The 245,065-nt window shown below is 40.4% G+C and overlaps 5 protein-coding genes across 8 annotated transcripts; 2 read left to right on the plus strand and 3 right to left on the minus strand.

The window, feature by feature from the left end:
- Positions 1 to 2,074: 2,074 nt before the first annotated feature.
- Sft2d2 (SFT2 domain containing 2) lies at positions 2,075 to 19,602 on the minus strand. The gene is made up of 8 exons (XM_051186176.1): positions 19,465 to 19,602; positions 13,350 to 13,436; positions 13,068 to 13,153; positions 10,347 to 10,428; positions 9,041 to 9,076; positions 8,879 to 8,937; positions 7,203 to 7,232; positions 2,075 to 5,636 (listed from the first exon to the last, which is right to left on the minus strand). Exons 1-8 carry the CDS (start codon positions 19,525 to 19,527, stop codon positions 5,597 to 5,599), a joined length of 483 nt encoding a protein of 160 aa, XP_051042133.1. The 5' UTR covers positions 19,528 to 19,602; the 3' UTR covers positions 2,075 to 5,596.
- A 9,441-nt stretch (positions 19,603 to 29,043) lies between these two features.
- On the minus strand, positions 29,044 to 44,925 carry Tiprl (TOR signaling pathway regulator). Of its 2 annotated transcripts, XM_051186165.1 has the most exons (7): positions 44,777 to 44,925; positions 38,860 to 39,039; positions 38,107 to 38,206; positions 34,166 to 34,297; positions 33,212 to 33,307; positions 31,137 to 31,199; positions 29,044 to 30,014 (listed from the first exon to the last, which is right to left on the minus strand). In XM_051186165.1, exons 1-7 carry the CDS (start codon positions 44,878 to 44,880, stop codon positions 29,874 to 29,876), a joined length of 816 nt encoding a protein of 271 aa, XP_051042122.1. In that variant the 5' UTR covers positions 44,881 to 44,925; the 3' UTR covers positions 29,044 to 29,873. The 2 variants fall into 2 exon arrangements, with proteins under 2 accessions (XP_051042122.1, XP_051042123.1); XM_051186166.1 differs by lacking the exon at positions 33,212 to 33,307.
- Positions 44,926 to 76,962: 32,037 nt separating this feature from the next.
- Gpr161 (G protein-coupled receptor 161) lies at positions 76,963 to 109,876 on the plus strand. Of its 3 annotated transcripts, none has more exons than XM_051186162.1 (6): positions 76,963 to 77,051; positions 95,720 to 96,134; positions 100,795 to 101,519; positions 105,571 to 105,675; positions 107,799 to 107,918; positions 109,362 to 109,876. In XM_051186162.1, exons 2-6 carry the CDS (start codon positions 95,764 to 95,766, stop codon positions 109,625 to 109,627), a joined length of 1,587 nt encoding a protein of 528 aa, XP_051042119.1. In that variant the 5' UTR covers positions 76,963 to 77,051; positions 95,720 to 95,763; the 3' UTR covers positions 109,628 to 109,876. The 3 variants fall into 3 exon arrangements, with proteins under 3 accessions (XP_051042119.1, XP_051042116.1, XP_051042117.1); XM_051186159.1 differs by lacking the exon at positions 76,963 to 77,051 and adding an exon at positions 77,453 to 77,653; XM_051186160.1 differs by lacking the exon at positions 76,963 to 77,051 and adding an exon at positions 77,973 to 78,166.
- Positions 109,877 to 116,631: 6,755 nt separating this feature from the next.
- On the minus strand, positions 116,632 to 221,789 carry Dcaf6 (DDB1 and CUL4 associated factor 6). The gene is made up of 22 exons (XM_051186180.1): positions 221,383 to 221,789; positions 197,062 to 197,123; positions 195,000 to 195,092; positions 189,817 to 190,002; positions 187,037 to 187,150; positions 184,745 to 184,880; positions 180,014 to 180,228; positions 175,245 to 175,338; positions 173,587 to 173,706; positions 171,919 to 172,179; positions 163,090 to 163,263; positions 152,669 to 152,728; positions 142,831 to 142,948; positions 137,694 to 137,809; positions 137,213 to 137,281; positions 136,674 to 136,995; positions 130,860 to 130,901; positions 126,419 to 126,557; positions 124,897 to 125,053; positions 123,498 to 123,586; positions 120,299 to 120,404; positions 116,632 to 117,096 (listed from the first exon to the last, which is right to left on the minus strand). Exons 1-22 carry the CDS (start codon positions 221,477 to 221,479, stop codon positions 117,032 to 117,034), a joined length of 2,835 nt encoding a protein of 944 aa, XP_051042137.1. The 5' UTR covers positions 221,480 to 221,789; the 3' UTR covers positions 116,632 to 117,031.
- Positions 221,790 to 222,420: 631 nt separating this feature from the next.
- On the plus strand, positions 222,421 to 239,192 carry Mpc2 (mitochondrial pyruvate carrier 2). Its single transcript, XM_051186178.1, has 5 exons — positions 222,421 to 222,787; positions 232,827 to 232,867; positions 235,355 to 235,439; positions 236,585 to 236,696; positions 238,978 to 239,192. The coding sequence occupies exons 1-5, from the start codon at positions 222,679 to 222,681 to the stop codon at positions 239,018 to 239,020; spliced, it is 390 nt and encodes a 129-aa protein (XP_051042135.1). The 5' UTR covers positions 222,421 to 222,678; the 3' UTR covers positions 239,021 to 239,192.
- Positions 239,193 to 245,065: the final 5,873 nt, after the last annotated feature.

Genomic DNA, 245,065 nt, shown 5'->3' on the forward strand with positions numbered 1-245,065 from the left:
GGCCTTCCATGGGGGATCTTCATCTATTTCCTTTTTTTATAGACATTTTCCATATTTGTCCATCCATGTACTTTTCTTAAAGACAACAAATAGTTGGATCTAGTTTTTAAGTCATGTTAGTCAGGGTCTCTTGGTTGGAAGTTGAAGCCATTTATATTTAAGGTTATTATTGATTGGATTAGTATTTGTTGTTTACCTTATTCTCTATAGAGGTGTTTCCTGATTTATTGTGTAGGACATGATAGACTCCTTGGTAGCTCTCCTTTGTTTATCAGTCCTTTCATGACATTTATTCTTCCCTGTGATCCCATGATTGACACTTCCTTCCTTCTCTGTGTTCAGTATTTAATTCTGCAGTGGATTGATGATCAACAACTGCCTTACTCTCTGCTTGTCTTGAATGTCCTATGTTTCCACCATTTAAAAAAGGTGTGGTGTGGTGCTTTTCTGTTGCCGTGATAAAATACTCTTACCAAAAGCAATTTAAACAAGAGTATTTTGGCTTATGGTTTGAAGAGTTTAGATGTCCACCACAGCTGAAAAGGCATGACAGGAGCACCAGAAAGCTAGCCAATCACACTTCCCTCCACATACAGGAAATATAGAATAAGAAGTGTAAAAGTTACAAGCCTTCAAAGCCTGTCCCCAGTGACATATGTCCTCCAACAAGTTTCTACCTCCTAAAAGTTCCATGCCCATCCCAAACATCACCCTCACCAAGTAAGTGCTCAAATATGGGGATTTATAGGGACATTTCTCATTCAAACAATCTCACCTGGCTGCAGCACTCTTGGTTGGTATTTACTTTCAGTGTTTGAAATATATCATCTCATGTTTTCTTGGCTTTTAGAGTTGCTGGCCAGGGCGCTGCTGTTCTTCTGGTGTCTTTGTTTTTGTGGGTGGGCTGGTGTTTCCTCTACAGATTTTAATGTTGTTTGCTTTGTTTTTATTACCTGGACTACTATGAAGAGGTTGCTCTCTGATGATGTTTATGGTTTTCTAAGTATCCTGTGTTTGGCTGTCTATTTCTTTAGGATTTTCTGCTAGCACTTCATTGAATAGGCTGTTGATGCCTTCAGTGTTTATCTTCTTCCATCCTATAGATTCTTAGATTTCAGCATCTTAATTATAGCCCTGAGTTATGGGACACTGTAGATCTTGTTTAGATGAAGTATTTCCTCAATCTTGTCCTCCATCCCCAATATTCATTTTTCTGCTTGGTCCATCCTGTGGCAATTACACTGTTTTGTTTTTTGTTTTATAGTTTTTCATTTCTAACATTTTGCTTTCCAAGATTTTAATTTCCTTACTAACTTTTCCTCCTTGTTGCTATCCCTTCTGTGTTTCTGATCTTCTTGTCCATTTTGCTGACCTTTTCCTCTGTATTTCTCCTTTTCTCTCCAGAACCCCATGTTAATTTCTTCTTGTCTTCTGAGTTGTTCTTTTTCCCTAGCAACCTTTTGAAATCTTACCTGGCAGTTTACCTATTTCAGGATCTTTGGATTCAGTAGATGAAATGTGATCTTTTGGAGAGCCACTTTGCCTTGTGTGTTGGTTCCTTTTAGCACTGCTGTCACAGAATAGTTGCCCGGAGGCACCTTCCTCAAGGAAAGGCTGGCCTTGGCTCATGGTTTGAGGGGATGGGGATCACGGTAGTGGGAGCATGAAGTTGCTGGTCACACTGTATTCACTGTCAGGAAGAGACCAATGCTGGTGGTCCTTGGATCAATGTTAAGCTCCACTTTCAGAAAAAGATAATATAGTGTGTGTGTGTGTGTGTGTGTGTGTGTGTGTGTGTGTGTGTGTAGGAAGGAAGTTTAACATACCTACAATGTGAACCACAAACTAAGATATCATCTTACAGTTGTTTGGTTCAGTGAGTCCCAGAGAAACAGACATGAAGAAGAGACAATATTAGATTTGCTAAAGATCATGACACTGCTACAATTTATTGGAGGAAAAAGAAAACAATAACAGTGAAAGGGAGAGATAGCTCTCTCTCTAGAGACACTCTTTCACTTTGAAATAAGTTAGTAAAAAGAAAACATTATATGAAATAGATCCTCAAGGCAGATAAGGCAGTACTCAAAAATGTATATTTGGATATAAAAATTCAGTTATGCAATCAATAACATTCAAAATCAAATACATCTACACAATTATAAAAATGGTTTCATTTGTTTTAACAAAGTTTTAAAGTTCACTGTATTAGAACAGGTACATTGTTCTGAAGACATACAAATCCACCATAGGGATTTGGGATTTGGTTTTACTGCTGGGGAACATAACCAGGTGCCCAAAACCACAAGGATAGGAATGCCTCCATTATAGGCTTCTGCATGTCCTCACTATCAACTTCACAATACAATTGCAAAGGACAGAGTTCAGGGGGCTATTTTCTTTCCTTCCCTTATTCAAGTTAAGCAAACACAATGGAAAAGGTCAGGAAAAAAGCTAGACATTTAACAGACAAGAGCCATGTACAAGAACCCAAACATAAGACCACTTGATTTTTTTTCTAATTTTTTTAAAGATAGGGTCTAATATACTCCTGCCTCTACCTCCTAAGTGCTGGGATTACAGGCATGCACCACCATGGCCAATGTCTGTATTTTCAGAGATTGAATCTGAGGCTTCATGCATGCTAGGCAAGCACTCTATTACATGTAGTGGCATTATTCTGAGTACATAGCATACATTTTTGTTTGTTATGATTCCATGGGCTGACCTCTCTCATCTCTTATAGAATTTCTATCCACTGAACCTATTTTTCTCTTGTTTCAGATCAACCAACCTGCAAAAAATCACTTGTACATGTCCAAGTCTAGCTGTCAGTTACCAGCTCCTACTAGAATGGATGCTTTTGATTTTATGTTGTCAGCTTATATTAATGAAGACTCTGCTACTTACCATTTACCACACTGCAACAGAAACCTGACTAGCTGATGGCAAAGCTTAAGCAGTGGCTACTTTCAAGGGCTACCCATCCATCACCCTTTAAAATAAAACTTTCTAAGCAATTTGGACTTCTAGATACAAAGAGTTACACAAATGTGTATTTGTACTGAATTTCAGCGAAGGGTCATTCACTTTTAAAAGGATGTTATCTGTAAGCTACAGCACATACCAAACATTAAAAAAAAAAAAAAAAAAAAAAAAAAACTTGGACATTAAAAACAAAACAAAACCACTACAAAGTCCAGCAAACATCTTTATATTGATCTAAACACTGATCGCTCTTTTTCCTTTAATTAACTGAAAATAAGTTTTAGGCTAGGTTGTGAACTTAAAGTGGATGTAACTGACTCTAATGAGAAGCTATCGGAGGAAAGTAAAATCAGAAGAGTGGGCAGAAGGTGCCCACGGGAAAGGAAATCCACAGCTATGGGATGCACCTTAGCTGCCCAATTCGTTTCACCAAGCCTTGTTCCATATACTACAACACTTGTCACTTGTGGAAATGTCAAAAACAAAAGCCAAACCAGCCTAGCCCTCTACGTCTGCTCCAGAAACTGCCCAGCTGCTGTTTATCTACTTTAATTGAGCATTAAAAAGTAATTTGTATGTGGAATACAGTTCTTGATTTCATTTCTTACTCTCTCAGCCTACAGTAACTATGTGGATGGAAGACGGCACTTAAGACACACCCACAAAAGGCACCCCAGCACTGAGACAGTTTCTGTGGTGAAAATGCTGAGCTGGGAATGGTATTTCACCCTTCCCCAGAGAGGATGCTTGGAGTTGGGTCTGAGCACAGCCACACGGAGGAGCAGGAGAGACAAAGGCTTCCTCAGGGCTTGGTCTGTGAAAAGGGAAGCCAGTCAGACAGTAAGAGAACCAGAACTCAGTGAGCAGGCCCCATAGTCAGCCTTGGGGAGGGGGAGCAAGGGGACCCTAAGCTACTCCTGTTCCAGAAGGCACAATGGTCCTGAGTGCAGCACCCTACAGACCACAGCCCGGAAGACAGTACTCAAGCCAGAGGCACCCAAACCTGGAAAGATCCTGATGAGCACCACATTCCCCTCTACACGGGCCACTCACTAGTCTCCCTCATTCCCCACACACGTGGTGCCTCTGGCCAGTCAGCGAACTGGGGAGTGTGAAGGGTGGGAAGAGCAAACATACCACCACCCGCCAGTGTCAGAGGCCCTGATCCTCCACTTCAGCCTCCCTCACAAAGTTGCTTTTAATTGATACTATTAGCTTGGTATGAGACTTTAGTAAATTCGACGTGGATTTCTTCCTTTTAGAGTCCAATAAAAGCAGGAAAGGAAACAACCAAAGGATAAGGCAACCGAAGAAAAAAACCTGGGAGTCCGGAAGATACTGGGAGACAGTCGTCCAAAAAGCTGCTTAAATGTGTCCAGAGTCAAGTAAATTGGCCACAGGCTCTAGGAATTAGACCCAAAAGCCTTTTATCCAAGACTTTATCTCCTACCCAGAGCCTCCTCACTGATGCCCCTGCTAGTGGGAGCATCTAAGGCAGCTACTAGCTTATGATGATGAAGGCAGTATCTCCTGCCTAGAAGTCCCTGTGACTATTCAATGAGATAATGTATGGTAGCGTCTACAGTGATGTACACAGTATTAGGTAAGATCACCAACACAAGAACACTGTATGTATGATTAGGCATCAGGCTGAGACATGACCACCTGCAGGCTGGTGTCTTTCCAGTGTCCAGCGTAGGCTGAGTGCCAATGTTGGAGCACTGAAAAGATGCTTGGCAGGCACGCCTACTTCCTGCTGGCCCCATATGAGATCTGTCTTCCCATGCACTTTCCTTGGCCCAACTCCAGCGAAGAAGAACGGAAAATAAAATCAGCAAAAGTAAACATTTATAAATAATGAAGAAAAATAAACAGAGCAGGGAACATGAAGGTTTTTCACTTTCTGGTGGCTCCTGTCCAAAAGCAAATAGTGATTCAGGGCACTACTTAACTCTCAGTCAAGCAGTGTCCCAAGGTAACAAGACAAGAGACATGGGAAGGTGAGGGCAAGAGAAAGAATCCACAATGAACACTAGAAAACACATTCCATTGCCAGTAGTGATTGAGAACAGCAAGATGGTGCCATCCGTAGGAAGTAACAACGTATCCAGGACAGGCTCTCCAGGCTCTTAGGAAAGGCAGAATCACTTGTTCTCAAACACCAGGGAAGATGCCTTGATGCTGTGTGAGGCAGTGACAGTGGTTTCCTTGGTGAGGGGCAAATCTTCAAAATTCTACTTCCTGCTGAACCCCTATAATCCCTACTAGACATTCCTGCTGCTACTTGGCAATCAGGTGCTCCTGCTGCTTATCCACTGCTACTAAACAAAGACTGATGTGTGAGAGAGAACTCGGCGGGACACCATCCAGAGAGGATGATGGTCACGAGGAGGAGTCCTCTACACTAGCCCCAGAACCTCACACTGTGCTACAGACATTAGGGCTTAGGATTCATGAGCGCTCCCATGGGCAACCCTCAAAACGTCCAAATTGCAAGCAATGCATTGCTGCAAGTGAAAGGCACAAGTCTGTGAGACAGAGTTCAGAAGGTATTTACAAATTGTCCACCAGCTTCCATCCATGGTGCTCTCTGCAGACTGGCAGGGTATTATGCAAGACACACAGCAAAGCACTTCTTCACAGCATCCCTAGGAATGGAAAACATGGGGATGAATGGGACATTATCACCCTAGAGGCTCCCAATGGCAAAGACCTTTCTTGAGCATTTCCCAGGGTTCCATGCTGCTGAAGGGGCAAACAGTGAGGTCAGAACCACTCATCAAACTGCAGTGCTGATGTTTCTTAGCAGTTTTCTCCTGGGCAAATTACTGGTCATGTTGGAGTTTTAATTTCCCATCCATCAGGAGGGATGTGCCCACTTTCCATGCAGACTGGCCCTGGGGACTAGTGCATGCTGCTACACTTTTATGTCAGCCAATCACAGACCACACTGAGATCATTAAGGGGTAGTCACTTTTGCTGGGCCCAGTAAATTATGTAAGTACTTTAGGGACCTACAAGATATGGTCAAATTGTTGCCAAATTGATAACTGCTTCATTAAATGCTTATTTCACATAGCAAGCTAGCTCCTGGGAAAATTCCTACCCATACCCTTCTCCGAATAAGTTCTCCCCGCCCCAGAGGCGCACTTCACAACAGTTACACCCCCATGCACAAAGGGATGCTCTATGAGCTTGTTCGCCTTGCTTCCCCAGCACATTCAGATCACCATCAGCAGCAGATCTACAATGCCCAAGATATAACATCCTCCCTCTCTCCCAGCCTCCACATGATTCTTCATTTCCTCAACATAATGATGGGAAATATTTTTATTTAGTAGATGACCGAGAAGAATAAAATCAAGTGGCTGCATTAGAATGGAATCAGAGCAAAGGTCCTGTGACTGTTAATTAACAAACTCCCAGCATCTGGGGATGAACCAGCCCCACGTATTCCACTTATTAATGTCTCATCTGAGGTCTTGGTGGTTGGTAAAGTCACCAAGCTCACACTGCTAGTTCACACTGCTAACTAGAACGCGCTGGTCCTGGCCTCTCCCGTCCTGACCCTGCTTTCCCTCTAGACTCTTCTGAAACTCTTCCCTGTGTGAGCCCCTGTAGGAAAACAAGCAGGCTCTAAGGACCCCATTGCTCTTCTTTAGTTACACTACATTGATCACCTGTCAAGTTATCACCTCAAAGCAACACTGGTGTGCATCGGAGTCCTTTCTATTGGAGCTGAATGCCCCAAACTCTGGGAACTCAAGAGTTTGGCCAACACATCACTAGCTCAATAATGAGATCAGGAGAACCATGACCCTTATCACAGTAATCCATAAAGCAGATACCTGACCTGTATCTAACTAGATCAAGGAGTTTTAGTAAAGACAAACAGAATAACATGTACTTTCTGCAACTAAACTAAAATCTCTGAAGTCCACATGCAAGAGCTGGAGAGATGGCTCAGCAATTAAAGAGCACTCAGGTTCAATTCCCAGCACACACATGGCAACTAGCAACCATCCATTAGTTCCAGTTCCAGGGAATTCAACAAACCTGCACAAGTAATGCACATACCTGGAAATAAATATACACACAGGCAAACTACACATTAAAATAAAAATAAATCTTTTTAAAAGTGAAAAGTCCTATGTAAACACATCATGGTTCACAAATCAAAGGATCCCTATTTCCAAATACATATTTAGTCTTACCTTGCAAATGGTATGAAAGAAAGGCTATACCTACAAAGAAAAACAAAGCAAAGATCAAATTGAATGGAGTAGAAAACTCCCTGGTAGAAAGCCCTGAGGCTCTACCTGCCTGCACTCACACAATCAGGTAAACACGTCTTGTAAGTAGAGAAGAGTGCAAATGGCCCATGTAACATTAACCCCTTTGGCCCCAGCCTTGCTTACAGTGCTGCTAGAACGGGCAGATTCCATATGCCCAGACAGCATCAAGAGTCCAATTTATAGAAACTGCAAATAAAATCCTCAACAGTTGTGACCTAATGCTTTATAAATTCTCAAGAGTATGTAACTTAAACCCATTGAGATCAATGTTCTATGTGCTCCACTAATTTAAAAAAAAAAAAAAAAAAAGCCACTGCCTACCAGTCTACAGATGAGCATGCGTACCCTGGTACAGTGGAGCCACTCTGCCTGTAAGAAAACCACGCAGGGGAGGCACCTGCCCTGTGTGCCTGTCAAGGGCTAAGTTGGTCACATTTAAGAATCAGTTCAAAGGGAATCACCATTTTCCTGGGCCCAGAGGAATGCTGACTCCTTGGAACTGGCTTGCAAAAGAACCATGTGTGTGTAGATACTAATTTCTACAGCCAGAAGAAAGCCAGAGGAGAAACAAAGCTATCAAGCCAGGCTCTTATAGGACCTACTAGCAAAACGTATCTCATATTAAAATGAGGCCACCATCCTTCTCTATACCTCCCAATCCCACACATACCCGCTCAACTTATGAACATGGTAACATCTGAAAGGCAGTTTGACAAGAGAATTTCTTCAGAAGGTGAAAGTTCCCAAAGGAAGATGGGATCAAGCTTACATTCCCAAGACCCATTTCTACTAACCAGGTATTCACTGACCAGAGTTTATTTAAAACTCCACAGCCTCCCTTTTGTCTGTATTCTAGCAGACATTTTTATCCCAAATAGAATAGTCACACTGTACTGAAATTATCCTGCCAGGCATCATTACTCATGTACTAAACTTGCAAAGTAACCCAGAAATGCCTCGGACCAAACACACGCCACCACTCCTCTCCCTTGCATGTTTTACTTAGCCAAGAACTTACAGTTCCATTCGTGGTTTTAAAAAGCCGTATCTCTGGTCACCTTTTTTACTGTACTTGGCCTCTAAGTTATGGTTTCCTAACCTTTGCCTGCCTCCAGTGAGGGTGCTGCCCCACATCCACATGGGTTTTCGTTTCCCTGCTCCCTCATCTCAGCGGACCACGCCTTTGCTGTCTTTCCACCGAATGGACCTCCATCACAATCACTGACTTTCTCAGCAGCACCCTTCTCTGGCCTCTTGTTACTTGCCTTTAGGATACTTTCATTGTCCTTGTGCTTACCGGACATGAGTAGCTGAGTAATATTTGTACATCTCACAACTGACCATGAGTTCAGCAAAAATGCTGTGGCGAGAGGCCTCAGGTGACCATTCAAGACGCTAATGTTGTCTACTGACGGTGGGCCGGGTCAACTGACTGGCTTCTGAAGCTTGACTTCTGTTGCATTACTGACAACTCTTCAACTCAAGAGCTTCCGTGTTTTCCTAACCTTCCCACCCCCACACACAGGTTTTCTTTCCTTTCCCACCACAAGTCAAAGGCAGGGCTGGGTATGGGGGGGGAGACCAAAGTTACTTACCATGTCAAGGCCAAAGACTGCAAAATGCAGAAGATGAGCGCTAGTGCCTTTTTATGCCACTTAAAAAAAAAGGAAGAAAAAAAAAAAAGACATAGTTACCGGAAATCGTATGACAAGGGATATAAGCCACAAAGATCACAGAAGACTAAAGTTCATACTTACCCAAAAGGCAGAACACAGTGTAAGTGCAAAACACAACTACAAGAAGAAACGCGAATTAGTACAATGTGGTTCAAAGCATTTAACCCATTTGAACGATAGTGTCGGGGAAAGAAATCCAACAATAAAAATGCATGCAGACTAGAAAAGGAGAGATGTGCCTTCCGTTTTTAAATTCTCCCTAAATGTCTGCCAATGAAAGCACCTTTCTGAACCAATCTTTTCACTCAAGACATAAACTCAAGCTGACCATAAACCTCTCTCTGTAACCTAGCCTCTGGAGTAGAAAAGGCATATGAGAACCAAGTTCAATAAGAGATGTCACACAGCTAGGAAGCCTGTTATCTATTCACCTGTCACCTGACACTGCCCTATGCCCTTTCTTAGAAAGTCTTTCCACAAGAGGGCTGTCAAGCCATCTACATCTGAAGCTGGGAAAAAAAAAAAAAAAAAATGGTTGCTGCAGACACCCAGCATACCTTTCATTGCACTCCTCTATAATTCCTTAACGGGAAGCCAGGCATTGGTGGTGCATGCCTTTAGTCCCAACACTCAGGAGGCAGAGGCCAGTGGATCTCTGTGAGTTCAAGGCCAAGCCTGGTCTACAAAGAGAGTTCCAGGGCAGGCTCCAACGCAATACAGAGAAACCCTGTCTCAAAAAACAAAATCAAAAACAAACAAAAAAACTCCTTAATGGGTACACCCTAAACACTCTCTGTGTCCAGTGCTGCACTTTGAGTCCCGTAAATAAATAGCAAACATAGTCATGGCTTAGAGAACATCACTGTATGAATGAATGAAACCCACAAACTAAACTAAAATTAGAAGTATGCCAATCAAGTTCAAATCTCACAATACTGATAATTATGCCTAGAATCTAGAGAATGAGGTCTGGAAAGATTTTGACAGCTACATGGATAACTGGGTCAAAAAAGAAAAATATATTCTGTGTTCCAAGCCATGCAGTAGTGGCACACACCTTTAATCCCAGCAGTTGGGAGGTGGAAGTAGGCAGATCTCTGAGTCCCAGGCCAGCCTAGTCTACAGAATGAGTTCCACGACAGTCAGGGATACAGAGGGGAAAAAAAGGAAGAAAAGAAAGAAAACCCTCCAGCCATACACGGCAATATACACCTGCAGTCTTAGCATTCAGGAGAGTGAAGTAAGCAGGCAATAGGTTCAAGACTACCCTGGACCAACTTATGAAGCACCAAATGCATAAGACCATGTTTAACTCCCAGGATTAAAAAGTAAAGGAAAAGACAGGCTCCCACCTACAAAGTCTGTCAGGAAATCTGTCTGTTCTTACCAGCACCAGGATTGTGGCAATCAGCCTCGTAGGCTCAAACATGCGCTTCAGCTGCTTCACAGGCCCCATGAGGAAGATGGTACTAAGAGGCAAACACATACACACTCAAGCCATTAAGGGCAGAACAGAGGCACACCAGCCACCTCCCCAAGAGCTCCTGTGGTGATAACAGGAATAGTATTAGTACAAACGGCTCTTGCCAGGCACTGGACTTGCCGATCTTTTGTGCACTGCCCTCATTTAGTCCATCAAGGACCTATGAAGTAGGGCAATTAGTACACTCATCTTAGAGAGGAAGAAAAAGTTACATAACCAAGTCACCCAACTAATATAAGAACCAGGCTGTAAGTGCATGTGGCTCTGACGGTGAACCACTCACACCACCCTCTCTCTGAGAGCAGCTACTCTGCTTCCATGACCATCTACCCTCAGAAACAGACCAAGAGCTCAGGAATTGTAATGACAATTAGAGTAACATCTACTATAGTTGAATGCTTGCTAAATGTCAGTACTCATTTCAGCCCCTCAATAACTCTGTGATGGGTGCTACTGTTCCTATATCAGAGATGTGAACATGAGAGGGTAGCTTACCTATTTGAGATCACAGAGCTAGGTCTCCAAAGAGCTAGTGTTTAGCCCACATCTATTCTAAAGGCACCCTTAGCATGAATCTGTATGAAGGAAACCTGAGAGCCAGCTAATGGGCATGATCACAAGTGAAGTGAAGCAGATACCCACACCTAACACATCAAGGACAGGCACCAGGTTTCAGTCGCACTTTCTGGATCATGTGTGCTACCCAAGTGGCAAACAGGGGAGTCAATACAAGTGGCAGCAGATGACATTAACTACTGATTATACAGATTCTGTGTAAAGTCATAAAGCCCTAGTAACACCAAGAAATAGCAATGTGCCCTGCACTGTGTCCCTCTGCTGTGCTATGGCATCAGTCCATTAAGACCTGCTGAAGAGTTCTTCTGGAGTAAGCAACATACCTGAATAATTATGCTCACTCTGTACATTTACCCCACACTGTGGGCCCAAAGCAAACCCACAAAAGCTGGTATCTGAGAAAGCTTCAAGAGCAACATGAGTCACTGCTACCTGTGCTGTCACATAAAGACAAATGGATGGAGCCCTGGAAGAGGCCACCATTCCAGGAAGGAGGTACTCATCAGCACAGCTTCCCACAAGAGGTGACATTAGAGCCAGGATTTAACAAATTAGCAAGCTGGGAGATGACAAATGACAAATGGGAGCAAAGAGATAGGCAGGGCCACAGACAAAGAAAATGGCCTGGGAAGAAACACAGAGATGCTGGGAGATACTCGGAAGCACCAAGGTTGGCTCCCATCTGCAGAGAGGGAACAGGGAGCCACACGGAGGCTCTACACAAAGATTCCATAGGTCAGAGAAAAAAGCCAGGGGGGTGGTGTGCAGAGAGGGGGTAGAGCAACCCAAAAGAGTATGATGGAGTAGCTGAGGTAAGGAGATGGACAAAGCTCAGAGCAGTCCAGGTACCACTTCCTCTAGGAACTGTCCCTGACCTGCTAACAGGCCAGATCTCTCAGAGCTTCTCTTCACCTTATCTATTGTGTCAATGTTCACATCTCACTGCCCTGCTGGTGAATAAGATCCAGTGTGCTGGTCTTTTGGAGTCTGAGTCCAGCAGACGTGATGGTGCTTACCCAATGAGTACAAAATCAACCAGTATGGACAAATAGCCACAGGGATGAGGAAGAAAGCCAAGTAAGAAAGACAGCAGTGGGATTGGAGAGATGGCTCAGAGCTTAAGAGCACTGGCTGCTCTAGCAGAGGACCAAGGTTCAATTCCCAGTATCCACATGGTGGCTTGCAACTGTATCTAAATCCAGTACCATAGGATCTGATGCCAGAGTCTAATCTCCACAGCCACCAGGTACACATGTGGCAAACAGATATATATGCAGGCAAAACATTAATATACAAAAAATATAAATAGATGTATTTTTTAAAAAAAGAAAGACAACAGCAACTGTGTTATTACTGCTGAGTTAATTAACACAGGAAAACTCAGTCTCCTTCTCCCACAGGACTCTGAAGCCATTTATAGAAACATGGGGGAGGGAGAGAGGAGGGAAAGAAGGATGGCCCAGCTGGGTTCCTGAAGTCCATTCCAATAGGGCCAGGCTAGATTTCCCACCAGAACATTATCTGCACAGGTGTAGCTGAAGCGTCAGGGTGAAGGAGATCAACTCAGGTAGTAGTGCACTTGACGTAGGCAGAATGGCTGCCCTCCCCCGGAAAGCACCCATCAGATGCCCTCAAGCCCAGGATGCTCCGGCACAATAATAACCAGTTCCCAGTCTCACAGCCTCTCGCCTGCCTGAGGGCTTTCAGAAGCAGCTGCATCCAGTCAGTCTCCAAGGGCAGGGAAACCAACACAGGAAGGGTTGGCCATCCCGTGTGCCTCGGGAAAGCCATTCCAATGCTCTGTGCTGTAGTTCTCTCCCAAGTGAAGAAGTGGTCACAGATTTTCTGCTTTTTCCCAGAGGTGAAAGATAACTAAAGTAATAGGATGTTTTGAAATAAGAGGGTGTGAATGTGATATATGCCAAAACTCTTCCTTCTTTCCAACTCGTTAAAGATAATGAAGCATCCTTCTTATCCCCGTCCCAAATATGATGGGTATATTTTGTCACCCAATGAATAGCAAGGTTGGGAAAAGAAGAAAAAGGTTACCTCCCAATTGATGCCATGTTACCCAGGGTGTAAAACACTGCAAAGAGGCTCAGTCCTTTCTTGGGCACCCACAGCAGAAAAGTACCCTAGAAGGGGAAGCACAGGGCATGTCATGTGAGCACAGCACGCCACTCCTGCCAGAGCTACACAGCTGACCTCCCTGCCTCCCATCGCCCTCGCCCCTTATCCATTCAACTCAATGAAGCATCAGGGAAAAGTGGGCAAAAGGAAAAGAATATAGCGGAAAATTAGGAAAAGGCAGTGGATGGAAGGGAAACTTACCAGCAGTGAGCAGAGGATTCCTAGGGCAAAACATGCGATGAAGCCTTTTATTCTGGTGCCCCAGCTTAAGGACGATGACTCCACAACCTGCAGTTTCAAAACAACAATTACATACGTACATGCACACTTAGCGAAAACAAAGAAAATTCACAATTTAGAAATGGTCCTAAGGGCCAAGAGAAATGGTACTTAGAGCTGATGAGATGGCTCAGCAGGTAAAGGGGCTTGGAATGCAACCTGAGGACTTAAGTTCCATCATGGGAAACCACACAAGGAAGCAGGAGAGGAGTCCTGCAAGCTGACCCCTGGCCTACAGGAGTGCTGCCCACCAGCACTCTCACACACACACACACATAACAGATAAATTAAGAGGAAGGGAAGGAGGGAGGAAGGAAGGGAGCGAACACTCACTGGGGAAGGAAGCATGGAGCTTACACATCCACCGCTAGTCTTCACATCTAGCTATGAGCTCCTCTCCAGACCTGACTCCTCCCTCCAGCAGTTTACAGAAGTTTACTGCACCTGTCTCCTGCTTCAAGCATAGACAGGGGCCCAAAGCCTTACTACAGCCCAGGCAGGGCAAGACTACAACTGGAAGGGCGGAGATCTACTAGATAGTGCCTGGGTCATGGGAAAAGACAAGGACTGGACACCCATGCAGTTTGGTCCACTGGCCATGTTCTCTTATCTCTCCTACCAACCACAGAAGTTGCTGCAACACTTCCAGGACCTCAGAGTGAGAAGGCCCCCATGTTTACCAGGATGCAAGGCTGCTGCTTGTTCTTTTTTACATCGTGCCAGCAACAGTCAAATCAGCCGCAGTCAGCCAGATCCCAGCTAATCACTTCCTGTTCATCTCAACTCTCTACCATTCTCAGCTGATTAATGCTTCCTCCAGGTTAAGTCCAAGGGAAGCCAAAATTTCCTGAAAATTCTACTAAAACAGAAAAGCTGGATAGCAGATCTCAATGGTCCTTTCTCGTATTAAAGATGATGAGTCGCTGTACCATAGGCCTTTCCAGGCTGTCCCTAAGATGCAGAGTGCTCACTGCCCACAGATAGACACAGAAAGCTGCCACTGAGAGCTCAAACCCAATCAGCAGACCCAGGTCAACATTTAAACACCCAAGCTCCCCTTATGTAGGCACCTCAGCCTCACAAAGCGAGGAAGGCTGCCTACTCCATTGCCAACCAACTGATGGAGGAAGGTAGGTGAGCAGGACCACTCCCTCGGCCCTGACTGGCCCTGTCTCGACAACCTGTTTCCAACCTGTCAAACCGGAAGCTGGAAGAGAAGACCAAGAGGCTCCCTAGGTGTGGCAGGTACTACACAGAAAGGGTTAATCTCTACCCGGGAGAAAGGTATTTAGGTCATCAAAAAAATGGCTCTCTGCCTACTTCCACAAGTCACTGTGATACTGCAATGCCACCCTCGAACACACTGAGAACCTGCAGGAACCTGGCACAGAGTAGGAACCTAAGGGAAGGCACATTCAGGAATGGAATGGGCCAGGGGTGTAGCACAGTGGAACAGTTCTTGCCTAGCATGAGCGAGGCTTTGGGTTCCATCTCCAGCACCCCAGAGAGGGGGCATGCAACAGAATCTCTAACTACATTCCAAATACTTGTCCTTACATCCATAGATAAGTCTAGTCCTCACCCCTCAGCAAGGAAACTTCTCTTTGCAACAGATAAAGACCATCACAGAAAATCACAACCAATCACAATTCAGAGTTGTGGAGCCCAGTCCCAACGGACACAACTAAGACGCAACTCCAGCACCTAAGTCTCAGGGTCGCTGTGGAAGATGGGGCAGAAAAACTGTAAGACTCCAGGGAACAGGGAGTTTGCTGTAAGATTATATCTCCTAGAAATGTCAGAGGCAAACCCTTGAAGCCTCAAGAACACAGCTGCCTAAACATGACCTGAACAAGGACAACACCAACAGACATGCTAATGTGGAAGGAAGAAGACTTAAGAAGCTTCAACCCTAGACAACTACAGGCAACTGAGGAATGCTAGGAGCAGAAGAAACAGTCTTCCCCAGGGAAGAACACACCAAGTGGTCAGTCCGAACACATATACATACACGTAACATTATAGAGGCTGAGCAGGTGGTATGTATGTATTTAGTAAAATACACACACAACAATAACAACAAAACAACAACAACAACAAATGAAAGAGGCCATGAATTTGAAGGAACAAGGGTGCATGGGGGGGATATATGAGAGGGCTTGGAGGGAGGAAATGGAAGGGGAAATGATGTAATTAAAATCTCTCTCCCTTTCCAAAGCAATACAGAGAAACCCTATCTCGAAAAACCAAAAAAATAAACAAATGAAATAAACTCTACCCACATATATGTGTATATAGTCATTCCTTATATTTAACATATATAATCCATATATTTAATATAGACATTATTAAAGAGGAGGAAGGCATATACCACAATGTTAGGACCTGATAACTGAGTGTGTGTTTCCAAACAGAGGTTACCCGTCCACCTCAAAGAATCTGTTTCCACTCCCCCTGGCTCTAAAGTAACCACAGGATGTTGTGTACCAGGCTTTAACTGGCCCTAGACAATCAGGTTAGACCTCTTCTGACTAAACTGTGTAATTTCCCACCAGGCGCAGAAGAAAATGAACAATTCCTGCTCTTCCAATCATGCACAGACCTTGTTAAGGTGGAAACAACCAAGCTAGGTAAAGGAGGAGAAGAGGAACAGAGCAGGGAATAAACTGCCTGAGTGTCACCAGCATCAGCAGCCATACTCACAAGTTCAACCTCTGTTTAAGAGGATAAACTGTAAAGAGTCAAAGTTGAACAAGTCTTAGCATTCAGAACATTTCAGAGTCAGAGCAGGACCGTGAATTCATGCCTCTACAGACAGAAAAGGCCCTGGCAAGAGATAGCCATCCTCCTCATTAGTATCATGGTGAGTATCCCCACCTGTCATGTGGGAGACTGAGGTTTGACTCCCCTCAGACTAGGAGACTAGCACTGGCTATTTAGGCAGGCAGTGGTGGCAAACAATCCCAGCTCAGAAGGCACAGGCAGGTGGATCTCTGGGTTTGAGACAAGCCTGGTTTATAAAGTAAGTTCAGCACAGTCAGAGTTACACAGAGAAACCCTGTCCCCAAAAACAAATGAAAGGAAGGAAGGAAGGAAGGGAGGGAGGGAGGGAGGGAGGGAGGGAGGGAGGGAGGGAGGGAGGAAGGAAGGCCACTGGCAAGAGAAAGGAATTTCCACCAAAAAACATGCTTTTTACCTTAAGACATGAGAGTGACGCTGAGTTCAACAAATGTCTCAAGATGAGTCCATCTAAATGCAGCCTTTTCTCTAGCAGGGATGGGGACACAGGGTAGGGAGCAGGAATACTTCACCACCCTGTTTCCCACTATCTGTATGTTCCGTCACTTGGTTAAGGTAAGAAGAGGAAGCTTTTGCTCTACTTCTTCTAAAAGAACTCAGTGAAAGGAAAATATTTTGTCAATTTATGAAAGCAAATTCAGTTGATGAAAAAAAATCTCTCTCTAAGCTGCAGTTTCTGGAAACTCTGCTAAAACAGAGGTTTTTTTCTTTTCCAAAGTCCAAACAGGTAAAACAGTACCTGGATAGCCTCTGTAAGGAATGTAGGGAATCATGAGCTGTCTTGGCAGTCATGTACAAAGGCCCCTTTGACTCCAGAATGGAGAGGGCAGAGGGCTTCTTGCCAAGCGCCTTAGCTAAGGACTGGCAGCCACGAGGTGAGAAAGTAATACTGCTGTATTCCTACAAGTTATGATCCCTTCAGACCTTCCTTGTCCCAAGAACCCTTTCCAGAAAACACAAAGCCTGTTCTTTCAGAATGGACTGAACTGAAACCAGGACTTAAGTATGTTTATAATGATGGGGTGTCAATTAGAAGACTTATCATAGACTGTAACTAAGAGTCCTGCCAACTTTACAGCTACCTAGGAGAGAAGGAAGAAACAAGACATACTTTAGAGTGGGCACTAATATAAATTATAAAGTGTTTTCTAACTTTTCTGGCAACAGGTCATATAACTGAGAAAACTTTAAGGTGACTTCATCCAGCTAACCACACAAGGAAATTTCACCACAGAATCCTCCAGTTTTTTCAGGCTCAAAACTTGGAAAGTGTGACCACATTAGTTAGTACTTAACAGGAGGCAGAGCCTAGTAAGTGATTACTGAGCCAGAACATCCCTGACGACGAAACCTGTTGGCTACAAAATAGTTTTCCTTGGAGTTCAAGACCTGGAAATGCCACACAATGACACATATCTACAGGAATCTTACTAGGAAAGAGGAAACTGACAGTGTTTTTAAACAAGAGTGAAGCCCACAGTCTTTTAAAAATAGAAGTAATATGTGCCTGAGCTTAAGAGGAGGTTAAAGCCTTCCTGTCTCCTCACAGGCATCCACCATTTGGACTGGGGGTGTAGGGTGGGCACTTTGCATCTGTTTTTAAATGGTGCTACACTAGTCACTCGTGAAGGCCCATCCACTGCTACAGATGCCAACACTACACCCAGTCTCCCCTTCAGCCCCAACTTTTTGAACAGCTTGCTGACTTCTATGGAGCTTATCATAAATGACACTGAGGGTCGACTAAGTCTAGGGGCTTTCTCAGGCTTTATCTCATATCAAAGAAGTTCACAAAAGGCCAAAAATTTAAAAATGAAACATTTCTTAAAAACATAGAAATCACTGGTTCTATTTCTAATGATAGTAGAGAGGTCTGTCTATGTCTGATTGCAACTAACTTCAGACTGTCTTTAGCTCCTAAATAGTCGTTTCTTGCCCACCTGTGACTAACAGGTAAAAAAACATCTTGGAATTTATCCTTTTGTGTTTTTTGTTTGTTTGGTTTTTGAGACAGGGTTTCTCTGTATTGCTTTGGAGCTTGTCCTGGAACTAGCTCTGTAGACCAGGCTGGCCTCAAACTCATAGAAATCCGCCTGTCTCTGCCTCCTGAGTGCTGGGACTAGGCCTGCGCCACCAACACCCAGCCCCACCAACAACCAGCCGTCTTGGACTTTATTAACAACACAACAAACACAACACAAGCTTGTACAAGCCAAGGGTTTTAGAGTATGGTCAGATAGCCTAGAGGACCTCCAACTGAGATTCCTCCACTTTGCTGTAATCACCTTAGTGGTTACATTAGCAAGTGCCTTGATTTATTACATATATACCTATCCAACTGTTAAACACGTTGGAACACTGAATCTCTCCTAATCTGAATCTGTCCTGGGGCCATGGTCGCGCATATCTGGCTTCAAAATAAACTCTTACTCCCTCTGAAGTGCAGTTGTGTTTTTGCAAAGACTAAACTCAGAACAAAATCAACCACAAAAGTGAGAGCAGAATGTTGGGAAAACCTCGACGAACACAAGTACATATCAAGAGAGGAACTCAGTTTCCAAGGAGAAAGAGCAATATCATCTTGTTCAACGCCCTTGTTTCACAGAAGGGGAAACCAGGGCTAAGGATACATCAAGTAAAACGTTTCGTCTTCGAGAAAGGAAAATGTAGGCAAACTCCAAAAGCATCTAAAATAAAACGTTCTAAGTGGCTCAGGAGCATAGGACCTTATTAGGCAGGTTTCAAAGCCATCAAAGTCCTGCTTTAGAAAAAAAAAAAAAAAAAAAAAAAAAAACACCACTCTGACAGTCTCCGGGGTGCGTGGGAATCTATAGTCTAGGAATGAACCTTGGAGACTCAGGGATCTAGAAGGTGTTCCTAGGTATTCCCGGAGTTTTACTACTACTTATGCAGTTCGCATAAGGCCCGGTCTGGACCTCATACCCCACAACCAAAGTCAGCCCGTGATCCAGGAAGGGGCTCCTTCCACCAAGGCCGCCGGCCTCGCCTGGCTCCAAAGGAAGAGCCCTGGCCGCTCCAGCAGGAGCTGGGGATCAGGCCCAGGAGCCCAGAAGGCCTGGTCCTCCGGAGGGGAAGTTGAGCAGGGTTCGGGAGCCACGCCCTCTGCAAAGTCCCCGAGCTGCCACCTGTGGCAGCGTCCCGGCTGAGCTCAGCGCCGCGGGCGGGAAGGGAGCAGAGCAGCTTCCCAAGAAATGCTGGCTTCCAGGGCTGCGCTCACCTCGGACAGACCGCTGCGGTCCTCGGTGTCCTGGCCGCTCAGCACCTTCTTCAGCTTGTCCATGTCGGGCCCCAGCCGCCGCCTGCCGAGTTAGCTCTGCGGACCGCTCTTCCGGGTGCGCGGCCCCCGCCCCTCCGCCCGCCGCCAACCACGGCGCGCCCCGCCCAGGCACCTGCCCACCTGCCCGCCCAGCATGCCCCGCGCCGGCCACGCCCCTGCGCCAGCTCCTAGGGGTCACTCGGGTTGGACCTGGACATTTGAGTTGAAGTCATCGGGAGAGGTTCCTGACACCGAACTGGCTGCGCAAGTGCCCGGGCCTCACGCTTTCGTTCCAGCGGCGAGCACCACCACGTGCCGGGACCTAGAAGAACTCAGGGAAGGCCTTTTGCTGATTTACACACAGACGCTGAAGTCAATCCGTTGGTGGTTTTGTGTATACCGCAGAAGGTCTTCAAAAACAAAAACCAACAATCCAGGCTAACTGGAACAAATCAGTGTGAAACAGGCTGTAGCAGTGCAAATGTTAGCAGTGAACGCAGCAAGTCTTACCTAATGCCTAGGGGAAAAGGCCCTGGAGATGTGACTGGACCAACCAACACCTAAGAACAGATGACAAATTGGCTGAGGAGACTGAGTTTTGTGTTTGGTAACTACTTTACTTCTGACTAGAACTAGGCTGCATCATTACGGAGGCTATGTAGCAGAATCCATATGAACTCATGGAATCTTCCAGACTGGACAGAAGTTTGCTTACCTAGGACACTGGTTGCTAGGGAAATCTGGGAAACCTATATTAAGATTAAATTGGCTCAGAAAACACTGAGACCAAGGTGTAACTACTTGCCTAACATGTGCCAGGCTTTGGGTTCAGTTCCCAGCACTGTCCCTGCTTCCCAAAAAGGGAAATGAGGCCACAGAGAGAACATCAGAAGCACTGAGGGGAGAATCCACACACTAACCAAGAAGTCAGGCCTGCTAGAAATGACTAATAACTAAACAAGGAGTGATTCACAGTACCCCATTCACACCAGTTGGGGTACACCTGCTTCACCTCTTCTATCATTTGCCACCTATATGGCCTTGAACAAGTAGCTTATTAGCCTTTCTGATCCCCGGCTGTTTGCTTCTGTAATGTAAAGTGAGCATAACTTTACATGACTTTGAGACACAACTGTGGGAAAAAAACATGACTAGATAGACAAGTCTAGAGTGGAGGGGACTCTTAGCATGTAGTAGAAGCTGTCCTTATTCTACCACCGCGGAAGCCTTTCCAAGCCACCCAATATGGCATGGGCAGCTGTTCTTTCCTATTCTCCAGTAGCACTTTTAAGCACAGCTACATACCTGGCTCACAATATTATTATATATGTTCAAGTCTGTGCCCTCGACACTGAGATCTTCACAAATAATATCTGGAAAGCTGGGCTCTGTTCCTGAGCAATGCTTTTGTATACTTGAAAATCACAAACACATAAACACAAATGTGTTAATGGACGTATGAATGCATCTCTTACTTGAGACCTCACAATCAAGCCCCTAACATGGCACAACCTTCTATGAATAACCGGCCCCAGCAAGTGATTCTTCAAATCTCCTGCCTTAGATCCTTGGGACAAAAGGCAACTCCATCCCAGTGCGTGGGACTGCTTAGGTAAAAGTCAAGCTACCCTGGCAGGTCCCTCCTCTCAAGATACCTTACCTTGAATGCAGTAGATTTTTGCATAGCAGTGTTGCCCTTCCCAGTAATGCTGAGACTTTGTTCCCTTGTCTTCTTATCACACTGACATTTAAAGTTCCAGAAATGCTCTCAGATAAGTGCAGAGTTGACAACAGTTCACACAAAGGCTAAGTATTTGATTTTGTGACATTGTTCTTAACAATGTATACATGTATGTTTAGACAGAACTCACAAGACTCATGACACTGATTCTAAAGCATTGAACATTAGACTGAATCACAAAAAGCATTGATGTCAAAATGCTAACAAAATCACTATTTCAAAAAGTCAAAAACTTTCAGCTCTGTGTAGCAATTTAAATTATTAGTATGTGTTAAACATGCTATATTTCTTACCTTTATCTTCCATAGAGAGTTTGGAATATGCTAGGAATTTTTCTTAAAATATAAAAAATTATTTTTTAAATGGAATTCATCACTATGATAACATATTCAAAAACTGTACTGGTACTGATCGAATTCAACCATCTCCTATATGTTGCAATTTTTGATCATATAAAAGCCATCACTTATGCATATTTGTTGATGGTAGAGGATGAAACATAATTTAATGATTATATAGCTGGCTACCCTTATAATTTTTAAATACTCAAAGATGACATATGGGCTCCCAGGCACTGAAAATGTTAGGGCTATGACTCACTCTAAGTGACCAGGCAAAGGACACCAAGTTATCTCAAAGGAAATACAAAGTTCATCAAGATATTAAAAAGACATGAACTTTCTGTTTCAAAACAAGAAAAAAACAAGCTTCCAGTCAATGTATACATGCAGTCTTCGTATTCGGCACTGATGAAGGAAGGACCTGCAGCAGATGACAACCCTGTGGGCAGTCAGCCACAACAACAAGGTTCTAAATGCAGAAGTTTAGCCTGAAGCAGAAAAAAGTGCCTCTCAAGCCACAGGACTGGTGCACACAGTTCTTAACTTCAGAAAAGCCTTCAAGCTGCATCATCTTTCCCTGGAAAGCCCCTCTACCCTCAGGCAGCCTCTCTGTCCCCAACTGGCTTGTCTCACACAGCTATTTATTTCTGCATTTTTGAAGCACTACTATACATCTACACTACACAGTTGGCACAAATGCAGAACTAAGCATGTGTGATCCCTGGGTGGAATTTCTGAGACCAGGCTGGCCCCTGCTAGAAAGGAAGCATTTAGAGCTGATTGCAGGGCCAGCTTAAAAGTAGATAAAGCTGAATGGCAATGTTTACACTAGAGCCCATTGTACCACTTGTACTATTGTTCATCTAATAATCTAGGAGAACCTTATGTAAAGGTCTTAAAACTAACCTTCTACCCTGCTGTTCACAGAATTGCTGATTCACGCTTTGTATCAGTCTATTATTCACTTGAAAAAAACATAAGAGAGCTATGTGCTGTTAAGGGAATATGCAGTTCCTGCTCTCAAAGTAGATAAAGTTACAAATGACAGTCTCTGATGAGATTTTTGACCATTTCAGGGAAATGAGGAAAGAACAAAGCAGTATCAACATGAAAAATGTAGGTGCTTAGATACTGTCTAATACACAGCACATAACAATTTGTATAATTGGATGTATCGGTATAGTCACTTCTTGGGAAGAGTCTGTCCATCACTGACGATTTTCTAATATAGTGCTAAAGAAAGAAGATACTTGCCAAGACCAAACATTGGTATTCTTCCTTAATTCTGTGCTCTTAGTGCCTTACTGGAGATTTTTTATGTGAATTACATATACAATAGTCACAAAGTCAAGGTATCAGTTGACCTAGTTGAAAACCATATATATAAAATAGAAACATCTGAGAATCATTGTTTGTGTGAACCCAGACACAAGCAGTCCCTTTGTCTTTGTTTCTTCTTTTTCTCAGTGCTGGACTGTCAGTACTCTTTCTCTCTTTAAACATTCCCTATTAGAAATCATACTCTCTTCAGAGTTTAAACAAGGCATCCCTACACTGTTGCTTTATAGTTTATAAAATGCTTTTAAAGCATAATGTAGTGCCTGGAGTCAGAGAACATGAGTTCAAATGTAGATTCCTTCATTTATCAGTCATGTGACCACAGGCAGATTACTTGATCTAAGACTTGGTGTCTTCATTGGTGACGAGAGAATGATGCCTACCAATAGGGGCTTTTGGTTGGTTGTTGTTATTTGTTTGTTTTTTCTTTGCTTCTGTTTTTGGAGACAGCATTTCTCTATGTAACAGTCCTAGTTGTCCTGAAACTTACTTCTGTAGGCCAGGCTGACCTTGAACTCAGAGATCTGCCTGCCTCTACCTCCAAAGTGCTGGGATTAAAGGTGTGAACTACCAGGCTATCCATAGGGGTTTATGAAGTGAAAAAGGAGATAGATGGTGTCAAGTGCTTGGCATGTCATTTCAATAAATGGTGTTAAGACAACTGGATGTCATATGCAAAAGAATGCAGCTGGACTCCTACCTCATTCCACAAACAAAACTTAAGCCAAAATGGATCATAGACCTAATGTACAAGCTAATGGTCACACAGTAGCTATGAGCTTGTACAAGAATAAATCTTGATTTTAGTTTAGGCAACAATGCTGTTTTAGATAAGATACTTAAAGCACAAGCAACAAAAGTATACAGAGAACCCAGGATGGCAGTGCAATTTAATCCCGGCACTTGGGAGGCAGAAGCAGATGGATCTCTGTGAGAATACAATGAACCTCATAAAATTAAAAGCCTCTGTGTGTGCTCAAAGGACACAAATACACATAGTGAAGACAACTCACAAGGCTTGTGTCTAGAATGTGGAAGAACTCTTCTACTTCAATAACAAAAGACAACCAATGTTTAAAATAGTCAAAGGTTCTGAATAGACACATTTTCTGAGAAGATACACAAATGTACAGCAAACACATGAAAAGATGGCAGCACCATTAATCACTACCGCAATGTAAGCAAAACACAAGGAGGGAGCTCCTTGGCCCCTGAGATTAGCTCTGGTAGAGAGACAGAACACATGCTGATGAAGGTGTGCAGACTTGAGGCCCTCACATACTACTTGTAAGAACATCAAATGGGAAAGCCACTTGGAAAACCAGAATGGCTGTTCCCCAAAAGTTAAAAAATAAAAATACATATGACCTTACAAGTCTACTCTCAGGTTTCTACTTAGAACAACAAAATTATAAATCAATTTTTAAAGTACACAAATGTTCATAGATGTTTTATTAATAATAGACAAAAAGTATAAATAGTATAATAGCCAGTAAATGGTGAGTAAATAAAAGGTAATATATCCATGTGATAGAAGTTTATTCTACAATAGGAAGAGAATACACATCTGTGCAACATGGAACAACCTTGAAAAGGTAGTAAGAGAAAGAAGCCAGTAAGCACATGGGGGTGACTTTTCTGAGAAACGCCTGTTGTGGTTTGCATTTTATAAACCAGACTTTGGCCCAGTCTGTGACCAAGTTAGCAATGTGTTTTGAGGTCACTTAGAACCAAGTACTCATTTTGTTTACATAATGTGTACTCAGCTTGATCCAAATCAACTGCCCTTTAAGAAAAACTATGAAATCCATCTTAGCAGTTTATACTAGTTTCGATCTTATATAATGTTCCCTCTCTTTCCTTCAGAGCCCATGCATGCCCCTGACTCAGAAGTGTATATATGAGTAAGATGAACTAACAAGACAGCAAAGGGTTAAAATAAGCACCACCTCCCTTTTAAAATTTTGGACACGACATGTAAGTATGGGTTGAGAATATCTATGTGTGGCTTTGTGTGCTATTCTGAGTCAAAGGGTCAGAAAAACAATGTATTCCATCGTGAGGCTCCCATCAAAGACTGCTAAGAGCTCCGCATTCATTGTCCATGCCACACATGCTGTTCAACAAATAGAGAGGATGGCCTCTTCAGAACAAATGCATCAGGCTCACTCTTGGGCAAACGACACTGTGGGTTAGTCTCTTTTGCTTTAGATGACACTACTGTAACAAAAGACTACATGTTTATGCTCATTTATGTGAATTTCCAAGATAGGCACATCAATGAAAACAGAGTGGGTCAGTGGCTGGGCTGCCGACTAGAGCTGGGGAGGAGGAGGGGTGGTAATGAGTTTCTGATGAGAGGACTAAAATGGTAACTGGTTGTAATGGTTGTCTGCAAAACTACTAAGAATCACTGACTAAATTGTGTATTTTATTGTAAAGATCATTGCTACTATAATAGAGCCATTCTTATTTGTAGTTGTGTGTGTGTGTGCACGATTGTGTGTTGTGTGAATCTTTTATCTTTGCTCTTTTGGCTTTTGGAGGGGCATACCACCCAGCTCCCAAATAAATCACATACGAAGGCTTATTCTTAATTATGAGTACCAGGCCTTAGTGTGCCTTGTTTCTAGCTTTTCTTATCTTAAATTAACCCATCTACCTTTTCCCTCTGGGCTTTTATCTTTCTTGCTTCCGTATATCTTACTTTCCTTCATACTCTGTGGCTGGCTGGGTGGCTAAGTGGCTAGCCCCTGATGTCCTCCTCTCCTTGGTCTCTTTCTCTATTTATACTCTCTGCCTGCCAGCCCCATTATCTTTGTTCCTGCCTATTGGTGGTTCAGCTCTTTATTAGGACCATCGGGTATTTTAGACAGGCAAAGAATCACAGCTTCACAGAGTTAAATGCAGCAGACAAAAGTCACTCACCTTGAATGTAGTAATATTCTACTGCAGATGCACATGTGTATGCTGTGTGTTCATGTATGTGAACAGTCAGGAAGAATGCCCCAGAGTTGCTGTTAACCTAGTTTGAAATTGGACTGACAGAACAATGGAGCAAAGAAACTCCATAGGTGGGCAGCTTGGAAGCTTGTTAGACTGGGCACACCCATAAGAAAGATTAGCAAAGATTTCCCTGTTTTTATGGATCACAGACGGAAGCTAAGTTAGGCGTGTTAGAAATTTATCAGGGTCAAAGTGTCTTCTGGCCATGATGGGACTCATGAACTCACTGCAGCTGTGGCTGCCTTCACAAGATCAAGCCAGGCAACAGTCTCAGCATGAAGGTGAGACTCACAAGCTCCCAAACCTAGCAGAGTAGCTCTTGACAACCTGATGGCTGCCAGGAGAGTCAGTTTTAAGGGTATGGCCCTGGTAGGCCAACCATACTCCAGTGGATGGATGCACCCACATTCATGGGTATATAAGCAGCACTAATTGAACCAAGTGGGTAAAAAAAAGACATGAAATTTTGGAGGAGTGAATCCAAGAGGACATTCATTAAGTAGGGTATGATCAAAACACATTGTATCCAAGTATAATATTCTCACAGTCACAAATGAAAATGGAACACTTTTGCTACTCATAATAATTTTACAACTGTGAGAAATGACTGGTAAAAAGCTCCAACTTGCCTTGTTCTATTAGTAATGGTGATTGTTCCATTGAGTAACCTTCTCAAATCACCAAAATGATTACTAGGTGCTCCCATGGGCAAGACTGTTCCCAAGCCCCAGCTAGCAGCCCATTTTTGTTTTGCAGTTCAGGGAATTGAATGTATGCCCTTATGCATATTCACTCAAACACAGAGCAGCATCCCTAGCCCTGATGTTCTTTAGAAAGGGTCTCACCCACGTAGTTCAAACTATCCTTGAAGAAGCCTGAATCCCACGTTGGTCATAAGCTTTTAATGATCCTGTCTCAGCCTCCTAGAAGCTAGAATTGTGCACAGGCCACACTTTCCAGCAAGTCTTGTTTTAAAGTAATGCTTATTCCCCTCAACTTTAAGGGATCCCCAAATGCCAACCCCATTAAATATTAAGACTTGTTATTCCTTTAGCAATAGACTGGCTCATACTGGGGACAGGAAAGTTTTCTGCTGATCTTGGCTGGCCTGTCTTAGGTAGGCTTTTGTACCTGGTTTTTTGGGGTGGGCTTTCTCAACATTCCCATCTCATTCTGCAATAACCAGGAAACTCCACCTTAAATCAATGGTCTCATGTGAGGAAGAATTCCATGCCATCCAACCCCAGTAGCAGCAGCCCTCTTAGTGTCACACATATGGAACCCTGGTCCACATTCCATTTCAGCCCCTTCATCCAGCCAAGGTGGGCTTCTATTCTTTCCTTGGGAGGACTCATCCTACGCCTCTCCTGAATTTGCATCCCTCTTCCAGAGGTGGTAGGTTCCATCAGATGCAGCTTTGTTCCCACAGCACCCTACAGCATCTGTATCCTTCAAAAGGAGGACCTGGATCCAAGTATGCAGGGTTTGTATCTGTCCCCAGTTACTTCCCAAGTATCAGGTCTTACAGGTGCCCTGCCCCGCTCCTTCCCAGGTGCAGGTCTTTAGCTCTAAGAGGTACAGCTTTAACTGAAGAAGTTAATAAGTCCCCTTAACTGAGACTTCCACCTATCCCAAAGATACACTGTCCACACAGCCTTTTAAGAATTTGCACAATGTTCTACATAGTGAACTACAGGTAACTAAAGAATGGCATTAAGTGGGTAAAAATGTTTCACAGGGAAGAGCAAACCAATTATCCAATGCCAAATGGTCAGTCCTGAAAACACATGAAAGTATACAATCTGAGTAGGTTGAACTTACATATTTAGGACATGTACACTGACATATGCATGCACACATGCACTCCAATGCACATGCAACAATTAATGATAAAGAGGCCATAAATTTGGAAAAAAAGCAAAGAGGGGTACATGGAGGGCTTGAGGGAAGGAAATGTAAGGGGGGGGATGATGTAATTATATTATAATCTTCAAAAAAAAAAAAAAAAAAAGATGAGCCAGGCAGGTGGCACACACTTAATCCCAGCACTCATGAGGTAGAAGCAGTCAGATCTCTGAGTTCAAGGCCAGCCTGGTCTATTTAATGAATTCCAGGACAGCCAGGACTACACAGAGAAACTGTCTTGAAAAAAAAGAAAAACCTAAATAATAAATAAAACAAAAAGATTTTGTAACAGGATGTCTGCGAATGTTTCTTTTATGCTTGTGGCTGCCTTTCTCTTGTACTCTGAAGAGGAATAGGTCTGTGTCCTTTTTTTCCTCGGAGCTTATCATTTCTTGGAATTCAGTTCATTTGTCTTGTTATCTCAACTTCACCTCAACAAAAGTGGTAATTTTCTAGCTTGCCCAAGGTAGTTCCTTCTGAAGAACTGGTTACTAAAGCCAAGCTCCCCATTATCCTCAAGTCTTTATTCCCATCATTGCATTTTCTAAAAACTCTAGCTAGTTTTATATTCTCTGGTAAACCTTAGCCCCATGAAAAAGTTGTCTCAGTCATCTTAGGAGATTTGGTTCATATCCTCACATACCAAAATATAAAATTTGTCACTGAATCCTCCCATACACTTTAAATCGCCTCTAGATTATTGATAATACCTGATACAGGTGTTAATACCTCATAAATGGTTGTTAAACTGCTAGTCAGGGAACAATAGCAAGAAAAGTCTGTGCATGGTCAGTATAGACAGGATATTTTTTCAAATCTTTTGATGAGCAAGTAATTGAATCCACATACGTAGCACCCAATTGGTATAAAGGACCAACTGTGTTGTGTCTCATTACAGAATCCCTGTACCACAAAAGACAACACAGCACTCAGAATTGAATGGGATGCTATACATGGCATGCAGGCATGTTTTCTGACTACTTAAAATGCCCACAGAATGTAAGGAGCAGAAAGATGGGCAAGGCCTCAGAAATAAACGAGGGGATCATGCTCATAACTCCCTACCAATTTCCATTTGTAATCTGCATGGGAAAATATATCTGCACTATGGAACAGGCTCAAAACATAAGGGTGGATGAAAAAGATAGATCCTAAGTAAGCCACTCTTCAAGCTCTAAGGAAAGCTGAAATAAAAGCAAAATATGGATCTGCAATTCCTTATTATTTATTCTCCTCTTACAAAAGACGCTGGACAAATAAATATAAAATGGTATATGTCATATTTAGAAATGGCCAGACACATTTTCTTGGCATTCCTCACCGGAATACACTAATACAATCTTCAGAAGCACACTCATCTTTCCCACCACCCACTTTATTTATATATAAAAAGGTCAATTCTTTAATTCTCCACAATTTTTAACAATGAATTATCAAAATAAGTAATCTAACAGTACTCAGAGACAAAGACATTTAAATGAAAAGTTTCAAAAATACATGTGTGTACAAACACACACAATAAAATGTTGCCCAGAAACTGGAACTAATGAATAATACAAGATTAATTTCCTAGGTGACATGTCACAACTCTCCAGAAGTGTGAATAAACACCAGAAAGCCAGCCTAAAGCCCAGCCAGTACAGTACATCAACATGCAGCCAGAATCCTATGGAAGTCGCAAGGCATCGGGACTCAGTGATGGAATTTACAATTTATCCTCTTCACAGTAGAAGATGCTTCACGATGGACGCTGATCATGTCCCCCTCCTGAGACACACACATCACTGCTGCTGAAGTCACAATTTGGGATAATTTAGGAATCCAAATGTAGCTCCAGAGTTATACCTCCAGTAGGAATTTGAAGACAGACAAGATAAATGGGAGCTGAGTGGGACCTGCCTGTAATGCTCTTTTATTTTCCTTTAGGCCACAGAAAATCTGAGCATAAGCAAGGAAATTAATTCTCATAATAAAAATATCCCTACAAACAGCTGAGATGTCCAGACAGGATCCACACGGAGAGTATGCTGTACCACATTCTATTCCAAGGGTGGGCCTTGTGAGTCCGCAGGGTTAGGATCAACTCTTTCTGGAAATACTAACTTCTCACAAACTGCCTCCTTGATTGGTAAATATTGTGATATTTCATTAGGTTCGGTGAAGAGGGAAGGTGGAACGTGCTAGGGAAAACACAAAAATCTTTTATTAGTATAAACTTAGGTTATGACCTGGACAGTTTCTGAGATCTTCTAGTTCAAACATTCACAAAGGATGCCAATTTCCAAATCGGGGACACTATATACAAAAGTTGTATCATTAAGTGTTCCTCCAAATAACAAGTGTTTATAATTACGCAATCATTCAACTGTGTTGCTGAATGACCTTCCAGGAACTCAGGACCGTATAATGTATAGTGCTACTGTAAATGCTGGGAGAATTTCACACATTTTGACCAAATCCCTCCCCTGGTTCCTGTTACTGAAGTAACTTGAAAGGTAAGTATTAAGCTAGAGCCTAGTTCACATTCTATGACAGAATCTGAGTAATTATTCTAACTCAAGTGTACTCTGTATTCAGACAGAAATAAGCACTACAGGTTAAAAAAAAAACAAAAAACAAAAAACTAAGTTTGTAAAGAGGTACCGCCTTCTAAGCCACTCATTACAAAATCGAGTACTAAGTAAAGGGCTTCAAAAATTGCAGGTGAGCAAAATATACAGGAAAATTATTCCAGAATAGATGGGCCAGGGTACAAAATGACCACAGGTTTTGGAAGAAAAAGGAATGTGTAAAAATATATACATACAAATAATATATAGACTGAGCAGGTTGTATTTATGTATTTAGTTAGGAAACACATACATATAACAACTACTACTGAAAAAGAACCCAAGAATTTGAAAACGAGTAAGAGGAGGGGACATGAGAGGACAGAAAGGGGAAATTTATGGAACTATGTAGTATAATCTCAAAACATGAAAATATTATTTAAAAAAAAATTCTAGAGTGGCAAGGCGCTAAGTCAGAGGAACATCCAATGGCACCAGCTGAAGCCGTGGGACTCAGACCATGGCATCTCTGGGTCTCAGTTTCTTCAGGACAGTGGAAATGAGATGAGCGACAGCTAAGACACCCAACAACTCCAGATGCCCTGGTGCTTGAGACAAGCTCAGAGGAGATGCACTCACCAGACTCCCTCTACAGAGCCCTGAGGATAAGCACATTTACAGATGTAAATGTAGCTGAACGGGATTATTGGGAACACCAGATTTAAAATGAATCATTAAAATTCAAGTATTTACCATTAAATTAGCAATTTTGCTCTCTCGGGATGTATATTCTCGTAACATGTAGGTCTTGTCAGCCTATGTTTAAAAACAAAACAACAAAAAAAAAAAATCAGGTATATTGTTATACTGATTTTACAAAATCCTTCCTATAAAACAGACCGTCTACTAGGACAGACAGGTTATAACCCAAATACACACAGGTAACCAGACTACTATCATGTTAACATTCACTCACACTCACATACAGTCACACAAAGGCTGTACTTTGATGGGATATACCTATGCAAATACAGAGATATTTAAAGGCTTCAAGTTTTAAATGAAATATTTTCTTGAGCTATCTTATATTTTCAGTGGCTCCTTTCATTAAAAAAAAGAAGTTTATTTTTTAATTCTTTCCTATTCCCACATACATATTGTTAAATTCCTTAGATCTCTGTGAGTTTGAGGCCAGCCTGGTCTACAAAGTGAATTCCAGGACAGGCAAGTCTCAAAAAACCAAAGTAAGAAAATAAAAATAGGAATCCACCCTTTTGTTCTCAAGTTTTTCCCATTGAACACTTTTATGGTTGGGTTAAAGAACTGCATTTTGCCAAGCATGGTGGTGAATATCTTTAATCCCAGCACTAAAAAGGCAGAGGCAGGCAGATATCTTTGAGTTTGAGGACAGCCTGATCTAATAAGTTCTAGGACAGCCAGAGATATAAAGTGAGACATGGTTTAAAAAAAAAAAAAAAAAAAAAACAGAAAAGAAAAAAAACTAAGATTGAATTGAAAATTTACTGTAATTTTGTTTTGTTTTTAGGACAAATACTTTTCAATATAGAAAACCTATAAAATCATACTCCTCTAAGGTTTTAGTCTTTTATATCTTACTTCTGATAACACAGGCTTTCCCATTTCAAAGCCTCTATACAGAATCTTAAATAGGTTCACATTGAACTGTAAAAATTTATTGAGATAGGCTTCCAATGAAGCTCAATTTAATTCTGTACCATCAATGTTGATGGGCAAATATTTTTCTGCTACTACTGCATGGATATAAATTTAACCAAATTTATTAAGTTCCTTCATATTATATAAAAAATGCTGCTGTGAATGTCCAAGTATATACCACTCTGATCAATTATATGATAAATATTTTTAAGTTATTGTGTAATAGAACCTTTTAGGATACATTATAAAATAATATAACTAAGTTTACACATAGTATTTTTGAGATTTAGGTTTCACTATGAGAAAAATGTATTACTTTGGCTTTGCTTCTACAAAGGGAAAAGGGCCATCAGATGTGCCTTTGATCCAAACAGAGGCATCTAGAGACCAGTCTGATAGACATACTGAGTTCTAGAACAGTCAGAGATACACAACAGAGAAGGAGGGGGAGGGAGGAGGAAGAAGGAAAGAGGCCAATCACAGTCACAGCCAGGGCTACAGAACAGAGGGAGGGAAAGGAGGGGGGGGGGAGAGGGAGAAAAGCCAGAGGGAGAGGTAGAAAAGGAGGCCAAACCAAGACATTGTGTTGTTTCAAGAGGAAAACAAAAGGTCTAATTCTTCACCACATGTGAGCCCAATTCTGAATTTAAACATTCAGGAAAGACAAGCTGGTCTAAAGATGCTGGAAAACTCTCTTATGACTCAATGTAAACTCACCCACCCCTCCTTTTAACACTATATGAACCTGTAACTTTAGAGAGAGGACACCACTTTTCACCTTTAGAATAACGACCACGTAATCATGAGATACAAACTTCAGGAGGCAGTTTAAGTGGAATTTCTAACATCAGGACATTCTATGGTAATACTATCATAAAGGTGACAGGCTAAGGGACACTTTTCCTTAAACACAGGTTAAATTTATACAAAATTCCTGGTCAAAGTGTCACTCATACCCAGAAAGTATTTTTTATAAAACATTTTTGATTATCAGAACTTTGATAACAATATGTAGCCACTAGACTTAAGAGACTCAATTTATGGGTTAACAGATGATCATTTAACACGAATCGTAACTTAATCTCAAAACCTAAGTGATAATGACAACACGTGGTTCAGTGTCAGTATTCTCATTACTCAAGCACCAGTACCTCATGGTAAAGCCTTGTGTCGTTCATTCTGATAAGCACACCATCAATTCTCAAGAAAAACCGCAACAGCAGAAAAAAGCTGGAAGGCATTACTCTCTAGGGGATAAAAACAGCACATTAAAATGTTAATGGAGATGAAATACTTGTCCAGAAAAAAAAAAAAAAAAGAGAAGCATTGAAAGAAAGCTAAGTCCACAGTAAAGATGCCCCCTGGTTTATGGCTACATCCTAAAAGCCCACCACATTGAAAACACACCTAAGATGCTCTTAACAAGATCTGACCTATTTGATATCGTAGCTCAGCAATACAAGGACACAGAGTGCCAAGTGTTTCCAGCTGCACAGCTGAGCAAGCACTGCAATTCACTGCCCAGCATCAAGAGTATCATACCACACATTGATAACATGGAAAAAATAAAATTCAAATCCAAAATATAGTTAAGAATAAATGCTTACCACTTTGACACCAGCATAAAGCCAAAATAATGATAAGTTGAAGCAATCCAAATCAGGGAACAACTACATAGAGGTTCTCTGCCCTAGCTCTAAATAGCCTCACAGCCTTTAGCAGGTTACTTAACATGGTTTGTTTCCCAAACTCCTAACCATCTGTAAACTCTGGTTCCAGGGGATGCAGTACAAAATATTCATATATATAAAATAAATCTAAAAATAAATAAATATGGCACCCAACAGGCTACCTGCAGATCCTACAAATGCCATTTTTAATGCAAAACATGAGAATTAAGCCACAGTTTTCATTCATTCAAGTTAAATAATAAGCAAATAGCCTATAAAATAGCCAGGCAGGTATATTTAAAAAAAAAAGACTAATATATCCTTATTTTTCATAAATTTCACACATTAGGGTGTGCTCTAGACACAAAAGAGGTTTTACATGGCATCCAGTCAGCCAATAAAGAATGAGGGCAATTTAACAATCACAGTACTCACAATTTTCACACTCAGACTGGAAACTCCATGATCATGTAATTCATCTTCAAACAGGAGAACTTCTTCAAAAAATTTAATCTGTTCTCTGGCTTTCAGTTTCTCTGTATCTATATGATCCGTTGTAGGTACAACCTGAAATACACAATTTTAAATGGGGAAGTTTTAATATAAAGAGCTAGAGTTGCAAGACAGTTTTTATCATGTTCTCTGCATAGATAGCAACAGCATACAGTTGTACATTTGGGTGCAATTAGTAAGTAGACACTGAAAGATTATACTCTGCCTCCACTGAAACTCTGAAAATCACTAGCGATAACTGGTATCCAGACTTCCTATTAGAGTCCAAATATACCATCTTTCAGAATATAATTAAGTATACTGTTGTGAAGATGAGAAAATTATCAACTGAAAATTAGTATGATAAGCTATAGCTACCACAAGAGGTAAGTGCAATTTCCTGCTAGTAAAGTGTACTTATATATACTCACTGGAACTGGAGAAATACTTCTTTCCATTAAAATGGCACCTAGCTTAGGTGCTGGGAAATACAGTGCCTGAAGCAAAAGCATAACAACCTGTGTTCAAACCCCAGAACTCACATAAGAAAGGCAGGTGTGGAAGCTCCTGTACACAAGGACAGCAACGGGGAGACTGGTTACGCAACAATGCTGATATAGTTAACCCTTCTCAACTGTATATACTTAGAAATTGTTGTTTGTTTGTTTTAAACAGTATTAATTTTGTTAAGTGGGTCACACATGATGACACTATGTTAATAGTCATTTACCCAAAATTTCTTAGACATACTGTTTTTATTGATTCTTTAGGAACTTCACATATACCAACTGTGAAAAACAGTAAGCTATGGTCAGTGTGTTATCCAAAATCAGTTTAAATTTGGGAATCCTATATTTCATCTAAAAAAAATGAGCATACTGGACCTACCTGTAAGGTTATTTTGAGCACTAAATACCAAAATTACAGTAATTTACCTGAAAACCTTTCCACTTAAAAAGTTGTTTTAAGATTTATTTATGTGTAGATTGTTTGACCAGCAGTATGTATGTGCACCACATGCATTCCTGGTGCCCACAGGTGTCAGAAGAGGATATCAGATCTCTTGGAACTAGAGTTACACGTGGTTGTGAGCCACCATGTGGGTGCTTGGAACTGAACCTGGTCCTCTGCCAGAGTAGTAAGTGCTTTGCACTGCTGAGCCATCTCTCCAGCCTCAGTCACTCCATTAAAACCACAGAAAACCACATTTATCAACCTTAGACATAAAGCATCTGATGTCATGTCTGGTATTCCAACAGTCACCTGCTATTTGAGACCATCTGTTGAGGTCTTTGATGTGTATCAGACACTGCATTAAATACTTTACACGTGGGATCTGCCTCACAACTGGTATTGTTCATCCAAAACAAGGCTTTGCAAAAGATCAAACTGGGGAGACGACAAAGATGGCAAACCCTGGCTTTGAATCCCCAAACTCTATATAAAGCCAGACACAATAGTGCATGCCTCTAACACTGGTGCTCCTAGGGGTAGAGACAGGAGAACCCCACAAGCTTGCAGGACACAGAACCTAGTACACAGTACACGCATCAGCAGAAAACAACAGAAACCATGTCTCAAAGAAGATGGAAGACAAGAACCCATAACCAAGGATGTCCTAACCTACAGAGAGAGAGAGAGAGAGAGAGAGAGAGAGAGAGAGAGAGAGAGAGAGAGAGAGAGAGAGAGAGAGAACTTGTCAAACTGGTAAATGATGCTGATTTGAACCAAAGCCTATATTCTGACAAAGCCTAAGTATACCACTCATCACTACCAGAGTGGGAGATCGCATTGACATTTATCAGCAACACCTTAGAAGAAATTACATTATAGGTGAAAATGTTGGTAAGAGAATATCAAGCACATAATTTGATTTCCTATCAGTCTCCATCTCTATTGCCTCGGTTCTTGCTCCAGATGCTATACTTACAGCTAATGCAGCTTTTCCTAAGTGAATCCATAAAACAACCATCATCACTATTGCATGAGGTTTCATAAAACTTCAATTTCTTCATTCCCGGCAACAAAACATTAAATGACCTCAGCTCTCTGCAAACTTCAATCAGAAGTGATGACAGAGACTACAGTCTGTAAATTGTCAAGAGAGTAAGAAAATCACCCCACTCCTTCACTGGACTATACAATGGCACACAGCAAAAGTTTAAGATATGTCTGATGAAATGAAGAGATGAGCAAATGTCTATTTTCTCAAGAATTCTGTTTGTGTACTAGAAGCACACATAGAAAATTTTGGAGGAGAAACTAAAAAGTTAGTTTCAGCTGGTGTGGTGGCACACACTTTTAATCTTAGTTTGAGGCCAGCCTGGTCTACAGAGAATTCCATGATAGCTAAGATAGAGAAACCCATCTAGGAGAAAAAGAAAAGAGAGAAAAAAAAAGAGCCCCCCTCAAAAAAAAGAATAAATTTCTATCTCCTTATGATATAGTCTCCAGTAACTTTTACTTTAAAAACATTTACTATATGCATTACGTGTATGTGTGGGTATGTGTGCCACAGCATGAATGTGGCAGTCAGAGGACAACTTGTAGGAGCTGGCTCTCTGTTGCCACCACATGAGTCCCAGGGATAAAGCACAGTCATCAAGCTTGGCAGCAAGTGCCTTTATCCACCAAGCCATCTCCCAAGCCCTACAATAATGGTAAGGAAGATAGCTTGCACTGGAACAACTGTGTTCCTTACACTGACAGACATACAGCCTAAGCCCCACTTGTCTCACCAGTCTCACTGTAAGGCCTTAAAATGTAGTTAATAGAGATGTTCCAATTCCACATTCTCAGTGTCCTTACCAGATTACACAGGTGCATCTCAGCACTAACACAACATGCTAAAATGTAATCAGAACTTGCTTGTCAACTACTCATATAAAAATTCTTCCGTGGGAAAGCATTACTGTTTTCTCAATTTACTACTAACAAGGTGTCTTGATTAAACAAGTCACCTAAAGGATCAGGTGTGGTGGTAGAGCACGATTTTGATCCCAGGACCAGGGTGGCAGAGGCAGATGAATCTCTTGAGTTCAAGACCAAACTGTACTACATAAAAAGCTCCAGGCCATCCAAAAGGAAATAAAATAACAACAACAACAACAACAACTTACCTAAAATACCAGATTCATAGTGCAAGCAGCATATAAATTTTCTGTTCAACAGTTCTGTTGTTCATGTGTAAAACTCTAAGTTACTAGCTAGCCATATCTATCTAAATCACCTAATAATGCATTACAAAGGACAGATACTGACTGTGACACTGCTAACACCAAGGCAAAGTAAGGTTGGTTTTTGTTTTTTTTTTTTTTTGGTTTGTCAAGACAGGGTTTTTCTGTATTGATTTGGGGCCTGTCTTGGAACTCGCTCTGTAGACCAGGCTGGACTCAAACTCACAGAGATCCATCTGCTTCTGCCTCCCAAGTGCTGGGACTAAAGGTGTGTGCCATGAACACCTGGCTCAAAGTAAGGTTTTAAAGAACATTGTTCCTAAGCAGGTACTGGTACACACCTATAGTTCCATATACTTAGGAGGCCAAGGGAGGTGTACCTGAGCCCAAGAGTTTAATGCCAGACTCCTAAAACTCCATCTCAAGCAGAGAGAGAGAGAGAGAGAGAGAGAGAGAGAGAGAGAGAGAGAGAGAGAGAGAGAGAGGAGAAAGGAAACTGGCTATATCTTGCTATATCCTTTTATTTTCCACTAATAGATAAATTAACTAATAAAACTAAATCCCCTCATATTAGGTTCTAAAGCCTGGTACAATCAAAAGATAAGTGGGATAAAAGCAGTGGGGAAAAATAATAACATAACTAAAAGATCTAGTACTGAGATTATTAAAAAAATTAATGATTCATAAAAGCAAAAAGTTCAAATTTACCTTTAACTTAAGAGATTCTCCAAGTAACGTTCCTTTATAATCTGTTGTATAGGTCCAATCATATGGTTTAATAACTTCTTTGGAGTGTTCACCCTCCGTCCTCAAATACCAAAACAAAAAAGGATGAGATTTAGAATATGAATATGTGTGTGTGTGTGTGTATAAAATCAATATTCATATGCACACCAAATTATACATTATATATAATATAAAATGCCCTACTAATACACATACAATATAAAACATTTATATTTAAGGTATACACTGCTGCCATTAACTAGCAGAAAACCTTTCTTACTGTTTTCTGAACATTTAGTTGTTGTTTAACTTGTCAGTGCCGACAAGTTTTTAGGTCATCTTACTCTGCCTAAGACATTTCTTTTTATCCTCCAAAACATCTAATATACAATAGGCACAAAGTACATCATTGTTGACTTAGTGAGCAAAAAAAAAAAAAAAAAAACCCAAAACTAAACATTTTTCTTAGTTTTAGTACTCCACAAATATTCAGTGAAAATTACAAGAAAATGTTTTTCTTCAGAAACAGGGACATTAAAATACAATGAACTGACTGGACTAAGGACACTGACAGTTTGGAAAAAAGACACCTACATAGCCCAGCTCAACTAAACTATATTCAAGCAGCGTAAAATTAATCTTTGTTTTATGGTCAGAAAAATGAGCTTTAGAATAATAAAACACACATCTTCTTCTTTCTTTTTATGTTTAACCTGTAACTGCCCAGATCCTCACCTACTTTCCTGCCACTCTTCAGCACAAGCTACCTTAAGCATTCCCTGGTAGTTGTTTACACATCTTAGTGCATCTGTAGCATTGAACTCAATTCCAAAGCCAGAGCCATGCTGGATTCTTAGAACGTTGTCTCCAAACATCATTTCAGGGAGGGATGGCATGTGCAATTCATCAGCTAACCTACACAAAAGCAAAGATTGGGGGAGATTATTTTATGTTGTTACTTCTGTTTCCTTTTCACCCCAACCTAATTCTGACTTTACAGTGAGTTCAACAGTGCATGACTTAATAAACATGACATTTAAAACACATCTATAAAACACTTTTACCACCTATTTGTTCATCATCAAATCTTTATGTCACTAAACTAGTGAGGGAATTGGAAAGGGACCACTATTTTAAGATAATCAAGATCAATTCAAATTTTGCTACTTGTAAAAGTTGATCCTCAAACATTCTGTGAGCTAAGAAAAGCCCAAAAAGTTCAAGAGTACACTAGTATTCTTGCTAGTATAATACTGGGCCTTTAGCCAATATGCTAGGCCACATGCTTTACCTATGCTTCAGAAGACAACTTCACTAAAAGATAAACAAAGAAGCCTGCATCATAAATCAGTAATACATAGATGTGTTTGCTAGTATAAATGGTATTGTTATTGTTTTGACACTTAAAAAGTTGTCAAGAAAAACTGAGTCAAGAAAACTGTTGTTATTCTGTAAGTTGGGACTTCTGATTTAAAAAAGAAAAAGTTGGCCTAACAGCACATGGCCTGCTTTGTCATACAGCAAGTGGCTGATGCTAAGTACAAGTTGCAGGCCTCTAAGTTGGGGCATAAGCTGTCCAGTTCACTGGTCCTTTTGGACCTTAAGAAAATTGGGTTTAACCAGGCATTGGTGGCACATGCCTTTAATCCCAGCACTTGGGAGTCAGAGGCAGGCAGATCTCTGTGAGTTCGAAGCCAGTCTGGTCTACACAGCAAGGTCCAGGACAGGCTCCAAAGCAATACAGAGAAACCCTGTCTCAAAAAAACAAAAAAAAAAAAAGAAAACTGGGTTTGACAACTATGAACTACAACAACCAACATGGAACAGTAGATGCAAAATAAATGCAAGGATATAATAATAGTGGCACATATATCTTTGTGCTAACCAATAGTTCTCTAAGAGGCCACTCAAGAGGAAATCATACCTAGTTACAGGAAGCTTGCCAACTACCTTGACTAGTGAGCTTATGGTTCTCAGAGAACCTACAAGCACCGCTACTTTACTAAGCATGATTCATATAACACACGCATACCAACACTACCAACAATTAAAGAAAAAGAGGTCATGACTTTGGGAGAACAAGTGTAGGATTACATAGGAAGGATTGGCCAAAGGGAAGGAGGAAAATGATGCAATTATAATTAGTTTCAATAAATACAAAATACGTTAATTTTTAAAGCTGGGTATATAGTCCCAGTTAAAAGATTTGTTTTTGGTTTCTGATACCTGAGATTGAACTCAAGTCCTTGCACAGGCTAGGGATATATCACCTAGCTGCAACCCTAGCTACTGTAAAATTAAGTTAGTTATTCGCTTCTAGAAAAGGAAGCTGTAAGTACATGGACTGCCATATTTTATGACCCAATCACCTTGGTTACAACCTGAACCTCCAATTCAGGGATGGAAGTTCAACATCTCAACCAAAAGCAATTGACTGGCTACAAACCTTGGAAACTTGGCCCAAGATGCTTATTGGGGGTTAAATAATGACCAATTATTACTGTGATTCTCTCCATTCTGACATCTGAGTGTCAGCAGCACAGCATGAAACAAGTCATGAGGCAGAGAATGGACGAGTGAAGCTGCTGAGTAACAAAGAGGAGCAGAACAAAGAAAGGTCCACACAACTGCCCAAGTGCTTTCAGACAGATGGACAGGTTTTATAGAGTGAATATATATATATCCCACCATTTCAGAACTGATCTCATATCATCCTATCTAAAATAACATCTCCCACCCAGTTACCTTGCTTTCACTTACCACTAGCTAGCATTACAAAGTACAGAGTATGTGTATACATAAGAAATACATTAATACAAAATTCTAAGCACACATATAAGAAGAGAGAGTAAACAAAGTACACACAGACCGGTTGTTTAAATTAAAAATCTGGGGCTGGTGAGATGGTTCACAACCAAAAACACACACTATAAAAGCCTGTTCATTCACCTATGCCACTAGGTCCTAAACCTTCTGCTACCTCACAAGACTTCCCTTCTAACCATCCAATTAGGTCTCCAGGAGCTAAGTCTTAGCCACTCTATGAATCATGAACTAGTGTCACTCTAACATAGCACATTTTTGCTTGGATGGTTTTATGAAGAAATGGTTCACAAGAGGCTTGAAGGTGTGTATTTAACTAAGTGTCTGATTGCTAACTGGAACACACCAGGGTTTGTCCAATGTTTCCATCTCAGCAGAGACAAGGATGGCAAAGACAAAATTTTCCCTTTTGGGAATTATGCAGATAAATTTACATTTATATAAGTAAGTATAGATATAGATAAGGCTGCTTTGAAACTATCCAATTTAAATTGTTGACTTTTCTGTGTCCTTAAGCAGAAAACATATTTTATTTCACAATTTCTTGGCAGTGATCATCACATCTAACGACATATGGAGCTGTCAGAATGAAGGGCTCTACCCCTAATTATACTCACCCCTTTTCATTTAGCTAATCTACTTACAGGCTACAAAAACAAACACTTCTTTTGGTTTGGTTTGGCTTTTCAAGACAGTTTCTGTGTAACAGCCCTGGCTGTCCCGGAACTCACTCTAGACCAGGCTGGCCTTGAACTCACAGGGCTCCTCTTGCCAGTGCTGGGATTAAAGGTGTGTGCCACCATCAGCCAGTTTAGGTAAGATAAAATAATACCAAAGAGAATATAACTCATTCTTGCCAGCTGTGTGGCACATACCTTTAATCTCCATTCTGTGAGTTCAAGGACAGCCTGGTCTACAAGTGAGACCCTGCCTCAAAAAAAGAAACAAGAAATATACTCTTAAAGAAAATAGAAGGGGGGGGGGAATAAGAGTGCTGTATAAGAGGTGTGAATGTGACTGAAATACATTATGTACATGTAGGAAAATGTCATCACGAGACCCATTGTATAACAATATAGTCTTAATATAAGGTCAAGAAAAGAGCAATGAACATTTATACTCTTTTCAAAAGCTTTACATTTATTTCCAATTAGACATACCAAACAAGTCTTTGTGTACATATTAAAATCACTTTTAAAATACCTATAAAACCAAATAAAATAAGTTAGGTTTTAGAGAGAAGAAATACTGTTCCTTATGAGGAACATCTATCTTATTTCTGGGTCATCAAAGGCCCATAACACACACACACACACACACACACACACACACACACACACACACACACAGAGAGAGAGAGAGAGAGAGAGAGAGAGAGAGAGATAATTTTAAATATCACTTAGGAGATGGCTTAATGCACTATACTCAAATTTTCCCTGTCACTTGTAAGGGAGGAAAACTTTTCTGGTAAAATTTTCAACTTCTTAGCAATTTCAAAATCGGCAATGAAAAGAAGCAACAGCAGCTAAGGAGGGTAGAAACCAACACTTGCTTACAAGGCTCTCGGACAGTTACCTTCCACACTGGGGCCACAAGAATCAAACCTAGTAATGTAACCAAATTTATACTTTCTGACTCAGGATAGCTATACAAAATAACCAACTACAGGACGCCGTTGGATCCTACACAATAACCTACATAATAATTACATCTAATAGTGAAAAAGAAACATTGAGTGTTCAATTAAAAATAATAATGTTATGTGGGGGGGGAGTCATTTTCTTTTTCTCCCCTTGAAGATAAGGGGAGACAGGGTTTCTCTGTGTAGACCTGGCTGGCCTCAAATTCAGAGATTTGTCTGCCTCCGTCTTCCAAATGCTGGGATTAGATTGTAAACCCTATAAAAACTGTCTCAATTCTACCCTCGAGGTCCTCAGTCCGATGACTGTGGACCCCAGTGCACTTGGAATAAAAATTCCACATGCTATTTGCATGGAGACCACTTCTCGTGAGTGATTTGGGGAGTCACCTTTCCTGTGTGGGAGCGTGAAGGTCCATGCTCTGTGGGTCTTCCAGTAGCCATAGGAAGATTCTGTAAAATACAGGTTTTTAACTACTTCTTGAATTATGCCAAATATGAAATAATGAATGTAATTCCATGAATTTTACTCAATTTTTCTGAAAAAAATCTAGCAGTCCTACAAAATACTCAAGTTACATATGTGAAAGAATTGCCAATACGTAGGTAAGCTGCTCCAAATGTTCTATCTTCCGGCTTTATCACAGGTGATGCCCATTTTCCTACAGCTCTATTGTGACGTCTACTTGTTACAGGTGAAGGGTGATGTAGAAACGAGGTGTTCTGTCTTGTTTAAGATATTCTGAATTTGTGGGCTAGAAAGAAGGTACTAGGGCTAGTGTACAGCTGTTCTTGCAGAGGACTGGGTTCAGTTCCCAGCACCAGGGAGGCTTACACTGTCCATAACTCCAGTTCCAAAGGATCCAGGCCCTCTCTTTTCAGGTACCAGGCAAAGAAATGCAGTCTGAATTTAAATTCTGAATTTAAAAGTTTGAAACAACTTATGTTAAAAACCAAGTATTCTTTTACATATGTAAATTTTAAAGCTCTAAATAGGATTCTGCTATCATAGCCTATCCATCAATTGGCCATCAAACTTTAGCACCTAATCTTAGCTCCTCCAATGTCTCTTTGCTGTTTCCTGGCCTCCTTTCCAGCCCTCCAGCATCCAATCCATCTTCTAAAAACACCTCCAAGAAACATTTCAGACACAAGAGTAAAACTACATCGGGTGGTTATCAGATAAATTCAAAACTCCTTAGTACAACAGAGAATTTACTCTCCAATGACATGAGAGGCAATTCTCCAAACATACTCTGCCAGGCTGCACCCCCCCAAAAAAAATTTTGTCAAGATACAGTTCAGGCACCCTCAAACATTTCAGAGCTCACTCTTGGCTTTCCACGTCCACCCAGACTTGATCAAGATTCTGCCCAGGCCAGGCGGAGGGGGGGTGCATGCCTTTAACCCCAGCGTTTGGGAGGCAGAGGCAGGTGGATCTCAGGGAGTTCGAAAGTCAGAGCTAGACACAGAAAAATTCTGCCTCGAAAAAAGCAAACAAAAATTCTTCCCTGATGCATTGACCCACACACATCCCAAACCGCCTAGTCTATATACGTCTTCATTCTAAACAGCCACACTATTACAACGGTCTCTCACGAAACTATGAATTCCTCGGGACTTTATCTTTCATCTTCCATATCACAAGTGCTTATCACTGCACCTGACTTGCTAAAAGTTAAAAAAAACAAAAACAAAAAAAAAAACAAAAAAAAAACTGAAATCGCTCCGGGTAAATATCTTCATCCTAAACAGTCACATAGTAACATAACGGTCTCATAAACTATGAAGTCTGGGGACTTAATGACTCACGTTCCGAATCTCAAGCGCCCACCACACAACCCCAAAGGCCAGAAGCTAAACATAAATACCATCTCTGTCATTGCTCCCGAGGGAAACAGGTCATCCACGCCCAGAAAGGCGGCTCAGGCTTAGGTAGGATATCAGATAGGAGGGGCGAGGGCAAAGTCCACCAAAACAGTCGCGCTCAGTTCAACCCTGCGAAGCGACAGTTTCTGCAAGCAGAGGTCGCGAGATGGGGACAGGGCCATTTACTAAAGGTGTCAATCAACGGTCGCATCAGAGGGACAGAGCCTGCGGCCCCGAGAACGGCGTGAAGCTGCACCGAACCCGCTCAATCACCAGCCCGGCCCGGCCCGACCCCGGCCCGACCCCGCCCCGCAGCCTCACTTCTCCACATCCGCAGACTTCATGATGTGGGTCTTGGCCGCAGTCAGCTTCCAAGGCCCGAAGGAGAAGTCCTGGTGGCTGCTCTGGAAGCCGTGGATCATCATGGCAGAGGTGGACCGCAGTACAACTCAGAGCAAGCGCCTGCAACAGCGGTCACACTGAGGCCCTCTCTGAAACGCGGCTCCCGGGTTTGTCCGTTACCATCCCGGCCCCGCCCCCTGCCGCCGCGCCGTGGGCCCGCCCTTCCGCCGTCTCGGCCCGCCCTACTGGTTTTGCTTCCGGGACCAGCCACTGGCTCTGCGTGACTCACTTCTTACGTGAGGACACTGAGGGGCGGGGCTCAGGGCGCCAGGGCGTTCTCGAGGGCGCGCTCCCGGAAGTCTTCCGGTGACATCACTCGATCCCGCGCTCCATGCTTCTCTCTGCCTTACCTGCTCCTTACAGACGCCTCCAAGCAGTGTCATCCCCTCGAGTGTTTATGAGTCGTGGTGATGAGGACATGCTCAACGCCCCTAGCGTTTAGGAGACCCAAACCAACAGAATATACCAGTGGCCTTCGAGCCAACGACTGATGGTGGCTCCACCTCGTATCTCTGTGGAAGAGCACCTACTTATCTTGCAAGCGTCGAGGCCCTGTGTTCAATTCTTAGTATCGCGAAGGGAGTGCCAAGATATCCTTCTGATTTTAAGGCTTTTTCTACCTGCACACCCGTGTAGTGGAAACAACGCTGGAAGCCTGGGCTCTATCTGTGCTTGCAGTGCAACTCTTTATCTTTGGGCAAAACACTACTGATTATTTTAGGCGTTGGCTTCCTCAAGAAGACATTGGTTAATGTTAGAACATTTCTCAGAATTGTTTACCATCTCAATTCCGGCAGCCCTTTTTGTTCCTACCCATCTTGCACTCAACGTTTCATCGACTCTGGAGCCACTAAGCAGAGTTCCTCCATGGTCTGTGATTCAGTTCCTGCCTTGACTTCCTAGAGATGTAATAATAACCCCTTTCCTCCTCAGGTATTTCTGTATGTATTTCTGACCCAAGAACCCATCACTAGTTCGCTGCCCAAGGTCTCTGGATTAATTCATTGTGTTATCATTTCGTTCTTGCTTCCCACTACAGTTACTCCATTCACATTGCCTGTGGAAAGTAGGGCATGTCAGATCCCCATGGAATGAGGAAGTCTGTAGGGCCCTGCATGGACCCCTTAGGCGCCTTGAGTTAGCCTGAAGCTGTTGGCCAGAACTCTTTGCCCCAAGGCTTTTGTTGGTACTCTTCCCTTGACAACACATCTCGTGACACACACCTCGTGACACACACCCCGTGACAACACATACCTCGTGACAACACAGGGAGGAGCTAAGCCTAAAAAATTCCTGTAATTTTCCACTGTGCTATAAGTCGGTATTTAAGCCCGTTCTTGCCCCTCAATAAACGGCATTTGGCATTTGGCATTCCGACTTTGCCATTGAACGAATGACCCGCTGTCTTGTCTTTATTTCAATCTCTAGGCCTTCGCCCGATTTGTGGAAGAGATGGTAGCGCGGGTGCTACAAGTGGAGGTCCCACCGAGATCGGGAAAGAAAGGATCACCTAAGAGATCTCCCTCGAAGGCCGGCTGGCAAAAGTAAGTGAATGAGGGTGTATTGAAGGATGGGTGCCAGTAACTGTAAGGAAAAGCTCAGGGGGCAATTAGTGGCCCTATTGAAAAGGCAGGGCACCAAGATTAAAACCAAGACAGCTAAAGAATTTTTTGATATACTACAGGAACATAGCCCCTGGTTTATGCAGTCTGGAGGCTTTAACATCCCTGATTGGGAACAGGTAAAAAGAGACCTCCAAAAGGCTTATAAAGAAGATAATTTCCCTATTGCCACCCTTTCCCTTTGGCGTCTAATTAAAAGTGTGCTCTTGAGCAACAATGTTAAAGTAAAAGAACAGTTGGCAGAGATGAATAGGATTTTTGAGGAAATACAAAATTTAGAATCTGGAAACCTATCAGGGAACAAGAGGGATCCCAACTACATGATGATAGTCCTACTGTAACTGGTGAGGAGGATACTTCGGAATCAGAAACTGAAGCTGATGAGTGTATATGCCGTCCGCCACGGCACAACTCCTTTTGTGATTCTGATTCCTTTAGTACAGCTTCTACACCTCAAGGGTTAGAGGAAGAGGTCAAAGATTTAATAACCAAGGTAGAAGCATTAAAAAAGGAAAGACAGGTGTTTCCAGTGATTGAGACAGTGGATCTTCAGGATAACAGGGTTAGGGAACACAGCCCATTAAATTTTAAGGATATAAAACAGCTTAAAGAGGCTGTCACTGTTTATGGGCTCACGCTCCTTTTACTCAGACAATTTTTGAGTCCTTCGCAGCGTTAAATTGCACCCCTAGTGATTCGATGCAGCTCTGTAGAGCCATGATGAGTGGGGGTGACTATTTGCTATAGAGAGGCAAATTTCAAAAAATTTCCTGACCATTAATTATAGTTTGGATCAAGCAGCTATAAATTTACACTTTGATCCAAAGGACAAGACTTTCACCTTCATCTCATTCTTTTGTTGTAACCAATGCTACTAATTTTGGAGAAAGTTTCAATTGTTCTCAGCAGGTCTGCTGGCTGTAACAGCTGTCGTGGGCCACGTACCCCAGGTGTGCAGCAGAGAGGAAAGGAGATTTCGGGATCACCACTGCCAGTGCGGCCTTCACCACTGAAGCAACAGTTTCTACTGTAGCCCTTTCCCAATCTGTAAATACTGCCAGCACAGTGAATCAACTAGCAGGTGACTTGGCTTAAGCCTTAGCTACCCAAAGCACACTTGATTATCTAGTACAAATTGGCATTTTAAAACTAAATTTACAAAGTAACCTCCTATAGGAACACTTGAATTTTTGTGAGAAGCTCATATGGCTTCTTGTTCTCTGTCTTTCACACATATCTGTGTTAATGCATCATTTTTCTTCAGAAATCCTGGAGTGATCAGTTTTTAAATTATACACATGCTTTAACCATGAAGATCATTAACATCAATGAAACCTGAGTGCCACTTGCCAATGCAGAAGGCCTTTTACAAGGACTTCAACTTGTGGGCAGAACATTGGGGTTTGTAGCCCTTGCACTTGGTGCTACTTTGCCACAGCATTAGACAGGCCCAGGCCAACTTTCTAACAAGACAGATACTGTCTTTGGCTCAAGAGAAAATGCCTCTGCCCACATGTGGCTGACAAACTATTCACCAGTGACGGGTAAGGCAAAGGGGGCAAATATCCAACCTAAGACAGGAAGGTTACGGGCCTGGGTGACCTCTCCAATGACAGGTAAGGAATTATGCTGACATCCTCTGCCACCTAAGGCAGGTGTTAGTTTATATTAAAAGAAAGGGGGACCTGTAGGGCCCTGCATGGACCCCTGAGGCACCTTGAGCTAGCCTGAAGCTGTTGGCCAGAACTCTTTGCCCCAAGGCTTTTGTTGGTATTCTTCCCGTGACAACATATCTCGTAACACACACCTCATGACAACACAGAGAGGAGCTAAGCCTAAAAATTCCTGTAATTTTCCATTGTGCAATAAGTCGGTATTTAAGCCCGTTCTTACCCCTCAATAAACGGCATTTGGCATTTGGCGTTCCAACATTGCCATTGAACGAATGACCCGCTGTCTTGTCTTTATTTCAATCTCTAGGCCTTCACCTGATTCATGGAAGAGATGGTAGCGCGGGCGCTACAGAAGTCCCTTCAGAATAGTGGAGAGTTGTCCACATTCATCACTGGCCTACAGCAGTTGACTACTGGAGTACTTCCCAAGGAGGCTGAGGCCCTTTCGCTAACGTTTCATTGTAAACCTCACAGTATCTAGATGTGCTAGAAGAACTAATGAGGTGAATGACCAAATTACATGCAATAAAATTCATCCCAACATTTTTTCTGGAAGAGTCTCAAATAGCCTAGGCTGACCTTCACTAATTTAGCTTCTGCTACATCCCAGGTGTTGAGATTATAGGTTTATCTCACCAAACCCTCTTCCATTTCATTATTCTTACTATATGATGGCATCCTTTGAATTTTTCTAAATTAAGCCAAGAAAAATGTGGAGGATCTCTGATTTTCAAGGCCAGTCGTGTACACAGCAAATGCCAGGACTATGTAGACCCTGTCTCAATAAACAAACAAACAACTGTGTCTCTAGTTCTTTCAGCATAGGCTGTGGCTGAGTTTAGGTTTTGCTCATCTGACAGAACAAAAATGTCTGCTGTTCACACCTTCACATTGAATGAAGAATCTCTCTTAACTACAACATATCAATGTATGTTTAATTTACTATAAAATTACATACCTCCATCTTTGAACCTGCAATGTTGTATTTTATTTCCATACTTGCTTTCTGGAATTGTGCCAGTGAAAATTAGCAAAATAATGTTTTTTTTTTTTTTTTTTCCAAACCAGGGTTTATCTGTGTAACCCTAGCTGTCCTGAAACTTGCTCTATAGATCAGGCTGGTCTCAAACTCAGAGATCTGCCTGCCTTTGCCTTCCAAGTGTTACAATGAAAGATATGTACCACTATGCCCGGCTTATGACTTTTTTTTATTAAATGCTTGGCACAGGCTATTACATGTATTACTAGTCTGTTGTCAAACCCTAAAGACCTTGCAATACTTTTGCTCTGATCACCCATCTCACTGTGATATATTTCTCTCCTGTCTTTAAATGTATGTATGTATGTATGTATGTATGTATATATATTTTTTAACTTTTACTGGGCATGGTGGTGCATGCTTTTAATCCCAGCCCTCCAGAGGCAGAATCAGGTAGATCTTGGAGTTTGAGGCCAGCCTAGTCTATAGATAGAGTGAGTTCCAGGATAGCCAGGGCTATCAAAAATCAAAAAAATAGGAAAGAAAGATAAACTACTCTGCAATTCCTTGTTTCTATTACCTGTCAAACCTGATGTTTTTAAACTCCCAAAAAGAATTGTTACAGCAATTTGGGATTCGGGCAGCAATGGCTGGGGGCAGGGTGAGTAGGACCCTGGAAACAAAGAACAGAGAGGAACAGTTTGCTGGGGACTGTGGGAACTCACCAGGGGCCTAAAAAGTTCTACAGGAATCAAAGGTCTAAAAGAGGCCACACTGCTCTTCAGTGTAATGGTAATAGACACAAAAAGTATGCTCTCTAAGGAAGTGCCCTAATGGAATTACTCTTTGGCTGAGACCTGGAGAAACCATCTCCAGCTAGCATTGGCGAAGGAATTTGTATTCAAGAATTTGGGCTAGATAGTGGTGGTGCATGCCTTTAATCCCAGCACTTGGGAGGCAGAGTCTGGTCTACAGTCTGAGAATTCTGAGTTCCCAGACAGCCAGGGCTAAAGAAAAACCAAACAGAAAAATAATTTGGAATTATCTCTTGACATATCTGGAAAAAGAGACTATCCAAGTCTCTGGAAGGAAGAATACAGGAGCTAAAAAGACTTGAGTGCTGGTCAGTTTCTAATCGTTCTGTAGGTTAAAGGGGTCAGACAAAGAAACCCGCTCTGGCTCTGAACCCAGAGCCAGTGAAAAAAACATTTTACCCCTGAACTCAAACCAGAAGAAACATATCTTGACTCTGAAACCAGTGCCAAAGAAATACACTTTGACCCTAGAACCAGGGCCAGTGAAAGAAATACACCTTGGCCCTAAAATTAGAGCCAAAAGGCTAAAATTGTCCAGTGAAAAAGACACAATTTGGCCCTGAAATCAGAGCCATCTTGATGGGGATGGCTTCTGTACATGTTTGTCTTATTGATTGATAAATAAAACACTGTTGGCCAATAGGGCAGCAAGATAGGCAGGTCTGGGAGATGAGAAGAATTCTGGGAAATGTAGTCAGATACCATGTGAGACCACTGCAAAGGGTAAGAGATATAGACACTTCTCTGGTAAGATAAGACCACGTGAAAATACTTAGGTTAATAGAAATAGGTTAATAATTAAGACAAAACTAGCCAAAAAGGAGCCCTAGTCAATGGCCAACAGCTTTATAATTAATATAGTATCTGTGTGTTCATTCGGAGCTGACACGGCTGAGGGACCAGGCTGGTGGGAAGAACCATCTGTAATACCACCTCTACCCATGACCAACTAAACTAACCAACCCCTGAGCAGGAAAACTAACCAATCCCTGAGCAGGAAAGTTCCCTGGTAAAACCACCCTTAGGAAGTCCTATAAAGACCCCTCTGCCTGTTTCAGTTGCTGGCTGTCCTTTCCCACCCTGGCAGAGGCAGCCGCTCTCCTGAACTTCCCAAATAAACCTCTCCCAAAAGAGTCTTGAGTGAAGATCTTCATTCACAGGTGCATAATAGAAGAACCTTGCTGAAATGACCCTTAGGGGACTGAGCAGAAAATCCTTGCTGAGCTGTTCCTTTGGGAGGCTGAACAAGACTAAGTGGAAACAGAACCTTGCTTTGACATCCCTTAGGGGAACTGAGCAAGGCTGAGCAGGAAAAAGTAACAACTTTTTCACCAGAACTGGAGGAGATTGCTACATTTCCACAGGGGCTTCCTCTTTAGCAGACTGTAGCAGAAGTAACATCGTGGGCTGCAGAAGTGGATAGCTCTGCTAAAACGTTCCGGTAAGGGAACAGAGCAGAGCTTAGCTGTAGAGGCTCTCTCTAGGAGAGGAGCAGAATTGCTATATCCTGCAGGGAGACCATCCCCCACTGAACCCCAGCTTCAGTTATCACCTGACTTCCAGAAAAGCCAGGATACTTCTCCCTCCAGGGTTGGGCTGTCCTATTGTGGCCCCAGACTGCAGAGCTGTCCTGTTGTGGCTCTAGGTAGCCTGGATCCTGGTAAGTCAGGATATCTTTGCAGCTCCAGAGCTGTAGCACTCACACTTGCTTACATTTTCTAACGCCCACTGTGGCTGACTCTCTTCTCTGTTGCTATCATTTCTGTCATCTCTAGCTCTGTCTCTATTACCTCTAGCTCTGTGTCTCTATCATCTGTCTCTATCTCTCTATTGCTGTATCTGTCTAGCTTTTGTTCTTCAGTCAGCTCAGTCTGCTTCTCTTCATGTACAGCCCAGGTCTTGCCAGCCAACTCCTGGCTTACATTTCAAATCTAGTCAGAAAGAATCTGGTCAGCTGAGCTTGAACCAGGTGTCCATCAAGACCCAATCAACAGGGGCCAGATTGGTCTTGCTGGTAGAAGCCCATGAACTGGGACATAGGCACTTGCTCCCTACCTCTAGTATATACAATTGTGGGATTTGTGTCAATTAGGGAAAGAATAGAAGGATTTTTACTATTGTGTTGCTAGTCTAGGCAAGCCTGGAGATAGGAGGAGAGCAGAGAAAGAGTATAGGATAAGAAGCAGAGAAAAATTGAAAAGTAAGTTAGAAAATTTAACCTCTTCCCACTTTTCAGATGTGAAAAGTGTGTGTGTGTGTGTGTGTACATGCACACATGCACCCCAAAGCAGACCTAATATAGAAGCAGAACGTTGTTTGAGGACTCACAAAATTAGGGGTAAGGCAAGCATTTCGATGTTTCTAGGTGCGGCAGAGATATAATTCAAAGTCAAAGTTAAAACAGTTGTGGATAGGGCCACAAAATAATCAAAGCAAGAGAATTTCTCCATATAAATCAGCTTCCAGATCTCCTGGACCTATCCACCAAAACCTAACACACTTGTTTGGCTTATGAGACACTACCTTACAAGCCTGATGTGGTGATGCACACCTTTCATCCCAGCACTCAGAGGCAGGCAGATCTCTGAGTTCAAGGCCACTGTGCTCTACAAGCTTCATAGTGACTTCTAGACCAGCTGGATCTACACAGTAAGACCCTGTCTTTAAAAAATAAACAAGACATTACTAATGCAGCTATTTTACTATGTCTCTTCTTTTTGGTTTTTTTTTTTTTTTTTTTTTTTTTTTTTTTTGTTTTGTTTTGTTTTTGTTTTTAAGCCATGGTTTCTCAGTATAGCCCTGGCTGGCCTAAAACTTGCTTTGTAGACCAGACCAGCCTCGAACTCACAGAGCTCCACCTGCCTCTGCCTCTGCCTCCTGAGTGCTGGGATTAAAGACGTGCGCCACCATGTCCTAGCATTTCTTTTCAATGGTCCAGGTGAGTTCTCACATTTCTCACGGGATGTCAGGAGGCAGGAGTTACCTGTTGTACCTCCTCACAGCTGTACCCAGCTCAGGATGTGATCAGTTCTCCAAAAACTTGGTAACTTAGTGTGGAGATGTTCTCTGCAGTCAGCAGCATTACTAGTGCTGATATTTTTTGTCTTTGGTATTATCTTCTGGCGTTAAAATCATGACTGTGTAAACACTGTGATTCTTTGTTGAGTATTTATAATACACGTACACATGGAGAGAGATTTAAGTGTGGTGCTCAGAACAGTAGCAAATGCGCTAATGAAACTTAGGTAAATAGCCCATTTAAGAATCATTTACACAGAGAAACAGCTGTACTGTATCATTGTTGACATAATTAATGTCAGGGAATGAGGCAACTATGAATACTTTATAGAGAAAAGCCTTATTTTAGTATAAATGGCATTTATTTGGGCTCTTAGGAAAATATAAACACTTAAAAGACTCATTCAAATGCTATTTTGAGGTTATGTGAAAATCACAGGCCTTAATCCCTTGTAAAACACACATATTTTAAAATGCCTTTTATAGAAATAGCCTCTGAAGGATAGACTCTTGTGTGTGTATTTTAATCCAGAGCATCAAAATACTGAGCCATAAAACTTCAGTAGATGGGTACAATATTGTCAAGGGAACATTTATGTGCTGATGTCGGAAGATAACAATGAAACACATGAACCAGGGATTAATAAAGCAGCTAACAGGGAAACAGATCCAAACCAAAGCAAACAGAGCAATCCTAGGAATCCATGCTGGTTCTGCCCAGATGCTGCACAATCAAAATATTTTCCTTTCTTTCCTTTTTCTTTGGAGGGGGGTGGAGGTTTTGAAGGAACTGGGACAGTTTATAAACAAAGAGCCCCAAAGGGACAAACATTCTGAAACTATAAACTGAGAATTAAAATTTGGAGACAAACAAATAGAGATAGGAATGAGCTAAGAAAGGAAGGATGCCAAAAGCTAGGGCTGAAATCTCCTTTAGTTCCCATTGGGGTCGTGTCTCTTCCCTGCTGAAGATTCAGGAATCCAGGCATGCTCGGGAGGATGTGAGCCTGGAGATAGAATCTCATCACTGCAGTGTGAGTTCCATAACTGGTGTGGAAAGGAAAAGAGACAAGAAGAAGGAAAGGAAAATAAAATAATAAGAAAAGAAGAGAAAGGCTCCCAAGGGTGTCATGTGATGAGATGTCAGGCCAGGCTGAGCAGACAAAAAGGAAGAATTGGGCTTCGTAAGTGGACTCTGCAATGCTTACTTTGAAATGGGCGACAGGTCTAAACAGGGTCTTAGAGGACTTCTGCAGGTAAGGGGGCTAGAGTTAGGCTGCCTTGGGTTCAAATACTGTCTCCTTAATTGCTGGCTGTGGCATGGCCTCTACCATACTTCATTCACCAGAAACAAATAATAAAGACTAGAAGAATACATTTATAATAAAATAGGTGGTCCTACAAGTTGAAGTGTACAGTACTTTTCTTCTGCTAAGTCTCTCTCTCTCTCTCTCTCTCTCTCTCTCTCTCTCTCTCTTTGTGTTGGTTCAGCTATTTATTCATAAGTGGATAGGAATGTTGGACATCATTTGAATTCTAACATAGATATTTCTGAAGACTCAATTATTCCAAAGTTTTGGTAATGAAATTATTTTTTAATAATGATTTTTAATTTATTTTTAAATAAAATAATTTGGAAGGAGTTTTAAACTAGATTCACTACACCTGTTCATATCTGGTGGGAGGAAGGAGTGGATCCCAACAACCTTGTAAGTGTCTGGAAAGGTCAGAACCCAACTTTTCTCTCAGAATTCCCATGGTGGATGACTTCTATGAGGATAAAGAGCTTTTATCTATAATTGCATACAGAAAAAGTGGACTGGGCTGATACAGATATAGACATGATGAACACGTTAAATATAAATTATCTGGTTATCCATGTCGTAATAGAAAGGACAATTGAGAAACTCCTTCACTTTACATCTTAATTCCATGGTGTCGCCTCCCAAATGTGCCATACAGAACCAAACCAAGGGCTGATTTTATACAGCCTGTGTCAGTTGATGCCCAGAATCTTACTCCCCAATGTCCATTTACTGCCACATACATGCTGGCCCCTTCTTCCAACTTCAAACAACTTCCAATTCTCATTCTCCACTAATTTCTTCACCAAGGAAAACCTATTGTCAAAATTCCCCAAAACTCCCCTTTAATGCAGCAAGGACTTTAAAAAAAAAAAAACTTATATTTATGTTCCAAAACTCATTTGGTACTGTGAATTCTAAAATAATCACTCACCTTCAACTCAAGGTGTTTGAACAGGCTTGGATTAAAAAGTCCCATAGGGTCAAGGCAGTTAGTGAGAAAAAGTCTAGCATTATCTTAGCTGGAGTGCTCTAGTCTGTGGGAAGAGCACAATATGAGAAGGAGAAAGAGAACAATGCAGGCCACACATCCAGCCATAGGAGGCAATCACAGAATTGAGGACTGGAAGCCCAGCTCTAATCCCACAGCAGTAAAAGGAGAAGGCAAACCCTCATGCCAAGAAAATGATTATACCAGGCAAGCTATGGCATCAAAGTATCAGACATGGAGAGAGGAAAGACAGATTTGTTACTATAGATAGACTCAGTTTGGTGCAAACAAGCAAAGAACTCAGACATTGAGTTGAGATCCGCATCTTCTGTCCTTCATGTCTTTTTGCACTGACTTAGTGTAGAGAGACATGGAAACATGAACACATGTGTTAGCTTGTATAGGAGCACATGGAAGCATGAACATGCATTTTCAATGTTAGGAGGTCAGAGATAGCTTGATGGAGTCAACTCTCTCCTTCCATAATGTGCATCCCAGGAATGTAACTCGGGTCATTAGGATTGGTAGTGGAGCCTTTCCTTGCGGAGCCAACTCACTTAGCTCCCTCCAAGTCTCAAGCTCCTCAGAGCCTGAGGAAATTTGAAGGAATCAATGTTCCTTACAACTACGATGTGCAGTGGAAGGCAAGACCCCCTTGAGTACCCCTTGAGTTTCCCTTTCCACAATTACTTTGTCCCAAATATTCACATTCAAGCTGGGTATGGAGACATAGGTGTTTAATTCCAGCACTAGGGAAGCAGGGAAGGGCAGATCTCTGTAAGTTTACAGCCAACCTGGTCTTCATAGTAAGATCCAGGTCAACCAGGACTACATAGTGAGACTCTGTCTCAAAATACACAAATCTACATACAGTCTTCAGGCAGCTGACATGTTCCAGAGGAAGGGAAGATACAGAAGAAAGGCTCATAGGACTTCAGGAGCTGGGAGAAGAGCAGAAGTTGATTTCATCTAAGTTTGCCTTTAAAAATATAGTATCCCCCACTGTCCCTTGTGACACTACTTGCTAATAAAACAGACTCATTAGTGACCCAGAAAGAGAAGTCAATCATTTCAGACACTCTCGTGGCTTCAGGGAAATGTATTGGCAATCTCAAGTTGCAGAATGAAAAATAGACCCAGATCATATTGAACTCTAATATTATATAAGCATGAAAACAATTATCTTTTTGTAAGAGAGCTAGAACTAATTGATTTTTTGTACAACCCTAACTCATTTTAATATGTATGTCCTATTAAAGACACAAGTAGCAAGTCAATTCATCTGTAGCATCATGGTGTTTCCCATCTCTTTCCAATTAACCACCCCCCTAAGAAATAGCTCTGTTCTCCCCCTAACAGCACATCTGGTGTTAAACTCTCTGGGAGCTATAGCCGTTCCTCCCCAAACAACTGTCTGGGTGTTAGAAACCAAGGGTGCTTACTCAAGCTTGGCGACAAACCAGATCTGTCAAGATGTGGCAGGGTGTATAAGCTCTTCTCTCCATGAACACTAATAAAATCTCCAAGGGCTAGCTTAGGTCATTTCTACAAAAGACAAAACGAAATTGTGTGAGGTAACACGGAGAGCCTGAGTCAGTAGGCCTGCTGCATTGGGACTTAAAATAAAAAATTTAAAAATAAATAAATAAATAACTTGTTTCTGTCTTATAACAGCAAAAGTAGTCACCTTGGTTATGAATTGAGTGGTGAGAAGATACAGTGTACTCTTGCCCCCTCCCACAGTGCTCTGGAAACCCTGTGAGTTCCAGCTCCTAGTTTACTAGAGCCTTAAGAGTAACTGGAGGTGGAGGTGGGGGCACCTCAGACAATAGAACAGCTAAAGAACGGTGACCAAGCCAAGCCGGGTGGTAGTTGCACACGCCTTCAATCCCAGCACTTGGGAGGCAGAGGCAAGCAGATCTCTGTGAGTACAATGCCAGCCTGGTCTACAGAGTGAGTTCCAGGACAGTCAGAGCTACACAGATAAACCCTGTCTCAAAACAAACAGACAAAGAGTGGTGATCCAGGTGGGTGCTTCATATAAAAGTCCTTATGTTCACACTCCTGTCACAGTCAGCCAGCTTGCAAAAACTATATTGTTCTGGGCATTCCTGAACATGAACCAGGCATTCCTGGGTGTCTGGACCTGGTTGATGCTAGATGAAGAGAAATGGGAGAGATGGGTCACAATGCCCATGAGCAGCCACTTTTTACATTGGGGGCACTTAAAGGTAAATGCAGAGAATGGTCTGGCTAAATACTTCTCATCCATTAAGTGCCCTCTGTATTCAAGGCATTGATACAGCCGATAATATTGTTTTTGCTGTTGCTTGAAACAGGGTCTTTCTATCCAGAATTAGCTATGTAAATCAGGCTGGCCTCAGATTTACAGAGAACTGCCTGCTTCTGCCTCACAAATGCTGTGTACTACCATGCCTGGCTCAGTGCAGGTAATATTATAAGAAGTTGGTATGACAGTGCATAGCTATAATTTAGTATTTGAGAGTCTGGTGCAGAAGAATGAAGAGTTCCAGCCAGTCTAGGCTTTGTAGTAAAGCCTTGCCTCAAAATAAAGAACAAATCACCAGGCCTGGCATGGTGACACATTCCTTTAGCCACAGTCCTCAGGAGACAGAAACAAGTGGATCTCTGTGAGTTGGAATCTGGCCTGGTTTACATAGTGAGTTCCAGGACAGCCAGAACTATACGACAGATTCTGTCTTAAAAAAAAAAAAAAAAAAAAAAAAAAAAAAAGCAGAAATTCAAGGTCATTCTCAGAGTCTTGTTGAGTGACATAAAAGACATTACTTCTGACATTGGGGCTCAGACAGTGCAGTTGTTAGGAAAGGAGACAGTACATATAAAAAGACAGAACAATCCACACTATCACCTCTGTGAGGACAAATTCTCCACCTGCCTTGGTATGCCTGCCACTTAGAAATGTCAGATGTGGCTGAGCATGGTGGCACATGCCTTTAATTCCAGCACTTGGGAGGCAGAGGCAGAGGCAGGGGGATCTCAGTGAGTTCAAGGCCAGCCTGGTCTACAAAGTGAGCTCCAGGACAGACAAAAACTATACAAAGAAACCCAGTCTCAAAAAACAACAACAAAAACACAAGGAGGAGGAGAAGGAAGGAAGGAAGGAAATAAGGAAGGAATGAAGGAACAAAGGAATGAAGGAAGGAAAAAGAAAAGGAAATGAAAGAAAGGTCAGTGTGTGATAAAGTCAGGAAAGAAAGTGGACAGTGTCTGTGTTAAGCCAGAGCTAATGTGCTGTATCAGATGGGGATAGCTGAGATGATGGCAATGGTCACCTACAGACTTCATAGGCATTGAGGCAGACACATGCTCATCCATTCATGCTGTGCAACCTCTCCATGAGCTGTGTACCATTGTTGTCCATTTTACAGATGAGGAAGACATGACCTTGAGAACTGAACTGATTGACTTCACCAATATCACTTAGAGATAAACCATGCATGAGAAAAACAAATGTTAGATATTTGCAATTATATAATGTGTGTATTATATAATGTGTGTATTATGTATTGACACCTAATTAAATCTAAGTTAAAAACCTAAAAAAAAGAAACAGGAGCCCCTCATCCCTTCATTGTCTACCTCTTTCTTTCAATTATGCAAAGGTCCTAGGAGTCTAGACCTTGAGAGGATTTGAACAAGCCTGACTGGTCTTGGTCACATGTTCAGTAAGAAGTGTCACACCACAGTCCACAGGTCTCTATGACCTTTGCCCAGACCTCTGGAAGTCTCCATTTCTCTTCCCAGAACCTGACATCTTTCCAGGCTCTAAAACTTCAGAGAGGTCAGAGGTGCCAAGGAGGCAGGCAAGGTGGCTGTCATAGAGAGGGATCTCTGCCCCTCCTAGTTCCTCTAACTCTCAGAACCCTTCTCACTCTGGAGCGTTCTGGGCCTCTGATTTTGTGCCTTCAGCCCTCCTATACTCTCCTCGCCTTTTCCCCACAAAATGAAGATCTGCCTTGATGCACAGGAGCACGAAACCATGGCTACCTTCAGAGCAGGAGAGGCAAGCTGAGAGTTCTATACAGATTGCTGCTTCTGCTGAACAAATCCATAGTAGTAAGAGCCTATATATGCATTTTAACTTAATACATGCTGCCTGTTGTTTTCCAATGGCTAAACCATATTTCAAAATTCTACATGCAATTTTAGTAGTGTTTGAGATGAAATTAATAAGGGGAAAGGACCAGTATAGCCATTTTATGGAAACTCTTCCAATTTAAACATTTCACCTCATAATCCAATAGCATAGTGTAAATAGCAGAGACACCCTGAAAAAAACATTGTTCAACCTTAAATATATATCCTATTACCCGTTCACCTTACTGGTAAGGGTTATCTTGAGCTAGGGAGATGGTTGCTCTTGAGAGGACCCAGGTTTCAGTTCCAGCTCCCACATGGTAACTCACAACCAAATGTATGTACCTGCAATTCTAGGGATTCCCCGCCCCCTTATGACTTCAGTGAGTACCAGACACACACATAAATGCAGGCAAAACACTTATACACATAGGCTGGTAGACCTCTGTCAGTGGGAGGCCAGCCTGGCCTAGAGAGCAAGTTCCAGGACAGTCAGAGCATCAATGAGGCCCCCATCTCAAAAGGCCCCCCACCCCCGTTTAAGTTATATTTTCTCACACATTTTGTTGTTAGCCCAGTTAAGGACAGTGGCCATCCATGATGGAACATTTTACATTTGATCTTAGTCACAGAGCAGAGAAGGGCTTTATTTCGACAGAACATTTACATTCAGTTAAGTCTATACCCAATGTGTAACAGAGGACCATCACCTAAGCTGAAGTTGGAATGATTCTTCTAGTAATATTGTTTTTCTGCAAAAATTTTAAAATATTTTTCCCCTTTCAATTTTTGAGACAGGGTCTCATTTGTAGCTTGGCTGGCCTGGAACTCACAGAGATCCACCTATGTTGTATTGGAAATCGTTAGAAGTATTTTGTTTAAATGCAGTCATATTGTCATTGCATGTTTTCCTTTTTGTTTCTGTACTTTCCTCTCCCTTGCCATTCCTGTTTCTTTTCTGCTGCTTCTGATTCCCTTCTTTGCTTCCATCCACCTCCATCTGCCTTCAACATTTGCTGAGACCTGGTTCCCTGGGGACACTCCTCACCACCCAGGCACCTTGTCCCCCAAACTATAGAATGTGGTATGTGCAGATCCGACTTTGGCCGCTAGGGGCCCTCTGCTCCCTTGGCCTGAGAAAAAAGAGGGACACTGTAACAACAAAAATTCAAAAACCTTTTCTCCCAAAGCAAGGACAATTAAAAGAGACCTGCCAGCACTGGCCAGGAGGGAAAAGCCAGGCTGCCTGCACCAGCCAGCAGAGTTCTGTTAGACCTCCCACAGGTCTGGGTGAGAGCTGTGGTTTCTCCAGGGATAGGCAGTACAGTACCAATGGGTCTTGCTTCTTTTTATCATGCATTGATGACTCCTGCATGTGTCTTGTATGAGGGTGCTGCCATGTGGGTGTTGGGACTCAAACTCAGGTCCTCTGGAAGTGCTCTTAACCTCTGAGCCATGGAAGTTGGAGGAAGAGTGAGGTTTCTTTTTTTTTTTTTTTTTTTTTTTTTTTTCGAGATAGGGTGTCTTCTGTGGCTTTGGAGGCTCGCCTGGAACTCACAGAGATCTGCCTGCCTCTGCCTCCTGAGTGCTGGGATTAAAGGCGTGCGTTACCAATACCGCCCGGCTTCAGAATGAGGTTTCAAACCCACACCTTCTGGCTTCTGACATGCGGACTACCGGACTGTGGTTTATACTACAATCCTTCCTTTAAAAGGCAGGCGAGATGGCCGAGCAGGTCAAGGTGCTTTTTGTTGTTAGCTATGCTCACTCCATTTTGTAAAGCTCCTCCATTTTTTGTAGAACAATGACAATTATTAGGATCGTTTCCTAAACGAAAGTAAAATGTTTTCCTAGATTCTTGCCCTCCCTACCCTAATGGCATCAACAAGACATTTTCCCATCACCTGACATTTTATCTACCAGAAACCTTGTTTCCCTAGCAATCCCTAACATGACCAAAAGCAAAACAAACAAATAAACAAACAAACAAAAAAAAAAAACAGGAAAAATTCAGGCCCCTTCCCTTCCTTTCTATAACTACTCCACCCTGTAAGGCCTATAAAGCCTGATGCACGCTCTGATTTGCTGGACTGGAGGTCCCCCCATCTTGGGGCTCTTCCCGAATAAAGCCTATGCTGTGTTGTTGAACAGTTGTTTGTCCCCTTGTCCGTCTTTCTTTCTTGATGACCTTATAGACACCAACCCTGAGGACCTGTGTTTCATCACCAGGATTCACATGGTAGAAACTGGGAACCCACTTGAACACATCGTCTTCTTGACTTCTACATGCCAAATAGGGCACATGCAAGACACACACACACACACACACACACACACACACACTCACAATACACTCACACACACTCACACACACTCACTCACAATACACCCACACACACACTCACAATACACTCACACACACACAAATAAATGAAAGTAAAGGGCTGTGTGTGAAGTGATATTTTAAAAGTCAATGGCAATAATAGAAATTTGTGAATTTAGGGTCAGTGAGATGGCTCAGTGAGTAAAGGACTTGCCACCAAGCCTGCCAACTTGAGTTTGATCTCCAGAACCCACATGGTAGAAGAAGAGAACAATGCTCTGTAAGTTGCCCTCTGACCTCTCTTTAACTATACAAACACACTAAATAACTATTTAAAAACATGAAAATTCTGAATTCAACATGCTAATTTCATTGCAATACAGAGTTCTGAAGCTGAACGATGCCTATGAAAAATATCTTTATAATCAGGTGGTTCGTGGCTTCACTGGGAAAATGACACAAAATTGAAAGTGAAACTGGAGAACAAATAGGATTAACAAGCGAGGGAGGGTGAGGGCTATGGTAGGGAATATACTCCGTATAGAGTACGTACGTGTATGAAAATGTCCTTATGTGACACAACAACATGAATAATGGATGTTTTCTTTAAAATAGGAAACATCCCTGTGAAATCTGGTTCTATAAACAATGACTATAGGCAGTAAAAAATGTCAATATCCCAAAGGAGAAAAACATTATATTTCTCCATCTTGCAGTGTGCTGATTCCAAACACTCCTGTTTTTACCTGAGAGGATCTTCCATGTTTCCTGTATTTCAGTCTCATGGATTGGTAAGAGGCAACTCCAAATTAGGATAGGCCCTACCTAATATCAAGTGGTAGGGAGAAAGCCTACTCCAAGGAAAACTGTGAGCATCTGGAAAAGAGCAAATAATCCTGACCAGTCTCCTATTACACTGAGTTTTCATCTTGTCTGGTGGTCAGAAACTATTATGTGAAATTTGTGTTAGGCAAGTATCTGAGATACATCAACTTAGACAAGAAAAGTCCCTTTTGGAACTTAGTTTTAGAGTTTTTGGCTCAAACTCAATCAGTCATCTCCATTGCTTTGGGTATTTAGGACATCTTGGTGGGAGCATGAAATGGACTACACCATTCATTTCATAGTGGCTGAGAAGCCAAAAGGAAGAAGAAATTTGAGTTCCACAAGTTCCTTTGAGGACAAGTTCCCAGTGACCTAAGACAACCCCACTAGATACCACTTCTTTGTGTATTGGTTTGTTCTTGAGTTGGGGTCCCACACTTTTAGACTCTAGTGACCCTCCCTCCTCAGCATCCTCAGCATCCCCGATATCTGGGCTATAGGGATGAAATCACTGCACCTGACCTACAGCCCCATTCTTTTGGAGTTTCCACTACCTCTTATGAGTGTCAAGCTGGGTACTGAGCCTTTATTACATAAACCTATAGGGAACATGCTAGAGCCAAAGAGCAAAGTTAAAAAAGGAAAAACAACAACAACAAACAAACAACAACATCAAAAAAAAAAAAAAACAGCATTCATCTTTTATTGCCAAATTTACACAAGACTGCTCCCTACTGGGGATGAGAGATGGCTCTGTGGTTAAAAACTGCTGCTAAGGGAGAGTACCTAAGTCCAGCAACTTACAGCACTCTGTAACTCCAGCTCCAAGTGATCTGACGCCTTCTTCTGCATTCTAAGGGCACTGTTCTTTCTCCTCTGTCTTTCAATGCAAATATTTTGTTTGATTGTTTGTTTTGAGACAGGGTTTCTCTATGTGTAGCCCTGGCTATCCTAACTCTCTCTGTAGACCTGGATGGCTTTGAACTTGCAGAGGTCCACCTGCTTTTGCCTCCCAAGTGCTGGGTTTAAAGGTGCGTGTTACCTTTCTCAGAAAATTAGGAATCAGCCTACCTCAAGATCCTGCAATACCATATTGGGCATATACCCGAAGGAGGCACATTCACACCACAAGGACATTTGCTCAACTATGTTCATAGCAACATTATTTGTAATAGTCAGTTCTTGAAAACAACATAGATGCCCCCTTCACTGAAGAATGAATAAAGGAAATGTGGTACATTTGCACAGTGGAATACTTCTCAGTGGTAAGAAACAATGACATCCTAAAATTCACAGGCAAATAGACAGAACTAGAAAAAATTACTAGTTACTAGTGAGATAACCCAGACCCAGAAAGACAAATGTACTCACTCATAAGTGGATACCAGACATAGCAAAAGATACCCAGACTATAATCCACAACTCCAGAGAAACTAGAACCCTCTTCCAGAAACAGATGGAAGCAGATGCAGAAATCCACAACTAATCATTGGGCCAAGCTCCTAGAGTACAATCAAAGTGAGGGAGGAGCAATAATATGAACAAAGGAGTCAAGACCATAATGCGGAAACCCACAGAATCAGCTGATCCAAGCTAGTGAGAGATCACTGACTCTGGTGGGGAACCTGCATAAGACTGAACTAGACACCCTTAATATAGGTGACAATGGTGAGGATGGGACAATATACGAGGCCACTAGCAGTGGGTCCAAGATCTAATACTAATGCACAAAGTGACTTAGTGGAGCCCATTCTATATGGAGAGATACCTTGCTCAGCCTACACACAAGGATGTGTGGGGTGGAGAGGTACTTGGCCCTGCCTCAAGGAGATGATGGGACAGACTTAGTAGACTTCCTAGGGCAGGCCTTACCCTCTGGAGGAACAGATAGGAGGTTGGGGGTGGAGTGGGGGAAGCATGAGGAGAGGAGGGAGGGGGAACTGGGATTGGAATGTAAAAAACGAATTAACAAAAAAGTGCCAAAAATATTCCAAGAAAGGTGTGTGCCACAAATAAGTTTTTTAAAATAAAATTTAAGAAAATAATGCTTCCCCAACAGGGGTCTGACTCGGACCCCCCTGAATATGGGTCTCAGCCAGAAGGTCTGAGCAGTCTAAGAGACCTCAGACAGTGGAGCCAGGATGTATCCCTGGTGCACAAAAGGACTTTGCAAACATATCCCCCATGGAGGGATAACTGCCTTATTCTAGAGATAGGAGAGAAGCCCTAGTCCCTACTTCACAGGACCTGTCAGATCTACATGACCCCAACTGGATGGCATCCCCCTACATATGGTATTGTGGTGGGGGGTTGGGAGGGGAGGGTGTTTAGAGTGCATGGGAGAGGGTAGAGAGGGCAAAAGGGAGGGAAGGAGGGAGGGAGGGCTGGAGGGGAGGGAGGGAGGGAGGGAGAGGGAACTGGGATCGACATGTAAAATAATAAATTAAAAAAAAAAAAACGCTATGACTCCAAAATTTAAGTTGAAGAACAAGTTACTGGGGAAAAGTATTTCTATTTTTGTTTCCACAGAAAATGAAAAGATGTGGATTCCTTACAGACTAATGTGGTTTGATCACACCAGACCGCCTGAAACAGAGTACAAGCTGATCCTACATTCCAAACAGCTGGACAAAACAGCCCTACAGACTACAGCTAGGATATCTGAATCTTCTTCAAATCCCCCAAGACAGCGCCCCTTACCAGCAGGAAGTAGTTTGGAAAGAACGACGCCCAAATTCCCAAATATTGTGTATAAATGTTTGTTTTCATTTAATTGGACTTTGTTATATAAAATTAAATAAAAAAAAGAAAAAAAAAGAAAATAATGTTTCTGTGTGTTTCTCTATTGCATCTGTTTTTTTCCCCCACGATACAAATATTGATCATTTATGCCTCAGCCATTCCTCTAATGAATTTACTATATACTGGTGATTTTTCCCAAAGTTTAAGCAAAATATGACAACTTGATATATTGATTTGTTTCTGTGACTTTAAAAGGAGCCTTTTTTTTACGTATAACAAACCATAACGGTCTTTGGAGAGAGATGCCTTCACACAGCAAGGCTGGGAAGTTGCCTCTTATCACCAGACTTATAAATCAGGGCTGCAATAAAATTGAACCCACAGTCTTAGAAGAAGCTGTCATCATCTTCTAGTTCAGACATTCTCCCTACAATGTGACAGCTCTAAGATTTATTTTCTGTGCTGTAAGCTTTCTGTCAACTTGACACAAGCTAGAGTTATCCAAAGGGAGGGAACCTTTATTGAGAAAACACCTCCACAAGATTGAGCTGTAGGGCATTTTTGTAATTAGTGAATGATGGGAAAGGGCCTAGCCCCTTGTGGATGGGGCCATCCCTTGGCAGGAGGTCCTGGGTTCCATAAGAAAGTAGGCTGTGCAAGCCGTTACAAGCCAGTAGGCAGCTCCCCTCCATGCCTCTGCATCAGCTCCTGCTTCCCGGTCCCTGCCCTGTTTGAGTTCCTGTCCTGTCCTTCAATGATGAATGGAGATATAGAAGTATGAGCCAAACAAACCCTTTCCTCCCTGACTTTCTTTTTGGTCATGGTGTTTCATTTCAGCAATAGAAATCCTGACTAAGATCCTAAGATCATTTGTCTTGTTATTCCTTCCCAAGTGTCCTGGCCTTTGTCTAAAAGGTTCAAAAGCATCCAACTTTGGACATCTCTTCTGCATTGGCTCTCTTGTAAATACATCTCTGTACATATATATTTAATAAAGCTTTTCTTTCTTTTCCTGTTTTTCTCTTGTGAACTAGCTGGATTCTTAGATCTAGCCAAAGAGCCTACATAAAAACTAAGGTGGGGGTAAGGGAGCCCTTTCTCCCCTGTGTTGAACACCATTAGTTCATTAAGGGTTGTGAGTGGTGAGTCTTAAACCCTAGTTCTCCTGCTACATTTATTTTCTGGAATCTTCTTCCCTCACCTACACACCCTGGGATCACAAGCAAATGCCACTGCATCAGGTTTATGCAACATAGGGCCTCATGCCGGGGGCAAGCACTTCACCCATCGAACCACATCCCCAGCCAGGTTGGAATTTTTCTATTAAAAAGTATTTTTCTTCAGTGCTTCTCTATGGCTTTCAAGCAGGAAGATTACCCATTGTTATATTATGAGAGGTAATTACTACAAGAAAGTGTAAACAAATGTTTAATTTGTTCATGTATTTACTAATTTCTCAGAAGAATGAATTGGTTGCCTAGCAATCAGGAATGTGACCAGTAGATTTTTATAAAAGCATAACTTCAAATATCTCCCTTTGGAAATATCTTCCCTATTGGAAACATTACAATTCACTGTGATCACCATTGTTTTTGATACTTAAATTATCCCCTCAGATCGGCTTGTCTATTCCATTGAAATTAACTTACTGTCTTTGAAATCTCTTTTCTGGTGCAGGAAGATGCTCTAGATTCATCTTCTATACTTTCTGACCCAGGATTGGAACAAGCCATTTCTCCCTAATCTTATTTACACAGGATGAGAAATGATATTTGAACCTATCTGGTACTAGCGGTGTCCATTGTGAGTTCATATTGAGGGCAAGCTTTTTTGTTGTTGTTGTTGGTGGTGGTGGTGGTGTGTGTGTGTGTGTGTGTGTGTGTGTGTGTGTGTGTGTGTGTGTTGTGTTGTTTTGAGACAGGGTCTCCCTATATGGTCCTGGCTGTCTTAGAATTCATTACATAGGCCAGACTGGCCTTGAACTCACAGAGATGGTAGATCTTTGTGCAGGTGTACCTTTGCCTCCCAAGTGCAGGAATTAAAGGCCTGTGCCCCTGCACTGGCCTGAGTTCATGTTCCTTCTATGTTGTCATTTCCTCACACCTTTTAAATAGACAGGGCTAACAAATTCACTTAAGAAGAGACAAACACAGTTTCATACTGACATTTTCAATGTAAATGAGTTTTTGCAGGTTTTATTTAATCTGCTTTAATTTTATAGTTGAACTTTTTCTTCACTAAAAGTCATAGGTCCCACAATGCAAACAAAATCATTCTCTCTCTCTCTCTCTCTCTCTCACTGTGTGTGTGTGTGTTTTCTGTACAATTAATGGAATTGTTTCAAACAGCCACAAGAAATCCATTTGACCTGTCATACCTTATGCCACCAGCACAAAACAACTAAATGTAAAATAGAATTGAATTGTTTTTGTTTGTTTGTTTGAGATATTTTTCTGACCTTAGATTATAGCCCACTAGGGAAGTGGTATAACAATACTACAATTCAAACTCATCTGGAATTCTTTCTCTGTGTTGTTGTGGAAGATTTATAAAAGTGTCAAGAAACTTTGACTATCATGAGATATTTCTCCTGTGATGACATTGTGAAATGTGACAGCTGGCCTTTAAATAAATAGTTATACTTTTCCTAGATGGGCCTGACCTAATCATACGAGTAGCTAAAAGGGAACAGTTTTCTCTCACTGAAAGAGGAATATGGGGGAAATCTAAAGAGACCAGAGTGAGAACTGTGCAAGCCTTTGCTGTGAGAACCAAGAGTCCACGTGAGAAGGAATGGAGGTGGCCCACAGGAAGTGAGGAGGAATGGAGGTGGCCTTCAGGAAGTGAGGAGGAATGGAGGTGGCCTTCAGGAAGTGAGGAGGAATGGAAGTAGCCTACAGGAACAGAGCTGTGCCTGCTAGTAACCAGAAAGTAAATGTGGACATCTCAGGCTCCTGATGGCATGGAGGGAATTCTGCTACTGCTTGAAGAACTAGAAGCAGGCAAATTGCCACGGATCTTCCACATAAGTGCTAGGCCTCGCCAACTCTCTGATTTTAGTGTTCTGCATTCATGAACTAAGAAGGTGCTGAGCCCATCTGATCTCCTTACAGCCCTGACATCACAAGGAGATGATTTCAGCTGCTAAGTTGGTGGTGATTTTCAAGCATTGATGGAAAACTAGCAAAAAGTTCTCCTGCCATTAGGGGTATCTTCATTCTATTCTGTTCTATTGCCTTGAGGAGACACCATGCTCAAGAAAGACAGCATAAATTGGGGGCTGGTTTACAGTTTCAGAGGTTTAGTTCATTATCATCATGGTGGGAAGCATGTTGGTAGGCAGGCAGACATGGTGCTGGAGAAGGAGCTAAGAGATGGAGAGAGAGAGAGAGAGAGAGAGAGAGAGAGAGAGAGAGAGAGAGACTAAGGACTAACTCTGGGTGTGGCATATGTTTTTCAACCCTGAAAACACACCCCCAGTGACATACTTCCTCCAACTAGGCCACACCTCCTAATCCCTTTAACCCCTGGTGATTCAGCATTCAAAAAAATGGCTTATGGGTCATTCTTATTCAAACCAATACAAAAGGATATTTATTCTGGCTTTGATTCCATTTTCAGAGATCATTTTATTTATTTATTTATTTATTTTTTGCATTAGCTTTTTTCAGTTTTGTAAAATGTATATTTAAGTTTCAAATTCAAAACCAAACATCAAGTGATCTCCTTGGAAATCTTGCTTTCTTTATCACAATCATTTGTTTGTTTGTTTTCTCAAGACAAGGTTTCTTTGTGTAGCCCTGACTGTCCTGGATCCGGCCCTGCTTCCCAAATGCTGGAATTAAAGGAGTGTGTACCATCACCCAGTACCTGGAATCACCTCTTTTTTAAAGATTTTATTTCATTTGTGGTGTGTGTGTGTGTGTGTGTGTGTGTGTGTGTGTGTGTGTGTGTGAGAGAGAGAGAGAGAGAGAGAGAGAGAGAGAGAGAGAGAGAGAGAGAGCACGCGCAGGGACCTGTGGAGTCCAGAATAGGGCACTGGATCCTTGGTAACTGGAGTTAACAATGGTTGTGTGTTACCCAACATGGATGCTGGGAACTGAACTTCAGTCTTCTGCAAGAGCAATGCCCATCACTGGCTGTCACTAAGCCATTCTCCTGCTCAGGTCCATCTTTTGATGTGCTCTTCTACTTTTGAATGTGAGTAAACACCAGCATGTTCATACTCTCTTTATCTCACGAGAAATATAAGACATAATAGACATGTCTGCATTTTGTAGAAGTGTTTTTTATAGTGATTCATCTTAGCTGCCACTACATTTTATAGAGGGTTTCTTCATTCCTTTGTACCATTCAATCATAACTACTTAACCAACCTCCTTTTGATAGACACATGTGCAGTTTCTATCCTCTTAAATTACAAATATTTCTGTCTTCTAATGACATTTTGTAATTTGAGACAAATTCCTAGGAGTGCTGCTATTATAGATCACAAGGTAACTGTGTACTTTTAAGTGATAGCAACTGATAGGGGGCTTGGTTGGAAGAAGGAAGTATTCATTGTGGCATGTAAAGCAATGTCAAGACATTGGTCCCCTCTCTGTTTCTTTCTGATTCCTGGGTTCCTTGAGGAAAGCAAATTTTGTCTGCCTTACTTTTTTGCAATAATAAAATGGGCATAAAAGGACCTACTACAAGTTTTTCAAATATGAGTGTCTATGTACTGTAGACCATCTTTGCAGAAAAGTTCCCGAGTTTAACGGACAGTTTTACATGGATAATCAATCACTTATGAGCAAAGGTTCTGACAGAAATTTTCAAGTGTTCAAATACCCTATAATTTGAGACAAATTTTCCTCCCCTCTCTTTTGCTTCTCCTACAGAAACACACACATTCAGAGAGAGAGAGAGAGAGAGAGAGAGAGAGAGAGAGAGAGAGAGAGAGAGAGAGACAGAGAGAAACAAGCTAATGAAACTGTTCTAGGGAAGGTATACAGCCCATAAAATCATAGGTGACTTCACTCCAAGGTAGACACAAAACAGAGCAAAATGAGCCTTCTGGAAAGCCAGTATGGGGGACATTTGCTTCCACTTCTTGTGGGAACCATCGGTTTGCTAGCACTGTTAAGCTCTACTTAGTCATATTACATACATGTCTTCCTTGGTCAGAGCCTTCCTGGATATACTTCTGTCTTCCTACTGTCTAATCATTGTGACAACTCTAAATCCATACGTACTTAATTCAGCAGTTGATGGCTCCTTCTTGGCCTTCAGTGAAAGACGCTTCTTTTGTAGTGGGCGGGCGTTAACACAAACACTCATAACTTATCAAACTTCAGTGACTTAACAACCATCGAGTACTCAGTGCTACACTGGACACATATATTACTTCCTCTAAGGCCCAGGGAACACTGAGGGAGGGGCAGAACAAACTTAAGATCTTGGGAGAAAACCTCATCCTTTGGGTATGCCAGGACACCATAATGAGGAATACACAGCAGCTGTGGGTGCTTACACAAGTCCTGCCCAGAAATGAGCCCTTCAGTGTATCATGGATTGAGAGGTGGATTGTAGGCTGCGTCCCTTCATGAGGAGCTATTGCCAGGGGAGGCAATGCCATCTTCTTCAATGATGTAGCCATTGGTAAATCACCCATGCTCTACTAAATAACTCCCTACCCATTCTCAAACAAGCAACCCCAATAAACTCAGTGGGATAAAATGAACACATAAATGAAGACATGAATGTAGGAGGAGCTGGCAGGAGTGGGAGGGGAATAGGAAAGGGTAGTGGGGATGAATGTGGTCACAATACATGGTGTATAAAAGTGACATTTTAGAAGACATGCTGAATTTTAGAAATGAGTTAAGAAAAACAATATTGCCTCCTGTGGATGGTCCGTGGTGGAATGTTCCTCATGCAGGGAAACCTTCACCTAGGGTCAAAGGGTACATCCAGGATGTAAATTCTTTCTCACTCCTTTTGTGAGATTATGTAGCCCTGGCTATCCTGGAACTAGCTCTGTAGACCAGGCTGGCCTCAAACTCAGAGACCCACCTGCTTCTGCCTCCCAAGTGCAGGGGCTAAAGGATGTGCCACCATATCTGGCTAGTTACTTATTTTTATTTTATGTGTATGAGCTTTCCCCTTCATGCATGTATACAAACCGCTTGTGTGTTTAGTATCTGAAGAGGTCAGAAGAGGGTGTCAGATCCCCCAGAACTGGAGTTACAAGTGTTATGAGACACTTGGGGGGGGTCTTTAGAACAGAATCGACTTCCTCTGCAAATGCAGCAAGTGCTCTTAACTGTTGAGCCATCTCTCTAGCCCTCTGTGTACCCTGTTTCCTAAATTTGGGCTTCACATAGGTAGGATTCCTCCTGTGGTCCCAAAATGACTGCTAAAACAGGGCTACAACTTTCCTCACAGTGGACCATGAAGGGGAAGAAGCTAATTGCTACCTTGTTTTGTTTGTGTTGCTAGGGACTAAACCCAGGTCTTGAGCACACTGGGTAAATGCTCTACCATCAAGCCACATCCTCAGCCTCAGTTGCATATCTTCTAAGTGCCTCAGTTGCATATCTTCTAAGTAAAATATCCTCAAGACTTCACTTGAAACAGAGGGATATCTCCTGTCTCCGGGTAAACCACTGAGGCTAAAAGGAGATAGGTGATGCTGGGAAGCAGAGTGCATGCTGGAGCTGGAAGAGAAATCAAGATCATGTGAACTCCATGGTCAGTCTCCAGGAGGAAGTCATAGTTTCCCAATGAAACTTTGAGGGTACACTTTCTACAGAAAGGAGTGTGGATGCTCAACACCAAACAGCAGTGTGCTGTCTAGTTTCCTCTCCACTTGACACAAGCTCAAGTCCTTTGAAAGGAGAGAATCTCAGTTGTGAAAATGCCTCCATGAGATGAAGCTGTAGGGCATTTTCTTCATTAGTGACTGGTGGGGGAGGGCCAGGCCATTGTACGTGGGTCCATCCCTGGACTGGTGGTTCTGGGTTCTATAAGTAAGCAGGTTGAGCAAACCATGAGGAGCAAGTCAGTAAGCAGCATCCCTCTATGGCCTCTGTTTGCATCATCTCCAGCCTCCAGGTTCCTGACCAGATTTTCTTTAGTGACGTACTATGATGTGAAGTGTGAGTCAAATAAGCCTTTCCCACCCCCTCTCCTCAATTTGCTCTTGGTCATGGTGTTTCATCATAAAATAGTAACCCTGATACTGATAAGCAGCCACCCAGAACTCAAGCATCATATCTCTGGGAATGGGGCCTAAGATCCATTTTTACAAACTCTTCAGGGGATTTCTTTTGCTCTAAACATCTCTTGTTTAAAGGCAATTCACAAGTCACGAAGCTCACACATTTAAAGTATACACCTCTTTGGTCTTCAGCTTCATGTCGTCATCATCATCATCACTTAACTTTTGAATATTTTCATCCTCTCCAGAAGCAACCTGATAACCCCATCGCTAGTCCCACACAATTTATAAGCTAGTTTCTGTCTCTATCGATTTGTTCATTCTGGATAACCCATGAAAGTGGAGTCATACGATATGTGTTGTGTTGTGTCTGACTTCTTTCAATTAGCTTGTTTCCATCCACAATGGCTGAGTAATATTCCATTGTGTGGATTTGCCACAGTTTGCCTATGCATTCCAGTGAGAGACTTTGGGATGTTTCTACTCTTGTTAAGTTATGATAACACAGCTAAATTCATGTACATGTTTTCACATTCATCTTTCCTGGGTAGATACCAAGATATGAAATCCCAGGGCTATATGAGAACCTTATATGTGACATTTTTGAAAAACTGCCAAAGCGTATTCTGAAGTAGCTGTAAAGTACAAGTGCTCCAACTCCGCCACAGCTTATGCAACACTTGTTATTGTCTTTCTGATCATAGCCATCCCAGTGGGTGTAAAATAGAATGCCATCGTTGTTTTGATTTGTTTTTCCCTAATGACTAATAACACCAAGGAGCTTTTGTAGGCTCATTGGCCGTATATTTACCTTCTTTGGAGAAGAACCTATGCGTGTTTGGAAAATGAGCTCTCTTTTTATTGAGAGACGGGAGTTCCTCGGATATGCCCGGATGCCAAGCCTTTGTCAGATTGTGATTTGCATATATGTTAGTCCATTCAGTGACTTATTGGGGGGGGGGGGTGCTAAACTTTTCATTTTAGTGAAGTCTAACACAACAAATTTAGTTTATTGTTTGTGTTTGTGGTATCTGAGATACTTTAAGGGCTTTTTATCTCTGCCAGAGTTTGAGAATCGAGCATCATAAAAACATACTTTATTTACTTTTGCTATAAATATATTTTTAACATTTTTCTTTTTCTTTCTTCTACATTATATTTGAGACATAGTTCCATAGGATGGGGGGAGTCACAAATGTGTGGGTGTGTACATGTAGTGTGTGTGTGTGTGTGTGTTTGTGTATGTGTGTATGCATGTAGAGGCCAGACATTGATTTTTGGGGATCATTTTCCACTTATTCATTGAGAGAGGTCTCTCAATCAAACCTAGAGCTCACCAATAGTTAGCCAGCTTTTCTGGGAATTCCAATACCTGACTTTTGACACTGCAATTAGAGGCCAGCTTCATTTCACTCCCCCTACATTTTCATCAGTTCTGGGATCCAAACTTTGGTCTTCCTGCTTGCCAGAGAGGTTAGAGCTCCACCCTCCCCCAAGGCTCCTTTGTTTTTGTTTTTGCTAGGATTTCACTGTATAGCCCTTGCTGTCTCAGTACTTACTATGCAGACCAAGAGGCTTCAGACTCACAGCTATCCACCTGCCTCTGCTTCCCAAGGGCTGCCATTAAAGGAGCACTCCATTATGCTTAGCTTGGGGCTAGCACTATAACCTCTGTGCTCTGGCCACAGCTCTCACCTATTTTGAATGTTTTATCAGGCTGAGCTCTGGCATTATATTGATGATTGAGAAACCCCTGTGCCCCATTCCATAGGAACCTGCTCTTGTGGGATGTTCATATTTACTAGTGGACCCTGTAAAGAACTGAATAGAGAGGTGGTGAGGTTCAGCCATAGAGGTGAGGTGCCTGTTTCCACTGTGCCACACATGATGGAAGAAAAGAGGTGTCTCCTGTGGCTAGTCCTGTGTCCTTGGCCACTGGCCTTAGCACTCCCACACATGTCCACACGAGCACAGAATAGATAATGAAGAAAAAGTTTAAAAGAAAAATAAATAGAAAAAAATACCCCCTGTCCCTTTTTCTAGACATGGTCTCACTATGTAGCCCTGGAACTCACTATGTAGAACATGCTGGACTGGAACTCACAGAGATCTGCCTGTATATGCCTCTTAAGAGCTTGCAGGACACCAAGCACACTCTATAAAGGACAAATAACAGAGAGAGTTTGAAAGTCTTTCACATCGCCCAGGGAAGACTTCTTGGAAGAGGAGACATTTCCATCAGGGTAGGAAGGCTGCTTATGAAGAGTAGGCGGTAACAGTCCATGTGGTGCAGATAGCATAAGTCACCATCTTGCATTTACTGGCTTTCTGTAGACAGATGGGTTGAAAGGATGGTTTACTTAAAAATGCCTCATTAGAGGAGAATTCTTCAAGAAGCATTTGGGATTAATTTGGATGAGGCCTCTCAGCTCTGAAGTTTTATGAGGGTCCTAAAAAAGAATGGCTCATAAGACCAACTGGGGAAGAAGGTTTTGTTTTTGTAGTGTGTGTGTGTGTGTGTATCTTTCTCTTCTTTTTGCAAAATAATAATAATAATAATAATAATAATAATAATAATATTCTTGCACAAAATTAGTGTAGTTTTTGCACATGACTGTCAGTCACCTACTCAGTGATATGGAGAGAAATAATTAGTTCAATAACCATTTCAGATTATTTTTTTTTTTTGTACTTCTGACTGAAAACTGTTCAGAGCTCAATATTAACTCCAGGAGGGGGAAAACACAGAACAATCTTATGATAGCAATTAAAAATGTGTTTGTTGGCAGCAATTTTTATCCCCAAATGTACAGTAAGTCCTAAGCTTGTGAGTTATGGGTAAGAAACCATCTGATAAATAATGTATCAGGTAATAAACAGCAGGATAAAAAATGTTTCTATTGAAGAATTCAAGATGAAAGAGTAAGTCTGAGAGAGGTTTGCTCAGTGGAAGGTGGTTTTTGCATGGGAGCCAAGAAAGCTGAAACCAGTTGCTCCAAATTCTCATTCGCTCAGTAGCAACACTCTGTGACACATAGTTCCAGATCCTTCCTGAATGTTAGCTTTCAGAAAAGCTTAGTGTTCAGATTGTATGGCTCTGGGTGACAGCATTAGGGCATATCTTTTACTCTTTGAAATTTTTAATTTTAATTTTAAATTGTAGCCGGGCATTGGTGACACATGCCTTTAATTTCAGCACTCAGGAGGCAGAGGCAGGAGGATCTCGGTGAGTTTGAGCCCAGTCTGATCTACAGAGCAAGTTCTAGGACAGGCTCCAAAGCTACACAGAGACATCTGTTTCGAAAACTTGAAAAACCAAAAAAACCAAACCAAGACAAAGCAAAACAAAAAACTTTTAAAGTGTTTAAAATTGTGTCTGTCTGTGTCTGTGTGTGCGCGTGCAAGCGCACGCGCACACATGAGTGTAGGTGCCTACAGAACCCAGAGGTGTTGGATGCCCCTGGAGTTGTTGCTACAGATGTTACTTGATATGGGTCCTGGAACTCAAATTTGGGTCCTCTGGAAAAGCAGTAGGTGCTCAGAAGCAGGGAACCATCTTTTTAGTCCTTCATTTAACCTTTTAATTCCCACAGATAAGTAGGTCCCCACCCCCACCCCCCACCCCCGTTTTGTATATGGATAAGCTGAGACTCGAAAAAGACTGCTAGCTCCCCCAGGGTCACAGGGCTTAGTTGGTGTTTGAGTCCATGTTAAATTAAATTAATAATCAGAGATGCTGGAATAAATGTCCAATATACTCCTGAGGACAGCTTGATTTAGGCTGCCTCAAGCATCTAGTTGGCTGGATGACCTAGACTTTGAGAAGGACTCAGCCGCTAGTTTTTGACCAAATAAAAGCATCGAATCACACAAAATAGCAAGCCTTCCGTTTGTTCGTTTTCCCCCTCATTACCCCACTTGTTCCCTAAAGCCGTTGGGTGTTTAGCAGGTGGCAGATAGTAAATTATTGTTCTAAATGGCGCCCAATAATAATCAGGAGGCAGCTCCCACAGTGTCAGTCCCGAGACAAGGGAATAATTAACTCACTTATCCAAGCAGATGGATTTCAGAGGGATGTGAATACTACTCTAAGCACTGTATCAGTATTTTATTTATTCTCTCTGGAATTTGACAACGGCGTTATCAGTTTGTATGTGATTATTACGCTGACACATTTGCTCTTCCTTTATTATTCTTTCTTTTTCTTTAGCAGTTGTACCGTTCTTAAGCTTTCTGTCTTTCTTTTTTAAATATCTCCTTATTAAGATTGCAGCATAGAAACACAGGGGGCTGGGGAGGAGTCTGAAATATGTGAGATGAGGAAGAAGGAAGGAAAGACTGAGAGGGAGTTTTCGTCCCGAGTAAGCAGGTCCTGCTCTTCATTCCCACTTTTTCTCCGCCTTTGCTTGAGGGGGCATAGAGGCATTGTGAAGATCTGTTTACATCCACTTTCCACTCCAACCTGCTTTTTATTCCTTAAAAATCTGGCTTCGGGGTTATTTACTGTGATACTGCCAGGATCCAGGGCAGAGTCTGGTCCTAGACAGATGCCCTCAGTGGTTGGCTGGATGAAGGAAAGGTGAGTGAAGAAAAGGATGCCCAGAGTCCAACTTGAGATCGGAGGAGGAGAGTGCAACTGCGAGGAGGGAAGAATCTGAAAGTACTTGAGGGATGGAGAAAGAAATGGAAACGGATGTCCCTAAAGGCTGGACTGGGGAGAGAGAAGGCCTGAGTAGAGATCACAAGAGGACTCAAGGCAAAAAGTGGGAGAATGGAGAGAGTGAGAGCGAGACAAAGAGCAGCGGGCCGAGTCTGCCTAGAGATTGGTCCTGAGAAGAGATGGGGGGAAAAGTGGCCGGGCCGGAGGCGGCAGCGGTGGAGGAAGGGGCGTGAGGAAGGAGAGTGGGGCGGGGCGCGGGACACAGGGCTCGGGGCGCGGGGCGCCGGCCGGGGCGGCGACGAGGGCGGGCTGTGGGCCGTGGGGCTGCGGGAGGCGGAGCGCGAGCGCCTCAAAGTTCCTCGGCCTTGCTGCGGGCCCAGGGCCGCGTGCTGCCGGCGGGAGGAGCGAAGCGGGGCTCGGCGGCTGAAACCCGAAACCTCGCGTCCCGGGAGCGGCGCGGCGCGCAGGGAGGAAGCGGCGGGAGGGGAGGCGGCCGGGCCCTGAGCTGCCGCGGCGCTTCGGTGAGCACCGGGACGGGGCAGCGGTGAGGGACGCAGGCCGGGGCGGGACGGGCTGCCCGGGGATGGAGCGGCGCTGAAGGCATTGTGCTAGGCGCCGGCCCGGCTAGGTCTGCAGCTCATCCCCCGGCCCCCCTCCCCTTCCCTTTCGGCGGCGTCCGCTTCTCCCGGCGCCCCCTCTCCCAAGTCTTCTTGAGGCTCGTTCCCGGCTGAACGACGCCTTGCATTTGGGGCGCTGGTGCTTTCGCGTCTGGTTTTGGAGCTCTTTGTAGGAAGAGCCTTGGGGACGTGCCCCTCCAATCGGCCAGAGGCTTTTTTTTCAGAAGCCCACCTGGTTCTGCTGGGTGCAGCCCGCTCCATTTCCCCGGAGCCCCTCTGCACATCCTTTGGGAAGGGAGAGAGCATCAGTGCTTGCCCCGACTCAGCCAAGGAGGGCCGTGCCCCCTGCGGCCGGCTCAGGAATGGGGGTGTGGGGCGCAGCGGCCGCCACCCCAGGCTGGAATCAGTGAGGACCAGGTGAGTAGCATCCTGCTGGTCAGGACTCAGGGTGTCCTGTGCCAGAGCCTGGATGCCAGACGAACCCAGACGTCGCCCCGACGCCGTGGACTGGGTGCCCCTGCTCCTCAGATCTGTAACAGGGAGATTCGGTTGGTTTGGGGGTTGGGGAGAAGCACTTCACCAACTGGGCCAAGAGCTTAAGCCTGGGTGCATCCTGTGCACAAAGGCGTGTGGCATGAGAACGTGTGTTGGAATGGCCCGTCGCCCTTCAGAGGAGCCTGCTTAGCAGTGGCTGCAGCCGGGCGTTGGCACCTTTGGGTAGCACAACTCTGAGACTGCCTTTTTGTTATCATACCTCTCATCCCTTTTGCAAAGTGTTTACAAGAGCGACCATTTATTCCTCCTCCCTGTTAGGTAAGGGGAAAGCTGCAGCTTTCGAGGGAAAGACCTGGGTTCAGTGATGTGCCCAGTGGGAGACACTGGTAGATCAGAGACTCTTAGGTGCTGGAGGCTACTGGAACATCGGAATCCGTCTCTTCCCGGTAGAGAGAGCCCGGGTTTCAGCCCAGCCTCTTGGAGCCACGGCTTTGCCAAATCGATGATGTTTGACCGTGTAATGCATCTTACTTCAGCCACCGTGAGAGCAGGTGAAAATAGGCGTTTGCCAGCTCCTCTAGGAAGAATGGGAAGGGGGCGGGGCCTCAGGCTATGTAGCCAGGCTTTCCACCAGGCTTCTTCCAGAACCTCTCTTCCTGCCCTAACCTACACTGACCTTGTTTTATACTTCTAAGGTGTTGACAACTGGTTTCATACTCACCTTTTAAATCCATTCACGTGACAGCCCTTTGATGAGTGAGGAAACTGAGTTAGAAAGTGAAATACTCTGCCCTATTTTTTGTTTGTTAATTTGTTTTGTTTTGTTTGAGACAGGGTCTCTGTGTCCTGCAACTTTCTAAGTGGAGGGGTTGGGCAGTGGGGAGGACTTGAATTTGCCCACATCTGTATGACTCTGCCACCTGGCTGAACTAGGATCTTTTGACTTCGCAATGCTTTGCATGTGGGGGTCGTTTGACTCAGGTTTTATGTCCTGCAGATCTAGGCAGTGAGCCTAGAGACCTTCTTAGAAAGATATTTGCACGGTATTTTGGTACCAATTTCAAGACCTAGGCTCCCCAAATTTGTGTTGCATACTCCTCTGACCAAGGAGTATGGAGTAATCAGAGGGTCTGTGCTCTGTTTGGGGTCTGAACTTCATCTGTCCTAAGTGTCAACAGATCCAGGTAGTTCTATGGCACACATTCCATGGACGATGCCACCCAGAGTAGAGGAAGAAGTCGGGCAGGTGGGCTGGGTAGGGTTATGTCCAGAGTGACACCCGGTGAGGAGGTAGCCAGCTGTGGATACTATCACAAGGTCCCAACGCATTGTTATCTGAGGTGAGCTTTGTGGAAACTATAAATGTATGTGTGTGCTGGAACCTCACTTTTAAAAAAAATGGCTTTTAATCAAAACTCATTTTTGTTAAATATATAGAGTCACTAAATTGTGTGTCCAGGTGTTCTGTGGTCTGCAGACTACCAGTGTAGAGTCTAGATTAGACCTTTTGAGATACAGTCTATCTGAACCATTGTAAAGCATGGCTGGAGGGGAGAAGTGGTGTCTTTAAAAACCAAAAATATTAGCAAGATGAAGGTCAGCTGTCAGTGTGGAGGAAGGATTTAATACTTCATTCACCTTATTCTAATCTTACCCATGATCCTATCCCCTCCCAAGAAAGAATACTTTCAACTAGTTTCCAGTCTGTTTCTGGGGTCATTTTCTTTGTCTGGCAGTAGAGAGGGTAGCACTCAGGGCAGATATATTCAAGGAAAGTTGGGAGCATGAAGGAAGGTCTGCCAAATCTAAATCCCGATGAGGTACAATTGTGCTTTTATTTTGGTTTGTGTTTGTATTATACTGGAATCATAGGGGACTGGGAATAATCTGAAGTACCCAGTCCTGCCCTTTACAGTGTATGATCTGGGGCACATAATGATAGAGCTTGTCTGGCATATAGTAAGTTTTCAAAAACATAGGTTAAGAGGAAAGCTTCTTTAATATAGGAGTATATAGAAAAATTAAAGTTCTTTTCATATCTCCCGGACTCTTTTTCCATCTCTGAGGTAACCACATCAAATGTATTTCCTTCCAAGTTCTGTGTGTGTGTGTGTGTGTGTGTGTGTGTGTGTGTGTTGTGTATAAGTGCATGTAGAAGCCAGAGGTTGATAACCTTCCTGCATCTTACTGTTTATATTTTGACCATGCTCACCCCCTTTTACCTTTTCTTTTCCCCCTCCCTCTCTAACTGAACCCCCTCTACCCCAGACATGTGCATGGGGGAGGGAGCATTGTTTACTGAAGCATGGGCAGCTTTCCATAGTCAACTTATGTACTGAAGAAATCCTTCTGAGACAGGGTCTCTTTCTGAACCTGGAGCTTACTGATCTTCTAGGCTGGCCAGTGGGCTCCAGGGGATCACCTACCCCCTCGCTCACAGTGCCAGAGTTACAGATGTGGGAATGAGACTTTTACATGGGGCATGAGGATGTGAACTCAGGTCCTCATGTTTTCAAGGCAAGTACTCTACTGAGGGAACTGTCTCTCCAGCCCTTCCCTCCAGGTCTTTTTCAGTGCTTATGTATTACCATGCCTGGAAATATAGGTGATACATATGTAATATATGCATATATTTAATATTAATAATTAATTAATTAATTATAGAGTATATATGTAATATGTGACTTATTTACATCACAGTATAAGACATCATAAAATAATATTGTCTCCATTTCTAACTTTAGAACCAACCTGAATATGTTGAATATGCTTTTGAAAAAACATACAAATAAGGACATATATATGTATAATTTTCATAATTTACTGTTTTGACTGAACAATGTGACATAAAAATCATCTAATCTCATAATAGGTATAATTCTTCTCTCTCTCTTTTATCTTTCTTTCTTATTTATTTATTTATTTATTTATTTATTTATTTATTGGGACAGGGTCTAACTGTAGTCTTGGCTAGCCCTGAACTCAGAGAAATCTACCTGGCTCTGTCTCCAAGTGCTGGGATTAAAAACCTGCATCACCACACCTTGCAGATTCATCCCTTTAAATGGCTGTTTAGTACTTGATAGTGTATTTACTATTATCTATTTCACATTTCCCTATTGGTGGGCCCTTAGATTGTTACAGCTTTATTTATCTGCCTATCTTTCTTTATGGCACATTTAGACTATTTCTGGATACAAATTATTTCTAGAAGTAGAATCTGTGGGTCAAAGAATGTACACACTTTAGTTATTTGTATTTATATGTTTTATTTCTTTTTGAGACAGGGTTTCGCTGTGTATCCCTGGCTGCTCTGGACTTCACTATGTGGATCAGGCTAGCCTCGACCTCACAACTCACAGAGATCTACCTGCCTCTGCCTCCCCCAACTGCCAGGGTTAAAGGCGTGCGCCACCACCCCCAGTTTAAGCAGTTATTTAAAGAACTCTCTTTTGTCTATTGAGGTCTTGAGGGACTGTTGAAAATGAATCTAATTATCTTACTTATGTAAGGATACTTGTTTAGGGTTAGATCTTGTAGTTAAAAAAGATCACAACTTTCAAAATTCTACAAGTTATATAAAGTAACCACTCCACCCCACTCCTGTTCCCTAACTCTGTATTTCTTTTTTGACTTATAGCCAGTCTTGCTAGTTTTTGTCTTTCAGATGTAATCCATACACCCACAGGTGGGACAATATGTACCTTTTCATCTTTCTCTTTTCCTTTCAAAATGAATGTTGTGGCATACTTTATACCCACTTCTGCATATGACATTTTAAGTTTATCCCGAATCTTAGGGAACAGTATTGGCTGTGTGCATTTTAAATGCTAATAGATTCTTCTACATTTACTCTTAACATTTAAGAAATCAACTTGTATTTCCTCTCAGTCCTCTGTCAATTCCTTTGCCATTTCCCCCCTTCTGGTGAATTGGAATCTCATCAATTTAAGACACTCTGCCTAGATTCTGGACTTTCATCCACTTGTTAGCAAATCATTTTTTCCCCCTTTCTGCCCTTTTCTTGTTGTGTGCATGGTTGTTCAGGAGTAATTGAATTTGGTGAGGTTAGCTTTGTGTCATTTTTCTTGGTGGCTCTCTGTTTTCTGTTTTTGTTCCCACGGAGCCCTATCCAATTTCAGGGTTAGGCTTTCCTAAATTTAGTCCTATTTATTTATTTATTTTTCAATTAAGAAAAATGTTGAGAGGGGTTGAGAGATGATGGCTCAGTAGTTAAGAGCACATACTGCTCTTGCAGAGGCCTGTAGTTCAGTTCCTGGCACCCATGTATGCAACTCACAACTGCCTGTCAACTACAGCTCCAGGGGAAGCTGGCATCCCTAGTTGTCTGCATTTACAGGCATGTGTGACCTCCTCCATTCCCTCCCCATGGACACAGAGAGAAGGAGAGAGAGGGATAGACACACATATGTGTATGAATAAATACATATATATGTGTGTGTGCGTACACATATACATACACACACATAAAACATTCATGCACGCACACACAGACAGGAGCACATACATGTTCATTCTTGGACTGTGAATGGAAGAGCACTTACGTAGCACGCTGGAAGCCCTGGGTTCCAGCACTGGGGAGCGGGGTACACAGAACTAATGAATGCATTTATCCTCCTCATCAGTTTCCCTCTCTTCTGTGATCTCTGTGGTCAGGGTTTGTATCCATCCCTGGGTCTTTTTTAGCCAATCTCTATTTCTTTGCCTTTTTTAAAGGACATTTCCCACCATGTCTTAAGGGTGTGCTTTTCTTGGGCAGGCAGAGTGGGAGCAAGGGTATCCAGCAAGAGCTGGACAGTGGCAGTGTCTCGAGAGCTAGGCATTAATGAATAAAGCTTGTAGGTAAGGGAATCACGTGGCGTAGTCAGGGCTGTGTGGGGAACCATCAATCTGGCAGAGTGGGAAGGACAGATTGGAATGGGGGCGACATCAGAGATAAGAAGATGAGATGGAAATGTCTACTACTAGGGGGCATTCTGAGATGGGTAATGACAGTATGGATGAAGTTTTGAGCTAGACTTTAGTAATGTACAGGATGTCTGCCACAGGGAATAGAACAAATCAACATTTATACACACACACACACACACAATCTTATTTTGCCCTGTATGGAAATCTGAGGCTTGGATATGCTCATTCATTGACCCAGATCACACTGCCTGAGTGTTAGTCAGAGCTGTAGTAGTCCTATCAGGATTATTTGGCAAGAGCCGTTAAAATGCCCTTGTTTTCTTGTTTTGCCTTTTTTTCTAATTTTTAAAAAAAATTATGTGTTTGTGTACATTCATACACATATGTATGTGTAGTACATGTGTGTCCAAATGCCCTCAGAGTCTGGAAAACAGCATTAGATCGCTCTCGAACTGGATTTATGGGAGGCTGTGAGTCTGGTGTAAGTGCTGGGAACTGAACCCAGGTCTACTGCAAGAGCATCATATGATCTTAACTGCTGAGACCTCTCTCCAGCACATGCTGCTTTTTAAAAAAGATGGGTTCTCTAGCCCAGGATGGGTGTGAACCCCTTGTGTGACACATGGCTTTGATCATTCTGTCTTCACTTCCTCAGGACTAGGATTATAAGTGTGTGTTACCATGAATGCTTTATTTAGTGCTGGGGACAGAGTCTAGGATGAGTACTAGGCAAGTATTCTACCAACTGAAGTGTATCTTTAGTCCTTAAGAGATGAAGTGAATAGTGTTCTACATAGTGGAGAAACATGAAGAATAGTGTATAGGGATGGTAGGAGCTAAGATGGTGAACTCTGTTTTCTTTTTGTTTGTTTTTGTTTTTGCTTTTGTGTTTTTTGTTTTTTGTTTGTTTTTTGGTATGTGTCATCTGAAGTGCTTGGGTGCATTATATGTGGGAGAAAACATCTAAGGGAGGGTGAATATGAGTCATCTCTAGGGTAAAAGTGGAGAGTTAACTGGGAAAGTTTTAGTGGTAGAGAAATCATATGGAGAGAAAGCGTATCTAAAGGACCCTTGGGTCTAGAGAGATGTCTCAGAGATCATTTGCTGTTCTTCCAGAGGAACCAAGCTTGCTGCCCATCACCCTCAAGAGTTGAGTTACAGACCTGTAAGCCCTGATGCCTCCCGTGTGCTGCCTTCCTGTCTTACCACGTATCTCTCATGGTCCCTCCCAGATGCCATCCATCATGGTATGATGCACTCAGGACGTTCAGAGTTTCAGCCTCCAAAAACATGAACTGAACGAATTTTTTCTTAGAAAGTCTGCAGTGTGAGACAGTTCACTATAGCAAGGGAAAAGAGACAATGGAGCCTGACCTGTTTTTCCTCATTGCACTTACTGCTACCTGGATTATTTTACATATTTATTATTTACTGCTTGTGTCCCACCACCCTCCCCCCTTGTAAACTTGGTCATATCTTGCTTCTGTTACAACTGTAAAGAGTAGCTGAGCATCGAGTATCTTCAGTACACGGTGTGTGTGTGTGTGTGTGTGTGTGTGTGTGTGTGTAGTGCAATGAGGAATGACAAGCAGAGAGCCTATTGTAGGATAAGATTATATACAGGAGTGTCCAGAAACCTGCAGCGGTGTGGCTATAGGTTGTTTAGGTGTCTATCTCATGTATGGCCACCAGAGAAAATGATTTGGAAGAAATATTCCTGTGAGCCATTCAAAAATATTGCTAAGGCCAAGCTTGGTGGCATATACCTTTAATCCCATCACTCAGTAGGCAGAGGGAGGTGGATCTCTGTGAGTTTGAGGCCAGCCTGGTCTACATAGTGAGTTCTCGGCCAGCTGAGGCTATACAGTGAGACTCTGTCTCAATAATAATAACGACAACAACAATGATTATACTATTACATGTATGAAATTCTCAAGGAATCAATAAATAATCAAGTTAAATGCAATAATATTATCATTTTAGCAGTGTGGGCTTAATTAGTTTGCTTAGCTCAGTGAGGATAATCAGTAAAAAAATAGTTACCTAATTAACATGTAATCATTGTTTGCCTTTAATAGAAATAATTATTTTGGTCTACTGAGTGTATTCTTCATGTCTTATTACTTCCTTACTTCTTTGTGTGTCTGTATATGTATGGAGTTGTTTTATTTTTCTTAATCTGTTTACTAAGCCTATACAGTAAAAAGTATTGCTCCTACAGGACAGGATTCTCCTATCCCCACTGATAGGGGCTGATCTGTGCATCCAGCATCCTTTCCTTGACTTACAGTCAGCCATTTCCCCTGGTGGGACAGCCAAATGCCTCCTAGCAGTTCCAGGTGTTCCCTGCAGAGGGGGCAAAATCACCTATTCTAGCAGTGGTTGAGCTGGCAGTTACCTGAGATGTCTCCTTGGATTTACCAGCCTTGTTCCCCAGGCATCCCAGTTCTCTTCTTTAACATCACTGTGAGCCGTTTTGCTTACACAAGGAAAGTTCACTCTTGAAGGGAAGGACTTGTGAGGCAAAGGAAGCAGGGAACATGGCCACCCATAGTTACAAGTAGAGATACATTTAAACGTGCCTGTGACCCAGACTTCACTGTGGCAAATAGGTGGTTGGATACCAAGTGCTAAGTCAGTTCCCTACTGGGAGGGAGTATTTTTCTACACTTAACTTCAGTCTTGGGGTCTTGAATCCCTAATGGAGCCTGGGTAGTTTTCATTTGACCTTCTCCCCCTTACATCCATGTCCTCTAGCTAAGTAGTCAGCTGGCTTTAATTCCATTTGAAGTTGAGAGATTAAATCTTCCATGCCTTCATTTATATCTTCATTTTAGAGTTTACCTTGGTAGCCATTGTGCCAACTTCGTTTACCTGTGTTTCCTTTGATATCCCCTTTGGCAATCATATGAAGTCAGTTAATTCTCTCTTTTGCCTCATGGAAAAGTTGAGGCTCAGAGAGGATAAAAGACAAGATCACCAGAACCCAGACCTAGGTTGGGTGAGGACTCCAAAGCCCATGTTCTTCTACTGATTTCCAGATCTAAGAGGATATTAGAGAGGGTTAGCTTTTGGTCGCTGAGACAAATACCTGGATAACAACGTAAGCAAGGGAAGACCTATTTCGGCTCATGGCTTAAGAGGGTCCACCATATGGTATGCTGGCTCCACTGTTTCCTAGCCTGTCATGATGAAGAGCTTGATGATGAAGAGGATGTACAGACCTGGTTATCTCTTGATGGCTAGGAAGCAGGAAGAGGAACAGAGTGGACGGTGGGCGGCGATGGGGGACTTCCAAAGGCACTTCTCCCAGTGAGGTACTTCTAATGATGGGTCCCTTCCCACACCTTCCATAATTTTGCAACAGTTTATTAAATTATGAGTTCATCAACAAATTTTTTCACTGATTAGGTCATTGCCTTTATGTGTGATCCAGTCCCTTCCTTAAGCCACACATCTCAACATTGCTTTGGGAGCCATGTCTTCCAACACATGACTTTGTTAGGGAAATAATTCATATCCAATCCAAAAGAAAGCATATGGAGAATGACACTTGAGTAGAAGACACTCAAGAAACATTTGTAAGCCACCTGGAAGGGAACACAACCTTACTTAAAAAAAAAAAAAAAAAAAAAAAAAAAAAAAGGCAAGGAAAACCCTTGTGCTGTATAAAATGCTTGTGTCTGAAAAGATAACTGAAATGGAACAGAAAAACTGTAGGTATGGTGATGGCAACAACCATGGTAGGAGCAGAATGTTCCAGAAAGGCTTCTTGGGAGTTTGGCTCAAATGTTAGTCAGGCCTTGAGCTACATGCTATTCAAATAAGTGGTAATAAGTGGTGCTAAGGAGGCTCATGGCCTGGGGCACAGGAATGGCTTTCCCAGCCCACATGACTCCTCCCTTGCCCTTTTATTATCTCTTCAACTGGAGGACACGCCCAAGAACAAAAAGCTACTGTGAATTAATTACCATGTGAAAAATGCACTTGAATTTTCTTGACCACAGAGACATTTATTGTAATATCCCTTATTCAGCCCTCAATTGTGCTTGGGCTGTACTTGATTGGGGGCAGGAGGACTGCTCTCAGTGACCATCACCAAATGATCCACTCAGAGAATGTGAGGTAGGGTAGTTTATAAAGTAAAGAAAGGGAGTATGGTAGCCAGGAACAGTGACACTCTTCCTCATACAGGCTGTTTACACCTTGTACATGGACCCCTATGGTTTCTGCAGGAAACTCAGGTTTCTCCGACTTTGCCTTTTGGAACAGCCCAGCGACAACGCGTTGGTGTAATTCATGCCAGTGGGTGAAATCCAATGGGTGAAATCCAAATCCAGCAGTTTCCCATTTATTACTTACAAATTATTAAGCCAGATCCCAAGCTCTGGCTGTTTCAAGGGTCCTATGTGTCCAGAACATGCTGCTGTTAGCCTGAGCCACATCGTTTATCATGGGCCTGCCCAGGAGATCAGCTCACCTCAAAGACACCAGAGGAAGTGGCTCCCTAAGACAGAGAGTGTGCCACTGACCTTGTATGGAACCCTTCCCTGCGGAAGTCACTAACTCTTATTTTATGCGTGCTGTTAGTGACCTTAGCAGATGAATTGCAGGTTAAATATTGGGAAATGGAGAGCTAAAGCAGAGCAGATTGAAAGCATAAAAAGAATATGCACGTCACCATGGCTGTTGTAGTCTGCTCTTCTGTTGCTATGACAAATGCCATCACCAAAAGCAACTTGGGGAGGAGAGAGGTATTTATTTGCTTACACTTCTATATCACAGTCTGTCACTGAAGGAAGTCAGGGCAGGAACCATAGAGGATTACTGGCTCTCTCTCTCTCTCTCTGGCTCACTAGCCCACTCACATGCTGCTAACTTTCTGTGATAGTTCAGGCCCTCCTTCCCAGGGATGGTGCTGCTAACGGTGGGATGGACCCTTCCATATCAGTCATCAATTAAGACAATCTCTCACAGGCATGATCACAGGTCAATCTGATGTAAGTAATTCTTCAAGCAGGTTCCTTCCCTGGTGATTCTAGACTGTGTCAACTTGACAGCAGAAACTCACCTGCGTGGTTGGTGTTCAAGGAAATAGTATGACCTCTGTCACTGTCATGGGGATTGGTGTTTCAGATCATGTGGCAGTGATCCACTCTCATAACCCACTAGCTGATCAATTGTGAAGCTAACAACCGTGGAGGTTTCAAAAGCAAGTGATAGCATTGGAACTGATTTCTAAGGCTCATGTATTATGGGGGATCCATGTCTTATGTACTGTTTTAAAATATAGGGCAAAGGTTTAGAATACTGGCTGCTCTTCCAGAGGACCTAGGGTTAATTGCCAGCACTCAAATGGCAGCTCACAAGTGTGGGTAACTCATTTTAGGGGATCTATTGTCCTTCCAGGGGTACTCTGGCACCAGGCACACACATGATGCACAGGCATACATGCAGACAAAACAACCATCCATGTAAGCTAAAGCTCATGGAAAAGTATGATGGATTTCATGTATTTTGCTGAAGGGGTTACTAGAAAGAGTTAACATGCTATCAATAACACCCCACCGGTCAGAAAACTCAGCTGTCCAGAATGAAGCATTCCAGGAGCAGCTGGTCTTTAGGTGCAGTTTTAGAAATTGCTTCAATATTTCAGCTGTTGCGAACAGGGCCATTCTGAGCATGAAGGACCAGTATCTCAGAGACTCTGTTTTCAGTTCTTAGAATCAGTAGAGATGTGCACCAGGGCGTGCATGTGGAGCTTGGAGGACAACCTTGTAGAGTAGCTTTTCCCCTCCCACCTCTCTGTGGGTTCCAGGAATAGAACTCAGGTTGCAGACATGCGATGCCCCTGTCTTTACCTATGGATCAGCCTTGCAGGCATTGCTTTCTGTTCTTTTGTGGGATTGCTGGATCATACAGTAATAATTCTCTGCACTAAATTTCTTAGGAACTTTTCTACACTGGTGCCACCATTTCACCCCTCACCAGTAAGTAGTCCACAAGGCTTGTTTGTCTTTTAAAAATTTTATTACTATTATTATTATTTAGAAACAGTTTCATTATGTTACCCTAGATGGTCTGAAACTCAATATATAGACCAGGCTGACCTTAAACTTGTATAAATCCCCTGGCCTCTGCCTCCCCAGTGCTAGGATTAGAGATGTCCATCGACCATGCCCAGAGAGGTACAGTTTTTCCTGTCATATGGTCACCAATATGTGTTTCCTCCATTTCTGCTTGTTAATGAGTGGAAGAATCCCTTTGTGTTTCTATAACTTATTGGTGATGTTGTGCATATGTGCTTGGCTGCTTGCTTTGTTTGCAGAAACACTATTCAAATCATTTGCCTGTTTTCCAGTTGGATTGTTTGCATTTTTGTTCTTGGAGTTTTAGGTGCCTGTTATATATTCTGAATATTAATGTCCTATCAGATGCATAATTTTCTCCATTTCTGTGAGTTACCTTTTTATTCTGTTGAGTAAAAAGTGAGTATCTTAGCCAGGTGTGGTGGGGCACAACTTTAATCCCAGCACTCGAGAGGCAGAGGCAGGTGCATCCCTCTGAGTTTGCGGTCACCCTGGTCTATAGAGAGAGTTCCAGGACAATGAGGGCCATACAGAGAAACTCTGTCTCAGGGGGGAAATGAGTATCTTTGGATGCATACAGCTTAAAAAAAATCAGGAAATCAAATTTGTCTATTTCTCTTGTGTCTGTCTGTCCGTCTCTCTCCGTGTATGCGTGTGTGTCAGAGACAGAGAGTGTCATCTCTGGCTTTTTCCTCTCATTATGGCCTACACCTTTAGTTTCTTGTCCATGATATCACTGTCAAATCCAATGTCATGAATTCGTGTATTTTTTTTTTTTTTTGCGTTATCTCAAGCCCTCAGTCTCCTCCTATTTATTAGTTTGCGTTTTCTCTTTCAATGAAGTTATTTGACAAATAGATCTCTTAAAGATTATTAACAGGGGACTCTTCCAAGTAGGCTGAAAGTAAAGAGCACCTAGCCCAGCCACTGGAGGTCGGCTGGATCTGTGCAGTGATGCATGTGTGTGGGAGATGTGTGAAATGAAACGAGGCTACACCAAGTAGACTCTCTTGTGTTGTGATGAGTGGATGGATTAAAGGTCAGTTGGCAGCCACAGAGCCAGCTTGTAGAGCTAAAGTTAGTTACCTTTAACTTAACCTTGTTCAGCCCATTTCCTACTTTACTTAATGGATACTTATATGGACCCAGGCCCTATTTTAGGAACTGTACAAATATCAAATATTGACTCATTGACAAGCCCTAGAACAGGCACTCCCTTTCCCTCTACTTTACAGATGGAAACTGATGTTCAGAGAGGCTACTTAGCAAGTCAACAGCCTGGATTTGGACAGACTCTGAACGGGCACACTTTATGCTCTCATGGACAGGGTCATAGTGGCAGAAGCTAGCAAAGAACCCTAAACCACAGACTCCCAGTTGTAGTACCGAAGGATGCTGCAAATCGGTTGCTGACAGCAAATTAAAAATTTAGAAAGAGACCACAATGTCATGTGGATTTTCATGCTTGCTTCTTTTCTTTTCCTTGATGTATTTTCCAAGCAGACCAGAATGCAGACCTAATTCACACACCAAGAGGCTCCGAGCAAGCTCATGACTTGCTTTGTGGGACCCAGCGGGGAAACAAAGTGAAGCAAAGCACTGAACAAACTCTGGGAAGGCCACTGGGGGAGGGATGGGGGATAACTGAGGCCATTTTCCTGTACCTGCTATCTTTAGACTTTCATGTGACTGCCAGAGCATGATGAAGGCAGACTGGAGAGAGAGCTCTTTATACACATAGGTATGAAGATCAGGGACCCTGTGATCCCTTTCTGACTCCTGTCAAGCTGTGTGGCCTTGTTTGTGGGTGGGATTGGAGTGGGGGTTCATACTCCTTTCAGTTATCTGAAGTACAAACAAGGTGGTTATTAGGACCTTCTCTCCAGCTCCACCCACCCCCAGCTACTGTGATTGATGTGCTGCTTTGAGGTGTGCAGATGATGAGCCTCTGGGAGTATGATCAAAATAGCACAGTGACTGACCCACTGGGACTTGTTTGAAGTGATGCTTTGGAATATTTCCTTCCCTGGGGGATAGCTGATCATCTTGTGCATTTATGTGTTTGCATTTCGTCCTCTCAAATGAAGGCATGTGTGGTCCTAGCTTTTCAGGCTGGTCAGCCCTTCCTGAGATGGGGTATAGGATGTGTGGGGTAGGAATGAAGAAGTCCCAACCTGGAAGGAAAGGCTCATTCAGGGAGTACCCAGGGTTATAAGAAAGGAACTTTTTTGCCAAAATGCCAAAATTTTCTCTACAGCTAAACTTCAGAGCAAACAGCCACCGTCTTGTCCTGTCTAGTGGTCCACTCTCAGAGAAGTCCTGCCTCCTCCATCCTCACAGTGCCCACCAATTGTTTGCAGTCTCTGTGTCTGTCCTTTGCTGGTCCTTTCTGGAAGTAGGCAGGTGTTTTAGGGTTTCTATTGCTGTGATAAAACACCATGACCAAAAGTAACTTGGGGAAGTAACAGTCCATCGCTGAGAGATGTCAGAGCAGTAACTCAAGCAGGGAAGGAACCTGGAGGCAGGAGCTGAAGCAGAGGCCATGGAGTAACACTGCTTGCTGGCTTGCTTCTCATAGCTGGCTTGCTCACCCTGCTTGCTTTTATCACCAAGAACCACCAGCCCATGGTGACAACACCTCCAATGGGCTACACCCTCCCACATCAGTCACTTCACTCCCCACAGGTCACTTCAGTTGAGGTCCCATCCTCCCAAATGATTCCAACTTGTGTCACGTGTGTTAAGTTGACAATACACTTACCGACATGGAAGTCACCTTTGCCCCACAGTGCCTGTGGATGGTGACACGGATCTTCTGACCCTATAGATAGCCCTCTCTGGAGATGAAAGGCTTCCCACACTTTCATGCAAGGGCAGTCTGTGGGTCCAAGAAGAGAACAATATGGAAGTTTCCAGAAGGCAGCTGAAGAAGCAGAGCAGTGTCTGAGGAGTTGGCATAAACTTGGCAAAAGAAGTAGACTCTTGACAATGTTGAATGCAGATCATGATGTGTTAGGAAACTAGTCAGGGCTGAGTTTCAAGTGACAGATACTTACAGAAGTTAGGATAATTAGGGGGCAGGGACAGTCTGTGAATGTAATTGAGAAAAGCAAGATTTTAGAATCACACACTCTTCCATGAGCATTTTCAGGTGGGTTAACCTGTATCTTGTCCCTTTCTCTTCCCAGACCACCACACCACTCACTATCACTCTCTCAGCTTTATTTCCGGGTAAGCCTTTCCTATGTAGTGTCAGTAGAGACAGCTGATTCTCTCGTTGTGTCAGTCAATATAGCCCTTGGTTGGCTAGTTTGTCCTCTTAACACTCTCAGCCAAAGTCCTGAGCCTGGAATTCTGTCATCCCCAGGCTGGTGGCTGTGAACAGCTTCACCCTAGATCGAGGACTGATCTCTGGAGCTGGAGATGTTGGGTTTGCCCCAATGAGAAAATACGTTTCCAAAGTAGAAAGAGTTTAAACAGTTGTGGCAAAGGCAGGCTTGTGCCAGATGTGCAGGACACAAACTCCATCCTTGCAATTCCTCTGTGTGGGATATAGAAGTCATTCATTCCATTGGCCAGGAAATGGTAGTCAGTGGATTTGCCTGTAGTTGTGGATCAAAAGTAGGAATGGTAGGCTTTACCTACCTTGAGTGGGCTGGTGTGGAAGTCTGTATGTGGTCTCAGCCCCTAAGTGCCTGTCCTCCTCAATGACTTAGGCAGCAATAATGGAGTAGGAAATGTAGTACAAACCAGCCATAACCAGAATTCCAGGGAAGAATGTGAGGCAGGGTCCAAAATATGCAAATTTGGGGTCATGGAAGAGAGAAGATAGTACTGGGGTAACTCTGTCCCTGTGGCTCCAGCCTTGTGTTTGTGTTTGTACTGGAATATCCTCACACAAACTGATTGGTACAATTCACAGATATCTTCTCTGGACTCTCCAGCACCACCGTGTGTTTTAATTTAAAACAGGATATAGATTGCTGTCTTGAGTGACAAGGTTCCATGTTGGATGGCTTGAGGCTGTTGCCAGTGGCCTGAGGCAGCCAGTGGTTTACTGTCTTTGGAAATGGATGGCTAGACTAAAGGTGGTTCCTGGAGAGGGGCCGCTACCCTTGCATCTGTGATGGTAAAGGTAAAGGTAAAGGTATGTAGCTGCCAGCCCTCCTGGGACTTTAGCTCTTTCAGGGACGGTTGCTGACCATGTGTTGACACCCTAACCGTGTTCCTGTCTAGCTGTGCATCAGAAGCGTTGGGTTGTTGGTCAGTGCGGTGTGCGAGCTCAGAAACACCATTGTGCGTAGCAGTGGAGGATGCTCAGGAAAATAGAAATGTGAGTCACACTGGAATGTGCTGCGATTCAATGGGTCCTGGCTTGTCAGGCCCCCAGGTAAGCTGGCTGTCAGCCAGGAGGCCAGCGATGGCTGGGGCCTTCTAAATCCTCTCTCTGGTTTTTTAAACCCCAGTGAGGAGGGATCTGCTTGGGCTTGTACTGCCCACTGCAGACCTACTGTCAGAGACTAGGGATCTGGATTCCCCTGGGTGGGCACCTCTTTGACCCACATTCCTTCTCTCCTTCCCGGGAAGGGTTGGACCAGGAGACCTCAAGGACTCTTGCCAATTACAGCTCCCTCATTTTGCAGTGACTGACAGGCTTGCTAACAGGACCAGTGGAGACTCCCTTGGTCTCATTTCCTGGGCTTTGCATCCATTATTATTCTCTCAGGGGCTGCCTTTATGTTGTTAACTCTCTCACAAGGTGTTGAAGTCATTCACCAACAAAGTTATTTAGTTGCCCTCTGTGAAGTAGGGGCCTGACCAGGTGCTAGGGACATGTAACCAAAGTCTCTGTCCTGAGGACATACTCATTTGTAGTATTTTTCACTCCAGTCACATCTTTAAGGGCTTCTGTGTTCAATTAGCCAGGAGGGAAAAAAAAAAAAAAAATTAAAGGTGGGGAACTAAGACATCGAGAAACTGGATCAAGATTTAGAATATTTTAGCAGCCTGGAAATATGTTGCACAATGCAAACTTTGATAGAAATAATGTTTGCACTTAGCTTTAGAAACGTTAATTTCATATGTTTAAGACTCAGGACACAGCACATTTCCTATGATCTAAACTCTGCATAGAATCAGTTGACCACATACTTATATAAGCCCAACAGGGTGACAGCGTTTGGGGACCATCTTGCTGCTGTGTGGGAGTGATTTACTCACCAGGGACCTTGTCTGCCTCACAGAAAGCTGCCTTTCTTTCTTTTTGGTTTTTCTGTTCTGGACGAGAGCAGGTAGGGAATTTTTTTTTTTTTTTTTTTAATGCTGATTAAAGTAGATGAAAGTTCAAAGAAACATTAGTTTACATATTGTATGCTTAAAATGTGTCAACCTTGAATTTTAACTGAGATCGCAAGCCAGTTTCCTGAGAGCAGTGATGTCTATATGGGCCAATACAGTGTCTTCCTGTCCCCACCCACAATTCCTACCTGCTTCCTTGCTTCCTCCATGTCTAATGAGAGCAATCACCCTGTTCCAGCATTAATCCTGATTGATTAACCCTGCTCAGAAACACAGATGTGATATTAGGATAATCTAGTGGTCAAGTTTAATGTGTCTGCAATAAGCTGGGATGGGGTTAAAGTGTAGATTTTTATTCTGTAAGTGCAGGTGGCCTGCAGCCCTTGTGAGCTCCTGTCTGGCTTCTGTGTTGCCAGTTGAAAATCCACCCAAGGAGCAAGGGTCCAGAGCAGCAATCTACAAAATGGCCCACAGAGCATACTTAAGCCACCTGTCCCTCTGACTGCTTGTTTAAAGTGCAGTTTTGGGCTGGGTATAGCTAGCTCAGTGGTAGAAGCTTCTTGCCTATATTATATGCAGGATGCTGGATTCGACGATGCCCAGTACCTCATGGGAGAAATTTAAGGGGTGGAGGGTGAGTGGTGTTCTACTTCAGAGTTTTGGAGGTTTGAATCCAGATGGGGAGCAGTTGGCCCATTGTTAGGGACATGTGACAAGCTGCACCTCACAGCACAAAGTAAATGTTAGAGGAGAGTTGCTTCCCTCATAGCAGTCGGTAAGCAAAATAGAGAAAGAGGCAGGATTCCGTAATCTTCTCTGAAGTGTACATCAGACCTCACATCCTAACTGCTTCATCCCAGTCCCCTTCATAGTGCCACGCTGAGAACCAAGGCTTTGATACATGGGTCTTTGGGAGACATTCCAAATCCAAGCTACCACAGGGTATTAGATGGACACACTAGTCAATTATAGAGTCAGAAAGATGCAAACAAACAAAAACAAGTTGCAGAGGTTTCGTGGGAGACTGTCCAAGAGACCCCAGTTGGTAAACATGAGGTATAGGACAGCCCTGCTAAGCTGGGCTCCTTCTTTCCTAAAGTGCAGTGATGTGGTCTGATGAGTCTTCCCCACCCCTGGCCCTGCCCTCTTTCCACAGCCGTCCAGCATGCACTGCTCACCGCATCCCGAGGTGCACTGACCATGAGCCTCAACTCCTCCCTCCACTACAGGAAGGAGCTGAGCAACCTCACTGCAACGGAGGGTGGTGAAGGGGGTGTGGTCACCGAGTTCATCGCCATCATCATCATCACTGTTTTTGTCTGCCTGGGCAACTTAGTCATTGTCATCACCTTGTACAAGAAGTCCTACCTCCTCACCCTCAGCAACAAGTTCGTCTTCAGCCTGACCCTGTCCAACTTCCTGCTGTCTGTGCTGGTGCTGCCATTTGTGGTGACTAGCTCCATCCGGAGGGAATGGATCTTTGGCGTGGTCTGGTGCAACTTCTCTGCTCTTCTCTACCTGCTGATCAGCTCGGCCAGCATGCTTACCCTTGGGGTTATTGCCATCGACCGGTAAGTTTGCATCAGACTTGGAGCTGAGGGATTATGGAATGAGGGATCTCTGGTCCATCCACTTCAGAGGCTTTTGCTCCTGGGAACAGCACTAGAAGGTTCTTCCTAAGGAGAGTGTATAAACTGAGTTCTGATTCTTCTTTAGCTTCTTAGCTGGAGCCCTTCTCATTTTATCTGTCTATATTTTATGTATAGTCAAGTGCTACATATGATGTTCTGGTGGGTGACGATTGTGTATTTGATGGTATGTACCATATAGCCTGGTGTGCAGTATCTCTTACATCTAAGTTTCATACCAAATCTATAATGTCTTCTGCATAACAAAATCACCAGATGAAAGGGCTCAGAATGTATCCCTGTTGTTAAGTGATGCACAACTTTACTTTTTAAAAAGAAGGTCTATTGCTTTAAAAAAGAAAACAAAAATCCCAGGAACCTGTAGTTCTTGTTTTACACATGAAACAAGGGCCAAGGGGAGAGAAATCTCAAAGCGAGAACTGAGTCTGGTCTTCAGACTCAGCTGCTCCTCTCCTCTCCGCTGTGTGCTTGATGTGTCTTGCTTTGACATCTGTCCCATCGTGACTGGTGGACCCCAGACAAAAGCCCCCTTTACTCTTTTGTTCTGTAGAGATGGCCAGGACTGGCTGGGGGAGCAGTGGGAAGGCAGACAGCCCAGGGAATGGTGATTCCTGGAGAAACCCAGCACACTTTTACAGCCTGTGTTGACCCCACCCAAGGTGTAACTGAGGCAGAGGCCAGAGGCCGATGCCCACACTGCTTAGCTGCATCTCAGGTTCTCGGAGTCCTGCCAGAGTTGTGCTGGCAGGTTTAGCTACACACATGTCTGCTGGATTTGTCAGCAAGTTTCCAACCCTTAATTTTTGGGTCGTTTCAGTCATACACAGGAGCCCAACTTCGTGAAAACAAAGAGTAGAGTCAAGGTCTATGGTCTATGTGCTTCCCTGAAAACTGGGAAGGATGTTGAGGGAAGATCAGGGAAATACAGAGGGGGCTAGTCGGGATGTTGCCAGAGGCTGACACAAGTTTCCAGACTCTTGGGAACATGGTTATTTGGGTTGGACTGGCTACCGTGAGCCCAGTGATGCTGGACCCAAGGCTAGATTCTTGTTTTTCCCCATGGCTTTGTAGAGAATGTAAAATAAATGAGTCAAAATGAAACTATTAGTATCTCTAAATGTTTATTTATTCTAGCAATAAAAGCAAGATAAATCAAGTGAATGACATAAACACTCACAGTCTAACCAACAAGGAACATCACTGCATGTTTTCAGTGTATTTGCCTCTAGTACTACTTTTTAGTTGTCTGCAGTACGTTTTTTACGTTTTTCTTTTTAGATTTATTTCTTTTATATGTATGATTATGTTGCCTGCCGTGGTCAGAAGAGGGCATCGGATCCCCTAGAACTGTAATTATGAATGGTTGTAAGTCACCAGTTGGGTACCACTAACCAAACCCAGGTCCTTTCCAAGAACAACAAGTTCTTAACCACTGAGCAATCAATCTCTCTAGCTGCTCTATAGTATATCTTTTAAAAAATATTTTATTTTGTGGTATGAACATGAATATGTGTGTGTGTGTGTGTGTGTGTGTGTGTGTGTGTGTGTGTGTGTGTGTGTGCATGCCCAAAGAAGCCAGAAGAGGATGTTGGATTCTCTGGGCCTGGAGTTACAGATGATTGTGAGTGGCTCCACATAGCTGCTAAGAACTGAACCCTGGATCCTTTATAGGAGTAGCAAGTACAGAAGCACCTATCTCTCTAGTCCAGCAGTACTTTATTTATTATTTATGTATTGCCATCGACTTACAACATGTTTAGGTCTATGTTCTGCTTTTGTCAGATAACATGCAGTGATGAACATCTCCTCCCATCTCTGATAACCTTGGAGAATGTACTATTAGTGGTCATGTGGTACTCTGTCTGGGATGGATTCTAACTTATTTTTCAGTACCTTAGTACTGGACTTACATGGTTTTACATGGCTCCCTGTAGCGCTCAGGTGACCCTTCCATTTGTGGAATGGCTGTGTTCAGAAAAGTAAAACACACTTTCAAAGTACTTGGAAAAAGACAAGGGGCTCTCCCAAAAGTTAGACAGATGTGTTGGTATCCTACCAAGATAACTGCATGACACACACAAAAACAGTCTGTGAATTTGTTGGAAATAGAGAGAATCAGATTTTATTGGTATTTTACTCTCTATTTTAAAGAGTAACGGTTTCTGAACACCCGTTTCCTTGGGTCTTGTGGAATGCAGATCGAGGCTAAGCCAGCCGCTCAGGTGCAGATGAAAGTTGGTCCCCTGGGCCCCCGCAGCACCTGCCTGCACTTGGTCATAGTATCAGCAGTCTGCAGGCGTAGGTCCAGGAAGGTGCAAACTGCTTTCTTAAATCTGGGAGCAAGTTAAGTGAAGGTGAGAATGACAGATCCTCGGACTGTCAAAGTGCGGCACCCACAGTTCACTGGTGCCAGTGCTGGGGGCATTTGTTTAATGTCCCTAAGGCCCAGGGCATGGCCTTGGGGTAGTAAGCTACAGGTATGATCAGTATACCAAATTGTCCACTAGAGTGATATCTTGGCAGCACAGATTCAACTATGCATTTGATATTATCGTAGAACAGAAACAGCTGCCATAGGTAACTACAGAAGTCACTGCTGCAGGTGGGTAGGGCAGTGAGTGCTTAAGGAAGGGTAGCATTTGAGTGACATTCTAAACAGCAAATACGATTGCATGTGTATGTAGGAGGCGGGGTGATCCCTTCTACTTAGGGACTAGGTTGTGTTTATTCATTTAGTAAGCAGTTATTGAGTACTTGCACTGTGGATACATAGTCGAATGAAGTGGGTAAATATACTGTGAAATCAGTATTGAAGGGAGACGGAGTTGGGGTCAAATAACTTTGGAGTGTTCCGCTATGGAAACGATGCCAGTATACTCTAGGTGCTGTGAGAATGCAGAGGAAGAGACGAGACAGAACAAGGTAGAAGTGCCTAGGGTCTGTGGTAAGGATGCAGCATCTGAGAGTCAGAAACCAGGTGACATTGTTGGACACAGATTCACTTCACTTCAGTCCTCACAGCCTGACCTCAGGGTCATTCAGTGCAGCAGCTGTGAGTGAAGAAGTGACTACCTTACGATGATGGTGAGTTTCTAAGACCTGGTTGTCTTGAAGAAATAGCTCATCTCCCCCATTCACCTGTGGCCTGGGTGAAACCTAATTCCCCAGGTCCCATGAAAATCCCTATCCCACTTCTGGTACCAGATAATGTGTGGGAAATAAGATTCCAGGGCACAATATTGGCTGATGAATGTTTATTTGGGGAGAAATCACTTACACCAGAAACAGATGACCGCCACGGGTTCCTGTTCCAAGGATGCCTCTGGATGCTTTCTGTCTCTGACCAGGAAGAAAGAGAGCGAGCTGGGGTCTGGGACCCCAGAGCTACACCCCCAGGTCACGCCCGCATCTGTCCTCACGCCCCAATGGGTGTGGTCAGTGCAACAGGTGTGGGTAGGGTGTATATCCCACTACAAAGATGGATTCACAGTGGCTTGGCCAGATTTTTATGACTAAGCTGTGTTATAAAAACACAACTTGGGGCAAGAGAGATGACTCAGTGGTTAAGAGTACTTGGTGCTCTTACAGAGGACCCAGGTTCAATTCCTAGCACCCACATGGCAGCTCAAACTGTCTGTATCTCCAGTTCTAGGGAATCTGACTCCCTCTTCTGACCTCCTCAGGCATCAGGCATACATGTGATGCACATACATACATTCAGACAAAACACTCATGCACATAAAATAAAATAATCTGAAACCAAAAATTAAAAGAAAATTTAGTGTCTTTAGATACGTGAATGGCAGGCACTATTTATCTTATTAGTAAACATGAGTTTGGATTAGAAATTTAAATTGATCTTTATGCTAGCATTCAATAGAGGGAGACAAGGGGAGGAGAGAAAGAGGGCAAAGGATACAGGAATCCAAGATGCATGAACTGGGCATAGAAGTACATTCATTTCCTCTGGACGCAGAGGCAGGTGGATCTCTGTGAGTTTGAGGCCAGCATTCCATGACAGCCACGACTACATAATAAGGAGATCGTGCCTAAAATGTTTTTTAAAAGCAGTACAGAAAACAACGACACTGGTCATGATTTTTACTGTCATGTGTTACATAACTGTCACAAGCCAGACATAATTAGTATACTGTCAACATCTAACTGAGTTTGCCTTCGAGACAGCCCTATTAGTTTCTGTTTTTTCAGATTTACACAGTGATGTGGAAGTGTAAGCCAAATAAACCCCTCCCTCCTCAAGTTGGTTTGGTTGGTCATGGTGTTTATCAGAGCAGTAGAAAGCAAACTAGCATGGTCCCTGAAGAGGTCAGCTGAATATGCAAGAGGATGTCCCTCAAAGATAGCTGAATTCTTAAACACAAGAAGGCTCCAATGTGGTGACCCGTACACAGGACCATGCCCTTGCTAGTGTACACAAGTGTAGGCTGTTGCTTGTCTGGGAGGGTTGGGCGAAGGTGTCTTTCGTAGAAGCCTTCACAGCACAAAAGTTAGTTAGCTGGGAGAAGTAGGGCATCCTGCCTCCCTGTAGATCGTCTCTCATCTCCCTCAATCTTTTTTCTAGCTATTATGCTGTCCTGTATCCAATGGTATACCCCATGAAGATCACAGGGAACCGGGCTGTGATGGCTCTTGTTTACATCTGGCTCCACTCCCTCATTGGCTGCCTGCCGCCCCTATTTGGTTGGTCATCATTGGAGTTTGATGAGTTCAAGTGGATGTGTGTGGCTGCGTGGCACCGGGAGCCTGGCTACACTGTCTTCTGGCAGATCTGGTGCGCCCTGTTCCCCTTTCTCATCATGCTAGTATGCTACGGTTTCATCTTTCGTGTGGCCAGGGTCAAGGCCCGAAAAGTGCACTGTGGCTCCGTGGTCATTGTGGAGGAGGATGGCCAGAGGAGTGGGAGGAAGAATTCCAGTACCTCCACTTCCTCCTCAGGCAGCAGGAGGAATGCCTTTCAAGGCGTGGTCTATTCAGCTAACCAGTGCAAAGCCCTCATCACCATTCTGGTGGTCATTGGCGCCTTCATGGTCACCTGGGGCCCCTACATGGTTGTCATTACCTCAGAGGCACTCTGGGGGAAGAACTGTGTGTCCCCAACCCTGGAGACTTGGGCCACATGGCTGTCCTTTACCAGTGCCATCTGCCACCCTCTGATCTATGGACTCTGGAACAAGACTGTTCGCAAGGAGCTCCTGGGCATGTGCTTTGGGGACCGCTACTACCGGGAACCATTTGTGCAACGGCAGAGGACCTCCAGGCTCTTCAGCATTTCCAACAGGATCACAGGTAATTTGGGGACCTGTTAAGAAAAAGACCCCCACCCTCAAAAGCAGATGTCACCTGGGGTCCTTCTCAGTTACCAAGGGTGTGTCAGAATAGCAGTTCTCAGGATGACGGTGGCCTCAAGGCTCAAGGCACAGATTTCCTGCGTCCAGGGGCCACCCCAGAGTAGCCACTCCCAGGCAGCTTTCTACAGCTTAGCGGATGAAGGAGCATGCTGAGTAGGAGGCTGGAATCCCTGCTGGTACGTATCCCTAGAGAATGAGACAGGGGACACTCTGATTTGGAAAGCTATTCTTCCGGAACCCTAGCTGGGACCTTCTGGTCTGGAGGGGATAGGCAGGTCTTTAGTTCAGAAGGAAGACTGAACCTTGGGCCAGGCTGCCTTCTCCTCTGACTAACATATTTCTTCACTGCCACTCTCTTGGATGCTCTTTCCGAGCATCACTTAGCCCTTCTCTCCTCTCAAACACTTGTCACCTTGGGCTTCCCCTCCCCTGTCAGTGGTTTCCGAGGGTCCCTGGTAATCTGTTGTGTGTGTATGAGAGGCTGGGGTTATCAGTGCCAAACCACAGCCTTCCATCAGAATGTTATTGTCTTGTGCTCAGGGCTACTCTACCTGGACACACACACACACACACACACACACACACACACACACAAACACACACACACACACTACGACAACTGGCATTTGTCATAATGCCCTTGAGGAGCTGCTCTAATCCAGAGGTTAGATGTTCTTTCTCAGTTTTGGTTTGATTTGGATATAATTTTAGGTTTGGAAGAGTTGGAAAAATAGTACAGGGAGCTTCCCATCATGTTATCAACTTACATAACTGCAGTACAAGATCAGCCCTAGAGCCTAACACATGTTGTACCTCAGGCCTGCCTGGACACTTCTGTGAGGGTTGGTCAGGTCTAATGACCTTGTATATTTTGGGCAGGGATGCTGCAGGAGTGGTGGGAGCCTGTTCATGCATCAGATTGGGGCACGTGTGTCAGTGTATCTTATTCTTAGAGTTACCCTGGCCTTTTGCTTTAGGTGTGATCTGTCAGCCTTCCCCATGCAGCATGGGTTTCCGTTGTAATTAGCACAAATGCTGGGTGTGTGGGGGGGCATAGAGACTGGGAATACCCTTGCTTTCCCCTAGCTCCCACCCACTGACTCTAGCTTGCGCTGGTGTGTCTTGCTCACTGCATTTGTGGTTATGCTGTTCTGAAGTGAGTGTAGTTGGGATTTTAGGGCCACGCTGAGGAAGACCATCACCAGCTGAGCCACTGGGAGGAGATTTCAGGCGCACCTCTGCAGCTGAGCTTTCTGTGGACCCTCAGCTCCCGAATAATGACTCCGAGACTTCCTATCAACTAACTCTTAAAACTAAACCTAAACCTACATTCTGCCATGTGGCTGGTTACATCTCCTCAATACCATATGTCTGACTTCCTCAAGTCTCACTGGCGAATCTCCCACCTCAGGTTCTTTCCCAGAGTTCCTACCTTTCCCTGGAAGTCCCCCTATCCTTTCCTGCCTAGCTATTGTCCAATCAGCTCTTTGTTAAACCAAACAGAAGGTGCCTTAGGTGGGTGAGGAAGGACAGGGACATATCTTCACACAATGTACAAAAAGATTAGCCCAACACACTTCCTTCACCCTGTAGCTCACTTCTTGCCAGAACATTAAGATCTACTTAGTCTCTCTAAGAAATGGAGAACCTTTGCCTTCACCTTCAACAGGGCAAAAGACATGGCTCCTGCTGTCTGTGAACACTCAGGGCCAGAGAAGACAAGATGTCTGTAATATGGCTTTGCGGACTTGTGGAAAGATATTGCTGGACAGGGGAAATCTTGTGAATTTTCTTTTGACCATAGGAAGAAAACAATCTCCATGGCTCTTTATTAACTTGAAGTGCCTTGTCATTTACAAGCTCATGTTCCCAAGTGTGACTTGTGAGCCAGAAGGTACATTCAGTGCTTGGCTTCAGTTTATTGGTGAATTTATTGGCTCAGATCTTATAATAACTTGTCTCCTTGGAAAAACTAAGGGATGTTTTCTATTTCATTAAAACTAAGAACAAAGAAGGAAAAAAAAAAATAAAAGGAGGACAGAGGAGAGAATAGTAGATAGATCTGTTTCTCCGCCAAGATTTACTGTGTGGATTGTTTTTCATTGTCTTAGAATACCAGGCTGTGGTAGCCATCGGAAAACACCAGCTGTGGTTGGGTTGGCAAACCCAAAGCCATTGGCGGTCTGACACTCATCCAGGGAAAATCAGCCTTGTGGCTGATAGGTCCTGAATCCTTGCCTCTTCAGGCCTGGGAGTAGGCAGTGCTTCTTGCTTCTCTCTGAGAGCCTGGCTGTAGGAGGTCAGTCACTCATATTAATACTGTAGGGCCTGACTGGCAGTACATGAAAAATTGTCACCCAAGAAATCAGTAAGTAGAATTATCAGTCATCCTGATAAGTCATGCAAAGGCAGAAGCAAAATTCTACACCTGCTTGGAATGTCCCAAGCAGATGTATACTAGTTGTCATGGAGCCAACAAGCCTTGTTGCTTGTGAGTTCTCATCAGCAGATTCCCATGGTGGGTTGGGGGGTTCCTCTAGGAATAGAGATCTCCAGGGCACCTGAAGGCTGTGGGGAGTGCTGCCTCACGGTGGATAGGGCAGCCATGGAGTGGAGGTTGCTCCCTAGTGAGATGGGTGAGCTGACCACTAACTTTCTCTTTGATGCTAAACATTGATACAAACTGATAGGGGGCTCCTGGCAGAGGGAAGAAAGAAATGACTGTAGAAAAAAGGACAAGAAGAACTAAACAGCCCTGTTGCATAGCCCAGCCCTGGGGCCCAAGGACAAGCCCCTGTGCCCCAGATGTGGAGATGCCAGGTGACAGGACAGAGCTCTCTCTAGTTATCTCCTGGGTCCCATCTGTCATTCACTCAGGAGAAAGCACATGTCGCAATATTCTTGGGAGGCCTGGTGGGGGCAGGAGGAAGGTGGAGGGGTATGAGTGGAGGTGGAGAGGGGAGGGGGAATAGAGGGGAAGTGGGAGTATGGAGGAGGATAGGGGCCTTTGAGTTTTCCTCTCCTTTTCTAACCATCTCTCCCTGCAGCATCGTGAGATCTTTCACTTAGTTAAATCCCTGCTGCACCTCAGAATCGGGCCCTGTTCTTCAGCGTCCAAAATACGCAGGTGCCTTTTATCTGGTGCATGTTCTTGGGGAGCAAACCTGGTCCCTGGGCCTGGCCTTCTGTGCATCTTCACTGGATGGGTTAGACGGGGCCCATTTCCGTGGCATATGATGGCGCTCCATGGAATCTCAGGGTAGATGTGTTTGCTCTTTGGAGGAGGAGCTTTGCAGCTGAGCCACAGTGGTCTGGCTCAGATGATCCCTTTCACTCGGGAGGCCAAGACACATGTTCCTGGCTTTTGCCACAGCCTCAGAGATGGTGTCCAAATACACTGTGGCTGCCACCATCCCAGCTGGCAGGAGATGGCCCTGGGGGGGGGGCATGCCTTGAAGAAGGCATTCTACTGAACATAGCCATGTTCTGAGGCTGATGTGCCAGAGCAGATAAGCAGGGACAGGGGAGACTGGGGGTCTTCTCTAGTTCCAGCCCTGTAACTAACCCTGTTAAGTGACAGCTGCTTATGTGAAAAGCTTCTGTGAGAAGGGTTGCTACTGTGCATCACTCCGCCCTCACCATTCCCTCCTTGGCTCTTAGGAAGAAACGGAAGAGTATAGTATGTCCTAGCTTCCTTGGCTTTCCTCTCTGTCTGCCTTGGTGGCTGACATGGTCAGGAAGGTTCCCCATGGGGAGCCCAGTGAGTCCTGATGGAGCGGGAAAGGAACAAGGGTCAAAATTAGGGGAAAACACCTGGGGCTTGGCTGTCTTCCAGTGGGTCAGGAGTGAGTTGTAAGGGACAGTGTCCAGAATGGAGCTGGTAGGCCAAGGCCAGTGGGGGCGGGAAACTGAATCAGTTGCTCAGAATGAAGCAGAAGCCCACCTGAGCAGCCTGTGTTCATTCAATCAATGCCAACTTTGCCTTTCAGATTTGGGTCTGTCCCCACACCTCACGGCTCTCATGGCAGGTGGACAGTCCCTGGGACATAGCAGCAGCACCGGTGACACCGGCTTCAGCTACTCCCAGGATTCAGGTAATGGTCATACTCTGAAAACCTCTCACTCTGTGTAAACTTGCTGAGTTAATTGCTGCTGGGAGGCTCCATTATTGTTCAAGGAGTGCCAGAAAGGGCATGGAAGAGGGGTAAGGGTTGGGAGCTGGGCTTCTCACATAGTGCTGAGTCCTAAAGCCGTGCCTCTGTTCTGTCCTCTACAAAATGGACCTCTCGGTTCCTTCTCTCCCTACCATATGGTATGATGGTGAGGATCAGGAAAGCGTTTGAAAATTTAAAATTTAAGCTGGCTGTGGTGGCATACACCTTCAGTCCCAGCAATTGGGAGGCATAGGCAGATGGAACTCTGAGTTCGAGGCCAGCTTGATCTATATAGTAAGTTCTAGGACAGCCAGAGCTGTTACATAGAGAAACCCTGTCTCGAAAAACCATCACACACACACACACACACACACACACACACACACACACACACACACACAGGTACATTGGAAGCTGTCTTTTTGGGGCTGCAATCTGAACCAGCCAAGCGGCCCCAAGTTTGTACCTGAGAGGGGGTGTGTGGATGCAGAAAAGGCTAGCTATAGATGATAAAGACAGAGAGACAGAATAAAAGTCAGGAGGGCAGATCAGTCAATACTGAAATGCCATTTATTTCTCATCACTCTTACATACCTTAACCAAAAAGGGGGAACACAGTATCATGTATGTGGAACAAACAGACTTTTCTTCCTCACTTATTCTAAGGGTTCAGTCACCACACCTTAGTTCCAACTTCTTGTTCCCTAGCCTTGAGAGTCAGAAGTAGCCACACCTCAGATTCAACTTCTCTTTCCTTAGCCTTGACAGTCAGGAGTAGCCACACCTCAGATTCGGGTATGTTGTTATTTAGACTAAGAGAACCAAAGCATCCTTCTGTAGCCACACCTTTGACCTTTAGGTCTTATGACTTGCTGAGGACAGCTTTGAACTCTCTGTCCTTGTGCCAAGATGGAGTGCAGCTATCTTTATGGGCACCCACACACACAGACACACACAGGCACACACACACACACACACACACACACAGACACACACAGGCACACACACACACACACAGACACACACACACACACACACACACACACACACACAGTAAAATTTGAAGCATCTATGCTTTGACACTACTTATACTATAATTGACTGGCCATGTCCTGGAGTTCATCTTCTCGGTTCTTAGCCTTCTTCTAGCAGTCTGCTTCCTGATGTTAGGGCCTGCTCCTTGTGCTTATGGGGAGACATGGTGGCTGGATCCCACCTTTGTTGAGTGACCCCAAATGGGAGCAGTATGGTCAGAGCTGGAATTGTCTCTTCATGCACTTACTTCATAGATTTCTGCTGGAGAACTGAGGCACCTGGTCACACCTGAGGCTGGTGCTTGTTGATGCTCTGGGTGCATCCGGAGTGGTACCAAGCCCCTAAACAAGCAGCAAACACTGCCATCAACTCCAAGCTCTCCTACCTCTGCATCCCTGGGAGCTTTTGTCTTTTTGGTTGTGAACCTTTAAGAGCTGAGCCCTCTCACCAGCCCCCACCAGGAGCTTTTGAAGCCACTTTGGGGTATGTAGAGATAGCTGTTAGTGAAGCCAGATCCCAGTAGGGCTCAGTGAGTGAATGGCAAGGACCAGAGCCCTTCTGCCTGAGGGTGGAGAGATAGCCTGGGAAGATCCTCCAACCACAGACAAAGGATACAGGTCAGCCCCAAGACACCATGTCCCGTGCAGACTGCCAGAGAGGGACTATCTCAGGGAAGACAGAGAATTTTCTCAACTGATGGCCTCATCTAGGTGCCAGCCAGAAGGCCTACCCCTTCTCCTACCAAGGGTTTCAGGACATAGTGCCCTAAGGCGAAGGATGGAGGGAACCACTTTGAGTTACCAGGGTATTGTTGTTCCTCAGGTCTGCCTACCTTTTTAGAGTATCTAGTTAGCTGATGGTAGCCCCATCGCTGTCTGTGAAATCCTGGGATGGTGACAGCTGCTTCAGGGCAGTCAGTTGAACCAGCTTGTGGGATTGAAGGGCTGGCAGGCAGGGTCTCGAAGCATGGGGCAATGAGAGGAAGAGGCCTTGGTGTCTGGAGCTACATGGTCTGCCTTTCGCCTTAGGGACGGATGTCATGCTGCTGGAAGACTGCACTTCTGACGACAACCCTCCCCCACACTGCACTTGCCCACCCAGGAGAAGGAGCTCTGTGACATTTGAGGATGAAGTAGAACAGAGCAAAGGTTGGTAAAACATGTGGGCAAGGAGGGGATTTTAGCCACGACCTTCCCACAGAACATGCCAAGGCTTTGTCACCTCTGCCTTCTTCTGATTACTACAGCTCTAGTGGTGTCAATTGAATTTAGAATTCTGAGGCATCTGACTCGGAGCAAGCAACATCTAAGGTGGGGCAAATGTAGCTGTAGACACACGCACACACCTGCACGCACACACCCGCACATGGAGAGAGCGAGAGAGTGGAAATATGGCCTAGTGAGTGGAGGCCCAGCTGCCATCCTGATGAGTGGACCTGAAGCCTGTGAGAACTCGAGTCCGTTGACTGGGCTTTCCTGCTCTAACCTCGGCAATCTGTGTTGCTTTGGAACTTGGGGTTAGTTTCCCATACAGATGTGCCAAGTAGACAAGTGACAGAGGAGCCACTGGGGCTGCCCTCAGGTGTAGGAATCTCACTGAGTGAGAACAGCCATTGGCATAATGGAACCACGTGTCTGCTGGACCCCAGGGTTTCAAGGTGTAAATGCTGAGTATGAAAATAAATACGGGCCCATTATTGGTTTCCTTGCACCCTCCCCACTCCCATCCGAATTGAGGGGAGAGGAGGTGGAGGAGCTCTGCTTCTCTGGCTGGGTAGATTCAATCACAGAGCTAGCCTTGTGAGCATGCATTACCTTTCTGCAGGATGAGTCCAACTGCTCTCCAGACCTCCATACAGAGTCAAGCCTGCCCTCTGTGTCATGGGGGTGGATAGGCCTCGAAGCGCCCTCTGCTGGTCTGGTGCTGAGAGCAAGGTGCTTGCTGGGAAGTCTCTCTACTTCCTTCCTTCCTGGTGTGAGGCACAAACTGCCTATTCTGCAGAAAACATACAGAGTGGAGGAGTTTCCCCCAAATATCCTGAATGCTTAGGCAGTGAGATCTGTGATAGCTTTTCTCTGGTTTGGGAATTAAAAGCCACCTTCACTCCTCTGTTTTAGTCAATGCAGGTGTCAGGGGTCCTAATCCCTCATAGGGTGGCATAACTGTTACCATCATTTCCAAAGCTGACGCTTTCCACACTTAGGGAAGTTCTGGATGAGCCTGAGAGAAGGAGACATGACATTTCTAGGTTCACAGCCAAAAGTAAGGCTGTTCCAGGAAGGTGCTAGAAGAATTCTTTGAAGACGTAAAGGTTAAAACATCTTAGGAAGAATTTACCCATTCACTTGTCACAGTAGCCATGTGAAATAAGAGATCTCTTTATAGATGAGGAAACTAAACTAGAAAAGAATGTCTGGCACTTGTCAGGTAGTAAATCGGGAAGTTCAGAATTTTAGCCGGGGGAATCTGATGTCAACATCCGTATATGTTATCTCTGCTTGTCTCCCCCCCCCCCCCAGCAGAGGCCATATTCTTGGGGTAGTCATAGGTCCTTGTTTCTATGCTAACCTCCTTTCTGCCTTCTCCCACAGAGGCTGCCAAGAACTCTATTCTTCATGTGAAAGCCGAAGTCCACAAATCTTTGGACAGTTACGCAGCCAGCTTGGCTAAAGCCATTGAGGCTGAAGCCAAAATCAACTTATTCGGAGAGGAGGCTTTGCCAGGGGTCTTGTTCACAGCACGGACTGTCCCAGGGGCTAGCTTTGGGGGGCGTCGAGGCAGTAGGACTCTTTTGAATCAGAGGCTGCCACTGCAGAGCATTGAGGAAGGGGACATCTTAGCTGCAGAGCAGAGATGAAGGCCTCAGAGGGAACTGGGGCTGCAGCTACTGGTACTGGTGTCTGTGCGGCCCTGGAAGACGTCACCCCTCTTGGAGGGCCAGACGCTGGGAAGGAAACATTGGGGATGCAGCCAGGAGGACTGGAAGTTCTGACTTCACTGTCTGCTGTGAAGGCACATGTGGCTGCTCCAGGGTCCCTGGGATGGAACAGGGCTTCCAAAGCACACTGAAAAAGATGGAGATGTGGCTGCTGTTCCAGGAGGACAGAGACAATGGGTTTAAAGGGAAACCACCAAGTGGATCATGTCTTTACCAGTACCCGGCTGGTCTAACTGCTCATGGTCTTAGAGGCAGCTCCTACTTATTGTACCTCATGGGATGCAAGACCATCTGGGGTTCTATGTGGTTGATCCAGGCAGCACAGGGCCACATTGGCTAGACTAAATACACAAGAGTCCAGAGAACACCCAGGAGTAGAGCACCATACACAGACAGCCCATATCTACTGCCCTCATTAGGATTTGGCCTTTGGTGACCCTTGCTGCTGGTCTGTAGGAGCAGCCCACAGGCCACCCAAGATGGGGCCACCCCACCCACCTCTTTGTTGACAGATGTTTTAGTATTTGAAAAGAAGGGAGAAACCACTATAAAAGACAAGGATAAGTACTGGACATTTCATCTCCAAACTGAAAAACCCAGGAGATTAGGGTACATCACTAAGACTGGGGCTGTGATGTCACATACAGTAAGGAAGAATCTGGGGGAAATCCCTCACCCAGGCAATGCGGGAGATGCTTGTGTGACTGACAAACATAGCTGGCCTCAATTCCCAGGAGCAATTGTGATTGTCACTGCAGCTTTGGGGCAGGCACAAGGTTGCAAGGGCACTGGAGCCGAGTTCACAGCCTGGCTTCTTAGCCCAGCTTGGTCTTTGTCTGCGTCTCATCTGGAACATCCTGTCCTGTCACTAGGCCATTTGGAGAAATGGGAGAGGAGTGATGAGTTGGAACGAGTTAGTCTCCAAGATATTTCCAGCTCTGATCTTTGATGTCTTCTGCATTTGTAATTTAAGAGATGGGAACAAACAGAACATGATCAGTGGATGAACCAGCATTTGTATACTTCTGAGTGTGTACCCAGTGAACACACAGAGAACTACCTGCACGCTCTGGCCCCGTGTCTTTGTACTGCTTGTCTGTTTAGGGCAGTCCTAAATGCTAGCTACCGAGACACAGGCATGAAGACCGTGCCACAGCTGAGGCAAAGGTAGGGAAGCGGGTGGGATTCCTTGGCTTGGGCCCCTCTTACTCCTTAAGCTAGAACTTGAAGTTTGAGCTTTGAGTGTTTGCTGTGGTGGCCAGGAAGCCAGCCTTCCCTGCTGTTCTTCAGTCTGGATGCTTAGATAAGCTCTGCTCAGGGCTCTCCATTTCACAGAGCAAAGGAAGGTTCCACTTGCAGTATTTGCCAGTAGGCAGCCATTCCAGAGTGAATTACTTTCCATGTGTTTTCTGTGGGCTACCTGGCCTCTGGTATGGCAGCATCTTTTTCCTTTAGCTCCTGGTCTGCAATTCATAGAAGACATTTCATGAGGCTTGGCATCTGCCTTTGTGTGGTTGATTTTGTCAATACCACCTACTATGGGACAGCTGTGCAGGGGATAGGTGGGATTTTGGATGGAGTGGCAGTGGACAGAGGACAGGTACTTCTCTCATTCCTGGTAGCATTTCTGTTCTCTTTCTAGTGTGTTCTCTTTTTCTGGTACTTGTCTGGTGTCTGGAGGGACCATATTTCTATTGTACAAAAGTGGGACATGGCAGAGGCCTTGCCCCCTAGGGACAGGTTGCCAGTTAATGCAATAGATTGGCTTACGACTCAAAGGTTGGAGAGCTCTTTCTGATTGCCTGGGGCTAGGCTTTATGGAAAGGATACTGAAGCCTCTGAGTCCTGCTGGCTGACCCCGGGTTTACTGGCATACAAGAAGAGATCATCCAAACTGACCTAGAAAATGGAACTTTTAGTGGCTTTAATGGAAACCCACACCTTTTAATGGAGTGAGGATTATTCATTTACCCAACACTGCAGTCATCCAAAGCACCTCACCAGGCACTGGAGCATGACACCAGTGTTTATCACTTCAGAGGAGAGAGATCCAGATGATATTGTTGTGGATGCAGAGCATCAGATAGTGATGGCAGAACTGTGGCTCCAGAGGGGCTGAGTATTCCAACTAGGATTTTAGGCCTGGGCCAGTGAAGCAGGCGACCATCTCGACTGAGTCTTGGAGAATGTGTAGGAGCCAAAACTGTGTTTTTTTGCATATTAGGGATTCTCATTTGTCCAACTGAGCTAGGGAAAAGTGGGCTAAAGAGAGAGGGAGAGGTAGTCCACACATTTTCTTTTGTCCTCTATGGAAGACACTTGTCTTTTATGTAGAAGCCCACCATCCCGACTAAACCCGGCCGTGTTAGCTGCAAACTTCTGTGCAGTGGCAGGCCTGAGGCCTTCCCCAGGATACCCATGGACCTTTGGCTACTTGTTTGCTTAAATACCTCAGTCCTGATTCAAATAGGATCACTTGGAGGGCCATGGCCCATCTTTGCCACTGCTTTACAAGATTTTCCCCTTGATTGGTTCCTGTGCTGTGTTCTAGATGCTGTGGGGCCTGTTGCATCCTAGAAGGCATTGAGTCCAGGACTACAGTGCACACAGCTCAGCACCTAGTTTTTTTTTAACCTGGCCAGACAACCCAAACTGGATTTTAAAATCTTAGACACTAGATGGCAGCAGCATGGCTGTGGAGAATAAAAAAATAAACACGGGGGAGGCTTGTTCCTCTGAGCCCTGTTATGAATACAAATGCCTGGCCTTAACAACTGATCCTTATATGTGTGACCCTTGTCAGGGTTCACAGGGATTACCTGCACAGAGCTGTGTGATCTTAAGCAAACCACTACTCCTAAGACAGGCAGGGAGGATTGGAAAGACAATGGCCCATTGGAGCTAATGTACTTAGATTATCACTTGTGTAACTGTGATTTCATCTTTCAGCCAAGAATGAAACCATCACTCAGTATTTGCAATACGGCACTGTAGATTGGGTGCAGACAAAGGAGGAAAATAATGCTGATCCAATGAGAGAGCATACTAGTCTGTTAAGATAGAATTATTATGAGTGCTTTTCCCAGGAAGATACTGTGCTCCTTAGGTTTGCAGATTAGAGAGACATTTCTCAATGGACCATAAGATGAACTCATGAAACATGTTCAGCCTTGTTTTGTCTGCCTCCTGTCTGGAAGAAACAGTGAGGATGATGTGGCTAAATAAGAGGAGGCCAAGTACAGGCATGTATCAGGTCTCACTGTGTGCCTCACTTAAGACCTCAAAGAGCTTGTTATATGCTAGGCACTAATTGAGAACTTCAAATGCTTCAGGCAGGTGGGACACAATAGGGATGATGCTATTTATTGTGTGGCATGGTTGTGAGTTAAGATCTCAGGTTGCTACTGACTAGCTGGGTATTTGGGGCACATTACTCAGTATTCTTGCATCTGTAAATTGAAGTTTTGTAATGTTTGTATGTATATAGGGACACAGGATCCAAGGATGCTGCCTGCATAGGGTGCTTGGTGAACTGTAGAAATGTTCATGGTGCATCCACCACAGGAGAGAAGTGCAGGCAGACCCAAGCCACTGGTCTTGCTTCTCAGTGTAACTTATGGGCCAGAGCCCTTCCTGTTTTACAGGGATCTTTAATATATGAGAACCTTCAAAAGATAGGTTATCCAATTCAGAGCAATTAATTATGTTGAGGGTTGTTGCCTTGGGGGGAATTATTTGCTATTCAGTATAATAGGAGTGATGACAAAGGGAAGGCAGCAGAGGAGGGTGGAAAGGCTGAGTAGAATTTGGAACACGAGGTCAGTAGGAACAAAACTGAACTTTTCTAGTAAGAAAGTCTTTCTTCCACATTAATGACCGGCTCACATGAAAAAGGAATATTTATATAACATCTCAAATTAAAGGTGATGTATTGTATAGAGTCCCAACCTGTCAATTCAACTCTGACTTATACCCAGAAAGCTCCCCCACCCCTTTACCCCCCCCCCCCCCCACTATCTGGCTCCTAGCTCCCAAAACTCTGAGGGAAGAGGCAGAGAAGATATAGATGTCTATGCCACTCCTTGGAGTGTACAGAGCCTGAGGAAACCTGAGGACCACCACAAGAACATGGATGCGACCAGCCATAAATGACTACAAGGAGGGACAGGCAGACACTGTCCTTGTCCAGGAAGGCCAGAGAGGAAAGCTGTGTCTCAGAGGCCAGCCAAATCCCTAGGTGTTGGTCATGAGTCTGAGAGAAGGAACAAGCCTTGGAGCCCAAGGAGAATGAGGCACAGGTGGGTTAAAGGTCATCCTTAGCAGAATGGGCCAGCTTTATTAGATAGGAAGAACCTTACTGACCAGGCCTAAAACATGGCTTTGAAGGTCAAGGTCAGACAATCATCTGTTGGAAGGACTTCAGAGCACAGACACAATCTGCACAAGATTACAAGCACAATTTTGGTCAGGGTAATTTTGGCACATAATATACCACTATTTGAAACACCAAAAATCACAGGTGAGCCAGCTCCTCCTAGAGGGAAGGACAGTCCCAGAGGACTTGGGTGACAAGACCATGACACGTGTGGCAGAAAGCCTGCATGCCTGGAAATGCACCTGCTGGTGGTTAAGACATGCTTTAAGGAGAGTCCTGTGTGCTGTTGCTGACATCTACATGGAGGAAGAAGTGGTTAAAAACCAAACTTCAAAAATAAATAAAAACCCAAGCTAACCCTAAAATATATTTAATTTGAAGTTTTGGATGGTGGTCTTGAAGATAAAATGGTCTAAGGTTATTATATATAAATCAGTATTTATGAATAAGCAAGAGTGTATTTAGACAAGTTTTGTTTACTTGATTAAATGTTTTTGGAATGTGTAAATTGTCAGTTTGCAATTGGACTTGTGGTCTATGGGCATTTTGGGTGCCTGTTCCTTCTCCCAACTTTCTACAGCCCTATTCCTATCTCAACTCCCCATGGCTAAGAAGAGGACTGAGCGGCAAGCGGGGGCTGCAGAGTTGGGAATGAGGACCCCCACATTAAAGTCTCTTGCAAATAGATCCATGAATGCATTTAAATTCCCCAAGGTGATTAAACTCAAGGAGTATTGGGTTACATGACTATTGCTTACCATATTCGAGACACTCTAAACCTGCCCTTTTCAGTTTAGTCCTGGCTGGCCTACAACTCGACTGCCTCCCAAGTGGTGGGACTAAAGGCGTGCGCCACCACCACCCGGCATAAGCCTGGTTTTTAAGAGGTTTAATAACTAGTGCTTTTTCATCTGTCTGTCTGTCTGTTAGTCAGTCAATTAATCATCCACTCACCCATCCATCAAAGCAAAGATACTGAGTAGCAGATTGTAGCATAGACAAAACCATCTCCATACCAGGTTCATCATTTCCTCTACCCTCTTCTATTCAGACTGACACCATCTTCCTTTTTTCTGAATGTGTAAGTGACCCCTGGGGCCAGTCTCCTAATTCTCCACCTCTCCTCCACTGACTCTTGGAAGTGGCCAGGACATAATTCTGTCTTTGCTATACTATATCCTTAACTGCGTGTCCAGTTGGCCTGTTCCTAAGTAATAAACACCAGCTGTTTACATAATTGTTTTGCCAGTAACAGACCCAATCCTTTTGAGAGCTTCAAGTTCACAGGAAAATGAACAGAACACACACAGATCCCATACCTCCATCAGCATACTATGCCACTCTAGTCACTTGCCATTTGCCGTTGTTCTAACCTTTTCCTACCAGTTTCCCTTTGACCCAAGTCTTCTGAGTGCTCTCTGTCCTACAGCAAATCCATGCTGCTGGTTTAATGTAACACCTGCTTTCTTCCATGACAAAGCTATTATTCTGCCAGCAGCAGGTGTTCTTGTGGTGAGGAGGTCCATGTTTCTCATAGAGATGGCTGTGTTGCTATACTTTCATGCATATTCATGGCCCAGATGGAGACAGGTTATGTCTTATTCTCAGTATCTGATTCAGTCAGTTCTTCTGGTTGCTGAAAATGATAGGAAGAGTCAAACTACTCGCTGATTAAAGCAAAAGTGAACTGCTTTCAACAAAAGCAGCTGGTATAGCAAATACTGATAGGGCTCCATGCTTGAGATGACTATGGCAAGCCATATCATATCTGTACTGGTTCTGGCCATTCATCTATCAGACAGCTATGTAAAGTCTGAAAGCCACTTCCAGATGTGGTGGTGGCGGTGGGGGCTGTTCTTGCTTTTGAAGTAGTCCTTTTGTCTCACTAAACAATAGGTACACCACTCTGCAGGCCAACATATTTTGATAGCAACTGCCTCTCTCCCATCTGGCAGGTCTGGCTTCTAGAAGAGGCTTTCAATGTGAGTAGCATGGATGCTTGTGCAGATGATGATTAGAAAGTATATAAATACACAATAACCTGGCTTGAGAAGAGACTTTATTTTTGTAAATGGATTGGAGAGATATGTGCATGTAATTAGATTGAGGAGACACAAGCAGACAATTTAGGCGATGGAAAAGGCTGGGTCTATGAAGCAGTTCAGGACAAACACTGTAAGATACACACAGGTCTGGGTATGGAGGGTTGTCTGAAGTGGATGTGGATGCTACAGTCAGCTAACTGTTGTGAAATCAGGAATATAGACAGAGAGGTAGGCCGGAAGACAGCACCTTCAATTTGTGCTAATGTGAACCACCCAGAAGGATCCATGTCTGATTCAGATGAGGCACCACAAATCAGTCAGTAGCTCAAGGGAAAAAAAGTACCTTGGGAAGAGAAAGGTAAAGGCCTTTTATGTGATCTTGTCATATGCAGGTCAAGATAGAAAAGGTTTCTAAATGTAGGAAACAGGACAAGTCCTCTTTTGTTAGAGAAATGACTGGAAAATGTGGGTCAAAGTAGCAAAGAATCAAATAAAAAGTCAAGTTTAGGATCTTAAAACAACCAACTTCTTTAATTAGAAAGCAACAAACATGCACATGGCAAGTGTAGAAATTTATTTGAACCAACATTTTCACTACAATGAAAATGACCTTTCAACATTGATCCAAGCTCTCACATCTGAGGGTTAGGGAAGTATTGCACTTGGCATTTTTGAGCACTCCATACACGGCAAAAAGTTTCAAAAACATTTTGCTTGTTTTGTTTTACACACTCTCCCAACTCATGCACACACTCATTCCAAACCAATGTTTGGTATCCCAAAAAATGGGGAAGAACTCCAAAAAACCATAGCCTTAAATTGCACTAAAGTTCTGTAAAGAAAAAAAATATAATAAATGTCGTATACAAATTTCAGAACATCTAAGTGCTTGCAAAGAGTCGTTTATTCTTCATCCTCATTTTCATTCTCCTGACCTGAACCTTCTGATCTGTCACCCTCCAAACGGTCTGGAAAACAAACACGAGAATCACACAAGCTCAAAATCCTTTTAGTTCTATTAAAATAACCTCCAGAGTCTGTTTAAAACTATGAAAAATATTTACCATTCAAAAACATATACATGTAAAAATTTACTCACTAGTATATACAGATGAGGGTTTGTTTTTGTCTTGGAGATAAGGTCTTATGTCTCACTATGCATCCTTGGCACTCTTAGAACTGACTATACAGATCAGTGTGGCCTTCACCGGCCTTGATCTCTAGGGCTAGGGTTAAGGGTATACACCATTAAATGAGTACAGGTGCCAATGGAGGCCAGAGCTAGAAGCACTGGATGCCACAGTCAACTATGAGCTGCCTGATGTGGGTCCTCTGGAAGAGCCGTATGTGCTCTTAACTGAGTCATCTCTCCAACCCTATAATAAGTTTTTAATTTTTTCCTCAAGAGGTAAATGGAGAGTGATAATATAAAATCATATGTATATCATGTAATTCTAAAACATACAAGATGCTGCCCTATTACATTCTCCTCTGGTGGTTTTCAAGCAAGGTTCCATGGAGGCTAAGGTTTAAAACGGATGTCAGGTGCTGTCAAGGGAACCTGGAAAGGAGGATGTGAGAGAGAAAAAAGTGGAGACCACAGAGGTGTGTTTGACCTTCTGACACTGTGACGTGACATCACCTACAGAGCAATCAAGTTGCAAACACAAAACAAAGAAAAACTTGTCCAAACCCAAAAAAAAAAAAAAAAAGTCTCATATACTGTTTTACTTCAGTAAGTTTATGACTTTCCATTGGGCTGCATTCACAGCTATCCTGGGACATATAGCTTGTGGGCAACAGGTTGAACATGCCTATAAAAGGATTGTGTAATTCTGTTTATAAGATTTATTAAATCTATCATCTATTATGTTCTAGGAATTGTGCTAACCCTGAAATTACATTAATGACCAAAATAAGTGGCTCAAGGTAGAGCATGAACTGGGTCCAGTATCCACTGCACACACGGTTATAACCTGGTGAGCCACTGCAGCATGCTCTCTTGGGCTTTTGCCATTTGGACTTGCTGTTCCTTTGCTTGGAATATTTCTGTACCACTCACTAGTGATCATGGCTCTGCTCAGTACAACTATTATCCTTCCTGTGAAACTTCATGAGCTCCTTCCTACACACATTCTGGAAAGTTCTTTATGAACCTCTCAATGATGACCCGTTATACTACCTAAGAACCTGTCTTCTCAGACCAGACTATTAGCTTTTGGGTGGCAAGAGTAACATCTGTTTACCTTTCTATCCTCTCAGTCTATGATAGGATGTTCAATGAAGGTGTTTAATGTCCTTGTTTTGTTTCTGCCATGCTGGGGTTTGAACCTAGAGCTTCACACACAGTGAGCACTGTACCACTGACCTCTACCCTAGACAAAGAGTTACTAAAGAAATAAAGCTTATGAAGATAAGCTATATCACATTATGGTTTATGAAGAGGGCAATGGCAGAAAATCACTACCACAGTAAGGATGGCATTTAGGACATTCTGACACATTTCCCCAAGTACTCTGGAAAATATTAAGGCCAGATAAAATAAATAATACACAACAGAAGGACATCAGATGGAAGGGAACATTTTAATTATAAAAACTGAAGAGAAAAAGATTTTTGGTTATCATACAGGGCTTGCATGTCAGAGTACTGACCTGAATACATGGCTATCCATGAAATCCTAAGTCAAAGGGAAGGTACTTTGAAATTCAGACTTTAACATCCATCAGGTGGATGGCCTGGGCAAGGTAGGGTTGATGTCTAAGGGACTGGAGAGATGACTGAGGCTCAGTTTCCACCACCACATAGTGACTCACAGCCACCTGTAACTCCAGTTCTAGGGCCTCCATCCTTCCTTCTGAACTCCAGGTGCCAGGCATGCATGTGGAGAACATGTGCATGTAGAGAACATATGCACATGGAGAACGTGTGCATGTTGGCAAACACTCACACAATAAAATAAATCTAAAGTAAAAATCTTTATTTTTTTTAAAGGGTTAGTATCTGTGGGTGTGGTGGCATATGCCTATAATATCAGTACTCAGGAGGCAGAGACAGGTACATCTCTGTGAATTTGAGGTCAGCCTGGTCTACACAGCAAGTTGCAGGACCACTAGGACAGAGAGAGTGCCTCAAAAAACAAATAAACCCAAAACCCAAAATAAAAGAGTTAATACTTGATACACAATCGGTACTTTATAAATGATACATAATAGCTACCATATGAACACATTTATGAAATCAGGGAGAAGTGATAAATATTCCTGCTTGATAAAAATGTCATAATACACACTGGGTAATAACTCTACTGTTATGAATACAGATTATGCAATTTCCTTTTGAATATCACTTGTAATATATGTAGTGTTTGGATTTCTGTCACTGAACCACAGTTTATCATCTAAAACAGGGTTGATGGGCTAGAGCGCTGGCTCAGTAGTTAAGAGCACTTGATACTCTTATTGCCGACCTGGGCTCAGTTCCCAGCACCTACATAGCATATAACCAGTCTGTAACTTCAGTTTCACAGGGTCCAACACCCTTTTCTGGCCTCTGTGGCACTGCACACACAATGCTACACAGATACAGATTCAGGCAAAACCCATACATATAAAATAAAGATAAGTTAATCTTTAAAAATTATTGGAAAGTACAATAATATAACTTTCTTTCTCACCATGCTATGTTTGTTTTTAATTGGAACACTATTGATTTTGAATAAATCTATTTTTAAAGTGTATTTGGCATAACTTTTATTTGTTTGTATTTTTGGTTTTTAGTTGGTTGAGGCAGGATCTCATATTGTGCAGCCTAGGGTGACTCTGGACACATGTTCCTCCTCCTTACACCTCTCTTGTGTTTAGATCACCAGATGTGCCACCATGCCCAGCAGTACAATGTGTCTGGAGGCTTATGGTACAGTTCTGTATTATGAGAACATTATCTAAAAAAGAGTTCTCAAGTGACTGTGATTTCATTTTACCATTTTTCAATAAACAGCTTATAAGAAAATTAATTCACTGGGCTAAAGTCAAGTGTTCACAAAGAGAAATTCTAGTTCTGAAGCTGCTGCTTTCATTTTTGGATATTAAGAAAATCGTATAAACCTCTGTGAAGTAGGGCTGTTTTCAAATAAAATAATGATTTTAATGATAGAGTAGAAATTCTTACCAGCTCGGATATGATTCAGTGATGCCAACATCCTTAACATGAAAGAGGCTGGAACAGTAATGGTGTTTCTAGTCTCTTCCAGCATGAGTTCATTTCGAGTTATAACCTACAGCAAGTTAAGCAACTATGTCAAAGTTCATACAGTAACAGCATCCAATGTGTTATGTCTCTATTTCTGCTTTAAGCTATTCTATGTCAAATGATTACTTTAACTTGAACTTTAAAGGAAGATCAGAGACTAACACTCCTTTAAAATACAGATAATGGGTTTCATAATTACCTTACTTAGTTCACACATATCTTGTACTTTTGACATATTTATTAGTTCACTGTCTTGCCCTCTGCCACAAGCCAAGTAGCAATATACAAAACCCAACATACAGAACCAGTAGTTTTCCTATTCCCATATAACAAACATGCCGAGAAAAGAAATGAAAACAACCCCATTCACAACACTAGCAAAATCCGTAAACACATCAAATACCCATGAATGAACCTACTCAGGAAGTGGAAGACTTCTACAGTATGTCGAAAAAACTTACACTGGGCAGAGAGAGCCTTTTAGTCAAATGGTGCTGGAAAAACTGAAGAATGAGATTACAACCACATCTCTAATTCTGACCAAAATTCAATTCAAAATAGATCATTAATGTAGGACTTGAAACTATCAGTGTTGGGGAAAACACTTCAAGACATAAGCACAGAGAGGGACTTTATGAAAAGGCCTCTAATAGCTTAAGGAATTCCAAGATTGATAAATAGGATTTTATCAAATTAAAAGGCTTCTTCCTATTATCAGAGTGAAATGACAGTCTACAGGATAGGAGAAAAATCTGTGTAAATTGTGCATCTGACAGAGAGCAGAAAAATGAAATATTAAAAGCCATTAGAGAAAATACTTGGACAGAAAATTCTCAAATGAAATACAAGTGACCAATAAACAAAAAGAAACTGTCCAACACCCTGAGCCAGCAAGGATATGCACTACAGCAGGGGCTAAATGCGATGGTGCTTTAATCCCAGCACTAGCAAAGGCACAGGCAGGTGGATCTCTGAGAATTTGAGGCCAATCTGATCCACATAGCCAGTTCTAAGACAGTTGAAGCTGTAGAATGAGATCCCGACTCAAAATAATAAAGAAAATCTACACTGAGATATCATATCACAACAGTCAAAATGGCTACCATCAGGCAAACAAATGACAACCAATGCTGGAGAGGAAGTGAGAAAAAGGAACTAGTATATACTGCTGGTGGAAATATAAACTGGTACAGCCCCTGTAAGAACCAGTATGAAGCTTTCTCAAAAAGACTACAAATAGGACTAACATATAATTTAGCCATGACTATACCCAAATGAATCTAAGCCAGCATACTCATGCATACAACTTTATTGCTGCAGTACTCATAAAATCCAAACTATAGAACCAGTCTAAATATTTTTAAGACAGCATAAGGAAGGGTTAGATTATGTCACTTGTAATTAAAAAAAAAAAAAAAAGGTAAGAAACAAGATTACTGTGTTAAGTGGAATTAAGCCAGACTCAGAAAGACAAATACAGTATGTTTTTCTCTATGAAGACTATATTATATAGCATGAAAACAGAAGGGTAAGTAGGAGTAGGGAGGAAGGGTCTAAAGAGAAAAGAGGCAAAAGCAAGGGAGGGTAACAGGAGGAACACAAAGACAGAATATCTTGTGTTTTTACTCATATGCAGAGCTACACACACACACACACACACACACACACACACACACACACACACACACACACACACCAGCAGCAGCAGCAGAAAGCAAAGGGAGACTTGGGGGAAGATGTGGACCAGTGAGGTAAGAGGAAGAGAAGGAAGGAGGGAGTAAGAATGATTAAGGTTCAATGATAAGTATGTGAAATCATCTCCCCATCCCTCTCCCTCTTCGGCCTCCCACCCCTCTCTTACTGAGACCCATCACTGTGTTTGCTAGCTAAACATTTTAATGAAAATGAGTAAGACCAAGGAACTAAGGGAGTCTTAAAACATAATACAGGAAAATTATGATCATTTTTTGCTCTACCTATTAATACTGGAGTTTTGGGGTGGTGGTGGACAGTCTTAAAGCCCCTAGTGAAAAACTCAAAACAGAAAAAAGGAAAAGTCTACAATCGCAGAGGGTTACATATAGTAAGATTCCCCACCATGCCTCATTCTGTTTTGCTTATTTTGATAGGGTCTTGAAGTGTGGCTCAGTTTGACCATAACCCTAGCTTCACCTTCCTGGGTGACCGAAGGTGAATTACAGGCCGCATAATCAATTTATTTGCAGCTAAAACACTCTTAAAAGGACAGAATTTTTTAATGTTTTCTGTTATACGTAGTAAGCATGACAAACTTATTTTTCTTAATACTATATTCCTAATCTGTTATTAAAGTTAATATTTTTATTTTTAAAATTTTTTAAATAATATATTTTCACTTATTTTACACACCAAGCAGTTTCCCCTCCCTTTTCTCTCCTCTTTGCCCCCTGCTTCCCATCTACCCCCCTCCACTTCCACTACCCCTCCTCCATTCAGAAAGGAGCAGGCCTCCCATGGGTTTGAGCATAGCATGGTACATCAAGTTGAGACAGGACCCAGCTCCTCCCCTTGTGTCAAGGCTGGGTAAGGTAATCCAGCATGGGGAATAGGTTCCCCAAAGCCAGCCAAATGCCAGGGACAGGTCTTGATCTCACTGCTAGGAGTCTTACAAAGAGACCAAGTTACACCAGTGTCACACACAACACACACACAGAGGACCCAGTTCAGCCCCATGGAGTCTGATGGCTCGGCTATTAAAGGCTAGGCTCACCACCAAAAATGTAAAGTCAGTATTATAATCAGTAAAATAATAATCTGATTTCTATATTTAGTATTATATAGATATCTTTTTATTTCACTTTTCTTTTTCAAAAGATTTGACCTTCTCTCTCTCCCGCTCTTTTCTTGAGTTTTGGTCTCATTATATAGCTGTGGCTGGCCTAGAACTTTCAATATAGGCCACCAGGTTGCCCTGAGCTCACAGACATCCATCTGCCTATGCATTATAAATGTTGAGATTAAAAGTTTGACTACCTTAACTGAATGACTTTGTTTTGTTTAGCAACTAATAATGAAATGGTTTTTCTCTTAAGATAGCATTTTAGATAAAAATAAAATAGAAGTATAGTCAAAGTCTTACTTCATCAGCAAGTTTTCGATTAAAAATCCTTGACTCTTCTAGTGGCGACCAGATCTTTATGTCATAATCTATGCCAGATGAAGCTAGAACTAGAAAGAAAAAATTTACATCATAAATTCAGGAAGTAAATATTAAGCATAGGTGCAAGATCAACAAAATTTAGCTTGAATAGAAACACTATACATATTTTTTTAAGTTTTTTTATTTTCCTTGTTTTTTGAGGCAGGGTCTCTCTACATGGCCCTGGCTGTCTTGAAACTCAGGATGTGGATCAGGCTGTCCTAGAAATCACAGAGATACACCAGTCTCTTCCTCCTGAGTGCTGGGAATAAAGGTATGTGCAACCATACCTGGCCAAAGATATATTTTAAATTGTGGGTGCACATGAGTGCAGGTGCCTGCAGAGGCCACAAGAGGGCATCAGCTTCCTTAGAGCTGGGGCTGTGAGCTGTTTGATGTGGGTGTTGAAAAGGAAACCTAGGTGCTCTACAAGGGTAGTACATGTTTTTAGTATGTTTTTAACTGCAACTGCTGAGCCATTTCTCCAGTCTTTGTTCTATATAATTAACGGTTAATTATCACTTTGAACATTGCTAAAAAGTAAAATTTTAGAACAAAATTTTAAGACCACCTTGAAGTCACTCAAATTTCTATCATATTACTGTTTTCTAATGAACTATGCAGCCACTTTCAAGAGAAAGCCAATTCTCTTTTATGCAAATAAACTAATTCAGACTCCTGAAGTCTTAAAAAGATTTAGAGGTATGTTTTGAATAAATGAGAAATTCAGTCATGTCAGACACTATAAACTAAAACATTAGAAGAATAAACCTTTTAACCTGCATCTTTAGAATATTTGTCAAAAGCACATTCTTTTCTTTCTGAAGTTGGGAACCTTTTAAAATATTTATCTGTCCTTTGAGAATTCATACATGTATACAAAATGTTCTGACAAAATCTGGCCTATTCCCTTCTCTCCAGCTCTTCCCAGATTCCCCCCACCCCCACCCCCTCACCCCACCCTACCCCACCCCCGCCAAGTCTCCCTCCTAACACTGTGTACTCATTTTTAAATCCACTGAATCCAATTAGTACTTCCTGTGTGTGCGTTGAGTCCGGGCCATAGACTAGCACCGGCAACTTCCCAGGAGCCATATCCTGAGGAAAAATGACTCTCTCTCCACCTGCAGCCATTAACTGCCAGAATCTTCTCAGTTAGGGTGGGGCTCTGTGAGCCCCTCTCCCATCCATAAAAATAAATGCTCTGTTTTGAACCCATGTAGAGCTGAGACTATCTCTAGTGGTGCATAGTAGGACAATTCAGATATCTGTACTAATGACTACAGCTGAGGAATGATGCCAGTGATTTCTAGTACTTGTTCTATGAAAGTTGTCTTACTTGGGTCGAATGGATGAGGCTGCAGGCAGTTGACCACATGATTATCAGCTTCCAGGAGCATCAAGTGCTCAGCAGTGTGCCGATCCCAAATGAAGATATGGCCACAGTCAGAACCACTCATTACAAAGTTAGCACCCCAGAAATTGGCTTCTTTTATCTGAGGGATTTTAAGAAACACAAGGATATCCAACTCAAAGTTACCAAGAGAAAGACAGATTCCATTCTCACGTTGAAAATGAACTGGTTTAAAAATTTTAAAGTTAAATACTGAAGTCTAAGAATCTTAAAATCCTGGTAGCACTTCACTGGGGGGAATAAAATGGTGGCAAATAAAAACATTTCATAGGAAAAAGGAATTGTTGCCTTTTGTACTTTGCCATGATCAAAAAGTACTTTTTTTTCATTAACTGTTAGAAGCCCACAGAATTAAGAAAGAACGATAAACAGATCTTTAGTCAAGCAAGCAGACAAAGGAATGTGATATATTAGCTTAATAAACACACATGAAAGGACTATAAAAAGATCTTTATACTTCAGACATTGTCTTTAAAACCATTTCCCCTGCAGCTGCTGCTTCTGCTGTTTCTGGTGCTCCCTGAGACAGCAGGGAAAGAGAGATCCTGTGGTCACATGGTGCTTCTGTTACACTTACCTACCTTGGGTTTTCGTCTCTTCCTGTACTAAAACATGATTTCAGGGCCATGTGCATGCTAGGCAAGCACTCAACCACTGAGTTATAGCCTCAGCCATCCTTTAATTACTTTCATCTAAAATTTTAATTGACAAAATGCACAAAATACAAACTGGTTACTTCTATTAATAATGAATATCTGTTTTAAAATGATGAAACTGTTACTACCAATGATATTACAGGGAGAGCTAATTATTTCCTCAATTCAGTTTATTTTTTACCTTCAAGAAGGTAAAACATGATCTGCAGGTACTTTGTGGTAATACTACAAGCATACAGAGCACTTTCTAATGAATGGTTTATAGTAATGGCTATATTATTGCCTTGTACTGGACGTGTAGATTTGTGGGTTTTAAACACTACAACTGATCTTGCAGATCTCCTGGTCTATCCTGTCAATTTCAAAGATGACCAGTTAAAGCAAGGAGACAAAGTGACCAAAGCCAATTTTTAGCTATTACTTTAAAAGGTGTTATAATTAATGTATCTGTATTTTATACTCAATCTGGATTTCATAAACAGGTTTACTTTCTCATTCCAAATTAACTAAATGTGGTAAAATGAGCTTTAAAAAAAATTAATACTAAATTTCTGAGGACAGCAAGCATAGACAATAAATAAACAAAAAGCAATAGCTACATGTTCTAAGCTAAATATTTTTCCTAACTCGCATTTTTTTTTCTTTCGTAAGGTAGAATTTTTCTTTTTTGCAATATGTTACCAGACTTTAAAAAAAAAAAAAAAGTTTGAATGAAGGAGTAACAAAATCACCACAGGAAAAAACCCCATAAAACTGCAATCTCATCAAAGAATGCCATGAGCATCTGGTACCATTGTCCGGGAGTTGCGATGGCCCTTATAAACCATCTTTACTAGTGGCCTTCTAATGTTCAAAGTATCCAATTCTTCCATTTCTTTCCTTTCTTTTCTTCTCCTGAAGAACTCCTGAATGCGGGCGACAGCGGAGCGTCTGTGTATTACATATTAAAACAAACAAAAGAAGACCCAAAAATGAACATTCATGGGCAACTTCTGAATAATAATGAAAAAGTCAAAATACAACAAGTTTGTAATATATTTCAAACACATTATTTTAATAAAGCACCCCCAATCAAAAGCATAAAAAGGCAGACTTTATCATAGTAGTTGATAAGACATTTTAGTTCAGTGATCATTTAGGAAATTGGTACTGGTTGAAAAAGTAAAGACAATAGCATGCGACACAGTAGTTTCTAAAGTACTATTTTATAAAATCAAACAGACAAAATTCATGTGCAAGTTTACTTCAAACAAGACATCCTATTTGCCCCATTTGGTGGCCTAGGCCTGGAGTCACGCCCTTGGGAAGTAATGGGGGATTAGGAACTCAAGATCAGGTCTGCCTACTCAGATCCCATGTTGTGCGGCATCTCCTTAGTACAGGCTCAGCTTCTTTAGCTTGATGTTGTAATAGTCACCTATGCTGTTGCTTACTTATCATCTTCCCTGTAAAGTATTGCTTTGCGTAAGTATAATTTATTTATTGTGTTGTTTAGTTTCTGATGACTGGAACTGGGCTACCATTACCATATGGCATATCTTTTGGTGAATATATACAAGTGTTCATGTTGGATACTTCCTGAGAGTGAATGCTGCACTGTACTTTGTGCACAAGGTCCAGCTACAGTAAACAGTCCCAGTTTGGGAACATGATTGCACACATTCATACTCCTACCAGCAGTATACTGGAGTTCCAGAACATAATATTTTTGAAAAAAATTAAATAACAAATATTAAATTTAAAATATGTATATACCTTTGACTTGACAATTTTATATATTAAAAGAGTCTTGGAGAAGCTGGGTCCTGGTGCACTTGGGAGGCAGAGGCAGAGGCAGAGGCAGAGGCAGAAGGATCTCTGTGAGTTTGAGGCAACATGAACTATATAAGGAGTTTGAGGACAGCCAGGGCTACACAGAGAAAACCTGTCTCAAAAAAAAAAAAAAATACAAATATATATTTCCCCACTAAAAACTGTAACTGACAAAGACTAAGCATTAATTTAAATGGTGAGACAAACAAATTTTATGTACTCATAGAAAGGGGTTGAACAGCAAATTGTTAGTGAGAATTTTTAATGATTACATTACAATTTTGCATTTCCACTTAAAAATATTTTGTTTTTCATAAAAATTGGTATACTCTAAGCTATTCAGGCAAATCAAAAAGCATTCACAAGATGGCTCAACAGCTGTAGGAGTTCAGTGGTTGAGTACTTGACTGAATGACTAAAGGAGCACATATAAAATTAACTGATCCAGACTTTCAAAGCACTAATGAATAATATGAGTTATTATTCTAATTGGGAGAAACATTTAATAGATTGAGGAAAAAAACAAGAACATGGTAACTCAGCAGAGTGACTGTCTGATCAAGCCAAGCCTTGTTCATGACAGAACTGTCACCACAGTAAGACAGAAAGGAGCATTCGGAACTTTTGATAAGCTCTCACAGTAGCCCCGACAACACATGGGTGGGGCATTTTCCCCACACTCAGGGGTGAGGTGTGATACCTAACACCACTATTACATTATTAGCTGGGACAGTAGGGGAAAAAATGGAGGAGAAAGAAAATTTACATTTGTAGATCATCTAATTTCTACATTAAAAATTAATGAAAATAACCTATAGACTAATATTAATACTAGGGAAGTAATGTGGCTGGGAATACAATTAGGGTACAAGTCAACTGCATTTCTTTATTTTTTTTCTTTTTCTTTTGTTTTGTTTGTTTGTTTGTTTTTCATGACAGAGTTTCTCTGTGGTAACTTTGTAGACCAGATCTGCCTCATAGAGATCTGCCTGCCTCTGCTTCCTGAGTGCTAGGTGTATGCCACCATTGCCCAGCCTCAACTACTTTTCTAAAAAATCAGCAATACACAATTAGCATAAAAATGGAAACAAACATTCCTTACAGAAACAAAAATTAAAATTCCTATCAAAGATTTGTAAAATTTCTTTGAACAAAATTACAAAATGTCACTGTATGTGTCTGTGTGTGTCCAGCTTGCCTACCCTCTCTGTTGTCTCCTTCAACCATGCACACCTTATTGTTTTAGACAGGGTCTCTCACTGAAATTGGAAGTCCTGTTTCAGCTAGACCTGCTGGCTGGTGAACCCCTGGGATTCATCTGTTTCCACCCACCCATATGCTATCGTTACAGATGTGTGTCACTGCACCCAACTTTTAAGTACATGCTACAAATCCAAACTCAGGTCCCTCATGCTTGTAGAGCAAGCAACTTCACCCACTGAGCCATCTCTCCAGCCACTGAAATACATTTAAAAAGTTTAAATAAATGCAAAGGTAACTGCATTATATTCACCTTTCACTGAGATTTCTATATTTATCACAACTATAATCATCACCTGAGGACTTATGTGTGGGACTCAGAAATTGATAATAAATCAAACTAAAGGTCCAGAGCATGCCCGTAGTTGCAGCTATTCTGGAGGCAGAGGCAAGAGGGTATTTGCTTGAGCTTTGCTCACAGGGTGCCCAGCATCAAAATGGTAACCTCCTAAATGCAGGCGGTCACCAGGTTGTGTGTTCAGTCCAGCCTGGTCAACCGTCAAGAAAGTGCATCTAATGAAGGAGGCTGGCAGGAGGGGTGGGGACTATTCAATAGACTAAGAGACAGGTAGGTAGGGTGGATTCATAGGAGACAAAGAGCAGACAACAGTTACCATTTCATTTATCATTCAAAGAAATGGAGTAAGTTATGCAGCATTTGCAATACATTAAGGCATAATTATAAAACACAACACATTCCCTTGTGAGAACTGTCATACCTGTGACGATTTTATATTACTAATTTATTTCAGCAGAAGTTTTTATAAAAGGGGTAACAGAGCAGCTGTGTGTATGAGACCTCAGGAAAACAGTGTCTTATAATTAGAAATTTACTTAGGAAATCTCTACATGAAGACTGGGGTGGAAAATGAGTCTTATTTCATTTACTCAAGGGGAGGTATGGTGACATTTCCCATTTCAACATCATTCTTTTTCATATTGTTTGCTTATATGGTTTTAGCCTTTGTAAGACTCACCTAAAACAACATGTTTCTTTTTCGTTGCAATCCTCATTTTAAAAGCAGAAACCAGCTTGGAGTATTTGGGATAAAGTTTAGTAAGTTAAAAACATCAAAAAGCCCTGAAATAAATTCCATTTTGGTGTCATTAAATTAAAAAGTGGTAGCCAGTAGTAGAATCATTTGCAAATTTATTACTTCAAATATACTTTGATGTCAAAACAGCCTCCACACCAGCATAAAAACAAATATGAGGGTGGCTGAGCTGGTGAGCTGGTTCTCAGACACTCATAAATGTGGGAGGAGAAAAAGGGGCTCCACAGAGTTGTCCTCTGATGCCACACTCACGATGCAGCATGTGTGCCCGCAAATATACATATAATAATGGTAATAAAACTTTTTTAAAAAGCAAAAATGAATTCGAATTTTCTTCAAGATCCTGAGGATGACTTTTAATGAGGAATAACTATAAGTGTATGTTAATTTTTGGCTTATTTCTGTATTCTATATAGGAAAACATCTATTTTTACATTTTGATCATTACTAAATATTTTACGTACTACTTTGTTTTAGAAACTGATTATACCAGAAAAACATGCCACATCTTAGTATGGCTAAGTTTTTTCGTAAGCCAGGCTTGGGTAGATGACTGATAGAAGTCTACTAAAAATGGGTGCTACTGACAGTTTTTCAATTAGAGATATATTTAAGGGTTCTATATCAACATGGTATGTGATATTTTTAAATTATTTAGCTACTTTCAAGAAAATGGTACTGAAAAACCAGAATCTTAAAACCTAGCACAGAATTAGACTTGAAGAAATTGTACATATGAATCACAAAAACTGCTATTATGCCAGTCGAGTTTTAAAGAAAACGTAAGTCACATTCTTCAACCATCAATCAAAGCACGTAACTGATATCTGAAGGACCCCATTTTAGACAACAGTTACTTGTCACCACACTTGAAGTGAATGCAGTCACACCTGCACACAGGAAACATCTCTGCATTCTACTCCCATGCAGCACATGCAGATAAATACAGTTTGTGAAAAACAACCTGTTTCCAATGCTCAGCACTTATGAGTTCAGTAAGGTCAAAGAACATTGTTAACTGTTAATAGGAAAGGTGGTTAGCAGTGGAAAAAGAGGACCTGGTAAATCCATCAAAAAGAAGAAATGAAGGAGCACTCTGAATTACCTCATTATTCTATCACCTACTGTTGTTCCTCTGATATTAAATCTAGTGAAGGGAACACAATAACTCAAGTCACTTTCGAAGATTTCAAAGAACCAAATATGTAAAGCATTATAGTCATCACTTTTGTCATCAATAATCTCAATCTAAAGAACTTGTTTCCCTTTGTGAGTGCCCATGAAGTAAGGAGTGTCACTCAGAGAAATGTGCAGGAAGAAATCAAGGAAACAGATCTACTCACTGAATTAAGACTGCTCTGAATCCTTCCCCTTTTCAGCAAGTCAGCCCTAACCCTGCCACAATGTCGGGAAGTGCAGGACTTACTTTGAACAGTTGCAGAACCTCAAGGCTGACCTGCACTTTGGGAAATAAACACTAAAGTTGACTCATTTGTCCTAACCACAAAACAGGAACAAGTGAACCCAGTACCAGGGCTTTTAACTCCCTAGGAACCCTAGTTTTTCTCTTTGATGATTTCCTCTGCAATTTTCTTTAATAAAGCAAGTGGAGTCATTAAATGAGTCAGTTATAATGAGCGAAGAAATGCGGGCATATTTATAGTACAAAGAATTCTGGCTCCACGGAGTCCAGGAAGGCAAGATGGACCAAAATGTCAATGCAAATGTTATGTACTTTAAAAATAGTGAAACAACTGGGGGACTAATACTTTAAATCTTTAGGAAAAACTCATCAGAAGTATATATTCAGTTCACTAAGTAAGGACTTTACAAAGTCTCGCTTGTGTTTTTTTCCAGGGTAATTTTGTTCTCTTCTTTGATTTAGCAAGCAGAAAAAGATATCATTCCATTCCCTCCATGATGGAGCTGGCACTGTGAGAGGAGCTTACATGAAAATTATCCAAGAAAAAGCTTGTCAAGTGTGGTGCTGCATGCCCTTAATCCCAGCACTCTGGAGGCAGACTTGGAGTTCGAGGCCAGCCAGGGTTATGCACAATGAGATCCTGTCTATAAAACAAAAATAAGAAAAGCCAGGAACTCTTTCATTCCCAGGGTACATTCTGATGATGTTCACAAATCCAGCATGTGAAATTAGTGGAGGAATAAACATACCAATTTTACTAGTTTTTAATAAAACCTGTGAACACAATGTATTTTTTATTTTCTACTTAATGGTTTATGCTTTTATCCTAAACAAAGACGACCTGTTTTTTTTTTTGTTTTTTTTTTTTTAATTTTGGATTTCTGCCAGTAAAGACATTATAATAGATACAGCTGGGTTCTCTCTGTGATTATTTGTTATAAGGCAGGCATCAGCAAATGCTTTTATGCTAAATCTTGGTCAGCTTTTTCTTATGACCTTTAAGTTAAGGACAGTTTTCTCATTTTTAAATGGTTACATTTTTAAATAGTTATATAAGTGCCTCTGTAATTGTTTCCACTTTACCTCCTGGCCAGCAAAGGCTAAAATATTTATTATCTTGCCCTTTGGGAAAAAGTCTAAATACCTCTACTACAGCGTTTCAGTGTTTTTATATACCCTTGCTGTTGGAGTTAGAGAAGACCATTCCACACTGAAAAAAATCAATGTTGCTGCTGTGGCCTTTTAACATTCAAATGCAAACTTGCTTAATATTTGGCAGAACTTTAAGAATGCTAATGGTCAAGTATGGTGGCCCAAACTTGTAATCTCACCCTGGAGCAGGTGGGTCAGGAATTAAAGGCCACCTTCAAATGCACAGCAAGTTCAAAAATGCAGAAAGAATACAGTAGTTGTGTTATGGAAATCACTATTCTGTAGTGCAAGGACTGCTCTGGTATCTTAAATATATGTTGATGGCGTAACTATATGAAACTTTTAAGGTGTCATTTAAAAGTTTAAATTTAGGAAACAATAAAAGTAAAAATTAAAATTTGAGACAAAATTGTGACATATACTATATAGATTTTTTTGTATAAATTAAAGTAAGTATTTAATTAACTACATATTCAACTGTTTAACTACTTAACTTTTACCCTACTAATTGTGAGGACCATTTCTCTACCCTAACTAAATCAACTGACCGGGTGTTTTTAAAATTTATTTATTTATTTATTATATATACAATGTTCTGCCTGAATGCATGCCTGCTTGGCAGAAAAGGGCACCAGATCTCATTACATATAGTTGTAAGCCACCATGTTGATATTTTGCTGGGAATTGAACTCAGAACCTCTGGAAGAGCAGCCAGTGCTCTTAACCTCTGAGCCACCTCTCCAGCTCATGACTGGGTTTTTTAAATGGCAGCAAAAATATGTTCTGGGACACACTGACAACACACTGCACTTCTAGACTGGGCCTGGCATAGTAAAATGACAGCAGAGTGACCTCTAAGACATGCATTCTGTATGTTAGCTTGGGTGTTTCATTAATGTGTACTATGTATATTTGCCTCTTCAGACACAGAAAGTAGACCAAATATTGCTATTTTTTGCAAGACAGTAAATGAATTGGGTTCTAACAAGTAAAATTTCTTAAAACTGGCTCCTTTTAAAATATTATCTATCTCCAAATTTAGAAGCAACAAACTAGGCCTGAGGCCATGGCAAGTGGTCCTTCACTAAGGAGTAAAAAGATGGAGGCAGCAACAGATGAAGCAGAGGGCAGACACAGCAGGCACATTCTTCACTCTAATCACAATCACACTGCAGGTGGTGCATGCTAAGGAAGCTAGGCACCACAGGAAGATCAGAGGAAAGAGTGTTTTGGTTTTGTTTTTTTTTTAAATCACTTTCAAGCTTTTGGTAAAGAGCAAGGAGAGGCTAGATGTGGTGCCTCCTGCCTGTGATACCACCACTTCAGAGGCTAAAGCAGGAGAATTACTTTGAATTCAAGGCCTCTGAACTACAAAATGATGCAATGAAAAGTATATCCAAACAAAGAAACAAAACAGCAACAACAAAAAACCTGGAAAAAGACAAAGCAAATCTCAAGGGAATGGCTATAATGAGGAAAGAGCACTACAATGGCATTAGCATTACCTCAGTTGAGTATGTTTGCACATGCAACATTTTACTTAGTTTCAGATACTTAGTTTTCTCTTGCTTTGAATGGCTTGTATACTTTCTTCTTCAATAAATCAACAAGTCTCCTGAAGATTAAGAATTTCATTATTTCTGCTACTAGTCTATAAATTTATGTCCTATAAAAGTTAGTAATATGCAGGCCAAACTAGAGCCAAGGAACTTGACTAAACAGATTATTAAATGATACCCAGTCTTCAAAGGCTTAAAATCTGGTTTTAATCATAACAGCTGAATTTAAGCTCATGCACGAAGAGGAGGCAGTTCCAGGCTGTTATCCATAACTATAAATCTTCTAAATATTTGACTAACCTAATTTAACACTTGAGTTTTCTAGGTTAATGAAGTTACCAGATACCAACTTTGTGGCAGATGAAACTTTTGGAGAATGGGAAATCATTTAAATATTATTTAAAAATGGTAATGTTTTAGAAACCATCAGTTTGATTTTTGACTTGCGCTATGCTTGGTAACTTTACCTGCATACATTAAGTATTCATGACCTTTTAAGGAATAGAACTAAGTTTTCTTTGCCAGAAATATATATTAAAAAATGCTGAGCCACAGATTGGTAGAACATGCCTGTGACCTCAGCACTTGGATTGAGATCTCAAGGTCAGCCTGATTTACAGAGCCAACGAGGGCTAACAACAACATTCTATTTCAAAACAACTGAACAATAAAAAAACATGAAGGTTGATGATTAACAGGTAGAAGGCATTTCTTAATCTGTAAGTACAAATATAAGGAAAGATTATTTGAACAGTGCCCTAGCAAAGTAAATATTTTCCAGAGCTGATGGAAGAAACACCTGCTTCCATGAATAGCACAGGCAGCTTCACTGAGCTGAAAGCGGCCATTTTAATACCTTTATTTGTCTATCTTTACCCCTTAGAGGCATTCTTTTTTTTCTTTTGCTTTGTGAGAGGGTCTAAATCATTTAGGTTAGACCTCAAGCAATTTTCCTGCCTCAGCCTCCCAAATAGCTAAAATTATAGGCAGGCATTACTGCTGCTGGCTGAGTTAATCTTACTGTAATTGCTTTTTGGGATTAGGTAGTCAAATATAGAAAATACATTGGGTGTTTAAGACACACATCATAATTTTCAATGTGATTGACTCATTTTTAATTTATACAATAATTTTAGATAATCATAACCCCACGTCATATATAAAGGAAATTGAGCCTTTGAATCAATAATCACCGTATTTGGGAAAACATTGCTAGTAGGTGGTGAATGTGCATTCAAACCCACGTTATGATGCTCTTAATTATACAGCACTGCTAATGTTTTGGTTTTGATTTTTTAATGTATTTCATTCTATAGCCCAGGCTATCCTGTAATGTTCTATGTAGCTCCAGCTGGCCTTACACTCAAAATTCTCCTGCTTCAGCCTTCCAAGTATTCAGATTGCAGGTATGAGCTACCATGCCTTGCTAGACTGCAATTTTTAATGGTATACTAATCTTCTCATTATACATGTATAATATATAGTCGTGTTAATTATGTCAGAGATGAGCCTGGCGTTGGTGGCTTTAATCCCAGCACTCAGGAGACATAGGCAGGAGGATCTCTGTGAGTTTGAGACCAGCCTGGTCTGCAAGAGCTAGTTTAAGGACAGTTTTCAAAGCTACACAGAGAAATCCTGTCTTGAACCCCCCCCCAAAAAAAAAAAATTATGTCAGAAATGTAAACTGAACGTCTGATAAACAAAAGTCTACCTGACACACAAATGATCTAAACAGAACTTCACTCCTGTGTGAATTAGGACTTTAGCGATAAAATTGGATTTTTCTGGAACAATGAGATAAAGATGGTACTAATAACCCAGATAGTTTCACATATTTATGGGATGCAAAACACAATCCTTACTTGGCTTCCAGAGAGTGAACAGGGGACTGCCACATGCTAGCAAGTGAGTGCTATTCCTACTTCTTTCCTTTTACTCCTTATTTTGTGACAGTCTCAATAAGCTTCACAGACAGACCTCTTGCTGCAACCTCCCAAGTAGCTGCGACTACAGGCCTGTACCACAAGACCTGGTAATTTTAAAAGACTAAAAGGTATTTTACCACCTAAAATAAAACGTTTCTTTCTGTTCATTTAAACCAAAGAATGAAAAAAAAGACCCCATATAAACATATTAACAATTCAATTCTCTATTATTGCTATAGTATTTATTATGCATTGTACCTTTTCATTTTCTTAACTGAGTCATTCATTACATTGTTAGAAAACAGAGAAAAACATAGTGTTCCCCAAAAGAGAACTAGTACACTATAAGTGACAATAAAAAAGAAAAAAACATTAAAATAAAAACAGCCTTTAATCCCAACACTTGGGAGGCAGAGGCAGGTGGATCTCTTGTGAGTTTGAGGCCAGCCTTGTCTATAGATACCAAGTTCCAGGCCAGCCTGGTCTACATACTAAGACCCCCATTTCAACAAACAAACAAATAAGCAAAAAAACCAATAGTCATAATCTCTACAGGACAATGAAGACAACTAATGTAACCTGAAATTCATAAACACCCTGGTAGTCATTCTCAGCATTCCTGCTCTTCATCTGAAAATTGAGGCACAAGCCTCAGTAGCAGAGATATTAAGCCAAGACATTTTCTGTTCACTTCTTCATACAGTTTGCTCAAAGAATATGTGGAATCATATATGTGCTGTATATGATTGTGATACTTCTTGATGAAACAACTGTAAAAATGAAGAGCCTCTCATTTGACTTCAAATAAGCTCTTGTGAATAACATTTTTTATAGTCTATGCTAATTAAAGACATACCAACCTATCACCAGGTCCTGCTCGATATCTTGCACCAGGGATCAGGACTGGGTCATCATCACTATCATCTGTGTCCTGGAGAGCAGAGTCCCTGGTTGATGTGTCTTCGTGAGCTAAAGGCCCAATGGCTTCTGTTTGGGATGGCAGTTCAGGATTGGTGCTAGAATGACTGATGGCACCCTCAGTGCTAGTCTGCTCAGAAGCCTCCTTGCTTGTTTCAGACAATGTGCCTTCTTCTGGAACCCCACAAGGGCTATTAAGACTTGGGTTATTCCTTTCTCCTGAGTTAGGATCCAATGGCTCAGTGGGGAGGGTATCAGATTGTGCTGTCAGAAAACAAAATCGTGCATAAGTTAGTCACATGCTCATCACTGTGTACTTAAGAGCTGATGTGTTCCACTATGAAGTCTGATTCCTACAAGAGAGGAAAACAGCACAGTCATCATTTGGAAGTGGCATTTGCCTCTGGAGAGATTTAAACAGATAAAGGATGTTTAGTTTTGTAATATGAGCCAATTTCCTAAAGACCGTGAGACAACTTACCTGGATCTATTTGGTTTTGAGTGAGGTTTTCTGAAAATGGTCCTTTCTCTGATATCTCTTCAGGAACTCCTAGAATTAAACAAAATTATCATTAAATCTAGTTTTTTAAATACAAAGAAATAAACACAATACCCCAACATTCCTTTAAATAAATGGCTCTTAAGTCTATCTGGGTCATAGAAACGTTTAACATTCAAATAAAATCTCACCCAGGGCCACAAAATGTCTCAGAGGGTAAAGGTGCTTGCTAAGTGCAAGCCTGAAGACCTGAGTTTGATCCCTAGGACCAAAGTAAAGGTGGAGCTCACTACACAAAGTTGTCCTCTGACCTCCACAGGTGTGGATCCCACACAATAAATTTTAACAATCTCACTCTACAAAGAAGAAACAAAAGTGAACCATTGTTGGGGAATAGAAAAAAATAAGTAGATATTCAACACTGAGGCTTCTTATAAGAAAAATATAACCAAAATAACCTAACTCGTTTCGATGTCTCCTTCAGGTGCTTGCATAGAGCTCTGTGGGACCAAGGATTCCTCCTGACCCTCAGATTTGCAATGGCTCCCATTTCCTCTGGAACTTGAGGCAGTATTGCTCCTAGATCACAAGAAGATAAGTAATTCTACCAAAAGTTAACAAAAGAATTTTGATGTAACTTTTATATTTTACAACATAAACATATATTAGAAAATTTAGAACACAAGACCTTGAAAAGATATTTTGTAAACAAAGAAATCATGATGACTTCCAGCACACTTCATCTTAGAAAGACTTAAATGAAAGTCCTTTAACTCACTATTTTGATGCTTCTGTTGTCTTCTACACAAGTCTACATGTCTCTAATGAGGTTTTGTGTGTGTGTGTGTGTGTGTGTGTGTGTGTGTGTGTGTGTGTGTGTGGGTGTGTGGGTGTGCGCGCGCGCGTGTACTGAGAATTACAGTTTTGTAAAAAGAGATTATATCTTCTATTTCAGTTTTAATACCCACCTGATGATGACCAGAGTCCCATTAGCATTTCTGGCTATAGTACAATATTAGACCCATTCAAAAAATAATTTGCAGTAAGTATTCCATAAGAAATCATGGCACATGTATAAAGAAAGAGGGTGATGTATAACAATCTGAGATTAAATCAAATTTAGAGCCAGTGAGATGGCTCAGTGGGTAAGGTTCTTGTTGCCAATCCTGATGGCTGGAACCCACTGAGGTGAAGAGAGAAACAATTCTCCCAAGGTGTATTTGGGCTTTCACATCCGTGCCATGATGTATACCTACACACATATACACATGCAGAAAACAAACAAATGCAAAAAGACAAACTACTAGGAACTTTTTGAAAAGAATTTGTAAAATTCATTTTAAGCAAATTACAAAAGTCAATTTCATATTTTAAAGTATAGATAAACATATTATTTTAAGCAATAATATATACCTACATGGGTATATAGGCAGAAATAAATGTCAGGAGGGTTGTTAACCAACCTAAAGTGTCACCTCAGTAGGATTATTTCAGTTAAATATCTTACGTTGTTTCTTTTTTTGTTTTGTTTTGTAAAGGACATATATTTCTTTCTTCCTTATTTTTAATGTATGGCTATTTTACCTGCATGTATGACTATGTACCATGTGGGTGTCTGGTGTGTAAAGCAACCAGAAGAGGGCATGTGATCCTTTATATACATTGTTACAGATGGTTGGGAGCCACCATATAAGTGCTGGGAACCAAACCCGGGTCCTCTGGGAAAACAGCTAATGTTTTTAACTGATGAGCTATCTTTCAGACCCATGTGAATATCTTTTTAACCAGGATAGAATACAAAGTCACTGTAGTAAATAAAACCAAATATGATATAATTTTTTCCTTATTGAGAAAGCTATGATACAGACATAAATAAAATGCTAGAGTACAACAATTATTATCAAAATACTATGGTACTAAAACAGGAAAAGAGCCACTACTGTAAAAGACACACTACTCAAGTAGACACACTCAACACAGTTGCTATGGCATTCTAAATCACAGTGAAATGTCACACAGTACTGTGACAAAGCAACAGCCATGTGGAAAGCTAATGCTCTATATAACTCAGCATCACACTTTAGAAAAACAATTCCAGAATTAGCAAGTTTTACTATAAAACTATACAAAACACAAAAAATGAGATGAGAGAAGATTTTTCCCTAACTTTGGGAAGAACAAGATTACAGGCAGAAACCTTAAAGCAAAATCACTGTGAATAAACTGAAAAACAAACATCAAACCTAGAGAACACCACAACAGATGTAAAACAAATGTCATTACCCTCACCTGGTTCTACAATTGCTCTCACAAGCATAGGAAAGGATGGAAACCACAGTAGAATAACAATTGTTATAGCTATGTGGGGCTTATCATACATAAAATGTGCTAGGTTTAAGGTACTTCCTCTGCAAAAATCCCATTAAATCTTTACAACAACCTTAGAAATAGGTTCTACTTAAAATGCCCATTTCCACTTTAGGAAACTGGGATTTACAGAGATTCCTCAGGCTGTAAGTTAGAGTCCAACTTCGTAGTGTACTCTACTACCTCATCTGTTTTTAAAGAAATGAAAAATAAAAAGCAATACAAATACAGAAATAAAGAAAAGATGTAGTTTTTAAAGTTCTGCTTTATTTTCAATAAAATATTGAATATTTTAAAAATAAAAATGGTAACACTTGACAAACTAATAAATGACAATATAATTTATGGTTTTTTAAAGTGAAATTAGTATTCAAGAAAAAAATAGAATAAAACTTAGAATTATCCTTCCTTAAGAAGGCAGCCTTGTATAGAAAAACAAGAATAGAGAAGAAATAGGGACTAAATAATAAACATAAGAACCTTGTGTTAAATTATATATTATAGAACAGGGCCATAGACATCATGTTTTAAAATGTTACAGTAAAACACTTGGAGTCATTAAGAAACCCCATTGGCTTAATTTTGAATCTGATTCTTTACAACCTCTACAGCTCCCATTCTCACACAACCCATAGCTACTTCTTACTCTGCTTATGGCCACAGTCTTTAACTAGCATTGGGTTCTACCTATGTTGCAACGTAAACACAAGAACCAATTGTTTTTTTATGTTTTTAAACACCCTCATCTGCTGACCTTATCTGCTATTTGTTTGTCTCTTCTCCTCACTGCATTTCACATACATGAGCTTCCTAAAAGATCCCTGAACATACAGGACTGCTTTGCTCAAACATTACACAGGATGTCTCTCTGCCTCAAACATTCTTCCCCTACATGCACGCCATCCTCTCACTGATGCCTGACCTTCCCTAGGTTTCCCCATTGTCCTTACCTGCTCTATTTTCTTCCATAGAACTTAGCGCCTTCCAAATGCTACACTGTATACTTATTTATTGTATTTATTGCCTGCTTCCTCCACCTAGAATGTAAGTTCCAGAGGGCAAAGATTTTTTTTTTTAAAAAAACTATTTTTCTCATGCATTTCCAATGTCTAGAACAATCCTTGGCACATAGAAGGTCTTCAATAACATTTGGAATCCTATTTCATTAGGCTTTACTATAAGATACATTCAAACATAAACACACATGTAGACCAGTAAGCTGAATAACACACAATCACATATTAATCAATCACACAACACATAATTATGTATTAATAATATATTAACATGTGATATATTTGTACATAATATACTTTATAACAGCATATGATGTATTTACAAAATATATTAACATGACAATATATTATATTAATGATAGATAATTACAAGTGATTATAAATAACTGACATTATTGTATAATGCTTTATATAATTATGCTAGCACATAATTGTATGTTTATAAGTACCATATTGTCAACAAACATTAATAAATTGCTAACCACATAAAGTTAAATAAAAATATTTGGATAATGCTCAATCAAAAGGTCTCTAAACAGTGGGAAATAAAATGTTTACATAAATTGATTTCTTAAATGTAAGAATCAGCTATATATATGAACAAAATCAGAAATGTCATTAAAGACAATATATATAGTATTAAATGAATATAAAAGTCCAACCTTTTGGGGGAACTCATGGACTCCAGTCTGATAGCTGGGAAACCAGCATAGGACCGACACAGATTCCCTGAATGTGGTGTTAGTTGGGAGGACTGGCCAGTCTATGGGGCCTCTGGTAGTGGATCAGTATTTATCCGTAGTATACGAATGGACTTGGGGAGCCCATTTCACATAGAGGGATACTCCCTCAGCCTAGACACATGGTTGAGGGTCTGGGCCCTTCTCCAAATGATATGACAGACTTTGAAGATTCCCCATGAAAGGCCTCACCCTCCCTAGGGAGCAGAAAGGGGATGGGATAGGGATTGGTGGGGGGGGAACAGGGTAGGATGGGAGGGTGAAAAAACTGGGATTGATATGTAAAACAAGCCTGTTTCTAACTTAAATAAAAATTATATTAAAAAGCCCAACCTTTCTAATAATAAATTAAATAACAAGTAAAATTATTTTAAAATCATGATTAAAAAAAAATAAATACATTGAACAGAAGAGTAAAATATGTTTGTTCATTCACTAACTGAAACGTAGAAAGAGAAAGCCCTTTGAAAATGAATTGGCAATATCTTTTGATCTAAATGTAGTTCATCCCTGGAAATATATCTCACAGATATGATGCTAAAGGTAGGAAAAGTTTTAAAATGAAAGTCTTTCGCTCAATAGGTTAAAATAATAAGTTCATTTTCCAATTAAAAGGGAATAAATAAATGCTCTATAACAGTCCTACTGGATGGACTAGAAAAACAACAATTAGTAAAGTAACTAAAGGAAAATAATGTTTAGTTACAGTTAATAATGCTTACTATAAAGTTAAGTTTAACAAACACAGAATGGAGTATATTCAGCATAATAAAAATTATAACAAAAACCATGCACTCAGAAAGAGAGAGAACAAAGACTAAAATATTTTGAACTAATGTAGGTGATTATGTTATTGCTTGTATTTTCTATCAGAACAAACATCCCAGGATGACAAACACAATTTGCTAAAATTTTAGCAATATAAATTCTCAGGCCTGGCTCCCAGCTAATCATCAGCAGGTAGGACTTGTTGACCTGTGGGGTTTTTGAGTTTGATTTATTTTGTTTTGTGTCTTACACACACACATACACACATGCCAGAGTAAAATGCTGGAGAATCTTCCTCTATTGCTCTACCTATTTATTGGCTTGAGACTGTTTATCACTGAATAGGAGCTCCAGGGATTACCAGTCTGCCTCCCAGTGCTAGGGATCCAGGTGCATACAGGTAAGTGCAGCTATGCTCAGCTTTTTAACATGGCTGCTAGGGATTCCAAACAGGTCCCCATGCTTGCATAGCAAGGGCTCTTATCCACTGAGAGTGAACTATCTCAGCAGACCCATAATCTGTGTACTTACAAGTTCTTCAAGGAATTTAAAGCACAGTACAGTTTCCACAACCAATACAGTACAGCAAAAACAAAACATAAAACGAAGTACAGAAAAAGCAGATCTAACCCAATTTTACAAAAAAAAAAAAGAACAAAACAAAACAAAAAAACCCAACAAGAATGTCTTCACAAAAACGTTAACTTACCATTCATCTGTAAAGTTCAGTTTTATTGTGCTTGTAGTTGTTCCTTCTGTACTGTAGTGCAAGCTTAAAACTGGTTCACCTGTCCCTGGCTTGGGGCTCAGCCTTTCATTATTGTTATCTGAAAATTGTGTTTAAAAATTTGAAAAAGTCTCTGAAACCAGTAAACATATGACATTTCCTAAAATTTAAAAGAACTTAAGTTAGCTTGTTCTTGTCATAATTTTTGTTCATGTTAGGTTCTCCTTTAAAGTCCAAAGCAGCATTATTAATTTCTAGCTTTGCAACACAACTCCTTCAGATTTAGAAGGAAATCAAATATACTAAAAATCATATCCTTTGATTAAAGAATCAAAAGCTATGCACATGCAATGACATACATAATAAACCAGCACCTTACTTAATACCTATGATTTACTTTTTAGCAGCTTGAGCATTGGAAAGGATTAGCAGCAGCTGAAGTAAGATGAAAGGGCTCTCTGCACAGAGCTGCTCAGGCAGATGCTACTGAGTTCTCTGTTCTCTCAGGACACACTCTATGGCAAGGCAGCAGTGCACTGGGCTTTGGCATTTTGTAAAACTGCTTCAATATTTTAGCATATTTCAGCTAATTAAGTCTTAACTAATCTTGCAAAAAAAGTTATTTCTTAATAATGGACAGAAATTTTACCTTAAAGTTTTATAGAGTACATGCACAATATATAATGTCTTTGAGTACAGCCTGGTACATATAGTGAGTTCTAAGCCAGCCAAGACTATTTAGTAAGATCCTGTCTCTAAATCAACTAATCAATCAAACAAAAGCGGCAAATCAAAGCCACAGAAACTGTAGAGACTATCCAAAACCCTCTCCCCAAAGAGCAAATGGACATTCAAGGACACAATGCAGCAGAACTTTAAAACTTCCCATTTGATGGTCATTAACAGCTTGTGGAAACACAAGAATACACAGGGAATAAAAATTAAAAATACAAAACCAAGTTATCAGACGCTTTGGCTACTTGTCTCCAGAGAGAAAATTCATCTGTGGTTATCTCTTTTTCATGACATTCATTCCAAAACTGATATAACAGTGAGTTATTTTCCTAAAGATAACAACAAATCACAACTTTAAAAAAATCCAAATTACTCAGGCTTCTTTTCTGCTTTTACAACAGTGCCAAGAGTGGGCCCCAGGGTCAATAGCGAGCCCCCCCCCCCCGAGTGTTCTACCACTGCACTAGATGTACAGGCCTGAGCAGGTTCTCAACTTTTGTTACAATAAAGGACATACCTTCCCTTTGCTCCTTTTGAATATACGGAGCATTTTGAATATATGGAACCTCTGGTCTACCTTATAACCAGGAAACATAAAAGCATTTCAATAACTCACAGAAGCAGAAAGGAGAGGGCAGACCCCAAGGGACAAGGGAATTGAAAAAACTCAATTCTTATACTATATTTCAAGTCCTAACTTGTGAGAAATCTTGACTTACATGATTCTTACTTTAAAATAAAAGTATAAATAGAAAGCTGGCATCCAAAATTATAAAAATAACTATATTCTATTCATTTTTACTCCATCCTGAATATAAGCAGCTACTAAGAATGAATTAATAACCCATAACAATATTCTCTTTCTCTCTCCCCCTCCCATCAGTGTCTCACCATGTAACCTTGGTTGGTTGAGAACTCACTCTGTAGACCAGGATGGAGCTGAACTCAACTCACAGAGATCCTCCTGCCTCTGCCTCCCAAGTGCTAGGATTAAAGCTGTATACCACACCAAAGCAGGCCTATAACAATGTTCAACACTTCAGCATTGTACTTAGGGTGTTGGAGGAGGCATTTTACAAAACATCATTCTAGTAAAAGCACAAAACTTTACCTTGGGAAAAAATGTTAAAAATAGACTTTTACATCTGTCTAGTCCTTTACCACTAAAAGTTATAGTTGCTAATCATTTGGCCACACAGTTTTCCTTTATTCTTTAGTTATGCCGTTGACATTTTCATCCCATTGATAATAAAAGACACTATTGTTTCAAGGTTGCTATAACTGGGACTAAAGCCTGGAGTGGTCAAGGACACAGGCACAGCTAGAGTTGGTTCTTTCAGAATAGCTTATAAAATATTTTGCTATTATTTTTCCTCTAAGGTAAGGAAGGAATGGAAGGTATGGTACCACACATCATGAAGCCTATACCAGGGAGGCAGGGGCAGGGCTCCAAGTTCAAGGTCAACCTGGTCTACACTGCAAGTTCCAGGCCAGCCAAGGCTACATAGTGAGATTCTGTCCTGAGGGGAAAAGGTGTGGGGAAGGGTGTAAAAGCAAGTGTACTGAGCAATCCTCTCCAAGAGGACCTGAGTTCAATTCCCAAAACCCATAGCTCATAGCTTTCTCTAACTCCAGCTCCAGGAGATCCAACATTCTCTTCTGGGCTTTATGGGCAATTCCCAATCCATCCCTACCCCAACCCCAAAACCCCAAAACCAACAACAACATTCTTTTTGGAGAAAATGAAAAAGACAGTTATATACAATTATATGCTATTACTATACAAATATAGCAAGGAAGAGAGAGAACAGCACAGAAACATGTCATTAACATTTGTACAACACCCTGCAGACCCCTCCCCAGCAAGAAGCCTCTAGGTAATCAACAACAGTCACAATTTCTTTCCAAGAGTCATCTATTACAAAATTATTCACACAGTTATAAAATGGGACAATATTTATAATATAAAATGAGTACAGCTGATCGACATTTTTCCTTTCAACTCTTAAATGAACTCATCAGACTTGACTCAAACTGGCCAATGATTGTATAAATGGAATGGCCTCTGGGTACTCCAATTTCATGTTCCTGAGTTTAATGATTTCCATATAGCTGAACATAAATTGTGTCTCTAGCAGAGACACTATACAATACAGAACTTGACTTCTTCAAGTGAAGTACTAGTGTGAGTTTATATCCAAGGATTAGAATTTATTTCTAACTTTCCTCATTCCATTCTTCTTAGCTTATGCTGCTTTGCATGACTATATGCAACTTATTAAGACGGGTTTTTCTGAGAAATATTGATCCCCCCAAAAAAAAAAAAAAAAAAAAAAAGAAATATTGATCCCCTAGCTAAGAATGGATGTAATTTGGGGGCTGGAGAACTGTCTCAGAGGTTAAGAGTTCTGGATGCTCTTACAGAGGACCTGGATTTGATTCTCAGAACCAATATGGAAATTTACAACCATCTGTAAACCCAGTTCCAGAGAATCCTTGCTTGCCTTGCCTCCATGGGTACCAGGCACACGCATAGCACACGGACATACATGCAGACAAAACACACATGCACATAATAAACAATAATACTTTTAAATGGATGTAATTCACTGTGTGTGATAAAATGCATATTTTAAGCTATAACTTCCTAAGATACTTCAAAGACCAACAAATTAATGATTTGTTTTTATATCACCTAAAGGATATTTATAAACATTTAGATTTCCTCTGCCTTGTTTAGTTTGCTTTAAATAGGAAGAGCAAACACATTCTAAAAAACTACTTCAAAGCCATACTCATTATATAATACACAGATCTTTTTTTAATACTTATCACACAATATTTTTTGTCTTTACTTCAGATGAGGCAGAACACAGTAATCACAACCATATATGGCAGAGCCAGCCTGCTCAATCATATTCCTAATGTTTGCTAGCTATGTGTAGTCTTACACAAGTTTCTTAACTTTCCTTTATCTCAGTTTCATCATCTGGAGAATGAAGAAAAGTATACCTACTCCACGAGGATGCAGTGAGGATTAAGGAAATTAACAAAATGGTATAATGCAATATCTGGTACAATAAGTATGGTATTAGGCTGTTGTTGCTATTATTATTATTATTATTATTATTATTATTAATTCAATGTTGCAGTAGCAGAGCATTAGCTCTATCTAAATATCTATCTATCCATCCATCGTCCATTTATCCATCCACCCACCCATTCTACCTAGCCCATATAAACAGGTACTCAACTATCTATTTTACTTGTTTTTAATATATGTCTTGGAGTCTTGCTTTCTACAACAGAAAATAACAATAATATCCTTCTCGTTATATTAAAATATAGGCAGTAACAGAAGTAAAATCCCTTCTTTTCTCCCCCGCCCAAGACAAGTCCTCTTTATGTAGCCCTGGCTGTCTTAGCACTATGTAGACCAGGCTGGCCTTGAACTCACAGAGACCCACCTTCCTCTAATTTCTGAATGCTGGGTTTAAAGACATGTGCCACCATACTTGGCTCAGAAGTAAAATTCTTAACATAAAAACTTAGTAGATGTCAATTATTACCAAAGACAATTCTAAGTTAGAAAATAACTAAACTAGAAGCATAGAAAACAATTTATAGAAGAAGTAGAAGAGTACAACTAACATGTGAAATAAAAATACGGTTTAATGTCTAAATGATGAAAAACATCACCAACTGTCAGATTCTACACTGAATACTGGGGTGGTGGTGATGGAAACTACTCATTTCATTCCAAATAACTAACTGGTAGATATTAAATCTAACAAACACACAGAATCTGGAGTGAAGTCTCATCTTTTGTCCACTAGAATTTAAAATACACTATTTATAGATGTGTTCTGGGGTGGTAAATACTGAATTAACATTTCTCATTAATTTAACAGGATTGAAACGTTAGACACCTATTACAAATAAAAAATTCAGTATATACTTAATGGCTATTAAAAATACTACTTGAGCCAGACATGACAGTGCAGCTATTGAAGGGGTGGAAGCAGAATGACCTCAAGTGTAAGGCCAGGCTGCAAAACTCAGACCCTGTCATTAAAAAATAATATGCAGGGGGCTGGAGAGATGGCTCAGTGGTTAAGAGCAGTAGCTGCTCTTCTAGAGGTTCCAAGTTCAATTCTCAGCTACATAGTGAGACCCTGTCTTAACATAAGATTATATATATGTGTGTGTGTGTGTGTATACATATTATATATTCATATATTATATATAGATTCATGCAATATATTATACACACATATATAAATATGTTTATATGTGTGTATGTTATATATGTATTATATATACATATAATATATTCAAACATATGCATACATATATGATATAAAGTATGCATGTGTAATATGTATTTATATCTATATAATATATATAAAAATCATATCATAGCTTTTTTAGGCAGCAAGCAAAGTACATGATAGAAACATTGTGCTTTGCTCATAATTAGCACAGGAGAGCCACCCATGTTTGTGTACAACTTTAAATTTTGAAAGTATGAAAGAGTATTTATCATATAACAATGTCTGTTACTTGATTTTTTCTCTATCATTTTGTTTGTTTATAAGGCTATTGATTAAAGGAAATAGAGACTACTGAGACAAAGTCAGGAGTGGGGGATATGCTCTTGTACTCCCAGCTATCTCGAAGGCTGAAACAGTATTGCTTGAATACAAGACTTCAATCAGCCTGGGCAACAAAGCCAGACTTCTGACTGCATATTTTATTTCTTTTTCATATTTATAAAGACACAATACTTTTTAAAGTTTGATATTTATGCTGCAGAAGGTATATTTATCATCATCTAGGTGATCAGGTGTTTTCTATACTATTTATATTTTCACAGTAGTTCCTAGATTTATTTATGGGGGGTAGTTATCACAGATAAAAAGGTTAATAATAATTAATAATGTTCAGTTTCAATAAGTTAATTTCACTGATGAATTTTTACTTTGAATAATTACATACATCACTGCCTGTCTATGCAGCATTGGGAGATGTTTGGATCATGAATACTGAGTCCTCGCTAATGGGCTAATGTCAACTTCCAGAAGTGAGTTCTTCCTCAGAGGACTGTCTAAGTTACTGATAGGGTAAACTGTTATCAACTAAATTTGGCTTTAGCTTTCTCTAGCTTTCCTACTTCACATCTGTCTTCAATACACTTCTGATTGTCCCTCCATTCTTTGGTAATGCATGAAGCAGAACATGACCCTAACTAAAAGCCAAGTAGATAACTTCCAGAGCTATGAGTTGAAACCTTTCCTTATCTTATTCAGTCTCCCCTCTCCCCTATCCTCTTTCTTTATGCTCCTCCCTCCTTCCTTTCACACACATACATTTTAAAGACAGGGTCTTTCTATGCAGACCTGGCTGGTCTGGAACTCACTGAGATCCACCTGTCACTGCTTCCCAGGTATTAGGATTAAAGACACGTGCCACCATGATCAGCACTTAAGTATTCCTTAATAGCAAGAGAAAATAGACTAAGGTAAGTCAAAGCCAACATTTAAAGGATACCCCCACCCAACACACACACTACCAAAAAACAGCTTATGTATCTTCTTTTCCCAACAATCTGTTATTCCTGAAAGCTCTACCTTTCAAGATGATGGTTTACATAATTTTCTCATTAATTTCTAGCTAACCAGTTTCAAAGTATCACTCATTATTACCATTACTGTCATTATTTTGATTATTTTGTAGTGGAGACATAATTCACACTACTAGATAAGACAAACAATCTACTCCAAGCCCAAGTTCCATTCATTCTACTTCATGAAGATTTTCAAAATTTACTCATTTCCCACTCCTACTACCTTAGATTGGATTCTTCAGTCTCTTACCTGGTTTGTTAAAATAATTTCTCATATGTTCTGACTTTCTTCAATCTTTATCTTCTATTTATTCATCTATAATATTGCCCAAATGAATTTTCCAATATGTAAATCTGCCTATTATGCTGAATTTTCCTAATTGAAATAGTTTCCATAGCTCTGGACACTTAAAGAATTAATAGTGGTACATGAAGCAGAGGCATAGGCATTGATCTCTGAAGTTCCAGGCCAACCTCGTCTACATAGAGAGTTCCAGGCCAACTAAGATAAATTAAAAGTGAGACCCCATCTCAAAAAATAAATAAAAATAAAGCCCCCTCATCAAAACAAAAGCCCTGACCAAATATTGGTACCAAAAAAAGACAGTATGATTTCATACACTGCATATAAGTAACATGAATAAAAAAATGTATAAAATATGGAGAGAGTTATATACGAAACAACCCTCCAAACAAATACATAATTGCAAATCTAATGAGAGCAAATAACTAGCCACAAAGAAGGAAAGGGGAAAGTACTACATTCTGGGAAATCATATTTTTTTGAGATTGACATTTAAAGGATAAGTATATATTGTTTGTCATCATCATCAACAACAACAACAAAGCAGTTTGAGAGTGGGAACAGTGGGTGTAAGATATCTGAGTAGGAAAGGAGCTCCGAGTGTTAGCAGACTGGAGGCAGGCTACTTGGTAAGAGCACAGCAAGTGAGCATGATGTTAGCAGACCGAAGGCTTCTAGGCAACACCACAGTGATGAGCAGAGTTTAGGAGAATGAAGGCAGCTTGGCAAGAACACAGTAAAGGAGCAGAATGGCCAAAAATAAGGTTAGGGAGAAAAGGGTAGTTCATGTGTGCCTTATAAGACATGGTATGAACTTCACTAGTTTTCAAAGGTTAAAGTAACTTTAGATGGAAAAATGACACACTTTTCAAAGGTTCACTGTCTGCTAGTAAAGAAGAGACTAGGCTTGAGTAGAAGTGAGAAAGTCAGTTACAAAGTTATTACTTTAGACCAGAAGTGACAGACTGTTGGCAGGCAGATTGTCTTAACTTCTAAGGTACAATTTATCTTTGGATAATACATATTGCCATAGGTAAGCCTACATGCTTAGGCCATTTCCCACTGTTAGGCCATTTATGTTCATAAGTCTTTATCATAAAACTACATTTTCAGTGGCCTTTTACAATGAAGTTTCTGCTTAACACAACTGGTATGAGACTTATACAACCTCTCTAGATGTTACAATACTACATGACAAGTTGTATTAGATGACCACCAAAACAAAGAGCCTCCTACTTTGTATCTCTAAGCCAGTCAACCTCACTAAATGGCATCACCATTCACTCAAGCATTGAGGCCAAAACTGGGGGAGTTAAACTTGAATTTTTCCTTTCTTATATCCCCAAACCATATATAAATGAGGTACCAACTAAATAGGTATAATATTTAACATAAATCTACAGAAATTATTCTATATGGTTAACTAAACATGAATCTGGCTATAGTATAATATAATGTGATGGTATAATTGTATACCATTTTATTTCTCTGTATAAAGATAAAACATGGTTCATTTTGTTCTCAAATTCATTTACTCTATTTTTTCTTTTCCTCCCCACCCAATTTTTTACATTGTATTTTGCTTGTTTTTTTTTAAAAACACGGATTGTCACTCTAACCCATGGCAATTCCCCTGCATCAGTCTTCTGAGTACTGGGATTAAAGGCAAGAACTGCCATGCCTAGCTTTACTTTTTAAGAACAGGAAAACAACAACAAGGAAACAAAACACATGTCATCAAAAGATTTACAAATAAATTATTTAAGACTGAAAGTACCGAAGTTCCTCATTTGTTTTACATTTAATTTTTGAACATTTCTCTAGGACAGTTAAAACTGAGCTATTTCACACTAGACACTACAGAAATATTAATTTCTTCAGTCAACTAGTGAGTCCTCCTACATATGTAACCTTTCAGCCTACCAAGTCTTACACATTTCATGCTTATTCACAATTTTTAAAAAATTGTGAAATCTATTAGCTACCCATTTGCCCTTTTCAACTGAGAAAACTGTAGTCACGGGGGTAAGATGGCTTAGCAGTAATGGCTGAGCAGTAAAGATGCTTGTAGCCAAGCCTGACCTGAGTTCAATCCCTGGGATCCATTCAGTAGAAGGAAAGAACTGACTCCTGAAAATTATCCTGTGATCACTATGCAAGATTGCACCATGGCATGGACCTCTGATATACACACATACCACATAAATATATAAATAAATAAATTAAAGTTATTCTTTGCTGCTTAATATCACTAACATTATTATATCACAAAGTGCTTAGAATACTGGAAAGAACCCTGAGCTATTATAAGCTCGACAGTGCTTAAGCTCCTCACAGTCTTCCTTTCCACATTAATCTTCTCATGTGCCTCTTTTGTTGCCAGAATATTGTCCTTTTCCAATTCCTCTCTGTACTGAATGTATCAGATCTGCTAGGCATAAAGCTTGACCGATAAGCCTGTGATTGTATCTAGCTCTAAACGAGCCTTCACTACTTCAAAAAAAAGTACCAGTGGAACTGCAAGAGGTTTTCCCTGCTGACTGGATATCTCTGGGTTTTATAAGCATAATGTTTAAAATTAAAAGTATTAGCGCTGAGTGGGGTAACAGCAGAACTCAAGAGAAAGACTAAGCATAGCCACTGGCAGCTCAAGGCCAACCTGGGCTACATATAAAACCTTGTCTCAAACAAAACAAAACAACAACCTATTTTGAGTTTCATCACCAGTTAAGTATGACACAAAACCAAGTGTCATTACCATAGCAACCTAGTAATATGAAATATTACTACATTCAAAATAGCTTCTAAATGAATAATGGGGCAATATGCTAACCTTAAACCACAGTTCTATATGACTTTATGATCTATAGCTATAATAAAAGTTATATCTTATATTCATTACAAACTGTTAGAGGGAGAAACTTCAAAGTTGTTATAAAATGTTGAAGGCAGAAATGAGCTTACACAGAACATAATTTGTTCAGGCCACGAGAGCCCTTTGTGCACAATGCCATACAAGATAATTTAGTCCATAAAATACTGACTGAACACCATAATTAAAATGATATGCTAAGCAAAATCAAGAAAGAACTTTGTTTATGCATTGCAATAAAACTATGGATGAATGGGCTTAGCGCATCTCCTGTTGCACGCACCCTGTTGCTCATCAAGTGACATGGATCCGAGCTGTTTGTTAACCACAGAAGAAGGAGAATCTGAAACAAAAATGAGATTTCAACTTAAAAGTAAGCAGCAGAAAACTGCACAGCAATGTTATGATAATCTCTAAGCTTAAGAAACAAATGTATAAGGCAGGGAAGACGAGTAAGTACTGTGGTGTGTTTCCCAAGCAGTGAGTAAGCAGGGTCATGTGCTTAAGGTGTTATTCCAGGCAAGCATTTAGCAATCTTGAGAATGTGTTGAGAATCTACTTCCATGCACATATCTTTAATCAAATTCATCTAGCACAAATATAAGGTGCTAGATAGATAATTAGAAATATGGTATTTCCTCTAAACAGAAGATGCCTTGCCTTTCTTCAGTTCCCTCACCAGCTCTTCAGATGGCTTCCACCCTGCCTTGGGAGGTTCAAAGCATGAAATGAGATGCTCACTGGACTGTGTGAGATGCTTTTTTGCTATAACATGAGCTGAAGTAGTTGTGATGTTTAACAACAAAAAGTGGTTTATAGGGAAAATAGTCAATGAATTAAATACCTTTAAAGAAACATGTATCTTTAAAAACTCTATGGTACATTGTGCATAATGAAACTATACTCTGTGAAAGCTTAGGCTTCTTTATAGAAGTACCTGGTAGAAAGAGAAAAGCAAGATGAGAGCTTAATGGTCTGTGCTTTCTACTTTCTACTATGGCTTCAAACAGTACAACTTTATTTTGATCTTTTGGACACACCAGGTCTTCATGTGAGAATTTATTTCATTATTGGGTTCTAATTTTTAGAAAACACTGGAATAAAGGAATAAATGGAAATAACATTTTGGCCAGGTGTAAACAAGTTTTAATTCTGATAATCAGCAACATTTTTAGGCAGATTCTTCTTTCTCCCTATCAGCCTGGGATACAGTACCAGTACCTTAACAAAAGTACTGAAGAATGCAAGTTACACATCCCTTGTCTGGAAAAACAAAAAACAAAAAGACAAAACAATCCCACAAATCCTGAAAATGCTATAAAATCTAAAATGTTTTCAGTGCTGACATGACACAAATAGAAAATTTCACCACTAATCTCCTATGATAGAATGTAGTCGAGTATAGATACATTAAAAGCACTGCATAAAATTACCTCTGCTGTTTGCATCAAAGGTACAGAAAGCACAAAGGAACTTCCTGCTTAGCCCTGAGTACTTCCCTTAGACATCCTATTAGGTATATGTGATTATTCCCCCCAAAATGGTACTTCTGATCCCAAGCATTTTTGGACAAAGGATACCTAACATAGAGAAGCCCCAGTTCCCCAGTAGAGCTACAGCAAAAGGAAAAAGTGTGGGTAACAAACACAGCTTCGCATCAAATGTGAAAATGGCCCCTAATTTCTAAGAACCTTTGCTCTAGTTCTCAGTGAATGTTGATAATAAGGCCTATCTCACTTAGCACCAACTATATTCATAACAACATTTCACATCTTCCTAACAGATGTTAATGATTATCCTTTGCTGAATTGGTAAGGGAAATTTCAAAATATACCCTGGTTTCATACCCAATTCATACTATTTGATCACTTCTATTTGTAGTCTGAAGCCTGCTACCAGCATCATTCTATTACCCTCACTCAAGTCTTCCATCTTCTAGTATCATACCAGTTTGTTCAGAGACTTTGATAAACCATGACATTATTTTAAAGTGTGAAGCTTTTATTCATCTTTACCTATCATCTCTTCACCAGAATAATTGGTTAAGAGTCTTTACTACACAAGAAGGAACATGGGAATGGTTGTGTTTATCAGTTCCTTAATCTACCATACTTTTCTCTTTTAAAAGATCTATCATTGATTCATTTTCAATATAACATTGCCACTTGTGTTATTTTGGAAAAATAGGCAATTAAGTATTTAGAAATAAAGTTACACTTTTCAAAGTAAAATAAAAAACAAGTCAATTAATTAAACATTGGAAAAACCTCCTTAAGAGTCTTTTACAAAATACAGTTCATCCCTCTGGATTTCATTACACATTTCCCTATGTTCTTATTTAACAATCAAAAGCTTTAGGATAACTCTAAGGCCATTAAGAAATGCACTTCACAAATATTATTTTTTTACGTTATGGAATGCATAAATCTTCTTGAAGTAAAGTGTATCTTGTTCTTTCAATTAAAACTGAGAAAGTATCACTAAAAACCCACTAATGAACATCTTCAATGCTAGCATCTACACAAAATTGTATTTAAGCCTTCCAGCATTTAAAATAACACAATAAATCAACAAAACCTAAAAAATTTTCATTGTACTCTTTCTAAGAATTACTTGTTATTCTTAAAAATTTTCAAATTACATTTTGTGTACTAGTCTATTGTGTATGGATGCACACATGCTATAGCTAGCTCATATGTGGGAGTCAATTCTCTCCACCATGTACGTCCTTAAGATTGAACTCTAGTTGTCAGGCTTGGTATCAGGGCCTTTACCCACTTACTGAGTCATCTTTTGGTCCAACATCTTTGTTTTGTTTTGTTTTTGTTTTTCAAAACAGGTTTTCTCTGTGAAATAATCCTGGCTGTCCTGGAACTCACTTTGTAGACAAAGCTGGCCTTGAACTCACAGAGATCTGCCTGCCTCTGCCTCACGAGTGTTGGGATTAAAGGTGTGTGCCACCACCACCCAGCTTGGCCCAACATTTTTTAAAGACTAATATGTATGGCACTTTGGCTTTTGTCTTTAATTTATAATTTTGGGACTATGCAACTCTTTTCAGAATTATTATTTTCCTATAACATAAATATGTTAAGTAACATGCTTTTCTAATACTAAGTATTCATAAAAGCCTATACCTCCTGTTACAGAAATACTTCCAAATATTAACACAACAACCAAGAGAATAACAAATAACAACAAAATTTTAAGAAGCTTAAACTCATTGCTGCAACTGTTTGTATATTCTACTCTTTATTTCTGGAAATATTTCAGAAGGCATCATTACTAAATAAAAATCAGAATATATGGTCCACTACTAAAGGCAATATTGTAAGTCAACATATTTAAAGTATTTTAAATTATATTATTTTAAAGGTAGAAATAAATGTTAAGCAAAAGTTCATTAGTACTAAGCTCAATGTATATAGTAGTCATTTACTGTGTATTTCTCCCAAATCTGCAGTTTAGTACTGAGAAAATCCTTCAGTCCTTTAACACCAGAATTTTTTAATTATAGAAAACAAAAAGCTATAATCTAACATATAACAAGATTTCTTCAGCCATATTTCCTGGATTTGAATGGCTTTTCACTCAATAATATTGCAACCCTGGGCAAGTTATTTCAGTTGTCTCAGTCTCATTTCTAAATCTATACAAAGGGATGCAGTACTCTTTTAATGAGATGGCCCATGTAAGTTATCTAACATATAGGGAAGAGTCATTTCACATAACCACTACCTCCCTGGTTTTCAGAGCTATGGTACTGACTGAAAAAGCATGATGCAAAATTGTCTTCAAATTTTGCACTATATATTCATTTCCTTACAGTTAAAATCCTAAGATTCATTACTGTTTTCCTCAAGACTCTAACAGTTAAGGTAATTATCAAAGGCTTGTATCACTAGGTCAATGGCATGTCTGATTTATTAATGCACAAAGGCTAAAACATGAACCAATGCATCCATTTCAGAAGTGCTACATTGGCTGTCATTGTTAACATTGTGGGAAGGCTGACAGTAAATAGGGCCTGCTTGCACTGGACATGCTAAATGCTGATTTTTCCAATATGGCTCAGTTTTGGAAAGCCCTTTTTCAAAAATAGTCATCAATGCTTTATACCCTATTAGGGTATAAAAATCACTTTTTTTTTTTTTTCCAAATCGGCAAAACCGTGCCATAAAGTGAAAAAACAGTTCCTACCTGACCCTCTCTAGGCTGGCTCCATGCTCCAGTGGGGCTCTGTGGTGGTTGGGCCAGTACCAGTAGAATCCACAGGGTGTTGTCACTCTGAGCAGGAGCCAGCAACCCATGACTTCAGGGGACCTGAAATGGAAAAACAGACCTGGGCTTTAAATGAGCCATATACTGAATGCCTCTGTTGCGGCTAGTTAGGACATTCATTTGATAAATGTATAAACAGCTCATTCAGAATCCTCACTGCTGTTTACCTTCAATGGTCTTGATATGAAGACAATATGAAGAAGTAAAATATACTATAAATAAGACGGTATTTGCTTATAAGTATTAAGAACTACAAATTTGGGGAGGGTGGAAGGGGAGAAAGGAGGATGGAAGGGCAGTGGGGAGGAGAACGTGAGGGAATGGAATGGTCGAGTTGTGGGAAGTTCAGAGAGGGAGAACAAGGAAAGAAATATCTTGGTAGAGTCATTATGGAATTATCGAGAAACCTGGCACTAGGGAAATTCCCAGGAATACACAAGGATGACCCCAGATAAAACTCTAAGCAGCAGTGAAGTGGGTGCTTGAACTGGCCTTTCCTGTAATCAGATTGAGGACTACCATAATTGTCATCATAGAACCTTCATCCAGTAATTGAGGGAAGTAGATGCAGACATCCACAACTAACACTGGGCTGAGCTCCTGGAGTCCAGTCGAAGAGAGGGAGGAGTGATAGATAATAGGAGCAAAGGGGTCAAGACCACGATGAAACGACAGAAACAGCTGACCTGAGCTAGCTGGAGCTAACTCCAGACTGACAGCTGGGGAACCTGCATAGAACTGAACTAGGCCTCCTGAATGTAGGTGACAGTGGTGGCTTGGGCAGTGTGTGAGGCCACTGGCAGTGGGACCTGGATCTATCCCTAGTTCATGAACTGGCTTTTTGAAACCCATTTTCTATGGAGGGATACCTTGCTCAGCCTAGACACAGTGAGGAGGGCCTTGGTCCTGCCTCCCACATAGTGATAGGACAGACTTGACTCTAGAAGGGAGGCCTTACCCTCTCTGAATAGCAGATGCAGGATGGGGGGTTGGGAAGGTGGGGAGAGTGGAGGAGGGGAGGAAGAACTAGGATTGGTATGTAAAAAATTATATAAATAATTTTTTAAAAAAAAAGAACTAAGAATTTATCTATTTCATCTTTATAGTAGTATATTACCTAACTATATATTAAAATAAGATGGTACTATCTCACAAGTTAAAAACTATGTGTGTGTGTGTGTGTGTGTGTGTGTATGTATGTACACACACACACACACACACACACACACAATCTATCTCATCTCTATGCCATCTGTTATGTAGGGTAGGTTATAGTACCTAAATAAACTGGCAACTAGGAAACCCAGACAATAGCCCAAGATTCATCTAGTCATAAGGTAAGGGACAAGAATTCAACTAGTCTCAGACCCAGATAATAATGAAATAAAGAAAAAAGAAAAGGCTTTTTAATGATTAAAAAAAAAAGTGCCTCCAAACCTGAGGGTTTTTTTGTTGTTGTTTTGTTTTTTTTTTTGTTTTGTTTTGTTTGTTTGTTTTTTAAACCAGGATCCATACAGTGGAACTGATTCTTTGCAAGTTGCCCTCTGACCTGCACACATGTTATAGCACACCTCCACCCTCCAGATAGCTAAATATAATTAAAAAATAATGGAACTGGCTTGTAATCTCAGCACTCAGAAGGATAAAGCTTGGAGAGCAAATTCAAGGCCAGCCTAAGCTAGGTAACAAAAAACATATCTCAAACAAAACAAATTACAAAGAAGAAAAGCAAACTGCATGACTCTAACCACAACACTCAGGAAGATGAGACAAGGATCAAAAGTTTAAGAACACCTGGGGATGTAGAGTGAGATCCTATTTCAAAATACTGCCAACAACATCAAAATTGCTGACTTAAAAGTTATGTTGCATTTCCTAAAATCTTAGAAAATGAATTTGAAAATAATCCCTAAATGATTTTCTATATACTTCCTGACTTCTAGTCAAAAATGTACTTCAAAAGAAACAAACTAAAACAGGAGAGAGCGCTCAGTGGTTAAGAGTACTTGCTGCGCTCGCAGACGGTTTCTCAGCACCCATTTGGTGGTTCACAAATCTCTGCACCTCTAGTTCCAGAGGTTCTAATGCCCTCTTCTTGCTTCCAACAGTATTGTAGCATACTGTGCACATATATGCAGGGGAAATACTCATACACATAAAAATAAACACATCTTTCAAAAACTAAAACAAAAATACCTTAAAGTAATCTAAAATTGAAAACTGAAACTTTAAATTTAGTTCTGAAGGATTACTATTTTAGTTGTGAAAACTTTTTTAGGGGCTGGAGGGATGGCTCAGCGGTGAAGAGTGCATATAGTATTTTTGCAGAAGACCCAGGTTCAGTTCCCATCACCCATGTTCAGGGGCTCACAACCACCTCAAACTCTACTTCCATGGGGGGTGGGAGGCAGCACCTTAGTCCTACCCAAACACCTGTGCACAAATGTACACACCACACACAGACACACACACATAATTACAAATAATAAAAATAAAACCTTTCTTTTAGAGTAGATTGATCCATACTCCATCTCAGAGCTGAGGAGCTATGGGTTAGCATGAAGAGCAAACTAAATCACAACAATGTTACTTTTACATCTGAGCCTTTGATTTTTTTTTCTTCTTCTTCCTATGTCCCTAAGAATCAAAGAGCTTCCCCTAGACAATTCAATCACTTCTAGATCTCTAGTCCATTTGCAGATTTTAAACAAGAATTACCATGTAAAACTCTGATGAAAGATTTACAGTGGAGCCATCCCACACTCAATAAAAGAGAATTGTTTCTTATGGTACTGCAGGATCAAATCCAGGGCCTTAGGCATACTAAGCACTGTCCTATCACTAAGCTATGTTCCAAGCTCTAACTCTTTTATATGACTTGTTTTAAACAATAATTTAAAAGTGGTGTCGTCATTATTTGGCATTTCAAAGTTATGTGTTGCATGCCCTTAATTACAACACTTGGGAAGCAGAGTCAGGTGGAGCTCTGAGTTGGAGGCTAGCCTGATCTAGACAGTTCCAGGACAGCCAGGATGAAAGAGAGAAATACTGTCTCAAAAAAAAAAAAAAAAAAAAAAAAAAAGGAAGAAAGAAAACAGAAGAAGAAAGAGAGAAAAAGAAAAGATTAACAAATTACTATATAACATGAATATATAATATTTCACTGTGATTATCAACAACTACTGTCTGGCACCTTTCCACATGATTCCACTAAACCTGTAGATTATTATTTCTGCAAAGTGACTTGTTTTCAACTTTTCATTTAGAAACTCGGTATTATTTCATTCTACACTTGGACTTTCACAGAATTCTAGAGTCCTATGTTTTAAAAAGAGAATAAAATATGTCAAGTCAATGAAATAATTCAGAAAGTTTCTACTTTTACAATTTCTTGATTCTAGTCATGTATCTTTTGAACGCCTTATATCTAAGAAACTTAAATAAGTGGAAAGATAATGGAAGTACCATTTGTTGACAGAATTATAACTTATTTTAAATGTCCTTTATTATTATTGTATCTGCACAAATGGTGTGTGTGTAAGTATGGGCACACATGTCATAGCACACAGAAGGTCAGAGAACAACTTCCAGGAACTAACACTCTCCTTCCCATCGTAGGATCTAGGAATTCAGGACCCATGGCCAACTTCTTTACCCACTGAGCCATCTGCTGGCCCCCAGTAATTTACTGATAGGCAAAACACATCACAAAAAAACATACCTTTTTATAGAAGAAACTAACAAGCTAAAACCAAATATGCCTAAGATAATGTTTTAATTATTCTTAGTTAAAAAATTACCTTTTTGCTAAATTTCCTAATTTCCCTTCAATATTTTAACATTTTGAAATGAAGAATTTTGCCTTAAGCTAACTCATCTTTTCTCATAACCAAAGCTTATTTAATTGAAAAAGAAAACAGACCTTATCAGATGCCTTTTATTAACAGTTTATAAGGCTTTTAGTTACTAATAACATTTCTAGGACAGAGTAAGATGAAAGTAGCACTAGCAAATGAACACAGGGCATGCTATTAATTAAAATTTATTAGGGGATTGGGAATGCAGCTTAGTTAGTAGAGTGCATGCATGAAGCCCCGGGTTCAGTCTCCGAAACTAAATAAACTGGTTGTGGGGGAGCACCCTTGGAATCCCAACATCTTAGAGATAGACACAGGAAGATTAGAATTTCAAGTTCATCCTCAGCCACATAAAGAGTTTGAGGCCCATCTGAGCCACAGGAGACCATTACCCAAGGACAAAACCAGCAAACAAAAAAACTGATCAAGGTATTTCATATAAATAAAATGATAAACACTTAAGATACACATAAAACACTTCCCTTTTAGGTGAAGATATCATTATACACTGAGTGATAGCACTAAGGGCTTCAAATACTAGACCATGTGGACCTTAGGGGGCCAGGACAATTGTTTAATAAGAAAGAAAAGAGAATATTTCTCAACTTCACAGTTGGTAAGCTAGAGCTCCTTAAGAATTACTGGTAATAAATCGGCTTCCAAACTTAGACACCCGTTAGTTAGAATGATACTGAGAGATGAGAGGATATCATCCTATTATTTCACTAAACTATATAATTAGTTTACATTGCTGTTTGCTTTTTTCTGAGGCAGGGTCTCAGTGTATAGCCCTGCTTTGCCTGGGACTTACAATGTAGAATAGGCTGGCCTTGACCATCTGCCTGCCTCTGCCTCCTGAGTGATGGCGTTAAATGTGTGCATTATCACACCCGAAACTACTCTTAAATTTTTGACTCAAAAAAGAACTTACTTCAATTTTCAAGTTTTTAGAACTTTATATGAAAGGTAAATAAGCCTCAACTTACTTTTCCAACACTCATAATGTACTTTATTCCTCATATACTTTTGCTTCCTATCAAAATTTACTTTACTACTTGATTTGTTACTGCTAAATTTTGGGGCTGGCAAAATGACGGAGCCACTAAAGGGACTGACTACCTCCAAGCCTAACAATCCAAGTTCAATCCTCAGAATCTACACAGTGAAAAGAGAATGTTTTTCCCAAATTTTCATCTGTCATCCATGTGTATGTTCCAGGCTTGCATATGTGTAAATGTGTAAAAGCAACACACAAGATCAATAAAAGCAAAAGGACATTAAATATATCAAGACACTTTATTTTTCTTTTCATTGGTTTTTGTTCATGATTTCTTTTTGCTTTAAAAACATTCTGGCTATAGTACTGATAGTAAATTCATTTATTAATATATGCCATTATTGTAATCTGATCATATATATTTAATTTTTTTCTTTTAAATATAAGAAAAGATCACCCCACAGGGGGGAAAAAAATCAGAGGCATTCTAGTCTGACTTTCTTTCTACTAATATAGCCTGGAATAATAACAAATCAAGCCCCCCAAATTTGCTCAAAGTACCATATGTATATTACAAAGGGTGAATTTATTATACTGTACCATAGTATTATTAACAAATGTGCTATAGTTACCATTGCTAGAACATATATTTATAAAGTGGATACATAATTCTATCCATAAATGGTACTGATTAATTCCAAGTAATTAAATCAGAGTTTTCAACGTAATTAACACCCAAACTCATTACACCTTAGGATGTCAAAGCAAAATATATCAAAGTATTATAAATTCATTAGTGTGAGAACCTAAATCATGTTTTTGTTTCTTGATGAGCATTTTAACACATACTGTAATATGCAATAAAATATATAGCACTTACTGCTCATCTTGATAAACTTTTATATGACAGTATCTTTCATTATTCTCAGGAAGTATTAACTAAAAGAATTGGAGTGTTAATACATTATAAGTGGCACTGACTTACTATATAGTATAAGAATTTGACAGCGTAAGAACAGGAAACTGAGATCATAAAGTACTTTTGCTGTCCTACATACAAAAGTTGATTATAGCAGCGTTAAGTAAGAAAATAGTGAAAAAAGTCAAATAATAACAAGAGGGAATAATTGAGCGATCATGCTAGTATGGCCAAATAATCACTAGGGCCATTTAAAAATATTTACAGACTTTTAAAAAAGAAGAGCCAACAGTCTATAGGCATAGGTTCATTTTGGCATATAGGAAATTTCTACAAAAATATCAAAGCTGTCATGAAATTCAGTAGATTTATTAGAAAGTAGTTAAACAGCTTTAAAAGTGATAATATTGCCCCTTTCCAAATAGTTTTCCAGTAAGATAAAGCACTGCTGTACATCCGCACCTCTGGGAAATGCTCCTGTCAATCTGCCCCTCCAGCAGCAGATATTGACCACTCGCTTGCCAGGAAGCAAAGGAAAAGCTGCAAGCACATTAGGTCCCCATTTGAATGGGAGGGGAAACACTGGACTACACAGAGCAGTATTAGACAGCAACTGTAGAAGCGGCTTAAGCACACTTGACATCAATAACCTGAAGCTCGAGGGTCCCGTGAAGAGCCCTCATGAGGAGACTGATCGGAAGTGGAAGTGGAAGGCTGATTCTGGGCCTGTGCTAGCTCTTGCTGCCTCTGCTGCTCAGCCTTCTTAAGCCTCAGCTGCTGCAGGCGCTTACGGAGCAAAGCTATCTCAGGCCCCCTTAAAAATTCTGACACAGATGGGAAAAGAAAGAAGAGAGTAACATGACAAAAAAACAGTACAAAGATGATTACATACTTAAAAAGGGAAACGATTAAATAAGACACATTTCAAAGAGGAATACTAAAAGCAAATTACTGATAAAAATAGTCATTAAAAGTATGAAACAAGACTATACATATATAACCAAATGTTTCTCTTTAATTTTGATGAATTATACACATAACTTCTACAAATATTCAAGTAACCAAAATAATAAAAATAAGAAAAACACTATTTACTTTACGACACTTTACTTCATACTATGGTACTGCGGACCACAATATTATGATATTTGATCACTGTACTATACACACTTAGCCTGTAAGACTCTAAATTAAACATTCAATTTTTCTTTTCTTTGTACAGAAAATAACGCAGAAATGACAGCTATAAATATTAATTTAAATAATCTAAAGAAAATGTAAGTTAATTTACTAACTTCAATCAAGTAAAATTTAATAAAAGGGGTAAATGGTTAAGTATTTGGAAACAATTCTTAGAATTCATTAGATTATTTAAAAATGCAAGTTATGTGATATATCCTTAAAAATGTTCCTTTTTATGTTCAAATTGTCATTAACATTTTCTACTTTAGTTCAAAAAGATTTATACAACATTTTATTAATCTTTTCTGAGGAAATGATCCAGGTGAAAAGAAAAAATTACATGAAATTCTGCAAAGAGGTAGTTGTATACCTATTACATAGGAGGTTTCGGGGACAATAAAACATTGAGCAAAATAATTCTTACCCCTATGGAGTTTACATTCTGAGGAAAAAATAGATACCTACAGGTATCTATATATGTATATGTATATATGTATATATATATATGTATATATATATATAGAGAGAGAGAGAGAGAGAGACAGAGACAGAGAGAGAGAGACAGAGAGACACAGGGAGATCTATACATGTATATGTCCTCCAGGTAACTGGTACAATAAACTAATACAGACGGCCTGGAAGCTAGATGAAGGGGAGAGATTTGTTATTTTGTGAACAGTCCTTAGGAAAGTCTTCTAAGGTGCTGTGGTTTAACAAGGGCCTCAAGGACATGAGACAGTAAGCTACACAGCTATCATGAAAAAGCTGTCCCAACAGGAGGAAAGGGTAAAGGGAATGCTCAGGGGAAATGAGGGAGGTGTGAGAAAAAGGCAGCAAATCTGCTTATGTCTAAACACAATGCAAAAGATTGAGCCTAGGTACAAGGAGAAGAAGCTGTCATTTGCTACAGTGAAGAACAACAAAGAAAGAACAATTCATTCTGGAAAGAACTAACAACCATCCAAATGGAGAAGGTAACCAGAGACTGGAGGTAGAGACAAGAATTCCTAACAGACATTTGGATGTCACTTATGATGAAACTTTAAGGCTCCTGACAACAGATAAGAACTGAGCCCTGGGGAAACTTTAATATTAAGAGGGAGAACAGAAGAAGCCAGGGGTAGGGTGGGCACAACTGAGAAGCCAAAGTACTGTAGGTAAACTGATAAAAGTGTGTTCACAAAGGATGGAAACAGCCAAAGGATTGAGCAAGCCAATGTGTCAATGTTTTTAACACACTCCTGAAAAGGATACTGACTGAGACCTTCGTATTGTTTAAGTCAGTGACAATACTGATGAGAGCTGTGTACTAATATGAGGCAGAACCAGACTGTGGCAAGTTCAAGAAGTAGGGGCAATGAATTAGAAACAGAAAGCATATACACTCTGCATTAGTACTGAATGTTAGTAGAGAGGGGAAAGGTTAGATGATGGCGAGGAAGAAAAGTCAAAAGGAACTTTGTGTGTTTTAACTGGGGAGAAAGGTGTGATGCTAGAATAATTGAGGAGAAGGAAAAGATAATACATGAAAAGAAGTAGGTGAGTGCAGGACAGGTATCCTTGAACAGACCAAGGACGTGGAGGAAAATTAACTAATTTTCTGGTTTTTCGAGATAGGGTTTCTCTGTAGCTTGAGGCTGTCCTGGAACTTGCTCTGTGGACCAGGCTGGTGGCCTCAAACTCACAGAGATCTGCCTGCCTTTGCCTCCCTAGTACAGGGATTAAAGGCATGCACCACCACTGCCTGACTGAAAAATTACCTTTTAGCAATGGAAGCACATAAATTCCTCCCAGTGATATTACAACAAATTACATTTCTGCCTCTCATGCAAATTTTTTTGTTGTTTGGGGATATCAAGCATGCTTGAGTCATTAACCTCTTATTATTGTGGCTTCTGTTTGTAAAGAATTGTTTTCAACCTGCCAATTAAGAGTTAGTGAACAATTCATCTTGAGTGAGGTAGGTAATCCAGACAAAGAAAGACAAATAAATAGTAGGTATGCATTCTCTTATATGTGTCTATGAGGTATTAAGTCAATAATAAGCAAGCTATAATCAACAGAACCACAGAGGTTAGGTATAAAGTATGGGACTAGAGGGGATAGAGAGATCTCCCCAGGAAGGGGAAATGGAACACACAGTTATGGATAAAGGAGACTGGAATGGAGGGGACCAGAATGGATCAAGTGGGGATAGGGAGGGAAGAAGGGGATAACCCTACAGTGAAATATAGCTAAAATTAAGGGTCCTTTGAGTGCTAGTATGGAAAAATAGTACAACAGAAGCTTCCTAAAATATATGCACATTATATGTGTAAACACACACATCTTCATATATATACATACATACATATATAAAGACAATCTAAAGAAATTTGCCAAATAATAGGGGAAACAGCCCCAAGTGGATATCTCTTGTCAACAAATGAAGTTTCCAGTACTGGTATTAGGCTACATCTAATTGAGTTGTTAGCCAAAGGGCTTCTGTGGAAATCCCCTAACAACCCAGGCTGTTGCAAAGACTATAGGTGCTCTCCACAAACTGACGACAAGGCCCTATTGCTGAAAACATCTCCACAACATGCTGAACATGGAGAAGTTAAGTCATGCCTATTTAGAACCTTCACTACCTGGCTAGTGTTCTTGGTACTGGAAGGTGCCCTGCATGGTACCAAAAGAGAAACATAAACACAAACCCAGCTACAAACTCTCTGATCTACAATGGTGTCCAACCTGCAAAATATGCTAATGCAATGGTGGCACAAAGTGTGTGGGAATGACCAACCAATATCAGATTTGACTTAAGGCCCACTCCATGAGATAGAACCCATGCCTGATGCTGTTTATCTGACCAAGAACATGAGAACATGACCAAGGACCTAGGGGAAAACAAATACTACTGTTCTACAAAATGAATGTATCAATAAAATGATTATTAATGACATTATGCTATGCTCATAGGTCAGTTTCTTGCTCAGTCATCATCAGAGAAGCTTCCTCCTATAGTAGATAGGAATCAATAGAGAGACCCAGAGCCAGGCAACATATAGAAAGAAGAAACCTCAGAACACTCATCCCTACATGGGATTTCTCCATCATTCATCACCTCAGGGTTCAGGGAAGCCTGTAGAAGAGGGGGCAGAAAGAGTTGTTAAGAGCTGAAGATGGTGGTGAATACCAAAGGAACAAGACCTTCTAAATAAAACATGAACTCACAGAGAGTAAGACAACACATTCAGGATCTGTAGGGTATGTACCAGACAGGGTTCTAGAGCTGAAAGAAGTGAACCCTTGCCATCCTTAACCCAGAAACTATCTCCAATTGATAATCATATGAAGAAAATGAAAACAAGAAAGAAGAAAGAAAGGAAAGAAAAGAAAGGAAAAGAAAAGAAAAAAAAAAAAAAGGAAAAAGTAAGTTAGTTTTCTCCAAGAGCGTCTCACTGGGAAAACAAACTACTCTTAAGAGCAGTCTGGGGGCTGGAGAGATGACTCAGAGGATAAGAGCAGTTTTAACTTGTTTCTCATCTAAGGGCTGGCATGATCCTACTTCAAGGACCTGCCATCTAGCTAGCATTTGGGTTTGACAACTTTGGTTTACTATATTCTACAGCTCAATATTTAATTCACTAGTGACATTTCTACAGAGCTAAATTTAGTGTACTGGTTATATATAGTCTGAAAATGGTGAATTTAAGCAGTTATTTGCAAATAAGAATCCACTTAAGGCCTTACAGTCTACGTATCTTCTGGTAATAGAATTCTTGCAGTCTGAGTGATCTATTTAATTAGAAACTTAGAGCTCCTAGAAATGATTCCAGTCTCAAGGGAGTCCCTATTCCAAACTGAATTTCGTATGCACTGAAATCACCATCTAATCCAAAGTTACCACATTCTCTAATCATAGTTTTAAATGGGTTCCAAGTGAATGCAAAGGAAGAAAAATGAATTACCAATACTCTCTCACTCTAAGCTTTCTAACATGGAAAATGTTTACAAATGATGCAGCAAATGTAAACTACCCAAGTCTAGCCTAGGAAACAACCAGCTTCAGCAAAGTTACCTTGGTAAAGAGGAGACACCAGAGCATCCCCAAACGAGACAGTAATACTCTGTGCTTACACTGGAACACTTTAGAGTACTCATAAGCATTTCCCTTAATTTGGCACAAAGTCTTATTTCTTGAGACAGGGTTTCTCTGTGTAGCTTTGGAGCCTATCCTGGCACTCGCTGTGAAGACCAGGCTGGCCTTGAACTCACAGAGATCTGCCTGCCTCTGCCTCCCGAGTGCTGGGACTAAAGGCATGTGCCACTAACGCCTGGCCCTTATTTTTCTTATTTTAAAAAACCTAATTTTATAAATACATTTCCTTTAAAAGGTCTTGTTAAAGCCGGGCGTTGGTGGCACACGCCTTTAGTCCCAGCACTAGGGAGGCAGAGGCAGGCGGATCTTAGTGAGTTCAAGGCCAGCCTGGTCTAAGAGCTAGTTCCAGTACAGGCTACAAAGCAATACAGAGAAACTCTGTCTTGGGTGGATGGGGGTGGAAGGGGAAAAAAAAAAAAGAAAGAAAAAAGGTTTTGTTAAATGATCCACAGAGGAATGTGTATAGGATTGCAATCTCTGAGATATAAATGCAGGAAATGGTTTCAAGTAGTCTGACATAGCAATTAAAATTCAGGAATACAAGGGACGATAAGGAAAAGTCCACCACTTACTTCAAATTCCATTGGAACCTGGCTTTTTTTCTAGTTCTGCTCTAAGACCCAAAGCCCGTTTCAGCAGGCTCAAAACCCTGTCCTCTCCACCTTTTGTAACACTGCTTCACCTGGGCCTCCATTTCACTTCTCTCCTACCTGGGTTCTAACTGACCAGATGTACTCATTTAAATTCACAATATCTTAGAGACATATTTCTGTAAGCTATCTTACATGGCCCTCCAATGACAGACTGGAAATCTGAACACTGCATGTCTCCTACATGCTGGTAACCGTGGAGAGCTTGTTGGGTGTAGTGGTACACGATTATCATTGCAGCACTTGGGAGCAAAGGCAGGAGGAACTAGAGTTCAAAGCTAGCTAGGGCATGGGACACTATTTCAAAAGACTCCCCAGGAAAAGAATAGCTTATCAAAAGTTAATGGCCAGGGACAGTGAGCTACATATGCAACCCCAGCACTCCAGATGCTCAGATAGGAAGACTCCCTTCCCCACAAAACAGATAATGAACTGGGACTAAAATTCTAAAGGCTAAAATATAACCAGATGTTTGTGATACTCTTACTGCATCTATAGAGACAGTCTATTGTAGAGAAAAGGACATTCTTATTACAGACTCAACAAGCAATGAATTCCCTATCTTCATGAGATCATAGACTAGAACAAAGAAGTTAAGTCATAAACAAATTAACCCAACTGAAGAGAAATCATAAAGTTTAGTAGGTACCTTTGAAAAATAAACAAGGTTCTATTTTTAGAGAAAGTGGTTAAAGGGAGGGGGACTCTAAGGTAATCCTGGGACCACTCTCTTGGGAAGTATTTAAGCTGAAGAAAATCTTCCTAATAAAAAGGACATTAAGAACTTAACAGTTAAAGACAATGAAGGAGACAAAAGAGAGTTTAGCACAGTAGAGGAACTGAGTGGAAATCAGTACATTCAGAACATGATGCTCTGAGGACAGAAAGACAGAGTGGGATGAAGATAGAGCTGTACACGGGCAGTCTATGTAGGGTTCTTGGAGGTCTACAGTAAGACGTTTGAAGTATTTTCTTTTGTGGCTTTATTTCTAAATACTTTCATAGAGCTTTTACAGAGTACTATAAACAGCCAAATTGTAGAATCTGATTTAATACTTTAAATGCTTATCGTGTCCTCTTTATGGAGAATAACTTTATGGAAAAGAGCAAAAATAGATTTATGGACATCAACTAAGAGATAAGGAATGACAGTGAAATTGAAAGAGGTGAAATATAATTTAGATATGGTAGCAATAGGACTTACTGATGAACTGAGTATAAGATAAAGAAAAAAAAATCTAAAATATCTTAGGGGTTACTAAAATAAGCAAATAAAACTAAGGCATAAAAGGACTAAAGTAAGAGATAGCTAAGAGGTAAGGCCTTTTCTGCCAAGTCTGACAATCTGATGAAAGTTGTTCTCTGACCTACATATGTGTGCATGCATGCACACAAACACACACACACGTGTACCCAGCACAAATATAATCAACGTTTTTGAAAATTGTAAAAGAAAAGGACTAAAGTGTAACCATTAAGGGGAAAGGACAGTAGGCTACATTAAGCTTTATTTTGGACATAGTATTAAATTTAAAATCACTGAAAACCAGAAAAGAATCCCATATAACAAGTAGGCAAAACAATATAAAACTTGGATTTTAAAACAAGACTTTAATGTATTTGGGAGTCATACATTAGAAGTGAATAGGCTTTGGTAAGCACAAATGATGAGCAAAGGAACAAAATAAAATGTTAAGTCCTTGCTGTGGACATGTTGGATGCTAGGATAATGAAAGGGCTACTGTTGAAACAATTATAAGCATAATCTATATCTCACACCAAATCATTTTCCTCAGAAGTGGTACAATTAAGAAAAAGGAAAATATTCTAATCATAGTTTATAAAAGTTAAGCAAAAATATCAATCTACTAATTCAAAACATCTCCTTACTTTCTTTGAAATGTTTATGGACAAAGGAACCAAACAATACTCAAAACAACGATCATATGGATATCACAAAACTATTCTTTAGTGCTTAGTATATTAAACACTAAAATTAGTTCAGCAGTTCAAATTGTAGTGAAAATGCAAAACAATAGCTATGAAAAACATTCTTTTAAATCTCCAAGATATTTTACACACAAATGTATTTAAGAAACAATTAGGACCAGCTAAGACTCAGTAGAACTTAAAACCAGGCTAAAGAGTCTTCTTGCTAAGTTTTTCTGATAACTTATAACTGCCTAAAATCTTTCAGAATATTTGCAACCACACTACCACTTTAAAAGTCCTTGAGGCTGCACACATGGCTTAGTCATTTAGAATATTATTCTTCTTACAGAGGACCTGGGATTCAGTTCCCAGCACCTATATGGTGGTTTATGTAACTCCAGTTCCAGGGAAGCTGATGCCCTTCCTCTTCTGGACTCCTCAGACATAAAGATAGTGCACATGCCTACGTGCAGGCAAAATGCTCACACATATAAAATAAATATTAGTATTTAATTTTTTTCTTACTTTTACTAATGCTAGTTTTGGTCTACTTCTAACTCCCCTCCCTATTTCTCAAATAACTCAAAATATTTTACTTTTCCTCAAGTTGAAATGCCATGTAAAATATAGAAAAGCTGACATTCTAGCTTACTGTTAGCTTACGTTTTAATAAACTATACAGTGTTAACAGTTATGAGGTAGACCCTGACTTCTATTCCCCAAAAAGTGAATATTAATTACCAAAGATGAGATACAGTGATAAAACAGTACTTAATTTGAAACTCCCCATTATCTGGGATCTCACATCTGTGACAGCTTGGAGGCAAAATTGCTAGGAAACTGTCAGAGGTCTTAGTTTAGGTACTAGCTGTATTCCTAGCTATATGCCTTGCAAATATTGTTGTTCTGTATCAAGTAAAATGCTTCCTTAAAGACCTTAAAAACAATAAAAATAATAAACAAATACATCTATAGTTAAATTTTCAAATAGGTGCACACACACACACACATACACACACACACACATACATACACACCAAATAAAGACAAAGATTTGGCAAGAGAATTCATATATATATATATGAAATAATTCTCCAGGTAAAGTACACTATGCTGCTGAGAAGGGAGCATCTCAGACTCACTACTCTGATCATATTCAAAGATTTTCATAATTAGAGGAAAAACTGGAAATATAAATACATTGGGGATAATTAGATATATTTTCACTGTCATTTTAATATAGATATAGAACCAAGTAAATCTAGAACATTATTTCCACCAATAATGGTCTATAAATAATCTTTCAGTGTATTAAACTATGTCAAAGTAACATCTGCTGTTACTTTAAAAAAAACTTTCTTATGTAAATTAAAGATTCACTATTTGTAAAAATTAATTCAAATTAGACACACTTGAATTATGCGTTTTTTACTACTTGCATAATACAAGTAATTCTGACCACTTACTCCAGCAAGAAGTTACTAAGATTTAGGATCTTTCACAGCAGACTATAAGCGTTCATTATCAGAGATGAGCACATGAACAGCCTACTTGAAGAATAGCTTCCTCACCGGACTGATGATGTGTATGATGTCCAGACGCCTCAACAGACTGCCTTGGTTCACTGTCTGGAGAAGACAGCACAGAAGTAGAATGAGGGTTTTCTATGGCAGATGTTGCTGCCTGAGCCTGAACGGACACTGTGGAGGATGTAGAAGGTTGAAGAAGTTGCTCAGCTGGTGTATCTACATCCATTGCTGTTTCACCCACTTCCAAATTAGGACTTGATGGAACCGTAGGAAGAGTTGAAACATCTGACTGATTTGTTCCACCTTAAAAAAACAAAAAAAAAAAAAACAAAAAAAAAAGCACATGTTAATGCAAACCCAAATTTTTAAAAGATCTAATTATTTTTATTTTACATGTATCGGTGTTTTGGTCACATGCATGCATGTATCTGCAGAGGCCAGAAGATGATATTGAATCCCCAGAACTGGAGCTGCCGACAGTTCTGGGAATTGAGCTCTAGTCTTTTCCAAAAGCAGTAAGTGCTCTTAACCATCTCTTAATTGCTCTTGAGCCATCTCTCCAGCCTCAGAGTCAAATTTTAAATGCAAAACAAAAAAACACATAAAGCTCTATAGAAACATTCTGAAAAATTTAATTTTATATGTGTGCATATGTACACATACACATATATAATTTAAATGTGCTGATGAGTCTTATGTCAACTTGATACAAGCTAGAGCTATCTGATAGAAGGGAACTTCAACTGAGAAAATGCCTACATAAGACCTGGCTATAAAGCATTTTCTTAATTAGTGATTGATGGGGCAGCCACAGTCCATTGTGGGTGGTCCCATTCCTGGGCTGGTGGTCCTGGTTCTATAAGAAAGCAGGCTGAGCAAGCCAGTAAGCAGCACCCTCCATGGCCTCTGCATCAGTTCTTGCCTCCAGGTTCCTGTCCTGTTTGAGTTCCTGTGCTGACTTCCTTCAATGATAAAAAGTGATATAGAAATATAAGTCAAGTAAACCCTTTCCTCTCCAACTTGCTTTTTATTCATCACAGCAACAGAAACCCCAAGACATTCAGTATACCAATAACAGCCACTGGTGGTTTGGTCCACTTAATCAAACAATAGAGATTAACAATCAATGACACATTATTGTTAAAATAATCAATCTTTGGACAGTATGATGGCTAAGCAGGTAAGGATACTTGCTGCCAAGCCTGACTGAGTTTGAAAACTGACTCCTCCAAGTTGTTTCTGACCTCCACATGCACACTCATACATATATGTATATACATATGTACCAAATAGATAAATTCTTTAAATAATAAAATTTTTGTAGTTTTGTAGACTTCCATTTCCAAGGTACATTGGAAAGGGGCTTAAAGTTGAAAATCTTCTGGTTTTTTGTTGTTGTTTGTTTTGTTTTGAGATAAAGAGCTGGGTCTAGTGAAATTGGGAGATACCTATGACTACTTTGGTTACAAAACACAGTTCAGTTTAGACAGATGATAACAACAAAACTTCTAATGGCATGGTCTACAGAATGAGTTCTAGGACAGCCAGGGCTACACAGAGAAAACCTGTCTCCAAAAAATCCAAAAAAAAGGAGAGAAAAAAGAAAAAGAAAAACCACCACCACCAAACAAACAAATAACCCATCAAAACTACCTTCTGTAAACAGTTTTTGCCAGTTTTCTAATGACTTTAACTAGTAAGACAAATTACCTCTGGGCCGAGGTCTTCCCCTTCCTCTATTGCTTTGTGCAACTTCACTTGCTTCTTCAAACCACCTTGATAACATATCAGACATTCTCTGCATCAATGACACGTTGGGACTTTGCTCTCCTATTACAACATAATTTTATCAGTAAGTTTTGCAGGATCTTTAATACAAAAACCTAGAATGCTAGAAACTAAAAATTAAATCACGTAAGTAAATTACATGAATGTATAAAAAGCTATTAGAAACCCCATCACATTTTATAATAATTGTATGAGTGACTACCCATGTTTGTGTACAGTAAGATCTACAGAACTGTGAGTTCTCATCCTCATCTATGCCTGTTTTCAAGTAACTGTGTCCCATCCCTTCCCCACAGCTGTCTACTAACAGTTATTTGTACCCAATAGGAAGGACTCAGAATTCTAAATGGAATAAACTGAAGGAAAGGCTTTCTTCCTCACATTATATCAAAGACAAACATGAAATAATCTTGGGATTTTACCTCAATTGCCCTAAAACAGAATTCTTATTAGTTACTGTAAGCTCCAGGTATTTAATGAGACCAGGTCATTTGGGGGTTGTATGGCAACAGGCATTTGCGACCAGTTGAAAGAGAATGTATTTTGTCTTTTCAACTTCACTCCTTTTCTTTGTTCAAATACACATTCATTTGCTTTTCTCCTTTAAGGGCATTTTATTTCACTACACCATGGGGGATGTTAAGAACATTTTATGTTCTTACAGTGCTATAGATATTAAGGGCATTTGAAGATGGAAATATGAAAACCCAACACTCAGGAGACCCAAGCAGGAAGACTGTTGTGATTTGGAAGCCAGCCTGGAATGCACAGCAAGTATGAGGACAGTAAGACCCAGGTTCAAAAGTCAATACAGAGTATGAGGTCAGATAAAAAAAAAATGTAATAACTATCCAATCATATAATTCTTTGATATGGTTATTTTTTTGGAGACAGGGTCTCTTCACTCTGAAGTCCAGGCTGGTCTGGAATTTACTATGAAGTCCTGGCTTGAATTTATGATAATCCTTCTGCCACAGCCTTCCAACTTCTGGGATTATAGGCATGAAAGCCAACTTTATATACTGTAACTTTATATTTAAGAACATTATAAAATAGAGCCAAGGGTCCTATACTTAGGAATACTGTTTTGATTATAAGAGCTTTAGCAATAACTAGAATAAGACTTTTGCTATAGATTATTAAAATATATTCAAATAAATTGTATGTATATATACATATGTGCATACACATATATGCATATGAAAGTAAAATATACTTATTCAGTGACTCAGCCATTGCACTTCTAGGAATTTATCCTATGACGTAGTTGACAACTCTACAAAAACATTAAGATTTCATTGTAGCAACATTTACAATAGAAAGTGATGGAAATAAGGGGCTAGAGAGATGGCTCAGAGGTTAAGAGGGATTGTTGCTCTTGAAAAGAACCCAGGTTCAGTTCCCAGCATCAACAAAGTGGCTCACAATCATCTTTAACCCCAATGACAGGGCATCTGATGCCTTCTTCTCATCTCTACCATCACAAGGCACAGTACATGTGCAGGCAAAACACTCACAAACAAGATAAAATAAATCTTTAATACCAGATGTCCCAAAAAAGCTGGCCAAAATATAGTTACCATCTCGTTCTCGTTCACTCTCCGGCCTTGCTCTGGGACCAGTATCTGACCAATCACCACGAAGTCTCAAGCGCTTAACTGGAGGCTGTCGTAACTACAATAAGTAGATTCTATGTGAGTGTAAAGAACAGATTTGCTTTCAATCTTTATTCTGATGGTGGGAATTGAATCCAGAACCTTGTGCAGGTGAGTACTATACCATGAATTAATCCCTAGTACACAGTTATCACAGCATACTTTAATGAGAGCATTTTCAACTCCCTACTATCGTTAAGTATGAAAATGAAATGCTAGATCAATGCATGAAATACTGCTATATGCTGTTTCAATCTTCTACAGTGCTCATGATGATAAAACTAGTGCTACAGTCTGCACTTACTATCCTCAACCTAAAAAGCACAAATACAAATACAACTTTGAAATCGTGTATATGTAAGCTGGGTTCAGTGGTGCCAGTCTACAATCCCAGGTGAGGCAGGAGGATCACAAATTCAAGACCTACTTAAGCTATGTTTAAGAACAGCCTAGGCAAATTAGTGGCTCCTTGATTCAGAGTTAAAGAGGAAAAAGAGGAGGAGGTGGTAGGGTGGTGTAGTGTGGTGGTTGTCTAAAGGAGATATAGTTCTGTAGTAGGGCACTTGCTTGAGTAAAATATCCAATAAGGTGGAAGGTGGGGTGGACAGAGAGAGAAGAGAGAAGGAAAAAGAAACGAACCATGTACAGTGACTTCTAATTACTGTCCAGATGACAGCAGAACAGTCAATCACCCTGAGCCACCAAACTGTGATGCTAACATAGTCTAAGTGCCTACACACCTAACAATGATACAGTATTTTTTTATTTTTTCTAGACCACTTACTTCTCCAGCTCTCTCTAGTATCTATTTTATCTCTTCATCTCAAACTTCCTCCATTTTCTGCCATCATTCTTAGCTAATAAGTTTTTCCCTACTTAAAAATAGATAGATAAATAAATAAATAAATAAACAAACAAACAATAGATGGCTGGAGAGATGGCTCAGAGGTTAAGAGCACAGGCTGCTCTTCCAGAGGTCCTAAATTCAATTCCCAGCAACCACATGGTGGCTCACAACCATCTATAATAAGATCTGGTGCCCTCTTCTGGGGTACAGGCACATATGCAGACAGGATACTACATATATAATAAAGAAAGAAATCTTTCTCTTAAAAATTAAAAAGGGAGGGGGCAGGTAGTGGTGGTACACCTTTAATCCCAACACTGGAGAGGCAGAGGCAAACAGATCTCTTTGAGTTCAAGACAAGCCTGGTCTACAGAGCAAGTTCCAGGACAGCGAGGGCTACACAAACAAACTCTGCTTTAAAAAAACAATGAAAACAAAAAATCACCACAACAACAAAAACGTTAAAAAAAAGTTGTACTGATCTCCACATGTGTGCCATGGCATGTATACAGACACACAAATAGATAGATAAATGTAAAGAGCTAATACTAAGCTCAATTAACTTCCAAACAGCACCTTTCAGGAATTTGTATCAACCATTATCATTATCTGATTCTAGGACATTTTAATCATTTCCAAAAGAAGTCCCATTTCCATCAGCACCCATTCTATATCTGTCCCTTCTCAAAGGCCCAGAAAACCAATAATCTACTCTCTCTAAAGATGTGCATATTTGAGGCTGGAGAGATGGCTCAAAGGTTAAGAGCACTGACTGCTCTTCCATAGGTCCTGAGTTCAAATCACAGAAACCACATGGTGGCTCACAACCATCTATACCAGGATATGATACCCTCTTCAGGCAAAAACTTGATAGAGCACTCATATACATAAAATAAATAACTCTGTAGTGGCATCTTGCCTTGCCAGTGAACTTGTAGTAGTGGCTACACCCTTTGGGTGTAGTTTTAATTGCAGATGTGACTCCTTTAAGGTAGAGGAGTTGCAGACCCAGGTGCTCTCTTGGGTTGAGGAGAGCATCAGGAGAGCAGAGACTGCATCTTCTGGAGCAGGAAGACCATAGTAGTTATTTGTTCTTCTCTGTGTAAGTCTTCCCTAATAAACACCTATTTATCATTTATCTTAGTTCTGGTGAACCATGTAAAAAGTGAGTGTGGTCAGGTATACCCCTAACCCCAGCAATGGGAAGAAGGGAGTCAGAGACAGGAGGATCACTGTAATTTGCTTAAATGAAGAGGGTCGTGTCTTTATGTACTCATTTTTTTCTTCCTTCGTTTTCTTTGGGGGTGGGGGGAAAAGGATGGTTTGAGACAAGGTTTTTCTATGTTGCCCTGGCTGTCCTAGATCTTGCTCTGTAGACCAGGCTAGCCTTGAACTCACAGAATTACATGCCTCTTCCTCCTGAGTGCTGGGATTAAAGGCGTATGCCGCCACCACCACCTGACTCATGTAATCATTTTCTCATTTTCTTAAGTTTAATATAGAACTAAGTGTACAGAGGTACTTAAATAATTGTTGGGTTAAGAATAACTTATCTAAATATTATTGTTAAAATTTTAACATTAAAAAACAAATAAAAACTATGTAAATTAAAACAAAGATAATTCATTAATTTCATACACATATATAACTCTTGTTTGGTGTTATATATATATATATAAGTATGAATTATATTAATAATTCATATTTTGGAATTATTATTTTTTAACTTGGTTGGTTCAACAAAGCATACTAAGAAAAACATCTCTATAACATGATTCAGCATTAGTCCTGATGATATAATTATCCTTGGCTAAGGAGTCTATGATAACAAAGTTGGCTGGCCCACTTAAAAAGGTCTGTACACTTCCAAGTTTTTCATTATCTCTCAGTCACAGAGTTTGACTGCAACTATTTACCCACATATCTCAAGGGAAATTACACAGCAGCAACAGAATGACACAGCACAATCCATTTTCAACCGGTCCAATAACTAAATAGCTTATAATTTTCTACCTTTATACAAGTAAACTGTCACATTCAACATCTTAAAATTCATCTACAACATAATCATATTTTTTCTAATTTTATAATAATAACTTGTCAAGCCCAAGTTCTGGCCATTAGAGAAAAGCAGCATGTGAAGCCTGCTCCCCTCTATCAAAAGAGCCATTTCCTTAATATGGGCTAAAGGACAAATGGCTGTCTGTGATATATATTAGCATACCAAAGCATAGGCTGGCCTCCAGCCTCTCAGTATCACAAAGTAACTGTTATGCGCATTTCAGGGTTCATCTTCTCCCCACAACCCCTTCAGCTCATGGGCTTCCCTCCCTGCCCCACCTTCTCATTTCTCCTTATAACCCTGCTAGTTTGGTCCTGCTCCTTCTCTTTTGTCTTCACCTCTCACTCTCCCTACCCTCTCTCTCCATTCAAGACTAGATGCAGTCAGCTGGCCATATTCAGTCTACTACTTTCTCTGCTCTGGATTCTTCCAGATGCCTCCGGCTGTACTCTCCCTCATATCTACAATAAAAACCTTCCCCTCAACCACACCTGTCATGTCGTCAGTATTCACAAGTGAATTTAGTTTTTCTTATCATGGGAATTACACATTTGCTACTGTTATTCCTTTAAATGAGCAAAATGTTGAGAATATAACTCAGTGCTTGCCTACAATGTGAAGTCCTGGGTTTAATGCCTATTACCACAAATCAAATAATATAAGCTCATTAACATTTAGCTAATACCAAACCACTTTTAAGGCATAATTAATTTAAAAAAATTAATAAGCCAAAATATAGAACAAACATAGGTCATTGTAAAATTTAAGAGCACTTGCTGCTCTTCCAGAAAACACAAGTTTGGTTCCCAGCACCCACATGGCAGCTCACAGATTTCTGTATCTCCAGTTTCAGGGGATGTGACTTGCTCTTCTGGCCTTTGGCATGTAATAAGCATGTACATGATATATAGAAATGCATATAAGCAAAACTACTATACATATATATATAATAAAATGTTTAAATATTAAAAGTAAATTTTTAATAAAGTGTTTTTGAAGGTCAACATGGCCTGCGTGTTAGGAAAAGCCTAACAAGCTAAACCAAGCATGTTCCCATGGGTGTATACTGTCAAAAATGCCCTTCCAGCTTCCCATTTTTATAATTTGGTCACAGTAATTCAATTCATTCACCTTTTATATAAATGCCCTCTTGAACTTTTCCTACTTTCTCATGTATATCTTGTTACATGTACTTAGGGCTACTATTACATGCTACTCATCTGTAATTGAAAAAACAAGTACACCTGGGAGAGGATGGAACGCCTGCCTATGTTTGAACAGTAAATGATAAAGGGTGGCACTTGGTACATGAACACAATCCCTTAAGACATTTATCATCACATTGTCTCTGTCTTAACTCCTCCAAGTGCTAGAGATGTTGATTTTTTTATGCTGTTGTTATGCACCTACTACATTGCGTATTACATAATTTTCTTATTAAAAATTAGCTAATTTTTCTATTTATTAGCCTATTTTTATCTGTCCCCTAAATCATAAACTCTTTGAAAAAAATCAATGCATTTATTTTTTATTTGAACAATTAATTTTTCTGTTTCTTTTCCCTGTCTGTCTGCCTGTCTGCCTGCCTGCCTGTCTGTCTGTCCATCCATCCATCCATAAATAAATAAAATTTATTTATTTTTGAGGCAGCAGCATATGTAGCCCAGGCTGACCTCGTACTAACTTAACCCAAGGATGATCTTAAACTGATCATCTATCCTGCCTCCACCTGGTAATTACAGGCATCTCACCAAGAATAAAGAGTCTAGTTTTGAGTAAACTTACCTCTTCTCGCCTCTCTTCCGCAGAAGGAGTTTTAAGTTCTCGTGCTGTATCGTCTTTGGGGTCAAAAAGATATATGTAATCTGAAGAATAACTAACAAGAATCTCTTGTCCATCTTCACTGTAACACAGAGATGTCACTCTGCAGGATTTATTACTAAGATGAGAAGGGATAAAGCGAGCAACCATTCCAGTAGTTCCTCGACCTGCATAATTCCCTAATAGGAATTTGTTCAAAATTAATACTGTTATAAATAAAATAAACATTTTTAAACCTCTTAGCCTGAATTATGAGATACATGAAATAATGTAGCAATATAAACTCAAATTAGCACTTTCTATATTGTATATACAAGAGGTAGTTTCCTTTTTATCAGTCAAGGTTTTTTTTTTTTGTTGTTGTTGTTGTTTTTCAAGACAGGGTTTCTCTGCAGCTTTGAAGCCTATTCTGGAACTCACTTTGTAGACCAAGCTGGTCTTGAACTCACAGAGATGTGCCTGTCTCTGCCTCCTGAGTGCTGGGATTAAAAAGACATACACCACCAGGCTTTAACAGTCAAGCATTTATAGCAAACAAGGAAGAATGCTATAAAGACAGCATATGATCCAGTGCTATTGCTATGACAAACACCAAAAGCAATCTGAAAAGAAAGGTTTAACTTGGCTTATACTCCCAATCACAGCCCATCAATGAGGGCAGGAACTCAAGCAGGAGCAGAGGCAAAACCATGGTGGAAAGCTGCTTACTAGCTTGCTTCCCCTGGCTTGCTCAGCTATGTTTCTTATACAGCCCAGGCCTCCACAAAGAGCTTACATCAATTAGTAATTAAGAAAATGGGGATACCTATATAGGGATACCCACAGCTCTATCTGACTAAGACAATTCCTCATTTGAGATTCCCTCTTCCCAGGTGTGTCAAGCGTCATGACACATACAGCATATTTAAACACACAAACATACAAAACAAACTGCTTCATCATCATTCAGAAATCATAATTTGCTGAAATAACATTTACTAATAGTTGATTTCTGTACTAAGTCATCTACAAACTTTTCATTCAAATTAAGATCATTTCTATAATAGGAAACCTGACACTTGGCAAAATAGGTTGAATATAATTCTAATTGTTTATTGGCTACTTATTTAATCATTCATTTATTTTAGAAACCACTATCCATTTTTTTTAACAAATCATACTACTTCAATCCTTTCAAATAACCTCATTAATATAACTGACAGATGCCAGGCTATTAAAATCATTTTTTTGCTTCCACATAGAACTCAAAATATTAATAGGTTTGGGGTACAGTATTTTCAACTCAAGACTAAGTTAGGCTGAAGGTGAAAAAACATGGGATGTAAGAAAACCATTTCCAATGATAAAGCTTTTTTTGCAATTAAAAATTTTGAGATTTTTTTTTAAAGTGTATGGGTGTTTTGTCCACATGTATGTCTATGAACCATGTTTTCGCACTGCCCACAGAGGCTGGAACAGGGCACCAGATCCACTAGAACTGGAGTTAAAAATGGTTATTAACCAATATGTGAATGCTGGGAATCAAACCCGAGTCCTCTGAACTGCTTAGCCATTTCTCTGGCCCTCTTGCATTCTTGAGAGAACATACTGTTGAAGATTTTAAGCACTGATTCTATTGAATGTGCTGAGGTTTCTTCCTAGTCTAGTAATACTCTACGTAATTGAATAAATCATCTGAGAATATCTAAATTAAAAATGTAAATCACTAGTGCAACTAAGGTAAGGCAAATAATGAACAATGGCTCATGATATATGTATAGTACACTAAAAGACCTCAAGAAGAGGGTTATGAATTCAAAGAGAATTTAACTTTTAAAAATATTTCTGATGACTCTTCTGGCTTCCAAGAAAAAGAAAAAAAAAAGTTTTAACTCTGTTTTAACTCTGGCTGTGAAACAGGAACTTTTACAACCATGTTGAAGGCAATACACTATTACTTTTGTCGTAGCTTTGGATGGTCTTTGTCTTCTAGGTTACTCTATCAAGTATGGTTTATGCAGACTTCAGTGCTCTCTGGGCCTTTACTAAATGCTCCCTAATTAGTCTTCAGGTTGCAGAAGACTCCCAGAGATACTAGAACCAGGAAGTCCAGGCTGTCGAGGCATACCAGGGATTCCCCCCACCTCTTGGGAGCCTTGATGGCCATCTGGTCCATTTCTCTCAAAGCTAGCAGGGCCTAGATCACCTGAGAGAAAAGCAGGTCAGGGAAGTTTTAGGACCTCCCCCAGAAGGGACGTTTTCTCTTTACTTCCAAGTCACTTTGTACATTACAGCTGTATTTAACAGATGAATTTGGTGCTAGGAACGTTTGCAGGCTAAAGAGTAACTGTATGTCTAAAAGTCCCAAGCATATTCCCTGGAGTCCCTACCACTGCCATTGAAAATGCATCACTGGAAAGCAGCAGAAACTACAGGCAAGAACTGTCCCTCACACATCCAACCTGCAGGGTCCAAGAGGCTACAGTGGAGTGCAGGGGTCCAAGGAAACCACCAACAACTCACAACCTCACTCTCCAGCAACCCAAATGCCAACAACACTGAGGCCACAGAAACCAAGGCTGTCTGTCACTCACTCCTCCCTCGCAAGCACACAGAAGCACAGAGAGCTGCTAGAGCCTGAAGGATCTGAATACTTCACCTTTAAAACTCTGGAGCTGTGCCATAAACCCATTACATAGGTGCTCTTTTTTCTTATTTTCTGTTATCCAATTTCCACTCTTACATTTATATCTCATAATGGTTTTGCTTTTATTTGCAAATTATGTAGTTAGGTTTTAGAACTGTTGTTTAGGTTTCTCCAATTAGTTTCCTATGAGGCATTTTTTTCTCATACTCTTTGGCTGCATCTTATATACTCTCCCCTCTTATTCTAAAATTGATTTACCTTTTGTGGTGGTGGGGATGAAACCCAGGAACATGCACATGCTAGGCCAGTACCTGACCACTAAGCTACAGCTCCTCTAGTCCTTGGCATTTTGAAACCCTGTGATCTGCCTGCATAGCTGAGGCTGCCCTTGAACTCGTGATTCCCTTCTCTTACATCCCCAGTTCTGGGATTATAAGCATTGACCATCTTTTTTAGTTTATAATCTCAACTTTAATAATTATGGTAGTCTTCACTACAATTCAGTACAAGAGGAGAGAGTTCAATTGGCCCAGGAATGCTAAATTCTAAGGTTCCCCAAAGCTGTGTAATCCTGTATGGTTGAGTCTTGTCCTGCTAAAAATATAAATTTTCTTGCTTCTGTTGAGGGCAATAATTAAGCCTATAATTTCATATTATCATACGGTTTCACCCAAAATGTGCATATTCAAATTGACAGGACTCCTCATCACAGTTCAAAAGAGAAAAGCTCTCAGAATGCAAGAGCCTGAGGGTGGGGAGGAGTGATGAGAAACGCTGTCTTGAATGTAACACTGCTATTACACTCATGAACTCACAGGGAGCTGTGGTTACCTGCACAAGATAAGCCCACTGAGAGTCTAACACTGATGGGAGAATGGCACATGAGGCCCCACCTCCAGCTGAAGAGCTACTGGGAGTTAATGGAAGTAGGGAAGGGGAGTAATTTCTCTTCAGAGATGGAGACACTGGTAAGTTGTTCATAACCAGTAAATAAGCCGTGTGTATGCACATGCAAGCAGCTCTATTAATTAAACTCAACAGGCTATTGAGAGAAAGCTCTATGAAAGCGGGGGGGGGGGGTGTGCAGTGCTGAAATAGAGGGGTTCAGAGAGTGGGAGGAGGATAAAACAGAAGAATGGAGGAGGAATATGATCAAAATATAACAATGTGTGAAACTGTCAAACAAAATTGCTTAAAAACCAAAACAGAGGAACTGGGGAGCTCAGCAGTTAAAAGCACAGACTGCTCTTCCAAAGGACCTGGGTTCAATTCCCAGCACCAACTGTGTGTAACTCCAAGATCTGACACCCTCACACAGAAATTTTACATAGTTCTGCCTAAATTGTACACCCCTAATTCCTCACTCTTGTCTCAGCCTTTCTATAAAATTACAATACTGCTACAGAAAAGGCAGAGGGAAAGTAGGAATCCTTCTCTCCACAGTTTGGCTGAAATATAAATAAGCCTATTTTCCTTTATCAATATGTCTCCTAATTATTGTCAAAAAAATAGTAGGTTTATAAATTGAAGTGCTCTCCTGACATTGCCAAAAACTGGCAACAATTATTATGAGGCAAAAGAGAAGAACATAACAGATGCTCCCTGTGTCTCCAGTAGAACTAACCCTAAGACATCTTGATTTCAGATACCTAAATTCTAGAAATGCAAGAAAACAGATTTCTGTTGTTTTAGGAGATTCACTTTGAATAATTCATTATGGCAACCTTGGGAAAGAAACAAATCAAGTGTTAAATCTTTTTTCAGATTTGTTTTATTTGTGTAAGTGTTTGCTTGAAGGTGTGTGTGTGTGGGGGGGGTGTGGGTGTGTGTGTGTTGGGGATGTATGTGTGTGCCTGGGTGCCTCTAGCTACAGAGTGCTGGGACTACAGCCATGCAGCACTCCAGCACTCACTATGTCCAGCTTCCAACAGAGCATTTAAAAATTAGTAAAATACTTTTTTTCTTAGAGTAAACTTTGTTATTTTATAGCAAACATTAAAAACTATGTAATGTAAAATGTCATAAACATTTCTTTGAAAGGTCCTAAATTTTGCCAAATATTTGCTCACCTGTAGCTCTTGTACCCAGCATTCGTCGGTCATAAATCCGTACTGAGCTATCAGAACAACCCACAGCAAGGTAGTATGGTACTGGGGGACAAATAGCCACAGATGTGGCAGCACGTCGACAGTTGATTAAGATATCCTACAAAACACAGGCATGAAACCAGTTACATATAGTTATATAGAAGTGAATACTCTAAATTTAAATTATTTCCCTCTAATTATGAGGTAATAACCTATCTTAGACATTTTAATTTAGTGAGCAAAAACAAAAAAGAAAAAGAAAACACAACAATGTGGTTTTCTTGTAATTTATTTTTAAAGACTGTTAGAATTTACATCTATCATATTTAGTCAACAGGAAACCTCAAAAAATTTTCCTATCACATACATTTACCAATTTCATAATCTAAACACCTTGGTAGTATGGAATTATTCTGTAGTCATTGGATTTTCTTTATAATTTTTGACTGCACATATAATAAACTTTATCAAGGAAATAATTTTTCCACTTCTTAGTCCTTGCATCATTATGAAGATGTTACTTAGAAAAGGACATCACACCCCACTAAAGTGTGGATTAATACAGGTTTTTAAAGCATTTGAAATAATAACTTTTAGTACCCACCATTTACTAAGAAATACTTTTAGCAAATGTTCTCAAAGAACCTGATATATGTACATAAAATGTGTATATAGCCTGCAACCTAGGACAGAATGAGAGGACTCCAAGGAGGAAGGTCATTGCCCTTGCCCACAAACACCAGCATGTATTTCCCTGCCAGAATATGGAAAGGCAAAGCAATTGCATCAAGGTAAGGGCAAGTACCAAGGTGATGGGCTTTCTGCTACCTCTTCAATCAGGATGACTCGGATTATGCTGTATAAGCAGAAAACAACAAACAAGGAGAACAAACCAGGGAGCTTTGTGGATTCCCTCTTGCCCTTCACCTGTGCACCTGAAGCCCTCACTGTTCGATTCTCTTGCCCTTCTTGCCTGAATGCCTAGCAGTCCTGGCCTGGTTCTGTTTCCTCCAGCGGTGCTCACAGGTCCCAGCACTGACAGTATATACTGGCCTGAGTCTGTAGAGCATCTCTAGTAATCTATCCGTCCCCCAACTTCCAAGCCACTCCTCAGGGAAAGGGAGTTATTTCTCCCCAGTAGTTTTATTCATGAGGGATTATATACTCCACAATGTTAAAAATAGCTTTTTAAAAATTTGGAAAAATGTATATAAAACGTGTGTATGAAGATATTATATATACAAATTTTCCCCCAATACTGAGGTCCAAACACATTTGGCATGCTAGCTACCACTAAGCTACATCCCTGGCTCCTGAACACCAAAATCTTAAACTTGTTTCATCTTTCTATTCAGTGTGTGTATATGTGTTTATGTTACATAACATAAAACAGATCACAATTTTGTGCTTAAAATGTCTATTTCTATGCCAGTCAGTGGTGGCAAATGCCTTTAACCCCAGCATTTGGGATGCAGAAGCAGGTGGATCTCTTGAGTTTGAGACCACTGTGGGCTACACAGTGAATTTCAGGACAGCCAGGACTATTTCATAGAGAAACCCTGTCTTGAAAAACAAAAATGAAAAAGTGAACAACATTTATTTCATTAACTACTTCAATGATTCAATAAAGATCTACTGTACTCTTCATAGTAGATTACAGATAAAACTCTTGGGAAAAGTTATCTAGGGCCAAAAGACATTTTTTCAGGCCTTTTTGTTTTTTTTTTTTTTTTGTGTGTGTGTGTGTGTGTGTGTGTGTGTGTGTTTGTGTGTTTAGGGTTTTGGTGGTGGTGGTGATGGTGATGGTTTTTGGTTTTTGAGAGTGCGGAATGAGTATGAGTGCAAAGGTCAGAGGTCAATGTCAGGGGTCATTCTCAATTGCTCTATATACCTTATTCTTTGAAACAGTCTTTCACTAACCCTGAAGTTCATCATTTCAGTTAGAGTGGCTGACTAATAAGCTGGAGTGATCTGCCTATAGGATTACAAATGCACACTGCCATGCCAGTTTTTTCCTGAGCTCTAGGGTTTGAAACTCAGGTCCTTATGCTTTAGGTTTTGCAATATCAAGTGCTTTACTGATTGAGACATCTCTCTACTCCGTATAAATATATTTAAGTGGACAACTGAAATAGAAGTTTCTCAATCTCATTAACATTGAAATTAAAGAATTTTGTGATTAAAAATTTTATCAAAATAAAATTATCACCAAAGGTATCTTATTGAACCATAATTAATTTTTCTAAATCACTTATATAAAACTGGGATTCTTACATCTTTGCAGTCTTCTTTTGTGCAACTAGTTTTGATGCGTGTGTCAAACCACCTAACGGTTCCATCTTCACCACAGGACAAAAAGGTGTAAGGGTCATTTGGTACGGTCATAATCTGAAGGTGAAACAAAAGCACAAGAAATACTACTGAACAATTAAACAGGTGGCTTAGAAACACACTGCTACTGTTTGATACATCCATGAAGGTAAATGCAACAAAACTATCCATGTAAGTCATTATTTATGACTTATCCAAAGTATGATTTAAAAGAGAGAATACACAGACATAGCAGCCCTGTAAAATGATTATTTTGAAATTATTGTAAACTCTGAGCAACTAAACTTTGGAAATATGTTTAAAGACATTGGAGTAAGATAATGGAAAAAGCCAACCAGAAACAAAATAAATAAATAAATACATAAATAAATAAATACTGTTGACTTAAAAGATAGAGGAAGGAACCCTCATTCAGAGCATGTAGAAGGGTTACAGAAGTAAAAAAGGAAAAATCATAAGGGTAAAATATCATAAGCACTTCAATTTGAGCAGCTTTGGCCATGTGGTTCTAACCTAGAGGTAAGGACAGAAGAAAGGCATTATGGAATAAAGTCACTGAGGCCAAGCATGTGTCAGGAATGTTCCTGAATGGAAGCCTAGTAAAGAGGCCATTTCATGAAGCTGTGAAGTTGAAACCTGGATTGCCTTGGAGACCCAAGATGTTAGAGATGCCAGAATCATGGGATACTGGCTGAGGAGTGCTGCTAAGAGAGAGTGGAACCAGCCCAAGAAAAAAGTGTGTTGCAGTTAACAAAGCTGAATGGAAGTTGGAAATTTGAAGAGTTTTGACATCAGACATGGAGAGGTAGAGTTTGGAGTTTGCCCAGATGGTTTTCAGTCTTGCTTTGGTTCAGTATTTACTCACTATGCTCCGTTCCCTATGTTTTGAAATGGTAATGTATCAACTGTGCATTATATGTGGAAGTGTGTGACCTACTTTTTTATTTTGATTTTACAGGTGATTATAGTTAAGAGATTGCATGAATCTCAGAAGAGACTTTGAACTTTTAAACACTGTAGTGACATCTGATAGACTATGGGGACTTTTGAAGTTGGACTGAACGCATTTTGCATTATATTGTTAAAAGCTTATGGGGCTAGGAAGTGAAACATGGTAGTTTGAATGTAATTAATTGGCCCCCATAAGCTCATAGGGAGTGGTACTATTAGGAGGTATGGCTTTGTTGGAGAGGCCTTGTTAGAGGAAATATGTCATGATGGGAACAGGCTTTGAAGTTTCCTATACTCAGGATACTGCCCAGTGTCACAGTTAACTTGCTGCTGCCTGCAAGATATAAGACCATCAGCTACTTCTCCAGCACCATGTCTTCCTGCATACCACCATGCTCCCTGCCATGATGATAATGGACTAAACCTTTGAAATGTAAGCAAGCCATCCCAATTAATGTTTTCCTTTATAAAAGTTGACACGGTCATGGTGTCTCTTTACAGCAATAGAAACCCTAACCAAGGCTGGGCAGTGGTGGTTCACACCTTTAATCCCAACACTGGAGAGCCTGAGGCAGGCAGATCTCTATGAGTTCGAGGCCAGCCTGGTCTACAGCATGAATTCCAGCCTGGACAGCTAAGCCTATACGGAGAAACCCTGTTTCAAAAAAACCAAAACCAAACAAATCTAAGACAAAGACCAATAATAATTTATAAAAACCAGTCCCAAAAAACCGCAAACAGAAACAATAACAAAATTAGGGAAGAAGGGAAAACAGACTTTTTAGAATCAGCATATTATGGTATTTTTAAAAGTTCAACACATACAGGAATGTAGTGACACACACCTTTATTCTCAGCATTGGGCAGGTAAAGGTAGGCATATCTTAAATTCCAAGTACTAGTCATTTGAGGCTGGACAGTGAGGCAGGGTGGGGATGAGGGAATCATGCTAGGTGTGGTTGCCTATGTCTATAATCCCAGTACATGGGAGACAGAGGCAAAGGGACAAGGAATCCAAAGACAGCCACAGCTACACAGCAAACTTGAAATTAGGAGAGTTACATGAAGCTGACTCAAAAGCAATTAACAAAGCTGGGTGAGGGGAGTGGACAGGACAGAGATGGGGACAGGAGATGGGGGAGGCTAGGCATGGAGATGCACACTTTGAGTCACAGCACCTAGGAGACAGAAACAGCTCGATTTCTGTGAGTTCAGGGCCAGCCTGGTCTACAAAGTGAATTTCATGTCTATAAGGGCTACAAGAGTAAGACCCCGTCTCAAAAAAAAAAGTTTATTTTACTGTGTTACTGCGACACAAGATAAACTTATAAAGGGAGGATGACAGAAATGAATCTTTGTAAAACAATGCATTTCAGTGGACATACCTACTACAGGACCATGTAGTACAACAACAGTAGCATCTTAAAAGAGCTGGCACCTGCCATAATAAAACCCATTATCTTCATATGCTAACTAAAAATCTAAAAGTAAATAAATAAGTGCACAAAGCGGGAGAAGGGCCAGTACCTGTATAAGGCATTGGTTGTTTAAGCAACTGCAAATTCATTTTATAATACTAATATTTGAATCTTACTTTTATAACTTTATCCACAAAATCTACCAAGAAAAACTTTCAGAAGTGCTTTGGTTAAATGCAATCTGCCAATAATTTTTATTCCTAAAAATATAGATACAGGTGTAAACAAATGCCCAGACACATCTATACACTTACACAGAATCATGAATTTATACATGCAATCACAATACTGTACCTCATACGTAGTTCCATAATGGCACGTAAATTGGCACTGTCTGTTGGTTTCTGCATCTTGCTCGATATTAGTATAGAATATGACCCCATCTCCAGAGCAAGATACAATTTGCTTATCATCTGTGCACGGCAAAAACTTTGCACTAAATATATTTGCTCGATGCCCTGAACGGATTGTTGTCAAAACCTAAAACACACAAAAAAATGTAGTTCATAGCAAGTAATTTTTTTTCCTAGTGAGAAACACTCATGCTTAATAAAATTGCAAACAGTAATAAATTCTCATTAACATCCTCAACAAAAGATTAGTGTTTGATTACAAACTAATTATAAAAACGTTAAAATCTCATGTATTTTATCTTGTTATAAGATTAAAAAAATTATCACCAATTGTAGTAATTCCCTGAAAAGCAACTTTAGCTTTATTTAAATAATTTCTTGTAGTTGAATGTTTTCCTCTGTCCCACTGGTACCTCTGGACTGGTTCCTCTTCTCCTTGAAGGTCCCTGCAGCCACTTAAAAAATAATCACTCAGAGGCTAATATTAAATATAATTGTTTGGCCAATGGCTCAGGCTTATCACTGGCTAGCTCTCTCTTATTAAGTTAACCAAGTTTTAATAACCTGTGTATCACCACATGGCCATGGCTTACCACTAATGTTCTACCATCTTACTCCTTTGATGGCTATATGACATCTCTCTGACTCTGCCTTCTTTCTATATCTCTGTTTGGATTTCCCACCTAGCTATATTCTGCCCTGTCATAGGCCAAAACAGCCTTATTCAACAACCAATAAAAGCAACACATTCGCAGCGTACAGAAGGACATCCCACATCAATTTATCTCTCACATTCATCAAGTCTTAGTAACTAAGAAAGAACTATTTGGACTGACTTTTGAAACAGTATGAACAGTAGTTCAATTTCTTTCAAGACAAAGAATCAAAATGACTCAAAATCAACTTTAAAAAAAGTTTTGAGTATATAGTAGAAGTTCCAACAACCAATTCCTTATTGTGACAAAAATAAGGGTTAATATTAGTACTTAATATTTTCAATATACATTGCAGATCAAGAACTGATTCCCTTAGCATTTTTAAATTGAGAGGAAAAATAACCAAGACCTAGAAAACAAAAACAAACAAACAAAAAAAACCCTGGACAATCCAAAGATAAACAAACACCCTTAAAATTATGAAAAATGCCCAATCTTATTCATAAAGGAAACTGAAATTGTATTGAGATCCCAACTCTTTTTCAACAGAATGGAAACAATTCAGAAAGCACAACAACAGTCTCTCTAAGCAGGCCTGTGGGTATGCTAAATCACAAGTACAAGGGTTCATCAAGAACTCACAAGACATGGACATGCCAACCCCACATCCAGGCAAGTTTGCATCTAAGAACTTATCCTAAAGCTATACCTCTTGCAATAAAAGAGCCTGTTAGACTACTGAGTTACTACTTATAATAGTAAAATACAAAACTAGTTTAAATCCATCTGCACAGCAGAATATAAGGTGAACAGAAATACCTATTGTGTCTTTAAAAAAAAAAAAGAAAAAGAAAAGGGGGAAACTATGTAACAATGCAGTCATGGAGCAAATGCTCAGCAAGCATCACAAAGAATAATACCCACAGCACAGCATCAGTTGTAAACCGCTGTGATCTCAGTTCCTAGGCAACAGAAGTAGAATTGGGAGCTCTGACTAATGCTAGGCTTCAGAGCCAGTTCCAGGCCAGCCTGTGCTACACAGCAAGACCCTGTCTCAACACAAAAAACAACAACAAACTCCAGTATCAGTGATAGATTATAATACACTGAATAAAAATAAAAAACCTACTAATTCACAAATCATTTTAAAGGCTTTAGGAACAACAACAACAAAAAAATCTAGCTGCAGAAAAAAAATTCACTACAGTCTAGATCTTGGGTATGCTGACCCTTGTAGGGGGGCGGTTAGAAGCCCATTTATTTAAAGGACTGGCCCCCAGGGTAGAAATACTTAGGAGGAAGTAGAAACTCTGGGAGTATACAACTGACAAACACTGTAGGATCCTAGTGGTACTCTTCCTCTTTTCTTCCTGCCAATGCGGTCAGTGGCATGCCTATCAGAAACTCCTGCTGTGACATGCTGCTCAATCATAAACCCAAAGCAACAGAGTCTATCAACCATGAGCTGAAACCTCCAAAGCCTCAGGCCAAAATAAACCCTTCTTTTAAAGTTCATTATCTCAATTATTTTGTTAATGATAAATACAGAAAGTTAGAGCTGGAGCCAAGTAGAATAAACCACACCTTTAATTCAGTCAACTGGTACATTGAGGCAGGAATATTTATTGTGAATTTGAGGATAGCCTGGCCTACACAGCATTTCAAAGGTGGGGCAAGATCCTTTAAAAAAAAAAAAAAAAAAAAAAAAAAAAGATAGGGGTGAAGGTGTTGGTTCCCAGCATCCAGATGGCAGATAACAACCATCAACCATCAGTAACTACAATTCCAGGATATATGGTGCTCTTTTCTGACCTCCTCACACATTTAGCATGCATGTAGCACACATACACACATGAAGGTAAAACATTAATACACATAAGACAAAAATAAATATATTCAAAAGGAGTGGGGGCTAGAGAAATGACTTGGGGATTAAGAACATTGATAGTTCTTCCAGGGATCAGAGTTCAGTTCCTTATGACCACATTACAGTTCATAACTGTAACTCAAAGAACGAGGGGATCCAATGCCTTCTTTTGGCCTCACAGGCAACAGGAACAAATGTGGTACAAAGATAAATATGCAAAACATCCATATACATAAAATGATTTTTTAAAAATAGAACATAAGGCTACAGCAATAGCTCAAGGTTAAAGCCACACAAGTTTGAAAACCAGAAACCATGTGAATGCCAAGTGTGCAAATAGCCCATCTGTAATTTCAGCCTTAGAAGACAGAGCCAGGAAACCACAAAGCCACCAGGCTAGCAAGCTGGCCATAACCTCAGCTTTGGCTTAACTGAGAGATTCTGCCTCAATATAAAAAGTAAAGCATGATCAAGGATGATTCCTGACACCAACACTGGGCCTCTACATACATATATATGTATGTATGTATGTATGTATGTATGTATGTATATATATGTATATGCACGCATACATTTATGCCTACACACATGTGCACCCATATACACACAAAAACATGCATATACACATATGCTCACCAATACCACCCACACAAAAAAATGTAAAATAAAACATAAAACATAATCTAAAAGTTTACAATATTTTAGGTGTCAAAAGAAAGAAACTGGTAGTTTTACCTTCATAAGTACATGATAAACTTACTTTTTTTTTTTTTTTTTTTTTCCCATTTTTTGAGACCGGGTTTCTCTGTGTAGCCATGGCTGACCTGAACTCATTTTGTAAACCAGGTTGGCCTAGGACTCACAGAGATCTGCTTGCCTCTCTAGTGCAGGGATTAAAGACATCCACCACCACTGCCCGGATGATAAACTTACTTTTAGCTGGGAGTAGTAGAGCACACCTTTTATCCCAGGATAGGGGAAACAGAGGCAGGTGGAGCTCTGTGAGTTCAAAATCAGCCTGATCTATATAGCAAGTTCTAGGCCAGGTAGCACCTCATAGTGAAACTCAGTCAAAACAACAAAAACAAAACCCTATTATTTTAAAAAGTTTTGTCCTGGGGTAGGCTACAAAGAAGGCTCCAAAGTTAAGAATACTTGCTGTTCCTGCGGCGTACCCATGCTCAGTTCCCAGAAGCCACCTAGTAGTTCATAACCATCTTCAACTCCAGTTCCAGGTGTTCTAACACCTTCTGACCTCTATGGACACCAAGTATGCAGGAGGAGCACATACATACTTGCAGATCAAGCACTCCATGAAAGAAAATAATCTAAAAATTTTAAGTTTTATCCCTTAATATAAAATTAATGGTATAACTATAAAAATAATGGTATAACTATAATATATTCAATATGCTGTGAAGCTCATTAGATACTATCATGTACAAAAATTTTAATTATAAAATTCCTTTAATATTTCTCCTAAATATGTAAAATGAAAATATTTGAGATATTCCTAAATTGTGAGGTACAGAATGTGGATGACATACAAGTTTGAACAAGGCTTTAACTGAGAGATCCAAAGCCCAACTCTTTTGGAAAACCAACAATCCAATATAAATAATGTATACTATTAATTCTGTTTTGAACATCTGCCCTTTGAAATGCTTTTAAACATGAAAAAATAGTTTGTAATTTGGAAATTTTTCTTTGCTTCACAAATAGTAAAAACTGAAATATTATGTGACCCAAAGGGGAGCACAGTTATTGGTGGTTTAGAGGCAGTTTTGTTTTTTAAAGATTTATTTTATGTATATGGTGCTCTATCTGAGCATACACCTACATGCCAGAAGAGGGCATCATATCCCATTATAGATGACTAGGAACCACCACGTGGGTGCTGGGAATTGAACTCAGGACCTCTGGAAGAGCAACCAGGGCTCTTAACCATCTCTTTAGCCCCTAGAGGCAGTCTTGACACTGTTATCCAGATTAGCCATGAACTTAAGATCCTTCTGCCTCTACCTCCTAAATTCTAGGATTACAGGTCTATGCCAGCAAAAAGTTATTTCTAATATGCCACAAATAAATAACCACAGTAAGCAAAATTCATTTATTCACACACCTTAATGTTAATGAGAAGAAAAAACACAATGTCTTCTTTTGTTCAAATAATGTTACTGAGATATCATTTGCTATTAACCACTTGGTTTAGTAAAGTGAAAGGATATTTACATTTTCTCAAGTCAAAAGCACATTGAAAACTTGGAAATATTCTAGCAGGGCATGGTGATACCCACCTTTAATCCCAACACTCAAGAGGCAAAACAGGAGAATCTCTGGGGGTTGGAGGCCAGCCTGGTTTACACAGTGAGTTCTAGGCCAGCCAGAGCTACTGTCTCAAAACAAACAAAAAAGTAACCAAACAAGCAAGCAAAAATTCTTACATATTCCAAAGGAAACTGCAGTACCTACATGAACAATGTCTAAATTACACAACTTTAATAAAGAGGATATTCTAATACAAGTAACTACCCTGTGATTATAATTTCCTCATTCCTAGTTTCCTTTTATCATTAAACAATACATATTTAACCACTTCACCTTTCTGCTGTATGGATTACTAATTACAAGTTTGGTATCATCAGAGCCAGATAATATATATTCTCCAGTGTCATTCCAACAGATTGTATTAACCTAGAAGTAAACAAAAAAGAAACATAAGCAAACTGGACATAAAAAGAAGTAAATCATCTTTCACTTACCTGTCATACAAAATTTATAACACTAATAAAGCTGCTGTCTACGAGTAAAAGTTTACAGACTGAAAAAAACAAGCTTCAGTTCTTGATTCAAAAACAAGAGTCCTGGAAACCACTGTTATATCCTACAAGACATATACTGCAAAAATCAACCATTGTTCTTGGCTCCTCCAGATAAACTACTACCACTATGACCAAAGACACCAGGCAGTCCTGATGAGCAGAGGAATGGAAACCTCTGCAGAAAACCATGTCTAGGTAGGAAAACTTGAATTACAACATGCTACAGGTGTTAATAAAGTAGACAATACCTAAGAATGGGTGATCTAAAGTGGCTAGGGGAGTCTAAAAAAAGAAGAGTAAAATAATGCTAGAGATCAGTAACAGTTTAAAAGAAATGAAGAATGGCTTTGATAGGTTTATTAGCATATTGAACATAGTTGAGGAAAAATTTCTGACTTCAAATGATATATAAACACCTTAAAAACTACAAAGAACAAGTCGGATATTGATGGTGTACACCTTTAATCCCAGCACTCAGGAGGGAGGCAGAGGCAGGTGGCAGATCTCTGTGAGTTCGAGGCCAGCCTGGTCTACAGAGCTAGCTCCAGGACAGGCTCCAAAGCAAAACTTTGTCTCGAAAAACCTAAACCAAAAACAAACAAACAAACCAAAAGACTAAAGAGAGAAAGTGTAGAAACATTTGAAACAATTATGTCAGAATGCCCTCAAAATAATATCAGCAAACTACAGATTCAGGGTACTCAGAGGAAACTGAGGAGTGCAAGTAACCACAGAACTCCAAGTATATGAAGAAAGTCCTGTAAAGAGGCCACACAAGGCTAATTAACCGATTAGAACTAAGTGATGTGGAGAGGCTGGAACGATACAGGTCCCAAGCCTAATTACAATTTATCTGGGGCTATCTTTAGCTCCCTTTATTGCCATCCCTTGCCCACCTGTGTGTGACTATCAGGCGAACCCTTTTGGAATGTATTAACTTAGCAGGCCATTAGCTTCCACCAACCCAAGAGCTAAGAATTATCAAATAACACCTGTAGACCTGAGACAGAGCTTTCCCCACTTTGCTGAGTCTACCTACATGAAACTCCCACTGACACACTTTTTAGTATCTTTGTTCTATTACTATAAAATTTTCAGAAAACAGTTACTGCATTGAACATGGAATTTAATGATAGGGAGATATAGACAATACCAAATCCATTCACAACTAATACTTAGAAATCTTTCTTTGGAAGAGATGAACGATTTGATCTTTGGCTCCTATAGGGTATAAAACCTGGCATATAACACAGCCTTTTTGCCCTCTTCAGTGAACAATTTCTAAGTGTTCCACATGAACTAAGAATTCCTGGAGACTTATTTTCCTGGATATTTAATCTCTAAAAAGGTTTTCTCTGTCCAAATGTGCCAAGGCAGAGGGAGGCAAGTATATTGACTATGAATACATAGGCTTAGACAATTTTAATGTCATACAATAAATACAATGAAAAAAAGCTAGCACTCACCAACTCCCCCAGAGCCTCTACTTTCTTTTTTACCTGAGACAGGGTCTCACCATATAGCCATGTCTGGCCTAGAACTCACTATGTGAGCCAGGCTGACCTTGAACTCAAGAGATTCAGCTGTCTTGGCTTCCCTTATCCCTGCACGCCCCGCCCCCCAATTTTTCTTGTTTTCAAGATAGACTGACCTCAAACTCACAGAGATCTGCCTGCCTCTGTCTCCCCAATGCTGGGATCAAAGGCATATGCCGCCACCACCTGCTATTTTCCCATATTTAAAAGTCAGTTATAATCCATTCTAGGAAGATTAGAACATTTCATTAGACATTTAAACATATGATTAAAGCCATTTATAGTTAAGAATCAACCATTACTTACACAGCCATCATGCACATTTAAGGTTGCTTCAAGTTTTAATCTTTGGATAAATTCTCTTCTTCCTGTTGAAAAAGAAAGAATTCAATAAATCATAAATCTCCACTGAAATTAAGAGCCTAGGACCTGTCATATGATTCAACCTCTAATTTCAGCTCTAACACTTATAAAGTGAATGATATTAGACAAATTAACCCTCTAAAGTCTGTTTCCTCATTAACATAACTTACAAAAGACAACATGGTATCTAAACAACCATAAATACTTGTTTCTCCATCTATTCTTTTAACAAATAGTCAGTACTCTGTTCTAGATAATGTTCTAGAAGCTAGGAATACAGTGTTCCATTGGGCAAGGATAAAGACAATAAAAAGCATACCAGTTATGAACAAATTAAGTAGAAAAATAAAGAGCAATTAGGATAAAAGTTGGTGGTAGTGGTTAAGTTTTCCATTTTAAATAAGGTGGCAAACAGTAATAATAAGACACACCAATTTTTTCTCCATTTTTTGAGACAGGGTTTCTCTGTGTCCTGGAACTTGCCCTATAGACCAGGCTGGCCTCGAACTCACAGAGATCCGCTTGCCTCTGCCTCCCAAGTGCTGGGATTAAAGGCGTGAGCTACCAACATCCGCCAGGCAACAATTATTTTTTTATTTTTAAGATTTATGTGTTTTTATTTTAGGTGCACACATGTTTTACCTGCAAGTATGTATGTATATTGTGTACAAACCCAGGCCATTTGCAAGAACAAGTGCTCTAACTGCTAAGCCATCTCCTCAGCCCTCAATATTTTAAACAAATATATAATAGAAAAAATATAAGTAAATCAGTCTGAATGTCCATTATGAGAAAAATGCTTTAATATTGCAAAAAAATAGGTTAAGTTCCTTTTCTGAAAAACAAGAAATGAATTAACTTTACCAAAGATAGACCAGGAAGCATGTTTACTTGGCAGCTGCAAATGGAAGCTGAATTTATAACAAAAAGCTGCAATTAACTGAATAATCAGGCTGATGAGTTATCAAAATTATACTAAGTTCTACATTCTGTCAAAAACGGCAAGTTTCTGTGTCACACTTTCCCCCTATTCAATGAAAAGATGCAAAAGTTAATTTGTTTGACTTCTTTCATATTTTTTAAGTGGTATGACAATGGCTAGGTATAGTATAAACATAAAGAATTTTTAAATTAATTATGGGTGTTACCTATGAGGAATTTGTTCTGTAATTCCTAAATTTATTTAAAAATTACAGAAATTAATTACAGTAGTTAAACCACATTGCTACATTGCTCTTTGTAACACCCCCTTTCCTGCCCAGCCAGGATTTAGCCTAAGGGCCTCACACATGCTAGGCAAGAGTATCTACCACTAAACTACAGTATCAGACTATAAGTAAGCCAACTTGCAGAGTCTTTGTGCAATGTCACTTGGTCACATTTCATTTGTGATATCAATGGTGCTATAAATTTTTTTATAAACATAAAATTATACAGATACCAATTTATGTTGTGATAATCTTTTTGTATACTGTGTGAAGATGTGTCTCTGTCCTTCTTTGCCTGCCTAGGGCACATTCTGATGGTTTGATAAAAGGCTGAATGGCCAATAGCTAGGCAGGAGTGGATAGGCAAGACTTATGAAGAGAGAGATGAATTCTGGGAAAGAATCTGAGGCATGGGGGATTTGCCAGCCAGACATGGAGAAGTTGGTAGTACGGTACTGAGGAAAGGTAACGAGCCATGTGGCAGAACATAGATTGATATCAACTGATTAATTTAAGTTTTAAGACTTAGTTCAGAACAAGCATAAAGCTAAGCTTTCATAATTAACAATCTCCATTTCATTATTAGAGAGCTAGAAATATAAAGACCTGTTACAGTTATAAGTATATTCTTATTAACTCAGTAATCTTATTAACAAATATTTTATGATCCTGAGAATATGTATATATTTATATGGGTATTACATATATAAGATTTAGAATGAAGGAAAGGGGTGACTATAGAATTCCATCTATTTTAAAAAATATATAATATGTCATGAGGCCCAAATTACCTTAAAAATGTCTTTTTTCAGGGAAAGAATGTTTAAGCTAACAGTTTAATTACGTAAAACCCACTTCACTAAAAACAGGTTACAAGTATTTTAGTAGAAACAGCCTTTGCTTTTTTTGCTTCATAGACACTACATTCCTGTAAAAAGTCAGGCTTGTGGTGAAGTCCTTCAGCTCTGTGAGAGCAACACATCAGATTCCTGTGCTAATGACTTAAAAACACTTCACCTGTTTCATGCCATTTCTGTTTTCTGTGATGTTCTAAATAATTATTTGTAGTGATATTCATAAAATGTTGACTTCGTAATTGTCCTTGTTTCTAAAAAAATAATTCATCTTGCAAGGACACTACATGTTACAACTTTAAAAACAAACTTATTTTGACTAAGCATATCAATGGGACAGTTGTTACAGCAATCATAGTGGGTGTTAGAAAATATAAATTTAAGAAACTTTTAAAAATTAAATTGGAATGTAGTATTTTAAAAAAATTAAACTATACCTACAGAACATATAATTTTAAAAGTACAAGTGAATCTTGAGTTAGCATGTTTAAGATGTAGCAGCCATTTAAGAACTGTTTTCTTAGTATTTTTCTAAATATTAAGGTATTTAATGTCTATGCAATATAGAATGGCAAACAGAACACCCAGGTATTTGAGCCCACAACTATAAGAGAAATCACTATGTTTATATGAGAATTTTCATTTTTTAAAACTTAATGTAACAAATACCAAAGACTATGCAAAAGGTATATGACATGAGTAAATAACATATTGCTAATTGTTGTGTAGGGAAAGTATCTCTGTTTTCTTCCTTTTGTTTGCTATGTCACATATATTGTAAAAATTGAGAAAGACATTAAAGAAGATACCAGAAAATGGAAAGATCTCCCATGCTCTTGGAAAGGTAGGATAAACATAGTAAAAACAGCAATCTTGCCAAAAGCAATCTACAGATTCAATGCAATCCCCATTAAAATCCCACAATTCTTCACTGACCTTGAAAGGATAATAATCAACTTTATATGGAAAAACAAAAGACCCAGGATAGCCAAAACAACCCTGTACAATAAAAGAACTTCAGGAGGCATCACCATCCCTGACTTTAAGCTCTACTACAGAGCTATAGTTCTGAAAACAGTCTGATACTGGCATAAAAATAGACAGGTAGACCAATGGAATCAAATTGAAGGGACAAGATCCCCCAGAGCACAGGGGAAGTGGGGGGTGGGGGGGTGGGGCAGTGAATGGAGAGGGAAGTAGGAGAAAGAGAGGGGGAGGAGAGGAAAGCACATGTGACTAGGAAGACTGAGTCAGGGTAGGAATAGAAGGCAGGAGAGAGTGAGAGACAGAGGGGGAGAGAGAGAAAGAACATAAAGAGGGAGCCATTACTGGTTTGAAGAGAAAACTGAACCTAAAGAAAGGTCTAGAGACCTACATGACTGCTGCCAACTAACAATTTGAGCAACCGTGAAAGGTAAATGCCCTTCCCGTATAGTGAGATCAACTTATCCATGGAGCCCTTATCTAATACCTGTTGGAAACAGAAGCAAACACCCATACCTAAACACTGAGTCGAACTAGAATCCAGATGCAGATGAAGAGGACCAGACCAGGTTGCAGAAACACATAGACAGCTGACCTGAACAAGGAGGAGCTAATGGGTCCCCAGACTGATAGCTGGGAATCCAGCATGGGACTGACCCAGGCCCCCCTGAATATGGATGTCAGCCAGAAGGACTGAGCAGTCTAAGGGATCTCAGACAGTGGAAACAGGGTGTATCCCTGGTGCACAAAAGGACCTTGCGAACATATCCCCCATGGAGGGATACTGTCTTAATCTAGAGACAGGAGAGAAGCCCTAGTCCCTATTTCAAATGACCTGACAGATCTACATGATCCCACCTGGATGGCATTGCCCTACATGTGGAATTGGGATGGGGGGATGGGAGGGGAGGGTGGTCAGGGTGCACATGAGGGGGCAGAGAGGGTAAAAGGGAGGGATCGACATGTAAAATAATAAATTAAATTAAAAAATTGAGTAAGTGGTTTCATAAATGTAAATTTTTTAAAGCATAACTGTGTTATGCTATTATAGTTGATTTTAAAGATTTAAAAGATTAAGAAATTCAGGGTTTGGGTTTGCTTAGTTTGGGTTTTGCTTATAGTTTTTTTGAGACAAAGTTTTTCTCTCTATGTGTACCTCTGGCTATCCTGCCTCTCTGTGCTCCTCTGCCTGCCTCTGCCTCCCAAGTGCTGGAATTAAAGTGGTACACCACCACTGTCCCACCTGATAGTCAGTATTTTAATAAACCACACTGCTCCATTGTCCGTGTGTGTGTGTATGTGTGTGTGTGTGTGTGTGTGTGTGTCTGTAAAACTCCCTGCCCTATCTACCCTACCCTGTACTAGATATTGAGCCTACTGTACCTCATGCATGCTAGGCAAGAAACTATCTACCACCAATTTGTATACTCAGCCTATAATTAGGTTTTGAATCTTATTTTTTTTTTAGAAAACAAAAAAATGTAGAAAACAACAAAAAAAATGATTAAAAAAAAATCATTCCTTTTCGGCCAAAGGTAGGTTTGGTAATCTTTCTGAATTAAAGTAATAAGGTGCTCTAATTAATAATGTAATGAAAATTACAAGTATTAAATACTAAAATATTAAAAACTGCTTTCCAAAAAAGTCTGAATTTAAACTCCTAGTTCTAGCCTTTGATGGGGATGTCCTTCTGTATATATGTTTCTCTTATTGGCTAATGAATAAAACACTCTTCAGCCAATGGGGCAGGGAGATAGGCAGGGCTAGGGGAGGAGAATTCTGGGAAAGGTAGGCAGAGAGGGCCCTTGGGAAGAGTCACTATGTGGAGCCTGGGAGGGTAGGGTGTGCCAGGTGTTCTCGGTAAGATAAGGCCATGTAGAAATACATACATTAATAGAAATTGGTTAAAAATTAAGACAAAGCTAGACAATAAGAAGCGCTGGCCACCAGCCAACAGTTTAATAATATAAGTCTTTGTGTGTTCATTTGGGACTGGAAGCAGCAGTGGGACTTGGCAGAACAGGAAAGCCAGCAGCAACAGCCTTTCTGATCTAGACAAAATGGTAGTAGGTCATAATAAAATAGAAAATACAGTGAATTGTTGAGTAAGAGCCCTCACATAGAAAATATGTGTCCCCCAAAGGCTGGAAGCAGGGCATGATATTGTTACATAAATAGCTACTAAATGACACTTGTGTATGACTATGGTGTCAGGTCCAGCCAATGAGGACCTCAGCCAAAATCAGTGGGCCCCGACACTATGGGCATAAACTGATGCTGCCTGTCGTCTAGACATCCAACAAAAGTGCGCTTTTAAAAATGAAGACCCACCAGAAAATAAGCTTTAATTTTAAAAACCTAAATTATATCAAACTGAAATAAACTCATATGTATTTGAAAAATATTTAAAAATTACACCTATTTACCAGATAGAACTTCTCCTCCCTCCTACTCCTCTCAGTCCCTCTGTCAAGAGTCAGTGATCAAATCCATGACCTTACAAAGCTAGGCAAGCACTCTACTACCATTGGACCACATCCCCAGTCCTACCACTTCCCAAGTCAGAGGGAGAAGATTACAACACACAGAACACAGCAGCAGTATGAGCTTAAGGTTCATGATGGTCTCCTTGTCTCCCAAACACAATAACCATCTCAGAGAGGCCTGAGTGGATGTTGTGCATGTAATAAATGGGTTTCAATCACAACTGAAGAACTGAGCTGAGGGCACTCAATTTTATTTTATTTTATTAGGAAAGTAAAACTGCCTCTGTACAAAACTACTGAGGCATTATCTATCTTGGTAACACTGGACAAATAGCAATTGGCCTCAGCCTAAGGAGCTTTGGTACCGCCCACATATGCTTATTGTATTAACATGACTGAAAAGATCATCCAGAACAAAGTAGTTCAGTGTCTCTGCTCACAAAGTGTTGAGAAATGAAAACACCATCTAACAATTAGACACTTGTTACCATGACCTTGGTATTGAGGCTTCTTGTGCAAGCCTTCTGAACTCCATCCTTCCTCTTTCAATTCTATTTTGATGCCCTATTTATGTTATAAGCTCCATTTATCCAAGTCCTATCACAGTGCCTAGCACAAAATGAATTATGGTTTATTATTTATTGTGATTTATTTATGATGATCCATTCTATTGTCATATATATTTTCTCTCAGTAAGAGACATATTAGAATAATAATAGAATATCTTTGCCGAACCATGGGTATAATAAAGTCATTGCTCATTTTTAAAAAAAAGATTTTCGTAAATTTCTGTGTCATCATGTTTGAGTGTGTCTTTGTGCACATGAGTACCCACAGGTCAGAGCTCCCTGGAGCTTTAGCTACAGGCTGTGGTAAGCTGCCTGCATGGCTTTGGAAACTAAACTTGAGTCTTATGCGAAAGTAGTATGCTCTTTTTTCTGAACCATTTCTCTAGCCCCTACTGCCCAATTTTTAATGGTTGTATAACTTTATTTTACATAGACTTACAAAAGACTTGGGCTTTTGATAACAAAGGAGCCTATCTTCTAAGCACTTAACATTTTACTGAATTATTTTTGGTCGTCCTTTTCCATCTTTTCCATTTCCATATCTTAAACATTCAGCTAGGGGCTAGTGCCTCCCTTACCACTTTGAGACAAGGTCTTACTGTTTCCCAGATTTGGCCTTGAACTTTCAATATTTCTGCCTTAGCCTCTCCAGTACTAGGATTATATAAGTGGTGTTTTCAAAATATTCACCAAAACAAAAATCATTGGTGTTAACCCAAGTTCATGAGATACCATCATTATGGGCCACCTAAAAACTAATCTCATGTTAAGTTCAACATTTTCATGAAGCAATAACCTTTCAAATTGAACAGTTGCCTCTGTAGTTACCATAGTTTAAGTTGAACAATTTAAAGGCAAGCCACATCAGAATTCATAGTTATATAATTGCATAAACTCAGTAACTTGCAAAATTTCTAAAAGACTAAATTTTGTCACTACCAACTTCTCACTGAAATCCCAGTTTTCACTGAGCTAAGCAAGACTTAAATGGACATGGAAAGGTTCCTTTAGTAAGCCATTCCTTTACACAAAGTTGAAATATGCATGCTAAAAGGGCATGATGCATAAAATATCCAAGATGGCTCATAAACATATATTCATATATATGTAGAGATACTGGCAATTTAGGAGCTGCTGTCATAAGTGGGTGAACAAAATTAGATAACAAATTGTTGAGCTATACCCCTTTTTCTTTATCCTAACTTATTCCTTACTAATAGGATCAATTTGGTCAATATTTGGTTTACTAGCCCAACAAAGCCAAATAAATAAGTAAATAAATAAATAACTTCATAGTACCAGAATGTTATTTTCTTGTATATTCTTCATTTTGTTATAAATAACGGTGAACAAGAGTCAACAGTTTCATATTCCTGGTTTAAAAATAAAATCACAGAAAAGCTTGCACAGTAAATTTTCCATGATTCTTTATCAAGATTTGTCCCAACTAATTTCTCTCCTTGAAGAATAACCCTCTTTGACTTTCATGACATCTTTTCAATAATCAAAAGAACTAAAGATTTGGTAAACCTTTTCAAGGAGTGATGAGACACAAAACTGTTCCAAGTCTGGAACTGATGTGTGTAAAATGAAAACTTAGGAGGAGGTCAAGGATAAAGGAACAGTATATATGTAACACACACACACACACACACACACACACACACACACACACACACAGAGAGAGAGAGAGAGAGAGAGCACATCTACACTTACACACCAGCTCTTTTCAATAAGTTTCCACCAAGTTCTCAAGATACTGTGAAAACAGGGCAGGAAATATGAGATGAGGGAGTATGAACCTAATGAGATAAAAGAATGGACATTCCACTCATTTTCTAAGCCGCTCAAAAGCCACAAAACACTGAGAGAAACCCTACGGAGATGACCTGTCAAGTGACAAAACTGGAATCACCTCAGAGATAAGCCTTCATGTACATCTATGAGGAGATCATCTCGGATACATTAGCCTGTGAAAATGTCTTAAGACCAATGGTTCTCAAACTTTCTATGCTGTAATCTTTTAAAACAGTTCCTCATAGTGTGGTGACTTCCCGAACATACAATTTTTTGTTGCTACTTCCTAAGTGTAATTTTGCTACTATTATGAATTGTAATGTAAATGTCTGATATGCAGAATATCTGATGTGGAACCCCCAAGGAGGTCAAGACCCACGAATTGAGAACCACTGTCTTATGAGATTATGTGGAGCAGGTTAAATGATATGGGAAGACTCACTCTTTTTTGTTGTTTGTTTTTCAAGACAGGGTTTCTCTGTGTAGCCCTGGCTATCCTGGAATTTGCTCTGTAGACCAGGCTGGCCTTTAACTCACAGAGATCTGCCTGCCTCTTCCTTCCAAGTGCTAGGATTAAAGGCGTGCACCACTGCCCAGCCAACTCAGTCTTTTTATGTTTCTGTTTTATAGATTTTTATTTCTATTTTTTGAGAAAAAGGTCTCTCTATCTAGCCCTAGCTGTCCTAGAATTCACAATGTAGACTAGGCTAGCCTCCAATTCGTAAAGATCTACCTATGTCTTCCTCCGAAATGCTGGGATTAAAGGTATACACCACCATACCTCGAAGATTTTTATTGTTTTCATGTGTATGTGTATGCTTTATGTATGCAGTTGTCTGTAGAGGCCAGAAGAGCATGTCAGATCCCACTAAGGGTGGAGTTACAGGCTCTTGTTCAACACCTAACATGGATACTTGGAATCAAATGCAGGTCCTCTGGAAGAGCAAGTGCTCTTAAACACCAAGTCATCTCTCTAGCGCTAGAAGAGTTGCACCATTCTTTGAGCTTTGGTCCTATAATACATGAAAAGAAGAAAGCTGGCTGAGCACAACATTCATCTCCCTCTACTTCCTGAGGGTGCATATAGCATACCCAGTAGCCTCAAGTCCCCACCTCCATACATCTCCTTGCTTTGACAGACTGTAGCTTGTAACTGCACCAAAATCAGTCCCTTCTCCCTTAAGCTGCCGTGTGAGAGGATTTAATCACAGAGACAAAGAGTAACTAACACAACTAGCAAACAGCCAAGACAAGTACCAGTGGAAAAGGCATAAATCGTTCTACCCCTCCCCACTTAATGGATAGGGAAAGGCACCCTCCCAGGTCTATCACAAACTTTCCATTTAACAAGCAAAAGGGAATATATGGTTACTATGAACTGTCTTATCTCAACCATGTTTCCCAGAATTCATTCTAGGAATGAATTCTATCATTAGACATGACAGTCATATTTATATAAAATTTGAGAAGACAGAAGTAAAACATCAGTATTGGATTATATCTACAGACGATTGGGAGCAGGTGCTCACATAGCTCACAAATGAGGTTAGCTGTGGCCTCACCTTGATGGAATGGCATGACTAGTTCTGTAACTACACTACTCTCCTATGCAGCATCCTCAGCATCTTCAAATACGGAGCTAAATGTACATTTAAATTAATAGCAAAGGTTAGTTTTTGTCCCCACACAAATCAGAGCAGCTAGAAAAGAACCTCAACTGAGGAACTGCCACACTCAGATTGTGGGCATATCTATGAAGCATTTTCTTGATTAATGATTGGTGTAGGACAGCCAACTCACTGTATAAAAACCCCTAGGCAGGTGGCTCTGACTGTATAAGAAAGCCAGCTGAACAAGCCACCCAGCTGAACAAGCCACCCTGAAAGCAAGCAAAGGCATTTCTCCATAGATCTGCTTCAGTTCCTTCTTGGCTTCTCTTTATGACAGACCTATACACCTGCTAAAACACAGTCTAGGACTGGAGTTGTGTGAGGAGAATTGGGTGCTTGCGAGAACACTCCAAGAAAACAAAGCAAGAATGTGACTTCAGTTTCTTTAGAACATGAAATTGTTCTTGGGATATGTTTTTGTGCCTCTCTCAGGTGTAACAGAGTGAGTTTACTTCAGATTAATCATTATTGCTTGCTGTTGGTATTCAACTACATATTTAAATTATCCTTTATATGCCTCTATGGAAAAACATGTTTTTGCCATGTTGGCTTGTCCTTGTGATAGTATACAGCTTGAACTCATGTAACCTTTCTTAACTCTCAGAATATAAACTGTCTGATACTCTGAATAAAGCTGGCTATTGTATGAGACTTTAGTCTGCCTCATTTATAGACACCATTCTCCCAGATCCCACTTCCTCTAGAATGGGGACATAAGCCAAATAAACCCTTTCCTCTCCAAACTAGCTTTGGTATGCTATCACAGCATCAAAAAGCAAACCAGGACACCAATGGTTATGTTTCTGTGATTGAACCCATATATGTTAAACACTTTCACTAATCCAAGCATGGAAGGAAATTGTCAGCCTAATAAAGAATGCCTATTAAAACAAACAACAAGGAAATACTATATTCACAGTAAAACACCTAGTGCTTTCTACCTAAAATCAGAAATGTTCATTTTCACTACTATTAAAGACAGTACTACAAGTTTCAGCCTATGTATTAATGTAAGAAAAAATTAAATTTTTAAACTTTTTTATAATGTGTATGGGTATTCTGCCAACATATATGTCTGTACAGTGCTTGAGGAAGCCAGAAGATGGATCCACCAGTGTGGTGATACATTATTCATGATTTATTAAATCTTGCCTGAGAATTCAGAAAGCAAAGCCAGCCTCAAGCTATAGAGATCAGGCAGTGGTGATACACACCTCTAATCCCAGGACTCAGGATTAGAAGGTAGACTGATCTCTGTTAGTTCAAAGGCCACACTGACTACATGAAATTGATCCAGTTCTAAAAGGCACAGCTCACACAAAGGCAGTCTCAGCACCTGGGATCACATGCCTTTAATCCCAGTATTAGGGAAGTATGTAAGACAGGAGCAGGTCTCCGAGCTGGCATTCAGTCTGAGAGTTAGTCTCTAGCCAAGCTGAGGAAGGGCATTGCAGTCTGAATCTGAGGAGTCATGAACTCAGGAGCAGTCTGAGGATCGTCCCTTTGGTATGAACTGAGGTAGAGGTAAGAGCTAGTGGCCAGCTGCTTTGCTTTTCTGATCAACAGCTTGAAGCTTGAACCCCAATATCAGTCTCTGGATCTTTTATTTTTTTGTGTTACACACCAGGACTAGAGTTACAGATGGTTGTGAGCTGCCATGTGGGTGCTCGGAATTGAACCCAAGTCCTCTGTGATATTAACTGCTGAGTCCTCTTTTTAGCCCACAAGAAAAAAAAAAAAAAAAAAAAAAAAAAAAACTAAAAATCAGATTGTATAGGGAAAAAAACGTTCCTATAAGAAAAGGATAACATCTGCATACAAAATCTTGAGAAATATTTTTACATCCCTTTGAACTACTAATATATGAGCTGAGCAAAGTCAAAGTGTATAGACTAATAAAAGTAGTTATTTTGTTATTTTGTTGTTGCTGTTTTGCCTGGATGGTTTATGTTGGGGGCAGGGTTTCCTGTAGCCCAGTGTGGCTTTGAACTCTCTACATAGCTAAGAATAACCTTAAACTCCTGATCCTCCTTGTCTGCCTCCTAAGTGTGAGGATTATACACCAGAGCCACCATAACCTGCATAACCACATTTTTATTTAGTAACTATGAGCATCTGAAAATTGAATATAAACACGATATTACAACTGTACCACAGGAAAAACTAAACTTTAAAGCATAAAAATTTTAAAACCCCCATAACGGGATCTATAACTTGATAAGGGATCTATAACTTGATAATTACAAAATGGTGACAAAGATTAACAAAATCCTACATATATGGAGCAACACATCATATTCACAGAAGACTTGTGATAATAAAGGTATTAGTTCTTCCCAAATTCATCATTAAGTCCAACAACTGTCAAAATTCCAGCAATATATTTGGACACATGGATAAGCTTATTCTAAAAGACACACAGAAAGGCCTAAAACCTAGACAGCTTTAACAAATGGTTTTGAAGACAGGAGAAATTACTAAAGCATGGTGTTAAAGCATACTGTGTAGAGCTGGCACTCAGAAGACAAAGGCAAGTGGATCTCTGTGAGTTCGATAACCAAAAAGCACACTGTGTAACTATAGAAACAAGACAGTATTATATTCTCAGAGGACAAGAGAATAAATAAAGGCCAAAACTCAGAATTAGATAAATTTCATGAAGGAAAAACAGCCTTTTCAATGATTTGAATAAGTGGATACCCATAGTGCAAAATTAATTTTGAGCAGAACTTTAGAGACCATACAAAAATTAACTCAATGAAACCCAGACTTAAGTACAAAGCTGTAAACTTTTAGGGCAAACTCAAAAAACAAAACAAAACAAAAAACCTTCAGGATCACTAATAGCGATAAGTTATTTGTGATATAATACCTGTTAGTATTCAGGCATCTGTATTGGCCTGCCCTTGGGTTTCTGACAGGATATGCTCTCAGCTGCAGCACTAAGAGCACCACCTATGCACATTCAATATGCTCCCTTTTAAAAGGGCCCTGTCCACCTCCCATCCTCCTCTTTCTCTCTCCCTCTCTCCCCCTTCCCCTTCCCCTCTCTCTCTGCCTCTCTCTCCCCCTCCCTCTTTCTCCCTCTCTCTGCCTGTCTCTCCCTCCCTCCCTTTCTCTGCCTCTCTCTCTGTCTTCCTCTCTGCCTCCCCCCCCCCTCTTCCTCTCTCTTGCTGCTCCTGTCCCTGGAGGCCAGTCTCCCCTCTTCCCTTTCCCCCTTTTATGATCCTTTCCCTAATTAAAAAAAAAACCCCTCTGCCCTCTGCTTGAACCCTGTCCATGGTATCTTTGTCTTGCATGCTGCTTTTCTTAAATTACAACAATACCAAAGCGTAATCCATAACTGGAAAAACAATGATAAACTGGAAATCTCAATAAGTTCCAAACCTTTTCACCACAAAAGGCTCTATGACAATAAAAGATATGTGACAAAGGGAAAAAAAAAAAAAAAGGAGAAAAAGGTGTATGTAACCAAGGACCAGTAAGTATCTAAAGAGAATAACAGCAGCAGCAGCAGTGTTGAAGGTGAGTTTTTAAATTCTTTAAAGAGAAGTAAGAAAACATGACTTAAGGCCTGGGACAGCAGTCTGTAAAACTGGGTGCTACCACAAGTTCCTAAGTCCACTGAACTTCCAACTCTGGGGTAAAAAAAAAAAAACCTGCCCAGGACTTCAAAACACAGCTGCACTTCCAACACACAACCAATAGTACTTTGCTAGAAGCCAATGAGGCCTACTTAGCCATCCTTTTTAAAATTACCAACTTGTGCTACTCAAGCCAACTGTGACTAAAGATATCATCTAGCACATCAAATATATCGAGAATGTGCTTGAGAATCTATTATGGGGGTTGGGAATTGGCTTAATTGATCAAGGCACTAGGAACCAGCCTGAGTTCAATCCCTGGAAGCTAACAGGCAAAGGACAACCAACTGCTGAAAACTGTCCTTTGATTTCTGTACACATGCCACTTCACATGCACACAGAACACACAGGGTTTTGGTTTTTTTTTTTTTTTTTTTTTTTTTTTTTTTTAAAGACAGGCTCTCACTGTGCAGCTCTGACTAAGCAGACCAAGCTGGCCTTAAACGGACAGACATCCTTCTGCCTCTGCCTCCCAAGTGCTGGGATTAAAGGTTTGTGCCACCATGCCTGGCCATGTAATTTATATTTTCAAAAAGAATCCACTCAGGCTGGAGAGATGGCTCAATCGTTAAGATCTCTTGTCTTTCCAGAGGGCCAAGGTTTGGTTCCTAGTACCTACATGGTAGCTTACAACCATCTGTAACTCTAATACAGAGGATCCAGCTCCCATTCCTGGCCTCTAGAGGTATCAGGCATGCACACAATGTACACATATATACATGCAAAAAATTCTTTAAGGAGAAAAATCCACTGTGATAAAATATATTACAGACTGAAATTTTTTTTCTCTTCCTGATATCAGTATGAACATTAGATCTAATCTCTAGATATCTGACTGTGAGTGGAAAAAATAGTGAACAGAAATCAGTTATTAGCAACTTTCCAACTTTCATATGTGAAATTTTAACATAAATGAGATGTAAAGCATTGATGGAAATCAGCATATTTCAGTGAACAAGTTTCAACAGTTCAACTTTTTAACAACTACAAATAAACCTGTGAAATTATTCTGGGGGGGTGGCTCAACATTTAAAAAAAAAAATAGTAATCCAGCTAGACAATAAGGGAAATATACTGAAACACTTCACTAAAAAATATATTGGTGACAAATATGTACATGAAAAGATATACAACTTGATGAACCACTAGGGAAACAGCAACTAAAACCAACAAGAGAAATTTCTCTACATACCTGCCAGGATAATGTCATCAAATACTGGAGAGGAGATAAAGAAACTACATCACCAATGTGTGGATGGTGGGAATATTAAATGTCACTGGAGAAGAGCATGGCAGCTTCTTAAAAATAAATTAATTAATATGCTTGCCACATAGCCCAAACACAAATATATATTCATATAAAAATATGTACACAGATCTTAACAGTAGCTTTATTCTTAACCCCAAATCAGAAATAATCTAATTGTATAAAAGCAGGTAAACAGATAAACATCCATACTGTGGACTACTACTCAGCAATAAAAAGAAATAAATTATTAATATATACAATCTAGATGCATTTTAGGACAATTATGCCAAATGAAAAATCAAATCTGAAAATGTTAAATGTTATAACTTATAAGGTAATACACATACATATCTATATAGCATCCTTCTCTTTTTGAGAAGGGTGTATCCTTATTTGCCCCAGTTGCTCTTAAACTAGTGAGCATAAATGATCCTGCTAATTTATTCTTCTAGGTAGTTCAGAGTACAGCATGTACCAAAATAACCAATATATGACATCTGTGAAGTGACAAAACTGTGTTGTGAGAAACAGAATTGTGATTATTGGGGTTACAAGGAAGGGCATAAAAAAGGGTAGCACAAAAGATACTTGTGATGGACTTTTATATTTTAACCTCATTAATCCATTAGTAAACTAAAATTAACATTTATCAAAATAAATATTAGGCTACACTGCATGAAAGAAAATATACACATATAAATGAATCCATTACAAAAATAAAGGATAAATAAGGATTGTGAATTCTCTGTCGTTTCCTGTTTATTATATTTCAAAGGAAGTTACCATTGGGGTACTGGTTGAAGAACATATGGTATACAGCTTCCTATTATTTATTTTAACTTTTAAAATTTTTAATTTATGTGTATGGTGTTTTGGCTGCATATATGTCTGCTCACCTCTTGCATGTCTGGTACCAGCAGAGGCCAAAAGACAACATTAGATTCCCTCTAACTGTTGTTAGAGATGGTTTGAACCACCATGTGGGTGCAGGGAAGCAAACCTGGGTTCTCTGAAAGAACAGCCAGCACCCTCAATCATTGAGTCATCTCTCCAGCCCCAAATGTTCTATTATTTCTTATACCTGCTGCTATTTTCTTAAAATATAAGTCACCTATTTTCTTAAAATATAAAGTTTTTTTAAAACTTAAAAAAAATGCCACACCCAGATGGGTTCAATTGATTTAAGGACAAAATATTTTAACCTTATACAAATTCAAACGAATAAAATATAACCCACTCATTGAATCAACATCATTCTAGTATCAGAAAAAGTAAAAAAGAAAAAAAACTATAAACTAACATCTATGAACAACAGCCTAAAACTCACTGGAACTTAACAATATAAAAAGGATAATTTACCAGAACGATAAAAGCCTAGGAACTGAATACTGGGTTCATATCAATTCAAAAACCAAAATTTAATCAAACTACTGATTGATTAATAGATCTATGCCTATGCAGGTCTATGCCTTGGTGTACATATGAAGGTCAGATGACAACTTTACGAAGTTGTTCTCTCCCTACTTTTATTCAGGTTCTGAGGATTGAACTCAGATCATAAGGCTTGTAACAACAAGGATAATTTGATTCAGGAGGGGTTTGTTTTGTTGTTTTAGGGATTCAACCCAGGGCTTTCATACCCTTTCCCACCCCACTACCATGAGCTTTGTTTTCTTTTTGTAGGAATGGGGCTTGAAACCAGAGCTTTACACATGCTAGACAAGTGCTTTACCACAGATCTATACAGTTAAACCCCTGGCAATCTTTTCTAAAACTCAGGAACTGGAGCTAAAACGATGATTCAGTGGTTATAAGCACTTGTTACTTTTGCAGAAGACATGGTTTCAGCTCCTAGTACTCACTCATTACCTCTGTAACTCCAGTTCCAGGACATTCAATCAGAAAAGGAGGCCATGAACACACCAGGATGTCGTGGTACGCATACACAAAATATTCATACACACAGAATAAATCTTTAAAAATATTTATGAAACACCAGGCAGTGGGGGCACATGCCTTTAATCCCAGCATTGGGGAGGCAGAGGCTGTCAGATCTCTGAGTTTAAGACCATCAAGTTCCAGGACAGCCAGAGCTACACAAAATACCATCTCAAAAAACAAAAATCAACAAAACCCAACAAGTTTGTTGTTTTTGAGAAACTGACAAGCTATGATTTTGTTGTTGATGATGACAGTTTTAGACACACAGCTTTGCTAAATGTAGCCCCAACTGAGTTGGAATTCACTATGTAGACCAGGCTAGTCTCAAACTTCCAGCAATCCTCCTTACTTTGCCACCTATGAGCTGGGATTATCAATATGCACCAGGAGCCAGGACAGACAATTCATTTTTAAATTATATATAGTAATGGAAAGAGCTCAGAATAGCCTGGGCAATTTTCAAAAGAGACAAGGACCAAGTTTGAATTACCAAGTATCACTAGAAGACACAGGATCTCTTTAGCAGGTTCTTAGTCTTACAAAGAATTCAAAAACAGATTCATTAGCATTAAATGAAGCTCCCCTGTTTTATTCTGGGGAGGGGCATCTATGTAAAAAGATTCTACAAAGCTAACTGATTAGAATGTCCTGATTATGGAGAGTAGGAATGCTGCAGACACTGAGTCTAATTATCTTGCCCTATCTTTAACCCCTTATAGGAACTCAATGCCCACCTCTGTAGTCTGACCTACATCCTTGCAGCTATCAGGCAAAACCTTTGGAATGAATAAATTTAACAAACCACTAGTTCCCAGCAACCCCAAAGCTAAGAATGTTACCAGATAACATCCAATTCCTAAAGTAGTTTCTCTCTTTGCTATAATCCACCCACTTTTTGTTCCTACCAATGAATTGGAAAATGCCCTGATTCCCAACTCCTTTTATTTGGCCACCATACAAGTTCATGTAACTGCTTCTAAACCAGAGCATCTACATTGAACACATGTTATATGGGGCAACTTGAACCTGTGTCCCCTGGACACAGTCACTTATACTTGGCCCAGAATAAACAGTATCTCGTCCCTTTGAGTTAGAGATTTATCTTGCACTGACAAGAAAAATGAAAGACAATTGTACTGGAGTTTGAGAAATAAAAATGGGGCAGGCAAGCTGGTGATTGCAGCAGCTGCCAGGAAATGAAAGAGGAAAAAAAGGAAAATTATACTTTCTGAATTAGATATCAAAAAAGCAGACAGGCTGGGTAGTCTGCAGCCATCACATGGGGGAGGTGGAGGATGTGTCTACGTAGAGGAAAACTTCTGAAAATGAGAATGCCAACATTAGACCTCAAAAAGAAGCAGGTAGACTTTACATCAAGGGTCTGTAAGCAACTTCACTTCAGATAGACTGGTGCATAAGTACAATTCTCATTAAGGGGAGAAATATTCTTCCATATCTTATGTCTTTTCTGAGTTCAGGTTATCCTCTTGGAATTGCAAAATTGGAAAAAAAAAAATTCCAAGACTTTTTTTTCTCCCTTATTAAAAAAAGGTCTTGGCCTTGTTTGGGCAAGAGAAGTTCCTGTCATCCTAACAGAAGAGTATTATCAACTCTAACCAAGTCATTTAAAAATTTAAAGATCATCAACCAGACTACTGTACCAGAGTATATCACTGTGTTACTATTTGTGCATCAGAGAGGCTTATAAACTGTGGGACTGCTTTTTGCACCGGAAAGGGCCAAAGGACATCCCACTTGCAGAGGAATCTGGCACAGTTATTATGGTGGTTTGAATGAGAAGAACCTCCATAGGCTTATATATTTGAATGTTTAGTTATCAGGGAGTGGAAGTGTTTGGGAAGGATTAGGGGTGTGGTCTTGTTGGAGTGGATATGGCCTTGTGAAAGAGGTGTGCAACTCGTCTTCCTCTCCTCTCTTCCCTTACCCTCCCCTCCTCCTCTCCTCTCTGCCTGCTGCCTGGGAATCACAATACAATGTTCTCAGCTACAGCTATAGTGCCATGCCTGTCTACTTCTAACCAAGATGATCATGGTTCCTTGGACATGATGTCTCTTCACAGCAATAGGACAGGAACTAAGCCAGGTATGCATTATTTCCCTAAAGGTGCCATGGAAGCAGTACACTGCAAATGGCCCTTTTATTCCATTCTCCCTTCCTTTCATCTCCTATCACACACTAAGGCCATTTAAACATTCACTATAAACAATAAAGTCCTGGCACACAGACAGAAACTTCAATCAATGAATGTGGTGGAGAAATTGACTTGAAAATATATGGCTAATTGATTTTCAACAAAGAGTAAAGTCTTTTCAAAAAGAGTGATAGATCAATTTTACATTCATAAGCAAAGAAATGAAACTTGATCCGCCTCACAGCACATATAAAAATGAGTTCTAAGTTGTTCTTAGTGTTAAATGTAAGAGATAAAATAGAGAACCTTCAAGGGGAAGGAAACAGCAAAAAAAAAAAAAATTGTGACCTTGGATTATGTAAAGATTCTTACACAGAACACAAAAATTTCAATAAGTATTAACTACATATACTGTTAAGAATAACACTTGAAAAACACTGCTAAAAGACAGATGTGTAATAGTTCAAGACCATCTTTGGATATACCGAGTTCAAGGCCACTTTGGATTACATGAGACCCTGTCTCAAGAAATAAGAGGGAGAAAAGGGAGCAGGTAGAGAACAGAAGGAAGGTAGGAGAAAGCAGCAAGAGAGGAGAGGTAGGAAAGAGGGACAGAGGAAAGGAGAGAGAAGAGAAAGGAGGGAAGGGTGCAGACACAGGTCAGGAGAGGCAGGAAGAAGGGAGGACTTTAGAAAAAGACAGTACCAGGTATGGTGGCAGTACACTTATAATCTCAGCATTTGGAAGTAGTTCCAGATCAGCCTGGTCTATATAAGGGGGAGACACTGTCTTAAAACACACACACACACACACACACACACACACACACACACACACACACAAAAAAAAGACAAACAGGAAAATATGTTTAAAACAAAACAAAACCTATTTGACTTTAATACAAGTACTCAGGAGGCAGAGGCAGGTGGAACTCAGTAAATCTGAGGCCAGCTTGATACACATATTAAGTTGCAGGCCAGCCACAGATACACAGTGAGACCCTGTCTCAAAAATAAAATACAAGAAATTTTTAATCTACTTGGTTAAGGACTTGTACCAAAACAGATACACATACATATATGTAAAAATGCATAGATAAAATATTTAAAAGGTAATCTTCACATTTAATTAATGTACATGGATGTAAAAGAAAACTAAAGGATATTTAATAGCCTTCGCCATTGGAAAAATACAAACCGAAGCAATACACTTCTAAACACCTCCTTCCAAAAAGGCTAAATTTAGAGCTGGAGAGATGGTTCAGCAGTTAAGAGCATTTGTTACTTGCAGAAGATCTAGATTTCTTCCCAGCACCTACATGGTGATTCACAGCTATCCTAACTCCAGTTGTATACACTCTTCTGACATCCACAGGCACCAGGCACAAATGGGGTGGACACACATGTACAGGCAAAACATTCATGGGCACAAAAGAAATCTTTTTTTTTTTTTTTTTTTTTTTTTTGAAAGGCTAGAATTAAGAAGAGTAACTAAGGCAATATGAGCTGGTGTCCATCCACCAAGTGGGACTGTGGTATGGTGAAATTACGATGAAGACCAAAGCTAAACACATTATGTCACCTAGCAATCTTATTTATTTACCCAAGAACTGAAGACTTGTGTCTACAAATATTAACTAAAAATAAAGCCTACCTTGTTTTCTCCAAGGTATAAGTGAAATTCACTATTTATGACTTCTTTATAAATTCTTACCAGGGTTTTAAAAAGAATTTTGTGTTCTGGCTTTCTTTATATTTTCTCTATGTACCTCAAGATGGCCTTAAATACAGTCCCCTGCTACCTCCGGTTCCCACAGATTGGGATTATAGGTAACCAGTTTAGAAAAATCTTAGAAAACACAAACAACACCCCCACATTTCTTTTATCTGGGGTAAGGGATGAGTCACATTGCACGTGTGCATGTGTGCAGGTTAGAGGATAACCTTAGGAGTCAGTTCTCTAATACTGTTAGTCCCCGGAATTTAACTCAGGAGGCCAAGGCTTGACAGCAAGTGCCTTTACTCCCCGAGCCATCTTACTGACTTAATTTTGTTACTTTTAAATGGGGGTCTCATCTCATTCCAGGCTACCATGGAACTCACTATATAGGCCAGGCTGACCTGTAAACATACCTACCTCAGCCTCCCAAATGTTGGGATTATATGTGAAAACTACCATCCGTGGCTTGTGTATACAATATATTCATGTATGCCCAACTGTATATGTGGGTGCACCAGAGGACATAAAGTGCTCTCTAGTCTCTTCCCCTTTATTCCTTTAAGACAGGACCACTTCCAGACGCTGGAGCTGTTTAGTAGGTTGATATGGCAGCCAGCAAACCCAGTGATCTTCCTGTCTCCGCCCCCTACCCTGATTTTTAGAGGTGCTGGGACCCAAATTTGGTTCTCTTACTTGTACACCAAGCACACTTACCCACCTCATTCTATCCTTTCTCTTGTTTTTAAAGAAAGTCTCCTGTAGATCAAACTGGCCTAAAACTCCTTAATCCTCCTACCTTCCAAAGTGCTAGAGGCTTAAGCCACAACCAGAAAATGCTTTTAAGTTACTTTTGTTTTTTAGTTTTCAGAATGGGTCTCATGAATTCAGGCTGGCCTTGAGCTCTTTACCCTCCTGCCTCCACCTGGAGTGCTAGGATTTCAAGATGATACCTCTACATCCAGTTTAACTGAGCTACAACCCAGTCCCTTCTTCAAATACTTAAGATCAGGCAGTGAAGGTAGCAATCCTGTTTGTGTGGTGTAGGAAGTCACTGTCCTTTGAATACCTTAGAGCCAATAATCTATAAAACTGGTTAATTTTGCCTTTGGGTTACTCTGTAGCCAGAGTTTTCTCTCCTTGCTTAGCTCCTGAGGAACTTAGTGGAACCTTTGTTTCTTTAATCTCAAACCTCTATAAAAGTTAACATTCCAGTTTTAATATTACTTAGCAGTAATTCATTATTAGGAATACAAATAACAGAAACCTATTAGGAGAAAATGCAAACTACAACACTCTAAATAATTATGTCTAGATCTGCCTGTCTTTAAGAAATCAATATACTTTCTAAGTCCTTGGACTTAGAAATTTAAAATGCTCCTTTTCCCCTTTTTTTGAGAGGGACTTTCACAAAATATCCTTCAATCTCTCAGCAAGCCTCCTTCCTCAAAAAGGGGGGGAGGCATTCTAAGAGCACTTAAAAGGTCACCCACCACCCCCACATGCACTCATGCACACACATAGAAACTTTTTAGGTGAGGTGTATTAATTACATTAATTGTAGTTTTTATTTCAAAGATGGCCTTGAACACCTGATCCTCCCACCTCTACCTTGGCTGTGCTGGGATTACAGGTTTCTCCAACTAACCTAGCTAAAATCTTTTAAAGTGCTAATAAAAGTATGTATCGTTGCTATACTTAAATTACTTAAAGCTAAACACGGTGGGTGGCACACACCAGTAATCCCAGAATGTACTAAGGCAGGAGAATCAGGAGTTTGAGGACAGTCTGGGCTATAGAGCACCACTATCTCAAAAGCCTACCTCTCCTTCCCCAATTATACACATAGGGACTGTCTGAGATAAAGAGCTTCCTACAAGTGGAGTCTCACTCTTCAATTTAGCTGCACCTAACACAAATTCCATTTCCATTGGAAGTCTAAGTAGGAAGAGAATAAGAATGTCTTTTTCTTTTTTAATTTTTAAATACATCTTGCTTATTTGTTGGGAGGGGCAGCTTTCAGGAGTCAGTCCTTTCTTTGCAGCACTTGAGGTCCTAGGGATCAAACGCAAGTCTTGGTGGCAGGTGTCTTTAACCTGCTGAGCCATCTGGAAAGCACTACCATAGTTTAATTAACTTTATTATATACAGCTGAACTCAAACAGAAATACTAAACAAACAAAACCAAACACTTAGAACAGCCCAACTAATTGAAATAAAAGACCAAATTATAAATTCACTCACACAAACTGTTAGCATTTCCTTTTTATTAAAGTAAAACTCCTTTCAGCCGAGCATTGTTGGCACACACCTTTAGTCCCAGTACTCAGGAGGCAGAGGCAGAGGCAGGCGGATCTATGTGAGTTCGAGGCCAGCCTGGTATACAGAGCGAATTCCAGGACAGGATCCAAAGCAATACAGAGAAACCCTGTCTTGAAACCCCTCCCTTTCTAGACAAAATAAATTTTAAAATAAATTTGTACATTTTGTAAAATCCTTTTGTAAGGATTTTAGAAAGGATTTTACAAATATGAAAAACAAGCACTCTAGGTGCTTACTACAATGTATGTAAATGATGCTTGCACAGTTACGGACAGTGAACACATATATTTAAAGAAAAAGGGGCAAGGTCAGGTGCACACACACACACATACACTGTAACCCCAGCTATCAAGAGGCTGAGATAAAGGTTAAGGCTAGCCTTCGCTACATACTGAGCCCCTAATTCAAAAAAAGAGGCCAAAAACGGTTTAGAACATTAAAGTCCTTCATAAAGTACTAGTAATGTTTTACACGGATCTTTAAGTCTGAAAGAATCTCAAGATACATGGAGGAAACAGAGGACAAACAATGCTTACAGCACCCTGCATTCAATTTTCTCAGAGTATGCACATACATACAAACATACACACACACAAACACACACACATATATCTTTCCATTTATACAAGTATGTATTTTTAAGAAGGAAATAATCAAGAAGCATTAGTTTTAAGGGCAGTGGCATGAAATTGAAATGGGAGCGACCTCGGGATTTCTGCTTCTTTGTGTTTGAGTTTTTACAATGAAAACATAAGTCATGAGAGAACTTAAAAATGTACACCTAAACTTCTAAGTAATTTACAACCAATAGTATTGGCTGTAATGAGATTTCATTTCCTTCTATTTTTCTTGCAGTGAAAAGCAAATGACAACAAATTCCTTTACCTGGCAAAGAAATGACGGGGGGGGGGGGGGTTCACTTTGAAGAAACAGGACTTTTTAGTTGATTCAGGCGTGACCCAGCTGACTCACAAAACTCATGGTACCAAACGAAGAAAGTGGAATACTGTGCCCTCGGTACTGCAGATTGTTTTTAGAAAGCTTAACTAAGAAACAGAAAATGCCAAGTGTGTTTTCCAGGGGTGGGAACAGGAACGTGAAACCCTACACCACCTAAAAGAGGTCTACAGGACTGACAGCAGGCTGGACCCGGGGACGAGGGGGGTGGGGAGGGCTCCGGGATCTCTGTGTGGTTTGGGCTCAGCGCCAACAGTTTACAGCGAGGCAGCAAGGGGTGTGAAGTCCCCGAGGGTGGTCAACAGCGTCTCGGGCGACATCCAAACCCCTGCGGAAGCCGAAGACGGTGGACAACCAACACCTGAGCTCTTCGGCTGAGCGGGGACAGCTCCGGAGACAAGCAAAAGCGCCAACTTTTTGCTCTCAACGTGGCATCTCCGTAAGGTTCACCGAGTCTTCTCCAGAGTCCCAGCCCACGAGCGACCCCGACACCTTCCCAGGCCAGTGCCCATTCCCCACGGCCCGGCTCTCCCGCGGCTGGCAGCTTGCAAAGCAGACCTGGCTGTAGGAGGTGCTGGAGCCCACGTCCCACCTGACACCCCGGCTGCGGGCGCCCCGGCCGGGGCACTGTCCTACCGCCAACAGCCCCGGCGGCGCCCCCTCCCCCACCTCTGGGCGGCGACCTCAGCGCCGCCGCCCCGGGGCCCCCGCTCACCCAGGTAGCGGCTCCTCAGCCGGGACGGGTCTTCCAGCCCAAGGGACCTTTTCCTCACGTCCCACAACAGGTGCGGGCAGGAGCCACTCCGAGACATGGCTCTGCTGGGGCTGGGGTGGAAAGGGGAGACCACCGCGGGGGGTGGGGAGGGGAGAAGAGGGAGGGGACAGGCCGATCAACACCCAAGCGGCACCAGCACCATGCGCGCGCCGGGCCTCGCTGGAGCCGCGACCTAGATGGCGGCGGCCACGGCCGCGCCTTCTCCCCCGGAGCCCAGCGGCACCCGGGCCACAGCTCGCCTCATACTCTCTCCTCAGACTACCCAGAACATCTAGAGATCAGCAACAGTCCCCTCCCTCGGCCCCCCTCCCGCAGGAGGCGGAGGCGAAGGCGGAGGCGGCCACGAGCTCCGCCCTCTCCTAATTAGACCACGCCCCTCCCACACCTTCTCGCGAGAGGACGCCCTCCCGCGACAGAAGCCGGTGTGCGTCACCATTGCCCTCACCCTGGGAGAGTAGATTCAGGCCGCTCTAGCCCACTCCTTAATTGTCTATGGATAAAAGGTTAATGACGGAAGCTCCTGCAGTTGTAGTCTCGCTCACTCCTTTCGGTTCAAAGGAAATAGCCGTGCGTGACGACTCATGCATGTGATCCCAGCATTCGGGAGGCTGAGGATGGACGATGGCGAGATCCAGGCCAGCCTGGATTACATAGTGAAACACGGTCTCAAAAAAAATAAGCAAACTAAAGGAAGCCCGACAGGTATATGGCGTCATCTTTAGTTGGGGCGAGGAAAGCCCAGAAAACTTATTTTAACTACAGCCTTCTTAAAATGAGGGGTGTATAGAAATGCGGCTTCAGTTTCCCCTCTCCAATATGTCCTCCAGAGCCGGAAGAAGGTGTGAGCCTTGTCCCGCCCCTTCCGCTCCACGAGGCCGGCCAATGAGAACGGGCTGCTCAGCTTGCGCAAGCGCCTCGCCCTCCTCGCGCCAACGGCCGGGGCACCGCGACCTCATCAGCACCTGTTGCCATGACTCCTCCTCCATCTCCCCCGCCCTCTCGCAGGAGGCGGGCTGGGGTGGACTCTTGCTGAGGCTCCGCCCCCTCAGCTTTCGCCCGGCGCGGCCTCTAGGTGCTTCAGCAGAGGCTGGCGGAGCCGGGGGAAGGGCGCCTTAGGGCAGAGGCGGACCCTTAGCGCTGTGGAGAGAAAGTGACGGAGCCGCCCTTCGTAGTCAGCCAGGAACGAGGACGCGGCGGCTCTCCCACCTAGCTGCTGTCGCTCCGTACGCCGCCGAGATGGCAGCTGCCGGCGCCCGAGGCCTGCGGGCCTCCTACCACCGATTCATGGATAAAGTGGAGTTGTTGCTGCCACAGAAATTGAGGCCGCTATACAACCACCCGGCAGGTAAAGACTCCCGAACGGCTAGCACCGAGGTCGTCCCTCTCCCTCCAAAATTGGGACATTAGCGGCCCAGTGACAGTTCAGTTACTGCAGGAATCTGAGAGTCACCTGAAGGGAACCCATTAATTCTCCTCATCTTTCCCCTTATCTCTTTCTGCGTCTCTTCCCAAAGCCAAGTATCTCCGTCCGGTGCCCTTGCTGACTTTTGTTGGCTTCGCTTTAAGCACTGCTCGTACCCCGACCGCGTCGCCTCCACACTTGAACCTTAACTTCCGCCACGAAGAAGTCTCGGGCCACCACGAAACTCACACTCTGCTCTTTTTTTCCCTCCGTGGATTTATATCGCACGTGGGAAAGAGCTGAATAGGTGTCTGAACTTAGCAGAGGGTTTGGACTAAAGGTCATACTTCAGCTCCTATTGGCAGAGGCCTGCTGAGGGAGCCCTTCCCAAAATTAGATGCTCCCCCTTTCCCCTTCCCGGACAATGTCACTCTTGGTTCCATAGATCCAGTATAAACCAGTCATTATGCAATCACTGACCAGGTCTAGCTGAGCTTTTTTGTGTGGGCAGATACGAATATAATTGTGCTCCACCACTTACCAACGTGTGACCTTGGGCAGAATTCTACACCTCTGTCCTCATTCTTGTAAAATGTATTCAGTGTGAAAATCAAAAGTAATGTACATGCTCGATTCTTTGAAGATGTTAGCTGTTACTTGTGCTGGATAAATATTCTTGTAGTTGAAAACAATTCTTTTAAGAAACTGGACGACCCCTGTTCCTCTAGCCCTTTATTACAGTTCCTCAATTAGGTTATTTCTAATAAATACAAAACGGGAATTAATAATACTCGTTTGGGTGGTGACTAAAATTTGATTATATAATAGGAAAATGTATTCTCATGGAAAAGATCAAGACTAACAAGAAGGTGGATTTTGCCTTTACATAGATAGAGTTTACATTAGAAAGATTTAGTTTTGCCAAGGACTGAAGCAGCTTTCTGGAGCCTGGAATGTGTGCTAAATTTGGTGTCAGGTTTGATAGCAGAATGGTATATACTTCTGCATAGACTTTAGCTTAACACCCAGTAGTATTACTGCAATATAAACACCATTAGAAAGCGTGTTTCTAAGGAACTTTATTCATGAAGTTGTAGTTGCCTTTTAGTTTTGTTTTGCTATGTTTTATGGCAGAGATTTTTCAGGAGATAAGAGTTGGGCAATCTGCTTAATGATCAGGGTGTCACAAAGTAACTGAGTTCTGTGGCAATTTTTACCCTCTAGCTCTGTGTTTAGGGCATGTCATGAAGACAGTGACAAGCAGGAGAAGTTTTAAAGTACTTAAACTAACAGAATTGGAAGGTAGTCATTTGTTGATCTTTTCCAAGGCCCTGGCTTTTAGCCTCCTGGACTTATTATTTGTAGTACACAATGAAGAGCACTTTGTGCTTGTCAGCCGGAAGTGTTTGGGTTACATCTCTATATTTCTGTATACTTTAAGTATAATAGAGGAAACACAGTCTTGGAAGACAGGCAGAGGTAGGCTGAGTCTTGCCTGGCCTTAAAGAATTCCCCAAACCTTAGAAATCTGTTAAAATTAATAATCCTTGTGGAAATTAAATGATGTAGCATCTGTAAGACATATAGCAAAGTATTTGTTTTGAAAATCAGAACAAATGTTCTCCTCCAAGTAAAGGGTTTGGGGGATTATTGTTGTTTGTTTCTGTGACAAGGTTGAACTTGCTGTGTAACTAAAGTCTTATTTTTTTAAACTAGATCTCCAGGTGTGGTAACACACTCCTTTAATTCCAACCCTCAGGAGGTGGAGATAGGCAGATTTCTGTTTAGGTCCAGCCATGGGTGTGACACGGAAAAGTCCTGTCTTGAAGAAGCAAAAAAAGACTAGCTCTTACTACCTTCTCCTGGTTGGCCTCAAACTCACCAGAACTCTTCCTGTCTCTGCTTCTCAAATGCTGGGATTAAAGGTGTGCACCACTGGAACCTGACTGACACCTTATGTTTTAAGACATGTCTTTCCACAGGAAAGTTTTTCTCCCAGGTAGTCTTTCACTGATCCTGGAGATCGTTTCACGTAGGAGGCTAGGTGATAAGTTAGTGAGCGCCAGGGATCTACCTGCGTCCACCCTCTATCTCTACACCCAGTGCTAGGGTTGCAGACATGCACAGTGTTCCTTATTTATGTGGTACTAGGAATGGAAACCAGGGCTTCCAACTGAGCTATATCTCTAGCAATTAAATTTTTGAATAATACATAAAGTTGCCTATCACCAAAAAATTATTTGTGATCGAAAAGCACAGCAATATAGAGAACAAGCATGAAAAATAATGACTGTTGGCTCACTAGTATTAAAAATCTAAGAAAATGGGGGTGGGGGTGTCAGTGGCATCGCACACCTTCAGTCCTAGCACTCAGGAAGCACACACAGATCTCTGAGTTCGAGGCCAGCTTGATCTGCAGAACGAGTTTCAGGTCAGAGCTACACAGAGAAACCCTGTCTCGAAAAAACAAAAAGAAAAGAAAAAAATATCTGAGAAATACTGATTAGTCCCTTTGAATACCATTGTATGTTAGTATTAATAATTGAGTCACCTCAGCATTAGACACATTCATATACAAGAATTCTTTCTTTTTAAAAATTTGTAGGTTAGAATATTAATAGTTGGAAAGTATATATTGCTTGTTATACATTTTTAGATTTATTTTTGTCCCTGACTAGTATTTCTAAGGAGGCAACAAGAATATATTTTATATAGATATATATTATAGTTAGAATACTATGTGGCCCAGAATTTTGAGGCCTTTGTCATCTGTCTGCTTATATATACCATGTGCTATGATACAAAAAGATCTGCCTCTGTAGAAAAATAATATATTATAACTAAACAGTTCCTCAACTCACGTAACAGATGTCATCCATCTAGCAAACTGTATGTATATAAAGCATGTGGCTCCAAACAACTCAGTTGTATAACTATGCTCTAGGCATTTGTCAGATCATAATTTTGAAGTTATGTCTCACAGTGTTTATTTCAGCTTAGTTGGTGATTTGGATTGAATGTCCTTCAACTCAGTTATATATTGAGATTTAATATTCATTGTGAGGCATTAAGTAACTGGAAATTTAATCAGACTGGTGTACCATTTGGGGAGTAAGTATAATGTGATAAATTCCTTAGGGTAAAGTGCCTATGATTGAGTCCTACTGACTTTGGGATACTGACCATACACATACCTAACATATCTTTCCCCTCTTGCTAAATAGAACACTCTGTCCTAACCTCAGGACTGTCAACAAAACAGCCATCACTAAAAGGCCTTAGACCTGACATCTTTATAATCATGAGCCAAAAGAAAGTTCTTTTTTAAGACTTTGTCACGTAATTTTATATGTGTGTTTTGTCTGAATGTGTGTCTGTGTGCCACATGTATGTATGCCTGGTACCCAAGTAGGTCAGAAGGGGTCATTGGACTCACTCCTCTGGACTGGAGTTAAGGGTGCTTGTGAGCTGCCATGTGGGTGCTGGGAACTAAATCCTGTCCTCTATCTGAGAGAAATCCTTAACCACTGAGCCATCTCCCCAGCCCCAGAAAAGTTATTATCAAGTATAGGCCTTAGGTATTTCATTGTAATAATGGAACATTGATGAATATAACTGGCAACAAAAAATTACTAATTCAAAAAGCATACTTAAAAAATTTTATGAATTATAAAATAGGTTGTGTCATACCAAGAGGTGCACAAAATGAAATACCAGCATTAATAAACATGTTCTTAGTGTTCAGCCAGAATACGTTTTACCACAAATAAAATTGGTTTTGTCAGTATTGGTGTCAAATACTAACCTTCACATTCTAAATATATGTATGGGTAGTTGGCCATATGATGTCAATTAGGTGGATTTGCATGTTATATGGAACTAAGAGGGGTTTTGAAAAGTAAAAGGTGGTCACAGTTGATCAGTGGATAACTAAGTTAGAGAAGTTCTGCTATACTGCTGAATGCTAAGGCAACCGGAGGTAACAGTTCCCTGCTGAATATAGACCAGTTTGGCCTTGCTATGTAGCTGAGCCAAAGAGGCCTTAAACTGATCCTCCTGACTCTGACAACTGAGAGCTACACATAAAGGAAGGAAGGAATTAACAAATCTCAGACAAGCCCAGAAAGTAATGCCTGTATTCCCAGTACTCGGGAGATTCAGATAAGAAGATCAAAGTTATTTTAGTTTTAAAAGTTGAGAAAAGGAAGGTGGTAATAGAGAATGGTATGAAAGGAATGAGAAGAGATAGTGATTTTTGTGACCTTCCAACAGTCAATAAAAAGTTTATTCTTCCCTATTGACACAGTGAATAGCAATTCAGTGTTTGTAAACTTATGTGTGCTCGTGCTTTTCCAAGAAGGAAGTCTTTTTGTAGAAAGAATTATACATACATATGGACTATGTTCTGAATAGAATTCATTTATTCCACTGATAATAGTACCTCCAAGCCAAAGAAATTGGGAAATAAAATTTGGTCTAGAAAAGGATATCAATCCAGTCAGGTGTGGCTATGCACCCCTGTAATCCCAGCACTCAGGAGGAAGAGGCAGGCAAATCTCTGGGAGTTCAAAGCCAACTATGTCTCGATAGAGGGTTCCAGGGCAGCCAGAGCTACATGGAGGAGGTCCTGTCACAGAAAACCCAAAAAAAAGAAAGAGGGGAAAGGTACATCAACCTGCCAGCCACAGTGACACAACCTGCCATTTCTGCATCCTGGAGGCTGAAGCAGGAAGACCACCTCACATTCAGCTGAACAGATACCTTGAACTATATGGAGGGACCCTGTCCCAGGGAAAATCAAAGCAAAAGAAGGAACTGGGAAAGATGGCTCTGCAGGCAAAGGTACCTGACCCCGGGGACCCACATAGTAGGAAAGAACTGGCTCTCCAAAGTTGTCCTCTGACCTTTATGTGCATTCCTAATGCATGCAGCACTCTCACAAACACATTAAATACATAAATGTTGAATATAAATATAAAAAAGAAGAAAAACTATTTTGCTGTTTGCTATAATTTCATTATACTTAAGTAGATCATAATTTTAAATATGCATAGAATACTATCTGATGCTTCTAAATTATCAATTGTTGATGCCTTTTCTACTTTGGAGAGTTAAGTCTTAAGGAAGAAAAGGTAAAATGTATTGATAGTTAATTCCTTGTCTAAGACTGTATATTTCTCTGTAAGAATTACTCTTATTTGTTGAGCTCTAAATTAAAAATTCTTAAATTCATTTTCCACTTAAGTTATTTCATTAAAAATAGATGTTAATAGCTACTCTGTTAATTTATACTTCTGTTAATACCGGTATTAATGTATTATAATCACATTAGAGATCATAATCATCATTTATTTTTATGTTTTCTTGTGAGCATAACTATAGTTGGATATAGCATAACCTTGTTTTTGTCTTACTAAAATTTTACTTAGATATAGGAACAGTGTCTATGTCTGAAATTTACATTATCTACATTTTTTTGCTATATCTTCTGACGATAAAACAAATTAGTATCAAATGAAAGGGCAAACTAAGTTGGCTTTGAAATGTTTATGGTTACATTGCTTGTCGCACCTCCCCGAAAGAAAGAAACAAACGGGGTCTCACTATGAAGTCCTCAGTGGCCTAGAACAGACCAAGACTGCTTCAAGTTCATAGAAATCTACCTATCGCTACTTTCTGAATGCTGGAATTAAAGGTGTGTATAGCCACACCCAACCCTCCTTTTCTTTTTAACAATTTAAAAGCAAAGAAGGAAAACAAAAGCAAGATACTTTGTTCTGGGAGTGGTGGGTCATATCTGTATCCTATTCCTTGGGAAATCAAGGCCAGAAGAAAGCAGTGAATTCAAATCAGCCTGGGTTACCAGATTTCCAAGCCAGTCTGGGCTAACAGTGAAACAACTCCATACCCCTACTATATCTCAAAAAAGGAAAAAAAAAAAAAGTTACTTGTTTATATCCAGCCTTCAAGTATCTCAGAAAAAATAGCAATTTAGAAAGTCTTACACATTTGCTACTGGTATTTTTCTGTTTAGCTCTTAAAGTTATTAAATTAATTTTAAGTTTGTTTTCATCATTTAAAATTATCATTAATTGGGGCTGAAGAGATGTCTCAGCAGATAAGAACACTCAACTGCTCTATTACAGCATCTAGGTTTGGTTCCCAGTACCCAGAAGGTAGCTCATAGCCATCTGTAACTCTAGTTTCAGGGATCTGACACCCTCTTTTGACCCCCATGGACACCAGGTGTGAACATGATAAACATACATACAGGCAAAACACTAAATCTAATTTTTTTTCACTAAATAAAATGCCTTTCTTGCTAAAAAATCTGGCCACTTAATTTCATGTTTTTTTCTTGGTTGGTTAGTTGTTTTGGTTTTTGTTTTGTTTTGTTTTATGGTTGGTTGATTTGGGTCTGTAGGCATTTTTACAGTTATATTTTTAAACTGTCACCCAGCTTGGCGCATTTGAGTAAATTAGGTACTAGGTAAACCTACTGGAAAGCTTCACTGTTCATTAACCCAAGTGTTCAACCATTTAAACTTTCAAAGACTCCAGAATCTAAGGACCTTACTTAGAAAACAATTTGAGGACACAGCAGAATAAATAGTTTTAGAATGGTGAGGACTGGAAGAATCCAGAAGAATTTAAAGTAAATATGGACACCTGTTCACCCCGAGATTGAGAACGTAGACTTCAAGCTTCAAGCACTAATAAAAACCAATTTAGGAAATTGATACAGCCCAGGATCCAGGGCTTTCATGTATGAAAAGGAAAATGACTTTGGTGTGATGACCATGATCGGAACCTCCCCAGCTCACTCTAATTATAGCAATCTGTATTCTGAGCTTAGGACAGGTATCATCTCAAAGAATTGAGTACCTTTTTAGTGAAAATCTAATGAAGTTGTTGTGAAGAAAGCCTGTATCCAAGGAGATGAGAAAACAGTGAATTCTTGCCTTGAGAATAAAGCAATGTCAGGGCCACTCTTGGTCAAACTTAAAGTTTGAGTATCTTGATAAGCTTCTATAAGGACATATAAGCCCAGTATAAAAGACAGTCCACTATGTAAGCTGCTTTGATTGTTCAAAGGAGGGTTTGGCTTAAACTGGAGATATTAAAGAAGGCTCCCTTGATAACCTAAAACCTAAAACAGAATTCTGAGGGATGAAAGTAAGAGGATTTAGATATTGGTAAGTATGGTTTAACTTTGTGTAGTGCTGAGACTCAAACTCAAGGCTTCACACATAGTGATGGTTTATACTGCAATCTAAGTCTTAGAATATCATTTTTAGAAAAATTCTCCAAACATTAGACTATTACAGCACAGATCATGTCGAATGTAATGCTAAGCTTCATTTCCCCAGGTATCTCATATCAAATTATTTTTATATTTTTCCCATACACCTTCACCTATTCTATCTATATTGTAGGTTGTGGAACAGATTTGTAGACAGAAAAGGTTGCGAGGAGAATTAAAACTATCAAAAGGTTCTAAGTTTTGATGCTTGTAATTGAATAGAAAAAAATCTGTGTTTAGGAGCACTGGCTGCTCTTCCAGGGAACCCAACTTTAATTCCCAGCATTCACATGGCTCACAACTGCCTGAAACTCCAGTTCCAGGAATCCAGCACCATATTATAACCTCCTCAGGCACCAAGCGTACAAGGGCTGTACAGACATACATGTGAGCAAATCACTCATATAAATCAAATCCGTAATGAGCTAAGGTATTTCTGATGGCAGAGAATACTTCCTGAGACACCTCACTCAGACGTAAATTACATTATTTTACTGTACATACAAAGTACAAAACTCTTACAGAAATATAATGGTTTAATTACAGAGATACTGAATATTTTTTATCTTCATTCCTCAGCATGTAAGTACCAAATTCATATATCCTTGGATTGTATTGTCAGAATATTTGATAGTAAAAATTACTGAGTGCTGGAAAGATGGTTCAGCAGTTAAGAGCAATTGCTGCTCTTCTGGATGACCTGAAGTCAGTTCCCAGCACCCATATCAGGCAGCTTACAACTTCCTGCAACTTCAAAGGAGCGAGCTGATGGATCCCTGTGAGTTCAAAGCTAGCCTGGAATTCATTATAATGAATTATTCATTATAGAATTCCAGGCTAGCCAGCTTAAATTTTTTGAGATCCTGTCTCAAAAAATTATGATTGCAAAGTAAAGTAGAATATTGAGGCAGCAGTCATAGACATCGGGCATAATCAGAGTCTTTAACATTCTTGAATTTGCTTTTATAAATCACTTTCATGTTAAATTCATAATGTTTACATAATGATATAGATCCCAGGAATAGTGGGACATGCCTGTATAATCTCACCAGTAGTTCCAGGCCAGTCTGAGCAGGAATGAGTCCCCAAAAGAAAAGCAGAAGGAATGTATTTTCTTGATAACATGTATAAGCACATATGTAACATTGAATATTCTGGTATGTTCTAAACTTTGCAGTTTTAGTTACACTTTAAACTCCCCAGAAAAATGTGTGTCACCTCACTGAGCCCTCTGGAGGTAAAAAGAAGAGCTCACTTAGATGCTCGGCTTGAATGCATCTTACAGCTTCCCTGAGTTTCCTCCCAGCTCTAGAATGTCATGCTTCTCAGATTCTGGGTTGTCTAAAAGAAAGAAAGAAAAAGAAAAGAACAGAATTCTTTTCTTTCTTTGTTTTTGAGACAGGCTCTTTCTGTGTAGCCCAGGCTGGACATGAAATCATGGCAATACTTTTACTTCAGTGATATTGTAGGTATGAGTCACCTCTTCCAAGTCAAAATTCATTTCGGATACTAAAGATATTTATTTACTTAACATTTTAAACAAAGCAGGGACCAGAAACTTTTGAGATACTGTCTCAAAAAAACATGTTAAAGGGGTGTGTGTATGTATGTGTAAAATAATTTATAATGTATGTATATGTTGAAATATAAAAGTTTACAGAATTTTTGTAAGAACTTTTAATTAGGGTACTTATAATGAATTGTCATTTATAGCTACAATTGTTAATAAAATGAATGAACATTACTAAAGCTCAAGTTTTTATGATTTGCTATTTCCTCTAAAGATTGTAACTTAAACTAAAATTAAGTTCTTTGTTCAAGCAAAGCACTGGGAAAGATTTCCAGAACCATCACCATTGTTCTTGTTCCTTTAGTTTTACCTTTTTTTTTTGTTTGTTTGTTTGTTTCTTGAGACAAATTTCTCTAACTTTGGAGGCTGTCCTGGAACTCTCAAAGTAGACCAGGCTGGCCTCAATCACAGAGATCCACCTGCCTCTGCTTCCCTGGGATTAAAGGCATGCTAGCCCTTTAGCCTTTTTTTAAAAAAAAGATTTATTTTTTACTTATGTGTATATGTGTATGTCTGTGTGAAGTATTTATACAATAGTACAGTGCCTACAAAGGTCAGAAGAAGACATCAGATCCCCTGAAGCTGGAGTTGCAAGTGGTAGTGAGCCACTAATATTGGTGTGCAGAAGTGAACTTAGGTCCTCTGCAAAAGCGTGTGCTCTTAACTGCTGGGCACGTCCCTCCAGCCCCACTCACTATCCCTCCAGCTCCACCTTTGCTTTTTGCTGTTCTGAGTTTTTGTTTTGTTTTGTTGTTGTTGTTATTTTGAGACAGGTTTTATCTGTATAGCTGTGGCTATCTTGGGACTAGCTCTGTAGACACATCTAGCTTCCACCTCAGAGACGAGCGTGCCTCCTGAGTCCTGGGGTTAAAAGACTGTATGTACCATAACACCTGGCTCACCTTAGCTTATTTTTAATGTGATAAATACAAGTAGTTGGCAAGAATATCAGGAAGGCACATAGAAGATTGATATTACATTGTTTTTGTACCTTTCTAAATGTTAATACATAGAGTGTAGAAAGAAGAGTAGAATTTGGTGTTAGCTGATAAAGGAATATTTATAATATATTTGATTATTTCTGAATTTTTCTTTCTTTTATTTTTCAGGCCCCAGAACAGTTTTTTTCTGGGCTCCAATAATGAAATGGGTAAGTCTTTTAAGCTTTAACAGGAATTGCTTAAAATAATTCTTTGATAGAAATGTACTAATTTGAGATAAATCTTATGAAGGATATACTTCACCTTCCTTAGTTTGTCTAAACTCTTAGTTTACCAGAAAGGGCCTCTGGATACACATTTATTTATTTATTTATTTATTTTGTTGAGATTTTTCTGTTGCTTAGGAGCCTGTCCTGGAACTCACTCTACAGACCAGGCTGGCCTCAAACTCAGAGATCCTTGTGCCTCTGTCTCCCTTAAACTCTCTTAATATAGCAAAACTACACATAAAATTACCATCTTAGCCATTTTTGCTTTTGTATTTTAAATATATATTCGGTAGTGCTCAGTGCATTATCATACAGTCAATCTGCTTTATATCTTGGAGACTTTAGGACCTTTACACACTCCCCTGCACACTGCTTCTTTCTCTAAAACTACCATTCTTCTTGCTGGTTGTCTCTATGAATTTGGCTATTCTAGGTATGTCATGGAAGTGAAATCATGCAATGTTTTTTAAAGACTTTTTTATGTCTGTGTCTGTGTGTTTGTATTTGCACATGTTGCAAATACCTGAGGAGGCCAAAAGTGGATGTCAGATTCCCTGAAACTGAAGTTAGAGGCATCTATGAGCCGCCCAGTATGGTCCTCTTCAAGAGCAACAAGCACTCTTAACTGCTGAACCATCTCTACAGTCCCATGCAATCATGCAGTGTTCAGTTTATTTCACTGAACGTGTCATCTGGATTACTGCATATCAGAATTTGCTTTGTTTTGTAGCTGAATAATACCCATTGTGTTGCTAGATGCAGGTCTGGCTGCTTGCTGCTTAAAAGTCAGTACTTAAAGCTAAGAGTTGGTGGAAAGGAAATCAGGTTTATTCAAGGACTAGCACTTTGAAAGACAGGAGACTTTTGTGCTGTTACAGGAATCAGACATAAGAAAAGGTTTTTAGCATGGCTGTGGTAGCACACTCCTTTAACCCCAGCACTCAGAGGAGTCAGGTAAGTTGGAAGGCAGCCCATTCTATACAGAGATTCATAATATTTTTTAAAAAGGCTTTTAAAGGGAGGCACAGAGGACATTAGCAGGAATAATATATGTTGGGCAGAGTCCTTATCAATAGCATTTGTCTCCCCTTTTTCTTCTTTCTCCTCTCCAAACATCATAATGGGCCTTTAGCTTCCTGGAGACCTTTGAACAGATCTTCAGGATCCCAGGGCCTATATATGCCTAAGCAAGTGGTGTACTACCACTGAAGTGCATCGCCAGCCTAACACACTACTATTGTGCAAGTGAAATGTCAGCAGTTTGCTCAGTTAGTCAACGCATGAACTAAAGAGTAACAAGAGACAGTTACATATTTAGGTATAATTACCAAATTACAGGTTACCAGATGCTTTGGTTTGGGTTTTTAAATTTTGTTTTGTTCTTGTTTCTGGCCTCATGCATGGATAGCACAAGGGCTCTGTCATGGAATTATATCCTCGCCCTCTTTTTACCTTTTGTTTTGAGGCATACTCACTAAATTGCCAGATTACCTTGAACTTTGATTCTCAGCCCTTGTTTTTTGAAATAAGACTTCATTAACATACCTACACTGACCTTTGAACTCATCCTGTAGTTGAGACAGGCCTTAAACTTGTGATCCTCCTTTCCTTAGCCCCCCAAATATCTTGAATTTCACACCACCTTATTACCAAGCTTTCTGAGTAATGTTGACATTAGGATATGTGTGGGTGATTCTATAAAAGACACTAAAGACACAGCAAGAATAGGGGTGGGGCCGGAGGGATGGCTCAGAGGTTTAGAGCACTTGCTGCTCTTACAGATTCCAGAATTCAGTTCCCAGCATCTACATGATGCCTCACTGCAAGCTTTAACTCCAGTTTCAGGGCTTACAATACCCTTGTCTGGCCTCCCTGGGCACTGCACATAGATGTGTAGATTTTATGTGTAGGCAAAATGCTCATACACATAAAAAATATAAGTCTTTAAAAAAACACACAACAGATATGGCCATGTGTATTTTCATGTTAAAGAAAAATCATCTAGGGTCAATAAACTCAGCAAGTAAGGGCACCTTTGACCAAGCCTAAGTTCAATTTCTGGGACCCACTTGGTGTAAGGAGAAAACTGACTCCCTCAATTTGTCCTATGACCTCTACATGTGTACGTGCTCACAAAATAGCACATTTCTAAAAATAAAATAAGGAAAAATCATCTTACTATAATTGTAAGTAACTTTTCTGGTACTTCTTTAAAAAAAGAATATTGACAGAAAAAAAAAGGAGAAAGTACTCTTGAATTTGTTGTAGCTTCTTGTCATGCTCTAGAATTTTTTTAAGTATTATGGACAATATTGTGAATATAGCTGTCATGTGGGAATTCATAAATATTTTGTTTAACTTAAAATTAAAAATCATTATGCCCCACTCTTGATGCCTTGCCTCTGTATATTAAACGTGTATTTTCAGGGATTGGTGTGTGCTGGACTAGCTGACATGGCCAGACCTGCAGAGAAACTCAGCACAGCTCAATCTACCGTGCTGATGGCTACAGGTAAACTAAAAGCTTCTGTATTCCGTGTGTGTGTGTGTGTGTGTGTGTGTGTGTGTGTGTGTGTGTGTCACTATTCCTGAAGAGATGTGAAAAAAAATGTCTACTAACTACAGATAAGGAGTTGATACTACCAAAGTTTAGTGATCCAATGATTTTCTTGGAGTTACTTACAGGACCAGAAATTATTAAGATAGCTGCATCACCAAAAACCTATCCCAGCATGGGTGACAGTCTAGGAAACGTGAAACTAATTGCACAAACTCACTACACAACCTGCCAGCAGCTTGGCAGGTTAGAAAATGTTTCTTCTGAGCTCAGTTAGTCTGAATGTCTTCCAGGCAACTTGGCTTGTCTGAGAATCTCTCTCAGCCCTGGGGGTTTATTAATATAAGTTTGAACAGAGGGTCTGAGTGCCTCTGGCCAGTTGTAGGAACTTACTGATAATTTTGAATTTACTTTTAGAGTTTTAACTAGCTTCTCTTCAGATCACCCTAAGTCCTTATTTTTACTGAGAATTTCATACATGCATATCTTTTGGTCAAATCAGTCCTCCACCATGTTTCCCTCCCAACAGCAATAACAAAAGGAACATCCTGAGTCTTAAACTTCCTAATAGGATAAAAGTTTGTATCCTATTAGTCCAACCAGAATTAACCCACATACAACAAAAGTCTTTAGTTTTATGTATAGTTAATGATTTTATTTAACAAATGTCTGCATATATATATTTACACTTGCACATTACCCATCTCTAGGGAATGTTTGCATTATGGATAGCTTAGGCAGGAAGGTTGTTAGGAATAAGTATCTGTTTGAGGTGTTACTTTCCAGGTTTTTACATGAGTATTAAGTTGGAATAGTTAATAGGCATTGGTACCTAGCAAAGTCTCCCTTTAATGTAAGAACTGAGAATTTTATGTAATACTAGAAAGTATATCATGAGAATTTTTGTGTAATATATAATTATATAAATATACAAATTTATATAATAAGACTTAAAGGTACTTTTTAAAAACATAGTACAGCATTTCTTTGTTCTTCATCCTATTATCATTGTCATAGCTTTATTCTTTGCTCAGATATTAAATATTAAATACATTATGAGAGAAGAGTTTGTGCCTTTAAAAAATGCTTTGTTTTAACAGGGTTCATTTGGTCAAGATACTCACTTGTAATTATACCAAAAAATTGGAGTTTGTTTGCTGTTAATTTCTTTGTGGGGTCAGCAGGAGCCTCTCAGCTCTTTCGTATTTGGAGGTAAGCCTACTACCATAATTATATTGGTTAATTTTCTGCTGCTGTGATAAAATACCATGGCCAAAAGCAAGCAACTTAAAGAAGAGAGGGTTTATTTGGTATATGGTTCCAGAGGAACAGAATCTATGATGGTAGGAAAGGCATGGCAGTAGTTTGGGAAAGGGTAGCTGCAAGAGCAGGAAGCTGGTCAATCACATTCTCATCCACATATAGGAAGCTGAGAGAGAACAGGAAGTGGAGCATGATGGTGAGATCTCGAAGCTAGCCTTCAGTGACAGTTAGTTCTTTTCTCCAGAAAGGCTCCACCTCTTCAAATTCTATAATCTCACTAGCAGCACCACCCCTGGGGACCAAGTATTCATACATGAGCCTGTGGGGGACATTACTCATTCAAAACCACCACAACATATAAAACTCATGATTTACAAGTAATTTCCAAAATTAGCCTTTTATCGCTTGCTTTCAACTATACATAAGAAGTGCTTTAAATGTATAGGGTATAGTTTGAAAATAACATTTAGAGAGTGAGGTCACTGGTTTCATTGCAAAGTATTCCATGAACCCTAGAAAGTTTTTGTTGTTGTTGATTTGGTTTTTTTTTTTGTTTTGTTTTGTTTTGTTTTGGGGGGGGGGTTTCTCTGAAATTTTGGAGTCTGTCCTGGAACTCATTCTGTAGACCAGGCTGGTCTCAAACTCACAGAGATCCACCTGTCTCTACCTCCCAAACACTGCAAAGGTTTTAAACTGTTACTCAGTAGTTAACACTGGGGCCTGGGAAGATGGTTGAGCAGTTAATAGTAGCACATTTTTTAAAGGATATGGGGGAAATCTAGGCATGGTGGTACACACCTGTAATCCTAAATTTGAGAGGGACAGATAAGAGGATCCCTGGAGCTTACTGGTGAGCTTCAGGTTCAGTGAGACCCTATCTCAAATAAAAGGTGGAGAGAAATTGCGGAAACACCTCTTATTGACCTGTCACACACACACAAGCACACATGTATATGCTACATGTATACAAAACAGGTTAATAATATTTGTCATGACAAATAATAGCTGTGTTACAATCAAATATTTGAAGTCAAAATTTTTCAAGAAATATAAGTATGGTAAGCTTCATATTGCTTATGTGATTTTCTACTCTATTATAAACAGAAAAAAAGAAAAGTTAATTAAATCTAAAGAATTATATAGAAGAAAGACTCTGCCTCTATAGTTGAGAATTAATGAGAGTTGAGAAAACTTAAGTTTACATAAACTAAGTGTTTATAACTTATTAGTCTGTCTATGGGAGAAAGTATGTTTTTCTTCTAGTAATCAACAAGAATCCATTCCCACTTGATTTTTATCTTAGATGCTTTGTGAGTATAAAGTGAAAAATTGTAGTAATCACATTTTGGCAATTTTTAAAAAGATTTACTTATTATGTATACAGTGTTCTGCCTGCATGCATGCCTAAAGGCCAAAAGAGGGCACCACGTTTTGCCAATTTTATATAAATAATCATGTTAGCTGTGGGTCATTCAAGGTTGAACATAGAGGGCTGAAGGGATAGGCACAGCCATTAGGAATGCCAACTGCTCCTGCTGAGGACTGAAATTTGATTACCAGCATCCACTTCAGGTGGCTTACAACTGCCTGCAACTCCAAGCCGCAGGAGATCTACAATGGTTTTATGGTCTTTCTAGAAGTGCTCCCCATCCCCCCACACACACACATACTCAGATACACACACAAATAATTTTTTGTTTTAAATAGGTCAGTGGATGTTGCTCAACGGTTCAATGCTTACCTAGCATTAGCATGTATGACCCCCTGGGTTGGACCCCTGGAACAGGCTTTTTATTTCGTTTTTTTCTGAGTCAGAGTTTCTCTATATAGTCCTGGGTCCTAGAACTCCCTCTGTAGACCTTGCTGGCCTTGAACTCGGAGGTCCACTTATTGGTATTAAAGGGATGTGCCACCACAGCCTAGTGTATGCGTTTGCATGTGCATGTGTGTGTCGGGGGTTAAAAATTAAAAATTACCTGTTTGTATAGAAAACTTATGTCATATAAGCAGTTCAAACTTTAGCAGTTGAGCTCTGAAATGCAGCAGAGGCAAATGCACTCTTTTGAGTGTTTCACTTTTCCTTCTGCCTGTTCCCATCTGTAAGTTCCTTGGAAGATTATATTAACAGTTACATAGCCACTTGACAGTGGGGGAAAAAAGTGGAATGTGCTTCCTATCCCCTTTTTCCTGCTGTTACTGCTAATGATTTATCTTTCTGTTTTCTCTTTAGATATAATCAAGAACTCAAAGCTAAAGGAATCAAGAGTTCCTGATCACCTGAATAATCCAGATGTGGACAGAAACATTGGAACCTAGTTTATTTAATTATTGATAAGGTGATGCTAACTGTTCTGATAACATTTTAAAAGAATGAAAAAGAAATCTAACTGTAATTAATAGCTAGCACTTGACTCCACGGAAAAATAAAGCAAACTTTTAATAACAGTCTCTTTACATATGATTCCAGGAACTTAACATATGCATAGCACTAACCTTGTTTTCTACCACTTGTCCATAATAAATCTTACTTGATCATACACACTCCAGCTTCATCTTTTAGTTAACCAAAATTTATAAGAGCAAACACATTCAAGCAAACAGAAACATGGTCAAAGGGTTAAATGATTCACTTATTTACTGTAAGATGGTAGAGTGGCTACAAGTGGAAGGCAATAATGTTCAAAGATGAGAAGTAGCTAGTAGAATGACTATCAAACTGGCTTTAAACTATTTTAAAACATAATTTGAAGTATTTGGATTTAACTTTAATGAAATTCTTTCTCAGCTAGAAATTTTTTTATTTAAATTAAAAACATACCAATCCCAGTTCTCTCTCCCTCCCATACCCCCTACCGTTCCCCCAACTTACCCCCCTTCCACTCCCCAAGGAGGGTGAGGCCTCCCACAAAGGATCATTAAAGTCTGTGGCCCCATGTGTCTAGGCTGACAGTATCCCTCCATAGGGAATGGGCACCTAAAGTCTATGCACCAGGGATAAATACTGGTTCCACTGCCAGAGATCCCATAGACTACCCTGGCCTCCCAATTGACACCCACCTTCAGGCAGCCTGGTTCCCCAGCTGTCAGACTGGGGTCCCTGTGCTCCCACTTGCTCAGGTCAGCTGTTTCTGTGGGTTTCAAGATCTCCTGAGCAAATTGGAAGAGGCAGGGGTGTGAGGGGAGAGGAGAACACAAGGGATCAGCAAGATTGAGACAAGGGAAAAATAGAGAAAGAGAGCAAGAAAAGAGATACCATAATAGAGGGAGCCATTATAGGTTTAAAGAGAAATCTGGCATTAGGGAAATGTCCAGGAATCCACAAGGATGACCTCAACTAAGAATCTAAACAATAGTGGAGAGGTTACCTTAAATGCCCTTCCTCTATAATGAGATTGATGACTACCTTAAATGCCTTCCTAGAAACTCCACCCAAAAGCAGAAGCAGAGATGGAACTCCTAGAATCCAGCTGTAGAGAGGGAAGAATGATAAGCAAAGGGGTCAAGGCCATGCTGGGGAAACCCACAGCTAGAAATTTTTAAATAGGATTGTTGTAATGGTGAGTTGAGACAATTTTGTTGCTTTATTTTTTTGTGTGTGTCATACAGCCCAGGCTAGCTTTAAACTCTCCTCTCTGGCCTGTTTTTCAAGTCTGGAAATTATAGAAATGTGTTATCTCATTAACATTGAGATCATGTTAATTAACAGAGACTGGTTCATAGAGTACTAAATTTTTAATTGCCTCAGTAACTGATATATTACAACCCAAAAGACTGTAGAATCGCCAGGCACTGATGGTGCACACCTTTAATCCCAGCACTCAGGAGGCAGAGGCTGGAGGATCTACAGAGCTAGTTCTAGGACAGGCTCCAAAGCCACAGAGAAACCCTGTCTCAAAAAAAAAAAAAAAAAAAAAAAAAAAAAAAAAAAAGTGTAGAGTTCATGAGTTCATCTGACCTGAATTTACATCTTATTTTTTGATTTATAAAGTGTAGCTTTGGATTAAGTGCCTCCCAGAATACTTGCAATCTAACATTTTCCATCTAGCCTTGTAACATGTCTCCATGGTCTAGGAGACTGGGCATAGATTACTGCATATTAGAAAATAATCAAAGTATTTGGATTGGCCTTAAATTTGGAGTATTGAACTATAAGTATTAGAAAAATCAGTCTTTAGTAGCACTATAACCAGATAAGTCAGCAAAGCAAGTTACTTCAATATTTGAAGAAATCAAACACCTTTTTGGTAGGTTCAATACAGGACTTGGGCATGCTAAACACACAACTCTACAAGTGAACTGTACCCCAACCAAAGAGTCTTTAAAATTACATAACAGGGCTAGAGAAATAGCCAGAACAGTCACATTATTACTACTTTTCACAAGGCATTAAATTCATCTATTTTCCACATATGTACATGTGTTTCCAAGGGTAAGCATTTAGAAAAACCATGAGTGTGTGGCACAGACTGAAAAAAAAATAGTAAAATGTTTGTTAGCCATACAGTGCCACAGAGCCGTAACCCAGCGCTGGGAGGTAGAGATGAGAAGATCAGATGTTTTCTAATACCTCATGAGACTGAAGCCAGTCTGAAAGAAATAGTGTCTCTTGTGTAGAGTATCATAAGCCTTATTTTCAGTTACATGGATGAACAATGCTCCTGTTGGTTCACAAATTTTATTGATGCCAGAAGTGGGTGATGCACACCAGTAATCCCAACACTAGAGAGGCTGAGGCAGAAGAATCTTGAATCTTAGACCAGCATGAACAGTATAGCAAGATTGTGCGGTGGGACGGGGGAGGGAGAAACGGAGGGGTGGATATGGTAGTACATACCTGTAATTCAAACAGGAAGGTTGGGAGTTCAAGGTTCACTTCAGCTACATGAAATACTGTCTCAAACAACCACCACCACCACAACAAAAAAACCTACTATAGTGATTCGTCTTACAGCTACTCTCAAAGAATTAATTTACTACAAGTCTATCACTGTAGACACTGAGCTACATAAGAGTAACTTTCACTATGGCACAAGTCGATGTGTTGAGCTCTGCATCAAGCTTTTCTACCAAGTCCTAATGACAGCTTCATAGTAAGTTTTCCCAGTGTTACCTCTGATAGGGTATGGGTTTCAACTCAGCTCTGCCACATTGCCTGAAATCTGGTGAATTGCTTGCAACATATTAACAATAGTTCAGGGGGTCATTATAAAAGTTAATTAAAATAATATTTTAGTTGCCGAGAGGTGGTGGCACACACCTTTAATCTCAGCACTTGGAAGGCAGAGGCAGGTGGATCTTTGTGAATTCAAGACCATCCTTGTCTACAGAGTGAGTTCTAGGGCAGCCAGGCTATTACACAGAGTAATCCTGTCTCAAAAAACCAGAAATAACAACCAAAAACATTTTAGCACAGCATCTACCTGGTGCTAAATACCAAATGTAAGGAAGTTCAGAAAATGCTGTTCCATTGGAGATAGATCCAAGAGTCCTATTTTAGACTTAAAAAAAAAATTTAATACCTTTAAATTTTTCTGTGGTTTAGCATCCACTCAAGGAAGGAAGTACTGAGTTCAAGTACAACGATACTATTTGTTTTTCCATTGTAAGCAGATTTTTCTTAAGCTGTTAAAATGATGGTGAAATATTAAATGTTAACAAAGATTGACCTCAAAGCTCAGATCTTCCCTTTAAAGTAAAAGTCAATCCTGGAGCTGCTTTGTGTAGCAAAACAAAAAAGGTCTAACACTGACCAACTGAAAGATATACTTAGTTGGATTCACACTAAGAGTGGGTTCCATAACATAAGCATAATTAACACCCCCCATTAAAATATGTGTTTTTACATTTTGAAACACTGTACATTTAACTATTGGAATGGACTAGGAGAATATCCACATACATTTTCAGCTAGTTTTTAAAGTTTTAAATATGTGCCCGTCTTAGTTAGGGTTTCTACTGCTGTGATGAAACACCATGACCAAAAGCAAAGTTGAGGAGGAAAGTATTTGACTTAACAATGCCACATCATAGTCTATCATTGAAGCAAGTGAGGATAGGCACTCAAACAGAGCAGGAACCTGGAGGCAGGAGATGATTCAATGGCCTTGGAGGAGTGCTGCTTACTGGTTTACTCCCATGGCATGCTCAGTCTGTATTCTTGTACCCACATCAGTCACTAATTAAGAAAACCACTTACAGGCTATCGATCTTACAGAGTCATTTTCTCAACTGAGGTTCCTACTTCTCTGATGACTCTAGCTTGTGTCCTGCTGACATAAAACTAACCAGGACAGATCCTTTAAAACATAATTTTCCCTAGGCCCACTAGATTAAGAAAACTTAAATCCCTATAGAGCCTCAGTAGATTTTAAGTGATCTTGGAGTAAATTTAGTTAGAAGTACATACTTAAAGTATAATTTGTCAAAAGTTCACCTCACAAGTAGTAAATTCATTACAGCTAGTAAAATTCATACTGTGATGAACTGTGATCGATACAGTAGTGCTCTTTTTGTTTATTCTAAGACCCACCCACTCTAGTGGAGTGTTGAAACCATAAATACCAGATGCCTAGCATAGTGTGTCTCTATACATCTATGACAAAGTTTCTCAGTAAGAAATTAATGACAACAGTAATAAGATGGGACAATTGTGGCAAAATGCTGACTAATCTGCCATGCCAGTCATACAGAGTGAATATACTGGACAGAAGAATGATTCATGTGCCAGGCAGGACACAGATTTCATTATGCTACTAAGAACTATAATTTCAAAATATAGAGTATTTCTGTTATTTTCCGTACACATTTTCAGAACGAAGCTGATCAGTGGTAACAAAGGTTGCATAACAAAAGCAAGGATATGGTGAAACTACTGTATTGACTAAATTGGGCGCTTGTGTAAGAGATTGTTCTTTTGATGATAGTCACCAATTGACTGTGGCCTAAATTCAGTCACCCTCCACATGGTCAAAGAAAGAGTTGTGTAAACTGTGGGGTTATTTCAGTCTCTCCAACTGCCTCATAAGGCCAGACATAAGAACCTGAAATTGAGCCTGTCTTTGAAGAGCAGTAGGCCACTCATAGTGTCGGGGGAGGGGAAGGTGACACCAGCCAATCAGAAGCATAGACAGTGCACGTGAAACAATGCACTTCTGATGAGGGTGTGGCCAGGAAAACGGCTTTTTGACAAAACTGTCATTTGATGGGTCAGGTATGGGCAGACATGGCATTTCTGCTGTCTTCAAAATAATGTCACCAGCCCCCTTTCCTGCTCTTGGCATTCCTGAAAGATCTAGTTCATAACCTAGGCTCAAGCTTTTCCTCAGCCTTGGAGAACAGAGGTATGTGGGAATAGCTAAGCTAGAGGGAAACTAGAGGGAAACCATCCAGTATCACACACAGCTAATAGATGTCAGAGGAGAGTGGTAGTCAAGTTCAATGATTATATGTCTGCCAGCCTTTTAGTTAAATTAAAAGTTTGCAGGCGTAAATGGGAGCACATCCTGTTTGCCTTGGGTGTTCTGTATTTCTAGTGTGCCCTTATTTGCTTCCCATTCCTTTTTCATCAGACAGGTAGTGAGGGCCTACCATGTGAAGCTGCTAGAAAGATGCTGTGGAAAAAGCTAAGACTAATAATATGAACTCTAAGAGGGAGTTTACATTTCTGAGGGAGACAATTTGAACCGGCCAAGAAAATATTGACCGAAGTTTATAGGCACCAAAACCATTAAGAGATCAGAAGAGAATTTGCCAGATATAGTGTCCAAGCAATCTTTTGTGACACCATTCCTTTCTATTTCCCTTCTCTTCTTTGTTTAAAGATAACTATAATGTTGATGAAAAGTTGAACATAACCTGAAAAACTAGTAGAAATTAATAGAAAATTAATAGAGATGAATAGGGAAATAATGGGTGTAACTAATCCTAATTTCTCCACAGTCTTTATGTCTTGGTACTGCTAAGTTTTCCTAAAACAGTGAAAGGTATACTCCAATTTATCCAGAAAATATGTGTGGTGTCTTTACATCCTCACTTGCTCTTTCGTTTGGAGTCCTCATTCCTGGTTGTATCTCCCCAGTGCTTATACATATTCTGCTTGACTGTGACAGAATTGGTCAGGCAATGGGTTGAGGGGACCATCCACATGCTTTCAAAATGATAGGATTAAACAACTCTTTTCTGTAGGTTATAATATCCCCCAAGGTGTCAGTTTTTTGTTTCTCTGTGCAGCACTGGCTGTCCTGAAACTTGCTCTGTAGACCAGGCTGGCCTTGAACTCAGAAATCCACCTACCTCTGTCTCCTGAGTGCTGGGATTAA

The sequence above is a fragment of the Phodopus roborovskii genome, unplaced genomic scaffold (assembly GCF_943737965.1).
Source record: "Phodopus roborovskii unplaced genomic scaffold, PHOROB, whole genome shotgun sequence".
In the NCBI taxonomy this organism is placed as follows: domain Eukaryota; kingdom Metazoa; phylum Chordata; class Mammalia; order Rodentia; family Cricetidae; genus Phodopus; species Phodopus roborovskii.

What these genes read in the sequence shown, in the direction of transcription:
- Sft2d2 (XM_051186176.1), bottom strand. Translation starts at nt 19,527, where the DNA reads ATGGACAAGCTGAAGAAGGTGCTGAGCGGCCAGGACACCGAGGACCGC. An exon ending in AACATGGCATCAATTGGGAG is followed by an intron (nt 10,429 to 13,067) that starts GTAACCTTTTTC and finishes TTTGCCTCTTAG; the next exon opens with TACCATCTTCCTCATGGGGC. An exon ending in TCTTTCATACCATTTGCAAG is followed by an intron (nt 5,637 to 7,202) that starts GTAAGACTAAAT and finishes TTCCATTCCTAG; the next exon opens with GGATGCTGTGAAGAAGTGCT.
- Tiprl (XM_051186165.1), bottom strand. Translation starts at nt 44,880, where the DNA reads ATGATGATCCACGGCTTCCAGAGCAGCCACCAGGACTTCTCCTTCGGG. An exon ending in AAGTCTGCGGATGTGGAGAA is followed by an intron (nt 39,040 to 44,776) that starts GTGAGGCTGCGG and finishes GCTTTTGTGTAG; the next exon opens with GTTAGCTGATGAATTGCACA. An exon ending in CCAGTCTGAGTGTGAAAATT is followed by an intron (nt 33,308 to 34,165) that starts GTGAGTACTGTG and finishes TTTATCCCCTAG; the next exon opens with AGAGTAATGCCTTCCAGCTT.
- Gpr161 (XM_051186162.1), top strand. Translation starts at nt 95,764, where the DNA reads ATGAGCCTCAACTCCTCCCTCCACTACAGGAAGGAGCTGAGCAACCTC. An exon ending in GGGGTTATTGCCATCGACCG is followed by an intron (nt 96,135 to 100,794) that starts GTAAGTTTGCAT and finishes TCTTTTTTCTAG; the next exon opens with CTATTATGCTGTCCTGTATC. An exon ending in CAGCTACTCCCAGGATTCAG is followed by an intron (nt 105,676 to 107,798) that starts GTAATGGTCATA and finishes CTTTCGCCTTAG; the next exon opens with GGACGGATGTCATGCTGCTG.
- Dcaf6 (XM_051186180.1), bottom strand. Translation starts at nt 221,479, where the DNA reads ATGTCTCGGAGTGGCTCCTGCCCGCACCTGTTGTGGGACGTGAGGAAA. An exon ending in GCTGGGTACAAGAGCTACAG is followed by an intron (nt 180,229 to 184,744) that starts GTGAGCAAATAT and finishes AATTCCTATTAG; the next exon opens with GGAATTATGCAGGTCGAGGA. An exon ending in GTCACTTGATGAGCAACAGG is followed by an intron (nt 142,949 to 152,668) that starts GTGCGTGCAACA and finishes CACAATTTTCAG; the next exon opens with ATAACAATAATGAAAGGCTG.
- Mpc2 (XM_051186178.1), top strand. Translation starts at nt 222,679, where the DNA reads ATGGCAGCTGCCGGCGCCCGAGGCCTGCGGGCCTCCTACCACCGATTC. An exon ending in GGGCTCCAATAATGAAATGG is followed by an intron (nt 232,868 to 235,354) that starts GTAAGTCTTTTA and finishes GTGTATTTTCAG; the next exon opens with GGATTGGTGTGTGCTGGACT. An exon ending in CAGCTCTTTCGTATTTGGAG is followed by an intron (nt 236,697 to 238,977) that starts GTAAGCCTACTA and finishes TTTTCTCTTTAG; the next exon opens with ATATAATCAAGAACTCAAAG.